Source organism: Pogoniulus pusillus, chromosome 18 (assembly GCF_015220805.1).
Source record: "Pogoniulus pusillus isolate bPogPus1 chromosome 18, bPogPus1.pri, whole genome shotgun sequence".
In the NCBI taxonomy this organism is placed as follows: domain Eukaryota; kingdom Metazoa; phylum Chordata; class Aves; order Piciformes; family Lybiidae; genus Pogoniulus; species Pogoniulus pusillus.
The window spans coordinates 9622926-9911283 of record NC_087281.1 but is presented as its reverse complement, the minus strand read 5'-3'; the positions used below and the strand labels follow the sequence as shown (position 1 = coordinate 9911283).

Below are 288358 nucleotides of genomic sequence, written 5' to 3'. Positions count from 1 at the left end.
ACCACAGTGGACACAATATTTATGATACACAGGTATGTAGGATGTTGAATGCCTTTCACTCTTTATTTCCTAACCCAGCCTTTTGACAGGCCATAGTTTGGGGTTTTACCATCTAAAATGTTGTTTTTCTCCTTGCAAACTCTGTTGTGGAGACACAGTTTTTTCCTCCTTGACTTTTTCTTTAAACTCTTTAATCCAATCTGATAAGGCTGATAACCTGCAAGCAGCGTGTGAGGAAAGTTTCCTGGCATGAGCCAGTGAATAGCTGAGATTATTATCATTCTGTACCATGGAAGCACCCTGTCTCATTTATTACACCATTCGTCTTCAGTTTCATTCTCTGCCAAGGGAAAAAAAAAAGCCAGACTTTTCCTTCAAGCAATCACTTGTATAACCATTCATACTATGAGCATGCAGATGCTTGATACTTAAGCCAAATGCTTTCCTGCCTGAGCAGGGTTCATAAGGCTGCTCTCCTTTCCTCCTCCCCAGTCTCCCACACATGTTGTGTTCTCTTGCCTGAAGGTCACTTTCACCCTTGTTCTTCTGACAGCCCAGTTGAGCTGGAGCTCTAACAAACTTTTTGAAACTAAAAACTTTGCTTTCTTGTCTTTATGGGGAATGGTTTTGCACAAAGGCTGTGGCTTTAAGCTGTTCCAGATGTGTCGGAGCCTCGGCTGGCCATCACATGAGTGCTGCCAGTGTTTATACTGTTAAGGAAAAAACTGGTGGTAACTTGTGAGCAGGGGTTTTAAGCCAAGGGTTTGCTTAGAACCATCAACAGCTTCAGCTGCTTTTTCTGGAAGATTTTAGCTTCATCTTAAGCCTCCAGAAAATGTGTGCTCCAAGAAAATGTACTTGTGAATAATCTCAGCACAAACTTCTGAAGAACCATTTCCATGACTGGTATTTCTACCACTTTAAGACCTCCTGAATTTCTCAGGTGTCTAGTATCTCTTACAGCAATGTAAGGCTGGCACTAGCTCCAGAGATACAGTTGCCTAGAAAAGTTGGGTAGTGCCCTGAAACACTACTTGGCTCTGACTCTTGGTAGATGCCTTGGAAGTCACTTTCTAGCAGGTCGTGACTTACTGCACTACATAATTCATAGGCGTTGGTGCCCTCCAGAGCTTGCCCTAGGTCCTGGGTTTATGGCAGTTTAGACATTTTATCAGAGGTCCTATTTCTAATCCTTGCATTCCTTTCAGGACCTATGCCATGTAGTAAAATGGCTGGAGATGGTCTGTGGCTCTGAATGTGACTCAATCTTCTTTTGTTCTTCAGAAAACTTAGTGTAAGTGGAAAGAGGGCCAGGCACATCTGACCACCTCCTCAGACCAGACAGAGAATGGATCTAGCAGCCAATTCAACTTTCCATTTCCTGTAGTTGCAGAGTTTTTAGTACCCTTCTGTAGCCAGGAGTCTCACGTTTACAGGAAGAAATCTAACTTGGCTGCTACCTGAGTGAGCCTGCAGACCCTCTGTCCTAACAGATCCAGTTCTGGCATCCTTGTTACATACCAAATAAGAAATTCTGCTGAGCTGGTTAAGGGTAACTGAACAGGGCTTGCCTCAGACTGCCTTTGTACAGAAACCGTGTCTCTGCACCCATAACACAAGAAATTTGCACTCTGAGCTGCAAGCTGGCTTCGGTTTTGCATAAGGAGCATTTCTTAGAATCATAAAATGGCCTGGGTTGGAAGTGACCTCCAAAGGTCAACCAGTCAAATCTCCTCTGCAGTAAGCAGGGGCACCCTCAACTAGATCAGGATGCCCAGAGCCCTGTCAACCCTCATTTTGAATATCTCCAGGGATGGGGCCTGAACCACCTTGCTGGGCAACCTGTTCCAGTGTTCCACTACTGTCATGGTAAAGAACTTGTTCCTAACATCCAATCTAAATCTACCCTTTTCCAGTTCGAAGCCATTGCTTCTCATCCTATCACTACAGGCTTTTGTAAACAGTCTCTTTCCATCTTTCTTGTAGGTCTCCTTCAGGTACAGAAAGTTCATTATTTGGTTTCCATGGAGCCTTCTCTTCTCCTGGATGAGTAACCCCAAAATTTCTGCAGGGTCGTTGTCCACTTCAGGTAATTTCAGAGGGCTCATTTTGGTTTTCTTCAGATCACGTTTAGCTTTCATCATGTCTGTTGTAACAGTAATAGCTTATAATTTCTTTGTTTTGCTACAGCAAGTCTTGTCAAAATAAGGTATTTAACTAATAAGTAGCACTGAAGGATCTGGGATTGATCAGTCTGGAGAAGAGAAGGCTGAGAATAGACATCATTGCTCTCTACAACTACCTGAAAGGACGTTGTAGTGAGATGGGTGTTCATCTGCCTAGTGTCAAGTAACAGAATGAGAGGCAATGGCCTCAAAGTGTGACAGGAGAGGTTTAGGTTGGATATTAGGAAACAAATGTTTGCTGCAAGATTGGAACAGACTGCCCAGAGAAGTCATGGAGTCACTATCCCTGGAGGTGTTCCAAAAATGTGTAACTGTGACCCTTCAGGGCATGGTTTAGTAATCATGGTAGTGTGTTGGGTTGATGACTGGACTTCATGATCTTAGAGGCCTTTTCCAATCACAAGGCTAATATGAGTCTGTGATCAAGAAGGCACTGACTGAAATGGTTCCAGACCTGCCTCTCCACTCAAAGCTCCATTCATTGCCTGCAATCTGTGAGTCATATGGGCTTGAGTGTTGTTATGGCTTTGCATTTCTGTTGGGAGATACCCTAATTAGCAGTAGGAATGAATGCTAAGCTTCTGTGCTAGAAGTTTAATCATCTCTTTTCCCTAGGGACATGTTCCTCCCTTTTTGCTCTGGCATGCTGCTTAATGTCTGAGCTTCTTAGTTAGAAGTTTGTCTAGAACCATCTTTGCTCCTCGGATCCTTTTTCTCCATTCTGTAGCAATTTGAAACCTTAAGGGTTTAGAAATGCTTCCTTTCATTCTTTTCACTTTCCTCTCCCTGTGTTACTTTAAATATCCCCTAAGGAAAGAGATTTTAAACTGGTTTAGGCATCTGTGAAGATCAGATCTTTCAGCCCATGGCAACCATTCTGATGTCTGTCAAATTGATGAGAAGGCTGAGCAATACATGCCCTCACAACTGTCCCCCTCCCCGTGCTGTCTCTGTCTTGACAGAACTGCCTTTCACATTTGCTTTACTCTCTTGTCTGAGTTGAGGTGAGTTTTGTTTGTGCTAATTTCTTTGTTCTTTCCAAAACTGCAGATGTTCATATCTGAATTGCTTCCTTTTCTATCTTGGATATCGAGGAATCTTTTGGGTTTCTATGTGAACATGAAACTGGTTTCAAGGACCTTCCACAACAGAAGTCCGACCCTCAGCTGTTTCATCTGGAAGTTGCTTGTTTAGAGCTGCTTGGGACACCACTTACAAGGAAAGCGAAGGGCTGGAAATGTTAAATGTGGTTAAAGCACCATCCACCAAAGCCTTTGGGCAACTCTGGACTGGATGAGAAATGCAGCTACCTGGAACTGTGATTGCATCCTAACTGAGGAGTGTGCTGGTGCAAGGGCTTCCAGGTATGGTGTAGTTTCAGCAAAAGGGTATCCTGCTCACCGCTTCTTCTGAGAACTGCAAAGTCCTTCACCACCTCATTTGCTCGAGTTTGAGGGCTAGCATGGTTGTCTACCAGGTAAAGAATTTGTGGAACTGGATGTTGCACCTGGAAAAATGACACTTTTGTGGCCTGTTCTGGAAATGCATTTAATCAGCCTGACTGTAATGAGAGAGGAACTATCCGTACTACCTGTGCTCCAGACGCAAGGTAAGCAAAGCACACGCTAGCGTGCGTGGTGGAAGTGAGTGCAGGAGTACACCAAGGCGTTTCAACTGGCAGGTAGGGAATGTGAGCCTTGACAGATTGAGACCTCTTTATGAATTGATTTTCTGGGAAAAAAAGCTTACTGAAATCTTACTTGAGAGGTTGATTTTTCTCTGCCAAACCAATCTTTTTGAGTAAGGGAAAGGCTTGGGAACTTCAGGCAGTTGTCTTGAGTTAAAGCTTTTTGAACTAATCAGTAAATGTGCAAAAGGAGTTTGAAACTGCCTGACAATGCTTTCATGTACAGAATAACTTGGCCAAGGTGCATCTTCATTCTGTCACTTACTCTAATGTACTTCTGCATGTGACTTGGTAGAGTTAGATAATGGTCAGTCTTGGTGACCTTAAAATATCTTTTCCAACTGAAATGATTCTATTATATATTGTAATGGTTTGAGGCTAATTAGAATATTTTAATGAGAGAAATTAGATGATTGGCTGTGAAAAGAAAATACAGTGATGTCTACATTACCTGTTTGTTCTGCTGGGACATATAAAAGCAAGGGCACAAACATAGATAAGATAGTCTCTGCCTGGCTTTTGCCCTATTAACTCTTCTGCCTGAACCTGCTCATTTTCCAACTAAACATTCTGCTTCTAACACCCCTTGCTGACCTTTCCAGCTCACCTTGCACATAAGAGAGATTCTGAGATAAGAGTGGGGGTGGAAAGAAAGTAGAGAATGGTTGGGAGTCCCTTCTGGGCATTGACTGCTGGGAGGGGTCTTGTATTTCTGTATTACTTTTAACTTGTATATAACTGTAATGTATTGTGTATATATATGCTTGTAAATTGTGCTGAGCTGTGAATATAAAGCTTCATTCTTTAACTTCCATCCAGCTGAGTTTAGTCTGGGTGAATCCTTGTGTGGGTGATGCCCAGAACCACCACATACACATGCACACACACATGTGTATCTATCTCTGGCATATTTCTTCCCAGAGGTTACTGTGTGGTTATTGTTGGTCAGCATACATCAGGTAAAAGTCAGATGATGTGCTTGGTCTTGCGCATATTGGGTCAACAGGTATTGGAACCTAGGGGAAAAATGGTGGGACTGTATGAGATTCTCAAGTGCCAACCAGACCTGGATTGGAATATTGCCAGCAATTTTTCTTAGGATAGCTTTTAGATATACAAATGCAGAGTTTGAAGCTGCAGGTTTTAGTTGCATGCATTGTCCTGATGTAATTGGTTCATTCTGTTGAATGCCGCTGTTTGTGATGAGAAATGAGTGTGAGTTTACAATGGAGACTTCAGGGAAAGCTTTGAGGTGGTGTTTTGTTGTGTTTGGGAAACTTCTGAACGTGGACTCAGAAGCAGTGGACTGTGTTACACAGCGTTGCCTATTCGTGTGTGGCTGTGAAGTGTTCATGGCTTACCTTCAGGGATGCATCCCAGGTCCTTTAGCTCCAGATTCAGCCAGCTTGTCAAATTATTGCAGCTTGTAATCTGTGCTTGCTTGTTGTTTGCATGGATGCCAAGATATGAAGAAGGTGGCCACAGATGATGCAGACTTGCCTCTTCCCTCAAAATGTCCCACAGCTTGGATTTGCTATCTGTGACCCTCTCTGTGAGGTCACAGTCCTTTAGGAACACTGCTAGGCTTTGTTCCCTGTTAGCATTAGGTCATTCATCCAAATAAGAGCTTTCTTGTTGTGCATTTGCAGAGGAAAGCTTGAGCCTCCATTATCCCTTACTTATTGGGGCCCAAGCCAGATGTGGTACTATTTGGTGGCCTGTGTATTCATCCTCTGTCATATTATCTCATTATGGGCTGACTCAGCTTGCTCTTTGTCCTCAGCAAATTGACTGGTATTGCATGCCTGTGTTCCCTGGTGCTTCCAGGTGTTCTGTAGATATTTATTTTTCAGATGACACAACATGGTCATCCTGGAGCAGGTTTGTCAAAAGCAGCCATATGTGGTCACAGCAAAGACCTCAGCTTCATCTGACACTGATACAATAGCTAGAGGTTCTCCAGCAAGAGAGATGTTGCAGGTAATTGTTCATCATATACATTTCCCCCTCAGGACATATCCCCAAAGAGTTTTGATTGTGATCCCAGCAATCACTCATGCAACAGAAGGGCTCTTTAGCCTCACAAAGGTGATTAAAATGGGTCATACAAACACAGAACATGGTCATCGACATGGCATCTCCTTTAGACTGATGGTTTAATTGAATCACTGGGGTAGTTACAGGGCAGCTTTCTTCTCCGGTGTCCTTGCTGGAAAGCCTCTGAGTGGTCATTCTGCCATGAAGTTTTCATGCTAGCCCCTTCCAAGGATTTCTTCAGATGCATGTCTGGAAACAAGCTGAGTATAAGACTATTTGCTTCACTTTGCTTGTCTTTACATCACTGGAGTCTGAAGACACAGTTGCTGCCAAAAGCATTCTCTGCTTCATCCGAGTTTGCTTCAACAGTTACTTTCTTACAATTCTTTGCTGCGCCCAACTTCTACAGATTTTGTTCTGTAGGAAGTTCTAATGGTGAGTTTTGTTGACTCTGTAAGTTAGAAAAGAGGGGGCAGATGATGCTAGAGTGTGCTAAACACTGCTTCATATGGCTACATCATCTGGTCCAAAGCCTGCCCTGACAGGGAGGGACTAAAAGTTGCATCTCTAATGGATATCTTTAATCGTTGATGGATCTTCTTGCACTGACCAGGCTTTTAATTCCAAAACTAAATTTATCAGAAAACATAATTTCCCTTTCAGTTGAGCATGTACAGCTGTTGCAAACACTGCTGTGTGCTGCTACCATGAACCACCACATTTTTCTTCTACAGTTTGAACGGGAAATAATTGTGGTTTTTCAGATCCCCCTTTGAAGCAGCAGTTGTTTATAGCTGGCTGGCTTTAATAACTGTAATTGTACGTGCAGTCCTGCTCCAGCTGTGCACTGGGCACCATGAGTCACTGTCCAAAAACATTCCTTAGGTTCAAACCTCTCTTAAAAGAGATGGTTCTGAAGTATTCCTGAATATCCTCTGCCCCATTATTGGGAAGTCCCCTTTTGGTCAGGCAGCTTTGTTGTGGCTGTTTCAGATGGTTCTCCTGGATTTGCACAGTCCCAAGCTGGAGCCAGAAACCGAGGAGCAAGCTTGTCTCTGGGGAGCCACAGCTCGGCCAGCAGTGAGCACATGCAGTGATCTCAGCTCCAGTAAACAAATGTGCATGCTGCACATGGGGCACTGGGTGAGTTGCCAGCATCACCCTGGAGCTTCTGAAGGCATGTGCAGGCCTGGGGAGCCTTCCCACCTCTGCTGATCTCCTGCTTTGTGCAGAGCTGAGCAGCTTTTGCCTCTCTGCTCTGCATCTTGCTGCTGTTGCGCCAGCATTATTCTGAGTTTGCTGATGGCACCAAAACAGGAGGCTTGGCTAATACAGCTGGAGGTTGTGTGGCCATCCAGCAAGACATGGACAGACTGGAAGGCTGGGCACAGAGGAACCAAATGAGGTCCAACAAGGACAAGTGCTGAGTCCTGCATCTGAGGAGCAGTACTAAACTGCACCAGTCCAGGCTGGGAGGTGATCTGCTGGAGAGCAGCCCTGGGGAGAGGAGCCCTGTGGAGAGGGACCTGGGAGTGCTGGTGGATAGCAAGTTAACTGTGGCACAGCAATGTGCCCTTGTGGCCAAGAGGACCACTGGAATCCTGGGGGCCATTAAGAAGAGTGTGTCCAGCAGATCAAGGGAGGTTCACCTCCCCCTCTACTCTGCCCTGGTAAGATCCCATCTTGAGTACTGTGTTCAGTTTTGGGGTCCCCAGTTTAAGCGGCACAGGGATCTGCTGGAGAGGGTCCAAGAGAGGGCTATGAGGATGATTAGGAGGCTGCAGGGCATGGCCGATGAGGAGAGGCTGAGGGACCTGGGGCTTTTTAGTCTGCAGAAGGGAAGACTGAGAGGGGATTTAATACATGTTTATAAATATCTGAGGGCTGGGGGTCAGGAGAGGGGGGGCAGGCTCTGCTCACTTGCTTCCTAGGACAGGACAGGACAGGGAGCAATGGGTGTAAGTTGCAGCACAAGAGGTTCCACCTCTTTACTGTAAGGGTCCCAGAGCACTGGCACAGGCTCCCCAGAGAGGTTGTGGAGTCTCCTTCTGTGGAGACTTGCAAGGCCTGTCTGGACCTGAGCTAGATTGTATCGTCCTGCTGTGGTGGAGGGGTTGGACCTGATAATCTCTTTGAGTCCCTTCCACCCCCTGACATCCTGTGATCCTTGTCAATGACTTTGCTAAGAAATCCAGGGATTTGTCCACTTTGTCAGAAGAAGCTGTAGTTTAAATATTCTTGTATTACATTGTTATAAATCATGCCAGGCTTTGTAAATCCCTTTCCATGACCACAACACAAAACAATTTATTGAACAGCTCATTACTGCCCAGTGTGGCTGTAAAAGTAAAGAAACTGAGGCAGAAAAGTGGAATTCACTTTGTGTTGCCAAGTGACCAGTAAGGAGGGTGGGGGGAAAAGGGATTTATCCACTTCCAGCTATGTTCCCAGCAGCTATTATTACACAGTAAACAAAGTTTAAATACTTAAATATTTTAAAAGTTTCTTTTAAATAATTATAATAAATGCCTTCTTATTTCATACATTTCCTGCCCACACAGCATATTTACATATTACATGTGGTTGGAAGGTATTATTAGAGATCTGTGTTCAGGCACCTGAGTCATAGCACCTTTTAATGTGCCACCATAAATAGGCACACTCGAGACTGCTTGTGACATGATGCCTCAGCCTGTACATCGAAGGCTTTCTCTCCTAATGATAGCTAGGGCAGATCTGAAAGTGAAACTTCTTTTTGACAACGAAATCTTCTTTGCCTGTCTCCTGGGAAGCTGAACTTGGTCCTCAGTCTGTTGCTGGCCTCATCAAATGGAATGAAGTCCACCTTCAAATGAAAACACCCACGAGACACAGTCTAAGTGAAATGTGGCAGGATGTAGATCTGTCACTATGGTGTCAATGTGGCTGTCCACCATGCCTGTCTGTCAGCAGTGCTGGATGGAGGCCAGCTGCTGGTGCTTTGGGAGATGCTCAGCTGTGAAGCAGTAGCTCTCTGCAAACCAGCTGGCCAAAGGTAGAAGTTGGGCACTTGCATCGGATTTTGTTATGTGCTGAGGCATAGAGAAGGAAGAGAAAGAGCTGTTTGAAGGTATCTCAGGCAGCTGGGTCTGAAAATGATCTCTGTAGTGCTACTCTTGTCTGTACTAATGTCTGTCTGAATTTGCAAGTGCAGGACTTCATCCAAGAAATGTCAAATCTCCCTTGCCTGAGCTGGGAATATGGCCCAGGTTCTATGTGGGTTGCCTGATGCTTTGGCAGATCTTTGACTGTAGGTGTGCATTGTGCCTACTCAGCATGACCCTGATCATGCAGGACCAGACTTGTGTGAATCCACCACCCCGCTCTGACGTAGTGTGTGGAGCTAGGCTTTCCAAAGCTGTTACAATATCCCCCGTGGAGGCAGGGTATGTGTGCTGTAGTGGATGTGTGTCTTGGATTTGCAGTTTTCTAGTAAGCCTGAATGGATTACTATGGACACATAAGTTGTGGGAAAACACAGACAATAGTTGTCCATCTGGACAGAAGCTCTGAGTGAAAAGGAGGGGTATTTTTTTCCTAGAGGTTACTGAGTATGTTCATTCCATAATTGCACCATGCATCTGCTCTGCTTAAGAAGTCATTCTGCAGCTCACTAGATTTGGTCTAGTTGTTGGGACTGAAAAGAGATGTTTCTCTGGGGACTATGGAGAGATCAGTAGCAGTCCTGGAAGGTAGTTGAATTTGGACTCTTGTCTTTTGACAAACATCTGATGCAAAGCAGGATGTGGTTTCTCAAGCAGAATAGCCACTCTTGTGGGAGGGAAGAGGGAATCTTAATTTTGGTTATTAAACATGGAATCACTCATCTGCTTATGCAGCTCTTAAAAGGCAAGGAGGGCATGGTCATTCTGTGCAGTCCTTTGTGGAATTATCGTAATAGCTCAAGTTGTCCTTCAAACAAGTGGCACAGCTTCTCTCCTGGAAGGATTAGGTACTGGAGAGACCTTAAATTGAGGGTAGCCTGAGCTCCTGCCACCATCTCCCAAACCATAGATGTCTGTAGTGTTAGTGTGGTCTTTGCAGGGTCCCAGATGGTGATGGAGTTTTGCAGCATCTTATATGATGAATGATATCATAAAATTCTGTCCAGCAAAAACTGCCAATATTTAAAAATACCTACCAAATCCATCTCCCATTTAAAGAGTCTTGTCAAAGTTGCCTACTCCAAACCAAAAAAGATCCTGCTGTTCCCTGTCATATGATTTTCCTCCTCAGACTTCTGTGAAAGCATGTGTTTCACAAGGCATATCAAAGTTGTCTCATGGTTGAAAACATACAAACAATGAGCATGTAATTTTCTTGAACCCCCCAGTGCTGGGTTGCTCAAAGGCCGTGTGAGAGACAGGAAAGACAGGAGCTTATACCAATATGATACACAGAAGGTCAATCTGTTTATTGAAGCTAAGCATGATACTTAGATAGTGGACTGGGTACATCTATATGTAATTGCGATAGGCTTTGCTGGCCACAACAATTTTGCTTGTTCCCAGGGCTGACCAGCCTGCCCCACTTCAAGCCCCCCTTGCACAGCTCAGCTACAAGATAACAGCTAAATTTTCTCAGCTTCTACCCAAGGCTGCTTCCCTGCAGCTGTGCCTCTTTTCAGAGTGATCCTGGTCTCACCCTGCCTGTTCTTCTCACTTCTCAGACTATTCGACTCCGCTCAGACCCTGGCACCCTTATAAATTGGCTAGCCATGTTACCTTAAATGTGGAGACAGTTTTCAGAGGTATAAAAAGAAAGAAGTGTTTTGCAGACACTCTAAGCCTGAGGCTAGCAGAGATCTGAACAGTGCCTCTGGCTCTTCAGTTGCTCATCAGGAAGTCACCCAGATGTGCTTTCTGTGCTGTGTAAAGGGTCTGGGCTCAGCTAATGAAAAATACAACGCAAGTTCTCTGTGTTGCTGAGTTCATGGGTCTGGCCATACCTACACAAACCCAATTTGTGCTCCTGGGAGGAGTTCACTGCAGCAGTTGGTGTGAAGTTATTCTCATGACCTGGCTCCACATTGAGCTCTTTCTCCTTAATGCAGCATGGAAGGAGAACTAGCTCTCTTCCTCCTCACCATAATTCACTGCCTGAGTGTTTAGGTGAATCATTAACCAGGCACTTGAAACTGGCAAAGCAAAAATGTTTATCAAGTGCATTTTGCAGACTACATGAAGCATTGGGCTTTTGCAGGAGGAATGGCTTCCCTCTCCCACAGGAATGAAAGTATGACTGAATCCCTCTGCTTGCCTCTGCTCTAACCAGATCTTGCACTCCTAGTACATTTATGTATTGCAGTATATACATTGCAGTTCTAGTGTTGCTCCTGTTTTGTGCACGAGGAAAAGGAGTGGTGGATATGTCCTGAGGAAAGGAGTTAAGAGTTATGCTAACCGTTCCTCTAATTCCCCCTTTGTAGCCACTCGAGTTCTTTGTAATGGTGCTCCTTTACCTAGCAGCAGTTAACAAACTGAAACCATGCTCTAGGGTGGTGCTGGCATGCCAGTTCTCTGTTTTGGAAAATGATTGCCGAGGTCCCACAGGAAGGGACTGCATAGTCTGCTGCAGATCACAGGGAAGATAGACTTCTGTGAAAGATGGAGTGGTTTTGTTTGATGACTGCTTCATATATTTCCTCCATAGCTCTTTCTGCTTGTCTTCAAACCATTGCCTTGCTGTGCTGGGCTGTAAATCCCTGGGGCTATGGTGAAGGAATCACATGGTCTGGATAAACTCTGCTTAATACACTTATTCAGATGGAGGTTGATTGGCTTTGTCCTTTCCCCATGAGCCAAGACAGAAGAATTACTGAAATGCTGCAACATTATCAAGTGGGTGAGTGCTTTCGTTGTAAATCCCTAAATCCTGTGAACCCCTCTTTGTAAGAGATGAATAGAAGCCCTGCAAGCCCACCTTCTCATGAACCATCAGTCCCATTCATGCCACAGATACAGTGCGAGCACTCATTTCTCCCTTTTAAATATAAGAGCATTTATTTCCCAGTCCTCAAACCAAACTGTTTTTCCATTATATAAAAGGAGCTGTCTGGATGATTAACAAAACATCAGTTTGTAGCTTGTCTGTGCTTTTAACATGAACAACAGCCTTGATTTTTACAGCAACATCAGCGAGACAGCACTCGAATGCAAGTGTTTGGGTGCATGAGTGAGACAGCACCCGAATGCAAGTGTTTGGGTGCATGAGTGAGACAGCACCCGAATGCAAGTGTTTGGGTGCATGAGTGTGACAGCACCCAAATGCAAGTGTTTGGGTGCATCAGTGAGACAGCACCCGAATGCAAGTGTTTGGGTGCATGAGTGTGACAGCACCCGAATGCAAGTGTTTGGGTGCATGAGTGAGACAGCACCCGAATGCAAGTGTTTGGGTGCATGAGTGAGACAGCACCCGAATGCAAGTGTTTGGGTGCATGAGTGTGACAGCACCCGAATGCAAGTGTTTGGGTGCATGAGTGAGACAGCACCCGAATGCAAATGTTTGGGTGCATCAGTGAGACAGCACCCGAATGCAAGTGTTTGGGTGCATGAATGAGACAGCACCCGAATGCAAGTGTTTGGGTGCATGAGTGTGACAGCACCCGAATGCAAGTGTTTGGGTGCATGAGTGTGACAGCACCCGAATGCAAGTGTTTGGGTGCATGAGTGAGACAGCACCCGAATGCAAGTGTTTGGGTGCATGAGTGAGACAGCACCCGAATGCAAGTGTTTGGGTGCATGAGTGAGACAGCACCCGAATGCAAGTGTTTGGGTGCATCAGTGAGACAGCACCCGAATGCAAGTGTTTGGGTGCATCAGTGAGACAGCACCCGAATGCAAGTGTTTGGGTGCATGAGTGAGACAGCACCCGAATGCAAGTGTTTGGGTGCATGAGTGAGACAGCACCCGAATGCAAGTGTTTGGGTGCATGAGTGAGACAGCACCCGAATGCAAGTGTTTGGGTGCATGAGTGTGACAGCACCCGAATGCAAGTGTTTGGGTGCATGAGTGAGACAGCACCCGAATGCAAGTGTTTGGGTGCATGAGTGAGACAGCACCCGAATGCAAGTGTTTGGGTGCATCAGTGAGACAGCACCCGAATGCAAGTGTTTGGGTGCATCAGTGAGACAGCACCCGAATGCAAGTGTTTGGGTGCATGAGTGTGACAGCACCCAAATGCAAGTGTTTGGGTGCATCAGTGTGACAGCACCCGAATGCAAGTGTTTGGGTGCATGAGTGAGACAGCACCCGAATGCAAGTGTTTGGGTGCATGAGTGAGACAGCACCCGAATGCAAGTGTTTGGGTGCATGAGTGAGACAGCACCCGAATGCAAGTGTTTGGGTGCATCAGTGAGACAGCACCCGAATGCAAGTGTTTGGGTGCATCAGTGTGACAGCACCCGAATGCAAGTGTTTGGGTGCATCAGTGAGACAGCACCCGAATGCAAGTGTTTGGGTGCATGAGTGAGACAGCACCCGAATGCAAGTGTTTGGGTGCATGAGTGAGACAGCACCCGAATGCAAGTGTTTGGGTGCATGAGTGAGACAGCACCCGAATGCAAGTGTTTGGGTGCATGAGTGTGACAGCACCCGAATGCAAGTGTTTGGGTGCATCAGTGAGACAGCACCCGAATGCAAGTGTTTGGGTTTGTGAAACTGCAGAATGAGTTCTGTGCTAGGTTGAAGCTAGCTAGAATGTTTTGGTGAGAAGAATTAGATTATAGGCTGTGAAAAGGAAACAGTGGTGGTGTCTACTTCACTCACAGGCTTGCTGAGATGTATAAGAACAAGAACACAAACACAGATAACAGAGTAGCTCTCTTTCTCTGGGCTTTGGGCTGCACTTCTCTCTCTAACCTAACCTGCCATCTGTGTGACTAATCCATCTGCTTCCTAACCCCCCTGGTCGACCCTCCAAACTACCTTGAGCATAATGCAGAGTTTTGGGTAAGGTAGAGAGGTGAGAGGAAGGTGGAAGGGTGGTTGAGAGCCCCTCCTGGGGACTCAGGTTTCTGGGAGTGCTGTTGTGTTTCTGTATTACTTTTTAACTTGTATATTTCTGTATATACTGTAAATATCTGCTTGTATCTTGTGCTAGCTGTAAATATAAGCTTCATTCAATTTCCAGAGCTGCTGAGTCTAGTCTGGGTGATTTTCCAAAGGGGGAGCAGGGCGGGGAACACCCAGACCATCACAAGTGCCTATATTTATATTTCTTCCAGAAATTCTCACCGTATTATTGCACACAAACCTCATTTAAAGAATTTTAGTGAGGCAATGCATTCAAGCCTTCATTGTTCGGAGATGTCAGCAAGGAGATTGTCTGACTGACGTGAATTCTTCCAGTTGTGCCCCTGTGTATCACAATTGCCTTGATTTATTTGGTCACAGTTCATTTTCTGCATCATCCCCACCCCCTTGCCTGCTCAGTGGTTACGGTGCTGAGGTTGAACCCAGACTGTTTAGCAGATGAGGCTGTGGTACATCAGACTTGTGCTTGGGTTGTCACAGGGACACAACCAGCCAAGGAGCACCAGTACCTGGCTGATGGGGCAGAGGCACTGGTTGTTCTCCAGCCACTGGTGGATCGTGCTGCCCTTGTTGGCCCTCTGAGTACGGGTAGTTGTCTCATAAGGAACAGGAGTCAGCATTTCCTCAACTCCTGCCAGCTAAAAAATTGTCACAAAAGTTTGGACTAGATTCACGTTGATTGGAAGGATATGGAGATGTTAAATACAAATGCTGGTCTCTCTAGGCCACCCTTGACTCTGTGTGGTCATCATCCAGCCATGGATGCCTTGCAGGCATAATCACATAAGGTAATGGATGAAAACAAGCTGACTCTGACTGGCAGGAAGCTTACCTCGAAGCTCCTCTTCCACCTCTGTAAGTCCAAGTCTTCGTCCCTAGCCAGTCCTATTCCCCATCCTTTCCCATTTCCCTCTCTTTTTTTTCTGTCCCTGCTATCTCCCAGAGGCAGGGCCTTTTTTGAAGCAAATCTCTGTGTCTTTTGTTCTCTTCTCTTTGGTTTCAATTTTTTGGCCAGGGCTCTAGACCGTATCTGTTCCTTACTCCCAAGCTTCTTGGTTTTCAGCTGTGTATCTTGCTGCTGTAGGTCTACATCCATTCTCCTTCAGAGCTCAAAGCAATCTATTCCTGGGGCTCTGAAGGAGATAAGGGACCTCCTGCCCACAGCAGAAATAACAGGCAACTACAATTCCCAAAAGCTTTTACTGAGCCCTTAGCTGTAGTTTTCCCTTATTCTGTAATCTGGCCAGATTTTAATAGGGATATCCACTTTACTACCACAAAGGCCACCTGTCTGAAAATTGCAAAATTCCCCTTCTGAAGCTAGAAATCCTCATCTAAAAAGGTCATCTGGATTTATTTGGCATATGCCAAGAAGTATATCTTTCCTTTAATAATATTCCTGGAAATGGCTGAACTATTTCAGCTGAACCAGGAGCCAAACTGTTTTGAGTCAAATTCTCAGTGCTAAAATTTGGCACATGAGTCACATGCCATTTTCTGTCATGGTGAGGCTGAGCAGCATGGCAGTAGGGAAGAGGAGTGACACTGCTGATTGGCAAGCCAAATTCAACCGACAAGTGTTGCTTTAACAAACTGTCAGCTTGAAGCCAGTGAGAAACATCCCTGTGGTTGTGGGCTCAATGTGCTGTGTGGTTTGTTTCTTCGTCTTAAATTGTGAAGATGGCAGCCCAGAAGCACCAGTGCTGCTCCCAGCTATCTTGAACTGCTTAAATCTGCCCTTCAAGCTGTCCTGGAGTCCTGTATACCCCTGAATTCCTCTCCCTCTGTGGTTTGAATGGGAGAGGGAAAGGCGTCAAAAGAGCTGTTTCCCGCCCCCCCCCCCCCCCGCCCTGCAGGCGTGAAGTGGGGAGAGCAAGGGGCCCCTCTGGCAGGAGGGGTGCCCGTGCAGTGCCTGCACTGGAATCAGGCTGGGACTGGCTGTGGTCTTCGCACCTAGGCAGTGGTAACTCTGCTCTTTGTCTAGGAAGGGTATAAATATTGGGGGACTTCCCACTTTTGGGGTTCCTGCCTTAGAGATCGTGCCTGCCTGAGCGTTCCTGCCTGCCTGAGACTTCTCTCCCCCCCTCACCTGGATATATTCTGCAGCAGGAGCCCCTGGCGCCCTGCTCTGGAGGACAGCTTCCCGCCATTAGCACCCTTTGTGCACGACGGCCTCAGAAGAGAGCAAGCACAGGCCGGGGGACCAAGTCAGCCTGACCGTGAGTTATTTTGGCTCAGCTTTATTATGAAGTGGGAAACGCTATTCATTAATAGCTGAAGCCTTTCCCAGCTTCTGAGTTCCAAAGTAGTCAGATTATCTATGACAGCTGTGTACATCTTCTCAGACGAGCTGAATCTGGTAACTAAAACTAAATTAATGTCTGTATCTAGTTTTGGGGGCAGGTTTTTGGGGAAATAAACCAAATCTATTTTTGTATAAAATTCCTGACTCGGCCACATTAATTCCCTGCCTCCACAACACAAGCCACCGGGCTCCCTCTTCCCTTTCTTTATCACTCCTGGGCTTAAAGGTGGGTCTGTATGTGGAGTTTATAGAATTGAAGTTTGGCCTAAGGTCGATTGTATTGCTACCTTGGTACTCCCTTCCCAGTTTGGAAGTCCCTCTGCAGAACCTCTCTGTGTCAAACAAAAGTGTTCATAGATGTTTCACCACTGTGTTATATCTTTTGGGTTGAGATCTTGCAGGGATGTGATGTAAATGAGGACAAGGCTTCTCCTCTTTTCTCTTCTGTGTCCCCTGGTTACTTCCTCTGTTTTTAGGTCCTGAGGCATAATGACTGTGATGATTTGGGTGTTCCCCACCCCCCCACACTTTAGAAGTTACCCAGACTAGACTCAGCCAGCTCTGGGAATATAAATGAAGCTATTTATTTACAGCTAGCACAATATACAAGCAGATATTTACAGTATATACAATCATATACAGAAATATACAATCGTATACAGAAGTATACAATCATATACAGAAATATACAAGGTAAAAGGTAATACAGAAACACAACTCCCCTCCCAGAAACCTGAGTCCCCAGGAGGGGCTCTCAACCACCCCTGCACCTTCTCCCTGCCCCTCTCAACCTTACCCCAGTCCCAAGGAAGAATAGAGGTTCAGCCAGGGGGTTAGGAAGCAAAGGTGGGTTAGTCCAAATGGAAGGTGAGGTTAGGGAGATGCAGTTCAGTCAGAAGCCCAAGGCAGAGAGTGAGAGAAAATGGTGAGAGTGTTATCTAATGTTTTTGTTTCTTCTTCAGCAAGACTCTGAGGAGAGTAGACATCACCCTTGTTTTCCTTTCACAGCCTGTAAGCTAGTTCCTCTCACCAAAACATTCTACCCTGCTTCAAACTAGCACAATGACATAAAGCTTCTGTTCTCCTTCCTGAGTGTATATAATGCTTAGGTACATAAATGGACTGTGAAATGCTCTGGCACTTACCAACTTTGCTTCGTCACACAACAAAACTGTTTTATTTTGGGAGTAGAGATGAATCTTCTGTCTCTAGAATTTCTTGGTAACTTAAAATTAAAATGAATAAGCAAATTACTGAACAAGAAAAAAACTATTATACTCTTTAAAAACAGTGTGCCTGCTTGGCCGTATGAGGAGTGACTAAGAGAGCTGGGGATGGTTAGTTTGAAAAAGAGGAGGCTGAGGGGAGACCTCATTGCCTTCTGCAGCTACCTGAAGGGAAGTTGTGGAGAGGCTGCTGCTGGTCTTTTCTCACAGGTAACTGGAGACACAACAGGGGGGAATGGCCTCAAGCTGAGACTGAGGAGGTTTAGATTGGACATTAGGATAAAGTTTTTCATGGAGAGAGTGGTCAGGCACTGGAATGAGCTGCCCGGAGAGGTGGTGGAGTCACCCACCCTGGATGTGTTTAAGGGTCATAGAGTCAGAGTCAAGCAGGTTGGAAGAGACCTCCAAGATCATCCAGTCCAACCTAGCACCCAGCCCTGTCCAATCAACTAGACCATGGCACGAAGTGCCTCATCCGGGCTTTATTTGAATACCTCCTCTTTTAACACAGAGGATATTTTGTCAGTCACTGCATTGCCCCCTTCAGCAGGTAAATTAAATGATGTGCTTTAGCCAGCATTATTTGTTCAAATGCACATCTTCATTGTGCTATTTGATCTGGGCATAATGTAATCACCTTTGATTACAGATATTGCTGTCATCTGTTATGCTCGTAATTAATTAATCACCATTTAATTCATTTCCTATTGTAACACATCAGGTGTGTTGCCACCAGGTGATGCCGTTTGCTATTAGCTGGCTATTGGAGTCTCCTCCCACCCCAGGTGTGGCCACTTTGCCCTCCCTGCCCACTCCCCTTTATATTCTGCCCCAGCAAAGCTAGAAGCTCCAAGTTAGGCCCATTGTGGGCTAAGGGATCCTCCACCTGGTGTCCCTGGTGAGTCTCTGTGGTGTGCACCGGGTGAATTGGTGGAGGTTTTCAAAGGCTGGGGGGCCTGGTGGCCCCCCGGCTCGCTAGGGTTAGGCTCAATAACCACTGCAACGTACATCATCCACAGGTGCTGGGTGTATGTCCTTGCTGGAGCTGATTTCTTTTGTAGGGTATTTTAGCTGTTTGAGGCTCTTGCCTTGGGCTCTGAGCTGACTGCAAAAACGGTGGTGGAGAAGAACTGCTCTTCTGGCAAAGTGAGAGGTAAGCAGGTAAGGGCACGGGGGAGCAGGAACTGCATTAGGGTGGTGAGATGTGGTGTAGAATCAGATTGTTAGGGACTGGAAGGGACCCTGAAAGATCGTTTAGTTAGGGTTAGCATCAATGTCCACTGCAATAGCATGCACGGGTGCTGGATGTGTGTCCTTGTTGGAGCTGAGCTTTTCTGTGTGGTATTTTAGCTGTTTGATGGTCTTGCCCCAGGCTCTGGGGCAGGGATGAAAATGGTGCTGGTAGAGCAGAGCTGTTTAGGCAGAGTGAAAGGGGAGAGCAGGGGCTGCTTAGGGGAGGTAAGGATTTGGGGAGGAGCAGGAGGTGCTATGGATAGGTGAAGAGTGGGGGAACAAGAGCAGGAACTGTTTTGGGCAGGTGAGGGGTGGTAGTAGAGGAGGAGCTGCTTGAGGAAAGTGAAGGCTGCAGATACTGTCTACCTAGACTTTCCAGAAGCCTTTAACACTGCTTTCCACAGGATTCTTGTGGACTAATGGGTCGTTTGGATGTGGTGCTGAGGGATGTGGTTTAAGGTGAATCTTGTAGAGTAGGGTTATAGGTTGGACTTGGTGAAACTTCTGAGGATCACCAACCTGGTTGTTTCTGTGATTTCTGTGACCTCAGCACCCCAAGATAGATTATTGTGCTCTTTCCAAGTTTGTGCTGTGCAAGTCCTTTCTATAGCTTCACTTGCTACTCAGCAGTTTTCTCTAATGATACTGGTACCAGAGCATGGGCCCAATACTTTTATGAGCTGTAGAGCTGCAAATATCTCTTTTTATGGATGCAGTGTTTGCATGCTGTGGCTTTGGGCACAGGATACATCAGTGTTAGTGTGAGGCTAATAATAGTCTCCAAAGACAAGTTCAGAAGTTACTTTTTCCCTAGGGAACAGGACATGTCTTTATTTCCTACCTTTAGATATGCAATTCTCTTGTGGGCTTGACTGCATAGCAAATACAGTCTAAGCGCCACCTTTCACAGGATTACAGGATATTAGGGGTTGGAAGGGACCCAAGGAGATCATTGAGTCCTACCCCCTCTGCCACAGCAGGACCACACAATCTAGCACAGATCACAGAAAAATGTATCCAGACAGGCCTTGCAAGTTTCCAGGGAAGGAGACTCCACAACCTCTCTGGGGAGCCTGTTCCATTGCTCTGGGACTCTTACAGTAAAGAAGTTCCCCCTTGTATTGAGATGAAACCTCTTGTGATGCTACTTACACCCATTGCTCCCTGTCCTATCATAGGGAGCAAGTGAGCAGAGCCTGTCCCCCCCTCTCCTGACCCCCAGCCCTCAGATATTTATAAACATGTATTAAATCCCCTCTCAGTCTTCTCTTCTCCAGACTAAAAGGCCCCAGGTCCCTCAGCCATGCCTTCCAGTCCCCTAATCATCCTCATAGCCCTCCCTTGGACCCTTTCCAGCAGATCCCTGTCCCTCTTAAACTGGGGAGCCCAAAACTGAATGCAGTACTCAAGATGAGGTCTTACCAGGGCAGAGTAGAGGGGGAGGTGAACCTCCCTTGATCTGCTGGACACACTCTTCTTAAATGCCCCCCAGGATTCCAGTGGTCCTCTTGGCCACAAGGGCACATTGCTGTGCCATGGATAACTTATCCACCAGCACTCCCAGGTCACTCTCCATATGGCTGCTCTCCAGCAGATCACCTCCCAGCCTGTACTGGTGCAGTTTATTACTGCTCTCCAGATGCAGGACTCTGCGCTTGTCCTTGTAGGACCTCATTTGCTTCCTTGCTAGTTTTTTTTCTTTTTCCTCCTTTCCCTTCTCAGATGTTTTCTGCCTGTTTTCTACAAGGTTTGTGATTTCATGGCATGTTATTTCCTATAGCTGAAGCAAGGTATTGGGCAAGAAGCAACTGCTCTGCTAGGTAGCCTAAGCTGACCCTGACACTGCTTTGGTGGGAGAAAGAAGCTGTTTCAGAAGAGCACAGCTGTCCCAAGTGTGCTTCTGGGCTTCATTTGCACAAGGACTGCTCAGAGGACCTCCTTGACCCTGTGCCATCTCTGTGACCTCTGCCACTCTGATTGATAACAGTGAGCACAGTTTGTGTTGGGGCTTTGTTCCCCACTCTATAGCGAGAAACAAACTGCAGAATGACTAAGTGCCTTTTCAAAGGCCATGTAATGAATCAGTGAATGAGCTATAACCCCCAGCAGCTCCAGGCCCTCTTCTCTCTGCAGAACAATGCCTCTTTCCTTGTATCAAGATGTGCACGTAGTGTATGCTGCATACATAATTATGAGTATTGGAATAAATTTGGATATTAATACTGTAGTGATACCACTATCCTCTAGGCTCTGTAAATAGCAGCACCATAATAATGTGAATTATTCCTTTCATGCAAGCCCCTGGCCAGTGAAATGGCTTGTCAAAGCAAAACAAAATTGCTTCATAAGAGTTTGACAGCTACATTCATTATATGTGTCAGTCAACGGATCCTGAAGGCTTTATTGTCACCGTTACAATAGCTGAACAATTGGATATGCTGCACAGTTATTTTCTGGCTGTCATGGAAGGTAGTTTTGGGAGAATTATGGGGAAAACACGCGAGGCTAACTTGTAAAGATCAAGTGTTTTGTTGCTCAGACATGGAGATCCCCCTCCAGAACTAAATTACCCACGTGGATTCTTTTGATCTGAGGTTGCAGAGTAACAGTTCAGTAAATGGTGACGAGGCTGGTGAGAGGCCTCAAGCACAGCCCTACGAGGAGAGGCTGAGGGAGCTGGGATTGGTTAGCCTGGAGAAGAGGAGGCTCAGGGGTGACCTTATTGCTGTCTACAACTACCTGAGGGGTGGTTGTGGCCAGGAGGAGGTTGCTCTCTTCTCTCAGGTGGCCAGCACCAGAACAAGAGGACACAGCCTCAAGCTACGCCAGGGGAAATTTAGGCTTGAAGTGAGGAGAAAGTTCTTCACTGAGAGAGTCATTGGACACTGGAATGGGCTGCCCGGGGAGGTGGTGGAGTCGCCGTCCCTGGAGCTGTTCAAGGCAGGATTGGACGTGGCCTAAATTTCCCCTGGCGCAGCCTGAGGCTGTGTCCTCTCGTTCTGGGGCTGGCCACCTGAGAGAAGAGAGCAACCTCCTCCTGGCCACAACCACAGGACACACAAACTTCATTCCTGCACAACCCCCGGAGCAGGCTGAGACTGTGAAGGTGGCACAGTGAGGTAAAGGGAAAAGTTAGACCAAAGAGAAGGGATTTTAACTGCTTGACCAGCTTTTGGTCTGCTTTTGCCAGATGCTGGATATTCGGGCACCTCTGCCCCAGGTCTCCACCAAGGTTGAGAGTGGTCCTTTAAATTGTCCCCGTTATTTTCTGAAAGCAGAGAACCGTAGACTGGTCCAGGCTGGAAGGGACCTCTAGAGGCCATCCAGGCCGGCCCCCTGCAGTCAGCAGGGACACCCCCACTGTAGTGCCCAGGCCTCCCAGGGCCCGGTCAAGCCTCGCCTTCAGTGTCTCCGGGGAACCTCCCTGCGCAACCTGTGCCAGTGCTCCACAGCCCTCACAGTGAAGAACTTGTTCCTAGCAAATGTGGGGTTTGATAAGATCACAGTATCATCAGGGTTGGAAGAGACCTCACAGATCATCAAGTCCAACCCTTTACCACAGAGCTCAAGGCTAGAGCTCAAGATCCTGCTGACTAGCTTGAGAACTGGGCAAGAGCTCTCCGTTTCATTTTCTCTCCCTGGCTTGCTCTCCGCGGTGAAGGTTTGAAAGCTCTCAGTGCTCAGTTATGGGCTGCTGGAGCTGGGGGCAGGGGAAGGGCGAGGGAGTCACTGTTTCCCCTGGAGGCAGGACCGGCCGCGAGTGCTCCCGCAGCGGCGATGCTGTTCCCGGGCTGCCCTGCGAGAGGGAAGCCCTAGGGCCGAGAATCTTGGCTGTGCCCAGGCGCAGCTCTGGGCGCCCCCTGCGCCTTGCCAGCAGAATGCCGAGCAGCCGCCAGAGGGAGCCGGCACCGCTCCGGCGGCGCCCCCGCGCTGCGCAGCTCGCCAGCGCTGCCGGCCCAGGGGCTTCCCTTGGCGCTGCTGTCGGAGTGGGAGTTCAGCTACCGATGTCCTCCCTGCAAACGAAACTCGGCGTCGTGCCCTTGTGCCGCGGCAGACCGTATAAAATCTAATTCGTGAGGGTGTTGTACTTGAACAGCTTTCCTTTGCTCTGGGCTGGAAACTGAGCTTCTCAATTCAGAACGTGGTGGAGGTTGGTTGATTGTTTCCGCTAAGCAGTCAGCTTGGTTCTTGGCGTGTGCTGCTGCTGCGTGGTGTTGCTTTCCGATCCTGCTCACGGGAACCACAGCAGCGGCAAAACCTCGGGATGGTGCTTTCTGTTAGGGACTAGGAGAGCCCTGCAGGGACCTTCACAGGCTGGATGGGTGGGCAGAGGCCAATGGGAGGAGATTGAACACGGCCAAGGGCAGGGTTCTGCACTTTGGCCACAACAACCCCAAGCAGCACTGCAGGCTGGGGACAGAGTGGCTGAGAGCAGCCAGGCAGAGAGGGACCTGGGGGTACTGGTAGGTTGCTGGCTCATGTTCAGCCTACTGTGTGCCCAGGTGGCCAGGAGAGCCAGTGGCATCTGGGCTTGTTTGCTCTAAGTGTGCTGCACTGAATCACTGATGCGTCTTTGAGACCATTACACTCTTCTGTAACTTAATCTGTGTTGCAGAAAGTCTTACAGGCTTTCACAAATTTACTTCTTTAAAAATACTGCTGTGTCCTGAATTATACAAGAACGATCCCACTCTCAAACTAATTAAATCTAAGCAAGCTTCTATTATATCAGAAGGTACTTAAAAATGCTCCATTGGTCTCCATCTAGAATATAGAATGTCAGCATACAGACCTCAGTAGTGTTCATTTTAACAGGTGTCTGAATGATGGTGACATCAATGGCCTGACCTGTTGGTCTTGCAGTGCTCAAACTGCTGCTTCTACCTTAGCAAATGCAGATTTAGAGTATTTCTGAGATGTTCTGGTACAGCAAGAAAAGGATTTTGGAGGTTCACAACTGGAGAGAGGGAAGTCCCAGAGGAGCTTCACCCTGAAGGGACAGTGGTCTGTGATCAGTTCCCTGCTGATCCATGTTCTGGGCAGGGCAATGCCTTGCTCTTCAAATGTAACGGAAGCTAGTTGCCAGGCAAGGTCATGAAGTGTTTTGTTCTCAACTGACCCAAGATGTATCAACTCCACACTAAGAGTGATAAAGTCAGAAGCTTCAAAGCAAAATACTTGTATGACACACAGCAAAAGTGGGGATTAAAATCGAGATTAACCTGCTGGATGTGTGCCTGCGGCTCTGAATCTCTTCCCAAGCTGGAAGCCATGTGGATGGGATGTTTTGTGAAATACCAAATCTCGCTGGATCTCTGCCACGTGGAATTGGTCCTGTTACAGGAACTGGGCATTTTTGAGTCTTAGTTCACTTTTAAAGCGAAGACTTTGAAAATGACCCTAATGGTTCATTTGAATGGGATCTTTGCTGCAGCTGGAAGAGGTGCTAGGTAATGACAGCTGCTAGTGCAGCTACAAATAAATAGCCCCGAGTATTATGTGCAAAAGCAATGTGTAATGCTAGTACTGAGACACAGCTTAGTGTCTCCTGGCTTACATCATGTCTAACGTGAAGCAAGTGCCTGTTACGCAGGCTTGAGCTGTGGTCAGCATGGGTTGTCCCAACGTAATTTAAAGATCATGAAGTGCTGAAGAACTAAGGGATACCAGAATGGATAGAATCAGATTAAATGGTGACCTCTGTAAATTCAGTCCCTTGCATTGTGCCTTACAACAAAGCCTACAGCTGTGCTGTGTACAGAGAAGAGCTGTACGAAGTACTGGTGCAGCAGGATGTTAGAAGATCACAGAATGTCAGGGGTTGGAAGGGACCCAAAGGGATCATTGAGTCCAGCCCCCCTGGCACAGCAGGACCATACAATTTAGCTCAGGTCACAGAGGAACACCTCCAGACAGGCCTTGAGAGTCTCCAGAGAAGGAGACTTCACAACCTCTTTGGGCAGCCTGTGCCAGTGCTCTGGGACCCTTACAGTAAAGAAGTTCCCCCTTATGTTGAGGTGGAACGTCCTCTGCTGCAGCTTCCATCCATTGCTCCTTGTCCTATCATAGGGAGCAAGTGAGCAGAGCCTGTCCCCCCATCTCCTGACCCCCAGCCCTCAGATATTTATAGACATTTGTTAAATTCCCTCTCAGTTTTCTGTTCTCCAGCCTAAAAAGCACCAGGCCTGCTCATCAGGCACTGCTCCATTCCCCTAATCATGCTTGTAGCCCTCTGCTGGACCTTCTCCAGCAGATCCACCTTGAAGCGAGAGCTTTTTGATCCTGTGTGAACTGTGAGTGGTCTTCACCGGTTTCATGGCCAGATTGCATTTGGGATACTGTTTGTGGGGGTGCCAAAAAGGACATTCCTCCCTGTGGTAATCTGTGCCAAATTCCAGTCTTAGGCTGTAATATGTTGGAAGCAGTAGGGCTTTTCAATAAAATGGGTGAAGTTGTGCTTCAAGCTATGCAGAACAGTGCACTTCAGAATCCTGTCTTGGTGATGACCGAGAGGTCTTTGTTGATTGCAAAGAAATACCTAACTGCATCAGATATGGTCTCAAAAACATGCCTATATCTTCTCAAAGGTATAAGCAGCTAAAAATAGGAGAATGGATGTGACATACCAGGCAATTTGTAATGACAGGTGTCCCTACCACTATCTGTGATATAATTTTGATGCAATCAACTGGTTGGGTGCTTAGCATGTGATTTCTCAAACAACTGAAGTGCTAACAGAGCTTGCTGTATTTAGGAGATCAGATTCAGTGGTTACAGCCTGCTCCCATTAATATTATAAGTTTTGCAGAGCTTCAGCTTTGCATGCCTTTGATTGAAATTGATTTGCTCCCTTCAAGAAGTCTCTTAAAGACAGGCTTAAATTTCCTGGATGTCTTTGGAACTTAGTTTATGCCTTTAAGACTTCTGTCTCTGTGTATTCTTCAATATATCTTAGCATGTACTTACTAACTGTTCACATGTTCTGGCATTAGAATGAAATTTGGAGTTTTGCTGAATGTAAACATGACTTTGGTTGTTTTCTTATTTTAGATATTACAGCTTGTTGGGGCATTTTGAAGTAGGTGTTCTACACAAAATTATGGTGTTCTGTGTGGTCTATTTCTGTAGAAAAAGGAACATGTTTTCTTACCTATTATGGAGTGCTCTGATGTAAAGGGCAGCTTATTTCTAGCTGCATCTTTTTCTAGCACTTTTTTTTAGTGTGAGCAGTCTTGTCCTGTGATGTTAGGACAGCAGTTTTCAACACCACCCACTCTTAATTGTAGAGCAATGAGATCATTCAGTTTTTCATTTTGCAGGAAGGTTTGCAGTAGACTTTTTTCCCTCAATATAGGATGGGAAAAAACCCAGAAAATACCACAAATCCTGCTAATAAAATAGTGGATTTTATTGTCTATGATAGAATTAAAAAAGAAAAATGGAAAATGGATCACTCCATTGAAGAAAGGTTGAAATCATGCATTTAAGTATCACTAAAGCTTTCTGTTATCAACTTGTAAATGGATTCTTTCCCCCCAAATTGCCACATTTTGTTTTCAGTTGTTCAGTGTTGTCCAGCAGTTTTGGTTGGGTGCCACGTAAAGTTTCTTTGCAAGTGAGCAAATCTGCAGGAGTTCACAAACAAGAAACTGCAACTATTCCATCTTCATCAGTCATTTTTGTCTCACTGTGAGTGTTTTAGCTGATCTCTCTGCCCCAAACATGCTTTCTCAACATGCCCCAGAGCAGGTCATCTCTTATAGAATCATAGAATCAGTCAGGGTCGGAAAGGACCACAAGGATCATCTAATTCCAACCCCCCAGCCATGGGTCCAGACACCTCATACTACATAAGGCTCTTCAGAGCCTCATCCAGCCTGGCTTTAAACACCTCCAAGGATGGGGCTTTCACCACCTCCCTGGGCAACCCATTCCGGGGTCTTGCCACTCTCATGGTGAAGAACTTCTTCCTAACATCCAGTCTGAATCTACCCATTTCTAGCTTTGTTCCACTCTCCTTAGTCCTATCACTGCCTGACATCCTAAAGAGTCCCTCTCCAGCTTTCTTGTAGGCCTCCTTAAGACACTGAAAGGCCACAGTAAGGTCACCTCAGAGCCTTCTCCTCTTCAGACTGAGCAGCTCCAACTCCCTCAGTCTCTCCTCATAGCAGAGCATCTCCATCCCTCTGATCATCCTGTCCTGGAGTCCTGTACCCCTAAATTCCTCTCCTGCCCGGACTTCGGGGGGAAAGGGGAAAAGCCGCCTGGTTTCCCTCCCCTCTCGCCTGCCCTGCAGCCGTGAAGGGGGGGAGGACTGCCCCGTGAGTTCCCGCGCCGGAGCCAGGCTGGCATTGGCCGTGCGCTTTCGCGCCTAAAGTGTGGTAACTCTGCCCTTTGTCTAGTGAAGGTTATAAATATTGGAGATCTTCCCGCCTTTGGGGTTCCCGCTTTGGCGTTTGCCTGTGCCTGGACGTATGTGTCTGTCTGAGCTCACACACTCCCCTCGGCTGGACTGCAGAGACCTTCAGGAATTCGCTTTCCTACTGACACCTTTGTGTGCCTAACGACCCTTAACGACCCTTAACGATTCACCTGCAGTTGCTGGAGGAGGAAGACAGACCGCACGAGCCAGCCTGAGTGAGTTATTTGGCTTAGCTTAATTTAGTAAGAAACTGCTATTAATTAATAGCCGATGCCTTTTCCAACTTCTGACTTCCAATATGGTCAGATTATTGATGGTATCCGTGTAGATTAATTCTCATGTAACTGAATCTGCTTATCAAACTAAATTAATCTTTGTATATATAGTTGTGGGGGCGGGTTTTTGAGAAAATAAAAAAAATCTATTTTTGATAAATTCCCCACTCGGCCACGTATTAATTCCTGCCCTCCGCAACACATCCTTGTGGCCCTTCTCTGGACACCTTCCAGCACATCCATATCCCTCTTGTAATAGTGGCTCCAGAACTGGATGCAGTACTCTAGGTATGGTCTCACCAGTGCAGAGTAGAGGGGGAGGATCACTTCCCTCGACCTTCTGGCAACATTTCTCTTGCTGCAGCCCAGGATCTGGTTGGTGTGATCTAATGCAGCAATTCCTAGATAAATTACTTTCTTCAATAGCCAGGGAAGTCAGTGGGCCCTTACCAGGTTGTTACTAGCCTGGTTTCCCAAGGAAACATAAGTTTGTCTGGTTATACTGTGTCAGTTTGTCTTTTGGCTGTTCCTAAGACAAAAGAAAAGTACTAATTGCTTTGTGTTCTCTGAAAACAGCTGACTGAGTTAAAGGGCTCTACTTTCTCCACCTGAGACAAGTGGAGACTTGTCCGTGCTTCTGGGCAGCAGAGGACTCTCCCAAGTAACAGGGCTCTGGGGAGCCCTAGGACATGCCAGGAAGCCCTCAATGACAAAGGCAGAGCTGCAGGACATACCGAGCCAGCAGGTCCCAGTGGCGCTGCTTTGTTTAATCCTAGCATTGCCATCCAAACACCTTTGGGAGCTGGGCCTCCCTCCTCCCATGCACAGAAGAGCAGATTCAGTACAGCATGCAGGCTGCCAAATCATTACAAAACCTGCCTGTCCCAGGACCTTTCTGACCTCTGCAGTTCCCTCCGTTCTTTTGCTGGAGCACTTTTGCACAGTGCTCACTTGGAGCAGGCTTCGTGGCTGTGCAGCTGTGCTCATACTGATCTTGGGAGCTCCTTTTTGCCATCCTGTAACCTGCAGAGCTTGCTTAGGCAGAGGAGGGATGTCAGAGAGTGTGCATCATAGCTGTATAAAGGTGCCCAGTTGCTCTGGTTTACAATAATGTCAATTTTTTCTACACAGTCTTTTACTCAGTGCCAGGAGATCAAGTCCAGAGTTGAAGATAAAGGCTTTAAGTTCTTCATGTTCCATCTTGGAGGGCATCAGGTCAAAAGCTCTGATGTTGCTCTGTGAAATGGTATGATAGATGATTAAATACCCTTTGATATATGATTTAAGATAGGAATAATATTTATTTTGGTGGTTGCAGGAAACTCAACTTCTTAATGGCCTGAAGATGCCTGAGTGCCTACTGTTCTCCAGGACTAGGCGATAGTGCTGATGAACACATTTGTGCTGATATAAACCCTGTGCCAAATTTGCATGCCAGCTGGATCAGCTACTCACTTGCTATTCTTTTTGCAACTGTATTTTTTATCATAAATATTTTCCATCCATACATCAGTAGCTCATAGTGCTTGGCTGGCAAGTCTAAGACAAGTCTGTTTTAGTAAGGCAGACTGTTGGTAGGAAACAAGCTGACTCTCTACCCCGGAAAGTGGTCATTTCCTGGCTCTTTTGAATCTCTGAGCCCTTTCTCAATACCTATGCTACATCTGCAGGCAGATCATGGCAAGAATGTTGTAACTCCACGGGCATTAATGGAGGAAATAGTATTTTGCTAGCTTTCGTTAGTGAAGTGCTACTTTTAATAACTGAGGGTTTGTTGGGTGTTGGAGGTTAGGACCCCAGTTCTTGGTCTTAAAACTGTAGTTTCCAGCAGCAGTGAAACATGTCACTGAAATGTAGGTGTCACTCCATGTGGTCCTTTTATACGGAGAGGGCCTGGCAGCAAAAGGGTAACTCCTGTCATTGCAGAACTGTGACCCATGTGGGCAAAGAGAGCAAAAAGCAAGCTAGGGTATGAGAAGGGAGATGAGGAAAGACAACTGCAAAGCAAGAAACATGCGATTGGGGGAATGGAGCTGATGTGCAGGAAGAAGGGAGGGAGCAGAGGAGTGGGAGAACATGAAACCAACAGAAATTGTGCAGCTGTGCTTTGCAGCCCTCCAAGAGGCCAGAGACAGGGCCCTGCTGAACAGACTTCAGGGACAGTCCAGGTCTGAAACTTGTGCCTCAGCAGGTGAAGCAAATGGATGGGAAGCAAATGGATGGAAAGGGGCAAAGCAGCTCCTCCACTTCAGGGAACATGCACAGGGGAAGGCAGGCAAAGTGTTTTGCTAGCCTGTTAGATTGTCGTGGTCCCACTGAGGCTGGTAATCAGTGATGTTGGATCAGGATGGGATTTCCTCCTCACCTCAGGGTGATGAGTGGATTATTTTTGTTGTTGTTCTCAGCACTCTGGAGCAAGACTAACTTCTGAGGCTCACCAAAGTATTTTCCCCTGAAATTTATGAGCTCTTGAAGGTTGTGTGGTGGCTTGTGGTGAGAGCCAGAGGCATAAGTTTTGCTGTCTTAGCTAGAGCTGGACAAACCGTAGTCACCTCTGCAGATGCTGCAGGCCCTTTAAGCTGCCAGCACTCACTAAGAAGTCTGTTTTCCCATCTGCTGCATTCATAATTCAATAGCTAAACAGAAGTTTGATTTTAAGCAAAGAACAGTTCCCATCCAGTTCTTCTCACCTTTATATTATGGTAAAGACAGCTAGCTTGGAGGCAAGCTCTTTCCAGAATCTTCTGCCTGTTTAGGTGCCCTAAGAGGGATCTATGTTCTTATGAACATGCTATCAGCCTGCTGCACTACTGCCTGCTGGTGTGGCTAGGAAGTGGTACCTTTAAAGAAGCTCCTCCTTTCTGGCTCATGTTCTGTTTCAGTGCAGCAGGAGCATTTTCCTCCTCTGTTTACTGTCAGTTACCCAGAAATCATCACTTACATCACTTTGACATACACTTTTTACTCTGGGTGGATAAGCAGTGATGAAATAACTTGCTTTATATTGGTGCCTTGACCTGAGTGATTCACTGAAATCTGACGGTGCCTAGAAGGCGTGACTATTTAGTCACACTCTGGTTTTATTAAACAGCACTGATGGCTCCATCCTTCCCTTGGCATGGCCATTTCCACTTGTTAAATCCTGACCCTGTGGATAGCTGCCATGTTATCTGCACCACTCCTCAGGGATTTGCCGAAGCGCACCAGAGTCCATCTGAGAAACGCTGTGCTTGGGTGATTTTTTTTTTTCAGATGAGGGGTGCAGTGAAGGAACAGCTTATCCAATTCTAAATATACTGTCCTTGACAGACATGAAAATAAGCACACTGATTAAAATAACTGCCTAGCTCCTGGTTCAAGATCTTACAGCATAACATCAGTGTTTGGCTGCCCTTCTGATAAACTTGGAGAAGGACCCATTTCCATTTTGCTCCTTTCAAAAGGAAGAGGTTGCAGGGTTGTCATGCAGCAGGAATGCACCAATTCTAAGAATTCCTAAATGAGATCTGTTGCTTTGAGAATGGCAGCAGAGGCTGGGATTTATGGGGAGATTACTTGGTTAAATGTAGCCTGAAGGAATGGAAAACGAGCAGCCCAAAAAAGAAGTTGTTTGAATAGCTTGGCAGCGAAACGGAGCAGCCAGATTTATGAGCAATACTGAGTTATCTTTCTGCAAACAGATCTCTGAGTGAGTTTCCTCCCCCTACCCCCAGCCCATCCCTCTTGGCAAAGCAGATCTTGGTAAGATGAACAGTTGCACGTATTGCTTGTGAAATGGGATGGGACAAGCTCTCTTTTTCTTTCTGTGGCTATCTGGAGTGCGTGGTGGACAGTCAGCCACCAGAACAGCCGTGCTGCTGCGTTCTTGCCTTTGGGTCCCACTCAGTTGGTAGCTGTATAGGATTGATAAAGGAAAACCAAGGAGTGCTGGTAAAGGGCCTTAGAGACCAGATGCACATTTTTGAGGATGTCTGTAGCAAGCCATAAAATACCAGACTTTACAGAAGTGTTTGTTTGTAGCAGTCAGTTGAACAGTTACAATATGCAAACCTAAACATCAGCCTCTGCAGAAGTGTTTGTAGCTACTAGTTGGAGATCTGTGATGTGTAATCTTGAAAAGGCCCAGGTCAGCATTCTTTTGACTAAGGAAAGCAGGAAGGAAATAAGGGGGAAGCAGAGATATCCTGACTTCAGACCAATAAAGCCATTAAGAGAGGCCTCCTGATCAAAGATGAAAAAACCCTGTGAGGAAGACTGCTGGCCTTCATCCCAGATGACCAACCAATAGCACTGAGGGGGCTGGAACCAGGGTGGAGAATGAGAAAAACTATATGTTAATGAACTTCAAGAAATAATAGTAATAACCCTATCTCTTATTGTGAGTATGTATGCTCTTGTAACATAAACAATGCCAATCACTCTCTCTGGCAACAACTTCCTCCTAACATCCAGCCTATACTTCCCCTGGTACCACTTGAGACTGTGTCCCCTTGATCTGTTGCTGGTTGCCTGGGAAAAGAGACCAACCCCCACCTGGCTACAACCTCCCTTCAGGTAGCTGTAGACAGCAATGAGGTCCCCCCTGAGCCTCCTTTTCTCCAGGCTCTGCACACCCCCAGCTCCCTCAGCCTCTCCTCATAGGGTTTGTGTTCCAGGCCCCTCACCAGCTTCGTTGCCTTTCTCTGGACACATTCCAGCACCTCAACATCTCTCTTGAATTGAGGGGCCCAGAACTGGACACAGCACTCAAGGTGTGGCCTGACCAGTGCTGAGTACAGGGGCAGAATAACCTCCCTCGTCCTACTGGCCACACTGTTCCTGATCCAGGCCAGGATGCCATTGGCTCTCTTGGCCACCTGGGCACACTGCTGCCTCATCTTCAGCTACTGTCTGCCAGCACCCCCAGGTCCCTTTCTTCCTGGCTGCTCTCAGTCACTCTGTCCCCAGCCTGTCGTGCCACTTGGGGTTGTTGTGGCCAAAGTGCAGAACCCTGCCCATGGCCTTGTTAAATCTCCTCCCATTGGCCTCTGCCCACCCATCCAGCCTGTCTATGTCCCTCTGCAGGGCTCTCCTACCCTCCAGCAGATCAACACCTGCTCCTAGCTTGGTGTCATCTGCAAACTTACTGATGCTGGACTCAATCCCCTCGTCCAGGTCATCAGTGAAGATGTTGAACAGGACTGGGCCCAGCACTGATCCCTGGGGCACACCACTAGTGACAGCTGCCAACTGGATGTGGCACCATTCCCCACCACTCTCTGGGCCCAGTGGAAGACAGTGAACCATGGCAGGATGGAGATGCTAGAGCTGTCTGCTGAGACTAAAAGGGTGTCTTGCAGGTTCAAGAGAAGCCCTGGGGATGGAAAGGGGTTTTGATCCCTTTGCTATGGCATGCACTTCCAGAGGAGGAACCAGCTGTGATCTGTGTTAGATAGTATTGTCCTGCTCTGGCAGAGGGGTTGGACTCGATCTCCTTGGATCCCTTCCAACCTCTAATATCCTGTGAACCCCACCGTGGCTGGAGAGGTTACTCCACTTCTGGGTGCCATCCTCAGTCACACACAGGTGGCTTTTAGAATCGTAGAATCAGTCAGGGACCACTAGGCTCACCTAGTTCCAACTCCCCTACCATGGGCAGGGACACCCTTTCCTGGCGTAGCCTGAGCCAAGTGACCAGGCATCTTGCAGAGGTTAGAGGTGACAAGTCCCAGCCAACGTGTGTAAAGGTTGTGGATGAAAACGTGGTTTTGTTGGAAGCTGAGACCTCTAGAAGTGCAATCTCTAATTTTCATGTGATGATACTTGCACCGAAATGCATGCATGTGTGAGTGCAAGAGGCACACAACTGTTTTCCCTTGGCAAAGCCTCCCGTAGGTGCCAGTGCCTCTGAAAGTTTCCATTCAGCTCTCTGCACAAATATAATACTGTGTATGCCTCCAGGAGTCTTGTTTTTGCCCGTGCCAAGCTGTCATAATGAAGTCATCAGTTATTTGACTAAAATAAGAGCTCAGACTTCGAAAATAGGAAACCCCAAACCAAACCCACAGCTTCTCTTTTTTTTTGTTTTCCCCTCTTTTTTTAAGTCCTAAAATAAAATTACCATCATTTCCTTTTCAAGTAAATCTCACCACTTAGTGTGAACTTGCAGTTCTGCAAGATGGGGAGAGAGTTGTTTTTTTTTCAGCAACTGCTCTACCTGAAGTCAGTGGAAGATCTAAGCAAGTGGTTAAAGGTGAGCCTGTGCTCAGACACTTACTGAACTGGGACAGAGCATTCAGTGTTTGTAGAGTCATAGCATCACAGAATGTCAGGGGCTGGAAGGGACCTCAAGAGCTCATCCAGTCCAACTCCCCTGCCAGAGCAGGATCGCATAGACCAGATCACACAGGAATGCGTCCAGGAGGGAATATCTCCAGAGAAGGAGACTTCACAACTCCCCTGGGCAGCCTGTTCCAGTGCTCTGTCACCCTCACAGGGAAAACATCCCTCCTCATGTTTAAATGAAACTTCCTATGCCTCAGCTTCCACCCATTGCTCCTTGTGCTGTCATCAGGCATCACTGAGCAGAGCCTGGCTCCATCCTCCTGGCACTCACCCTGCACATCTTTATGAACACTGATGAGGTCACCTCTCAGTCTGCTTCAAGCAGCACAGCCTCAGCTCCCTCAGCCTCTCCTCATAAGGAAGATGTTCAACTTCCTTAATTTTTGTGGCTCTGCACTGGACTGTCTCAAGCAATTCTATGTCCCTCTTGAACTGGGGGGCCCAGAACTGAACACAGTACTCCAAATGTGGCCTTACCAGGACAGAGTTGAGGGGCAAGAGAACCTCTGTCAACCTGTTAGCCTCACCCCTTCCAGTGCACCCCCAGAGTTCTCCTGTTCTCCTGAGTTGTAGCCTGTGTTTCAAAGGAAGGAGCTTTGTTTTGCTAAATGCTTAATTTCTGTTGCATTGTGCACTGAGAGCTCAGGATAGTCCCATTCGGAGAGAAGCAGAGAGGAGGGAAGGTTGCACTTGGGCAAAGCTATTTTCAGTATCTCTGTTTTCTCTAACCCCATTTTCCTACCTGGTTGATTCTATGATTCTATGATTCTATGATCAACTAATGGTGACAAACTGGTTCACAGAAATTAAACCCCATCATGTGGTACAAACGAATCAATGAAGCCTGAAGTCAGACCCTACTTTAGCATAGGTAAAACAAAGATTCCTTGGAGCTTTTAATTCCTTTTCGTTTAGTTCCTTGATTGAACCTGTACTGTTCTTGCTTTGTAATTGGTCACCACACAGAAAAGGTCATGCAACAGAAAACTTTGTTCTCTCTTTGGTGATTTTTGTGGTTATCATGGAAATGTTTATGCTGCTTTCTTTGGGGGACATAAAAATTCTTGATATAGGCAGAAGGAAATCTGTGTTAGTTAATTGGAGGCATTTATGTGACTGAAAGATTAAAAGTTGTGAGAGGTTTTGCTGGGGTTTTTTTGTGTGTGTGTGTGTTGTTCTTTTTTCCCCCCTTCCCCCTCCTGGGTTTTGTTTGGTTGGTTTTGAATTTTGGTTGGGTCATTTTTTTTTCTCCTAATTGGTGTTTTTTCTTTGTGGTGTTGGTGGTGTTGGGGTTTTGTTGGCTTGGGGATTTTCTTGGGTTTTTTTGGTGTTTTGCTTTTTGTTTTCTGGTAAATCAACTCAAGTTTTCCAGAATGAGAAATGATCTGACCTTGCTTCTTTCATTTTCAAAGCTGAGCCTATGAGTCTGAGGACCTGGTCCAAAACTCACTGAAGCCAAATGGGAATTGTTCTGTCTAATTCAATGTCTTTGGATCATGCTTTAGAAGCACATGTTCAAGACATACATAAACATGTACACAGGCAGAAGCCTGTCTGCCTCACACACTATTTGCCATAATTGCATTTAATCTCTCAGCAAGATCAGGATGGAGAAATGGTTTGGATTCTTTTCTTTCTGGATTAAAAAGAAAGCTAATATTGATTGGCCAGTTCTCGTATTTTCTTTCAATCTCATTTCTCTCTTTTGCTTCTCTCTATTTAATTTGTGAGGTTTAGTTTTTCTTTTGTGTACATAGAATGGTTTAGGTTGGAAGTGACCTCAAAGATCATCCAGTCCCAACCCCCTGCCATAGGCAGGGACACCTCCCACTAGAACAGGTCGCTCAAGGCCTCATCCAGCCTGGCCTTGAACACCACCAGGGAGGGAGCAGCCACAACCTCCCTGGGCAACCTGTGCCAGTGTCTCACCACCCTCACTGGAAAGAACTTCTTCCTAACATCTAGTTTAAATCTCCCCTCTGCCAGTTTAAACCCATTACTCCTCATTCTGTCAGTACAAGACCTTGTAATTAGTCCTCCTGTAGCCCCCCTTCAGATATTGGAAGGCTACTATAAGCTCCTCGAAGCTTTCTCTTCTCCAGGCTGCAGAGCCCCAACTCTCATAGCCTGTCCTCATAGCAGAGCTGCTGCAGCCCTCTGAGCATCTTTGTGGTCTCCTCTGGTCTCGCTCCAACAGTTCCATGTCCTTGTGCCGGGGGGTCCAGAACTGCACACAGGACTCCGGGTGGGGTCTCAGGAGAGCAGAGCCGAGGGGCAGAGTCCTCTCCCTTGCCCTGCTGGCCACACTGCTCTTGCTGTAGCCCAGCACACAGTTGCTGTCTGGGTTGCACTCACACTGCTGGCTCATGCTGAGCTTTTCACCAATCCAGACCCCAGGTCCTTTTCCTCAGGGCTGCTCTCAGCCATTCCCCACCCAGCCTGGATTTGTGCTTGGGATTGCACTGACCCAGGTGCAGGATCTTACACTTGGCCTTGTTGAATTTCATGAGGTTGGCCTGAGCTTACCTCTCCAGCCTGTCCAGGTCCCTCTGGATGGAGCCCTGCCCTCTAGCAAGTGAACTGTGCCACACAGCTTGGTGCCATCTGCAAACCTGCAGAGGCTGCACTCGATTGCTCTGTCCATGTCGCTGACAAAGATGTTAAACAGCCTGGTCCCAGCACTGACCCCTGAGGGACTCCACTTGTCCCTGGTCTCCAGGTGAACATTGTGCCCTTGATCACCACTCTCTGTGTGTGACCATCCAGCCAGTTCCTTATCCAGCAGTGCTCCACCCATCAAGTCTGTGTTTTTCCAGTGTGGTGACCAGGATGCCATGTGGGACAGAGTCAGATGCCTTCCTCAGGCCGAGCTAGATGTTGTCATGCGCTCTTCCCTTGTCTGCTGTTGCTGCAATTTCATCATAAAAAGCCACTAAATTTGTCAGACATGATCTGCCCTTGGTGAAGCCATTGCTGGTTACCACCAATCATTTCTGCTTTGTTTTCCACTTGCCTTAGCAGAGCCTTCAGGAGGATCTCTTCCAACCTGGTTGATTCTATGATCTGCTCCATGACCTTGCCAGGCACAGCTGGGGGCCTTTTACCATTGAGTCTTCCCCACTTTCACCTATACACAGTACACTTATTTTTCTTTTTTTTGTTGTTTCTTAGTGTGTGCTTCTTGTGCATTTCCACAGAGTTAACCAGAAGCTCAGGGCATCAGGCTCCATGGTGTTAAAGATGGTGGTTGCAACAGTGCTTATTCTGGAGTGCATGGAAGCATCCAACAATAAGAATCCAGATAGAGCAGAGAGGCAACACCCCACCCCCCCACCACTCCCTGCTCCACTTCTATTTCATGGTAGCTTTGTTTCCTGAGGGACAGAACTATTTCCAGCTGTGCTGAGTTCACCTAAAGTGCTCTTGCGGTGTCAGAGGTAATATTTTTAGTGGGCACAGTTGAGCCCAGTTGCACTGCAAATAGCAACTGCCTAAATAGGTGAACAAGAAGCTCAATATGAACCACTAGTGTGCTCTTGCAGCCCAGAAAGCCAACCAGATCCTGGGCTGCAGCAAGAGAAGTGTGGCCAGCAGGGTAAGGGAAGTGATCCTTCCCCTCTACTGGAGGACCCCAGCTGGAGTACCATGTCCAGTTCTCGAGTCCCTATTACAAGAGGGGTATGGATGTGTTGGAAGGTGTCCAGAGAAGGGTCATGAGGATGATCAGAGGGCTGGAGCTGCTCTCCTATGAGGAGAGACTGAGGGAGTTCAGTCTGGAGAGGAGAATGCTCTGAGATGACCTTATTGTGGCCTTTCAGTATCTTAAGGGGGCCTATAAGGCTGTCAGGTAGTGATAGGACTGGGGGGAATGGAACAAAGCTAGGAATGGGTAGATTCAGACTGGATGTTAGGAAGTTCTTCACCATGAGATTGATGAGGCTCTGAAACAGGTTACTCAGGGAGGTAGTGGAAGTCTCATACCTGGAGGTGCTTAATGCCAGGCTGGATGAGGCCCTGGACAGCCTGATGTAGTGTGAGGTGTCCTTGCCCATGGCAGGGGGATTGGAAATAGATGATCCTTGTGGTCCCTTCCAACTCTGACCGATTCTATTGCAGTTGGCTTTAGTTATACTCCATGTTAAGGGGAAAGAAGTGTAGCATGGCATCACTTGTTGTCCTCATCTTTAATTTTCCAGGCTGATAAACATGGCACACAACAATTAATATTAAGGTTTGTGGCTGAAGCAGCTTGGGTAGAGAATTTCCGTGCAACCAGAAAATCCCAAGGCAACCTCTTCATTTGTCTTTGAATCATCACTGGCCCACTGTAGGAGAACTTGCTCTCTGGCACTGCTATGTCCTGGGTCAATCCACCTCCAAACAGACATTTACTAGTGTGGATGTCAACTGCCAGGCCATCAGCCACACCAGTGAATCTTGCGAGGGGATGTTTTGGAGCACTCTTGTTGTATCCATCATCCTGTCCTGCTGTTTTCTTTTTTCTTTCCAAATCAGGGCATTTGTTTTGGTTTGTTTTTTCTTTCTCTTACTCTAACAGTTCTTGTTTCTCTCAAAGCTATCAAACAGAGGTATCTCACTTTGTCCTCTGTGCCCAAATCCTGCTTACACTTACTATGTTCCCACACAGAGAGAGGCAACACAGGATGAAGAGCCACAAAGTTGTAAGAAGCACTGTCAAAACTGTTATCCAGGCTGTGAACATCAAGTTTCAAAAGGTAAAGAAGCACTTTGAATTTGATGTTTGGATAGATGAAAGATGACTAGTTGCATAATGGAAGTCTTTGTATTTCAGGTAGTTTACTTAGCTCTCTCCAATCCCTAGCAACACATATCTCTGACTTCATTCTCAAATTTTCCTAGTTTGTCCCTGCTGTTTACTTGCTGAGTTGCTTTGCTGGGGAGAGGACCTGTTTATACTAACACATATTGGACAAGTTTGTTTTTTTTCCCAGAGACTTGCCAGCTGTGGCTAAAATCTCTCAAACCCTGAACAGAGAAAGATTTCAGCCACACACAATGGCCTTCTCCCACCTCCAGATCCTTCTGCATACATTGCACTTTGGTGAAACCATCCCTTGCCAGACCAGAAATCCATCCTGCCCTTGTTTCTGTTCTGAAAGTGCAACCTGTGGCATTCTTCTGTGTTCAAGCTCATAGCCCATGTGTACTCCAGAATCTCCCCAGCAGGACCCTCCTGTCCTGCTGAACCTGCTAGCGCCCATGGGGTGACAGCTGCTCAGAAATCCAGGTTTCCACTATAATGAGAATTTTGAGTCAATTTCTGGTGGGGAACAAAAGTTCACCAAAGCCATTCATTTTGGGCCACTGACTCTTTTTTTCCCCAAGTGCATTCTTGAACCTGAAGCATCTCTAGCATTTGGTGGAGTGCTAGAAGCAGCAAAAATATACAGTGTGTGCCCAGAAAGCAACAGAAGATTGGATCAGACTGTCCTTAATGTTAAAAAACTGACCAAAACATATCCTGATGAAGCATGAAGGCACTAATGAGTCACACCCCAGGATGGGCTAAACAGTAATAGAAAAACCTTCTTGTTTCATTTCCCTACTGGGGACAGAAAGTTGGTTCTTCACTATAGTCTGGTTTCTTGTCTCTCTTGGGTGAGTTACTAGCTGCAAGTTATGATGAAGTAAGTCCTTTGGGAAATTATTCCTGTTGGGAAAATAATTATGAAAAGGAAAAGAGATTCTCCTCCTCCCCATTCATCAAACCAATGAGAACAGCATTGAGAAAAAATTGGTGCCAAGGCAGGCTGTCCTTTGCTGCCAATTTTATTTGGCTGATTATTCAGAAAATGGATTAAGCAGCACCCTTGAAACTTTTCCCTCCTTTCCCACTGCACATTAGCAGAGAAGAAATTGTGAAAGAAACCAGCTTACATTTCACAGGTGACCTTTCCTCCTTGGCAAAACCAGGTTTTGCCACATCTGTTTGGGAAGGCAGCCTTGCATTATTTATGCTAAAGAGTTTACCAGGACAGCTTTAGTTTAAATCAAATTCTAGCAAAAAAGTCCAGCTTCTCTGAGTTGAATTCAGTGCTGTGATAGATGGGTATGCCTTAGCCAGAGCAAAGGGTCAGGATTTTGGAGCAAAATCTTGTCCAAAGCTGAGATCAGAACAGAGTTCTGGCATTGGGTTCTCCATTTCAAGAACTGCTAGGAGGAACTTGCTCTCGTTACTGGGTTTGTGGTGTTGTATGTATGTCGGAGGCAGAGTTAAAGCTGTTCAGATGAGCACTTTTGCCAAACTGTCATAGAACAATAGCATAGAGCAGCAGCCAAAAGCACAGAACAACAGCCTGAATTCCAGCAGGGTTCTTGGCAGGTACCAACACATCTGTGACTTTCATTAATATGTTCAGCAATGAGTTCAGTCTACCTGTAAGATAAATTGGGTATCTCCCATCATCACCCAGTGTTATAGGGAAGCTATTTTGCTGATATACCATGTGGAGAATGGAAGCTTAGCTAACAGAATCACAGAATATGTCTGGTTGGAAGAGACCTCAAAGATCTTCCAGTTCAACCTTCAACCCAGTACTGAAGGGTCAACACTAAATCATGTCCTTGAGCACCAGGTCCATGCACATTCCCAAGGTGACTGCACAGAATCACAGAACATTAGAGGTTGGAGGGGACTTTCAGAGATGATTGAGTCCAGCCTCCCCTGACAAGGCAGGATCACCTAGGGTAGTCCTGCACAGGAATGCATCCAGGCAGGTTTTGAAAGGCTAGAGAAGAAGACTGCACAACCCTTGCCCGGGACAGATCATCCCAATGTTTGATAACCCTTTCAGTGACGAAATATTTCCTAACGTTCAGCCTAAACCTCCCCTGGCACAGCTTGTAAACATTTCCTCTACTTCCACCCCTTGTCATCATGGAGAAGAGGCTGGACCCCTCCTCGCTCCAATCTTCCTTCAGGTAGTTGTGGAGAGCCATAGGGTCTCCACTCAGCCTATCTTCATGTCCAAGGGCCCAGACTAAAGAGTCTCATTAGCAGTTCTGTGTTGGGAATAGTAATATTAAATGTAGTGATTCTATAGAATTGTCTGAATATTGTACACTGGAACATCAGCCATGGACAGGCGAGAGTGCAGGAGCTCAGAAGTGCTGAGTTGAGGTAAAATAGAAGGTTGGAATGACCTTAGAGAATGGTGTAACAAATAGAAACAAATGTAAGCCTGGAGCCTGTGGTTTTCACCTATCTCTGCTGACTGAGATTGCTCAGACACAATGTAGGTGTTGCTGAGAGAATATGATGTATGTCTATGCTAACTAGTATGTAATTTCTGACACAAGTAGATGTAACCAATTGCAGTTTAATACAATGTGTAGCCTGCTGATGAAAGGCAGAGAAACACATGTTTGGAATGCAATAAATGGGTTGGATTGGCTTACATTAAGCATTGCCCAATCTCTTCTGATGCCCATGGCATTCAGCCAGTGGCTCCTTTCCAGCTCACCTTGCACGTAAGGGAGAATCTGATATAAGGGAGAGGGTGAAGAGGAGGTGGCGGGTGGTTGGCAGACCCTCCTGGGCACTCTGACTGCTAAGAAGGGTGTTGTGTCTCTGTATTACTTCTAAGTTGTATATTACTGTATATAGTTGTAAATACCTGCAATGTATTGTATATATATGCTTGTAAATTGTGCTAAGCTGTGAATAGATAAAGCTTCGTTCCTTAACTTCTAGCTGACTGAGTTTAGTCTAGGTGAATCCTTGGTGGGGGTGATGTCCAGAACCACTACAAAGTACAAACTAGCTACTACTTGAAAGGATGCATTTGAGCCCCCTGGTCAGGTCGTACTGAGGCTGAAAGGAGTAAGTAGAGTAGAACTTGCCCTGTCACTGTTTAAAAGGCGTTTTCTTTGTTGTTCCCTAAGTGAAAGAATTTCAGTGTTTTAAAAACAAACCTTTGCCTTTCCATTTTGACATGGCACAGAGATTTGTCTCATCTGTCCCCACTTAAACACACACACACACACACACGATTGTTGGGGATTTCTGAACAAAGGTTAAAGGCATTTGTAAATCTGACTTTTTCGTTTCAATTTGAGCTGCTTCAAGCTGAGCTGAACTGCTGTCTCGTTTTCCTTTTGATATTGTCTAGGAAAAGTACTTTTTGTGCAGCTCCTACTGCCTTTGGTTAGAAACTTAAAGCTAACAGCATTTGCCAGCTTTCAGTGAAAATTAGTAAGCATTCCTTAGTCACTGAGTGAGATTTTTAACTGACTTTGAGAATTATAATCCTACTGAAGTCAGAGGAATCAGACTGATCTGTTCCAGATGGTTGTCTGGACCTCCAAGGGGAATGAAATCATTACCATGGATTAAATTTACCATCAGTGCAAGGATTTGTTTGCATTAACAAGATTGTATCTGTGCTTCCTCGGAGACAAACTTTCTCCAAGTCTCCACTCCTAATGTTGTCATGTTCGTGCTGCAGGAGGTGGTTCAAACTAGCAATAGAAGCCCAGGAGGGTTTTGCTGGGTCAGTACTTCAGCTGCTGCCCAAGATTTGCACAGCGTCCATTGTGATCTTGGACTTTAAGTGGTTTGTTATCATCTGTTCACTTTGTGTGTTTATGCCAGGAATGTGTATGGAAACAAGAATGAGCAAAATTAATGTGAAGATAATTTTGGGGTTGATTTTTTTTTTTTTTTTAAGGATGGACACAGGATCACAGATCACAAGATCACAGGATGTCAGGGGTTGGAAAGGATCCAAAGAGATCATTGAGTCCAACCTCCCTGCCACAGCAGGACCATACAGTCTATCTCGGGTCACAGAGGAACACATCCAGACAGGCCTTGAAAGCCTTCAGAGAAGGAGACTCCACAGCCTCTCTGGGGAGCCTGTGCCAGTGCTCTGGGACCCTTACAGTAAAGAAGTTCCCCCTTGTGTTGAGGCAGAACCTCTTGTGCTGCAACTTACACCCATTGCTCCTTGACCTATCACAGGGAGCAGTGAGCAGAGCTTGTCCCCCCTTCTCCTGACCCCCAGCCCTCAGATATTTATAGATAGTTATTCAATCTCATCTCAGTCTTCTCTTCTCCACACTAAACAGCCCCAGGTCCCTCAGCCTCTCCGCATCAGGCAGTGCTCCAGTCCCCTCATCATCCTTGCAGCTCACCAGCAGATCCCTGTCCCTCTTAAACTAGGAAGCCCAAAACTGAATGCAGTACTCAAGATGGGGTCTCACCAGGGAACCAGGGTCACAGTAGTATAGAAAAACCTTGAGGGTTTTTTTTGTTTGCTTGCTTTGTTTTTTTTTTAGCAAAGGAATAGGAATACTTTGTATGGCCACCAGAATGACTACTGGTATGAACAAACTGATGGGCAAAGACCTCCTGAGGTATGGCATTCATATAAGCAAGGAAACTTGCAGCTTGGAAAAGAAAGGCTGCCAATTATGAACAAATGGACTGGTGGTTAATCTTTGGCTCTCCTTAGTTATTCAACAATGACTGGATTTGAGGTGATACAGGTTTTCAGGTTGGCAGGATGCAGTGCTGCAGCTGATTTCCAAAGTGGTCACTCATCTTTGATTTATATGATTTGTATTTTCCTTTTTGGACTGGTTAGTACCATCCAGCTCTTGCCTGCCTTGGCTCACTGTGCAGCACCCTGTCTCTAGGGTAATTCCAGGATCATTTGTCCTACATCATCTAGAAGAGGCCACAGTCCTGCTTCTGTCTTGCCCTGTTATGAATGAGTTTAAAAACTCATTCATAATTAGAGTTGTGCCTGAACCTTGTGTTTCTATGAGAAGTAACATGTTGAGCCTCATGTGCTCTTCCTAAACTTCTGTTGCATTTGCAGCAGGTGAGCCACTGCATTTTTGTCACTTTGAGGTGCTGGTACTGCTGAGGATGGTTCTTGCCTGAGCAACATGAGCCTTTCTTTCACTATATCATTCAGCCCTTTTCTGAACCTATTTCAATTATTTACATGCTTGAAATTACTTAAAGCAGCAAGCACACTAGAAACTGTCCAGAATATATGATTTGCTGCCAATTTGTGTCAAATTAGAGAGAAAAGTGAAGAATGTGGACTCTTGGTCTCCATGTGTCAGTGTGAATTTCATGGACAAATCCCTTCATAAAGACAAAGTCCTGTGCTGCACTGAGCATCCCTTATTGCTTCCCCTCAAAGGAGCACAGTAGAAGTCCTTTTAACAGGGCCATGCTGATGGTTTCAGGCATCCATGAAACAGAGATAATCACATTTGCTCATCTCCCAAAGAGATCATCATGTGAAAAGAACTAACTGTAGCACAGTTACAGCTGACACAGAAAAGTGAGGGAATACTTTAGGAGCAGATTTTATTTGAACATTTTGGAGCTGTGTTTGTTAAAGACAATGACAACTTCTTGAAGTGTGTAGCAGAAACAAGAAGGATTTGAGGTCTGATTGCTGCTGTTCCCAGAGTGCTGCTTCTTCCTTATTCCTAAGGAGTGACAAAGCCAGCTGGCATAACTACCCCTCTCATCTCAGTTTCTTTCTATTTTCCCCTCATTTCACCACTCCATCCTTCTACCCTGCACACTGAGTAACGAGAGTTTACCAAGGCAAACCAGAGAGTGAAAGGCAGCTCTACAGGCTGTGGGATTGTTTAGCATTAAGCTCTTATGAGGATATGTTTTTACTAAAGCAGTGTTTTCCTAACAGGTCTGGTACATAAAGAATTTCTGGCTGAATCTGTAAATTCCTGCAGGGAGATGTTGATTTTTTATCTAATGTTTATTTTATCTGCTTCCTACCAGAGCATACTGCTGGTATGTAAGTAGGTTGCTGTCATATGGCTCCAGACAGTTGCTTCAAGGAGGAGTTCTGCAGCAACTTGATAGGGAAATTGTATTTGTTTCTAATAACATCTCTACTCCTTGTAATTAGTTTGAGATAGATTGCTTCACCTGTAAATCCTCTTACATAGGTGGCTCTTTCACCTGCTAAATTCTTCAGCTATATCAACAGTATGAATTGTGCTGAATGTTCTCATATTTGCTTGCTTCACTTAGGTAAAGCACTTGCTGAGGTAAATACTGATGTGAACCTGGGTGTCTTGGTTCTAATTTAAATTCCCAGAGACTCAAATAAATTTGATAGAACCAAATAACAATTTCTAGAGTGCCCTTCCCTCTTCCTCTCTCTTTCCCAAAAGAAAGGAATTAGATATATAGAGAGGAAAAAGTAAGAACACCCAAATAAATGAATCTCACTCTGATTTGGAAGTTAAAAAAGAATTTTAACAATCAATTAAAAAGGTATCTGAGGTAGGGAAGTCACAAAGATATAGAGAAGGGAAAACAAATACAAGATGTGTAAATACTATCTGATTTTGATGGCAATGAGTTTGCCTCATGGGTGATGGCCACATGGTAAAACAAAGAGAAATCAGGCACAGGCTGGTGATGCTGGTAAGCAGGGAGGCAGGGAGCACAGAGAGAGAGAAAAGGAAATCCCCCCTGCTTTTATGGATCTTTAGACAGGAAGGGGGAGTGAGCTAACCATCACCTGGTGGCGCTCAGACCCACCCCTGGGGAGGGGTCAAGGCCACCTAGGGTCAGGTTCAAGGTCACTCCCCCTGGAGAGTTAGCTCTGTACACTGGAATAAATGGGGATATTTCTCATAGCAGCACACATTTTGGGAAATCAGTACTGCACACCTATCACAGGGGGTTCCTGAATGCCTAGACCTAGGGCTGATCCTGCTCTGTGGAAGGGCTTTGCAAGGTGTGTGCCCTCTGGGCTCAGTCTTACTGAGATCAGGAGAAGTGGCAAGAAGACTTGGATCTTAATGCATTTCAGGAGGGGTATCTTGTACAGCATTTCCTTATGGAAACTCTGGCCTTGTTCAGCCCTCCACTTGCCTATTAAACTGAGGCTGCTTTTGATGGAGCATACTTGCTTGCACCAGTCCCACTGCCTTTCTGCTCTAAATGGCTAATTTCACAATGGAGACCTTTTTAAGCATTGATAGCATTTTTAAGGAGGTTCTTGATAAAGAAAGAGGAGTCACTTAAATATGTGCTTTCCCAGCATTCTGCAGCAATGAGGATGCAACCTTGGGAGTTATTTAAAGGAGTACATTGTTGATTGCATCTTCTAGTTAAGGAAGGCACTGGGATCTGCAGTACACTTCCTTTCAAGGTGTGTACTGCAACCTTCCTTTGGTTGTCTGGGCAAGCCTTGGTGTCCCTGTAAATAAGGGCACTCACTGGAAAAATAGGCATTAGGTTTGCTGGCATTCTGCAAAACTGCAGTTGTTGGGAGGGTGGGTGTTAGTGTAGCTCAGCAATGAAATTCTGTTCTCATGGAACACACTGGTGAAGTGTCTACTGTGCTTAAATTGGCCAGAACTTTCTTGCTTAGTCTTTGGTTGAGAAGCATGAAATGGACAGCACAAGTTGGGGTAATAGTTTCTGCATCATGCAGTTTAAATACTGTGCCTGTTGCTGTCCTGTTGTCTGCAACCAGAAAACTACCTACAAAGTTCCTGGACATAAACCTCAAATGTTTGTTGCTCTAGGATCTATCACAGAGTCTTAAAGTCTGGTATGGAGGCAGAGCTGGTCTTCTCTCTTTAACTGATTTTACATACCAAAATTGCCTCACAGCTGTTGTGTACAGGTAGGGAGCCTGGTTTTCCTCATTTGATGGTTTTGGCTAACCATTTACCTCTAGTGGTTATGGAGAGGTTGCCAAGTCATAATAGTACCTTTCTATGCTTTGTACTCCCACTGACAGAAAAAAAAGTCAGTATCAGGAAAAGGTTTTGCCTCGCAGGCTCCTGGCTGCTCTCTAAAATGATTCCCAGCTGATGGCTGCTTCAGGAGCAAATGTGAAATAAATTGGTGATTATAGTTGGGTTCCTGTTGATGGGCACCCACCTCACAGCCTCCACAGCTGGCAGCATTGGTGGCAGGCATGCAGAGATGCCCAGGGCTGAAAGAGCAGGAAAAATAAACAGCGTTTTCGTAACAGGATGTGACTGCCCTTCTTCCATGATTCATACCCTGAGCAGCATCCCATGGACCAGTGAAGCCCAACAACCAGGTCCTTGGCCCACTAGTTTCCCTTTGAGATCCAGGAGGCTTTCTGATATTACTGCTATTTACAAGGGAACTGCTTTTAGCCTGTTTTTTCTTTCAGGAACTTCCACTCCTGGCTTTCCTGTGGGATGAAAAGTTCTGCCTCAGGAAGGGCTCTTAAAGGGTCTTTGTACTGCTGCCAGCATTACCTGGGGTTTTGATGTAAAGGTAATTTAAAGTTAGAGGCTGCCTCATCTTACAGCATTTCCTCTGGAGCTGGTCTGAGGATTGATCAAGGAGAAATGGTGGTCTTTGTCATGAGATGTTGTCCATCTGCATATGGTGCAAATGTCTCCCTCCCACTATGTTGCATCCTCTCACAGCTTTTCAGTTAACTGTAGCATTTTGTGATTGCCTAACAATTAGGGAGCTTTGCTGGGGTGCTTCTGGCGTGGTGCACCTCTGGGCACACCAGGCTTCTCTCAAGTCCACTGATGCCTCTTGATATCCAGCACCTGAGTGCCTTCTAGGTAGATCTTGGTCCCTTCCAAACAACTAGAAAATTCCAGCTGCTACTACACAAACTTGTCTTCCAGCTCCATGCCCTTCCTGAATATTTATCCTCACTATTTACAACCCAGGGAATGTGCTGAAAAAGAGGAAGGTGGAATCACAGAATCATAGAATCAATCAGGTTGGAAGAGACCTCCAAGATCAGCCAGCCCAACCTAGCACCCAGCCCTAGCCAATGACACCATGGCACCAAATGCCTCATCCAGGCTTTGCTTGAACGTCTCCAGGGACGGTGACTCCACCACCTCCCTGGGCAGCCCAATCCAATGCCAATCACTCTCTCTGCCAACAACTTCCTCCTAACATCCAGCCTAGACCTGCCCTGGCACAACTTGAGACTGTGTCCCCTTGTTCTGTTGCTGGTTGCCTGGGAGAAGAGACCAACCCTCACCTGGCTACAGCCTCCCTTCAGGTAGTTGTAGACAGCAATGAAGTTCCCCCTGAGCCTCCTCTTCTGCAGGCTGCACACCCCCAGCTCCCTCAGCCTCTCCTCATAGGGTTTGTGTTCCAGGCCCCTCACCAGCTTTGTTGCCTTTCTCTGGACACCTTCCAGCACCTCAACATCTCTCTTGAATTGAGGAGCCCAGAACTGGACACAGCACTCAAGATGTGGCCTGAGGTCTCCGCAAAATGACTCTGGTATACTAACAGCATCAGAAAAGAGCCTTTCTCTGGTCCAAACACAAGCTCTGAAAACATACAGCTGTCTCCTTCCCAGGCCTCTGCAGCATGGAAAACTGAGGATTCATCTATTTTCCTAAGCAGAATAATATATCTGGTTTTCTAATTGCTTGCATTTGTCCTTTTAGAAAGTTCAAAACCTTGCAACTCCCAAGAGGTTGCATGACAGCAGTTTTTATAGCCTGTTTTGTTTTCCATCGCTATGTTTGACTCTTGATTTTCCTTAGTCTCATCTCCCAGATGGATCTCACAAGTAGTTAAACTCTTTTTGTTTTCTTCCTGGTTTTAGATCAGATTGGTGGGGCAAAATATCAAAACATAAAAGAAGAGGGAAAACCAAAATTCTTTCTCAAAGCTGTCATGCCACTGAAACACTCCAGAAGGTGGTTTTGCTGAGGTTGTTTTTTTTTCACCACCACAGAAATCTGCATGAGAACTTGAATGTCCCACATATCTCATACAAGCTCCATTCCTGACCAGTCTCATGTCATTGCTTGTGCTGCTGACCAGTACTGATGTCATGGTAATGTCTCTGTGCACTGAAGATCTGCAAGAAGCCAAAAAGCAGACAGGCTTGCCTTCAAAGTTACTCAGTCCAAAATATATAGGATCATAGAATCAGTCAGGGTTGGATCATCTATTTCCAAACCCCTGCCATGGGCAGGGACACCTTACACTACATCAGGCTGTCTAGAGCCTCATCCAGTCTGGCCTTAAACACCTTCAGGGTTGGGGCTTCCACCACCAACCTGGGCAACCTGTTCCAGGGTCTCACCACCCTCATGGTGAAGAATTCCCTCTTAACATCCAGTCTGAATCTACCCATTCCTAGCTTTGTTCCATTCCCCCTAGTCCTCTCACAACCCATTCCTAAAAGGTCCCTCCCCAGCTTTCCGGTAGGCTCCCTGCAAGACGATGTGTATGACAATGTCAATCAGTCAATGAAGCTATCAGCCATAGAAAAGCTACACTGATGGTAATAGAGCAAGAGACTGGAGAAATTAGAGATGCTGACAGTCAGCCATGGGCTGACAGCCATTCCTTCCCCGTAGGCAATGTTGTGTAGGAGAACTAGCAGAGAAAACTTTGAAGAGAACTGCTTTGAAGACAGCAAGCTGGCAGCTGGGCACATTGGGAATCAACAGAGGTGCTGATGTGCAAGAGCAGGAGTTGACTGCTTCTAGAGCATTTGGCAGGGCACTAACCCAAACCAGTGAGGCTGCAAGGGTGAATTTCACAGTCTCTGTGGAGTTGTGGGTTCTGCCTAGACTCCTGGGGAAGGCTACAGCCCTTGTAAGGTGGTTGCATCTGCAAAGCCAAATAATGGGACAGAATATAGGGTCATGAACAGTTCAAGAACTCCTCAGTGTGATTGCACTGCGTGGGTTGGAAAAAAATAAAGCTGCCTGGAGCAGAGCAGGAGATAAAAAAAAAAACTGGAGATCTCCCAGCAATATCTTCTCTCAGATGATCTTTTTCTATGACATTCATTTCTTTGGGCAAAAGATTAAGCACTTTTAAATGAATTATAGTCACTTTAGTTTCTGCTGTCCTGGCATATTGCTGCAATTATCAGTGCAGTCTCTCTGTTGCCCTACTGCAATCACAGAGCCAAAGAGGTCAATAACAGGTCAACCAAAAATTGCTATAACTGTGTATATGTGTGATATGTCAGCATCCCATGAAACGAGTACCTCTGATACTTAGATGGAGTTAATGTCCTAACTCCACCCAAATAAGATCTGGATATCACTTATCAAGGACATTCCAAGGTGAATTTTAGATTGGACTTGTACTAGCTTTTTTTTCCTTTGGGTGAATTCCACTTCATTTGGATGGGTTCCTTTAGTGAGTCATCAAATGGACAAGAGAGTGTCTTAAAGGCTGCACTGAATTACTGATGGGAAAATTAACCTGATCAGGTACTTAGAAATTCAAGGCAGCATTCACACAAACTCCTTTACTGCCACCTGGGCTGAGTACATAAACCTAGGAAATGTAATCCATGAAACAGAGATTGGGCAAGGGAGGATTTTTTAGCAATCTTTGTGGTATTAGGGCCTACACCTTTTTTCAACTGTGTCCCTTGAAAGTAGCTGTACCACAGCCTGCACAAACGCTGCAGACAGAGCTAACAGCTATGTAACTGGAGGCTTTTCTTCAGGTCACTGCATTGTGCTGCATGGATCTTAACTCTGCCTGGCACCATCACATAAAGGGTGGTCATGTTGAGCTGTCTGAAGGACAGCAGTCACATGAGACACTTGCACACCTTCTCACCAAAAGTGTTGGTGTTTTAGTAACTGATTGTCCAAACTGATTGAATTTATTGAGAGTCTCTCCACTGACATCATGACTTTGATTTATACCTTTAAAACATAATGCACTCTTTCAAATGTGAGTCTTAACATCCTTATCCAGCCTGCAGCTCTTCCAAGTAGGAATATACAGGGAGAAGGAAAAAGCCCACACAGTCAAGAGATTTCTGGATGACTGTTGTAGGCAACTCTTGACTGATGCCAAGAAGCAGTGGGAAAGGGTGTATTTTGCCTAGGAATTCAGAGTCTGCAGGACTCTTTGCAGACAGAATGGAGCATTGCCAAGTTATTTTCTATCAGAAGAGGCAACCAAACCTTTCTTGCAAAAGGTACATCAGTAAGAAGTTTAATAGACTTAACCCCTTATATGTTTATGTTGGTGAATCCTGTCAGCCACTGCATTTTTACTCTATTTTTAGTCTTGTTTTCTAAGGAAATGAGGCTTATAGAGTCACAGTGGCTGTTTGTCCATAGGTGGGTTCCTTCCCCCCCTAACCCCACTCCTCCCCATAACTTTCAAATTGTCAGCAAATTTCAGCCAATCTGGAAAGAAAGGAGATCATCTAAAAGACAATACCAATTCAGTGAATTTCATGAAGGCTGGTGGAAATCTTCCCAAAGGCTTGGTTAATGTCTCCTGAAGGTAGAGCTTCCCTCAGCCGTTGCCCTGCTATATAAACCCCATTGAACCTATTGTCATGTGAATGGCTTTACACCAGCAGCAAACCAGGCTCTTTCTTGCTCACCCCAAAGCAGTGGGAAAGTAAAGGTTTTGTGTGAACCAGAGATGTCACTGCAACTTGCAAGAGACAGGTAGGGATGCCAGATGAGAAACAGAAATAAGTTCCCCCTCTACACCACTTTGGTGAAACCCCACCTGGAGTACTGCATCCAGTTCTGGAGCCCCCGTTACAAGAAGGAGCATGTCCAGAGAAGGGCCAAGAGGATGCTCAGAGGGCTGGAGCACCTCTCCTATGAGGACAGACTGAAAGAGGGGGGGAAAGCACAGGTGCACCACATGTGCATTTATAGACCTCATTTGGTGATGAGACTCATATATGCCACCTTCCTCCCCAGCCAGAGGACTCCATGCAGTTATATCCCTGTGACCAAACATTACATCAGCTCTCTATCTTTCCTGGGAAGGAATCTTGCTAGGGACCCGAAGGCCCTCTCATCTGCAGTGCATGCTTGGCATGGGTGGTACCCTAACCACACAGCGCTGCAAGCAGGCAGCTAGGCATGATAGAGGCTATTTCCATAGCTGTCTGTGCTTCCTTAGCCCATAGCCTCTCCTGTGCACATAGGCTCCTACTCTGTTCTTATTACCTGCATTTTTGCCCTCACACGCTGTGCAGGTAACAGCAGGCATCAGCTTGCTGCTAATTGCTTCCTTTAGACGTCTCCCAGCAACTCTGCATGGGCACCATCCACGTTGCAGCTTGCTTTAAGAGATGAAGAAAGCCTTAGCCTGAAAAGCCAAACACTTCACGTGGTGCTTTGATGTGAGGTTACCAGGGTGAATAGACTAGAGTTCCACTTCCAAAGAAATAGGTTAGAATTCTGGATTTGATCACAAAAGGAATTATGTTTAAACATCTTTTAATCCCTCGGGAAGCTTTCCAGTCTGCAGGGATATCACTGCTTAATCATACCCTCAGCTCAGTGCTGGATGATTCTCTCTCAAGACCAGGCTTGTTCAGGGACTTCTACAGATACTTGTTTGCCTGCTTGCTTGCTTTTTAAGAGGAAATATTTTCCAATTTAATTTTGGGTTGTTTGTGAAAGGTGTCTGCTTTCTGAAGGTAGCTGAGAGTTTTTTTGATGCAGAAAGAGTTGAACGTTTTTGCTCCTGCTAAAAGGTGCATGGCACCAGAAAAACATAACAGAGTGAAGGAATAAGGTGTGCCAAGGAGAATGAGGACCACGAGCAGCCTAAACCACTGTTGTCAGAAGAGACCCAGGTGAATTTCCAAATCAACAGGTTTTGGAGTTTGCTTTTCAAAGTATCACATTCTTCCTAGTGGAAAGAGGGAGGGAAGTATCTGGTGCTGTGGGCCAGAGCTGATGTGGCTATCCCTTTGCTTGCTTTTTCATATCTCCTATGCTCAGAGTTAGTTATGCCTTGAAAGAGATGTTCACCCAGAAATGTAAGCATTGACAAATATATTAGCCCCTGCCTGAACCTTTCCATGTCATAGAATCATAGAATCAACCAGGTTGGAAGAGACCTCCAAGATCATCCAGTCCAACCTAGCACCCAGCCCTAGCCAGTCAACTAGACCATGGCACTAAGTGCCTCATCCAGTCTTTTCTTGAACACCTCAAGGGATGGTGCCTCCACCACCTCCCTGGGCAGCCCACTCCAATGCCAATCACTCTCTCTGCCAACAACTTCCTCCTAACATCCAGCCTAGACTTCCCCTGGCACAACTTGAGACTGTGTCCCCTTGTTCTATTGCTGGTTTCAGTTCTGGACTCAGCAGCTCCCATTTATGATTCAAGGCAAGGGACACATTTTTTAAGCTAACATGGAGTGCTCAAGTGACACCAGTAGCAGCAATATGTGTATTGCAGACAAGGTATACTGAGCAAGCAGTGTGTTGTCTCTCTGAATGTTTGCATTTCTGCACGTTATGGCACCTCCTTTAAGGAAGGAAGGAGCTGGACTGTCAGCACTGAATTTAGTTTTGCAGCGCTATGGCTTTCTATTCATAATGGACCTGAAAGAGGTCCTGAAGGCAGCATTTCTTGTCAGTGGATTAAAAATTCCCTCACATCTGCAGTGTTTTCTTTAACTTAGGCATTTACTGTGTGTGGTGGAAGGCTTAGAAGCCTAAAACATGTCCTAGCTCGCCCCACCCCTCTGCTGATGGGGGAAGCAAGGGTGGGAGGAAAACAAAGGCTTGGGCCATTATGTCTCCTCCCAAAGTGCTGAACACCTACCCACAGGGGTTAAGTACTTGTTAGTGTCTCACCCAAATAAGGGTAAGCAAGCCCTGGTTTCACCTAACATGGTCAGTTTGGCAAATGCCATTCTGGTCAGTGAATCTCTGTGGCCAAAGGAGCCATTACAGTATCACAGTATCACCAAGGTTGCAAGAGACCTCATAGATCATCAAGTCCAACCCTTTACCACCCAGCTCAAGGCTAGACCATGGCACCAAGTGCCACGTCCAATCCTGCCTTGAACAGCCCCAGGGACGGCGACTCCACCACCTCCCCGGGCAGCCCATTCCAGTGTCCAATGACTCTCTCAGTGAAGAACTTTCTCCTCACCTCCAGCCTAAATCTCCCCTGGCACAGCCTGAGGCTGTGTCCTCTTGTTCTGGTGCTGGCCACCTGAGAGAAGAGAGCAACCTCCTCCTGGCTACAACCTCCCCTCAGGTAGTTGTAGACAGCAATAAGGTCTGCCCTTGGGCAAATAATATAAATGGAGCTAAGTTGCAAGCAGTGCTGTGGTCTCTGCCTTATTGTGTGATGCTTTGCTCTGTGTTCTGCTCAGACAACATGCTCTGCCTCACTGCTCTCAGCTTGGATGTGTTCTACTCTGCCTTGTGTTTCAGACCAGCTTAGCCCTGATGTTTTGGGCTTGAACTACTTAAGTGCCTCAAGTTTATGAGGAGAAGGCATTAAGTGCTTCACAACATGGTGAGAAATGCCACCGACATTGTGCTCTCTGCACATCTGCAAACCTCCAGGTCAAGAGGAACCAGGATCTGGTCAAAGATCATCTGCCTCTTTCCCAGCACCTGCTAGAGTGGGAAGATCTCGAAGCCTCTCAATGGCTATCAAGATTCTGAGCAGTTCCAGCACTGCTGCAGAGGAGCCAGGGATTACCTTGAGATTTCTATTCCTCCTCTGTGAGTAGAACACACTTTCCTTCGGGCTCCAGGCTGCCTACTTACAAGTGGGGCAAAGCCATTTTGTGGCTAAACCTTTCCAGTTTTCTGATTCTCCTAAATTGATTGCCCATAAGCATCCTTGTGAAGATTCTCCTGACCTTGTTAGGACCCAAATTTAACTAGGCTGCACACAGTTTGTGGGCAGGGCTTTTTGGAAATAAAATAACTACATATTTTATAGTCCCTGCCTCATTCATTGCCTTAAGTCACCATGGTTAATGAGAGATACCCCATGAAGGGAGGAGTAAAATGGATTTCCCAGGTCCCATTGATTTAGTAGTCTTTTTTTTTTCTATTTGTAGTGAAAAATACAGCCCTGTATGAATGGATTTCACTTTGTAGTGGTTTTGGAGTTCCCCCTCCCCCCACTAGATTAACCAGACTAACTCATATGTCTGGAAGTCAAAGAATGAAGCTTTGTATTTACAGCTTAGCACGATTCACAAGCATATATATAGACATATATATACAATACATTACAGATATTTACAACTATATACAGTAATACACAAGGTAAAAGTAACAGAGAAGCACAAGACCCCTCCCAGCAGTCAGAGTGTCCAGGAGAGGCTCCTAATCACCCTTCTATCTTCTTTCTACACACCCCCCTCTTATCTCAGAATCTCCCTAATGTGCAAGGTGATCTGGAAAAGTCAGCAAGAAGTGTTAGAAGCAGAATGATTAGTTGGGAATGTGCAGGTTTAGGCAGCAGAGTTAATCTGGTGACATCCAGGCAGAAGCTATCTTATCTTTGTGCACTTGTTTTTGTGTGTCCCAGCAGAATGAATGGGTAACATAGACATCGCCTAGTTTCTTCTCACAGCCAGTGATCTCATTTCTCACATTAAAATATTCCAATTAGCCTTAAGCCAGTGCACATTTCATGCTGCTATCAAGCAGCCTTGGATATTAATGTGGAGACTCTGCTAGCTTATTCATAGCAACTCATCAAATGTGATGCACCTACCTTGAAAGCTGTGAATCTGTGCGGAGACAGTTTCCTCGTGTCCTCCTTAAGTGGAGCAGAAGACATGCAGGCAGAGCTGCAGCCATGGAGCTCCAGCTGCCAAACTGCCCACTGCTTTCTGGTGCAGGAGTTGTGATTTTGCAAAGGAAAAACAGGCAAGCTCAAATCATATAGCAAGCCTTGTAGGCTTCTCTTACTTAGCTCACAACATATACCTCCAGGCAACATTCGGACTCTCCAGTGCCTGCTAATTAATTTGTTCTGTTATACTTTACTGAGATTTGGATTGACACCAAGGCCCAAAAGGGAAGAATCTAGCTGTCAAAAAGCAAATGTCTATAATGAGCATAAGATGTGGACCAAAACCCACAGCTGTCATGCAGCAGCTATGACATAAAAGATGTTATTGCTTCCATACTGTTTCCCATAAAGGAGAGTGATATTTTAGGAGGGCAGAAGGTGTGATTATGTGAGACAGCTACATGGAAGCTGTCACTGAATGCTCCATGCACTGCAATGGAGTATTGCACAGGAACAAGATTGCTAGAAATAATTAAGTTAATGGATGAATAACAAAAGTATGTAATCATCAATTAAACAGATACAGCTCTGTCTGTTTGAGGAGCACAGAATTCAGAGTGTGCAGTCCTGGTTTTCCTGCTGGACCTGAAACTTGTTTTCCCTAAAACCTTCAGCAAGATGAACTTGCACTGATTTTATATTCTTTGGAACAGAAATGTGTGCCTTAGTTTCCTCATCTCCAAAATGCTGTTGTTTGCCAACATAATCCCCAGACCATTGTCAGATATTGATTATTAATTTTATTAGGATCCTGGCATGAATCATCCTGGAAATCTGAGATAACAGCATTGTTTTCAGGCTTCTGGCTCTTTATGGCCTGATGGCAGACTTTGCAGCCCATTAAGAACCCTATATAGAGACCAGGCTTCCATTTCTGTGCCTGGGACTCCTTCCACCAGGTTAAGGCAGGCCCAGGTGCTCCAGGCTTGTCTGTCCACTGCAGTGCCACCCTGGCTATTACTCAACTGCTCCCAGTCAAGTGCTCCTGCCTTTGCACTCACACCCAGTGCCAGACTCCTGCAGGCAGTGTCAGCTGTTGAATCATAGAGTCATAGAATCCACCAGGTTGGAAGAGACCTCCAAGATCATCCAGTCCAACCTAGCACCCAGCCACTCATCTACACCATGGCACTAAATGCCTCATCCAGTCTTTTCTTAAACACCTGCAGGAACAGTGACTCCACCACCTCCCTGGGTAGCCCAATCCAATGCCAATCACTCTCTCTGGCAACAACTTCCTCCTAACATCCAGCCTATACTTTCCCTGGCACAACTTGAGACTGTGTCCCCTTGTTCTGTTGCTGATTGCCTGGGAAAAGAGACCAACCCTCACCTGGCTACAGCCTCCCTTCAGGTAGTTGTAGACAGCAATGAGGTCCACCCTGAGCCTCCTCTTCTGCAGGCTGCACACCCCCAGCTCCCTCAGCCTCTCCTCATAGGGTTTGTGTTCCAGGCCCCTCACCAGCTTTGTTGCCCTTCTCTGGACACCTTCCAGCACCTCAACATCTCTCTTGAATTGAGGGGCCCAGAACTGGACGTAACATTCAGAACTGAATGAACAAAACTGGACATAACATTCAGAACTGAATAAACAGTTCTAAGATCTCCAGAGAACACACAACACAGACATATGAGCACGGAGTCAGGAATCACTTTCATTAACCAAATAATTTTGTCACCAGACAGCCTAAAACTATTCAAAAGCACAATTCCTAGCCAAGACCAGCAGATCTGCAATCTTCTTTGAATCTCTAGGTAAATGAGCTTTCAGGATACGGCAAGCCAAAAAGCATTTAGGAAACTCTCCAGGCGGATGATCTCATTACTTTTAGCCTTCCCATCTCTTAAACACCTTGACCAGTTTCCTTCAACTCTCCCAAAAAAATACTTTCCAGCATAAGATTATGCCTGTGAAGTTGTAGGTGTATTGGGTTAATTTTGGCAAAGCAAGGAGTGGGAATAAAAGTAAGCTTATGATGGAAACTGAAGGACATCTGCAGTTTGCTGGATAGTGCTTGGTGTGACCTATGTAATGTGTGGCAGAAAAACATATCAAGTGCTTTTATTATGGTAAAGGGAAAAGAGCACTTCTGCTTTAGGGAGCCCTACCTAGGAGACTAAAAGACCTGGCAGGTTCTGCAAGTATTTTTGCTCCCTTCCACTAAAATATTTAGAGGACCCAGATGCATTTCCTAAGACCTGGCTGGAGGATTTGTGCGGAATATTACGCCCTGTTCACAAATGGGGATGGTTTCTGACTGCAGATGTGTCTCTACCACAGACCTTAGGAAAAATGTAGCATGGCTTTGGTATACCCAAGCAGCTTTAAATTAGCCACCTGAGGTACTGCTAACACCATGGAAATGCCCTTATGGAATATAGATGTGATGGTTTGGGTGTTCCCTGCCCCCCCCCCCCCCCCCACACACACACACTTTATAAATCACCCAGACTAGACTCAGCCAGCTCTGGAAATATGAATGAAGCTTATATTTACAGCTAGCACAATATACAAGCAGATAGTTACAGTATATACAGTTATAGACAGAAATAGACAAGGTAAAAGGGAATACAGAAACACAACAGCCCTCCCAGAAACCTGAGTGTCCAGGAGGGGCTCCCAACCACCCCTTCACCTTCCCCCTACCCCTCTCAACCTCACCCCAGTCCCAAGGAAGAATGGAGGTTCAGCCAGGGGGTTACGAAGCAAAGTGGATTAGAAAAGAAGCAGCAGAGAGAGGCTAAAGATGCAGCTCAGCCAGTTCCCCAGCAGAGGCAAGACTCCCTTATCTATGTTTTGCTTTTTGTTTTTATACATCTCAGCAAGCCTATGAGTGAAGCAGACATCAACCTTGTTTTCCTTTCACAGCCTGTAATCTAGTTCTTCTCACCAAGGCATTCTAGCCTGCTTCAAACTAGCACAATAGAACAACTACAAAATCCACTATAAAGCAGAATACAGTAAGCAGTCAGATATTTTTTGCAGGCCATCCTGAACACTGTCTTTCTGGCCTAATGGTACTAATTGGACTCAAGGTATCTAATTTAATGGGAATTCAAGTTGTAGATTATCTGAAGGTCCAGTAGTGTGGGTAGTTAAATGGAAGCATTCTGGGTGTCTATAAAATCTGCCTCTAGATAGTTTCTGATCAAGAGCTCCTACAATTCACATTGATGCCTCAGTTGGGAAAATAAAGCACACACTGAGTTTTTACTGAGATCTGGAAATTTTCTGGGCTGCACAACAGTTGGAAAAAAACTCCTCTAGGGACCTAGCACAAGCTGTCTCAAGAATCCTCTGGCATTCCTAGTCCTTCCTGGGGCCTTGTAAATCTCAGTCTAATAAAAGTACCCACAGAGAAAGGGTTAGAAAGACTGCAGATTAGAGAGCACATTTCCACGCAGTATGCAACTGAGTTGTCATCTGTGGATGCTACTCCCAGAAAAAGCATATCACACGATCACAGAATCACAGAAATATCCAGGTTGGAAAAGCCTCTCAGGATCACCAAGTCCAACCTATAACCCTACTCTGCAAGATTCACCTTAAACCATATCCCCAAGCACCAGATCCAAATGACCCTTAAACACATCCAGGGAGGGTGACTCCACCACCTCCCTGGGCAGCTCATTCCAGTGCCTGACCACTTTCTCCATGAAAAACTTTATCCTAATGTCCAATCTAAACCTCTCCAGTCTCAGCCTGAGGCCATTCCCCCTTGTTCTGTCTCCAACCACCTGTGAGAACAGCTCCAGCCTCTCCACAATGTCCCTTCAGGTAGTTGTAACTGTAGCATATCACCCTCAAGGTTACTTCAAGTCCACTAAACCCCATCCCATTCCCAACGCACATCCATGCTTCTTAACTCTGGTTACCAAATGGCCTCCCAGCACAACCACCTCACCTGGGTATAACACAGTTCCACCTGGAAAGCTCTTCCTTTTGACTCCTCCAGTATCATTTGGAAGCGAGGAGGAAAAAGAATTAGTTGGTGGACCAAATTAAAACTATTCTGAAAGCTGCCAAACTAAATTCATCTCCAGGAATGAGCAACTTCAGCCTGGTGCTTAGACCACCAAGGAGATCTGAAAAACTGGTCTTGATCTTATGTGCCAGAGAGTGCCAGTCAGAAATACAGTAATTGGATAGCAGTGGAGAAGATGAAGGTTGAGCAGAGGAGAGCTATAAGGCCATCATACATACCAAAACCTGAGCTGTGCTCAGACTTGAGTCATTAGATGCATTCCTCCTGAATTATGCTCCCTGCTAATGCAACCTCAGTCTGATGAAAACCACTTCTGTCAGCAACATGAGCTATGATATGGGACTAAGTATGTCAGTGGACCAAAGAACAGCCTTGAAAGACATTGATCATTTTGGACAAAGTTAAAACTGTCAAGAATGCCACACAGTATCACAGTATCACCAAGGTTGGAAGAGAACTCACAGATCATCAAGTCCAACCCTTTACCACAGAGCTCAAGGCTAGACCATGGCACCAAGTGCCACGTCCAATCCTGCCTTGAACAGCCCCAGGGACGGCGACTCCACCACCTCCCCGGGCAGCCCATTCCAGTGTCCAATGACTCTCTCAGTGAAGAACTTTCTCCTCACCTCCAGCCTAAATTTCCCCTGGCACAGCTTGAGGCTGTGTCCTCTTGTTCTGGTGCTGGCCACCTGAGAGAAGAGAGCAACCTCCTCCTGGCCACAACCTCCCTAATGACCCTAATGTCTACCAAGCTCAGAACCTTGGACATGGAACCTCTTGCACTTAGGCTCTTTAGCTACAACTCCCAACTTCAGCCTTGAGAACTGAACACCAGGGAGTATCTAACTTCAGATGTTTTCCCTGCTCCCTCATGAAAGGAGAAATGTACAATTCTCTGGAAATTTGTGTTCAAGTGATTTTCCACAGGGTGTGAACTTGGAAGTGCTGTGACTTCACCTGGGCCTTTCCACATGCAAACCTTCAGTTTCTGGTGACACACAGCATGGGAAATTCCAGCTCAAGCAGCCAAAGCCTGGCAACATTATAAACAAGAAGGAAGGTCTTTTAATAGACACTGTTAGGCAGCATTAGGTGTTGGGCCACTGTCATCTTCATAGCCAGAGAGTGCTATAACCTGCCAGTTATGCGAGCACTGGCAGTGATGAACAGGTCTTTGTATTCATTCACAGAAAGTACATATCCTGCATGACATACAGTGTGGTTTGTGGGGTTTTTGTCTGACAGTGCAGTGGATCTCTAAAGATCCATGAGCTTGCAGAGTAGAGCTATGCAAAGCAGAACCAGCCATGCTCAAAAAGAGTTGGCTGATTAGTGTCTTTCCTCCCCAACTTATCTCTTGATACATACACAACTTAAAAACTCCGTGCCAATGAAGTTGCCTGTTTTTAATCTCAGCTTTAGACGTCTCTGGTGGCCACACTTCTAATCAGTGCCACAAGGGCACCTTGTGCAACTTGTCACAGTATCACAGTATCATCAGGGTTGGAAGAGACCTCACAGATCATCAAGTCCAACCCTTTACCACAAAGCTCAAGGCTAGACCATGGCACCAAGTGCCACGTCCAATCCTGCCTTGAACAGCTCCAGGGACGGCGACTCCACCACCTCCCCAGGCAGCCCATTCCAGTGTCCAATGACTCTCTCAGTGAAGAACTTTCTCCTCACCTCAAGCCTAAATGGCCAGAACCCATATCTTGATTTTACCATGTATAACTGATAACAGACTACTGTCTATCATATGTTAAAGGAGGGGAAAAAAGCCTTTAAATAAAGCTCATTATAGCTCTGCCTAGCCAAGCTCTGGTGAGCATAGTGGTCTGCTGTCGTGCAAGAAGGATAGATGTAATCTCCCATGGAACAGACCTGCAGGAGAATGAGAATCATAGAATCATAGAATCAACCAGGCTGGAAGAGACCTCCAAGATCATCCAGTCCAACCTAGCACCCAGCCCTAGCCACTCAACTAGACCATGGCACTCAGTGCCTCATCCAGGCTTTTCTTGAACACCTCCAGGGACGGTGTCTCCACCACCTCCCTGGGCAGCCCATTCCAATGCCAATCACTCTCTCTGCCAACAACTTCCTCCTAACATCCAGCCTAGACTTCCCCTGGCACAACTTGAGACTTTGTCTCCTTATTCTGTTGCTGGCTGCCTGGGAGAAGAGACCAACCCCACCTGGATACAGCCTCCCTTCAGGTAGTTGTAGACAGCAAAGAGGTCCCCCCTGACCCTCCTCTTCTCCAGGCTGCACACCCCCAGCTCCCTCAGCCTCTCCTCATAGGGTTTGTGTTCCAGGCCCCTCACCAGCTTTGCCATCTGGTCAAGGTCATTTTTTAACTTGGCTTTTTTAATCCTTACAAAGCCAGTGGCAACTAAGCCAAACTCCTTCTTCATTGCCTTAGATAAAAGTTCTAATGAACATCAATTTGAGCAGAATGAGATGATTGTAAACCTTCCGAGGCCATGAGGGTGTAGATGAGAGCACAGAGTGCACTGTCAGCAAGTTTGCTGGTGACACGGAGCTGGGTGAGGTGGCTGACACAGCAGAGAGTTGTGCTGCCCTTCAGAGAGACTCAGGCAAAATGGAGAATGGGGCAGGGAGAAATGTAATGGAGTTCAACAGGGGCAAGTGTAGAGTTGTTTAGTGACCTGTTCTAGTGGGAGGTGTCTCTGCCTATGGTGGGGGGTTGGAGCTAGATGATCTTTGAGGTCCCTTCCAACCTAAAACATTCTATGGTTCTATGATTCTATAACCTACAGAGGCCACTTCCAGCCTGAATTATGCCCCGATTTTGTGTCAGATCCTACAGATGGCAGTGAAAGAACTTTGGCTATCATGCTTGAGGATGAGGCAGTGTGAGCCTCTGACTCATAATTAGGCAGGAGCAGGAGTTGCTGATGAATTCAGGGTGTTTCACAACCTTCTGTCGAAGTTTCTGGTAATAAATATTGATGTTTATCCTTTCCAGCATTAATGGCTGATCTCTTTGAACTTTTCTTGATGCTTTGGATCAGGGTAGCAGGTTAATTCCTTTGAAAATATGTTTTCCATGCATGGTCAGACCCAGACTTTCAAAGCCTCCAGTTCCCCAGCTGAAACTTAGTCTACAGGGAGAAAGCTTGAAGCAAATGGCAGCTGGATGGATTAAAGCAAATAACCAGAGCTGCACTGGGAACAAAGCTGTCTGTTGGTCCCTCATTGCAACAGCAATGCTGCAGGTTGCAGAAGGTGAGTTGATGGATTTCTGTTTACATCAGTATGCCCTGCAGGAAAACAAAGTTCAAGGAATAGCTCTAGTGATTTATGTACTTTGTGGGGAAAAATGGCCCCCAATGCAAATAATTCATACTATGGTATGACAGTGACACTGGAATGTGTCATAGCATTTCAGCATTGAGAGGAACAACTTCAAGTATCAAGCTTAGCTATGGATGTCTTTTGTTATCCGTATGATGTACGTGTAACAGCTTTTTGTAGCTGAAGAACCTGGTTCCTCTGTGCCCAGCTCTCAGTCTGCCCAAGTCTTGCTGGATGGCCGCACAGCCTGCAGCTGTCTCAGCCAAGCCTCTCAGCTTGGTGTCATCAGCAAACTTGCTGAGCAGACTCTGTCTGTCTGTTGGTCTGTATTTCCCCTGATCAGTGTCATTGATGGAGATGTTGAACAGCACCAGACAAGGCTTTGCAAAAAGTTAACTGAAATAAATGAATTCAAGCTATGTGACATCTGCAGCCACTACTTCATTCTCCCTTTAAGACTCCTAGAGCAAAGTTGATGCAGCTCAGGCAACTAGAAAACATCTCACTTGTTACTTTAAAAAGGTTTTGCATATTTTCTGATGAAATTTTGCCCCTTTTTCTTGGCAATAATTTCACTGTCTGCTTGCTCTTGACCTTTTTAGTAAAGACTGATGAAAAAAGGAGGGACAAATCCCCAGTGTTAAACTCCTCTGCTTCATTGATGTCTTCTGCTGCCAGCATCCACCACCTTGGTGCAGTGCTCCAGATTTCCCTTTCTCTTACTGCCTTAGCAGTAAAACTTTTCACTTTTGGCAAATTTTGCCAGTTGCACCTTGTACATTTTGTCTTTGCTAACTGTGTACATCCTCCAACCCCACCATGAATGGAACATTGTGCTGGATTCTCAACCAGCTGACCTAGTTTCTAGTTTACAGACATATCCTTCTCTTATACTTGTTCTCAGTTCAAAGGTTGTGAATTAATGGACTTCTGCTGAATTTCCTTACTCTCCTCCAAAATGGCATAGGTTGCACCCCATTTCTTATTGGTATTTCTTAAAGGAGCTGACAGCTCTCCATAATGTTTTTTTCCCTTAGATTTCACACAGAATCACAATATGTTAGGGCTGGAAGGGACCTGGAAAGATCATCTAGTCCAAGCCCCCTGCCAGAGCAGGATCAGCGTTTTTTTTTCCCCCAAAGTTCAGTTTTAGGGTTTTTTTAATCCCACTTCTCCCCCATCTTCCTCCTTTCCTCTCCATCTCCTCTTTCTCCTACCTTCCTCTTTTCATCTCCATCCTTTTCCTCTCCACCTCCCTTTTTTCAGCACCACTTCCCCTTTTCCTCTATATTTGCCCACACTGCATTTTCCCCTTTTCCCCCAAACCCAGAGCACCTGGGCTCTGCTAGTCTCCTCCCACCCCAGGTGTGTCCACTTTGCCCTGCCTGCCCACTGCCCTTTATAATCGGCCTCAGGAAAGGCAGAAGCCCTAAGCTTGCCCAACTGGGCAGAGGGATCCTCCTCCTGGCATCACCGGTGAGTGCCCCTGGTGTGCACTGGGTGAGTGGTGGAGGGGTTCAAAGGCTGGGGGGCCTGGTGGCCCCCCCCCGTTTGGCAGGCTAGAGACTCGACGGTCATTCTAACATCACCTATGGGTGCTGGCTGCGCCTACTTAGGCTGAGCTCCTCTATGTTTAGCTGCTTCTTCCTGCTTACTTATGATCACAGAATCACAGAACATAGAGGTTGGAAGGTTGGTCTGGTGAGGAGTGGCTGAGGGAACTGGGGTTGTTTAGTTCAGAGGAGGCTGAGAGGATACCTTATTGCCCCCTACAACTCCCTGAAAGGAGGCTGCAGGGAGGTGGGAGTTCATCTCTTCTGCCAAGTATCAAGTGATAGAACAAGAGGAAATGGTCTGAAATTGCCTCTTCCCTACCCATTCACTGAGTTTATTGACATCTGCCTTCTGGCAACTAGTGCTGTCAGTCACTCAGTTGGAGCAAGTGGCAGAAGTTGACAAGTATGTTGGCTGCAGTACTGATTTATTGTGAAATGTCACCTCTGGTAGTAGCCTTTGAGTAGTATGTTTCACTGCCCTCTACCTACATGTAAAACTGTTGCTCAGCTCAGGGAAGTAATGACAACTACAGTGTGTGTTAGCCCTTACCTTTTAGGCTGGTGTTTAGAACCTAACAGGCATGGGAAGAAAAACACAACTTCAGAGAAACCTGCTGTAAGGCATTAGTAACTGTCCTTACAATGGACCCTGGACAGCATGGACAAAGGACCTATGCTGATGACACATTTAGACACCAATTCCTTGTGATAATGAATAATGCAGGCTCAGGTATGCAATGGTCCTTGCCCTGATGTGTTTACTAAAAGCTTAGAAGGGCAGCAAAGCTGGTGAGGGGCCTGGAACACAAACCCTATGAGGAGAGGCTGAGGGAGCTGGGGGTGTGCAGCCTGGAGAAGAGGAGACTCAGGGCAGTCCTCATTGCTGTCTACAACTACCTGGAGGGAGGTTGTAGTCAGGTGGGGGTTGGTCTCTTCTGCCAGGCAACCAGCAACAGAACAAGGGGACACAGTCTCAAGTTGTGCTGGGGGAGGTCTAGGCTGGATGTTAGGAGGAAGTTGTTGGCAGAGAGAGTGATTGGCATTGGAATGGGCTGCCCAGGGAGGTGGTGGAGTCACCATCCCTGGAGGTGTTCAAGCAAAGCCTGGATGAGGCACTTAGTGCCTTGGTCTGGTTGAGTGGCTAGGACTGTGTGATAGGTTGGACTGGCTGATCTTGGAGGTCTCTTCCAACCTGCTTGATTCTATGATTACACAGCTGTTTCATGGTGTAGTGGGCAGGAAAAAAAAGCAGTAAGCTCCAAGCTCCACCTTTGGCAAAAAATGGCTGATCAGAGCACAAGGGACCCGTAGTACACACAAACAGATGCTCTGGGTTTGCATTACTGACATCTAATGCAAACCCAGTAAATATTCAGGTCCTATTAAAACCCTTTAATGCTCTTCAGTGTTGGTTGACACCACTATAGACACCTCATTGACTCTCTCTCATAGGTCGACTAGAGATGGTCAAGAAGTCAGGCCAAGCTTGGTGCTTATATTAGAAAGCCTTCCTATTATGTTTGGTTTTTTTTTCCCCTGGCAGTGTTACAAGTTTCTCCCATTTCAAGTGGATTTGGATTCCCTGAACAGTGAAAATTAATAACCATGAACCAGTGCCAGCTATGGTCAATTTGTAGGACAAGTGTAAGGTAATAAACGTGAGCATCATACTCACAGTGTGGTGTTGGGAGATAGAGGAGCAAGCCTTGCCTATAATCAGAGCAGTGTTGAGCATTTAGAGGAATCCATGGGTTTTGAATCACTCCGAGTGGCAGACTGCAGGGAATGAATGCACAGTGTCAATACGCTACCTAGTGGCTGTATCAATGATGGCATGACCCTGCATTGCTCTTCCACTCGTGAGTTCAGAACAAAAAATATTCCAGATGAAAATGGCATTTTTAAGACCATCCCTTAATGAGTCTACAATATTTTGAGGTTATAGATTATTAATTAAAAAAAAAAGGGGGGGGGAAAGAAGGTAGTAAAATTCTGTGTGACTTTGCAATCAAACTGTGTGCTGGGCTGCAGCAAAAGCAGCACGGGCAGCAGGGCAAGGGAGGGGATTCTGCCCCTTTACTCTGCTCTTATCAGACCCCACCTGGAGTCCTGTGTGCAGTTTTGGAGCCCCCAACACAAAAAGGACATGGAACTGTTGGAGCGAGTCCAGAGGAGACCACAAAGATGCTCAGAGGGCTGCAGCAGCTCTGCTATGAGGACAGGCTATGAGAGTTGGGGCTCTTCAGTCTGGAGAAGAGAAGGCTTCAAGGAGACCTTGTAGTAGCTTTCTAGTATCTGAAGGGGGCCTACAGGAAGGCTGGGGAGGGACTGTTGACAAGGTCTTGTACTGACAGGATGAGGAGTAATGGGTTTAAACTGGCAGAGGGGAGATTTAAAGCAGATGTTAGGAAGAAGTTCTTTCCAGTGAGAGTGGTGAGACACTGGCACAGGTTGCCCAGAGAGGTTGTGGCTGCTCCCTCGCTGGAGGTGTTCAAGGCCAGGTTGGATGAGGCCTTGAGCGACCTGTTCTAGTGGGAGGTGTCCCTGCCTATGGTGGGGGGTTGGAACTGGATGATCTTTGAGGTCCTTTCCAACCTAAACCATTCTATGATGCTATAAAAGTTCTAAGCAGCCGTTACTGTCATTAACATTCTGACAAGCACTGGACAAACTGTTAGGATTTGTCTCCCCCATATACAATATTCAAGATTGACTAATAAAAAACTTCTCAGTGCAGGAGTGCTTCAAGAATAACTTTAAGTGTGGTATGTTAGCTACATCACTGGATCAAGCCTTGTATGTCTTCAGTATAGAATCAGAGAATGTCAGGGACTGGAAGGAACTTTGAAAGCTCATCCAGTCCAACCCCCTGCCAGAGCAGGATCACCTACACCAGATCACACAGAAACACATTCAGGTGGCTTTTGAATACCTCCAGAGAGGAACACTCCACACCCCCCATGGGCAGCCTGTTCCAGTGCTCTGTCACTCACAGGGGAAAAAATTCCTCCTCATGTTTAAATGGAACTTCCTATGCCTCAGCTTCCACCCATTGCCCCTTGTCCTGTCTTTGGGTATCACTGAGCAGAGCCTGGCTCCAGCCTCCTGGCACTCACCCTGCACGTATTTATAAACACTGATGACATCACCTCTATACCCAGTGTATGAAAAGGTGAAGATCAAGCACAGTAGCATTCTCCTGGCTTTATTTCTGTCAGGGATGGTGCTGACCTTCAGTAAATCCTGCACCCTTCCTGCTACATTATTTATTTGTGAAATCAATACGATTATGTGAGCCAAAACAGATTTATAGCTGATGAGTCCTTCAGCTTTAAAGGCTGCATTTTCTACACCACCCAGGAAGGGAAAATACTCTGTGCATGAATGGCCTGTAGGAAGGTATTTAGGGTACCACAGGAACTACAACTAACAGACCAATTAGTTATATTTTTTAAAAACAAAGTCTGGTTTTCCACCACTCTCAGCAATTTTGTACTTTTCTACTTAACAGCTGAGGAAGTTCCCTAGACAGGTGCTAAGCTGTTAATCTTTAGGTGCACTTAAGTATGTGTCTTTGTTTCAGGAGGCTGAACAGAGATAGGATGATGCAGGTTTCAGCTTGTGCAGAATTTCTTTCTAGGAGAGCAGAGATTTTGGGTTGTTCTTTCTTCATGCATCGTGAAGTCAGGGGTGCCAATTTTGTACTCCTTTTTGGGTCAACAACTCTTTTATTTTTATATACTTCTGAACCCATTTAAAAATGGTAAACAATACTCATGTTACTTTAATTTATCATAATTATTTCTGACCTAAAGCTTCTCCAGTGCCTGTTTGTTGCTGCATAGCAGTTAAAAAGTACGAGTGTGTATATATATTTATACACAACATATGTACATGAATGTGCCCCATAGGCAGCTGGACTATGTTTAGAGATAGAACTTGTTAAGAAAACCACAATTTTTAAGAGCACTGCATAAAAGTCAATTCCTTGGCTTGCTTTTTCATCCCAAATAAATGCAAAACCCAGAGGCTTTTGTGACAGGCATGTAAGAGTTGGCAAGTCTACAGACAACGTGATTGAAGTGCTCAAAGCTGAGGAGCTTAACCTCTTCTTCCCTCCTACATGCAAGCATTGTCTACACTTTCTTCTGACTCAACATTCTCTCAAGGTTAGCTACCCTCAAAAGACAGCTCTGCAAAATGCTTTTAACTGAAATAAGAACTTTTTCCCAAGATGACTGCTAGTAACAGAGATGAGCTTAAAAAGCACATTAGAAAATCAGGTGTATCTATTCCCTAGACTTTGAGGCTTCTGTGTCTAGTTCAAGTGCACAAATCCCTGTTTATTTCTGTTGCTTGTATAATCAGCACAACCTTGGCCACGAAAATATATAACTATAAGAAAAAGTTCTGACACTCAGGAGTCATTGCACAAAAATTTAAACAGAGCAAATAATTTCTTTTACAAATGTGTTTCTCTTGTATAAGAATAGTTTTGTACAGAAAATAGATCTTCATACATTTTACAGAAATATGCTAACATTTAGATTCTTGATCAGTGGATAATGATTTAATGCATTTATGTTTCAGAGTCACCAAATATCAGTAACACAGCAAGACATCATCACTTCTCTACTATCTTTAAGCTGCTTAAGACACTAAAAACATTCCTAGAACCATGTTATTCTGCAAACACTCAAGTATCTTGAAGCTGTGAGTTCTGAAATACTATGTAATTTAAATGGCAAGGAATATGAACTTAAACATTAACAAGGCAGCAGCATTACTTGCTCACTTAGATTATCCTGATGGCTAACACTGTAAAAAGCAAATTGAACAGAAGCTTTCATATTAAAGTGTTTTACTGACCTTCAAAATGAGATAGCAGAAGCTACTCTAGTAAATGCAGCATTACTACAACATATAAAGGTAATAAAAATATTTGCATTTTCTGAAGAAAATACCACAGAAGGGACAAAAAAAAATCAGTATAGTAAGATATAAAATCTGTCAAGAAGGAGAAGAAATTGAAAAGCACACATATATATATTTGCATGTAAAAACTAAGGGTATGCTAGGAAGTACACATATCTTAAAAATACTCCATGTCTTCAAAGACCTGTTGAAGTCCATATGGACCTCAAACAAACCACAGCCCAAAGATTTTCCAGTACAATTGCTGTTTGTACTTATATGCAAATTTCCTTTGAAATTAGTGAGAAGGGAAGGGCATTTATCCTTGATATACAACTCTATGCAGTAATCTTCTCTTGCTTTCTAGGTATTTTTAAATAGAAGATGTAAGCAAATAGCAGATAACCCAATGACACACGCCCCCTGAAATTTAGGTTGTGTATAAACTACTGAAGTATTCATATACGGCTACTTAAAGAGTTTGCCAGCTGTACCCAATGTACTTCCATACTTCAAGAATCAAACATGTAGCTACATTAGTCAAACGTGGCACTTGCTCAAGGTTAGCCAGTCTCTTAACACAAACAACTTTCAAACAAATTCAAGTGGAACTGGTACACCTCTCCTTCCCACAGCACAGAAGTTGATGAGAGACAGTAATGAATCACATTATACTGGTTCACATTTCCATGTAGTTAGAAGGAGAAATAAGCCCCCTGCAAAACTTTATTCCAGTGATTTTGCAAATTCTGCATAGTCAATATATCCATCATTGTTCTTGTCATCATCTCTTAAGACATCATCTATCAGACTAATCAACTCTTCTTCCTTCATTGCCTGGGTGTGTTCACCACCTTCCTACAAAAACAAAACCACATCAAACTGTTTAGCAGTTTTCCACCTAGTGGCACATATGACAGATTACTGACAACTACGTTTTTGATAAGCTGTTCATGTTTGGTGCCTAACCTGGCAGTAAATTTTATGTAATCACACCAATGTAAGCAAATTTTACCAGGTGCAAGACATGAAGTCTAAGTTCTTTGGATTTCAAAACAGGCATGATGTATCCAGCTAATATTCTTAGTCAAAAGTTCAAATAGCTGAATAGTACAAGTGTACAAGGATGGATCTTGTAGTACAGACACTACAGTTTCTATACAATATAGAAATATCTTCCTCTGTGTCAGGACTTGCAAAATGCAGAGCTTGACAGTAATAGCAGTGAAAAAACACAGCAGTATTGCTTAAAGTCAGTAAAATTTTAGCAACACTCCTTACAAGCAAAGGGGAATACAAAGCAGTGCCTTTGCACAAGGAACAGTAGTCATTATCCTCTTCTTGGCTAGTTAGGCTAGTTATTTTTTGCCACGAGTGTGCACAGAATTTCTGCCACTTGGAATTGTAACTCCCGAAAGTCAGCACAAGATACAGTGTTAGTATTGTCTTCTTAATGATTCTGTCTTCTTACTCTGCCCTTAAACATCCCTAACTGTAAAGAGAACTAGTGTTCAGAAAAAGGCAGACCATGACTTGTAACTAATTTTGTGTGAAAGGTCTCTTAGAGTTTGTGTATCCACAGCAGTAATCTGCAGCTGAAAACAACAGCCTTAGAACATTGAACAGCATTGTATCACATTGCTATTTCTATAAACCCTCATGAGCATTACCCCATTTTAGATGATATCCCTTTCTCCCCATCCCTGCCTATCAAAGTATCCCCTCTGACAAATAATTTTCACTCCACAGTCCTTCTCATGATGAACTTTAAACTCAGTGGAGACTTCTTGAAAACTGTAGTGTGATATGAAAAGCTGTTGTGAAGCTAGCACATTCATAAGTCAAACCAAAACTGTAGTGTAGATCTGAAGTGCAAGTATGAAAAGCTGTTGTGAAGCTAGCACATTTGCAAGTCAAACCAAAACCGTAGTGTAGATCTGAAGTGCAAGTATGAAAAGCTGTTGTGAAGCTAGCACATTTGCAAGTCAAACCAAAACTAGTGTAGGTATGAAAAGCTGTTGTGAAGCTAGCACATTTGTAAGTCAAACCAAAACTGTAGTGTAGATCTGAAGTGCAGGTATGAAAAGCTGTTGTGAAGCTAGCACATTTGCAAGTCAAACCAAAACCGTAGTGTAGATCTGAAGTGCAAGTATGAAAAGCTGTTGTGAAGCTTGCACATTTGCAAGTCAAACCAAAACTGTAGTGTAGATCTGAAGTGCAAGTATGAAAAGCTGTTGTGAAGCTAGCACATTTGCAAGTCAAACCAAAACCGTAGTGTAGATCTGAAGTGCAAGTATGAAAAGCTGTTGTGAAGCTAGCACATTTGCAAGTCAAACCAAAACTAGTGTAGGTATGAAAAGCTGTTGTGAAGCTAGCACATTTGTAAGTCAAACCAAAACTGTAGTATAGATCTGAAGTGCAGGTATGAAAAGCTGTTGTGAAGCTAGCACATTTGCAAGTCAAACCAAAACTAGTGTAGGTATGAAAAGCTGTTGTGAAGCTAGCACATTTGTAAGTCAAACCAAAACTGTAGTGTAGATCTGAAGTGCAGGTATGAAAAGCTGTTGTGAAGCTAGCACATTTGCAAGTCAAACCAAAACTAGTGTAGGTATGAAAAGCTGTTGTGAAGCTAGCACATTTGTAAGTCAAACCAAAACTGTAGTGTAGATCTGAAGTGCAGGTATGAAAAGCTGTTGTGAAGCTAGCACATTTGCAAGTCAAACCAAAACTAGTGTAGGTATGAAAAGCTGTTGTGAAGCTAGCACATTTGTAAGTCAAACCAAAACTGTAGTGTAGATCTGAAGTGCAGGTATGAAAAGCTGTTGTGAAGCTAGCACATTTGCAAGTCAAACCAAAACTAGTGTAGGTATGAAAAGCTGTTGTGAAGCTAGCACATTTGTAAGTCAAACCAAAACTGTAGTGTAGATCTGAAGTGCAGGTATGAAAAGCTGTTGTGAAGCTAGCACATTTGCAAGTCAAACCAAAACTAGTGCAGGTATGAAAAGCTGTTGTGAAGCTAGCACATTTGCAAGTCAAACCAAAACTAGTGTAGGTATGAAAAGCTGTTGTGAAGCTAGCACATTTGCAAGTCAAACCAAAACTAGTGTAGGTATGAAAAGCTGTTGTGAAGCTGGCACATTCATAAGTCAAACCAAAACTGTCAGGGGGCAAAATAATGCAGTCTTCAGGCAACACAGTAACTGCGCTGAAGATGAGAAGTAATGTGCTAGTTTGAAGCAGGGTAGAATGTTTTGGTGAGAAGAATTAGCTTACAGGCTGTGAAAGGAAAACAATGGTGAGGTCTACTTCCCTCAGAGTCTTGCTGAACAAGAAATGAAAACATTAGATAACACTCTCACCATTTTCTCTCACTCTTGCTTGGGCTGCTGGCTGAGCAACATCTTACTCCCTAACCTCACCTTCATTTGGACTAACCCACCTTTGCTTGTTAAACTCTTGGCCAAACCTCTGTTCTTCTTTAGGACTGGGGTAAGGTTGAGAGGGGCAGGGGGAAGGTGAAGGGGTGGTTGAGAGCCCCTCCTGGGGACTCAGGTTTCAGGGAGGGGAGTTGTGTTTCTGTATTACCTTGCATATTTCTGTATATACTGTAAATATCTGCTTGTGCTAGCTGTAAATAAATAGCTTCATTCATATTTCCAGAGCTGGCTGAGTCTAGTCTGGGTGATTTCTAAAGTGTGGGGGGGCGGGGAACACCCAAACCATCACAAGTAACTGTTCTGTTCTATTGTAAGGTGCTTTTAGAGAGTCAGAACTGTTTCCAAACACAGTCACGAAAGTCCACCTACCTCTTTGTGGACATGTGATATAGCAGTAGCAAGCTCTAACCCATCTAACAAATTATTGCCGTCATAATCATGCATTTTGAAGTAATGAAGCTGCAACTCTTGTGGAGACATCTCAGATTCTGGTTTCTCAATAACACCTTCCAAATGTTCCATGATGTGGCTGAAAAAAAAAAAAACCAACACCACAAAACAACACAGAAAAAAAAACCCACAAACAACATCACTGTCTGATCAAAGACTAAGTTTGATGTAAACAGAGCATTAAATATTAACTGACAGATAAGAACACAGGAAATAGCTCCTTTAAAAGCACCCTGAACAACCAGGATAACCAAGATGAAGGTGACACAAAGGTCATTTGTTAGGGGTGCTGTAATGGCCTCTAACACCTTAGGTAGCTATTTCTATTTCTTCAGGTTTACTTATCAGGTTATCAAAACAACCTATGCAGTGCCCAAAATCTCTTTCTGGCTGTTTTCCAAAGCCCAGGAACTAGAGGAAGATCTCCCCCAGTTAAGAATTCTAAGTTCTATTTGCCATTATCACCATTTTGTCTGCATGAAGAACCAAAGGGGAAAAAAAAATATCAAGTCTCCCTGTTCAGAATATGATTTTGTCTAAAGTATGTCCATCTAGTTAAGCAAGATTCCTGTAAGAAACTATTTATAGTAGTGTAGGGCTAAAGGCTCCAGAGACACCTTTCTAGTTCTAGTACACCTGCAAACTTAAGTGCCTCGTATCTGACTCCAGCTAATGATACAACATCCCGAGAAAAGAGGGTGTCCCCAGGCTTAAGTCCAACTCACGTTAGAAGACTTAAGAGATAAGCAAATCATTAGGAAGTAAAGTTTACATTTTTAGAACATGGAACACATACTCTTTATCTTGTACCAAGTTCTTATCAAGGCGAATATTTGCATGTTGACTCTCTCCTACGTGTTCTTCAGTTAGGGCAGAGATGAAGAATGCAGCCAGAAAGCAAAACAGCAAATGTATTCTGAAAACCCTCTGAGCCATTATGATCTCCTACAAGAACGAAAACATTTCCCCCCCACCACAGGAAAAAAAAGTCAAAACAGATGAAAAACACAAACTACTTTCAGCAGATTTACAGAGTACTTAAAAATAACCCCGCTAAGTTGTATAACAGAAGAATTTGCTTCATTTCAAGGACTTAGCAAGCAGAAAACTAGGGAATTCCAGCTAAGAATTCCTGAGGGCTCCCGTTTCGTGGAAGTATGCAATAACTTCCAGAGAATAACTGCTTTTTCATGCAGCGCAGGTGCACTCTTTAACCACGCTTGGATTTTCATCTAGCTTCTCGGCAGCCAACCATGCCTGCTTCAGGCAGACCTGCCCCCACCACTATGACAGCAAAGGTCGCTTATAGTGGCAAAGGGGCTGCATCCGATTCACAGACCTATTCAGACTGCCCTTAATAGCATAAAGCTTTAAAAGCTCAGCGCTCAGTGCACAGAAAGAGAACAGCTGTATGCTTCAGCAGGATGAGCAAAGCGCCTGCTAGGTTCGCATTCTCCGTTTTGATCCCGGTTGGCTGCCAGGTCGGCACGGGGCGGTGCCGGAGTTCTTGACAACTAGCACTGCGTTGGCTGCCTGCTGCTCGCCGCCTGCCTCCCGCCTCCCACTCGCGGCTCCTCTGCAGGCAGGGTCCCCAAGGAAAGCCCCGTTCCAGCGAGGGAGAACTGGGCCCCGCCGCTCCCTCGCCCCAGACGGCAGCACAGCCCGCCCCGGCTGTCAGGGCGGAAAGGCTCCCACGGCCGCCGGGGTACGCACCCTCCAGTGGATCGCCGCCGTGCCCCCGGCAAAGTGCGGCTGTGTCGGCGCGGAGCTCGGAAGAGGCCCGTCACCATTCCCGGCGTCACCTCCGACCCGGCGCACGCTCCGCGCTCCGCACCGCCCCCTCCTCCCGCCATTGGCTGCGCCGCTCCGCGGGCTGCGTCACCGCGCCCGGAGCTACACGTGGAGCGCCCGCGGAGGGGCAGGTGCGGCGCTGCTTTGCCCGCTGCCGGTCACCTGCCGGTGCGGGCGTACTCGGCCCGCCTCGCCCCAGCCGCTGTCTGGCGGTAACCCCTCAGCAGCCTCCGGTAAGATGAGTTCCCTTTGCAGAGGCTGCACCGTGAGGATCCAAATAGCGATGCGCTGGGCGGAGGGCAAGTGCATCCAGTGGAGCTCAGCGGAAGGAGGACGGCAGGGCCAAGAGGGCGGGAAGAGGATCGGGCTGGCCCCAGCTACTTCTGGCCTGTGCATTTGCGGCGTGCATTCGCTAGAACCCCGTCCGCGAAGAACTAGCTGTGCTCTCCCTACCCTGCTGCTTGTTTGAAAACCACGGGGCTCTGTCGCGTCTGTAGTTCATTAACTATTTCCCTGTATTGCCAAATGTTGAGGGTCTTACTGTTTTTATACTTATGTTTAAATAGTAATTGCTTTTGTTATCTCAAATCTCACCTAGCACCCTTTCTGCCCATAACCAAAATAAAACATTAGACCCTGTGTGTTGATTTGTTCTTGCATGCTGGGTGAAGAAACCACACTCAAGGCAAGCTCCGACCTCGGAAAGCAGTGTGGCTTTTGGCTCACGATGCAGGTTGGTCATTGTATGCTGATGTCGCTACTAAAGCGTATGTGGGGGATATGGCACCTCATGCCGAGGGCAGCGGGGCGAGTGCTCTACACTTGGACGAAGAGCGGCCGGCCGTGACAGGGACACAACTTGTCACCCTGGCGTCAAGTGAGAAGCGGCAGCGACAAGATGCTCAGCCCGGCCGCAGGCCTCGGGCAAGCTGCCGCCCCGCCCGCGTACGCCCACCTAGCGCTGGGCGGGCCGAGCTCGCCCGCGTGGAAGCGCCGTTCCACACCCGCTCTGGGCACCTCGCGGGCGGGTGGGGCGGGCTCGGCGCGGCGCTAAGATGGCTGCCAAGGGCTTGCACTCGCACATGAAGCTGGAAGGAGAGATAGAGCGGTGCCGGGCGGAGGGGCACTGGGAGCAGCTCCAACACCTAGCGAAGCAGCTGCTGTTGCCAGCACGGCCCCGGCGCAAGGCGGCGGCGGGCGCGCAGGACACGGGTAAGTGGCAGCGGGGGGCGGGCAGGATGTGATAGAGCGGTGGGACAGCCTCCGTTAGCGGACCGCCCGGTCGGAGAGTAGCGGCAGCAGGGCCGGCTTGTTGCTCCGTGCTGCCTCCCGGGGCTTAACAGTCCCTGACCCTGTAGGCTGACGTGGGCAGCATCTAAGGCTGACCCATCTCCCAGGCTTGCAGAGAGGGCTGAGTAGCGCCAGGGTGCCGGTGGAGGAAGCGAGGTGTCTCCTGATGTCCCCCCCAGGCGCTCCTGACCCCGTGGCGTAAGGGAGGGACGCCTAGATGCGGCGGGAACCCAGGAAACGGCGTTCGGGGAGATAAATCTGCTTCCTCTTCATGAGCACGCTTCCGAGCTGAGGATTGCTTTGTTTAAAGGCTTGTGTATCCAAGTATCTTGTCATGTGTAAGACAAGTTTCATAAACGGCAAATGTATTTTTTTTTAGTTTATTATAATAAGCTGTGCTTCTTTTGAAACTAGATCACTTGCAATAAGTGAGGCAGCCTAACTTAGGAGTTCTGGGCTCCCCAGTGTAGGAGGGACACTGAGATGCTTGAGCGTGTCCAGAGAAGGGCGACGAGGCTGGGGAGAGGCCTTGAGCACAGCCCTATGAGGAGAGGCTGAGGGAGCTGGGATTGGTTAGCCTGGAGAAGAGGAGGCTCAGGGGAGACCTTATTGCTGTCTACAACTACCTGAGGGGAGGTTGTGGCCAGGAGGAGGTTGCTCTCTTCTCTCAGGTGGCCAGCACCAAAACGAGAGGACACAGTCTCAGGCTGCGCCAGGGGAAATTTAGGCTGGAGGTGAGGAGAAAGTTCTTCACTGAGAGAGGCATTGGACACTGGAATGGGCTGCCCGGGGAGGTGGTGGAGTTGCCGTCCCTGGGGCTGTTCAAGGCAGGATTGGACGTGGCACTTGGTGCCATGGTCTAGCCTTGAGCTCTGTGGTAAAGGGTTGGACTTGATGATCTATGAGGTCTCTTCCAACCTTGGTGATACTGTGATACATTTCTGTGTGTGGTGACCAGCAGTAAGCACAGTGCAGGAGGTTCTGCAGCTGGAAGTCAGGGGAGCTGTTTCTATGAAGAAGCCCACTTCTCTAGAGGAGTGTTTCCAGGATGCGGCCCTAGAGTTAGTTGAAGCTTGCTGAGGTGCAGTAAGCTTTGCAGTAGTAAACCAAGGTGAAGGGAGGTGTTCTAAGTGTTTGTATACAAGGCTTTCCAAGTGTGTGTATCATGCAGATTGAACCTTGTGCTGAGAACCACACAGCCAACCTTTGAACTTTAGTCAGGCTTCAGCAGTGCTTTCCACATGCAGAGATGATTACACAGAAATCATCATGCAGTTCCGGAGCATCCGTTGTTGAAGAGTTCATATTAGTTTGTTCCCTTGTAATTAAGAGGCATAACAACAGTGTAATTGCTGTAAAAACATTGTTTGCTAATTTGCTGTTATGTCATCATCACTTGCTAGTTGTGAAAGAGCAATGCTTTGTTATTGCCACGGAGCTTTTTCTCCACCAAGGAGCTAGCTGCAGGTTTGTGTTTCTAGAGCCATAGTGTGTCTGAAGGGGATATTTCTAATAGCAGTGTTTGCTTTGAGAGATTGTGCATCTTTCTTTTTAAAGTTGTGTGTATTTTTGTGAGATTCCTTCAGTTTGGTTAAGAGATTGACTACCTGAAAGCTCTTCAGTGTTGTGTAAAAATGGTTGTGTGCAAGGTTTGTTTTATATACCTTTTTTTTCCAGGCATGTTAGTTGTAAACTTGCAATTGTAGTTTGATATGCAGCTGACCAATTCAGCAACAAAAACAAACCAAAACCCCCAAATATCTCTCAAGTTGATTATTAATGCTGTGTAAGGTTGCATAGGTAGTAAGGAAAGGTTGTCCTGTGGAACTGAAAATGTAGGAAAGATACACTATTATGTTTCTTGCATTCTGGAGTTTCAGACTTTGGAATGTGGAGCATATATGTGCTCGGTGATGCCCACTGGCAGGACAAAGGGCAGTGGGTGGAAGTTGAGGCATAGGAGGTTCCATGTGAACCTGTGTGCTTAGTTTGAAGCTAGCTAGAATGCTTTGGTGAGAAGAAGTAGATTACAGGCTGTGAAAGGAAAACAAATGGTGATGTCTACTTCCCTCATAGGCTTGCTGAGATGTATAAAAACAAGAATCAAAACATAGATAAGGCACAACTATTCCTGCTGAGGAGCTCCAAGCTGCATCTCTCTCTCTAACCTCACCCTCCATTTCTCTGACTTTGCTTCTTAACCCCCTGGCTGAGCTTCCATTCTTCCTTGGGACTGGGGTAAGGTTGAGAGGGGTAGGGGAAGGTGAAGGGGTGGTTGAGAGCCCCTCCTGGGCACTCAGGTTTCTGGGAGGGCTGTTGTGTTTCTGTATTCCCTTCTACCTTGTCTATTTCTGTCTATAACTGTATCTACTGTAAATATCTGCTTGTATATTGTGCTAGCTGTAAATACAAGCTTCATTCAATTTCCAGAGCTGGCTGAGTCTCGTCTGAGTGATTTCCAAAGTGGGGGAGCAGCAGGAAACACCCAAACCATCACAACCTGAGGAAGAATTTTTTCACTGTGAGGGTGACAGCACTGGAACAGGCTGCTCAGGGAGGTTGTGGAGTCTCCCTCTTTGGAGATATTCAAGAACTGTCTGGATGTGTTCCTGTGTGATCTGCTCTAGGTGATCCTGCTCTGGCAGGGGGCTGGACCAGATGATCTTTGGAGGTCCCTTCAGCCCCTGACGTTCTGTGGTTCTATATATGAAGTGTAAAGTACAGCTATCTGATTTAGAAAGATTTTCTTACCCTGCTTGACCAAGTAGTCAGCTGAGTGAGGTACTACTACTTTTGTGGACCAATGAACAGCAGAAGTGGACCTGTCATGCAAGAACTCCAAGTCTGCTGACAGATGAAACTTTTTTCAGCTCAGGATTGTAAAAACACTTGATGCTTCATGCTGTATCCACTGCTGCTACCTAAGTTTGAATTCCTCCTCTGTGGCACTATGAACAGGGATGGATTTTGATGCAAAAAGAATTCAATGTGGTATGTTACTTACATCACTGGATCAAGGCTTTTATGTCTTCAGTGTAGAATCAGAGAATGTCAGGAGCTAGAAGGGAGCTTGAAAGCTCATCCAGTCCAACTGCCCTGCCAGAGCAGGATCACCTAGACCAGATCACACAGAAATCTATTCAGGTGGGTTTTGAATATCTCCAGAGGGGAAGACTCCACAACCCTCCCTGGGCAGCCTGTTCCAGTGCTCTGTCACCCTCACAGTGAAAAAAAATCCTCCTCATGTTTAAATGAAACTTCCTATGCTTCATCTTCTACCCATTGCCCCTTGTGCTGTCATCAGGCATCACTGAGCAGAGCCTGGCCCCATCCTCCTGGCACTCACCCTGCACATACTTATAAACACTGATGAGGTCACCTCTCTGCTGCTCCAAGCAGCACAGCCCCAGCTCTCTTAGTCTCTCCTTGTAAGAGAGATGTTCCATTCCCTTCATCATCTTTGTGGCTCTGCACTTGAGCTGGGGTGCCCAGAACCAGACACAATACTCCAGATGTGGCCTCACCAGGTCCGAGTAGAGGGACAGGAGAGCCTCTCTTGACCTACTAACCACAGCCCTTCTAATACACCCCAGAATGGCATTGGCCCTCCTGGCCTTGAGTGCATATTGCTGGATGATGGATGTATAGAATGTGTCTGAATTATTTGTGTGTTTTTTTCTTTTTATTTCTCTCAATCTCAGAAAAATCTTTAATATTGGTAACATAATTCTGCAGGTCTGCTAGCCTAACAGTTCTGCAGTGAAATTTATAGCTCGTCTGTAGCCTGAGGTGTGCACTTCATGCTTGTATATTTTAAATCTTAAATGTGCACTTGAATGCTTGCAAAGATTAGTTTTATACTTCTGTATGTGAGTTTTGTGGTGAAATTTCTAAGCTCTTAGATTAGGAGCAACAGAAGAGTGGACTGTCCTGTCAATTAAAGAATTCATTAGGGAAAATCTTCAAGGTAAAATGAAATGTTGCTTCATTTTTTTCATAGGAAATGTACTGCTTCCCATCACTAGACCTTAATGGAACAGTTTTCTGTCTGCTATTTCTTCCTTATTCTCTCATTTGAGTTACTGTGTGTGTCAGGGATGTGTTTTGTAATGCTATTGGTTAGTGGTGTGGCACTAAGCGATGCTTCTTGTTGGTTGGTATGTGCTTTCAGAGGACTACAGGAGTATGCTGCTTGCTGAGGCTCTGCTGGAAGAATGTTTGAAGGAAAACTTTGCCAAACTGAAGGACTCCATTCCACTGACAGAGAAGAATGAACCAAAACTGAGTGATGCCAAGCAGTATCTGACTAATATCTTAAGCAGAGGAGAGCTGCGAGTAAGTGAGCTGTGTCGTAATTCATGCTAACTGCCTGCTTCCTTCGTATGCTGATGAGTCTGATACAGGATACTGGGTTTGACTATTTACTTCCCTTATATGTTCAGTACTGTATTTTAGATACTCTTAATGGACTGGTCATTCAGTACCCCTTTGCAGTGTCTTCTGTTGGGAGACTTTTATATGCAGATGAATTATGGGCTTCGAGAATATATCCTGGTTTTGAGGTTGGTTGTTTCTTTTAATTCGAATGAAGGAGGGTAAATAGCCAGGAAGTCTCTGGTGTGATGAGGCATGGCAACACAGAGGTGCTGTTAGGCTAGCAGACCTGAGTGACTCACTGCAGCTGCTCATCTGAGGGGACTGATCTGTTAGAAGGCAGTGAAGGGGAAAAGGATTTGGGGGTCCTAGTTGATGGGAGGTTCACTGTGAGCCAGCAGTGTGCTTTTGTGGCCAGGAGGGCCAGTGGCATTCTGGGGTGTATTAGAAGGGCTGTGGTTAGTAGGTCGAGGGAGGTTCTCCTGCCCCTCTATTCTGCTCTGGTGAGGCCACTTCTGGAGTACAGTGTTCAATTCTGAGTGCCCCAGTTCAAGAGAGGCATAGAATTGCTTCGGAGAGTCCAGTGCAGAGCCACAAAGATGACTTAGAGAATGGAACGTCTGTCTTAGGAGGAGAGGCTGAGGGAGCTGGGGCTGTGCTGCTTGGAGGAGACTGAGAGGTGACTTCATCAGTGTTTATAAATATGTGCAGGGTGAGTGCCAGGAGGCTGGAGCCAGACTCTGCTCAGTGATGCCCCATGACAGGACAAGGGGCAATGGGTGGAAGCTGAGGCATAGGAAGTTTCATTTAAACATGAGGAGGGATTTTTTTTTCCCTGTGAGTGTGACAGGACACTGGAACAGGCTGCCCAGGGAGGTTGTGGAGTCTTCCTCTCTGGAGATATTCAGAACCCACCTGGATGCTTTCCTGTGTTATCTGGTCTGGGCAATCCTGCTCTGGCAGGGGAGTTGGACTGGATGAGCTTTCAAGGTCCCTTCCAGCCCCTGACGTTCTGTGATTCGATGAATTATGTTTACCTGGTCAGCTCCAAATCAGAGGTAAAACATGCTACAAGCTGCTTCCAGGCACTTAAGGCTGTGGTATGAGCCCAGGATTACCAGGACTTGCATTGCTTGCAGTCTCTGCCAGAGAAGTTACGCACCATTACAGTTTTGTGTTGGGCTCTGGTGCATGGTTGGTAGCTGCGTGTCGACTTGGCTGCAGAGCTTTAGGAGTGCTCTAAAGCTGCCTCGATGGTTGTGCTTTATTGGTGTCCTTAAGACATACAGTTGCATAACTGGCTTTGAAAAGGTCATGAATTGCAACTGTCTGTTCTCGGCCTGTATTGCTTTTGGGCTTGAAACATACAAGCTAGTTAGTTTCAAGGTGCATGTGATGCTTTTATCATGTTAATTTCCAGGGCGCTAGCCTGCTGCTGCTTTTCTGGAGCAGTTGTGTATTCTACTTGAAAGTGGGGGTAATTTAAGGAGGAGCAGAGAAGGGGTGTCCATCCAACCATCTGTGTTTTCTCTATTTTCGTGGTTTAGCTCCAGTAACAGCCTGAGCCACTGAATTCTTCCAAGTCTTAATGTTAACTTTGGCTTGCCATTAGTATTTCTTTTGTTGTTGTTGACTTGGCTACTGATGCAACATGGGCCCTGTGCTGAGTGTATGTATTAAAAAAATGAGTATGAAGGCTTAGGAAACTTTTCATGCTTTTCAAAGCATAAAAATGGTCTGAACAGATGTATTTTACTGAGGTGTTTTTTTTTGTATGTATAATATCAATCCTTAAGAAGCAAGCAAATCTTAGAAATAGCAGGTGTGCCTTCTGTTTTTTCTGCTGTTACCTGAAACTTCTTTGATAACTTCAGATCATTTGGAAGCTTTCCTGCTCTTTAACTAAATGTACAGGGGAGAGAGGTGCATTTGACTAAGTCATGCTTTCTGCCTAGTTAAAGAGCGATGGATTTTCTCAGTGTGTATGGAAGTAGTTCTGACAGTGGTAAGCTTTCATATGCTATCTGTGGCTGGTAAATCAATAGCTGGTCAGCAGAAACCAAAGAAGTGACTTGTAGGCTGTGTATTTCTAAACAGCTTGTGACAGTTTGAGTGTTACCCACCTCCCCCCCCACCCCTGCTGTTATGAAATCACCCAGGCTAGACTCAGCCGAGCTGGAAGTTGAAGAATGAAGTTTTATATTTACAGCTTAGCGCAATGTACAGGCAGATATTTACAATGTATACAGCTATATACAAGTTAAAAGTAATACAGAAACACAACAGCCCTCCCAGAAATCAGAGTCCCCAGGAGGGGCTCCCAACCACCCTTCCGCCTTCTTTCCACCCCTCTACCTTATCCCAGAGTTTGCCTTACCTGCAAGGTGAGTTTGGAGGATCAGCAAGGGGAGTTAGAAAGCAAAAGGATTAGTTACACAGAAAGCAGGCCAGGGAGAAAAGTTCAGGCAGCCAGAGACACACAGTGACTGTGTTATCTATGCTTATGTTCTTCTTTTTATACATCTCAGCAAGCCTGTGAGTGAAGTAGACATCACTACTATTTCCTTTTCACAGCCTATAATCTAATTTCTCTCACTAAAATATTCTAATTACCCTCAAACTACCCCACAGCTCCAGAGTGGTTGCCTGACCTTTGTTGCTTGCTGATCTCATGAGCATAACTCTGAGCTCTCTAGACACCTACTGTGACCTGTGGAGCTAGCAGTGTTGAGAGGAAAGCAAATGATTCTGCTTAATTTAGTTTGAAGCACCTCATCCCTGCTGCTGGGTGTTTTATCATACAAACATTATTTTCCTCTCCTCCTTTTCAGCCTAAGTATATGACAGAAGCTATGCTGATCCTAGGAAAGCTTCATTACGTGGAGGGATCATACAGAGATGCCATCAGCATGTATGCAAAAGCAGGAATCGATGACCTCTCAACAAAAGGTGAACCTCTGTATATGCTGCGTATGGTGGCTGAAGCCTTCGTTATCAAAGGTAAGGGACCATGGATGCACATTCAAAGTATGCTGTGTTTAGGCTGATGTCTCCAAGTGATTTGATTGCAGCAGAGTTAAGACAATGTTGTAAGCTTTCGAAAATCCCACTGGGTATGGTCAGTGTAGTTTGAACTTAAAGGCGTGAAGGAGTCTTAGTCCATGGTTTTTAAACTTGGCTGTCTTGTAAAGGAAAGCTTGAGTTGGAAATCTTGTGCAAACTGTTGGCTGCAAGTCAGCAGCACCCTTGAGACTTGTGTATCCATTTGGGGAAAACCTACATCAAGCACTCAGCTGAGTTTAGGGGTTATGCTTTCTCCTACATCTATTTGTACATTTTAATGATTTCTTTGAATTAAGAAAGGACATGTACAAGTTTTAGTCTCTGGTCTAACAAAATGTGTGCTTCCAAAGCAGGTACTATATTTTTGCAATACATGTCATGCAGTATCAGACCTTATGTATAAGCAGGAGTCTCTTCTTCCTTGTAGTTCTTTAGACTGAGAGATCCTAATTACAGGTGCCTCTCTGGGTAGTGTAATCACACTTCCTTTTTGAGTGGGGCAAAGAAAGACTCTAGTCAGTTTTTTGACTTGGGAAGGAAAAAAGATCAGTAATCTTTTCCTTCATTTGCTTTCAGTTCCTTTTATAAATGTTGCTCAAGTACTGCTACCTATCTACTGCTTTCTACTCTTTTCAGCATGTCCACCAGCTAATTAGGTGAATGAGAACTCTGATGATCAGATACCTTCAACTGGTATGTAAAAGAGTGAAACCAAATCAACTCAAAATACAGTTTGACCTGCTAGCATTACTGATTATAATTTGGTTGTTTCATGATCTCACACAGTCATTTAGCTTTTTTTGTTTTAAACCTATGTGTGCTGCTTTGCTTGCTTTGTTTTCTGTAGTGTTGTTTGAGTCTGCTTCATTAATGAGCTTTTGTGGAGCAGGACTAATTTGCTTGTAACTTGCACTAACACTTGCATGGCACAGGGGAGTGAGTAAACTACTAGTGCATTCACATGGCAGTGTATTTGTGGGCAACTGTTGGTGCACTCCAGAGTCCGAAGTAGCCCTTGGTGAGGTGTAATGATAAGGTATGCATGAATACTGACGGAATAACACTGTTGCTGTAAGGCTGCTTCTACTGTATTACCTGCCTCAGTTGTACATGAAGGTGTTGGGACCAAAGGTGTTTGCCTCAGAGGATCAGGCCACAATTTATATATATATATGTATATTATTTTTCCCCTCAAAGTGGTTTATCATGGAACACAAATATTTTGTTGCCTGTGCTTTCCTGTAACTGTTTCCTTGCCGTTCCAGAGCAACCTCTGTGCTATTCCTCTTTCACAGTTCCTATCCCCCATGATGATTTTTCAGCTTACCATGGGTATAGTTTCACATGCTACTCTGCTAAAGTACATCAGAGTTGATCTTGTCCAGCTGAGTTTGGAGAAGACACTCACTTCTAGGATCGCTGTTCCTCCTGTGCCATGTGTTTGTCCTCCTGATCTTAGGGAAATAAGCCCTTAAACTGTAGCCATTTGTACAGGTAACTATGGCAATAGGGGTGTGGGTTTAAATTTTCATTTGAAAAGGTGTTTATCCAGGCTGTCTCTGCAGGGCAGGTAGCAGCATGAAGATGAATTACTTAAAATTCATCTATACTTTATGCCAAAGATTTTTCTCCATCCTCCTTTGAGTTTGGTGTCTGCAGAAATTCTGTTGATCAATACCTTGTTACCATCCTGGATTGAATTTCTGGCTGATTCTAAAGAATGTTTCAGCTTGGATAGATGTTCTTGAAAATTGTTAGTGGTAAAGTTTTTGCAGGGGATCATACAGGCAGAAACACAGAAAAGCCACAGTCTTGTCTTTATTTCAGGGCAGAACTTGGGTTGCCTGCTGAATTTCTTACTCAGATTTTCAGTGATGGGAAAAAGCAGTTGGTTTAATTGAACATCTCTGTTCATCAAGCATTTAGTTAAACATCAGAACTTTGTGTCACTTAGTAAGAACCTGAAACCCCTTTGGCTGTGTATTGCTGGGTTGTGTGTATGTGCAGAATGGCAGGAGCCCTGGAAAAGGTCATGGAATAAAGAAAAGTCAAGTCAAACATACCAACACTTTACTGTAGGAAACAAAAATGGAGTGAGAAAGAGAAGGGACATACTGGAAAGAGTTGTGTAGTTGAAACCAGTGGTAGAAATGAAATGCAAACCAGCACCAATTTGCATTGTTTGGGGCACTTTTTGAGCTCTTGTGATGGTTTCCACACTTTGGAAATCACCCAGACTAGACTCAGACAGCTCTGGAAATTGAATGAAGCTTATATTTACATCTTAGCTCAATATACAAGCAGATATTTACAGTATATACAGTTATAGACAGAAATACAAGCTAAAAGGTAATACAGAAACAAAACAGCCCTCCCAGAAACCTGAGTCCCTAAGAGGGGCTCCCAGCTGCCTTTCCACCTTCTCCCATCCCTCTCTTTCTGTACCTTACCCCAGATGTTGCCTTGTGCCCAAGGAAGAATGGAGGGTCAGGCAGGGGGTTAGGAAGCAGGTGGGTTAATCAGGGTAGGTTATAGATAAAAATGCAGCCCACAGCCTGGACAGAGAGCGACTCCCTTCTATGTTTGGATTCTTGCTCTTATATCTCTCAGCAAGCCTGTGAGTGAAGTAGGCATCACCACTGTTTCCCTTTCACAGCCTGTAATCTAGTTCTTCTCACCAAAGCATTCTAGCCTGCTTCAAACTAGCACAGCTCTACAGTACTGAAGGTTTGACATCTCCGAGGCTTTCCTCTGAAGATCTGTAGCTTGTAGTAGGTTCACACTTTGGTAAGAAGCAATATGAATTTACACCTTTTTGATTGGACTGCAGGAGTTGAAAGGGGAAGTTTCTTGCTTGCCTAAGTAAGTTTCCACCCAAGTTAAGTATCAGGCAGTAAGGGTTGAAGTTTTATGATAGAACTGGAGCAGTTGACAGGTTACAAGAAAATTATCAGAAAGGACAAGACTTTTCTAGTTTCTCAGGTGATTGTTTCTGCTTGTTTGGGTTATAAATCCTCATGTTGTGTGGAGACAAGAAATTCTGTGGGCACTGTGAGTGAAGCTCTGACAAGTTTGATTTTTTGCTATGACTAATCTCAGCCTCTGTGGTTATGTAATAAGTGGTTGGTCTGTACTTGCCTCCTTTCTCCTCATCTTCTGTGAAGGTAATTTCTCCTTTAAAACCTTTGCTCAGTTCACAGTACTGCAGGTAAGCTCTGATGTGAGCAGTTCTGTCTGTTGCATAAAGCAGACTTGTGTAAGCAAACTTGGTTTCAGTTTGGTTTTATTTCACTTAGGGCAGGCTGTGTTGTTCATTTGAAACAAGCAGGCAATAAAGAGCTGAGAACATGTCTAACTTAAGAGCCCATTGGTTTCCCTTTGGCTGTGCTTGCTGTAGAAAATGTGCAGACATCTCTTGCTGGTAGTAACGTGGGTCACAACCTAATCCCTTCAAAATACAGCTTATAGCTCTAGCCAGAGCTTCAGCATACCTACATTCAGTTTGTAGAAAGGCTTCTGTGTTGTTGCAGTGTTGGTTGCAGAGCCATTTTTTTGCTGTGCTGTGTAGAGTATGCTGAGAGTTGTGTTACCTGAAGGAGGCTGTTGCCAGCTTGGCTGATGAAGGCTCAGGCAGAGCTGAGACGTTGTGTGGGTCCTGTCTTTGTAATGGCTTGAAATGGTCTTTGGCTTGCAGTCAGGATCTGTGGCATCAGAGCTGCTGAAAGGTGAATCAGGTCTATGTGGAGGAGCTCCTTGTGTCTACCACATCAACTGTCAGGCCAGACGCTGGATTTTTGCCACCTGAAGACAGGTAGTTACCTACATCTGTGCAGTGATGGCAAGGGTTTGCAAGTGGTATTTAGCTGGATTCTACTGAATTAAAGCTTTAACAGCCCCATTGCCTCTCTTTCCTTTTTTCCCCAGTCCATTCTACAGTAACTTTTGTTACTGGCCGGTTTCAGCTCTGGGTGAGTTTTGTTTGTGCAGCTCCTATCTGAGTTTGCAGTCAGAAGTTGGCTATTCTGATGCTGCCCCTTCAAAGGGCATCTGATGTGGATAAAGTGCATGTGTTTCTACAGCACAGCCTTCCCTTTGGTGACTGGGAGGAGGCTGTGGAGTTAACATGATTGCTTGTGCCTTAAGATAGGTGGGATAAATCCCTTGTAAACTTGTTTCTAGAAGTGGTTTTTTTGTTAGTTTATTTTTTTTAACTTCAGATAAGAGATCCGTTGTGTCAAAAGGCTGCAGGGTGAATTTGGCCTTTTTAGAACTGAAAAATCCATGTGGAGGAGAACAATGTGGTATTTGGTCTGTAAGTAGCCATGATCACAGTCTGCATTGTGTTCTAATGATCTGACCACAAGTCAGGTGATGGGGTCGGGGAGCAGTGTGTTCCCCTGGAAATTCATGAAGAATTAGTTCAGGACCTGCTGAGTCATCTGGACACCCACAAGTCCATGGGACCAGATGGGATCCATCCCAGGGTGCTGAGAGAGCTGGCAGCTGAGCTGGCCAAGCCACTCTCCATCATTTTCCAGCAGTCCTGGCTCACCAGTGAGGTCCCAGGAGACTGGAAAATGGCCAACGTGGTCCCCATCCACAAGAAGGGTCGGATGGAGGAACCTGGGAACTACAGACCCGTCAGCCTGACCTCAGTGCCAGGGAAACTGATGGAGCAGGTTCTCTTGGGGCCAATAACTGCGCACCTGAGGGATGGCAAAGAGCTCAGGTCCAGCCAGCATGGGTTTAGGAAGGGCAGATCCTGCCTTTCTAACCTGATCTCCTTCTATGATCAGGTGACCCGCTTGGTGGATGTGGGGAGGCCTGTGGATGTGCTCTATCTGGACTTCAGCAAGGCCTTTGACACTGTCCCCCACAGCAAACTGCTGGCTAAGCTGTCAGCCCGTGGCTTGGATGGTAACACTCTGTGCTGGGTTAGGAACTGGCTGGAGGGCCGGACCCAGAGAGTGGTGGTGAATGGTGCCACATCCAGCTGGCGGCCACTCACTGGTGGTGTCCCTCAGGGATCTGTGCTGGGCCCCATCCTCTTTAACATCTTCATAGATGATCTGGATGAGGGCATCGAATCAGTCATCAGCAAGTTTGCAGATGACACTAAGCTGGGGGCAGATGTGACTGAGTTGGAGGGCAGAAGGGCTCTGCAGCGGGACCTTGACCGCCTGCACAGATGGGCAGAGTCCAATGGGATGGGGTTCAATAGCTCCAAGTGCAGGGTGCTGCACTTTGGCCACAACAACCCCATGCAGAGATACAGGCTGGGGTCGGAGTGGCTGGAGAGCAGCCAAACAGAGAGGGATCTGGGGGTACTGATTGATACCCGCCTGAACATGAGCCAGCAGTGTGCCCAGGTGGCCAAGAGAGCCAGTGGCATCCTGGCCTGCATCAGGAATGGTGTGGTCAGCAGGAGCAAGGAGGTCATTCTGCCCCTGTACTCTGCACTGGTCAGACCACTCCTCGAGTACTGCGTTCAGTTCTGGGCCCCCCAGTTTAGGAAGGACACTGAGATGCTTGAGCGTGTCCAGAGAAGGGCGACGAGGCTGGGGAGAGGCCTTGAGCACAAGCCCTACGAGGAGAGGCTGAGGGAGCTGGGATTGTTTAGCCTGGAGAAGAGGAGGCTCAGGGGTGACCTTATTGCTGTCTACAACTACCTGAAGGGTGGTTGTGGCCAGGAGGAGGTTGCTCTCTTCTCTCAGGTGGCCAGCACCAGAACAAGAGGACACAGCCTCAGGCTGCGCCAGGGGAAATTTCGACTCGAGGTGAGGAGAAAGTTCTTCACTGAGAGAGTCATTGGGCACTGGAATGGGCTGCCTGGGGAGGTGGTGGAGTCGTCGTCCCTGGGGCAGTTCAAGGCAAGGTTGGATGTGGCACTTGGTGCCATGGTCTAACCTTGGGCACTGTGGTAAAGGGTTGGACTTGATGATCTGTGAGGTCTCTTCCAACCTTAGTGATACTGTGATACTGTGATACTGTGAAGTGTGTGTGCCTTACACCACAGGATCCTGGGCAGGCCAGACTCAGCAGCTCCAGGTTCTTTTGTGTCCGTTTCCCATGCTTGCCTCTCTGGTGGAGCAGGAAAACATGCCTAGGCATGTGCCTTAATACGCTATTTGCAAGCTCTCACTTCCCTATAGTACATGGTAACTTACATAGTTACATAAACTTTGGTACAGAACCATACATAACTACAGCAGGGTCTAATAGAGCAATATTGCTGAGTCCAATCAGGTTTTCGTTAGGTCTCCAAAGGCAGTCATCCTCTCTGGCTGTCCATCAGCACTGGGTCTCTGAAGGTATCTTTGTGTGTCCTCCCAGGACAAAGTTAAAGCTGATGTTCAAAGGTCTGTCATGAAGCCTAGCAGCAGCCAGCAGGTCTTGATGTGCTCAATAAAATGAACATCTGTGTTTTAAGGTTTCAGATTTATGCTGTGCAGTCAGATGTGCAATGTAATACAGAGCTTACAAATTATTGATAGGGGTAGGTGACTGAGGTTCCATCTCGGGAATGTTTGCTACCTTCTGGCTTCATAGCCACTCAGTCAAAAAGCTGACATAGTTTTAACTGTAACTACAAACACAACCAGATGGAGTTTTATAATATCAAAGTAACTGCAGCACTGTTAACATTGGCATATTGCATTTAGTGGGAGGGTTGAGAGTAGGGATCTTGAGTTCTGCTTTGATGCAGCTAATCAGCTTTGCACAATTACTTAAATTCTTATTCTTCATTCCCAGCTTATAGACAAAAAGGTCTTCTGAACATTTTGTTCAGGGTTACTAGATTTTTTTTTTTTGTGCCTCTCCACATTTGAGACTTTTATATGCAAATATCTCAAGGTTATAGAAGATACATATATATAGAAATATATATACAAGATACAATACAAGATATAATACACTAATCCCATATAATAGTAAGAAATATATGCAGCTTTCTTGAAAAACAAAACCTGTTCTCCTCCCCACCTTTCATGATTTGCAGTATGAATGAATGTGTTAAAAATCAAGGGCTTCTAGGCTATTCTCCTTTGTCTTCTGTTTTCAGTATGAAAATAAGTCCTGGTGAAAAATAATACCTTAATTGCTGTGGATGTGAGTATCAAGACCTATGATGGGAATTTTTTTAGCTGCTGTGAGTTGTAGCAGAAACAATGCATACTGCTGGGTCTTGCCTGTGTCAACCTAACCACAGCTGCCGCTTTGACTTAATGAAGTTCAGGCTATTTTGCTTTCCAGGACACTATACTGTAATAGTTTGATTGAGGGCTGTGTTTCTAAGTTCAAACCTTAGCTGAAGGGGCAGGCTGATTTTAATTCCATCTCTAAAATGATTTGGCTGTGCTCTTGAATTTCTTTGAGAAATGTTCAGTATTAGGCTGAACTTTGATTAGTTGATGTGTTATCTGTATTTGAACAGCTAGTCTTCAAAATACTCTCATTTCAATGCTAATTGAGTTTTCTAGAGCCATACTTCTGAGCTAGGCTGAAGGCCACATGCTAGAAATGAATTGCACCCTTTCCTTAGGGATGGCTACCCAGAATCACCTGGCATTTGCCATAGAGTGAGAAGACTCATACAACCCGTTCCCTTGCATCAATTACCATGCAGTGTATTCACACCCAGGTGACCTCAAGACAATGTATTTGCCTGCAGCTGGAGTGAAAGTGTTGTGTGCCCTTAGTGTAGGAGCACACTAGCTTCTGGCTGGGATGTGTGGCATAGGAGCTGTAACCTTGACCTGCAGACTGGGACTGATGCTGTGGGCCAGGCTGTAATTTCCACTCTAAGTGCTCTCTTGCTTCAAGTTGTTGCAGCTGTGTTCAACAGGAGTGTAGCACCAGGGCACAACACATAAGATAGGCTTCAAGCTCAGTGTGTTTTATCTGATTCCTTCTTTAGATTGCTTGCCAGGTATTTCTTTTCTAGGCTATGGGGTTATAGCAGCCTCAGGCTAACACAGTTGGCACAAGTAGTGTTCTGCTGCTGCTGCCCTGAATTGTTGCATCAGTGAACTCAAAACATTTTCCAGTTGTGTAAATTCATATGAGTGGATTGGTATGTACCTTGTACTCAAAAGGAGAAGTGCTGCTATTTTGTGAACTCTGAACTGGAGGCAAAAAATAAAGCTGCTTTAGACTTCTCTTTAGCAGTTGTGCAGTCTCCATCTATTTACTTAGGTTTTCAAGACTAGGCTGGAATACATCCTGAGCTGGCCCAGCTTTGAGCAGAAAGTTGGACCATGGACCTCCTTTGATCCCTTCCAACATGAATTTTCATCTCATTTATGTGGCTGAAAATCTGTACACATATGTTCTGGTAATAGCATCATAGCATCAGTCAGGGTTGGAAGGGACCACAAGGATCATCTAGTTACAAGAGGGATGTGGAGGTGATGGAGCAGGTCCAGAGGCGGGCAACAAAGGTAGTAAAGGGCCTGGATAATTAATCTTATGAGGAGTGACTTAGGGAGCTGGGGGTGGTTAGTGTGAAAAAGAGAGGCTGAGAGGAGACCTCATTGCTGGCTACAACTATCTGAAGGATCATTGTGGAGAGGCTGTAGCTGGTCTCACAGGCGATTGGAGACAGAACAAGGGGGAATGGCCTCAAGCTGAAACTTGGTAGCTTTAGATTGGACATTAGGGAAAAGGTTTTTGACGGAGAGAGTGGTCAGGCACTGGAATGAGCTGCCCAGGGAGGTGGTGGAGTCACCCACGCTGGATGTGTTTAAGGGTCATTTGGATGTGGTGCTTAGGGATGTGGCTTAAGGTGCATCTTGTAGAGCAGGGTTCTAAGTTGGACTTGGTAATCCCGAAGGTCTTTTCCAACCTGGATGTTCTGGATTCTGTTGAGGCTTTCTACTGTGACAACTGAACTGGTGTCTGCAAGAGCAGGGGACTTTTGCATTCTTTATTTGTCTGCCAGATTTGCAATCTGCTTGCCTTTTTTTTTTTTTCCCTATTGGATGTCTGTAGTAGGGGGAACTCGTCCTTTTAGGATTCTGAAGAAGATTTTATACTGCACTACCATATGTGCTGACTTGATGTTATTAGCAGAAAGAGCCGTGACTAATCCCAAACCATGTGCATCGCTTTTCCTTCTTGCCCTTTCCAAGTAGAAAAATGCATGCAGTGTAGCATAGTATATGTTTTAATGTGTTTTGCTCTGTACTTGGACAAGAAACCCTTCTGGAGATAGAATCATAGAATCAAGCAGGTTGGAAGAGACCTCCAAGATCACCCAGTCCAACCTAGCACCCAGCCCTAGACAGTCAACTAGACCATGGCACTAAGTGCCTCATCCAGGCTTTGCTTGAACACCTCCAGGGACGGTGACTCCACCACCTCCCTGGGCAGCCCATTCCAATGCCAATCACTCTCTCTGCCAACAACTTCCTCCTAACATCCAGTCTAGACTTCCACCGGCACAACTTGAGACTGTGTCCCCTCATTCTGTTGCTGGTTGCCTGGCAGAAGAGACCAACCCCCACCTGGCTACAACCTCCCTTCAGGTAGTTGTAGACAGCAATGAGGTCTGCCCTGAGCCTCCTCTTCTCCAGGCTGCACACCCCCAGTTCCCTCAGCCTCTCCTCATAGGGTTTGTGTTCCAGGCCCCTCACCAGCTTTGTTGCCCTTCTCTGTACACATTCCAGCACCTCAACATCTCTCTTGAATTGAGGGACCCAGAACTGGACACAGGACTCAAGGTGTGGCCTGACCAGTGTTGAGTAGAGGGGAAGAATAACCTCCCTCATCCTACTGGCCACACTGTTCCACTGGCTCTCTTGGCCACCTGGCTCCCCGTCTCTTTTTCTGACCACACGGATAGTCATGTTTGCTGTCAGTACTTGGTGATGCTGCAAGCTGCTTGCTTTCCTCCCCCACGGCAAAACTTAGTGATATCAGCTCCTGGAAATGGGCTGTAGCATGTATGTTAATGGCTTTTTATCAGCTTGTTCTCTGTGTGACATCTCCCACGATAGCCACCCCCTTACAGGCTGTACTAAGATGGTCTTTACAACCTGATAAAATATTACATGTCTATGAATGTCAATGGATTGAGCTGAAGTTCTGTCAGGGCCCTCAGCCCCACTTTGCACTTAAGGAGGTGGTGACTCTGAAATACTTCTTCAAATTTAAGTTAAGAGGAATTGCTAGAAATTCAGGGGACGATATAACTGAGGTAGTTCTGAGATTATTTTTACACTGATTGTTCTGTCTTCAGTGCTGGATGGTTTATTTTCCTGTGGGGAACTGACATCTTTTCCCTGTTCATTTCATAGCAATAGAGTTGGGAAGCTTTGAAAAACAGGGAAAAACTCATGATATAAAACCAGAGACTTCATAGGTGGACTTAAAGACAAATCCTGTTGTATGTTTGGGTGCTAAACAAGCTGTACGTCAGTAGAAAGGAGAGAACACAGAATAGAAGTTAGTTAAAAACAGCAAAATTATTGTCATCCTTGTCCCCCCCACACACTTCAGTTTGGATGAACTCCATTCTCCTCTGCTTGGGTTAGGGTTTTCAAAAGTTAAAGGTGCCACTGAGTTCCTCTGAAGTGTAGTCCTTGAGAAAAATGTGCCACGTGCTTTTGAGTTGGGAGGGAGCAGATGGACTGGGGAGAAAGTTCAGCTTCCAGCAGTGGGGCATATTCTCTTCTCTACCCACTGAAGTAACGCCTTGTGTCTGGCTCAAATGTAAGACATAGAATTATAGAATCAGCCAGGTTGGAAGAGACCTCCAAGATCATCCAGTCCAACCTAGCACCCAGCCCTAGCCACTCAACTAGACCATGAGAGAGGGAAACTCCTAGCAGAGTAACAAAGGGAACAAAACAGAAATGTTGAACTTGAAAAGTAAATAAAGCCAAGACTGCTATGAACCTTTGGTTGCACCAGCATGAGCCCTTGTATAGTGTTGTTCCTCATAAGGAAACCTGGTATCCCATTGGTGCTTGACAGCAGTTTGTTGCCAAACTCCTGAAATGAGCTGTACTGAGGTGCTGTGCCTCTCAGGGTTGTGAGGCCACAGGATAGTGTGGCTTCTGGTGTGCATGGTGGCTTCTTATGTGGAGTAGAATCCTTTGCCATATGCTGCAGCAGTCTGAATTGCTTCCTTGGAGAGGCTGTCCAAACAGCTGAGCTCGCTCTTCTTCTCTCACTTCTGTGAGTCTGTGTTAGGAAAACTAGGGTTTTGTATTAAATCTTACACATTTTCATTGGTTTGAGGGCATGTTGTTTTTTATAACGTTTACTGGGAAGCATGTGCTGAATTTACTACAACCTGTGCTGGTCATCAGTGCGGTTACGTTTGGTGTAGAGTTGTAAAGCAATGGCGTGTTGTGAGGATCCAGCGTGACAAAAGGTCTCTGCACCAGTCATAGTCAAACGAGTGTGTGACTGTATAGCCTCAGAACAAGAGCACACAGCCTCAAACTGTGCCAGGGCAGGTTGAGGCTGGATGTTAGGAGGAAGTTGTTGCCAGAGAGAGTGATTGGCATTGGAATGGGCTGCCCAGGGAGGTGGTGGAGGCACTGTCCCTGGGGGTGTTTATCAGGAGGCTGGATGAGGCACTGTCACGGAAGGGAGTTTGGGAGGTTGTGGGGAAATACGCGAAGGCTCACTTGTATAGTTCAAGTGGTTTATTGCTCAGACACGGAGATCCCCCTCCCGAACTCAATTCCCCACGTGAGTTCTTTTGATCTGAGGCTGCAGAATAACATTTCAGAAAGCAGCAAATAAAGGAGGGTCTGTGATTTCCTTAGAGTTCTTTTGAGTCTTTAAAGTCACTCAGTCTTTAGGTAGAAGAGTCTTTTCTTTGCTTTACTCACTGTTCCGCGGTTCACTTCAGCTAAGTTCGAGGTTTTGGGCGGTGTCCCTTTGTTTGTCGGGATCGAGCCTAGGCGGCTTCAGGCCTCTGCGGCCCCTTCGTCTGGCAGAGCCGGTCAGGAGTGAGAGGTCACCGGGGCAGGAGCGAGGCAGGCAGGCAGGCAGGCGAGCGGGCAGGTACACCAGTTTATAATGTTCAAAGAGGTGTAACCCACCAGTCCAGGCTATTGTACGTTATTCTTACAGATTGGCACAAAGTTATAACCAATCCATACAATTGGAGAACTTTTACCAAAACAATTTCTAAGGCCACCCCAAGCTCGGCCCACGCCAGGTGTGGAGCGGGCATGAGAACTGCCGTCCCCCCTAACCAAACCAGTGGCCATTGTCTACCTGTTATCTCGACTAGGGAGAGACTTTCTCATGGGACTGAAGGACTGTTTGGGTTTTGCGAGGCTCTTGGCATTAATGTGAGACACTATCACTTTCACAACAGGGAGGCCTGCTGAGGGCTTCTGCTACCCTCCATGACAGCATGTGCTGAATTTACTACAACCTGTGTTGGTCATCGGTGCGGTTACGTTTGGTGTAGAGTTGTAAAGCAATGGCGTGTTGTGAAGATCCAGCGTGACAAAAGGTCTCTGCAGCAGTCATAGTCAAATGAGTGTGTGACTGTATAGCCTCAGAACAAGAGCACACAGTCTCAAACTGTGCCAGGGCAGGTTGAGGCTGGATGTTAGGAAGAAGTTCTTGCCAGAGAGAGTGATTGGCATTGGAATGGGCTGCCCAGGGAGGTGGTGGAGTCACTGTCCCTGGGGGTGTTTAACAGGAGGCTGGATGAGGCACTTAGTGCCATGGTTTTGTTAATTAGAAGGGTTAGGTGATAGGTTGGACTCGATCCTGGAGGTCTTTTCCAACCTGGTTGTTTCTATGATTCTCTCTGATGGCTGTACAGAGATGAAGGATGCCATAGTGTGATGCCAGACAAGAATCTGTCGACAAAAGGTTGTCATGTAGGGACAGTAGCTGGGAGGCTTCGGTTAACATGCTTTGTTTGTAGCTGGGGATGGGTGATGACAGAAGAACAAAGCCCAGGTATTTCTTGTTTCTTTAGAAAAGAGAGTGGTCTTGTGGTTGAGTCTCTTGTGACTTGCCAAGAGTTTGCTATGTGTCCATGTGCAACTTGCATGTGCTCAGATTCTCCAAGTTTTCAGCTTCTGTTTTGGTATCATTTTCCAGCATTTCCCCCTGTCAAACCTGCTGCTCATTGAAAACTTCACTTGGAATAGTGGAAGCTTAGGAATAATCAAATCCAGTGCTAGGGTGTTTCTGAAACAGCACTTGTGTTGAGGCATGCAAAGTCTATGGCCATCTTTGGAAGCAGAGTTGTCTCTGTACACCCCCTACCAGAGGGGTCGTATGCCCTCTCTTCATAAAGTGTTTGAAAGGCACTGAAAAAGCATGAGGTGGCACTGTGTGTTACAGCAGCATGACAGAAATACTTTGCATGTCTAGGAACTACATTTTCCCAGGGGGAGGGCACCCGTGGATAGACTTTTCCTGTCAGCTGGGAAATGAAGGAGTAACACAGCTGTGCTGCTGTTGGTGGGCTTCAGTTACAGCAGATGTTGCCTTTTTGCAGGTCTGTCACTGGAACGCTCAACCAACTCGGTTGCATCACGTGCTCGGCTGTGTGAGAGGGAGGAGGAGGTCATGGCTTGCTTTGAAACAGCTTGTGTCATTACACAGGTGTACTTGCAGGAGCTTGAGAAGGTAAGACTGAGTTTGCTCAGGGTATCTCCTGGTGGCCTGGGTGGTATTTCCAGGGGTTTTGACAGCAAAAATGATGGGGGGAAATGTGAAGACATCATAGTATTATTCAGTGTATTGACTAATGACATGGATGAGAGCACACAGTGCACTGTCAGTAGGTTTGCTGATGACAGCCAGCTGGGTGGAGTGGCTGATGCACTGGAGAGTTGTGCTGCCATTCGGTGAGACTTAGGCTGGAGAGTTGGGCAGGGAGAAATGCAATGAAGTTCATCGGGGCAAGTGTAGAGCTGTGCACCTGGGAAAGAACAAATCCCATGGATCAGGATAGGTTGGGGATTGACCTGCTGGAGAGCAGTGAATGGAGAAAGACTTGAGGGTCCTGGTGGGTGGAAGGATGGCCATGATTCAGCAGTGTGCTCTTGTGGTCGGGAAAGTCAATGCCATTCTGGGGTGGATTAGAAGGGCTGTGGTTAGTAGGTCAAGGGAGGTTCTCCTGCCCGTCTACTCTGCCCTGGTGAGGCCACATCTGGAGTAATGTGTTCCATTCTGTGCCCCCCACTTCAAGAAGGACAGGGAGATGCTTGAGAGAGTCCAGCGCAGAGCCACAAAGATGATTAAGGAAGTTGAACATCTTCCTTGTGAGGAAAGCCTGAGGGAGGGGACTAAGGGCTGACCTCATTCATGTTTATGTAAGGGATGAGTGCCAGGAGGATGGAGCCAGGCTCTTCTGGGTAATGCCCAGTGACAGGACAAGGGGCAGTGGATGGAAGTTGAGGTATAGCAGGTTCCATGTGAACCTGAGGAAGAATTTTTTTCCCTGCAAGGATGACAGAGCACTGGAACAGGCTGCCCAGGGGGATTGTGGAGTCTTCCTCTCTGAAGATATTCAAGAACCATCTGGCTGTGCTCCTGTGTGATCTGCTGTAGGTGGTCTTGCCCTGGCAAGGGGCTGGACCAGATGATCTTTTGAGGTCCTTTCCAGCCCCTGACATTCTATGATTCTATAGACATAGAAGTATGAGAACAAGCAGTAAGGAGTGAGATATCTCAGTATAAACAGTTCCAAAATAGCAGCTTATATGCTTACTATCCGTTTCCTCAAAGAATGATGTCTGGAAACCAGTTTTACCCATGGTAAAGTACAGAATACTCTTGAGTTTAACTCTTACTGAAGAGGGACTACAAACTTTGCATAACAAGTGCCATCTTGAAGGAAATTCAAATCATTTTATGTATCTGCTGTGTAAGTGATACACAGTAGTGGATATCACAGAATGTGATCTGTGAAGATCCTTTCCAACCTCTAACACTCTGTGATTTGGTGATTGTCTGAAGTGTAAAATAAGCTCTTCCCTGAGCTGTAGTGTGTGCCACTGTTCTGCTGGGCTCGTGCTTAGTGGTCTCTGTAACTTTGGCTAGCTGAGTTTAGCAGAGCACACCATGTGCTTCCCTGCCTTTCCTTTGCCATGTGCTACACTTGACACCAGGAGCTGAGGTACTGGAATGTACCCAGAGAATGGTGACAAAGCTGGTGAGAGGCCTGGAGCACAGCCTTATGAGGAGAAGCTGAGGGAACTGGGGATGTGCAGCCTGGAGAAGAGGAGGCTCAGGGGGGACTTCATTGCTGTCTACAACTACCTGAAAGGAGGTTGTACTCAGGTGAGGGTTGGTCTCTTCTCCCAGGCAACAAGCAACAGAACAAGGGGACACAGTCTCAAGTTGTGCCAGGGGAGATATGTTTCACAATTCATATTGCATGCAGAATGTTACATGGAAGTCACTGTCTAGTTTATTTCCAAACTGACTTTGGAATGTTTTTTTAGTGAAGGAATGTTTTTGAGTACTCTGAGGAGGAATTTTGTTGGAAATCTCTGGTTCGTGAGGAACTGTTTAAACAGTTTGTAATCTCAGATGCTTCTTTTCTCCCTTCACAGACCTTAAACAACACACATTCAAGGAATATGAAGAGCAGCAATGCGACTTACTCCGAGTTTGAACTTTCCTACTTCCTGGAAGCAGCACTACAGAGCGCCTTTGTGACTCATCTAAAGAAGGGGTAGGTGGGTGGAAATATTAATAAAAATAGATGAAGTAGCATGTTTTGTCTCAAAACAGATGAAGACTTACTTCTGTGTGTTCTGTTGTGCCTCTGTTGTTGCTGGCTCACTGCAAGTCCCCTTTGTGTTGTTCCCTCCCTCCTGTTTGTATCTGTCTTTCTCTCTTAAGAGTCCTAAGCCTTGTTTTTCCAGATCTACAAATAGGGTGGAGTATGGAGCAATATTTCTGTCTTGAGTCAGCTCTGTTCCCTGCGGAGACAAGGAGAGTTTGACTGTAAAGAGGGAGTGGAATTTATGCTGCTGTTTGCTTTTAATGTGTTTAGTCACCGGGCCTAGTTTAAAGCTCAGTGAAGTCTTATGGGAATGTTTTTTTTCATTTATCTACTTGTTTGTTTGTTTAAGGTCTTAAATACCCTGATCAGCGCTCCAAACCTATGTGGTTTTACTATAGAGAGTGCATGTGGGAACAGTGCTACTCCAGGGTGTTTGCTATGCCTCTGAAATACAGCTCCCAGTGAACCTTGGGTGGGCCTGAGGATCTGGTATTGTGTAAGCCTACAGTGAATTTCCATCTGAGGAAAAAACCTTTTCAAGAGCAGTAAAAACAGGCATTGGCCTGGAACACAACCCCTATGAGGAGAGGCTGAGGGAGCTGAGGTTATTTAGCCTGGAGAAGAAGAGATTCAGGGGGGACCTCCTTGCTGTCTACAACTACCTGAAGGGATGCTGTAGCCAGGTAGGGGTTGGTCTCTTTTCCCAGGCAAGCCGCAACAGAACAAGGGAACACAGTCTTAAGTTGTGCCAGGAGAAGTCTAGGCTGGATGTTAGGAGGAAGTTGTTGTCAGAGAGAGAGATTGGCATTGGAATGGGCTGCCCAGGGAGGTGGTGGAGTCACTGTCCCTGGAGGTGTTCAAGAAAAGCCTGGATGAGGCATTAGTGCCAGGGTCTGGTTGACTGGCTAGGGCTGGGTGCTAGGTTGGACTGGATGATCTTGGAGGTCTCTTCCAGCCTGGCCGATTCTATGATTCCAGCCCTGTGAGCTGTCCCACCACGTCTCTATAATTGTCACCAGATAATAACCTCCTGGCCACACATGGGTTTCTAACTCCTGTTTATTCCCCATGCTGTGTGCATTGGTGTGTAAATGTTTCAGGGATGGAGTTGAGTACATAGTTTTCAGCCTTGAAAAGAGGAAGACCCTCTGGTTTTCTAAGATGCCGATACACTGCTCCTCAAGTGTCAGATTATTACACCCAGGGTTCTTGGTGGCAGGGCCAGCTGCATTCCTGTCCCCTGTTGTAGCTGGTTTAAAGCCTAGTCTTGGTATCACCTTGGCATTAGATGGCAGGTGTGTGGTTTTCCTAGGTGAGTTGGTGTTTGACCAGCTGTGGCACAGCGTGTGTTTTCCTAACGAAACACAAAAGCTCAGCTTTTGCCATCAAGAGCTCATTATCTGTGTAGTAAAATAAAACCTCATTTAGAACATATGGCTCTGTCCTCTGGGCACCTTTTGGATATCAGACTCACTTTAGGTTCATTTTATTCAGCAGTGTTTTAAATTCAGTCTTCATCACTTCAATATTTCCTCTGGGTTGTTTGAGTTATTACTGTGGGCCCTGCTTGCTCCCTTCTCATGTTATTTTAATGATAGCCTTAAAAAAACAAACAAACAACACAATTAAAACCAACCCGTGAAAAAAATAACCTAAAGGAGAATAATTTAGAATAAAAATACATGCACTTTGATTACCTGCTGGATTGCTGTAATAGTAGCAAAATGTTCACTGCAGCTGTCTCAGTGGTATGACTGGAAAGAGAACAGGGCCCCAGCCACTCCTCACCTCTTGCAGTGCAAGTGAGAAGCACCAGCCAGGGAAATGAAACATCTGATGGGGTGGAAATGGGACCGAAAGGACTCGGCAGCTTCTGTGTCCCCCCACCAAGTACTAATGTGTGGTTTCTGCCACCAGAGGGCATAAACAGCATTGGGATATATTAAGGAAAGAAGAGGGATGTGAGAAGAAGCTTTCCAGGATGCTTCATGTGTATAACAAATTTCTCCACTCAATACTGAACAGCTCAAAGAAATGGTTTTGTTTTCCTTACTGCTTCCAGTGCTTTCAGGCAGGAAATAAGCCTTGGATGATGAATGCTTAAACTGGCAGAAGGGTAGCTCCTCTGAGGTGGGATGTCCTTCCCCAGCAGCACATGCGTACAAAAGGGAAAATGAGTGCTTCATTCTTTTCTTGCCAGGTCAAAGAGTGGGAAGATATCAGTGGTGTTGTCATGCTTTTGTTCCTGCTGGCAGCAACAGCCATGTTCCTCTTGATGCCCTTTTCTCTTGCAAGTGTAGTGAAAAGAGGGCACCAGTACAACATAATGGTCCAGTCTCACTTTCAGATGTCAAGCTGCCAGCTGTAATGACCAGCAAGCCTTGCAGCTGTGTGCAAGTCCGAGATGCTTTTAAATAGGTGTTTAGTTAAAAACATTTTACTGCTGAAGACCTGTTTCTTGTTGGCCCTGCTGCATCCCAAGAAAGCATTCTTTTATTCTTCCAGTGAGCAATGTTGATACTGTGGGTGCAGAATATAGGCAGTCAGATGCTGTTGTACTGTAGGAGGCAGCCAGTTGCCTTTTGTGTTACTGCCTGCGCTGGGGTGGTCGGTGGTTGGTTGGTGGTGTGTGGGGTTTTTTATTTGGTTTTGGTTGGTTGTTGTTTTTTCTGCTGTGGATATATGAAGATTGGGCTCATTTCTGATCTGTCATTTTGGTGTGTTGAACAACTATTACTCTTTCATACTGTTGGGGGAGGGTTGGTCAAGATCTTAGTATTTTCTTAGGGCAAACCTTAATCCGAGTGAAGGAATGGTTATGTATGCTACTTTCTTAATGCAGAAAAAGGGAGGTTTACACAACTCTTTCTATTCCCTTCTCCTACCAGTTTCCTAGAGGTGCTCAGTTCCCTTTTGAAATATTTATAGACTTCTGTTGCATGGGAACTTTTACAGTAGAATCTAATGTACAAAGGTAGCTATGACAATTTCTGCCAGACTGCACATCTCTTCTTAGGAACCCTAGTGGCTTTCTTGTCATCTGTCTTCTCTTTGGTCCTTGCAATCTAGCACCTTGTCCAAAACACCAGGATGTAGCAGCTGTTAGTTTGGTAGCTGCCCTTCCTGCCTACTGGATAGATCTAGATAAACATGAAGCTTTTGCTTTGGTTTTGACTGGCCAGCATTAGGAAACTCTAATGTGCTTTGTTGTAATTACTTGTCTTCATTCTTAGGAATCTGGGGCTTGCTTCTTCAGGTTCATGAATGACCATTTAAGGAGAGAGTGTGAATGTTTAGAGATGGAAATACCTGAGAGGAGCTGGTGGAGGCAATGTTGTTGCACTTGTTTGTGTGCTTCAGGTACCACATTCCCTGGAGAGGTTGCTCTGCAGACTGCCATGTGCACATCTTGAGATAAATCTTTTCTATGTGTTAGCAGCTAACTAATTTAATGAGTGGGGATAAGAACATGGTCTTCTTGTGCCCATGTTTTTGGGGGACTGTTGTTGCAGGCAGTCTACTCTGGTTCATTATCAATATGTTTCTCAGTAGTTGGCATAGAAAACAGAGTACTTACTGTGGTCTCTCTTAAAATTGTGTGTAGTGTTAACCAATCAGTATGACATAAATGTGATATGGCTGCTTTGGTTCATGGGCTGGTAATTAGTTACCTTGTGTTATTAGCAGGTTACTTGAACAAACAAACAGCTCTTCATGTCAAGCTGGACTGGCTGGACTTAACGTGCTCTTTATCACAGTTTGTGCCTATGATTTTTCTGTGTACTCGTTATTACATTACCCATAACTGAATACTAAACCATATTTCATTGTGTTATTTTAAGCCTGGATGAGGCACTTAGTGCCATGGTCTAGTTAACTGGATAGAGCTGGGTGCTAGATTGGATTGGATGATCTTGGAGGTCTCTTCCAACCTGGTTGATTCTATGATTCTATATGAGACATTTACATTCTGTGACCTGATGGCTGTAAACTTAAGAGTGGCCAATATTCATGGTAAACATAATCACATTTTATTCCTTCTCCCTGCAGCAAGTAATAGGTTGTTTCGGGGTTTGGGGTGGGTTGTTGTTTTTTTTTTCTTCCAACATTTGCCATTGATTGTGGAGTGCAGGAAGCTTTGCAGTGCATGAAAGTGGGCACAAGCACAGCCTGGACTGCTTACCTTCAAAACTTTATCACTTGGACAGGTAATGTTCACAGGATGTCAGGGATTGGAAGAGACACAAACAGATTAAGTCCAACCCCTCTGCCAGAGCAGGGCCATACAGTCTAGCTCAGGTCACAGAGGAATGCATCCAGACAGACCTTGAAAGTCACCAGAGAATAAGACTCCACATCTTATGGTGTATGGCTGCTGGTCTTGTTTTGTTTTGGTTTTTACTGCAATACAGGTTTTATCTGTGCAGAAAATTCTCCTGGACTAAGCTAAACTGACAGTTAACGTTCCAGTGCATTGCATATCTAGCTGTCTTTATTTCAGTACAGCATTGTTCCTTTCCAAGTAGTTTGTGTTTCTTTGGGAAGTTTCCACCCTGCATTGAAAGTGAGCTGAACCATTTTGTAGTTAACCGTAGTGGTAGGGCCATGTCCTTAGCCTTGGAGACCTTATGGGCTGCAAATGTGTTAACTAGTACATCCAGTGTTTTAATCTTCTCTCTCCACATCTCATTTAGTGCTCAGACACACAATTAAGATACCATTTGGCAACTAGTCTACTTTAATTGCTCATGGTGTGTACGAAGTAATGTGAGCTTATTTGTTTTGTTGGTTTTTTTTTCCTCAGTCTCTCTTATTGCAGGTTAAGCTGTACTTACAGTTATTGCAACTTAGCTGCTTCCCAATAAACTGTTTAAACCACTGTAATTTCATCATGTGTCTGGGCCATCAGACACAAGCCATTTAAGCACCACCTAAAAGGAATCGTCATTTAATAGCATCACGTAAGCTCAATGTAATGCAAACAAGTGCAATCTGTGTGTACAGAGGAAATGGGGATGCTTTTAGGAAGAAGCATCTGCTTTATAAATATGAGCTAAGAAAGGCTTCCAAGTATTCCCTGTTTGTTAAATGTGAATCTCATCTTCTCCTCAGAAGCCATCTGGAGTAGGCATGATACAGTCACAGCCTTGCTCCGTGTCATTGTCCTATCTGTGCCTCGGAGTGACTTGTCTCTGTACTGCATGCTTGGTACTAGTGATTGTTTCATGGGTTCGTCTGAACGTGGGATTTGTTGTCAAGCTTTGGCACATTACAAAAATCTTTTGTCTTCAGTGTACAGGGTTTTGAGGGGGGGTGTTAGGATTTTTAATTTTTTGCTTTTATATTTTCTGCTTTCCCTATAGAAATATCGTGAAAGGAATGAGGAGTCTGCGAGAAATACTACGAACTGTGGAAACAAAAGCTACTCAGACCTTCAGAATGGTAAGGGAAATGGGAGATGGGAAGATGGGGAAGTCTGCTCTGCAGGAATTCTCTTTATTAGCCAGTGCAGTAGGATAAAAATGTATTTATCCTCACTTAACTGGTTGCTGCCTCACCTCCTGCTTGATTTTTTTTGGACGTGATGTATTAAGTGATGCACTTAATTAATAAACCCGCCTGCTTCAAAGCTCTAAGCCTCGGACCTGACCATGTGGGTTACTTCTGGGTTTGGGCATTTTAGAGCATTTTCTAGCTCTGGTAGAAGTACAGATATGTTTAGTTTGATAGTGCTCTCCTTGGGTGATAATGTCTTTTGTTCTTCCTTTTCATTGTGTGTGCATGCACTCCTTTTTGCGTTTGCCTGTAGAAGCATTCAGTTCTGGCTCTCACAACAAGCAGTGCTTCTTTAGACTCTCATTGTTCTTCTTGTAAAGCTCCCTTCAACACAGTACAGAGTGATTGTCATTCTTATTTTTAAATTCTCTTACATATATATGTGTGTGTGCATGTTGTGGTTTAGTTTTCTATGTTGGTGTTCTGCATCCTGTTAGGTGAAGTGTCTCTGGTAAAGAAAGCATGAAGCAAGTTATTTATGTGCCTTCTTTAGACTTTTAACTGCTTATTCCCTGTCTCTCCCCCTTAAGAGATCTTGTCCTGAAGTTAGTCAGGAGGTGACAAGGTCAGCAACATGCAAAATAGCAGTCTTGGAAACTTTGCAGCCTTAAAAGCATTGATGATTTGTGCTTGATTCAGCTTTATTTTGTGTAATTCCTGAGAATTTTGGCAAGGGAGGGAGGCATGGGCTTGTATAGGTTTGCATGGGTTTCAGAGATGCAGAATACCAGTGGATAGACCAACTGTCTATCTAGCTGGCACACAAAGGTAGAGCTAAAATGGAAGTCTGAGTAGAAAGATTATACTGGGTGCTTTTTTTGCATATCTATGTGTTTTGGAACTTCTGTTCCAGTGAATCTCTTTGTTGCTTTGGGGGTCACAGTACGTATCTAACTGAGAATACACATGCGTACAGAAGTTTGTGCAGGGAATTAGAGGAGGTGATGTAAACAATTGGCACACTCTCAACAGTTGCAACCTTTTCCAGATTGAGAACAGAGTTCAGGGGATTTTTGTTGCTTGCCTCTTGTAGCATTTTGCTGAAATGAGTCAACTCACCATCTGTTGTTCCTGTGCCGCTGCAGAACATGGCACTCAAATTCTCCTGTCTCTGCACTTGGGGAGAGCTCTCTAACACCCCTGCAACATTCGTCCCTAAGGGTAAATCTGAAGGTGTTCATCTCCTACTTGGGAATTCCACTTTACTGGAATTTTCATACTTATTTTTAAAGAGCGGTTAAAGAAGGCAAAGTAAGGAATGTGCTTAAATAAAGGAGCATTTAAAGCATAAAAGTGAAACACATGATGATTATTTTTTCCCCTTAATTTGTGAGATCACAGTGTTCTTCAAGGATAATGATGCTTTCTTTAGCCAAAGGCAGTAAAAACATAAATCAGAGTCTTGGCTTGTTCTGGTTTGTTTGCTCTTATTCAAAACAAGAGTGAAGTTAATTTACAGAGCTACTGTACTCTATGTTAAAATCAAAGACACTGAAAGTATTTGGTGCTTGCCTTTTGAAAGGCTTAGCAAAAATTATACTCCTACTTCTGCGTGAACCAGAAGAAGTCTTTCTGTTGCTGGCATATTATTTTTCCCTCACTTATTAGACTGTAGGAAAAAATATAGGAGAGTCCTCAGGGTAGGACTGACTAAATAATTGCATACTGAGATGACAAAATGATGCTGGCTAATGTTGTAGAGCCCTAAGCCATTTTACTCATACTTCCTTGCTATAAAAAGCATAGAAAATCCCAGCTAGAAGACTTTCTGTAACTTGTCAGTAGGCATGCTTATAAGGTCTTGGGGTTTCCAGAGAGTTGGCGTGTGACAATACTTCTCTGATGCACCAGCATACATTTAGATTGCTTTTGCTAGGTACACCTATGACATCTCCCTTTCTGGTGTTTAAGAAAGAGCACACACTGCTGTGGCTACATTTTAAGACTAATTCAGTGATTTAATTTTTGTGGTGAGGTGGATGGAGCTAAAGAATCTTGTATTCAAACAAGTTATTTTCCTGAATATGATAAGAAGAACTTTAAACTCAGTATGATTTATTTGGTGCTGTAGATGTCATATATTAAGTGAAATAATGCTTCAGTTTATCACAGAATGACAGAAACATGCAGGTTGGAAAAGCCCCTCAGGATTACCAAGTCTAATCTGTAACCCTACTCTGCAAGATTCACCTTAAACCATATCCCTAAGCACCACATCCAAACGACCTTAACACATCCAGGGTGGGTGACTCCACCACCTCCCTGGGCAGCTCATTCCAGTGTCTGACCACTCTCTCTGTCAAAATCTTTTCCCAATATCCAATCTAAACCTATCCAGTGTCAACTTGAGGCCATTCCCCTTCGTTCTGTCTCCAACTACCTGTGAGAAGAGACCAGCTGCAGCCTCTCCACAATGTCCCTTCAGGTAGCTGTAGACAGCAATGAGGTCTCCCCTCAGCCTTCTCTTTCTCAAACTAACCATCCCCAACTCCCTCAGTCACTCCTCATAAGATTTATTCTCCAGGCCCTTCCCCTGCTTCGTTGCCCTTCTCTGGACCTACTCCAGCATCTCCACATCTCTCTTGTATTGAACACAATACTTGAGTTGTGGCTTCATCAAAGATGAGTCCAAGGGGACAATCACCTCCCTACTCCTGCTGGACAGAGCATTTTTCATCCAAGCCAGGATGCCAATGGTCTTCTTGGCCACCTGGGCACACTGCTGGCTCATACCCAGCTCCTGTCTATTACAACCCCCAGATCCTTTTATCAATCATACCTATCCTGGTATTTACATTTTACAGTGGCCTTAGGATATAGCTTGATATGTAAATTGCATATAAAATACATATGCAGTAGTCAGAGAAGTTCCAGGATAATAATGGAAGCATTAGGACAGGAAGTTTGCCCTGTCCTCCTCTCTGTATAGATTATTCTTTATAGCTTAGAAGTTTGTGCTGCTTAGAATTCACAGAGGATACTGCCTGTTTTTCATGTCTGTGTCTGTTTGCATGTTCATCTATTTACAGTGCAAAAAAAAAGAGAGATCTGTTGGATGGGAGACAGTGACAAATGCCAAAGATAGTTTTGCAGAGTCAAGTTAACTTGCCTTGCTTTGGGTCCAGCCACTCAGTGGCCAAGAAAAGTCAGTGCAATGTCCAAATGTGAAGTTTCTGACTGTGTTCTCTCCTCCCTGCACTGTTGCAACAAAAAGAGAAAAGTAGAGTGATTGGCATTGGAATGGGCTGCCCAGGGATGTGATGGAGTCACCGTCCCTGGAGGTGCTCAAGAAAAGCCTGGATGAGGCACTTAGTGCCATGGTCTAGTTGAGTGGCTAGGGCTGGGTGCTAGGTTGGACTGGATGATCTTGGAGGTCTCTTCCAACCTGGTTGATTCTATGAGACTAAGCTACAAAAGGCTTTAGTAAGAGTAATATTAACATATAACGTGTTGATCTTTTAAACCTAATACAAAAGTTGCCTCTGGGCTGGCTTGCACACAAAAATCTGAGATGGAGGACAGTGGAGTACCATCATACTCAAAAGTAGTAATGTTTGTGAGATTGTCTCTGCAGTCCCCATGGCAAGCAGTTGTCTTCCTTCATTGAAGTGTTCTTTGCTGTTAGGCCTTTTTGATACTTCCTTTCCTACAGTTCTGCAGCAGGACCACGTAAATGCAGAAGGCTGGGGACATCTCAGAGGAGGGGAGACTGCCAGTGTAGGCTTTTTAGCAGCTGTTGTAGCTGCTCTAGCTTTCTGAAAAGTGGTACATATCCTTTTTGTGTTGGAGAAGGCTTCTCTGATACATCTTTTTTTGTACTGTTCACTAATCTAGACTGCAGCCAAACAACTAGCCCAAGTACTTCTCCATTCTCTCAGTGAAGACTGTTACTGGAGCCCTTTATCTGATCCACTTCCTGAGTTCATGAACAAGGAAGATCAGTCTTATGTTAGCAATCTTCTTTGTCGGAGGCCTGAGCTGTACACAGAAGAGAAGTAAGTGCTCTGTTTTTTAATTTCAGTTTATTGGCAAGAGGGAGGAGAGTGTCTGAATACTCCTTAGTACTGCTAATTATGTCACTGATTCATGTCATAGTGTTTTTTGGTGTTCTTAACTTCACATCAGAAAGCCTGATGGAAAAATGAAGCATTAAAGCCTGAATGGCCTTTATTTTTTCACAAAAGGAAAAACAAGTCCAACAGAATAGCTGTCTTCCTTATGAAATGGAAATGATCTATCTATGGTTCAGTATGGCTCCACTAGGATACATTGCAGAGCTTTTAATTGTGTGAACCTGCAAAAGAAGGTATTGCCTAGCAAATGAATTATGCAAGAGACGTTTCGTGTTACTGCTCCTCTTGTGAAATGAGAAAGAGGCTGATGGGATAACTCTTGACCTTCCTCAGAAAAATGTTCTCTCTTCCAGTGCATACTGCCCTCAAGACAACGTAGAAGAGTCTCTTCTTCTCCTCTTAATCAGTGAATCCATGGTAAGCCAAAAATGAGTTTCTAATACTAATAGTGCAAAGGAATATTTAGTGTTTCCATGTCGAGTCTTCTGGTGGTTTTATTTACAGAATCTTCTCTAGATAAACAGAAGCAAGGATTCAGCTGCTGAAGAGGAAATCCTGTTTATTTCTTTATTAGTGACACCATGTTAATTAGCTAGAACATCAGTGAAGGGTTTTGACAGTCATCAAGAAGGAAGTGATTGCATTCATCATAACTGCATGCAGGTTCTGACATCCAGATATGTTGTCAGGAGACAGAAATTGCTATTCCAAACATCTATGTGGATTTGTAGATCAAGAATGAGAGGAAGGGAGCCTTGCCTAAAGCTAGGAATCATGGTGGTGTTTGGTGTTTGCAGGTTTCTGCTTGCATTCCTTAGTCTGCAGAGTTAACGCTTTAGCTGGTTTAGTCCCAAGTGATCTTTAGCAGTATCTGATGCTGATGACACAGGGAATTCTGTCACATGCAGAGGCACAATGAACTACAGCAAAATTATGAGATTTCTTCTATTTATAACATCAGTTGCTTAAAAAAAAACCCAACCAACCAGAAAAAAAGCATTTAAGGTGAATGGAAAAATGTAGTTATATACACAACTGTATGGAAAACTGCATGGTAGTAGTTGATCATTTTCACTTTCTGAGAAGATCCAAACACAAAGAAAATTTGTAAGGTATGTTTTCTGAAAATGCATAAGGGAAGTTGCTTTGCCTTAAATGCTGTGTGGTTACTTTGTAGCTCAAAGTGAGATTCAAAAACCTTGGAGCCTCTTAGGAGCTTTTACCCAGTTTTTAAACACCTTGGAAGGAGATATTGTGGAAACTTAGTTTTGTTTTAGTTTATACTTCCTTCAGTTTTTGTATTTCTGGTTCTTCTGACAAAGGTCTTTCCTCCCTCCCTGCAAACATCTTCAGAATGTGGCAATTTCATATTGTTTGCTTTTAAAATCTGGGGGGGGAAACTAAGGAGACTGGGCCACCCCAAAATATTAAATTGGCTTAAAACCCACATACTTCTGAGCATTACTCTGGTTCATACTTTTCGGTGCTTTCTGGAAAAGCCTATGCAGAACATCTGCTTTGTGTTTTCAAGGACTTTTCTGCAGTTATAAGGTCTTGTAATTGAAGTGGAGACTCCAGGAGTGAGGGCTCGTAGAACACTAAGTGCACTTGTATTAAAATCAGAATAACTCATGTCAGTGTGGCTTATCAGGGCCAACCCAAGCAGGAGGAGGCAGCTAGCTCTTCTGGGACTGACCTTCAGTCAGAAAGGCCTTTCAGGACCTTGAACTCTAATCTTGTTCTGCTGAGGGGAATTAGTTATACCTGTTTTCATAGAATCAACCAGGTTAGAAGAGACCTCCAAGATCATCCAGTCCAACCTAGCACCCAGCCCAATCCATTCAACCAGACCATGGCACTGAGTGCCTCATCCAGGCTTTTCTTGAACACGTCCAGGGACAGTGACTCCACCACCTCCCCGGGCAGCCCATTCCAATGGGAAATCACTCTCTCTGTGAAGAACTTCCTCCTAACATCCAGCCTATACTTTCCAATAGTGTGTAAGGCAAACTGGTCCTGTAACTTAAATTATGGACGAAGCAGTGTGGAAATGCTGTTGATAGGAAATAGGCTGCTGTGCTGACCTCAAGGCTGAATAAGTAAATTTGTGTTTGCTTAAGTGCTGTCATCTATGTATAGAAACTTTATGGAAGTGGATGCAAGGCATTTTGATTTGCTTGCCAGGAGTTTGTTTTAATAAAGATGCAGGAGAACTGTGTAGAAATATAGCTGTGTATAGAAATATACTTAGAATCCACGGGAATAGGATTCCTAAGAGAAGGTGCAGAGTGAGCTCTCTGATTCTTACATGTGCATGCTACCCATAAATAATTTCCTGTAGTTGTATGGTATTAAGAAGGGGAAATTCTGTTTGATTTATGACACGAGATCTCTTTTCCATGATGGTTTGTAGGCTAGTGAATTTTCACAGGTGCAGGTTTGTTGTTTGCTTTATTTTTTTTTGTTTGGATTTTAAAAAGGCTTGCCAAAGCTTGTAGAAAACATGTGAACCTGAAGCAGATTCCTGCTTGAGGTCTAGTTGATGGGAGGTTGACCATGAGCCGGCAATGTGCTCTGGTGGCCAGGAGGGGCAATGGCATTCTGGGGTGTATTAGAAGGGCTGTGGTTAGTAGGTCAAGAGAGGTTCTCCTGCCCCTCTACTCTGCCCTGGTGAGGCCACATCTGGAGTATTGTGTCTGGTTCTGGGCACTCCAGGTCAAGAGGGACATAGAACTGCTTGAGAGTGTCCAGTGCAGAGCCACTGAGATGACTAAGAGAATGGAACGTCTGTCTTAGGAGGAGAGGCTGAGGGAGCTGGGGCTGTGCTGCTTGGAGGAGACTGAGGGGTGACTTCATCAGTGTTTATAAATACGTGCAGGGTGAGTGCCAGGAGGCTGGAGCCAGGCTCCACTCAGTGATGCCTGATAACAGGACAAGGGGCAATGGGTGGAAGCTGAGGCATAGGAAGTTTCACTTAAACATGAGGAGGAATTTTTTACCTGTGAGGGTGACAGAGCACTGGAACAAGGTGCCATGGGGGGGTTGTGGAGTCTCCCTCCCTGGGGATATTCAGAACCCACCTGGATGCTTTCCTGTGTGACCTGGTCTAGGTGACCCTGCTCTGGCAGGGTGGTTGAACTGGATGAGCTTTTGAGGTCTCTTCCAGCCCTGACATTGTGTGATTCTATGATTCTCCCTGATGATAGTGTTAACAACTGAATAAAACGTTTTTCTCCCTGGTGAGTGTTTCAGTGGCAATTGATAATGATATGTTTGTGTAGGCCTGTGAGCAGTATAGCTGGTGCTCTTGGATTTTGGCTGGATTCTGTGTTCTTTCTGTAGTCATAATTACGAACCCCTTTTAATGAAAGAGAAGTACACAATGAGGTTGGCTTCAGCTTCTCTGACACTTTGATTGCCCTGTCAGAGGAAAACTTGCCAGAAAAGTGGTATTTCTGTCTGATTTTTAAAGAGACAAAAGAGCAGCAGTGCCATGATATCTCTTTTGCAGTACTGTAAAGCTTAACAGCTGTTCTACATATCTGTTCTACTTTTGCCACTCCAAAGTGAGCTCGAGGGGGACAAAACTGGGGGAGGAAGAATGAAAGAATTAACATGTGGAGGGGACACAGAGTAAAGATGCACTGCAGAGTAGCATAAATCATCAGAGATTCTCAAAGTGAATATGCCATAAATGTAATGAAAAGGAGACATGGTAGCTGTTTCAAGAACTAATAGCTCTGCAACGCCTTTCCTCGCTCTGAGCCACCCACAGCAAAGCTGCAGGTCAGTGCTAGGTAGTTTGCTGCTGAAATTCACTCTGTTTTTCTGTTGGCTTGTCTTACTAAGTTGAAGCTAACATCTACTTCACTGGGATCTATGTGACTCCCTAGAAGATGCTATAGGGCTTACAAGAACTGTTCCTGTAAGGAGGAGGGGGAGGAAAGAAACCACCTTTAAGGTGTTGTGCGTCAGATTCTGCATTGTAGAAATGCTTCCCTGTTTCTTAGTGGTGCTGGGTTTTGGCTTATGATGCTGCTGCAGCTTTTCCTCTTATCCCTTTATTGGAAGGGAGCAATTTGCATGTTGTGATGAAATGAGAATATGTTTTGAAGGGGTAATTAAGAGTCCCTTCATTATTTCACTCACCCTGCCTTGAAGCCTAAGTGTGTAAAAGACTTCCAAATAACATGGTAGCCTCTTTCATACTTGGAAGATGCTTCTGTTTGGTATATTAACACAATGAAAGCTCAGGGACTGTTTCTTCCTGACACTCTCCTGAGTTGGCCTCCTGTAATCTCTCTGTCCTGTTGTAAATGTAAACCTATTTTCATCAGCTAAGGCATCTCTGTAAACAATGAAAAGCATCTCAGTTGTCATGTTTGGCAAGTGTTTCTCCTTCAACCCAGCTGTTATTTCGTTAGGGTGGTTGGCTCTAGAGTTCTCATGAAGGAATCTAGTGAAACTAATCAGTCAGCCTGAGGATTACTACAGTCAGGGCTTTTAAAGGGGGTTGTGGCCTCCTGGCTAAATTCTCCTTCTTTAGGCATAGCTTGAGTTATGACTTGGCTGGGCTGTGTTTATGAGAGGAGGAAAATGCTCGGTTTCTGACCAAGGAGCAGGCCAGCTGATGACAGCCTTTATGGAGCTTAGGCTGTGATACAATGATGTGCTCCTGTCACGTGTTGGAAAAAAATGATCTGGCCTGTTCTTAAATCAGTGATCCTCCTCCTTACTGTGTTTAACCCATTAAAACCAGTGTCCTCACATTTGTGGGGGCCACTGAGGGTATACTGTGATCTGTTGCAGTGGTGGTGTCTCCGCTTTGTGCTACCAGTGGCAGTGGTACTCACTCTGCCATCATGCTGCAGGGGAGGTTTGACAGGGCTAACCCTTAGATAGTTATGTTTATTTTAATAACCATTCTCAGAAGCATTCAGAGTTGACTCCACTGCCTCTTAATGTTAGCTGGAAGTTTCTCAGAGCCAGAAATGGAACACTTTCTATTACTATTTGTGTTTACTTTTGAGATAGAGCAGGAAAAAAAATGTTCTTTGTTTATATATACAAACCTTCCCTTCTTGAATCTAAAGCCCAACCTTGAGTCTGAAATCTCTTTATTCATCCCTGGCAATGCTGCTTCTTGCAACTGGAGATTCTGGCTCATTTGTGATAGGACAAGGAGCAGTGGATGTGAGCTGCAGCAAAGGAGGTTCCACCTCAACACAAGGGGGAACTTCTTTACTGTAAGGGTCCCAGAGCACTGGCACAGGCTCCCCAGAGAGGCTGTGGAGTCTCCTTCTCTGGAGACTTTCAAGGCCTGTCTGGATGTGTTCCTCTGTGATCTGTGTTAGATAGGATTGTCCTGCTGTGGCAGGGGGCTTGGACTTGATGATCTCTTTGGGTCCCTTACAACCCCTAACACCCTATGATACTGTTCCAGCGAATATACCAGTTAGCATGGCCTTTTTTCTTTATTTCTGCCTCTGTGTTCATTCATACTGAAAATGAATCTCCTTGTGTCCAAAACTAAGAACTCTTGATGCCTGTATAACAAAGCTAAAAATGTCATCCCCATCTTATCTGCAGTTTGGATAAAAAAGGTGGGTTGACTTTGGGAAGCTTGAGGATACAGAGCAGATAGTGAGGGTGGAAGACACAGGGGCTTGTCCTGCTCTTTTTACTGATGAGTGCAAAGTTATGCTTGTGAACATGCTTTTTAACAGAATAAAGTTAGACTCATGTATTTTTAAGCATAAGTGTAAATAAAACCTGTTAGCTGTATGGTTCTTAGCTTTATAAAATAAGAAGAGTGGCTTGGCAAAGGAGAAGGGTTGGGGTTGGTTGATTGGTTGTTTTCCTCGTGGGTTTTTTTGTTTGTTTTGTTCTGTAGGGTTTGTTTTGTGGTCATTAGGTTTTTGAGGGGTTTTGGGCTGGGTTTTTTTTTTATGTGTGTCTGTGTTTAATGACACTAAGCCCAGTGATGATACAACAGCTGGATAACCGTCATGATTTTTTTTTCTTGAGGGCTACTGAACTCTGACAGCTGAGAGACAACTGGGGGGACAGGATTACCTGCCCCATTGGTTCCTGCCAAATCGTGATGGTGCACTTAAAATAGCAAACACGAGCGTGTCTTGAACTGCTCTGCAAGGCAAATCTTTGTATTTGGGATCTGCAAAAGAGGCAGTGCAGGATGGTTTTTAGTGGGAAATCAGAGAATCAACCAGGTTGAAAGAGACCTCCAAGATCAGCCAGTCCAACCTAGCACTCAGCCCTGTCCAGTCATCTACACCATGGCACTAAGTGCCTCATCCAGGCTTTTCTTGAACACCTCCAGGGACGGTGACTCCACCACCTCCCTGGGCAGCCCATTCCAATGCCAATCACTCTCTCTGCCAACAACTTCCTCCTAACATCCAGCCTAGACTTCCCCCGGCACAACTTGAGACTGTGTCCCCTTGTTCTGTTGCTGGTTGCCTGGGAGAAGAGACCAACCCCCACCTGGATACAGCCTCCCTTCAGGGAGTTGTAGACAGCAATGAAGTGTCCCCCCTGAGCCTCTTCTTCTCCAGGCTGCACACCCCCAGTTCCCTCAGCCTCTCCTCATAGGGTTTGTGTTCCAGGCCCCTCACCAGCTTCGTTGCCCTTCTCTGGACATGTTCCAGCACCTCAACATCTCTCTTGAATTGAGGGGCCCAGAACTGGACACAGGACTCAAGGTGTGGCCTGACTAGTGCTGAGTACAGGGGAAGAATAACCTCCCTTGTCTTGCTGGCCACACTGTTCCTGATACAGGCCGGGATGCCATTGGCTCACCTGGCCACCTGGGCACACTGCTGCCTCATCTTCAGCCTGCTATCTACCAGCACCCCCAGATCCCTTTCTGCCTGGCTGCTCTCCGGCCACTCTGTCCCCAGCCTGTAGCACTGCTTGGGGTTGTTGTGGCCAAAGTGCAGAACTGTGCCCTTGGCCTTGTTAAATCTCATTCCTTTGGCCTCTGCCCACCCATGCAGCCTGTCTGGGTCCCTCTGCAGCTCTTTCCTTTGTTAAATGCTTCTTGAATGAATAGTTACAATGTCAGTTGCTGAAGGCAGGGTAGAGAACTTGTTTGTTCTGCTTTGCAGTGCAAGTCTTGTTTCAAATCTTGCAGAGGGGATGCAGATTTGGGGAAGATAAAGTCAAAAATCTGTGTTTATGAAAAGAAATGTGTAACTTTGTAACTCAAGACAGTATCCATAACCAAACTTCATTAATTTTTCCCTCTCATCCCTCTGTGTACAGAATCATAGAATGGGTTGGATTGCAAGGGACCTCAAAGATCATCTAGTTCCAGCCCCCTGCCATAGGCAGGGACACTTCCCTCTAGAACAGGTCACTAGTGTAGTGCTGGTGGACTGTATTCCTTGGGGGGACAAGTCTGTCTTGCTTTCGTTGATGTTTTCAGAAGTAGTTCTGCTACAGGATAAGATGTTAAAATATACCTGGTGAGATAAAAAATATGTCTGTAAGGTCATATTTGATAGCTGTTAATAATGAGCTGTTTTGCTGAAGCATCTGAATGGGACACCTATAACTTCTGATCTGTTGCTTACCAGGAATGGGACAGATGTCACACAGTTTATAAGGCAGTGGGCTTTCATTTGCTGTGCTCCTGGTCTGAAGTGGAGCAAGTTGTGATATGTCTGTAAAGAAGAGTTTTGAGAGTGGCGAGGCTATAGTATCTCCTTCCTGTCCCACTTGCTTCCCATTTTCACAGCAGACTTGCAGTCAACTCTGAATATTTCCTTTATGTGTAGGTGATGGGAACCTTCAAGAGCTGTGTAGAGATCATCAGTACAGGTGAAAAGCCTTTTCCATGTGAAAGGCTGTGAAGAATTCATTCCTTTTGTTGGCAGTACAGACAAAACAGCTAGAATGGAGATGAGGAGGACACAGGCTAAATATTGCATGATTTCAAAGGCTTGTGTGTTGTCAATTTTGCACACATAGCATTTGGTTTTCTTTCTTAATGCTAGTATTGAATTGCAGCAATTACATTATTACAGTACACTGTGTAAAACATGCTGATGTTCTGTATAGATGGGTTGCAGTGGATCTGGCAATTATGTCTATTATGAAAAGACACAAGTTGAACATTAGAATGCCCATGAATTAGGGGGCAGGCAGCAGGCACTCATTAAGGGTTTTAATTGCTTTATTTTTCTTCTTTGCAAAAAAACCCACATATCAAAGCAAGCAATTAAAGGAGACTTGATAGCTAATTGCTGTGAGAAGGGGCTGCTACATGGAATATGCTCTTTGTAATTCATAGGATTGCTTGATGTTTTATTAAGAAGCTCATCTTTATACTGATGTAAAATTAATTTTCTGCAACGTAACTGCATGTGTAAAGACTCTGGAGGTAATGGCTGTTTGGATTTGCTGTGGCTCTTCTCTTTTCTACATGTGATAAGCATCCCATACATCAGCTACAGTAATCGGGGTCATGATGTACAGAAAGTCCTCTGTGGATAGGTGGCTTATGTAGTTTGCAGGTAAGTGTATTATATATATGGATAGGAAGGCACAAGCTGTCTGTTACTCAGCTGGGTCATTAGTTAAATTGCACATCCCCAGAAAGGCAGTTCTCTTCCCCACTGTCAGAGCCAGCATGGGTCTGAAAGTCCCATGCTGTTATATTGTGTGCTAGTTTGGAGCTAGCTAGAATGTTTTGGTGAGAAGTAGATCATAGGCTGTGAAAGGAAAACAATGGTGATGTCTACTCCCCTCAGAGTCTTGCTGAAGAAGAAATGAAAACATTAGATAACACTCTCACCATTTTCACTCACTCTCACTTGGGCTGCTGACTGAGCTGCATCTCACTAACACACCCTCCATTTGGACTAACCCACCTTTGCTTCTTAAACTCTTGGCTGAACCTCTAATCTTCCTTGGGACTGGGGTAAGGTTGAGAGGGGTAAGGGGAAGGTGAAGGAGGGGTTGAGAGCCCCTTGGGGGACTCAGGTTTCTGGGAGGGCTGTTGTGTTTCTGTATTCCCTTTTACCTTGTCTATTTCTGTCTATAACTGTATGTACTGTAAATATCTGCTTGTATCTTGTGCTAGCTGTAAATACAAGCTTCATTTATATTCCCAGAGCTGACTGAGTCTAGTCTGGGTATTTCTAAAGTGTGGGGGGGTGGGGTACACCCAAACCATCACATATTGCTGTGATTTGGAGGTAGACCTAACAAACCCTGAACTCCAGATAATTCTGTGCCTGGTCAGGTGTAACACCTGAGTTGGGCTTCAATCACAGTGCCAGAGATGTCACAGTGACTGAGTGATGGTACCAGTCTGTGCTGGATGCGTGTGGCCTGCAGGTGGGCTGTGTCACTGGACTGCAGAAAGGGGAGGTCTGAAGGTGCTTGCTATGCTGTGTGCTGCTCAGTCTGAGCTGACTGCAGGATGTGTCTTATCTCTCCAAGTTAGATGGGTGTCATGTCTGAGCCACCTGCATGCACAGCTGATTGTCTCATGCATTCCAAAACAGCGCTAGTGGTGCGTCTGTGTGTTCCTGCATTGCCTAAAGAGTGCCTCAAATAAAGTGGCATTGCATATTTTTTGCTCTGTATTTTTTTTTTTGCACCGTTTCCTAATGGTGACACTCTTCTTAGCAGCATCAGTGACCTTCTCCATCCCACACAACAGCCTTGAACAGAGGTTCTCTTCTTTCAGTGATCTGACTCACTCTCTCTCTGCTGGTGTGCTGTGAGGCGTGTCTGTGTGACAATGGAAACAGCCTAGAGGGAAGAGCCATGCTGGGGGTGTCGCAAATGTATTTGTGGCTACATTGAATTGCTGCTTGTGGTGGAGGGTGAGGAAGTGATGCAACAGGACAATTTAGGAATGGCTGCTTATACACCATTTGGAGCTTAGTGATCTACAAATAACCCTTTTCTCTTTGTGTTCAAGTTAAAATTGGTGATCTAAAACAGCAGAAACAGATACTGAAAAAAATGTTGATGCAAATATCTTAGGATTTATGCATTGTAGAATGCAAAACTGAATACCACAGAATGCTAAGGGTTGGAAGGCACCTTTGGAGATTGTCTACTCCAACCCTCTCTGAGAGCAGGTCCACCTAGAGCAAATAGAGCAGATTGCACAGAATAGCATTCAGGTGGATTTTGAATGACTGCAGATGTGGAGACTCCACCACCTCCACAGGCAGCCTGTTCCAGTACTCTCAATGTAAAGAAGTTCTTCCTCATTGTGTACATTTCAGTAAGCACAATTCTCCAGTGTATGTTACATTGCAGTTACTCCACAGCTGTTGTCCACCTGTACTCACCAGCAACTCTCAGGATATCTCACTGCCAAACTGAAAGTTTACAAACACACACACACAAGAGGTAAAGAAAAAAAAAAAACCAAAACCCAAACCAGAAACAAACAAAACCCAAAACAACAAACCCAAAATCTGGCTAATGGTGATCTGAATCACAGCACCCTTTGTTCTGCAAGAGGCAGACAATAGAAACTTGCCACTTCCCCTAAATGATTTTCAAGAAACAGCCATTCTCAGTCCCCTCTCTGCCCTCTGGTAGGTGACACTGCAGCAGTAAGTGATACTTGGAGCCCTGGGACAATGGTTGTGTTACAGTCTTAGAAACACTCCATTTTATTGCTGCTCTTCAGTCCATTTGTTGTGAGATTTGCACTTTTTGGGTTTGGTTGGTTGTTTTTTTTTTTTTATCTCTCTGTCTATCTGTATCTCTGAGAATGTGAGAACTTCTTGAGTTTTTTTTAGCAACTGGAATTAGCAATGGGAAATATTTTCAGTGTTAAATTGTTGGGATAGAACTGACAGTTTGGTTTCTTTGTGGCAACTCTATGCAAGTATAGAGACAGATTGCAGACCTTCTATGGCTTTGAGATTTGAAAGCTTGAACAAAATAAGCAGGTTTATAGCCTCCTTGGAAAGAGTATTAGTCATACCAATGTTGTTTTTTAACTGCTGTCTGCTTAGGTAAAGTAGGATATGTTCAGCATGACTACAATTTTAGAATATTGCATCCTTGTAATATGTCTCATTCTTGCCTACTGCAGGATGTGGACATATTCTTCCCTCTAGCACCAGTATCTGTTAGCAGATGTTAATGGGAGCTGATTAATCTTCTATCTGCACTAATGCATCAACTTAAAAAACATAGCTTGGCACTAGAAGGATACCCAAAAAAAGATGTGACTAATGGTAGGCTGATGAGATTACAGAGAATGGGAGCACTGTCTCAGTAGCTATTTTCTACAAACAATCATCACATCAGTGTAATGGGTGCAGGAAAAGTTGTTCATGTTGTTGTGTATATATATATGTAGGACCTGGAGAGCAGCCAGGAAGAAAGGGACCTGGGGGTACTGGTAGATAGTAGGCTGAAGATGAGCCAGCAGTGTGCTCAGGTGGCCAAGAGAGCCAATGGCATCCTGGCCTGGATCAGGAGCAGTGTGGCCAGTAGGACAAGAGAGGTTATTCTTCCCCTGTACTCAGCACTGGTCAGGCCACACCTTGAGTGCTGTGTCCAGTTCTGGGCCTCTCAATTCAAGAAAGATGTTGAGGTGCTGGAACATGTCCAGAGAAGGGCGACAAAGGCCTGGAACGCAAACCCTATGAGGAGAGGCTGAGGGAGCTGGGGGTGTTTAGCCTGCAGAAGAGGAGGCTCAGGGAACACTTCATTGCTGTCTACAACTACCTGAAGGGAGGTTGTAGCCAGGTGGGGTTGGTCTCTTCTCCCAGGCGACCAGCAACAGAACAAGGGGACACAGTCTCAAGTTGTGCCAGGGGAGGTCTAGAATGGATGTTAGGGGGAAGTTGTTGGCAGAGAGAGTGATTGGCATTGGAATGAGCTGCCCAGGGAGGTGGTGGAGTCACCATCCCTGGAGGTGTTCAAGAAAAGCCTGGCTGAGGCACTTAGTGCCATGATCTAGTTGAGTGGCTAGGGCTGGGTGCTAGGTTGGACTAGATGATCTTGGAGGTCTCTTCCAACCTGGTTGATTGTGTAAACACTAGACAGAGTCTGACCTGTCAGTTTACCTTTAGCTGCAGTCACCACTTAGCTCTTGGTTGTGATTTGTGTTAGTTGTCAGTAATTGTGTTTGCTGTCTCAGCTGGAGGCCGTGATGAAGAGTGCTTGGAACTGGGGCATTACACAGATAATATTATGATGAAACAGCTGTGGCTTAATTATAATGAAATATGTGTGGGCTTTGAGGGCTGTATATTCTGGAAATTTTTGTCACAATTCCTATGTTTAACCTTTTTTTGGGGGGGAGAGGGGAAATCTTCCAGCAATTAGAAAGAAACAGATGTAAGGCTATAGTAGTAAGTACTATAAATGTCATAACCTTCCTGCCTCAGGGAAGGAATGTTTTGTTTGGCTTTGCCCCAGGTGAAACTGCTGGTAATCTTAATTCCTGATCTTTTAGATGTCTGGACTTGAATGTCAGATGTTGCACCCCTTTGAGCTGAGTAGCCCAGGGCGGTATACCTGTGCTATCACTCAGTGCTAGTGCTCAGTGGGATCCAGTACTGTTTTCCTCAGAGCTTAGGCAGTCTGGGTGAAACCCTCTGTGCTCAGGAATCAGAGGGACTTTTCTATTTACTCTGGTGTGATGGTTTGGGTGTTCCCCACCCCCCCACGCTTTGGAAATCACCCAGACTAGACTCAGCTGGCTCAGGAAATTGAATGAAGCTTATATTTACAGCTAGCACCATATACAAGCAGATATTTACAGTATGTACAATTATAGACAGAAATAGACAAGGTAAAAGGTAATACAGAAACACAACAGCCCTCCCAGAAACCTGAGTCCCCAGGAGGGGCTCCCAACCACCCCTTCACCTTCCCCCTACCTCTCTCAACCTTACCTCAGTCCCGAGGTTCGGCCAGGGGGTTAGGAAGCAAAATAAATTAGGAAGGAAAATTGGAGGGTGAGGTTAGAAAGATGCAATTCAGAGCTTGCCAACAGCAGAAGTGGTTATCTATGTTTTTATTTCTTGTTCTTATACCTCTCAGCAAGCCTACGAGTGAAGTAGACATCACCATTGTTTTCCTTTCACAGCCTGTAATCTAGTTCTTCTCACCCAAAACATTCTAGCTTGCTTCAAACTAGCACATCTGGGATTGAAATCCCTCTGTGTTGAGAAAACAGGCTGGATTCTTGAGGTAAATCTTAGTCTGTGGCATATGGTATTTTGGGACATCCTTGCAAACTGCTGGACTGCTTGTTTTCTTTCAAAAGTAAAGTCTGATTTTGATTTAAGCTGAACAATGCACTGATAAATAATGCAAAATAAGTTACTTGGTATTGTCTAACTCAGACCCCTAAAGATGATTGAGGGGCTGGAGCAGCTCTGCTATGAGGACAGGCTACAAGAGTTGGGACTTTTCAGCTTAGAGAAGAGAAAGCTTTGAGGAGACCTTGTAGCAGCCTTCCAGTATCTGAAGGGGGCCTACAGGAAGGCTGGGGAGGGACTATTTACAAGGTCTTGTAATGACTTGATGAGGAGTAGTGGATTTAAACTGGCAGAGGGGAGATATAAACTGGAGGTTAGGAAGAAGTTCTTTCCAGTGAGGGTGGTGAGACACTGGCACAGGTTGCCCAGGGAGGCTGTGGCTGCTTCCTCCCTGGAGGTGTTCAGGCCCAGGTTGGATGAGACCTTGAGTGACCTGTTCTAGTGAGAGGTGTCCCTGCCTATGGCAGAGGGTTGGAACTGGATGATCTTTGAGGTCCCTTCTGACCTAAACCATTGTATGAATAGCATGAAACTGATGGCAGCAAATCTGATTACTAAGGCAACTTGCTCTTAAAACAAAAGAAAATAGCAGAAAAGAAGAACAAACCCACGTGCTGTTAGAAAGAAACAGAGTGCTGAGCCAGAACATAAAGTATCAACCATGGAAGCAATCCTCACAGTTCTAGGATGTTGAAGTCATGAGTGACTGTTTTAAGGGTGGGCTTGGGATTTCTAAATGTTGGGGAAGTGGAATCTGTTTCCTAATTCTGTGAGAAAAGTTCAAATGAGATATTCCTAGCAGCTCCTCTGTGTGCTTACAGTTATCTTTTCAAATTTGTTTCATGTGGATGAAAAGTAGCTCTATGGAAACACACCTGCCTTATTTTTAGGGTGAGTTAAAATCACTCTGCTACATCTGATGAGTGGAAATTGTGTTCAGTTCTGGGCCCCCCAGTTTAGAAGGGACGTTGAGATGCTTGAGCGTGTCCAGACAAGGGCGACGAGGCTGGGGAGAGGCCTTGAGCACAGCCCTACGAGGAGAGGCTGAGGGAGCTGGGATTGGTTAGCCTGGAGAAGAGGAGGCTCAGGGGAGACCTTATTGCTGTCTACAACTACCTGAGGGGTGGTTGTGGCCAGGAGCAGGTTGCTCTCTTCTCTAAGGTGGCCAGCACCAGAACAAGAGGACACAGCCTCAGGCTACACCAGGGGAGATTTAGGCTTGAGGTGAGGAGAAAGTTCTTCACTGAGAGAGTCATTGGACACTGGAATGGGCTGCCGGGGAGGTGGTGGAGTCACCATCCCTGGAGCTGTTCAAGGCAGGATTGGACGTGGCACTTGGTGCCATGGTCTAGCCTTGAGCTCTGTGGTAAAGGGTTGATGATCTGTGAGGTCTCTTCCAACCCTGATGATACTGTGATACTGTGAAATTCCTACGGGGTGGAATCCGTTCTCTTGCTCTTTTGAGGTCTGATGCTTCATTTGTGTCTGTGCCCAGGCAAACCGGGATGCAGTAATCAGCCGAGCTCCGGACCAGCAGGATGATAGAGCTGTCAGCCTCCGGGATGCTTCTGCAGTCTACGACCTCCTGAGTATCACGCTGGGCAGAAGAGGGCAGTATGTTATGCTTTCTGAGGTACCTCCTCCCGACTTCTGCTGAAACTTCGACTTGAAACTTGCAAGCAAACCCCCTCCTCTTTGCAGTAATTTGTTGGGGAAGCTGAAAATGAAGCACGCTAGTAGGCAGTAGAGACAGCCACAGCTCTGTTGCAGCAGAGGCCAGAAGTGTACACCAGCTGTTTGAGACATGAATTTACATGTAGCTGCAACAAAGTGGCTGTCATTTGAAGTGATGGGACATGCTGGCAGGCCTAGTTAATTGAGAAAAGGAAAAAAATAACATTAACAGCCCCCCCCAAAAAAAATCACAGAGGGAACAGTGTCTGCTCAGCAAGTTTGCTGATGACACCAAGCTAGGAGGCTTGGCTGATACAGCTGAAGGCTGTGCAGCCATCCAGTGAGACTTGGACAGACTGAGAGCTGAGCACAGAGGAACCAAAGGAGGTTCAACAAGGACAAGTGCAGAGTCCTGCACAGAGTCCTGGGGAGGAATAATAAACTACACCAGTACAGGTTGGGAGGTGATCTGCTGGAGAGCAGCCCTGTGGAGAGGGACCTGCCTGGGAGTGCTGATGGATAACATCCATGGGACAGCAATGTGCCCTTGTGGCCAGGAAGTCAAATAAGAAGAGTGTGTCCAGCAGGTCAAGGGAGGTTCCCCTCCTCCTCTTCTACTCTGCTGTGGTGAGACCTCATCTTGAGTACTGTGTTCAGATTTGGGCTCCCCAGTTTAAGAGGGACAGGGATCTGCTGGAGAAGGTCTAGAGAAGGCTACAAGGATGATTAGGGGACAGGAGCACTGCCTGATGAGGAGAAGCTGCAGATTCTGGGGCTTCATAGTCTGGAGAAGACTGAGAGGGGATTTAATAAATGTCTATAAATATCTGAGGGCTGGGGGTCAGGAGGGAGGGGACAGGCTCTGCTCACTTGCTCCCTGTGATAGGACAAAGAGCAGTGGATGTAAGCTGCAACACAGGAGGTTCCATCTTAACACAGGAGGGAAATTCTTTACTGTAAGGGTCCCAGAGCACTGCCACAGGCTCCCCAGAGAGGTTGTGGAGTCTCCTTCTCTGGAGCCTTTCAAGGCCTGTCTGGATGTGTTCCTCTGTGACCCGAGCTAGATGATGATCGTGCTGTGGCAGGGAGATTGGACTCAATGATCTCTTTGGGTCTCTTATAACCCCTGACATCCTGCGATCACTTGGGAGTCTGGGCCACAACAGATTGTTTCCCCTGATTTGATTACTGAGCCAAGCAGCAGTCTTGATAAAAGATACTAAAAGAAAAACAAAGTTAAAAAAAAAAATGTATTCTATATATTTATCCCAGCATTTTTTTTCCTCAGTGCTTGGAGAGAGCCATGAAGTTTGCATTTGATGAGTTTCATCTTTGGTACCAGCTTGCACTGTCCATGGTGGCTTGTGGAAAGGTAAGGTTCAAACCAAACGACTGAGAAAGGACACTTTTCTCTCTGTTAGAGTGTATCTAGCTTACTTGTTTGAATATGCAGAGTTGTATTTTGTGGATGCAGGTTCCATCAGATAGCTGTGTGGAAGGACAGTGCTCTCCTTATAGATTCTGAACTCTGTGATAGAATCACAGAATCAGTCAGGGTTGGAAGGCACCACAAGGATCATCTTGTTCCAACCCCCCTGCCATGGGCAGGGACACCTCACACTAGATCAAGCTGTCAAGAGCCTCATCCAGCCTGGCCTTAAATGCCTCCAGGAATCGAGCTTCCACCACCTCCCATGGACATATCCCATCAGGTCCCATGGACCTGAACACTTGCAGGTTCTTCAGGTGGTCACAAACCTGATCTTCACACATGATGGGCAGTTCTTCCTTCAGTCCCTGTCATTATTTTCCATGACTCCAGGAGTGTGGCTGGAGGCCTTATCAATGAAGACTAAGGGGAAGAAGTCATTGAGAACCTCAGCCTTCTCCATATCACTTACAACCATTTCAGCCATTTCCTGTCTGAGGGGGCCCACACCTTCCCCAGTCTTTTTACCATTAATACACCTGTAGAAATTCCTGCTATTCCCTTTGGCTTCCCTGGCTAGATTAATTTCAAACTGGGTCTTGGCTTTCCTAACCAGATCTCTTGCTGCTCAGGCAACTTCCTTGTATACTCCCCATAGAGCTGTTCTTTCTTCCTCTCCTTGTAGAGTTTCTTCTTAAGTGATAGCATGTCTGGGAGCTTCTTGCTCATCCAGGCAGGCCTCCTAGCATTCTTTCCTGATTTTCTGTTTGTTGGTGTACGTTGATCCTGGACACAGAGGAGGTGATCCTTGAACAGTGACCAGCTGTCCTGGGCCCCTCTTCTCTGTAAGGCTTTTTCCCGTGATACCTTGGCTAGCAGATCCCTGAAGTGATCAAAGTCTGCATGCCTGAAGTCCAGGGTTGTAAGCTTAGAATGCCTCCTCTTGATTGCCATGAAGATCTTAAATTCTACTGCTTCATGGTCACTGCAGCCAAGGCTGTCCTTGAGCCTCACATTAGCCACCATTCTTTCCCTGTTGGTGAGAACAAGGTCCAGCATTGCACCTATGCTTGTTGGTTCCTCTGCCAACAGATCAAGGGAGGTTCTCCTCCCCCCTCTGCTCTGCCCTGGTGAGATCCCATCTTGAATACTGTGTTCAGTTTTGGGCTCCCCAGTTGAAGAGGGACAGGGATCTGCTGGAGAGGGTCCAGCAGAGGGCTATGAGGATGATTAGGGGACAGGAGGACGATTAGGGGACAGGAGGACATAGCTTATGAGGAGAGGCTGAGGGACCTGGGGCTGTTTAGTCTGGTGAAGAGAAGACTTGGAGGGGGATTTGATACATGTTTATAAATATCTGAAGGCTGCTCAGGAGAGGGGGTACAGGCTCTGCTCACTCCTCCCTGGGATAGGACAAGGAGCAATGGGTGTAAGTTGCAGCACAAGAGGTTCTGCCTCAACACAAGGGGGAACTTCTTTACTGTAAGGGTCCCAGAGCACTGGCACAGGCTGCCCAGGGAGGTCGTGGAGTCTCCTTCTCTGGAGCCTTTCAAGGCCTGTCTGGATGTGTTCCTGTGTGATCTGTGTTAGATAGGATTGTCCTGCTGTGGCAAGGGGCTTGGACTTGATCTCCTTTGGTCCCTTCCACCCCCTGACATCCTGTGATCCTGTGAACTCTGACCGTGTTCTGGGATTCCACACTTAAGTCAGCTATATCTGTTATAATCAAAAGGAGATGTCAGATTTTTTGATAGGTCATCAGGGAGCTGAAGGGAAGTGTTTAGTGAGAGTCTCACAGATTCCTATGAGTTCAAAATTACATTTAAAAATCCAATACACAATATAAAAATAACAGCTCAACTCAGTTACATTGGGAAATCTGAAGCTACTGTTGGAAGCCTTAAACAATGAGCTTGTTGCCATAGTGCTAATTGCTTGTGCTGGCCTCTGTCAGGTGGAGGAGTTTACAGGTCAGGTGCAGCTTCCCCTGGCATTCAGCTGGAGTTAGCACATTGCTGCCCTCTGTGCATTTGCAAATCCTCCAGATACCTGATCTCTTGATACTGAGTGCAACAATAACTAGATAGGTTATGATGGAAAGGAACAGTGTCATCTCATATACAAAAGTCTTGTCTGGAACCTACAGGTTGTGCAACCTACTTCTCAACAGCAAATGATGCTGATGCTCCAGTGACCTGCTGCAAAGCAAATCTAGTTTTTAACTGCTGATGAGAAAGTGAGCGTACCCAAAGAGTGACTGTGGTTCAGTCTTAGGTTAGTATGGGGTGGAGAGGAAATTCTTCTAACAAATTGTGTGAGAACTGTGTCCTTGTCCTTACATGTTTGCATGCCTCTTCACCTTCCCTACAAGATACTGAAGTTTTGATTTAATCTTGAGAGGAAAAAAAAGCCACACAAATAACTGTCCTATCTTTTCAGATTTTCAAGTCTGTCACATCTTTTTGCCTTTGCTTTTAAATATTTACAAAGTGAAATGGCTTAATCTTGCCTGTGGATGTAAAAGCTCTAAATGTTCTGAGCCTTTTATGGGGCAGAGGGAATTCCCTCAACCCAACAGTCCCATCTGTGTGATATTTCACTTCTAATCCCAAAGTATCCCCTGAGGATTCTTGTCATGTACTCTGCAATGCGTCATCTTGTTAGTGGAGGATGTGGCATACGTTGTAATGCTGCTTCACAACTTGACAGAGTTCATTTAAAAGAGCTCCAGTATGGCAGAAAGTGCTGATGAGAAAACAATGTGGCCTGTCTAGACTGCAGAATGCAAACTACACTTGAGCTTTTATAGGTAAAAGATCTGTTTTCATCTATCTTAGTCCCAGCCAATTCCTGATCTCATTCCTTGGTAATCAAATGTTACTTGTTCTGCCATACAGCAAAATGTGCTCATAAATCCTGAGTATGACAGGAACAGTCATACCAATGCTGGGAACTTTGGAGTGTCTCTCTCTTTTAGTTTGAAATATAATTATAAAAAAAGAAAGGTTATTTTCAGGATTGGCAAACTCTGACCTTCTTAGAAGTGTTGTAAAATTCTGTCTTGCCCTCTGTTCTTCACTGCATTTGACTGGTGTTATTTTTGCATATTCATCCTCAGGTTGAGTCAATCCAGTTAAATTGCTGTCTGCAACTACCTGAAGGGAGGTTGTAGCCAGGTGGGGGTTAGTCTCTTCTGCCAGGCAACCAGCAACAGAACAAGGGGACACAGTCTCAAGTTGTGCCAGGGGAAGTCTAGGCTGCGTGTTAGGAGGAAGTTGTTGGCAGAGAGAGTGATTGGCATTGGAATGGGCTGCCCAGGGAGGTGGTGGAGTCACTGTTCCTGGAGGAGTTCAAGCAAAGCCTGGATGAGGCACTTAGTGCCATGGTCTAGTTGAATGGCTAGAGCTGGGTGCTAGGTTGGAGTGGATGATCTTGGAGGTCTCTTCCAACCTGGTTGATTCTATGATTCTATGAAATTTCTAACTATTTTATTCCCTGATATTTGGCAAAATGTTGCCAAGTGATAACTGCATTTTTCACAAGTAACGAGTCTGCATGTTAGGTCTACTGCCTAGGCTTATTACTGTGGGTAGGCATTCTGAAAAGCATGTGTCTTCAGAAAAATAGGTATGGAACTTTAGTGAGATTTTACAGAGGAAGCAAGCAAGGCCTTAGGGCTTCATGAAACAGTGAAGGAAAAGGCTCAGAGAAGCGTAAGCTTCCTGCCTGTCTTCATTTAAGTGGTGGAAATTAATGGATGACTGCAATTTCACTTTCCTGTGCTTCTCTACTTGCATCATGAAAAAAGGTGGTGTGGTCTGGTTGATTTTTCACTTATTCTTGGAACTGCATGTATGCCAAGCTATAGAGTTTCTGAACAAAAAGAGCAGGTTTGATTGCAATTCTCCGTGACACTCAAATAGGCAGGTTTGGGTGAAATGCTGGGAAAGTGTAGACAATGGCCAAGGCATAGAGAGGGGTGTCCTGTCACCATGTGCAGTTCTGGATAGGTGTGGTGGTTTGGGTGTTCCCCACCCCCCCACACTTTGGAAATCACCCAGACTAGACTCAGCCTGCTCTGGAAATTGAATGAAGCTTATATTTACAGCTAGCACAATATACAAGCAGATAGTTGCAGTATATACAGTTATAGACAGAAATAGACAAGGTAAAAGGGAATACAGAAACACAACAGCCCTCCCAGAAACCTGAGTGCCCAGGAGGGGCCCCCAACTGCCCCTCCACGTTCTGCCACCCCTCTCTACCTTACCCCAGTCCCAAGGAAGAATGGAGGTTTGGTCAGGGGATTAGGAAGCAAAGTGGATTAATCAGAGAGACGGCAGAGAGGCTAGAGGGAGAAATGCAGCTCAGAGCTCCCAAGCAGAAGAAGCCACTCATTTATCTGTGTTTGGACTCTTGTTCTTATACCTCTCAGCAAGCCTATGAATGAAGTAGACATCACTCTTGTTTTCTCTTTCACAGCCTGTGATCTAATCCTTCTCACCAAAACATTCTAGCTAGCTTCAAACTAGCACAATATGCAAGGGAAGGGTTTTAATCAGCCTAATGCAGCACCCTTGTTCTTGTGGAATGTTCAGCCCTTCACAGCTGCTCTAAGTTGCTCATGCTGGTAATAACCTTTGCAATGTGGTACTACAACAGCCAGAGGCTGAGCGGACATAGCAGCTTCCTGGCTCTGCTGCCACGCATAGACAAGCTGGAGTCTGAGTGGCGAGTGGTGTGATAGCTGGGTGCCATCTGGCAGAGTCCTCAGGCAATGAGATGAGCTGCTGTCCTTCTGCCAGAGTAAAACGAGCACAGTGGATTGCATCTGCTCGTGTCAAGGTTTTGCAGAAGTAAAATGACCTGTATACAGCAGAATGGGGAAAGTAAGGACTGAACTCTTATTTACAGAGCAGAGATGGCTTGGTAGGCTTCACAGTAGTGCTGAGAGAGACAGCTGTTTGGGATGGACTTGTTGCCTACTGCTGCTTTTCAGCTGAACAGATTCCACTGGGAATTGTGGAGATTAGCAGCACACTGCACTCTCTGCAGGTTTGGGAGTTACCCTCCCCCCCCCCCGCCCAGGGTTAGGAATTCACCCAGACCAACTCAGCTGGCTGGAAGTTAAGGAGTGAAGCTTGGCACAATTTACAAGCATGTATATGTCACATATATATCCAACGTGTATAGATACAATATATACAGATATTTACAGCTATATACAATTTAAAAGTAATACAGAGATACAAAACCCCTTCTGAACAGTAGACTGCACAAGGAGGGCTCCTGACCAACCTCCCACCTTCTTTCCACCCCCTTCCTCATCTCAGAATCCTCCTTACATGCAGGGTGAGCTGGGAAAAGTTTGAGCTACACAGATCCAGGCAGAGGAGTTAATATGCAAGCAGGCAGCCACAGAGAGAGGCTCACTTATCTTTGTGTTCTTGTTTTTTATATCTCTAAACAAAACCAATCTGTAATGTAGACATCACTATTACTTTCTTTTCACAGCAAATGATCTAATTTCTCTCATTAGAATATTCAATTAGCCTCAAACCAGCACACACTCTGCAGACTTGGGTAGCTCTACCAGTGTTATCTGAGGTTAGATGATAGGCACAAAGGATTTGAAATCGGGTCCCTGTGCACCTGCAGGCATTGCCCTGGGCCAATTTGATCAGTTATGTAATTCTTTATTCAGTTTTCTGGCCCTTTCTGCACCTCAGCAGCTGTTACTGGAGATATATGGGAGTAGAGACTTGGAGTGTATTGTGGGATTGGGCACTAGCTGAAATCAACAGTACTGCAGAGACTTTTGTAGATCTACATCTTGTCTTTTTTGACCTGTGATACTGTTTAAGAGAAAGGTAAACCTATAAATATGTGACTTGAACAACATGAAGCAATACCGATGCCTCTTTTCTTACCTATCAACCCAAAAGACACGTTTTGTATTTAGAGGCAATGATGTACTGTTTTCCTAAGGGTGTTGAGGGAGGGACTCTTCAAAGATAGCTGTGAAATTACTCTGTGAATGCTGATTCTACTAAAAGTGCTGAATACCTGAACTGAGACATTCAACTCAGCGGTGTTAACACTCATCTTTCATAGAATCACAGAATCAAACAGGTAGGAAGAGACCTCCAAGATCACTCAGTCCAACCTATCAACCAGCCTTATCAAGTCAACTAGACCATGGCACTAAGTGCCTCATCCAGTCTTTGTTCCCTTGGGGTTGCTGTCTCCTGTGATAGACCTGAAGGACTGCCAACCCCAGGGAAAACCAGGCTGGGCTGTAAAGAGATTGCTGCTGACCCACCAGGAGGGCACTGCTGCCCCAGCCAGTGCACAAAGCCAGAATGGCTTTGCAGAGACTGCTGTGTCCCCATTTTGTGTTTCGCTTGCATGGGCACAGCAGGAGAAGCATGGGAAGAGCCAAGACTAACCCCTGCTGTTGGCACATTGCCACTCACTGGATGGTTATTATGATTCGTATATGCAGTGCACAAAAGCTTTTTCCTGCTTACATTTAATGTTTCTGCCCAATAACCCCCCCCACACACCCCAACACAACATAGTGAGTTAAAACCTTTAGAGTTTTTCTTGAGGGTGGAGATGGAGAGTGATACTGTCTCAGGCCATCTGAGGGAAGTCAGAAGCATCTGCTAGGAGAGAATAGTCTGCTCTTAACCATCACTCTGCATAATGACAGGATCGTATGACCCAAAGAGGTCACTGAGTCCAATGCCCTTGCCAGAGCAGGACCATCATCTAGCTCAGGTCACAGAGGAACACATCCAGATGGGCCTTGAAAATCTCCAGAGAAGGAGACTCCACAACCTCTCTGGGGAGCCTGTTCCAGTGCTCTGGGACCCTTACAGTAAAGAGGTTCCCCCTTGTGTTGAGGCGGAACTCATTTAGCGGACAAAGTGCAACAAAAAATGAGTAAAGAAAGGGGTCAGGAGTGGTTGAAGTGGCGGTGGGGAAGACCTTATGTGAGTCATAGAATGTCAAGGGCTGGAAGGGACCTCAGAAGATTGTCTGGTCCAGCCCCCCTGCCAGAGCAGGGTCACCTGTACCAGATCACACCGGAACGCATCCAGATGAGCCCCGTGGAGCTGTAAGCAGGTACCTAGAGGCAGTGGTTGTGCTCAGGAGGCCAGGTGCTGGAACTGATGTTGGTCTTTATGAATTTCGGGGTGCCTGGCATGCAGCTGTCCAGCTCCTCATCCAGTGTTGACAGAACACCACCAGGCTTTAGCATAGCAGTTCTTTGACTTCAGAAACTGCACCCTTACTGTTCCTCTGCAGCCCCTGCTAGCCCCCACTGAGGACACCATAGAGGCAGTTGCCATGTAGATAAGCTAAGCTGGCAGTAGGAGCATTTAAGATCCAGGCATGAGACCTTGCAAAACCAGGCAGGTAAAACCATTTGCAGCTATGCAAAATGCTCCTCACTGCTTTTTTCCCTTATATTTGTTCATCTTCAAGGCAAAGAGGAAGGAAAGAGTCATGCTTGTCTACCTGAATGGCTTTCTTACAACGTAATGCTTCAAGAAGCTGTGGTGTTACACAAAGGGCAATAAGCACATGCATCTTAGCATCTGTCATTCAGCTGTCTTTCTAAGGGAGTGGGCTCCACCTCTTCTCAGAGCCAATCCTGCATTGTCATTGTGCTCTCCTTGGCTGCTCAGCAGTTGGAGATACAGCAGCCCTGCTCAGGACTTGTGTTGGCAGCATTTTTAGGATTTTGAAACCAGCCTTACACAGACATGAACTCTGATTTTGGAGCCCTTTGCAAGTTGCTGATACATACTGGTCACTGCCAAATAATGACAAGCAAATGCCTGTGCTGCTCATATATCTGTGTTGCGCCCAAAGAAAGGAATACTTTCCCTTATTTAAGCAGTGCAGCAAAAGCAGATGTCTCTAACAGCTTCAAGGAGCTTCAAGCTTGACTCAGACAGGCCTGTACTGCCAACATGCAGCTTTCCAGAAGGTTAGAAGGAAAGTTATAAATATGTTTGATACATAATTTGCAGCAGGAGCAGACGGATTTTATGATTTAAGCTGTTCTTTCTGTTGGTTTCCTTGCAAAAGCTTAGGCTGATTGCTAGGCAACCAGCACAAAAAAAGAGTACATTTCCCTTTGTGTTGCGAGGCAGGAACCTTGGGAGCAGTAGAGGCCTGAGATGGCTCCTTAAATAGTCTTGCTGAGGAATGGAAGTTAAAATATTGAACACTCATTGGTTAAAGATGCTGTTACAAAGGTCAGCTGTCTAGGGAGTAGTCAATAGTTCAGTTTCCTTTGGTGCCAAGGAAAGATTAATAGGGAGTTTATCTGTGTGCTGTAGCTAGTACAAGGAAAGGAAATTTCCAGAGATGCCTGGCTGTTGAGCAGAATACCTAGGTGGGCTCTGTAGTTGCTTTTAAGCTCAATTCTCCTTTCTTGGCTAAGTGTGAAGTGGGGTGTTTGTCACATTAGCAGGAAAATTTTTATGCTTTTTGATCTTAGCATTTAAGAGGTACTTTAAAAAGCAAATATTTGAAGCTGCTTAATTCTAGTGCTCTTGCTTGCTAAACAATAAGGTAAAAGAAAAAGGGGAAAAGGGGGAGAATTGGTGCCTGTGGTAGAGAGATAAATGTTTTGGGGGAATAATGTCCATGCTGAGGGGTTCACAGAGGTCTAGAAACTCAGTGGAAAGTTTCTGCCAAACCAATTTCATGTCACCGTCTTTTGTTGATTCAGTTATTTATAGGTAGATGGCTGTGACTCCCAGGGTACAAAGAATACTCAAATTCTTGCATAATGATGAAAGATTTATCCCTGTTCCCCACAATCCCTTTGAAATAGTGCAGTCTTTAAAGTCAGACATGTTGATGCTAGAAATAAAGCAGTGCTAGTTGTGGAGTCACATCTCTGTACTAGACTGCGAGGTGCACTGAGAATGAGACCCTCTACCCAAACCACCACCTTGGGGGACGCTTTTTGTTCTGTCTGAAAAGGTATTACCAAAGCACCAAAAAAGCAAAAAGGTTTTTGCCACTTTTGCAAGAGAAGAGCAACTGTTTATGGTGTATCAAGTCTGCCTGGCATGATTTGCTATCTGGAAGTTCTTCCATTGACTTACGTTTGCAGCTTCTTTATCTTACAAATTTGGAAAGAATCTTTGATGTTCTTTTGTTGCTTTGGTACAGTGGGTGAGGAGAAGAGGGGAAAGAATGGAAATGATGTTGGAGTATGCTAGGAAGACCAGCTTTTGGACAGCATCTGTGCCTTTACTGTAATTGATGGCAAGATTTCTTCAGCCTGTTGGAAAAGTAAGGAAGATAATTAGCTCTTTGTTCTGTACTGCTCATGTGTAAGCATCTTTGAAGAGTATGCTTGCAGGCTTCATTATGTAATTAAGTGGGGAATGGGAGTTGTGTTTTGTATTTGGATAGAAATTTTTCCTTTCCTTACTCACCTTACAGGAGAGGTGCCCTCTCCATCCTTCTCCTTTCCCATGCCTTCCTTGAAATTTTTCACTGTGGATCCAGAAGTGTTCACCTCACCATACCGGTGGTACCTCTTTCAGAAGTCTGTATCAAAAGCAGCCATTTGTCAGCCTTGCTCACTGCTTCCCAGAAACTGCCTTTCCCAGCTTGCTTTTCATAAATTATTGGGGAACACATTTCTGATCTCTAAAAAAAAAAATATTCTTGAATTGTAAAATTGTTTCATTTGGAAAAGACTTCATCGAGTCAAACTTTCAGCCTAGGAGCATCATGGCCATTAAACCATGTCCTGAGGTGCCATGTCCATGCATTTCTTGAGCACTTTCAGGAATGCTGACTCACCATCCTGTCAAGGTAAAATTCTTTCAGTAAATAATTTTTTTTCCTAATATCCAACCTAAATCTTCCCTTGCCCAATTTCAGGTTATTTTCTCTCATTCTATTACCTGATACTGGAGAGGAACTGATGCCCACCTCACTACAACCTCCTTTCAGGTAGTTGTAGAGCAGTGAGGTTACCCCTCAGCCTCCTTTTTTCCAGCCTAAACAATCCCAGTTCCCTCAACACCTCCTTATAAGACTTGTTCTCTAGACCTTTCACAAGCTTTGCTGCTCTTCTCTGGACATGCTCCAGCAATTCAATGTCTTGTATGCATTTAATTAGGCGAGGAAGAAATTAATAGAGAAAAACTTCTTCCTATAGATAGTGGATTTAAATATGAAGCTGTGGTACCATACCATCTCCATTGCAAAAGCAACAAAGTAGTTATATGTGGAGGATGAAAGTACCCTACTCAGGTAATAGAAGTTTTAAGTCTCTTACAGAAAGGTGCCACAGTTTTAATTGATCTTTTTAAATGGCTGAACATTAAAGCATTATTCCCAGTCCATAACCTGATTCAAGCTTTGTGTGTTGTTATAACAAAAGGAAGATGTTTGTAAATCTCCTTAAACCTGAGGAGGATCCCAAGGCTTAGAACTGCCATAAACAAAGTGGAAACCCCCATGAGGTAGCTGATTGCAAGCTTGCCTTTTCTTTAAAACATGTCTGTGTGTATCTGGGGAGACTTAAAAGCCTCTTACCTAGAAAGAGGCCAGATGAGACTCGGATGCAAAATGTTTGGGAACTGTTTCCAGTGAAGTTGTTATAATACAGCAATTAGAAAGCTAAACAGAAGGAACTTAAACCCTGGCTTGAATTTTGATGTGGGCCCCCCCCAAGCTTAGAATTCTAAGTAGGAAGCATACACTTACTTGGAGTTCAACTTCTTTTCTTTTCAAAACATGCCTAACCAATAAATCTAATTATTATTGCCTTGCGGTGAATCTCACAAACAATAAGCTTGGCTGCCTGGTCCACCCACACTAAGTGAAAGAATAGGTACATTTTAATTATCACATTCTTTCAATGTTACACAAACACTGCTTCATATTAAATATTTTTACAAACCAAAGATAATCTATATTCAACTCTAAGTGGGTGAGACTTGTTCTCTGCCTATTCATATCTGTAACCGATACCATTAAAACACCTTAATATTGTATGCCATACCAGTCCCCCTGCGTTAGGTCACTGTGAGAGTGGGATATCCAGCATCAGTAAGTTTGCAGAGGAGACCAAGCTAGGAGCAGGTGTTGATCGGTTGGAAGGTAGGAGAGCCCTGCAGAGGGACCTGGACAGGCTGGATAGGTAGGCAGAGGCCAATGGGAGGAGATTTAACAAGGCCAAGTGCAGGGTTCTGCACTTTGGCCACAACAACCCCAAGCAGCACTGCAGGCTGGGGACTGAGTGGCTGGAAAGCAGCCAGGAGGAAAGGGCTCTGGGGGTACTGGTAGAGAGTAGGCTGAAGATGAGCCAGCAGTGTGCCCAGGTGGCCAAGAGAGCCAATGGCATCCTGGCCTGTATCAGGAGCAGTGTGGCCAGTAGGACAAGGGAGGTCATTCTTCCCCTGTACTCAGCACTGGTCAGGCCACACCTTGAGTGCTGTGTCCAGTTCTGGGCTGCTCAATTCAAGAGAGATGTTGAGGTGCTGGAACGTGTCCAGAGAAGGGCAACAAAGCTGGTGAGGGGCCTGGAACACAAAGCCCGTGAGGAGAGGCTGAGGGAACACTTCATTGCTGTCTACAACTGCCTGGAGGGAGGTTGTAGCCAGGTGGGGGGGTGGCCTCTTCTGCCAGGCAACCAGCAATAGAACAAGGAGACACAGTCTCAAGTTGTGCTGGGGGAAGTCTAGGCTGGATGTTAGGAGGAAGTTGTTGGCAGAGAGAGTGATTGGCACTGGAATGGGTTGCCGAGGGAGGTGGTGGAGTCACTGTCCCTGGAGCTGTTCAAGAAAAGCTTGGATGAGGCACTTAGTGCCATGGTCTAGTTGAGTGGCTAGGGCTGTGTGCTAGGTTGGAGTGGATGATCTTGGAGGTCTCTTCCAACCTGGTTGATTCTATGATTCTGTGTTTCTATATTCTTTCTTCTGTCATTCCTTGGCTAACATGTTCATTATATATATATAGTTTGTGGTGAAAAATTACACAGATCTCTTGAGTTTTAGTATGTAGCTGGGGAAGAAAGGCTTTGTGTCACCCTATTTATAAAACCACTTCTGCTCCATTGCACATCTTCTAATCTTTAAAGTGATATTGTTAATGTTGTAAAAGCAGTATGGAAACTATGGTTTTCACTCTCTCAAACCATGTTCAGAAGCTCCTAAGTGCATGTTCCACACCTGAAGTGTTTGGGTGTAGGCACAGGGTAGGACTTTGTGCTTTGCAGCATTTAGTAGTCACTGTTTTGCAGTTGCCTCCTGAACAGGCTCAGGACAAACGTGAGAAGTTCTCTGTGGTTTGTGACTATTGGAGGATGCAGGGCTGGCTTGTCCCAAGGACTGTCCTTACACAATAGACAGGCTGCAGATGGAGAGAGAGAGGAGGAACTGCTGAGTTGTATCACTTCTTCTCTGGCGTAGACTCTGGTAGGTCCTACAGTTCTGGCCAAAGTTGGGACAGGCCTTTCACTGCCCTGCTTGGTGCTAGTGCTAGCTCTGCTGCCCCATGGGGCAGCTGTCACCAGCTCCCAAGTGCCTCCTGCTTTCCCTTCAGTCACACTACTTATGGGGAGCTGAGAAACCACCCCTGGGTTCAGTTTGTGGACTGGACAGTGTACATTCTCTACCTATCTATCCTTTTCAGGTCACTTTTACATGGTGAAATGGCAGGAGTTGGGGGAGGTTCAGCTGCAGACACATTGCCCAGCAAAATGTGTCTTGTCCTAGTGTGCTCTTTGGATTTGTCTTGTCTGGAGACACCTATGGGAGGGCAGGAAGATGATGTGCTAGGCTAGGACCCTTATGGAGATATATTTGCATTTCCAACACATCCAGTAGTGCTGCTGGGCATACCAGCTTCCTGCAGGGCAGTTAACTTTCTGTGAGGAAGAGGAGTTAAATGCCATTAAAACCTGAGACACTGCTTGTTCTGAGCATACAGGTGTCAGGGAGGATCATTCTGAGGGCTGCTAGTCATCTGCTGGCAGCAGAGCACAGTGATGTGGCTCTTCCTGTACCTCAGAGCTGAATTACCCAAGGCTTTTTGTGAGAGGGGTGTGGTAACGGTGTAAGCTCTAGCACAAAGTTTTATTCCAGTCTTTGTACTGAGACAACCTTCCTTCTGGCTTTAGAAGTGATAAAAAGGAAATAGTTCCTTACTTTTTTGGATGATGTCTGTTCAGGTAGGTGGGAGCTGCCTGGAGAAGCACACTGTTGCTCTTCTTCAGGTCAGCTGTTCAAGCAGGAGGGTTTTCTCTCCATTGTTGCAGAGCTTGCAGCTTTGGTTACGAAACCAGTCTTTTCCCTGTCATGGGCAGTGCTGCTGTATATCTGGTTTTCCTTTTTCCATTGCTCCTTTCCAAGTAAATTCCTGTACAGGCTTTTGAGTATCCCAGCAAAATGTGGACCTTCAGTTCTGTGGAGAAGGGAGGCAGCAGGTGCAACTCACTTCTGTGTTGTGTGGAGCAGGGTAATTGCTGAAGACTACTGGAAGCCTGAAGCAGCAGTGCCAAGCTTTAAGGGACTGAAGCAGACACCAGACCCAGCCGCCAGTGCTGGTCAGAGCTCTGCTGGGAAGAGCCCCTGGAGGTCAGGGTCGGGAGGAGATGCCCAGGACTTTATAAGAATGACAGTTATTTTGACACTGCAAGCTTCTAGTGCTGCTCGCCTGTAGTACAGAGAGGCTGTGACTTCTGAGAGAGAACACCGGGTGAGAGAGGCTTATGTGTGTGTGTGTTAGGACTGTGTAGAAGAGTTTGGGTGGAGTGAGGTGTGTAAGGAGAAATTCTGAAAGAAGAAAACTCCCTCTTGAGCTCGAGAATGAGGGAATGTGGGTATCAGCGTTCAGTAGTGAGGAGGTTTATAAACAGAAAAACCCATGGTCCAGGTGGGGTGGGCTGTGAAACTGTGGCAGGGCACCTTCTGCCACCTTCTGTCACCTTCTCACTAGCATCTTGCGTCAAAGCTTTCACTTTAAACCTTCTGAAATGTGGCAGCAGTGAATATGTGCTGTAAAAAAGATGGTTGTAGAACATGCTGAATCCAAAGCACTGTGTAACTGTTAATAAACATCATTCATTATTGGTAACCTAGCAGCAGGTAGGCAGCAAGGAGAGCCACAAGGATGATGAAGGGAATGGAACATATCTCTTACAAGAAGAGGCTGAGGCAGATGGGGCTCTTTAGCTTTGAGAAGAGAAGACTGAGAGGTGACCTCATCAATGTTCATAAATATGTGCAGGGTGAGCACCAGGAGGTTGGAGCCAGGCTCTGCCTGGTGATGCCTGATGACAGGACAAGGGGCAATGGGTGGAAGCTGAGGCATAGGAAGTTTCATTTAAACATGAGGAGGAATTTTTAGCCTGTGAGGGTGACAGAGCACTGGAGCAGGCTGCCCAGGGGAGTTGTGGAGTCTTCCTCTCTGGATGCCCAGAGGCATTCCTGTGTGATCTGGTCTAGGTGATCCTGCTCTGGCAGGGACATTCAAGGTCCCTTCCAGCCCCTGACGTTCTATGATTCTAACATGCTACTCTCATCACCTGCCTAATAGTATGTTGCCCTACAATTACTTGTTCTAGCCTTTGGTGAGATCCCAAATGTATTCTGGCATGTTTTAGAACTAGAGAAGACACAAACAGATCCGCAGAGCAGATTACTTCAGCTGCACAGATCTCTGAGTTGGCTTAGAATGTTAACATACTGGAAGATAAGCTCTTTGTGATCTTCTCTGCCTTACTGGGAGGTGGTTGTGTGTGAGGGAAGCTGTAGCACAATTCCTGTGAACTGGGAGGGCCAAACTAAAATAACCAGTGTGTTAACAGCAGAAGAAAACTGTTTCTTGTGAAGTACATCTCCTGAGCTCTCCTTGGCACCTTTCCTCCGAGCCTGGGTGGAATGCGTGTCCATGTGCACACACATGTGTCTGCTGTGCCTGTGCGGGTGGCAATGAGGTTGCTAACTTGCTGCTGATGTCATTCTTTACTTTGTAGTGCTTTGTTGTGTGTTTCACTGAAATTAATACCTTGTTTGGACTCTGAAATAGCATTGTCTAATCAGCCTTTTTTTATGTCTTCCTCCTCCTCTCTCCCCTTCCTCCTCCTCCAGTCAGCATACGCTGTATCAGTGCTTAGAGAATGTGCTAAACTGAGACCTACAGATCCCACCGTTCCTCTGCTGGCTGCCAAAGTCTGCATTGGTTCCCTGCACTGGGTAAGTGAGCTGATGCAGTTCTTGTTATGTAACGGATCAGGTGCTGCAGTGACAGTGGCACAGTGTAGCTGCAGTGGGGAGAAAGGGAATCCCTGTTAAAAATTTATGTATGCATGCATGCCTTAAAAAATAATCTCAGCAATGAATTTTGCAGTGAGTCACCAACTTGCTGCACATTAGACAAAGGAGGAGGGGAGCAAAGCTGTAACAGCCATTCTGGAGACTTGCTTCTTCAACTGAGTATCGAGTTGAATTGGCCACACTTATATCCCCTGGAAGACAAAGGTTAATTGTAAGTGGATTGTTAGACAGTTCAGACCTACTGGACAGCTTGGTCCCTCATTCTTGAAGCTGCTATGTCAGTGTTTTGTGTTCTGGTTGCATTAATGTATGCCCCAGAAGCAGAGTGGGAGTGGAAGCCTTTGCCTGTGAAATTCTGATTATGCCAAGGATCAGAAGCATCTGTCAGTCTTTTGCTGCTTCGTTCAGTTAATTGAGTGGCAGCCTGCTGTTTTCACCTGTCCTCACCACGAGGTGTCCCTGCAGTCAGTGAAGGATTATAATTGCTAGTACAAGTAAAGCCAAGATGCAAGAAAGCATAAAAGAAAATGCTGGAAGAATCTGCCCAGATCTTGGTAAAATGTTGTAGAGGCTAGATTTGCTGTTACTGTGCCTCACTAGCAGTCCTCCTCCCCACCCCCACACCCCCATCCTCTGCATCTATCTGGAAGTTGATATTCAGCTAAAGTTAGTTGAGCTGAATGAGTTAACAGCACTATCAGCGAGGAAATCTGTTTCTGTGTGGTTTTGAATGAACTACACTGTTCAGCCTGTAATGGTTAAGCTTACATGTGACTCAGCAAAACCTGGGAAGTACCTTGTTCTAGGAAAAATCTTTTCTGCCTGAGAGCCTTGAGGGAATCCTGGCTGAACTACCCAACCCTCTCTTCTCTATATAGAGCAACTTAACTCTTTTATACCTTTAGCTCAGTACCTAAATGTTGAGGGCTGAAAAGTCATTTGGGGATAGAACATTCACAGTGAGTGTTAACTCTTTTTTAATGAAGCACATTTTTTCCTGATTCTTAGAGATCCTGGAAGAACAGGAAAGCTGGATGTTGCAGTTGTGTTGAACAGAATTATTAGTATCTCTGATGAAGGTTTCAAACCTTCATCACCTTGCAATTAATCTAAAACATTGGCAAGTATATTGTTAATTTTTACTCTGAAGCTAGAGGAGCTTCATGGGCTCAATTCTCTGCATTCGTTTGGATCCATGGAGAGGACTATATGACCCTGATAGCTTGCCCTGGCAATTCTACTATCTCAGTGATTGCCAACAGACAAAAACCCACACAAAAACCAACCAGACGAACCAACCTTAAAAACTCCCAAACACCACCAACAGAACAACCAAAAGCCAACCAGGAAAAAACAAACAAACCAAACCCCACAACTAGAAAAGTTGTGCTGAATGTGAGGAAAATCCTTCTCTGAGATCAGGCTAGTTTTTGCCTATGAGCCTGTATTTTAGTATGGGAGACAAACTTGCAATCTCCATATTGCACATAACTCTTTGATTCTTCAACCTTCCTGCTCTGTAAACATGAATTCAATCAAGGGAAGACATTGTAGCTGTGAAGCCAATGAAGTGAGACACTCTGTTGGACCTGATACTTACAAACAGGAAAGGGGGGCTGGGAATATGAAGTATGGGGGTAGCTTAGGTTGCACTATAAGGTGGTAAAGTTCAGGATCCTGAGAAGGCAACAAAGCAAAGAACAGAACAGTCCTTTCAGATGTGTTTTGACTGACTGACTACACTTAAACACAAATAAACTGCAGCCTTCTTGAAGTTACTCTTGATTCTTGCTAAATATGTAATCCCTGCCATGAGTAGCCTTTGAACGAAATGTGTCTTGGGTTACTCCATGCTAAAATCAAGCTCCCTTGGATGTTCTCATGCTTAACAGCAGCAATGAAGTTTTAACAGAGGTGTTCTACCAAACACTGAGTCATTGATGTATATTGAGGTAGAAGGACAACATTTCTGTACTGTGAGAAAATACAATGGCATAGAATCCCTTTGCTTTTATGTGCTACTGTGGTATGTCTGCATGACTAAATTTCAAACGATGCCATTAAAGTCTGCTGACTCTGATGGGTGAGAAGTTGAATGTGAAATTATGAACCCAAATTGAAGATACTGCTATGCCAGGAAGAAGGCAGATTCAAGATTTGTCTTTCTCATTTGTGCTTCTCCCTAAAATCTCTTTGGATCCACTAGCACAGATAGCGGATAAAAAAAAACTTCCTTACAGCGAGAAAAGATGATGAGACTGAAATTCAGTTCTAACTCTGTCCTCAGGCAATTGAGTATCTGTGTTTCTCATACATGGCAGAGCTGGTAAAGCAACAGTCTAGCCCTAAAAAAGATAGGAGAAAGGAAATATGAATTGGGTTTGATTATTGCAGAGTAAAAGGTTTCTTCCTCTGTGTACTGTGTTTTCACTGAATAGAATGCCATCAGACCATGGCTCAGAAATGGGGTGCAGTGTGAAATCCAAACACCATTTCACAAGAGGCTACTGCAGTTATCTAGACCACAACTTCTTGAATTAAAAACAAATAAAAAATATTCCTCTCCCCTATTCCTTTCACTCAGTGTCCTGTGCTCTACCCTGATACCAAACTTGATGATGCTATTGAAGAGGTTTAATTAAGGGGAGTCAGAGGGAAATCAGAGTGAGCATCTTTTAAAATAACTGAAGTTCCCTCATCTCACAGTCAAAAGGATGCTTCTGGTATTACTGGCAAACTCCTGTACCCTATAAAGACCTAGCTGCTTAGCAGAACTGTTTTTCTGAATGTCATCTTTACAGTAATTATTTGCAATTAAATTACATGGCAATCAAATCAGAATTGAATCATTTAAAATGAAAGTGAACGAGATTATCAATGTCACTATGAAGCAGGAAGGAGGATAGACATGGGATATGGGAGCAGTTTAATGGACAAATACTAACAGTTAAAAATCACAGAATGTCAGGGGCTGGAAGGGACCTTGAAAGCTCATCCAGTCCAACCCCCCTGCCAGAGCAGGATCACCTAGACCAGATCACACAGGAATGTGTCCAGGCAGGTTTGAATATCTCCAGAGAGGGAGACTCCAGAACTCCCTTGGGCAGCCTGTTCCAGTGCTCTGTCACCCTCACAGGGGAAAAAAAAATCTTACTCAAGTTTAAATGAAACTTCCTATGCCTCAGCTTCCATCCATTGCCCCTTGTCCTTCATCAGGCATCACCAAGGAGAGCCTGGCCCCATCCTCCTGGCACTCACCCTGCACATATTTATGAACATTGATGAGGTCACCTCTCAGTCTCCTCTTCTCCAAGCAGCACAGCCCCAGCTGCCTCAGCCTCTCCTTGTAAGAGAGATGTTCCATTCCCTTCATCATCTTTGTGGCTCTGTGCTGGACTCCCTCAAACAGTTCTATGTCCCTCTTGAACTGGGGTGCCCAGAACTAACCACAGTACTCCAGAAGTGGCCTCACTAGGGCAGAGTAGAGGGGGCAGGAGAACCTCTCTCAATGTACTAGCCACAGCCCTTCTAATACACCCCAGAATGGCATTGCCATTGTTTGAATGCATTATAGCACACGGTGGTGGAATGTAGTCCAGACTTTGAGACAGGAAGATATCGATGCTCATGGGACATCTCCACTTGTGATTGATTACTGTGCTATGTCACAGCTCTGCTTACTTATATGTCCTGTCACATAGGGCCCAAATGTTCCAGGAGGTGGGCAAAGTGTGCCCTTAATAGTGCAATGCCAAAGAAACACCACTGTTCTTGAATTAGAAAAGCAGCTGTCTTATACCTTTGACAGCCAACGACTATAGCAGCAGAGCTGCACACAGCAGCTGAACTCACCTTGTAGTGAAGTGCTTTCTTGTTTTACTCCTGTTAGGATTTTAAAAGGAAGTAAAACTTGCTAATGTTTAAACAAAAGCATTGCACAGCAAACCAGGATGCTCTTCTTTTGAAGGAAGAAACTTGTAAGAACTTTCAGTGTATTGCTAGGACAACATATGAGTAGTCAGTTGATTCAACATTTGTGGTTGCATGATTGAAGCATGTGCTCCAAGGTCTGCTAAGCCCAACTTCTGTGTCCTGCTTTACTGTGATTGAGTGACTGACTCTCAGCATCACTTCCAGGTAGGTTTAATAGGATGATCTTATTGAAACAAGTGTGGAGGAAATGCCAGTAAGTCTCAGCCTACGTCTTTTGCAGCTGGAAGAAGGAGAGTACTTTGCTAAAACCGTGATAGACATGGGTGAGGATGCTGGAGAGTCCCTAGCAAAGGGTTACCTGGCACTGGGCCTAACATACAGTCTTCAAGCTACTGATGGTGAGTTATCATGTTTGTCAAGCATGTTGTATGGAGAGTGTCTCTTTTAAGTCTTCAGTATAAGCAATGGAAATCTGCTAGAAACTCTGCTTTTAGTGCTGAATTTACATGAAAACCAATCAGATTGTAAGACAAATGGAGACTGTTCACTTGCCCAGAGAACTGTCTTCCCCAGTAATGAAAGTGAAGTTCTTAGATAAAGGGAAATATGCAAATCATTGCTTAGGAGGTGATATTTTGACTGTAGCCAACTGCTTGATGTGCTTTACTTGAGTATTTGTAATACATTTCTTTAGCTTATTTACACACCAAAAAAAAATCCAGCTTTCCATCAAATAAATGGAATATCATGGTTTTGTCACCCCCTTGTAAATCACATAAAGAAATACAATCCAAGAACTGGAGTCAGAAGTGCCTGTCTTCAGTTCCTGGCATGGTACCTATTCCTTGCAGAGATTCAGTCTCTCTGTGATGTTGTTTCTTTCTCTGCTTAGAAGTAAATAAGATAAAAATATATACTGCACTGGTAAGTGTGGATGTTGACTATATCTAGGCCACTAAAAGTAAGAAGTATTTTGTTTTAATGCTGCTTGCTTGGGTTTTTAATGACTGGTCAAATAGGTTCCTGTGGATTTGGTGCATAGTAGCCAGAAGGTCTTGAAGTCCCAGTGTTTAGGAGAGTTTGAACTCTGACCTTCATCAGGCTCACAGATGGGAATAGTCATTTCCCAGTTCCAACCTTTTCCAATATTGATGGAAGGTCTTCTAATCTATCTTCTTTGAAAGAAGTCTGTGCTAATGTGATTCCTAATCAATTTGGCAGTCCTGCCCCATGACTTTCCTTTGAGACAGGTCCTACAGAAACAAAGCAGCTTCTTCCAGCAAATGAGCCTGCAGCAAAGCTAAAATGGCTGTGTGGTATCATTGAAGCATTCTGAGCTTGTGAGTTATACCAGAATTTTGCCAGGCTTGTGTGTGAGGAAGTGACTTGTACACTTCAGTAGTGCAAGTCAGTGTATTTCTTTCAGCCAGCTCTGAGTCATCAGCTGTTCTGAGGATGGCTTTCCAACACAGAGGCTAACAGACACTGTCGCTCCCTTCAGTCCTCTATTTCATTGCCTTAAAATAGATCTACCTAGAGAGTTGATGTCAACAACCATGTGTCCTTCCTAGCCTTAGCTTTTCCTTTTCTACATGTCTGTGTGTCTAGAGGGCAGAGATGCCATCCAGAGGGACTTGGACAGGCTGGAGAGGTGGGCCCAGGCCAACCTCATGACATTCAACAAAGCCAAGTGTAAGGTCTTGCACCTGGATCGATGCAATCCCAAGCACATATCCAGGCTGGGTGGGGAATGGCTGAGAGCAGCCCTGAGGAAAAGGACCTGGGGGTCTGGATTGATGAAAAGCTCAACATGAGCCAGCAGTGTGCACACAGCTCAGACAGCAACTGTGTGCTGGGCTGCAGCAAGAGCAGTGTGGCCAGCAGGGCAAGGGAGGGGATTCTGCCCCTTTACTCCTGTCAGACCCCACCTGGAGTGCTGTGTGCAGTTCTGGAGCCCCCAACACAAAAAGAACATGGAACTGTTGGAGCAAGTCCAGAGGAGGCCACCAAGATGCTCAGAGGGCTGCAGCAGCTCTGCAATGAGGACAGGCTATGAGAGTTGGGGCTCTTCAGTCTGGAGAAGAGAAGGCTTTGAGGAGGCCTTGTAGCAGCCTTCCAGTATCTGAAGGGGCCCTACAGGAAGGCTGAGGAGGGACTATTTACAAGGTCTTGTAATGACAGGATGAGGACTAATGGGTTTAAACTGGCAGAGGGGAGATTTAAATTAGATGTTAGGGAGAAGTTCTTGGCAGTGAGGGTGGTGAGACACTGGCACAGGTTGCCCAGGGAGGCTGTAGATGCTTTCTTCCTAGAGGTGTGGCATCTCTCTATGATTTCTGTAACTTTCCCCTTGAGCTGACTTTCAGTGAGTCAGCATTTTCAATGGCTGCTAAGTGTTTCAGAGATCATGGAACCATAGAATCAACCAGGTTGGAAGAGACCTCCAAGATCATCCAGTCCAACCTAGCACCCAGCCCAGATCATTGCTAAAGATACTAAATGAGACTGTCTTGAAAACTGAGCTTATTGTGACTGACTAACTGCATTTGACTCTGTTCACCACCACACTTTTGACTGGCCATCCAGCCAGTTTTTTATGCAGGAAAGTATCTACCCATCCAAGCCATGACCTCTTAGCCTATCTCCATAGGAGAGATGTTCCATCCCTTTAAAAATTTTCATGGCCCTCCTCAGGATCTGCTCGAGTGGGTCCATGTCTGTTTGGTACTGGGGCCCCTAGAGCTGAACACAGTACTTCAAGCGGAGCCTCGTGAGAGCAGAGTGGAGGAGGAAAATTATCTCCCTTAACCTACTGGCCAATCTTTTTATGTATCCCTCCTTAAATCTCTTTTCATTGCCTATTTTTTAGAGTTTACCTCCATTAGCTGTAAAGTCTCTATTAACTTCCACATGGTTAACTTCTAGATCAGTCCTCGATATTGTCAAACACAAACTTCGTGCTTATCTAAGTCAGACACAAATCTAGAGGTGGACAATTAGATTTCCAACTTAGTTGTAGCTGAAGATGCAGCTCGTGTTGTGGGAGGTGGAACTCACATGCTGTTTCCCAGCACTGCAGAAGCAAAGCTGACTAACTGTATCACTTCATTTCCATAATGTATTTGGGGATCTTTCTGACTCAGGCTTAACAGCAGTGAAATGACTTATCAAGTGGAACCCAAAAGCTCTCCTAGCTTTTCCAACTGATGTTTATTTGAGGGAACAAATAATGCAATCTGTTTCCTCATTGGGAGGCATCTCTAGAACCACTTTGTAACTACCTTGAGTACTGTGTCCAGTTCTGGGCCCCTCAGTTCAAGAGAGATGTTGAGGTGCTGGAACATGTCCAGAGAAGGGCAACAAAGCTGGTGAGGGGCCTTTGAGGAGAGGCTGAGGGAGCTGGGGGTGTTCAGCCTGGAGAAGAGGAGGCTCAGGGGGGACCTCATTGCTGTCTACAACTACCTGAAGGGAGACTGTAGCCAGTTGGGGGTTGGCCTCTTCTGGCAGGCAACCAGCAACAGAACAAGGGGACACAGTCTCAAGTTCTGCCAGGGGAGGTCTAAGCTGGATGTTAGGAGGAAGTTGTTGGCAGAGAGAGTGATTGGCATTGGAATGGGCTGCCCAGGGAGGTGGTGGAGTCACCATCCCTGGAGGTGTTCAAGCAAAGCCTGGATGAGGCATGGTCTCATTGACTGGCTAGGGCTGGGTGCTAGGTTGGCCTGGATGATCTTGGAGGTCTCTTCCAACCTGGTTGATTCTATGATTCTGCTTTAGCAAAATAAGTAACTGTCAGAGCTTCCCTCCCTCGTGTGTTGCAGAATGCAAAGAAAATGATTATCTTAGATCTACCAGACTATGTCTTGTAGAAGAACACAGCTCTTTCTTCTTAACTCTTAGACTTTTTCTGCTTTTGTTGCTTACATAAATATTACTAACTTTTTCTTTTGGAGCTTAATTGATATATGAACACCTTCATTCAGGCTTGGGGAGTGTCAGCAGTAAGTTTGCAGATGGCAGCAAGTTAGGTGACAGTGTTGATTTGAATGAGGGTAGAGAGGCTCTTCAAAGGGACTTCTTGGAGCTAGACATTTCAACTGCTCTGCGTTTGACTTACCCTTCATCTATCCAAGGCAGAGAAATCTAATTCCTTGTGATTTTCTGTCATGACCTTTCAAGACAATGAATTTATCTGTTCTGTGCAAACATTAAAGCTTCTGTACTGCTTTCTTGTGGTTGAATCCTAGCCGAGTTTCTCAGCTGAACTGCAGAAGATCTCAGTTCTTTGCTGGAAGAGCAATTTGCATCCAGAACTGCCTGTATTTAAGTGCTGCTTTAACCCTATGCAGCACTGTCTTTAGGCAGCCTGCTTTCTTTCCTGGAAGAGGGAAAGGCTGTTGGTGTTGTATTCCTAGACTTGGGAAAAGCCTTTGGTACTGTTCCCCACAAGATTCTTGTAGACAAATTGGCTCCTGATGGCTTGGCTGAGCACACTGTCTCCTGGCTAAAGCAGTGGCTGGACAGGAGGGCCCAGAGAGTGATGCTCAGTGGAGTTAAATCCAGATGGCAGCCAGGCACTAGTGGTGTTCCTGAGGGATCTGTGTTGGGACCACTTCTTTTTACCATCGGTATTGATGACCTTGCTTGAGGCACAGAGAGTGTGAGCAGTAAGTTTGCAGATGGCACCAAGTTAGGTGGCAGTGTTGATTTGAATGAGGGCAGAGAGGCTCTTCAGAGGGACTTGGATAGGCTAAATCAATGGGCCAGCATTAATGGGATGAGTTTCAACAAGGCCAAATACCAGGTCCTGCACCTGGGTCACAACAACCCCAAGCAGTGCTGCAGGCTTGGGGCAGTGTGGCTGGAGAGCTGCCTGGCAGAAAGGGACCTGGGGGTTGTAATAGACAGGAGCTGAATGTGTGCCACCAATGTGCCCAGGTGGCCAAGAAGGCCAATGGCATCCTGGCTTGGATTAAAAATGCTCTGTCCAGCAGGAGTAGGGACGTGATTCTCCCTTGTACTTGGTTTTGATGTGGCCTCACCTTGAATATTGTGTTCAGTTTTGGGCACCACAATACAAGAGAGATGTGGAGGTGCTGGAGCAGGTCCAGAGGAGGGCAAAGGAGCTGGAGAAGGGCCTGGAGAGTAAATCTTCTAAGGAATGGCTGAAGGAGCTGAGGATGGTTAGTGTGAAAAAGAAGAGGCTGAGAGGAGACCTCATTGCTGTCTACAACTATTTGAAGGGATGTGGTGGAGAGGCTGGAACTGGTCTCTTCTCACAGGTAATTGGAGACAGAAGAAGGTGGAATGGCCTCCAGCTGAGACTGGGTAGGTTTATATTGGACATTAGGAAACAGTTTTCATGGAGAGAGTGGTCAGGCACTTGAATGAGCTGCCCAGGGAGGTGGTGGAGTCACCCACCCTGGCTGTGTTTAAGGGTCGTTTGGATGTGGTGCTTAGGGATATGGTTTAAGGTGAATCTTGTAGAGTAGGGCTATAGGTTGGACTTGGTGATCCTGAGAGGCTTTTCCAACCTGGCTGTTTCTGTGATTCTGTGAAATACATTTATAGATAGATGTGTGCTGATGGATTAATTACTCATCCCTACTTTGTGCTGTTGATCAGCAACTCTCAAATTAAAAATAGGCAGAACAAGAAGCAGCTGCTACACAAAATTGGAAAGCCAAGAAGCAGACAAGACAGTCAGTGTGCTTCTGAAATGATCACTAACTTTCAAGATAATTCAGGTATGAGAAAGACATGTTTCTATAAACCCTTCCTTCATTCACCTTTCACTTGGTGATCATGATACTTTACACTACTCCTGGCATAACAAGCATTGGCTCTTCTCCTGTTATGCCTTTGTCTAGGAATTAATTCATACATTGAGAAAAGGGCACAGTAGGCAAGATCCTTGAATCAAGCAGTTAGAGGCACCAAAGAGGACACCACATTAGTGGTGATACCACACCTGAAGTAACCTACAAGTCTGGTTTGGTCTTAATGGAGGTGTCAAGGGTTTTGTCATAGAGCTGTAAATTTGGCTTCTGCTGTTCCTTGTTCAACCTGTAAACACACTCCTGTGTGAGAATGGTGGAGACAATCTGTATGTGAGTCAGAATGAGCTGCTAGTTACTGCTTTTAGCATATGCTCCAACCTAGCAGAGGGCTTGTTATGCTCTTTGTATTTAGTTAGCATATGTCTCCTTCTCCCAGACCCCTTCAGTGGCATAGCTAATAAAAAATGCTTTGGCATTTCAGACAAGTGATTTGGAAAGGTCTGTAGTAAAAATGCAGTTTAAAATACTGGGTTTGTGCTGTTCTTCAAAATGTCATGATTTCCAGCCATAAATATATGCACCACTAGAACAAGGGGACACAGTCTTAAGTTGTACCAGGGGAGGCATAGGCTGGATGTTAGGAGGAAGTTGTTGCCAGAGAGAGTGCTTGGCACCTCCAGGGAGGTGTTCAAGAAAAGCCTGGATGAGGCACTTAGTGCCATGATCTAGTTGAGTGGCTAGGGCTGGGTGCTAGGTTGGACTGGATGATCTTGGAGGTCTCTTCCAACCTGGTTGATTCTATGATTTCCACAGGTTTTATGCCCAGGTGGAAATACTCTGTGCATGTGTAACTATTTATTCTGAGACACTGAATTAATAGAGTCATAGAATGGTCTGGGTTGGAAGGGACCTCCAAATATTATCTAGTCCAGTCTCCTCTGCAGTAAGCAGGGTCATCCTCAACTAGATCAGGTTTCCCAGAGCCATGTCTAGGTTCACCTTGAGTATCTCCAGGAATGGGGCCTCAACCACCTTGCTGGGCAACCTCTTCCAGTGTTCCATTGCCCTTATGGTAAAGAACTTGTTCATAGCATCCAATTTGAATATAGTCTTCTCTAGTTTGAAAACCATTGCCACTCATCCTATCGCTACAGGCCTTTGTAACCAGCCCCCTTCAGGTACTTGATGGTTGTTGCTAGGTTTCCCCAGATCTTTCTCTTCTCCATGCTGAACAAACCCAGCTCTCTCAGCCTGTCTTCATAAGAGAGGTGTTCCAACCCTCTGATCATTTTCATGGGCCTCCTCTGAACTTGCTCTGTTAGGTCCATGTCCTTCCTGTACTGTGGGCTGCAGGCCTGGACATAGTACTTCAGTTGAGGTCTCACCAGAGCAAAGTGGCATAATCCCCTCTCTGGCTCTGCTGGACATGCTTCTTTTGATGCAGCCCAGGATGCAATTGGCCTTCTGGGCTGCACGCAGACTGCCTGTTCATGTCCAATATCTCATCCATCAGCATCCCAAAGCTGTTTTCTTTACCTCATCCCCCAGCCTGTGTTGATAGTGAGGATAGTTACAGCCCAGGTGCAGAACTCTGCATTTGTTCTTGTTGAACCTCACAAGGTTCACCTGAGCCCCCAGCTTTTCCGGGTGCCTCTGGATGATATCCTATAGCATACTGACAGCATCGCTCAGCTTGGTGTCATCTGCAGATTTGCTGATGGTGCCCTTGATCCTGCTGTCCATATTACTGATGAAAATATTAATCAGCACAGGTCCCAGCACAGGCCCCTGAGGAACACCACTTGTCACTGCTCTCCATTTGGATTTCAAGCCATTGAGCACCACCCTCTGGATGTGACCATCCAGCCAGTTCCTTATCCACTAAACAGTCCACCCATCAAATTTTGCTTACAGTGAAAGGGCTTTTGTCTCCATGGTCTCCATCTTGTGGGCCATCCAAATGAGAGTCATGAAGAGAGGAGTGGCCAGTAAAAACTGGGGCAAAAGTCTTATTGAGAATCTCAGCCTTCTCTTCATCCATTGTTACTAGTTCACCATTGTTGCTCATTCAGCTCTTAAATTGTGTCTTGTTCTACAGCTACTCTGAAGGATGCTCAGGATGAATTGAACAAGAAGGCACTTCAGACTTTGGAAAGGTGAGTAGGAACCTTGGGGATACTTGCATTGTGTATATTTAATGCAATCAGTGTGATAGTTGATTTTGTCTTTCTCATAAGGGTGCCTTGCCTGAAAATTCAAAACCAGTTCAGTAGCTGTCAGCAATAGTCTGTCAAAACCATTCCTGCGAGGGCTAAATGCAGTCATTGTTTGTTTGAAGAGACAAGATTTGGACTACCTCTTCTGCCACTAAGTGGAAACAACTTTGTGCCAAGTTAGCAGCAGTGAAATCAGCAGTGAAATCTGCAGTGCTGGGAGATGCAGCTTCCTTGGGTGATGGCAACTGGCAAATGGGGCAAGATAGTTTTGTCTCCATTTCTGTGTGAAGCCAGCCTAAATGTTTATTTCCCTCGTGGTGGGAAAGTACCTTCACTAGCAGGGTGTAGGCTTCTATGGGATGACCTGGCCTCAATATGCTTACCAAGGAGGGGATGATTGCTGCCTTAAGGGGTGTTTATATGAGCTGTAGTGTGAAGACATGTCTGCAGAGCTAGTGCTACAAAGTGTTCATCACACACCTATTCTTCAACACTGTCTTTTGTGGGGGAGTCTGATCCAATGGCTCTGCCCTGAAATTAAACTCCTCTGCAACTGCTGTTAGCTCAAGTAAAACCACTTGGGTTAAAGTCTGGTGTTGTCAGTTCTGTCGTGGTAGTGAGGTGAGGTGTGAGCTTCCTGACCCTGTTACAACTAATTTACACAGCCCAAAATACACTAGGTGGTGTTTGAGCAGTTAATATTGTAAATGTGTGTGCCCACAGACATTTGAGGTCTGTGGACATACACATTTTTAATGTAATATTTCCACTGCTGCCCAATTTTAATGTAATTGCAGTGCTGCAGTGCTCTTGAACTGCACTGATTTCTATCCTTTCACCTTTTTCACTGGCAGTGGCTGGTTTTCATTGTATCTCAGTCCTATCTAGGAAGCAGGCAAGCTTCTAGCCAAACATCCTTTTATGATCAGGTTACCTGGCTGGTGAATGTGGGGCAGGCTGTGGATGGAGTCTACCTGGACTTCAGCAAAGCCTTTGGCACCATCTGCGCAACAAGCTCCTGACCAAGCTGGCAACTTGTGGCTTGGACAGATTCACTCTGTGCTGGGTCAAGAACTGGCTGGAGGGCCAGGCCCAGAGAGTGGTGGTGAATGGTGCCACATCCAGTTGGCAGCTGTCACTAATGGTGTGCCCCAGGGATCAGTGCCCAGGTTGGAAGAGATCTCCAAGATCATCCAGTCCAACCTAGCACCCAGCCTTATCCAGTCGACTAGACCATGGCACTAAATGTCTTATCCAGTCTTTTCTTGAACACCTCCAGGGATGGTGACTCCACCACCTCCCTGGGCAGCCCATTCCAATGCCAATCACTCTCTCTGGGAAGAACTTCCTCCTAACATCCAGCCTATACTTACCCTGGCACAACTTGAGACTATGTCCCCTTGTTCTGTTGTTGGTTGCCTGGCAGAAGAGACCAACCCCCACCTGGCTACAGTCTCCCTTCAGGTAGCTGTAGACAGCAATGAGGTCAAAGTTGTATAACATTGAATCATAGAATCACATTTTGACAGTTGTTTTGCTCATACTTGTTCCTGTGAGCCTGGCTTAGCCAGGCCAGCACTGATCTGCTTTTTGTCTAGTTTTGGTGCTTCTTTGTGGGACTAGTTTTCAGCAGGAAAGGACTGGGTTTTGTTCTGTGCTTGTGATTTACAGCGGAAGAGTTCTGCAAAGAGCAATCTAACAGTCTCTTTTTGTATTGTGTGATTACCCTTAAAGAGCACGTGACTTGGCCCCAGAAGATCACCAAATCATCCTCTACCTATCACTGCAGCTGGCTCTTGTCAGACAGGTATGTGCAAAGATTGTCAACCACTTAGTCATGAGAGGGTAGGAGAGTGACAGTCCAATTGGACAAGCCCCAAACCTGCTAAATGTGGTCCCATCCCTCCTACATTTTAATTGACAATAAGCAATCAGAATATTCATGTAATAAATATTTCTATCAATATTTTGTAATTAATGATTCTACAGCACACCTAATGACCCACTCTGGAGTGCACATTCAGCTCTAACCCTTGAGCAGTGCTATTCCCACTTGGATCAACTTTGTCTGTGTGGGGCAAGTGAGGTTTTTATGCCTGTTGCCTGGATGTAATGGTGTGGCAGGCTGCAGACTGCTCCAAAGACTCTTTTTACTGCCTGTTTCTGTATCACACCAAGCTGCACTCTCTCTGCACTGAGTATTGGTTTATTCCATACTTGGGCACGTTTGGCGTTAAGCTTTGATGGGTGTTGGAGCTCTGCAGTGAGTGGGATTAGCTGGCATATGAATGCTGCTGAAGGTGTTATCTCCTAAAAAATAAGATGATCTGAAAATACACTCTGCTGCTTTTCAGAAAAAAAAACAACAAACACATTTGGGCTGTGCTTTGTTTTTCTGTCCCTTCTGTTCAAAAGCCAATTTCTGTACTGGAAATGCCCCCATTTTCTAAAATGCTTCTCTAGCCAGATTTGAAATTTCACCATCACAGTTTCCTTCTTTGGCACACTTTCTGCTTGCTGCAGTTTGCTCTCCTTCCTCTACACCAGAGAGTCAAACAGTTGGATCCTCTTTCCTGACCTAAGCAGAGGAGCTGTGTGTTCATTAGGTTAAACTAATTGTTCCAAGAGAGCACTCTTGATAATGTCACTTTTGTAGCCCCTTCATAATGAGAGCAGTGTGTTGTGAGGAGGCCTGCAATAAGAAAGGATAATTAAAATGGCTTATTTAACTTTCTCATCTGCCTAGTGGCTGCTTTATGATGCAGTTTGCTCAGGGTCTTTTGTTGATAAAATACCTGCCCTTCTTTATCTCACAGCTTTTGCCTCCTGTCCAGTCTACTGCCTCTTCTGCTTTTTGCCATGAGTGAAATTACTGCATCTTTTCAGTTTCTATCCTTAAAAACAAGATCAAGATGATTACAATCATTGTTTTTTTATTGCTTTTACAGTTACTGGTCCACTGCATTTTAACTCATTACTCTTTCTCCAGTTGTAGCCTGTCTTTACAATGTGATTCCATATATCTCACTTCATCCTCTCCCTTCCCTCCTGTTCTTTCTGTTTTTTAGTCTCTTGTCTGTATGTTCGTGTCCTCTTTTGTCTACCTCACCTTTGCTTTTTCGTTCTCAATGTTCTACCAGTTGCCCCTGCTACCACAGACCTGTGATCTAATTGTGTTGTGTAGTGTCAGCCTGACCCTTGCTGTGCTGCTTCTGCTCTTCTCCATCTAGTGAGATATAAATCTTTAACACATGCTTGGAGAGAGGGGAGATACCTGAGACATCTTTATTTTTAGACTGCTGTAAAGCTTCCTACTCTCCTTTTGCCAGTTTACTTAATGATAAGCATTCAGTAATGCATTTTTAATCATTTAAAGTATCTAATATATTCTCTTTCTGATTAACTGAAAGATAAATGATACTTTTTTTTGACAGGTTGCATTAACTATTGAAGGTCACAGTTAGGGCTTTCATCAGGTGGTGTAACAGTACCAACAAGACACAGTAGATTATAATATAATACCTGAATGTTATTCTCAACAAATAGGCCTTTTTGTTTCCATAGTCAAGGTCAGTAAATGAGGTAATTTTAGCCAGCACCAAAAATCTAGGTATCAGCTTGCATAGGTACAAGAGCATTTATGTGGAACAAAGCAAGAAGCAGAGGACAGTAGAGTGCTTAGCAAACTTAGGAGACATCTTCCTTGAAAGACTCCTACGATATTCCCAGTGGCACTTGTCTCTGTCAGCACCGAGGAAAGAAAAGGGGAAATGGAATAGCATAAGCTTCCCTCTGGCACACAGTGAGGACATGACATGAAGTGGAATGGTTATGAAGGGGTTTTGCAGAGTTGGCAGTTGACAAACATCAGCAAACAAAATGAAAGATTATTATGATGATGATGTGTCTTGCACTTGTATTTGTATGTGTATATGTGGCTCTGTGTCTTATGGACTACCTGAGCTACTGGGAAGTGTCCAGGGACTCATGGAGGGCTTGGTCAGCCCCACAGAATTTTGGGGTGGGTTTTCCATCAAAATACCCCTTTCTGCAAGGAGGGTCTTAATCTGTTTTCCCCACAACACTGGAGTGGCAGGAAAGCAAACTCAGTATCTACTGTGGTGGTTATCTCCACCTGCAGTGCCTGGCTGGCAGCCAGCTGAGCCAGTCAACAAATGAGACTCATAACTCCCAGCTCCCAGCAGCTGCTTCTGCTGTTTCTGTGGTAACAGCAGTTGGATCAGCAAAACCAGGGTAGAGTGAACATTTCAAAGCTCACTGATTTTAATGCCTTGCCTTGTTTTTAGCAGGCCAGTTTCTATGGAAATGAGTCTATAGAGAATCAGCACTCTTGGTAATGTCAAGTGCCAGCTCCCTTCTCGTTTTGGATGATGGTGGTGGTTTTGACCTTGAATGCCATGTTCGCATCATTTTAATACCTGATTTGGTTTGACCTTTCTTTGCATGAAAATAGGAAGGGAAAGACAGCTAGGGGCCAGCAGCTGAGAATTACAGGTCTCACCAATTTCATCTGTGGGCTGCCAGCAGATAAGCAGCAAGAGCAAAAAAATTTCTCCTGCCTTCCAGAGTGTCTGGATGTAGAAAATCCTAAGGTAAACATCAGTTAAGGTACTGGGGAAATATTTCTGCTCTTGTACTCCACATTTTTTATTCTATTTGAAAGAAGGTAGCTGCCAACTTGTCTTTGCCTCCAAAGGGGCGTTCTGTTTTAGTAGATCTTGAGAGGTGCTGCTTTTAGCAGCTGCTGGATGTGACCAGCTACTGCCTCCTCTGCTGAGATGTCACATGCTGTTTTTCTGTCTAGATCCTGGCCTAAATTTTTCTGGTGATCACAACCAGGTTGTAGCAAGAATTAAATAATAACTCACAGATGTGTCCCTGCCTGCTTTCCTGAACTAGTGGCTAGCAGCATGTTTGTTTTCAGTGGAAGCTTTTGCCAATCATAAAAACTTCCTCCTTTCCATAATCCCTATGCTGTAGAAAGAGATGGAAAGGATAGTTTTAATTGTTAATTAACTATATGCTATTATAAGGCCTGAAAACTCCTCTTATGAGATCCTATTTCATTTGCCAGTGCATTCTACTGTTGCAAATTATTATTGACTCCTACTGTTTTCATTTTTATACCTACAGTTGTAACACCTTAGCGTTGCTTTTAAGGACACACATAGCATTGTTGAAATAAATCTTATTATATAAAAGGCAGTGTAAACCATTCATATTTCAGTATTACTTTGGTGGTGCTGCAAGATGCTATTTCTGCCTTACTGCAGTATCTTTGCTTTCTAATCAGTGTGATCTGAATATTACCTCTGTACCATTCAGAACACGTGTGCTATGTTTGTTAGCAGAAGGATGAATTAGAGAAGGGTAGCATCTTTGAGTTGCAGGCCCTACTCAGGCTTGCAGTCCAACTGAAGTAAGATTATATTAAAGAGCAGCACTTGTAGGGAATTTAAGCTGGTAGCCTGCCTTTGATACAGCCCTGAAGTTTCAGGGTGCCGTCTGGGCTGCCAGCTTCCATCTTTCTCATATTACATAGTTACTTAAATAAATAAACTGTGGCATCTATCAATAGAGGTCTGATCTCTGCTTGTCACATGAAATTTGTGTTGACTGCTGCCGTATATCTTGCTTTCACTGTTCTAGAAATTTAATTTGTACTTCATTGCATTTGGTCTGTTGCTGGTGGTTGTTTTGTACAATGTCCCCCATAAAGACCCAGTGTCTCTTCATATCATTATTGTGTTTTCTTATCTCTGTTTTGTCTACTCTTTTCTGATGAAGCAGCAGTGCTGTGTACTAATGATAATGTACAAAGGAATCTTCGTGGTCTCAAGTTGAACAATCAGCTGTCAGGAAGACTTGATTAATTCCAAACCAGCCATTGCCTGCAGTAGATGGTCCTAGAGGGAAGCACTGAAACAAGATGTGATCATTGCAAGCCCTGCGCCACAGTGGAACAGGGGAAACTTCTTCTAGGTTGTGTCTGTTTCAGCAGTATGTGAAGTGCCTGTTCAGCAGACAGAGGTCTGTAGGAGTGGCCACAACTGACTTTTGTGCTGCTTTATTTTGTGTGCATTGCAACAGCTTCAGAGAGCTTCTCTGATAGCTGGCCTCTGTTAGGGGGATGAATTTGCAGTTGTGTAATCATTGGGTATTTGCACATACAAAGCAGAGTCTAAGTGACTTAGTTTGCATGTTCATGTGCAAGTAAGGTCAGGTATCCTTACAATTTTGACATCCCTCAGTGTAGACAGTAAGTTTATCCTTTGTCTGATCTATATTAGCAAACAAGGATCATTTTCCCAAGTCCTTGGATGGAATCACGGACTAGTTGAATTTGGAAGGGACCTCTAGAGTTCAATCCCTGCTCAAAGTACAGTCAGCCAGAACAGGTTACTTAAATCCCCTCCAGTTGGTTGGTTTATGGATTTTCTTTTTCTTCTAATGAATTTATTTTTCCTCAAACTTGAAATGTCTTTGCTTCCTTGAGACAGAGGAATTAAGAAAAGAGATGTCTTTAGTCCTGAGAGCAGGAGGACTCTTGATAGCAGCTTTGTTTTAACAAGTCAAATTTATAAAGCTCTGGTACAGCTACATAAAGAACTTTGTAGATGGACAGGTCAAGGCCCACCTCAGTCTGGTGCCTGTTGTGTTGATTCCAAGTTGTCTTGTCACTGCCAGTGTTTTAACACTGTAAGAAAATGGGTCCTACTAAGCTGCTGGTAGGAGCACTGGTCATTTAAGCCAATGTGTTTAGCTTTGCAGGAGGCTGTAATAACATGTGTGGGTACAGCAGCTCCATTGACAAGAAGAAATTCTTTAAAGCTGAGTACTCAGTCATATATCCCAACCTGAATCGAAGCCAGGACATTCAGCAGTTTTGAAGCTGTAGGCCAGGTGCCAGTTTGGAGTTATGTCTGTGGAGTAGTTGCACTGATCTCCAGACTTACATAGGCTCAGCACTGGTTCGGCCACACCTTGAGTACTGTGTCCAGTTCTGGGCCACTCAGTTTAAAAGATGTTGAGATGCTTGACTGTGTCCAGAGAAGGGCAGCAAGGCTGGTGAGGGGGCTGGAACACAGCCCTGTGAGAAACAGCTGAGGGAGATGGAGTTGTTCAGCCTGGAGAAGAGGAGGCTCAGGGGAGACCTCATTGCTGTCTACAACTACTTGAAAGGAGGTTGTAGCCAGGCAGGGATTGGTCTTTTCTGCCAGGCACCCAGTGACAGAACAAGGAGACACAGTCTCAAACTGCACCAGGGGAGGTTTAGGCTGGGCATTAGGAAGAAATTCTTCACAGAAGGAGTGATTGGCATTGGAATGGACTGTCTGGGGAGGTGGTGGAGTCACTATCCCTGGAGGTGTTTAGGAGGAGGCTGAATGAGGCACTTAGTGCCATGGTTTAGTTAATTAGAAGGGTTAGGTGATAGGTTGGACTCAATGATCTTAGAGGTCTTTCCCAACCTGGTTAATTCTGTGGTTCTATGATTCTGAGTCACCAATAACAGAGTAGTTGAGAGTACTTTGTCTTGGATATGCACAGTAAGAGTGAATTGCCCCATGAACAGATGATGCACCATGCTTGCAGAAGTGTACCCAGCATCTAGATAATCAGCAAGCTCTGTTGTAAGTGCAGGCAGTGTAGTTGCTGCTTCTCTTATTGACGTGTGACCTGTTGTCCTGAGTGATCTGTGGAGGCAGTGGGAATTTGATGCTGGTGGTATGCCAAGGCAGAAGAATGTCTGCAGAGCTTTGCTGGTGGGAAGATCTTGTAGTGGGCAAGAAGGAACTAGGTTGTCAGTCCCTTAAAGGAAAGAGAGGAAGAACATATATGAGGAGAATAAATTTATACCTTTTTTTTTCTCCTCCCTACAGTTTTCCAGGGCCAAACACAGGTCTGGAATAATTTAAGTACTAATAAGTCTCCTGTTGAATAGATAGCCTAAAATAGGATATTGGATCACACAGAGCATATGATACACTTGCATTCATGATAGACTTTTCCTGCCAAGTGAGACTTGATTCTAATGACATGCTACTGCTGTGAGTGTCAGGACTAGCTGCTACATTGCTGCTTGCAGAGATATTCTTTATCTGACAGCATTCTGAATCTTGACTCTCTTATCCTGTGTTCTTGACTCTCTTATCCTGTGTTCTTGACTCTCTTATCCTGTGTTCATGACTCTCATATGCAGTGCTCAGTTTTGGGCTCCCCAGTTGAAGAGGGAGAGGGATCTGCTGGAAAGGGTCCAGCAGAGGGCTACAAGGATGGTTAGGGGCCAGGAGGGCATGGCTTATGGGGAGAGGCTGAGGGACCTGGGGCTTTTCAGTCTGGAGAAGAGAAGACTTAGAGGGGATTTGATAAATGTTTATAAGTATCTGAAAGCTGTCAGGAGCAGGGGGACAGGCTCTGCTCACTTGCTCCCTGTGATAAGTCAAGGAGCAATGGGTGTAAGTTGCAGCACAAGAGGTTCTGCCTCAACACAAGGGGGAACTTCTTTACTGTAAGGGTCACAGAGCACTGGCACAGGCTCCCCAGGGAGGTTGTGGAGTCTCCTTCTCTGGAGCCTTTCAAGGCCTGTCTGGATGTGTTCCTGTGTGATCTGTGTTAGATAGGATTGTCCTGCTGTGGCAGGGGGGTTGGACTGGATGATCTCTTTGGGTCCCTTCCAACCCCTAACATCCTGTGATCCTGTGATCCTTGAACATTCAAATAATTTTTAAGGTTTTGATCTGAGTCACAGGAGGCTTTGTACAGCCATCAAAGAAACAAAATGCAGTGGAGATGTGTAATACTCTTCCTCAGGTAGATCCAGCCACGCATCCTAGAAACTGGAGTTGAGAATTGGGCATCTGTAGTGGATCTGCTTACAGCACAGAAGTACCATGACAGAGTGAGAGGGGGTTGGTTGGATCAGGTCTGCTGCTGCTGTTTATGAACAGTGATTTAGTAATGCTGCAGACTTCTTTCCCTAGAATGTGTGGTTTTGATTTTATTTTCAAGCAGTGCAGTCTGTTAATTTTGGCAAACTGTCCAGGTAGTAGAAATCTTTCTCATAGGTGCCTAAGTTGAGTTTGTAATGATTGTATTTGTTCTTACCTTTGAGATATAGTATAGGGCTGAAGAAAGAATATATTCTCTTTTTCTTTCTACCCCATCACCCAGATTTCTGATGCTATAGAACATCTTCAAGAAGCACTGCAACTGTGCAAAGATGACATGAATTCACTTCACCTGCTGGCCCTCCTCTTCTCAGCTCAGAAGCACTATCAGCATGCACTGGAGGTTATCAACATGGCTGTTGTTGAATACCCAGAAAGCTTTAGGTAAGAGTTACTGTATGACGCAATCCATTGTCAGGAATGATCTGCTCATTAGCTCTGTTGTTGTCAGTTGTACACAAGGAACCTGTTTAATCAGATGTGCTACTTGTGTGTTGCTCTCATTTTGGACATACTGTGAAGCTAAAGTGTGTGAAGCTCAGGCTGTTCTTTTGATTTGTGGTCTCCATGGTCTTTTTTTTTCCCAAAACTAACCTTTGCCCTTCTTTGCTTTGCCAGCTGAGTATGGCGCTGATAGCGTTTCCTCCAGTGTACCTCCCTGTACTGTTTGTGTTTGTCACTTTACACGTGGAGAGATGAGTGTGAGAGACAACTATGATGGTATCTGTCAGCATCACAAATAATTTTGTATTTGGTAAATGATCTGGTTAAAGACAGACAAATTCTTTATCTATGGGTCATTCTTCTGATAGTCATACATGACACAATTTGCAGCAGTTGCACAGCTGGGGAAAAGGATCAGTAGAAATATGTAATAACATATATCTGGAAGGATGGTTTGGATGCTTAAGAACAGGTTTGAACTAGCAGACTTCTTGGAGCCAGACATTTCAACTGCTCTGCGTTTGACTTACCCTTCATCTATCCAAGGCAGAGAAATCTAATTCCTTGTGATTTTCTGTCATGACCTTTCAAGACAATGAATTTATCTGTTCTGTGCAAACATTAAAGCTTCTGTACTGCTTTCTTGTGGTTGAATCCTAGCCGAGTTTCTCAGCTGAACTGCAGAAGATCTCAGTTCTTTGCTGGAAGAGCAATTTGCATCCAGAACTGCCTGTATTTAAGTGCTGCTTTAACCCTATGCAGCACTGTCTTTAGGCAGCCTGCTTTCTTTCCTGGAAGAGGGAAAGGCTGTCGGTGTTGTATTCCTAGACTTGGAAAAAGCCTTTGGTACTGTTCCCCACCAGATTCTTGTAGACAAATTGGCTCCTGATGGCTTGGCTGAGCACACTGTCTTCTGGCTAAAGCAGTGGCTGGACAGGAGGGCCCAGAGAGTGGTGCTCAATGGAGTTAAATCCAGATGGCAGCCAGGCACTAGTGGTGTTCCTGAGGGATCTGTGTTGGGACCACTTCTTTTTACCATCGGTATTGATGACCTTGCTTGAGGCACAGAGAGTGTGAGCAGTAAGTTTGCAGATGGCACCAAGTTAGGTGGCAGTGTTGATTTGAATGAGGGTAGAGAGGCTCTTCAGAGGGACTTGGATAGGCTAGATCAATGGGCCAGCATTAATGGGATGAGTTTCAACAAGGCCAAATGCCAGGTCCTGCACCTGGGTCACAACAACCCCAAGCAATGCTACAGAAAATTAAAGTCAGAGCTATGTATGTATAACATAGAATTGTGTTCCTGAAAGCTGTGGCTGGTAATAGGAGCTGGAGATCTGGCAAGCTAGACAATAAACGCAGTGACCTCTACTCTATATGACTATTAGCTGGAGAAGTGGCAGGAGTGTTATAACTAGCACCTTAAATGAAGTTCATACCAGTAAGCAGTTGCACTGAAATTCATAGTGAAAAGACTCTGGAATGTTTTGGTTTTTTTCCCCACCTCCTGGACTCTGTCCACTTGCATGTAGCATCTGAGATGCCTTGAGATTATGCCCTAGTTTGTCGTGCATTTTCTCAGCGCCAAGTAAGTGACTTTCTGCTGCCAATAGAGTATGGAGCACAGTGGGGCTCTGAGCCCAGCTGAGAGTACTATGTGCCATTGTAGTCTTTGGCACCAACAGGAGAAATGGCCAGTGGGCATGGGAGCTGCAAGGAGCTGTGCTATGCAGTGAAAGAGAGATCTGTGCTTCTCACCCTGTGAGTTTCGGCAACCAGTCATTCTGTCTGATTCTTCAAAACTCAGGCATTTGTTTTGTTGAGGGAGGAGGAAAAAGTTCTTTCACTTGACTGAATAATTTCGAAGTCTGCAGTATAGCAAAGTAGTGATGACATGATTTACCATGAATCAAAGTGGAAGTTCTTGGAGTGTTGCAACAATGGCACTTGAGGGTAATGTGAGGCATCTGCCCACCCCCAGGTGTGTCTGCCAGTGGCCATGACCCCACCAGGAGGGGTAGTACTCCCTGCCAAATAAGGATGTAGAACCAATAGACGCCAGCTCCTAAATTGAACTCCCTGGGAGTGAGAAACAGCTGGTGCATATAAGGGAGCACCAGTTGCAAAGGGTATGTCTACCCTGCTGGGGCTTCTCCTTGCAGAGATGTATTTGGACCAGCTTCAACCTAGCTCCTTGGTCAGCTGCTGTCAGTCTCCATAGAGACATAGATCTGTGTGTAAGAACTCCCTAGCTGTTTGTGCTTGCATTATTGAGCCTCGTGGACCTCATGGGCTGCCTTGAATTGCACAGCAGCTCATCAGCTAGGAATTGACCAGCTTGAGTGTATCAGGCTGCAGCAACTGCCAAGCAAAGCAGGCAGAGCTTTGGTGATAGCTAGCACTAGGGATCAGACAGATTCTGAGATCAAAGGGGTCAGAGATTTTTCTGGCCTACACAAATGAAGCATGTGCTAATGCACAGAGCAGTCCCCAAGGCTTAGATATTCCATGTGCTGGGTTAAAGCTACCAGTAATGTGCACCTCAGAAGTGGCATGGGGCCAGTGTTCATTTGCTGTAGTTCATGCTGCTGCCAGCCAGCTATGCTGATCTCACCCCTGAGGGATTTTTAATCTACCTGGGATTGCTTTAGTCTGTGTTCTTCCTACACTTGCAGAAGGAATGGCTCCTGAGAGGGAGAGCACAGAGACTTTCACTGCCTCTAAGCTGCCACTGTAGTGCTGTTCTGTGGAAAGACTGTTTTCTGCAGAAAGATTTGTCCAGAGCTGTGTGCAGTACTCTTAGGAGTTTGTTATTTGGAGGGAGGTTTTCTTGCATCCAAAGTGCTTGTGTCAATTAATGCTTTTTCTTATACAGTTGCATAGGATACCTATACCAAATTATCTTCCCATCAAAAACATTCTTCTGAAACCAAACCTCGTGGTAGGTTTTTGTTTACCACTCTAATATTAAAGCAGATGGAAATGCTTGAAGTCTCTTTGTTGCCAGGGGTGTGAACTATTTCACATCTTAAGAGGCTGCATATTGTCAGTTTGGAAGTGCCAGATGAAAAATGTTTTATTTTTGAAGTCCACTTCAGAAAAAGAAAAAAAGATAACCCCCCCCACACACACATATGCACTCTTTGGAGCTTTCACACCAGATGATTTTCAGATATAACAGGGATTGAAACCTACTCTACCAGCAATTCTGGGACTGTGTTGCTTCTTACCCAGTGGTAATCGGTAACTGCCAACTGCGTCCCTGGCCACTTGCAGATGTTAAGAGTTTGCATAGCAGGGGTGTAATCCTGTGCAAAATATCTGTAGGGAAGATCCTGTGGAGTTCTGTAGGGATGTCCAAGTGTGTGTAATGTGCACTGAGGCTTTGCAGGGCAGGAAAGCGTGCACCTGAAAATTTGAGGCCTTTAGAGCTGTTTCTCTTCTCTCTCAACCACTGCAGACAGTGTGTGTTTCTTGCTTTGGGTAGTCGTACTTTTTACCCCATGTAAGACTGTGTGGTGGTTTGGGTGTTCCCCGCCCCCCCCCCCCCAGGCTTTGGAAATCACCCAGACTAGACTCAGCTGGCTCTGGAAATTGAACGAAGCTTATATTTACAGCTTAGCACAATATACAAGCAGATATTTACAGTATACACAGTTATAGACAGAAATAGACAAGGGAAAAGGTAATACAGAAACACAACAGCCCTCCCAGAAACCTGAGTCCCCAGGAGGGGCTCCCAACTGCCCTTCCACCTTCTTTCACCCCTCTACCTTACCCCAGATGTTGCCTTGTGCCTCAAGGAAGAATGGAGGGTTGGCCAGGGGGGTTAGGAAGCAAGTGGATTAATCAGAGAGATGGAGGGTGAGGCTAGAGAGAAAAATGCAGCTCAAAGCCCAGGCAGTGCTTGAACGCTGAATGTCTTATCTATGTTCATACACCTCTCAGCAAGCCTCTGAGTGAAGTAGACATCACCATTATTTGCCTTTCACAGCCTGTGATCTAATCCTTCTTACCAAAACATTCTAGCTAGCTTCAAACTAGCACAAGGGGTGTAATCCTGTGCAAAATATCTGTAGGGAAAATCCTGTAGGGGTATCCAAGTGTGTGTAATGTGCACTGGGGTTTTGCAGGGCAGGAAAGTGTGCATCTGAAAACCTAAGGCCTTTGGTGCTGTTTCTTTTCTCTCTGAACCACTCCAGACAGTGTGTGCTTCTTACTTTTGGTGGTCATATTTTTTACCCCATGTAAGTCTGCTTCGAGCAAAGCCCCATTAACATCTCTTACTATGGTTTTGAATTGTTTTTTAAAGGATTGACCAGTATATGTCAAAAAGAAGATAGCGAAGCAAGCTTGACTTAAGATTCCTCATTATCTCTGGTACTAACATCAGAAAGCACACAGAGAATTCTTGTGCTGGTTTGAAGCTAATTGGAATATTTTAATTAGATAAATTAGGTTATTGGCTATGAAAAGAAAACAATAATGATGTCTATTTCACTCATAGGTTTTCCTTAGATATATAAAAGCAAGGACACAAACAGAGATAAGACTAATTGGATTTTTTTAATGAGAAATTGGATTATTGGGTGTGAAAAGAAAATACAGTGATGCCTATATTACCCATTCATTCTGCTGGGACATATAAAAGCAAGGACACAAGCAGAGAGAAGACAGTCTCTGCCTGACTTTTGCTGTATTAACTCTCCTGCCTGAACCTGTACATTTCCAACTAATCATTCTGCTTCTAACACCCCTTGCTGGTCTTTCCAGCTCACCTTGCATGTAGGAGAGATTCTGAGATAAGGGAGGGGGTGGAAAGAAGGCAGAAGTGTGATTGGGAGCTCTTCCTGGGCAGTCTGGCTGCTGGGAGAGGTCTTGTATTTCATATTACTTGTAACTTACATATTACTGTATGTAGTTGTAAATATCTGTAATATATTGTGTATAGATATGCTTGTACATTGTGCTAAGCTGTAAATATATAAAGCTTCATTCCTTAACTTCCAGCCAGCTGAGTTCAGTCTGGGTGAATCCTTGGCAAGGAGGTAACACCCAGAACCACTACAATTCTAGTACACATTTTTTATGTTGTAGAGGTCGTGCTTGCCCTAATAAAATAAACTTCTTCAGATACCTTACCAGCTCAGAACATACCTAACTCTTGCAATATGTTTGTGGGGTATGTTTTTGTTTGTTTTTTTTTTCCCCCACAAGATGTGCATCAGACTTTACTTGTTTCTTTGCCTGGGTCTCTTACAGTCTTCTGATGCAAAAACTATGTTTTAGGTATGATAATATCCACTTACTAATCTCATCTAATTGGCTTCTAACGGTGTCTGTGCTAGTTTGAAGCTAGCTAGGATTTTTTGGTGAGAAGAATTAGATTACAGGCTGTGGAAGGAAAACAGTGGTGATGTCTACTTCCCTCATAGGCTTGCTGAGATGTATAGGAACAAGAAATAAAAACATAGATAACCACTCTCACTTGGGCTGCTGGCTGAGCTGCATCTTACTCTCTAACCTCACCCTCCACTTTTTTTTCTTTGGCTAATCCACTTTGCTTCCTAATCCCCTGGCCAAACCTCCATTCTTCCTTGGGACTGGGCTAAGGTTGAGAGGGGTGGGAGAAGGTGGAAGGGTGGTTGGGAGCCCTTCCTGGGGACTCAGGTTTCTGGGAGGGCTGTTGTGTTTCTCTATTCCCTTTTACCTTGTCTATTTCTGTCTATAATTGTATATACTGTAAATATCTGCTTGTATATTGTGCTAGCTGTAAATATAAGCTTCATTCATAGTTCCAGAGCTGGCTGAGTGTAGTCTGGGTGATTTCCAAAGTGGGGGGGGGGGCAGGGAACACTCAAACCATCAGTGTCCTGTTTTACAAGGTACAGGGAAATGCACCCAGGATCTGTGAATTCTGGATGTAAGCAATATCATAGCAGAACAGTAATTTGGTTTGGCTTTAATTTAACAGAGTACAAGGAGCAGCACAACACAAAGTTTCAGTGCTGCAAAAGCAAGAAGCCGCACTCACAAATTATGTATTGCAGCAGGTACTCATTATTTGCCTACATACACTAGGCCATTTGTCTGGGTTTACTTACAAGATGTGGCAGAGAGAGAAATCATGGTTTTAGTTGTCACTGCAAGCAATGTTATTAGAAGGAAGAACCAATGAAGCAATTCTGTCTCCAAACAGCACCTTAAGGAAATCATGTTTCTTAGGGCAGATTTGCTCTCCAGCACTTATGAGACTGTAATAGGATGTAAGAATGGTTGCAAATAATGGCACAGCTAAAAAAAGAAAAATAATGTTCCTGTATCATTAGGGACAAAGCCGTGTACAAGTTTGCACAAGTGAATTAATAAATCCTAAATGCTTCCTCTGATGTGTGAACTCTGAAATTAACACCGCTGATTTCTGCACACTAAGAATAGTACAGGGTGTCAGCACCATTTGAGGAAGGGAAAAGATACAGTTCCAGCCCTCCATAGCATTCAGGTTGCTTAAAGCTGAAGTTATGTAACATAAATGGCCACAGCTGCCATTTCAGAAGTTAACTAAGCAGCCCAGCATTGGGAGTGTAGTAGAAAAATCCCTAGGTGTTGGCCTGGCCCCAACCTGAGCTGTGATCACTGCAGACCAATGTACAAAGTGTTTTCTGACCTTGGCGCTTGCAAGTGTTTGTTGTTGCTTGTGAGCAGGTTCTGTTTGGGCTGTTGGCCTAGTAAGAAAAAGCTTAGTGCCTGGATTTCAAGCTCAAGAGCAAGAAAGCCACACTGTGTTAACCTACCCAAGTAGGGGAAAAAGTGCAGCTGGGAATTATGCAGATGGGCTGAACTGGACTGGCGCAGGGTGCTGGAGTGTAAGCAGCAGATGACTACCTTAAAAAGTGAGGTCGTGTCATCATCCTGTTTTCATTGGCCATCTCCTAAGCCACTTTTCCAAGATTATGCATAATAGCAGTTTGCCTGGCTGAAAATATCCCCCAGGAGAGCAAGAAGAAACTGCTGTGAATCCAGAATACATTAAAGGCCAAGGAAGAGAGGATTGTTTTTTTTCCTTACTGATGTTAAACTTTATCAAACTAAAAAAGTAACACAAGGTAGAACTGCAGCACTGCAGGACATGTGGACTGCTTTCACCTGATAGTCTTCTACTTGGCCCCAAGCATTTTTTTTTGCCTCTGCAAATGTTACTAAACTTGATTGCCAGTTTCTCTGGTGCATGACAGCCACCGCTAACAACATAATCGTCTGGGGAGGAAGTCACTGCTTATGTTGCTTAGTGCGTAGTCCATCTAAATTCCTTGGTGGTTTTAGTGCACATCATGGACAATGCTTGTTGTTTTCTACACTTAAATAGTGTCATTAAACTCTTGCACAAGAGTATGCCCTGACCAGCATGAAAGCATTCTGAGTTTAGGCTTGGAATAGAACTTGCAAGTGAGACTGAGCACAGAGCTGGTACTTGATGTAGTTTAAGGCTGCAGTTGTGTTGAGGTTTTATATAACAAATACTTCATGCCTTAGTCAGGGCCACTTGTAGTGAGAGTAGCTATAGTAACAAAACAAAGTTTCTAGCTAGGGAAGGAACATTACCAGTGAGCAAGGCATCAGTTTCTGATCCAGTACCTCTAATATGCTTATTTGTCAGTTTTGTTTACAGTGCTGTTTTAATACCTACTACTGAATTTTCAGAGGTTTGTAGAAATCTTCATTTTTTGCCTTCAGTGAGGTTTTGTGTTTGTTGTTTGGGTTTTTTGGGTAGGTTTTTTTTTTCTAAAACCTGTGAAGGGTTGCTCTTTTTTGCCTTCAGATGGAAATGTTCTAATTCTATTTCTGCTTTTTTAGCTTGTTTTCCTAAAGATATGGAGATTTTGCAGTTGGGTTTTTTTTTAATCCCTTGAGCACTTTGAAAATATTGGCTGGTTTAAAACAAATTTTGACAGTCCATTAGGCATCTCAGACATAATTGAGTTTCTGCAAGTTTCCTGAAAGCAGCTGAGTCAAAGCCAAAGGGGGCAGGCAGAGCTGAGCCATAGTGTGCCAGGGTTGGCAGCCACCAGTGGGACACTGAGCACATATGTGGCAGGTATGAGACATGGGGACATGGCAGCAGTGCTGCCATGATAGTAGTGGCTCTGTGAGAAGGACTGGCAGGAGGAAACAGACTGCAATGTGGGACAAGGGCAGAGGATGCAGATCTGTAGGAAACTGCATACTGCCTGGAAAGGGACAGTTTGTGGCATTTAAGCAAGGATTATATAAAAGCATGCTCTTTCCTCTGTGTCTTGTATGCTCATTTGCATGTGTAACAGGTGATTACAGAACGAGTAAGGAAGGTAATGAGGGATGCTGGCAGAGGGGAGATTTAACCTAGATGTTAGGAAGAAGTTCTTTACTGTGAGGGTGGTGAGACACTGCCACATGTTGCCCAGGAAGGCAACCTCCCTGGAGGTATTCAAGACCAGGTTGGATGAGGCCTTGAGCAACCTGTTCTAGTGGGGGGTGTTCCTGCCTATGATGGGAGTTTGGAACTGGATGATCTTTGAGGTCCCTTCCAACCTAAACCATTCTGTGATTCTATGGTAATTAGCACAGGTGAACCAAAACTACCCATGCTGGAGGTGCAGTGAAAGGCTGCACAGCCTGCAGGAATCAGCTTCCCTTGGAAGCCAGGGAATTCCATCTCTTAGGATTTTCACAGAAATCCTGAAGTGACAGCCTGGTTAAATAACAGCCAAAAGAATTATCATTCCATTTATAAACAGCTCTTGTAAAATTTCAGTGCAGAGCTTATCTGTTGCCAAACCAATCTTTTATGTGAAGCAGGAAGATATTTTTGAAGGAGGCATGGCATTTGCTGAAGCAAGCTGGGAGCACACTACTGGCCCTAAAGCTATGATTGCATTTGGACAGCCTGTGATTGACTTTTCCTTTATCCTGGCCTCATCAACTAAGAAAAAACATTAGTTTTTAAAGAGATAGAATCATGGAATATGAGGGGCTGGAAGAGACCTCAAAAGATCATCTGATCCAGCCCCCCTGCTAGAGTAGGATCACCTAGAGTAGATCACACTGAAACACATCCAGACAGTTCATAGAATCATAGATCTCTGATCTCTTTTCTGTTGTCTGTAAATAATTTGTTCAGTAACTTTCTGGGTGGGACACATCTTAGGCTTCCAATAAAACTAAATGCAGATCCTCCCATTCTGTATGTTTCCTCTTTCAAGCCTCAGCTTCTTGCTCCAATTAATTCTTTAGTCATTTGGTGGCAGAAAATTTAGAACAGCACACAAGGAAATGGAGGTGTGGAAAAAAGAAGGGGAAACAAAGTGAGATAAAGCCAAAATCTGCTCTTTGGACTTGAGGGAAGATGGAAAATCCATCTGAAGCTTTTATGTAGTTTTATGGGGCTGTTCTGCAAATCAGAAGATCTGGTTGTTCACCCTTTCTGCTTTGTACAATGCTGTTTGTCCACCAGCAGACAGGAAGCAAAACAATGTTCCTTTGCAAGAGTATGTTTCCTAGATTTCAGGCCCAGATTCCTTGCAATGGTGCTCCAAACTATTTGGCAGCCCTCTGGTGCATCGAACATGTTGTAATCACTTTATGCAGCAGTGAAACGCAGCTGTGCTTGGGGAAGAGTAGAACAGCTGTTTAGCAGGAAATAACAACAGTGTGTATTGGATTAGGTTTAAAAGTTAGAAAGAATAATTTGCCAGTTGAAGTTGGCAAGACCAGAGCTAGACTTTTACAATCTGGGCTGTATTAGAAGGGGTGTTGTCATTACAGGACCTTGCAAATCGTCCCTCTCCAGCCTTCCTGTAGGCCCCCTTTAGATACTGGGAGACTACTACAAGGTCTCCTCGAAGCCTTCTCTTCTCCAGGCTGAAGAGCCCCAACTCTCATAGTCTGTCCTCATAGCAGAGCTGCTCCAGCCCTCTGAGCATCTTCATGCTCCTCTTCTCCATCTTCTCTGGACTCACTCCCATAGTTCCATGTCCTTCTTGTGTTGGAGGCTCCAGAACTGCACACAGTCACTGTACACTGGTCACATAGATATGTCCTGAGGCACAATCCAGAGGAGAGGAGAGGAGAGGAGAGGGAGGAGGAGAACCAGTGTCTTGGTTGCATTTTCTCAGTTACACAGGCAGTCTCACACAGCTTAGGCAGAGAAGGCTAGTATAACTGAACAGAACCTCTCCTATCTGCTGCTGCAGATCCTGCCCACAGAGAAGCACAGTATCTTTAGTCAGGATGGAGTGATTCACAGCAGTATGGAGCTGTGCTGAGCCATGCCAGGCTGGTTTAACAAGAGGGGGCACACAGCTTACACAGAGAGGTGAAACATTTCAATGGTTTAATCTATTTCCCAGGATAGCCTTTGCAGTGTTAACTCCTGCAGAACTGTATCAGAAAGGAAACCAAGCAGGTGATACCTTCTGCAATTTGAGTAGTGTCTAGATGATAGCTTCTATGAACTTGGGAATTTTATAGCTGGGGTTGTGATGCAATGGCTTTGCAAAAAGGATGTTTTTGTACTTCAGTTGTCCATCAGTTGTAATCCTCAGTATAAATACCAGAATTTGTGTCCATTGGAAACAGGAAACTGCTCAGAAGAGATGGCAGTCTGTAATATGTGGATCTGCAGGGTTTACTGAAACAGATGTCACTAGGTTTGAGTGAATCAAGCACGTTATTATTTACAGTTTTCAGCAGAGAAGTGCAACAGCTTGGGTAGCTGGAATCACACTAAGAATCCTGCTTGGAAACTGGCTGAATGGCAGCTATTACCTGAAAAATAACTTTATACCTGCAGAGACCTGACAGGTAGAACTGTGATCTTGGCATAGAGTGGGAAGAGAAGAGAGTTGGGGAAAATGTAGTGGAAAGGCCTCTATCTGTAGCAAATCTCTCCAATGTAGCTACTTTAGCATCTTGTTATAAATAAGAAACAAAGTGGAAGAAATATACTGGGGGCGGGGGGAGGAATCAGTCATGCCATAAGCAATCACAAATCCGATGCATTAAGATGCATGTCAGCTTCCATCAGAGCTAATATTTCTCCAAATTAGTTCATTCTCTGCCTCATTCATGCTAAAAGTGGACTGCAGCTCAAATGTCTGTGCTTCTTCTAACTTCTCTAGTGCCTCAAGGAATACGATGCCAAAGTTTATTGACTGCTGTCCTAAACACTATGTGCAGGACCTGACCTCAAGGACATAGTTTGCAGTACTATTTACTCAGCATGTTGGATTTTGTGTTGCTGTTTCTGTGGGAGTAATTCATGCAGGTTTTCCTTGAACACTGGATTGCAAACACTGTAATTGTCCTGAGTAAGGATATTGTTGTGCTGTCCTGGCATTGCATAAGTGAAATATTTGCATGTGCTTCCTGGTAGAGGCACGTGGAACAGGGGTCAGCTGTGCCATCTCTTTAGGTCAGCCACCAACTCTTCCTTTTCTACAAGCTCATTTTCCTGGGCAGTCACACATAGCAGCTCATGGCTGAATCAAACTCACAGGTTATGTGAGGAAAAACATCAATTCACTGCTTTGAGGGACTACCTCACTTAGTCAGCATCTCCCCCGCACCCTCCCTACTTTTTTTTTCTCCAAAGACCCTGTTATATGGTAGATGGACTTGATCCATTCACATGCTCTTGCACTTCCTTTGCAGTTCTAATTTTAGTGTAATTTAGGCCTGTGACTTGACACCTGCAAAGTGCTCTCATCAGTATTCAGGTGGTACATGTATATGTTGAGGCTTTCATAGCTGCTCTCTCAGTTTCTCTTCTTGGAATCATCTTGTGCTGAATTCAGCCTTAGGAACAGGGTAATTATTTGAAAATGGATTAGAGCTCTGAATCTTTTCCAGTAAGGCTGAAGGAAGCTATTACTTCATCTTATATTAAATGGTACCTTGAAAACCTTCTGGATTTCCAATTAATTAAATCAGATCTGTTCAAGAACAAAGAACACTGTTTTTACCTGTAGTTTTGATAGTTTTTAAGCCATTCTGTTTATGATAGAATTTAGTTTATTTAGTTAAGGAAAATAAACATGTCAGATCATCCATGGATGCATCTTACTGTTGGGAATCTACTTCAAAATGTCAAATTTCAGGTGCATGCTCTGTATTTTAACCATGCTTCCTCTGGATGTCATGCCCTGAGGGAATTAATTATGGTAGGATATATCACATACATAATGACAGGCTCTGCTAAGCCTTCCAGAGGCAAAACTACAAATCAGGTCAGCAGAGCCTGAGCACTTTCAGTTCCTGCCTTGGACTAAGTTCTGTGCAGTGCCTTTGGATAGCAGTTCAGCAAAGTACTCCAGGAAAGGTGTGAACATGATAATGCAAATACAGTGCCTTGGGTGTAGTGGGAATGGAGAGGGACACTCTACTTCTGTTTGGGATACACTGGTTTAGAAAATACAGGAACTAGGAAATAAATTCTCTGCTCTGAATTACATCTGACTTGCACAATTTTCCCTTTAAGAGGGGAAGTAGACACATATGTCAATGCAAAGTGATTTTCATGCCTAATGGTGAAGCACAGGATAGTTGTAATATTCCAGTGCTTCGGGTTGACATCTATTCCTCTGCTGTAGACTTACTTCAAGGAGAAAGTGGTAGGTGCTGCTAACTTACCAGGAGGCAGATTATAAATACACATTTTACCTGAGTGTGCACTGATCTCTTTGCAGTGAGCTCTTGTGCTGGTTTGAGACTAATTGGGATTTTTAAGTGAAGAATTAGATTATTGGGTGTGAAAAGAAAATACAGTGATGCCTATATTACCCATTCATGCTGCTGGGACATGTAAAAGCAAGGACACAAACAGAGAGAAGACAGTCTCTGCATGGCTTTTGCTACATTAACTCTTCTGCCTGAATCTGCACATCTTCCAACTAATCATTCTGCTTCTGACACCCCTTGCTGATCTTTCCAGCTCACCTTGCATGTAGGGTAGATTCTGAGATAGGGGAAGGGGTGGAAAGAAGGTGGAAGGGTGGGTGGGAGCCCTTTCTGGGCAGTCTGGCTGCTGGGAGGGGTCTTGTATTTCTGTATTACTTTTAAATTGTATATTACTGTATATAGTTGTAAATATTTGTGATATATTGTGTATATATATGCTTATAAATTGTGCTAAGCTATGAATATAAAGCTTTGTTCTTTAACTTCCAGCCAGCTGAGTTTAGTCTGGGTGAATCCTTGCAGGGGGTAAGGGGGACAGGTAACTCCCAAAACCACTACAGCTACAGGATACGTGAAAAAAAAGGACTTCATTGTGTTCTGTCAGCAGGAGTGTGTGTGAGGAGAGGTTGTAACCAGGAGGAGGTTGCTCTCTTCTCTCAGGTGGCCAGCACCAGAACAAGAGGACACAGCCTCAAGCTGTGCCAGGGGAAATTTAGGCTTGAGGTGAGGAGAAAGTTCTTCACTGAGAGAGTCATTGGACACTGGAATGGGCTGCCCGGGGAGGTGGTGGAGTCGCCGTCCCTGGAGCTGTTCAAGGCAGGATTGGACGTGGCACTTGGTGCCATGGTCTAGCCTTGAGCTCTGTGGTAAAGGGTTGGACTTGATGATCTATGAGGTCTCTTCTAATCTTGATGATACTGTGAGGGAGCTCAGTCCAGTCTCTTTTCTGTCCTCCCCGTTGGTTGAGATGTAGATGCAGAGTTTGACGTCGGGCACTTTGCAGCTGTGCTGCCGGGCTGCTGCACCAAGCTACTATGCAGCCACACACAAACCTGCAGACTCGCAAGAGCCAGACATTTCCACATGGGGCTTCTCTGCACAGAGAAGGGGACAGAGAAAGCTTTTCCTTGTGAACAGCTGAGGTTGCTGCTTGTCATCACTTCTATTCATCTCTCTCTTTTTTTTTTCCCCGTTTGCAGGATCCTCATGGAAGAACTAACTGGGGGGTTTTTGGTGTTCATGGGTTTTTTGTTTGGAGTTGGTTGGTTGGGGTTTTTTGTCAGTCACTGTCTTTCAAGCAGCTATTTATTTTTTTTTCCTATATTAAAAAAAAAAAAGAAAGTTGCAGGCTGGAATTCTGCAAATGAATGGGTTACTTATGGGGATAAAGTAGGAAGTCAGCTGATATGGACTGACCAAACTGCACTGACCCTGCACTTTGTTTTTTATGTTTATCTGATGCATGCTCATTTTTAGGAGAGAACCTACTAACTTGAAAATTCAGTGACAGATCCCTAGCTAGTTAAAAGGACAAGAATCCTTTCATTTCACATGGACAGAACTGATTCTCTTCAGCTGTCTAACCCTGAATGTTTTGTGCCACGGGCTGAACGCCATAGGCATCAGAAGAATCATCATAGAATCAACCAGGTTGGAAGAGACCTCCAAGATCATCCAGTGCAACCTATCCCCCAGCTCTAGCCACTCAACCAGACCATGGCACTAAGTGTCTCATCCAGGCTTTTCCTGAACACCTCCAGGGACGGCGACTCCACCACCTCCCTGGGCAGCCCTTTCCAATGCCAATCACTCTCTCTGCCAACAACTTCCTCTTAACATCCAGCCTAGACTTCCCCCAGCACAACTTGAGACTGTGTCCCCTTGTTCCGTTGCTGGTTGCCTGGCAAAAGAGACTAACCCCCACCTGGCTACAATGTCCCTTCAGGTAGTTGTAGACAGCAATGAGGTCAGCCCTGAGCCTCCTCTTCTGCAGGCTGCACACCCCCAGCTCCCTCAGCCTCTCCTCATAGGGTTTGTGTCCAGTCAGGGTAAGGCATGAATAAGACTATTTTTGGGCCTATGAATAGCCCTCCACAACATGCACTCTGGCCTGTCCATGGCATATGTTCCAGTGTACCATAATCAGACAATTCTATAGATTCACTGCATTTAATATTTCTATTCGAAACAGTTTTGTTCCTTTTACCTGTTCCGTTGCAGCTATTAACTCTAAATTTTGGAACAAAGCTCCACTGTGGTGCCAAAAATATGTAAAGGTCAGTGCTGGACTGCTTCTCAAAAAAACACAAACAAATGAAACAAAAAAGAAACAAACAGAAAAACCCAGCAACAAAAACACCAAACCAAGACTCAGTCCAAAAGCCTTGCATTAGTTGGTGGGCGAAGAACACGAAATAAAGCCAAACCCACTAATCTTGTCACTTGCACTGTACTGTATAGATGAGATCTGGCTTTTTAATAGTCAAGCCTGGTTTATTTCATCCAGTATCTGCAGTTTTATACTGAGGTGCATTTTCAGGCTGTTATTGAGAGAAGGCCAAATGCTGCTATTTTGGAATGTTTAAAATGCAATGACTATGCATGTTTTCCCAAAGGATTGTCTTCAATCACACATGCAGTGCATGGGATCTATAATACTGTGTCATCTTCACTCAGCACATCTGGAAGGTCTGTCATGCTGGATTGTGATATGCTGCAGAAAATAACTTAGTAATTTGATTTTAGGCTCAATCTGCCATGAGTTCTCTTTTTGGTTTTGTTTTTCTTAACCATGCATATATTTCTCACCTTTCTCTTTTAGGTTTTTAGGTTTTGTTGGTAGTTCTAATTGAAATCTTTTGGATATTTCTGGTTGAGAGACAGATGATTTTTGTTTGTTACTCAGGAGCAGTGACTCAGCTTATTTGTACAGTGGAAGGTTTGCTTGCTGGAGTCATATATGCAACAGCAAAGTTACAAATTCCAGCAAGGCTAACAAATGAAGCTGCACATTTAAAATACAGCCTGCAAGATCCTGAACTGTATTAGTGTTCAGCTGAACTGGGCACAGCTCTCTGCTAGGAAAACTTTCTGCTGAAGTAATAGCCAACAATGCAAGCTGTGGCAGTGGGTTCCCTAAGTAGGCTGCATCCTTGAGTTGATGAGAAGTCTTTAGGAAGAGAATAGGAAGGAAATTTTATATTTAATTATATTTTTGCCAAGAAAACAGAATATTTAGGTTAAACTTAAATGCTTATGCCTTAACTTGGAGAAAAGTGTCTTTATGCTGGAGAAGCTGGATTTAATAAAAAGATGTGGTGGGTTGGACTGTGCTTCTGGTATATATTCAAAATCACAGTCACCCCTTTCAATATGACAGGAATCATATGGAGCTGCTCACTGTTGTATCCTGAGTTTGGTTTTTGTATCAGGCTGAGAAGAGCTATTACAATATTAGTTCAGCTGACTGGTCTGAGTTCTGTGGGGAACCCTTACTGTGTGGGAGGGATGCAGCATAATAAAAAGTGCTGCTGTTGGCAGAGTCAGTCTGCGTGGTCTCAAACCTGATAGGGATTAAGGGCTGCAAATCCTCACCCTGCAATTAGCATTTTATGGGATGAAAATAAACTATGGAATAGCTTTATATAGAAATACAGTGTATCTCCAAAAGCACTGTCTGTGGTGAAAAAGCAACCCACCACTACCATGAATGTAATTTTGTCCATCTGGTTGTTCTTAGTCAGTCTGCTTTGTCAAACCAAATGGTGAGCACAGTTTTTTTTATGTTAACCTAAATCATGCCACTTGAAGGACTGAGTGAAATTGCAGTAGTGCAGTCTTCAGCACATCTGTCTGTTGAATTACAGACTTGAGTCTGTAAGCTCATTGCTTGCTCTGTGTGATAGGTCATGCTCCTGTGTCTTCCTGCTGCTGTTACTGTTCAGCTGGTGCTAACACAGACGGCAATTACATCATGGCTTTGCTTTGCCGACTTAGACAGATTTGATTCCTGCTGGTAGCAAAATATCCATTTCTTTCTCTAGGATTCTCTTTGCTGAATCCAGCAGTTTTCCATCTACTTAACACAACACAGGTTTGTTGGCTTGTTGTTTTTTTTTCCTGAAATCAAGGACCTTCTTTCTGTCTTCACTTCTGTCACCTTTTAAGCATGCCTTTCTTCATCTGTTTTCAGGCTGGGATAGAAACCTGCTCTTCCATATCTTACTGAACAAGCTCATCTTATAAAAAGCACTGACTGAACTGTATTAAGTGTCTGGTGGGTTGTTTTAGCCAGAATGTATCTTGAAATACACCCACATGTACCCCAGAACCAATATCCTGTAGTGAAATTCAGTGTAGTGGTGTTTGGGAGATTGATTCCTGTCTCTCTGCCAACAACTTCCTCCTAACATCCAGCCTAGACCTCCCCCAGCACAACTTGAGACTGTGTCCCCTTGTTCTACTGCTGGTTGCCTGGGAGAAGAGACCAACCCCCACCTGGCTACAGCCTCCCTTCACTTAAGTGTAGACAGCAATGAGGTCACCCCTGAGCCTCCTCTTCTCCAGGCTCTGCACAACCCCAGCTCCCTCAGCCTCTCCTCATAGGGTTTGTGTTCCAGGCCTTGCACCAGCTTTGTTGCCCTTCTCTGGACACCTTCCAGCACTTCAGAAGGAAGTTATGTACAAAAAGGTGATTTAAATACTCTGCATAGCAAACCCAGAAACTTTCCCAGATTTTGCTGTAAAAACTATTTTTGTCTTTATTTGGATGAGATATGGACTGAAATATTTATGATTTGTGGTGGCATAGAATCATTTTGTTACCAGTTCCTCGTCAGAGCAAGAGGAATTCCTCTCAGGTGTATCACCCAAGGGAACCTACAATTTGTTTGATTCCTATACACTTAACAAAAAGCAAAATATCACAAGTCTATGGCTGAAAATGAATGATCTAATTAAAAGGAAGAGAGGCTGTAATTCTGATTGCCCTTTTTTGTGCCTTCTTTTCTTGGGTATGACTATCTGTGTCTTGATTCTGAAGGAATCATAGAATGGTTTAGGTTGGAAAGGACCTCAAAGATCAGCTAGTTCCAACCCCCCGCCATAGGCAGGGGCACCTCCCACTGGAACAGGTTGCTCAAGGCCTCAAGGAAGGTGAAGACCAGGATGACATTTAGTGCTTCCCCCTCCCTGCAGCAAATCAGGGTTCTTTTTCTTTCAGTAGACTATTAGTTACTTGCTATTTTTCCTTCAAGGGACAACCTGCCCAAGTTTAGCAGATAAGAGGGGTTTATTACAAGACCTCCTTCCACTGTAAGTGACATCTTCTGGGCAAGTTGTGTTTATGTTAACTCCTGTTTACCCTCTTTATCACAAGTGAATCTGACGGACTTGAATGCTGAAATAAGTGCATAAGGTTGCTGGTCTGGCTGCAGACATGCTTGTCCTGGGAAGCAATATCTGAGTCCACGCAGGTGCCCTTCACCTGACTGACAGAAGACCTTTCCACCATCAGGCACAGACTGCAGCAGGAGGCATCCCCCAGAGCTTCAGTCACACCCGTGGGCAGTCCTGGGTTTTTTTGCCGTGCAGTCTCTGGCAGTTTGGGCTACAATTTTAACTTTTGTGATCACATGTCCCTCTGTTTCCCTCCTACTCTGTGAGCAGGAGTCTTGTATCATAAGGCTAAGCCTAGCAAATTGCCTTCATCATGTAACTCTACCTCTCTACAAGCTGTTCTCACCCCGTGTGCTGTTGTAGTCAACAGTTTATGGAGCAGCATTAGCTGGATAGCTGTTGTCATCCAAGACTGGGGCTCTGAGCAAGGCATTCCTCTACAGGAGATGTCAGCTCTGAGCCTGGTAGTTTTCCTGGGAAGATGAAGTCGACAGTTCTTTGGATGTGCTACCAGGCTTCTTTTTATTTTTTGTTCATGCTGAGGGATAATGGGTAGGGAGCTGCAAAAAAAAACCAAACACACACACACACACACACAAAACCACCGACAAAACCCAACAAAAAACCAAGCAAACTGTGTCTGTAAAAGTATATGATCACTTTATTTTTGTAGTGAAAGTGCTAAATAACATGGCACCACATGAAGTTATAAAAGGAGGTTGCAGTCAGCATTGCTGGCATTAATTTAACTAGAGAATGTGCCCTTAAATGTCAGGAGACTGGAGGAAGCACTGAGTTATTTGAGAAGACAGCAACTTTGATGTGGATTTTATCAACAAAAATGCAAAGGCAGCTTTCCAATTTTGCCAGCTTTTTTTTTTTTCCTTATTGAAAACAGGACTAAGGCTTTAGCAGGTGTTTTATGAAGGTTACTGAAACCACAGAAAGTACACATTAGCTAATTGGCTTTTGTAGGTGACTCATCATTGAAGCTAAACTCAGCAACTGATAAACTGAGCAGCTAATTTGCTGTGAAGATACTGCAGCTCCGGATGCACTGTCCTCTCATACTGGCAGATAAAACAAGATCAGACAATCTGTGTTATAAAAAGAGCATGGGTTACAATTATATTTCTGCTGTATTGAACTGTAGGAGTGGCTGTTCTTGATCAAACTAAGGGCTTGTCTGGGCTTCAGCAGAGCATCTGGTGAATGCACAGGGAAAAGCATGCAGAAAAATGGCAGTAGGGGTGGTCCTACCCCTCATATGTCATCCCTGTTTTTGTTCAGAAGCTTTTGGAGCCAGAGGTTGCATTAGGTTGTGTTTAGTGCCCCTGCTGGGCCTGTCATCCATGAATTTATCTAATCTCTTTTTTAACCTATTTATGTGCATGCTCCAGAACGTCCTGCAGCAATGAATTTTGCACTTTACAAACAGAAAACCCACTTCATTAGCTCATTTAAAATTCACTGCTCGATTGCTTTAATGGATATTCCTTACCTCTCATTGAAGCAACAAGGCTACTTTGATTTCCTGATCTTCTTCATACTATTCATTGTATAAATCTGCCATCTCTTCTTTCAGGTTCTTTTCCAGGCTAGGAAGTCTGTTGACTATCTCCATATATCAAAAGCATTCCAAAACTTTGATCATTCTTCTTGTCTCCTCTATCCTCTTTCCAGCCCTGCTTGATCAGTTTATATCCTGAATCCACCTCTATCCTCCTTTTGCATCAGATACCTTAAAGGGAAATAAAGTAATTCAAGAGTTCAGTGATGAAGGTGTTGAGGGTTTGAATCCATGCTTCCCAGTTTGTCAGAGAGCATCTTTCATCCATCCACCCATCCAGGTCGTGGCATTCCCCAGTTTTTCATTTGAGCTGGTGTGGAATATTTATCTAGGCTTCAGAGAGGTAGGAGGGTGAGCTGGTCTCTGCTGTCCAGTGGCAGCTGCATGCTGCTCCAACACCCCATCAGTCAGTCACTGCATAAAGTGCATTTGCTGTCCTCAGTGCTCTGACAAGGATTCTGGTTTCTCTCTCCAGGCAAACGTCTGTAAACACACACAAACAAACAGGCATATGCATCCTGTCACCTAATGGAAGAAAGTACAGATACTACTTCCAGAAGTTCAGTATCTGCATGTGAATGTACACAGTTTTCTCTGTGAATTGGGGCATATTGCTGCTGCTTTGAGTGTTTTGGTTTGTGTTTAAAGTAAAAAATAACCAGTGTCTGTAGGCAGGCAAATCTATAGGTAAGAAATGAAATAATCTGGGAAATAAAGACCCCAATCTGGTAAAGCTGAAAGACATGTAGATCTTTGAATGACTGCTGACAAACTGAAAAGCTAGAGGAGTTGGAAGCTATCAGTAAATGGCAAAACATGTAGATAAATGCCTGCATAGTACTTATTATTTCTACTTCAGTTGCTCAGCCTCAAACTGTTTCTTATAGTACTATCAATTCTAGAGAGGTGTTGAGGTGCTGGAAGGTGTCCAGAGAAGGGTGATGAAGCTGGTGAGGGGCCTGGAACACAGATCCTCTGAGGAGAGTCTGAGGGAGCTGGGGGTGTGCAGCCTGCAGAAGAGGAGGCTTGGGGGGACCTCATTGCTGTCTTCAACTACATGAAGGGAGGCTGTAGCCAGATGGGGTTGGTCTCTTCTCCCAGACAACCAGCAACAGAACAAGGGGACACAGTCTCAAGTTGTGCTGGGGGAAGTCTAGGCTGGATGTTAGGAGGAAGTTCTTCACAGAGAGAGTGATTGGCATTGGAATGGGCTGCCCAGGGAGGTGGTGGAGGCACCGTCCCTGGAGGTGTTCAGGAAAAGCCTGGATGAGGCACTTAGTGCCATGGTCTAGTTGAGTGGCTAGGGCTGGGTGCTAGGTTGGACTGGATGATCTTGGAGCTCCCTTCCATCCTGGCTGATTCTATGGTTCTATATAGAGAAATGGCTACATAATACTTATTATTTCTACTTCAGTTGCTCAGCCTCGAACTGAGCGGAATCTGTTACTGTTTGTTATAGTACTGTCATTTTCTATTGCTTGTCAGATGATAGTGCACAGCAACCCCATTTCAGTGTTATATAAATGTCTAATTAAAGGCCTAAATTTGATACTAAAAATCCGTTTTAAAGGCACTTTTAGAAGTCCAAATAATTAACTGATTGATAAATCTTTACATAGTTCTGCAGTGTTCAATAGCTTATTACTATACATAGCAACTTACATCTTCTTCCAGAGATATGCTCATAAGCATTTGTATCATAACATATAGAATCATAGAATGGTTTAGGTTGGAAGGGACCTCAAAGATCATCTACTTCCAACCCCCCACCATGGGCAGGGACACCTCCCACTAGAACAGGTCACTCAGGGCCTCATCCAGCCTGGCCTTGAATCCCTCCAGGGAGGGAGCATCCACAGCCTTCCTGGGCAACCTGTGCCAGTGTCTCACCACCCTCACTGGAAAGAACTTCTTCCTATCATCTAGGTTAAATCTTCCCTCTTTCAGCACACATGAAACCTTCTGACAGTAAGTACCTACCATTACACCTCAGTAATTTGATTGTCAATGACAGGAAAGAGCTCTTTTCCTCATGGGTAATATTAAAGAACTTAAAGGCTGAGCGTTTAGCCATGTAGGATTAGAATACTCTCAAGAGGGGTAGATAGGTGTGTTTGAATAGGTCTTGAGACACATTATCAGCAAAATCAGTCTTTATGTAAAGGCAATTGTTGAATGCCTCCTGAGATCAACCAAAGTAGCTTGCTTGCTGAAAATTTTCATAGGCATTTCAGTCCCTACTATTTTTTGTCAATGTGTGGCATGTCACAGTGATGTCATTTACGCTTCTGAAATTGTGATTCTTGGGAAACCTAATTTTGAATTTTCAGAACTTCGTATCTCAGCAAAGTCAGAGTGATATTACTGTGAGAGATACATTAACATATATATCTCTCAGAGTAATATCTGGGTTGCTCAAAATCAGAGTCTGAAATTCACCAGTTAATTTTCATCTTGTCTTCGGAGTTCCTTCTTTGACCATATCCTGGTCAAAGCATCATTTGTTAGATTCTCCCCCTTTACTCTGCTCTCATTAGACCCCATCTGGAGTCCTGTGTGCAGTTCTGGAGCCCCCAACACAAGAAGGACATGGAACTGTTTGTGCCAGTCCAGAAGAGGCCGTGAAGATGCTCAGAGGGCTGCAGCAGCTCTGCTATGAGGACAGGCTACAATAGTTGGGGCTCTTCAGCCTGGAGAAGAGAAGGCTTTGAGGAGACCTTGTAGTAGCCTTCCAGTATCTGAAGGGGCCTACAAGAGAGCTGGGGAAGGACTACTGACAAGGTCTTGTAATGACAAGATGAGGAGTAATGGGTTTAAACTGGCAGAGGAAGAAGTTCTTGACAGTGAGGGTGGTGAGACACTGGCACAGGTTGCCCAGAGAGGTTATGGCTGCTGCCTCCCTGCAGATATTCAAGGCCAGGTTGGATGAGGCCTTGAGCAACCTGTTCTAGTGAGAGGTGTCCCTGCCTATGGTGGAGGTTTGGTACTGGATGATCGTCGAGGTCCTCTACAACCTAAACCATTCTATGATTCTATATGTGCCAGTAACCTGATTACATTAGGGAATTAAAAGCCTTTGCATACCATGCATACAAATGATAAAAGAATACCACTCCTGAGAGGGAGATTAGTCTGATGCCAAGAGTAAGCACTGGTAATTTTCCATTGTTGTGGAAAGTGTACGCATTACCAGGGTGATTTGTGAAGTGTTTTACTCTCTCTTCCTATGTTTATGCGGTAGCAATTTATATGTTTGCTTTGCCCTGAATCTGTTTTCATTTTCAGAGGCTAACAGAATTATCAACGACTGTATTGATAATCTTGGGTCTATTTTTATATACTGAATCTCTTTAAGAGTCTGCTCTGCTTAAGCATCATATAAAAGTACAGTAAAATTATATTAAGAAAATAGAATAAGAAAATGTAATGAGTTATGCACAGAGGCTAATGTGACATGATGCTTGTTAGATTTATTCCCAGCAGGACTGCTGTCTCAGTAATAAAATGATAAGCTTGAGAAAAGTCATAGTACCTTGATGGTTCCCCTATATTTTTGTTTATTTGGCTCTTATAAAAGCCAGTAGAAGCTGAAAACCACAAACTGCATATTACACATACAGCCTAATTTCCTGATGGTATTTGCACTTTTTACTTATCACTTCTAATTGCTTGTTTACTGCTGTTGTCAGTATGGTTTGGTTTCCCTTTGCTACATACAATCTTCCCATTTCCTTTTTGCTCTGATTAATTATGTTATTTTGATGTAACACCGTAGTAGTTCGAGGGATCCCAGGTGCCCCTTAAACAAAACCATAGGGACAGAGGCCCATATCAGGGGGATCATAGAATCATAGAATCACCCAGGCTGGAAGAGACCTCCAAGATCATCCACTCCAACCTAGCACCCAGCCCTAGCCATTCAACTAGACGATGACACTGAGTGCCTCATCCAGGCTTTTCTTGAACACCTCAAGGGACAGTGACTCCACCACCTCCCTGGGCAGCCCATTCCAATGTCAATCACTCTCTCTGTGGAGAGCTTCCTCCTAACATCCAGCCTAGACCTCCCCTGGCACAACTAGACACTGTGTCCCCTTGTTCTGTTGCTGGTTGCCTGGCAAAAGAGACCAACCCCCACCTGGCTACAATGTCCTTTCAGGTGGTTGTAGACAGCAATGAGGTCCCCCCTGAGCCTCCTCTTCTCCAGGCTGCACACCCCCAGCTCCCTCAGCCTCTCCTCATAGGGTTTGTGTTCCAGGCCCTTCACCAGCTTTCTTGCCCTTCTCTGGGCACCTTCCAGCACCTCAACATCTCTCTTGAATTGAGGGGCCCAGAACTGGACACAGTACATTTTGCATTTAAAGAGCAAGAACTAGAAACAGAACTGTAGTAAGTGTCTAGCTGGTGCTGAACTGGAATAACCACATTGTCCAGCTCCTACTTGATAGTGTTTCTGTATATGGATGTTAAGGATTGCTTGACCTCTTAACTACATTGTTGTTCAGCAGCTTCACATTCATGAAGCCATTTTAATGCCCTTGCACTTCAGGGTATAACCTCCCATTTTTCTAGTATGGTACCTATTCTTTGATCCTAAGTGGTTGATTCTATATTCTGTTGTGTTAAAACAAGCTTTATTCTTATGAGTCACATTAACTAAGGAATACAGAGCTGCATGTATCGCTGACCAGTTTTCATTACTAACCTCTTATTTGAATTTGATCTTGGGTTTTTTTTAAGTGTATCCACTGTTGAATTTCTTGTACCATTAAAACATTTGGATCAGACCTTGTATCTAGCCAGATATAACTTCCTCAATGTCCTCTATGACACTCAAAAAGGGCATGCACTTTCAGTTGGAGGATCAGCATCTCTAAGAGAAGGGGATGTTTTCATTAGTATTCCTTTTGCTCAGGTCAGTAACATGAAAATTAAAGGTGAGCATATGTGATGGTTTGGGTGTTCCCTGCCCTCTCACACTTTATAAATCACCCAGACTAGACTCAGCTGGCTCTGGAAATTGAATGAAGCTTATATTTACAGCTAGCACAATATACAAGCAGATATTTACAGTATATACAGTTATAGACAGAAATAGACAAGGTAAAAGGGAATACAGAAACACAACAGCCCTCCCAGAAACCTGAGTCCCCAGGAAGGGTTCTCAACTGCCCCTTCACCTTCCCCCTACCCTTCTCAACCTTACCCCAATCCCAAGGAAGATTGGAGGTTTGGCCAGGGGGGTAGGAAGCAAAATGGATTAGGAAAGGAACAGAGGGTGCAGTTAGGAAAGGGATGGAGCTCGGAGCTCTTCAGCAGCAGAAGTGCCGAGTGAGTTATCTATGTTTTGCTTTTTGTTCTTACACGTGTCAGCAAGCCTATGAGGGAAGTAGACATCATTGTTTTCCTTTCACAGCCTGTAATCTAGTTCTTCTCACCAAAACATTCTAGCCAGCTTCAAACTAGCACAGCATAGAGCAGAGATATAAAATAGTAAAAGACTAAGACAAATTCCCTCAGAAATTCAGTTGAATGCTTTACCTGTGCGGTCAAACTGTATCAGTGGCCATGAGCAGGCTTCCCAATGAAAGCTGATACAGTTGGGTTACATTTTGGTGACTTTTTCCTTCCCAGAAAACCCCTTAATGACCCATGTCATTTTAAGGCATTACTGTTCAATATCTTTATTGATGATCTGGACGAGGGCATTGAGTCCAGCATCAGTAAGTTTGCAGATGACACCAAGCTAGGAGCAGGTGTTGATCTGTTGGAAGGTAGGAGAGCCCTGCAGAGGGACCTGGACAGGCTGGATGGGTGGGCAGAGGCCAATGAGATGAGATTTAACAAGGCCAAGTGCAGGGTTCTGCACTTTGGCCACAATAACCCCAAGCAGCGCTATAGGCTGGGGACTGAGTGGCTGGAGAGCAGCCAGGAGGAAAGGGACCTGGGGGTACTGATAGATAGTAAGCTGAAGATGAGCCAGCAGTGTGCCCAGGTGGCCAAGAGAGCCAATGGCATCCTGGCCTGCATCAGGAACAGTGTGGCCAGCAGGACAAGGGAGGTTATTCTTCCCCTGTACTCAGCACTGGTCAGGCCACACCTTGAGTGCTGTGTCCAGTTCTGGGCCCCTCAATTCAAGAAAGATGTTGAGGTACTGGAACATGTCCAGAGAAGGGCAACGAAGCTGGTGAGGGGCCTGGAACACAAATCCTATGAGGAGAGGTTGAGAGAACTGGGCCTGTTTAGCCTGGAGAAGAGGAGGCTCAGGGGTGATCTTATTACTGTCTACAACTACCTGAAGGGACATTGTAGCCAGGTGGGGGTTGGCCTCTTCTCCCAGGTAACCAGCAATAGAACAAGGGGACACAGTCTCAAGTTGTGCCAGGGTAGGTATAGGCTGGATGTTAGGAAGAAGTTTTTCACAGAGAGAGTGATTTCCCATTGGAATGGGCTGCCCAGGGAGGTGGTGGAGGCACCGTCCCTGGGGGTCTTCAAGAAAAGACTGGATGAGGCACTCAGTGCCATGGTCTAGTTGACTGGCTAGGGCTGGGTGATGGGTTGGACTGGATGATCTTTGAGGTCTCTTCCAACCTGGTTGATTCTATGATTCTATGATTCTACTGTGATATGCACTACAGTGGCTTGGCTGCAGATGTCTAATTGCAAGTGCACGATCCCTCATTCCACTGCCAACTCTTCTCTGGCATCATCTGTGCAATTGCTATTGTCTTTTACTGGAGTCATTCAGATTCCCCAGGAGCCTGCAAGTCACATTCATAAACCTGATATTGTCAATGCTTGATGTTGTATGAATAGATATGCATATGTGTGCATCAGTAGTGAACCACACAACCATACTAAACCAGTTCCAAAAGTGTAGATCTCGGACTTTATGAAAACGTTGAAACAGAAGTAAATTTGCATTAGTAAATAAGGAATAAATTTGATTGTCTTGGCAACTGAAAAAAAAAAAAGGCATGTTGTGAAGGGTGGTGCTAAAGGCAAGCTAGCAGTGAGTGGTAAATTGTGTCTTCTAACCTCTGCTTGACCTAATTTTGCTGAATTCCATTTGTCTGTGCAAGTATGTATTCTCCAGGTATAAGAATAGTAGCAACAGTTGTGCTACCTACAAGACTGTACAAGGGCTATCAGCTGTCTTGCCTAGGGGCATGAGATAATCACCAGCTGGGGTTGAGAAAAAGTGTTTCCTTCCTGTGAGGCATTACATAAGTGTCTGTGTGTATTAAGTGTGATGAGGTTTTGTCTGAAATTTATTACATAAACCAGTGCTATAAGGAGATGCCAGACTAAGAAAATAGTCTGGCATATGTACGATGGTAGATCCTTTTTATTCTGTTTTTAATGCTATTGTCATGGTCCGAAGTAAAAGGAGATTCACCCTGCACCTTGTTAGCTTTGCAAAGCATTACTTTTAACACTGTCCTGCCAGCTTTATGATGCAAATTTGACTGCTGCTGAGGAATGCTGTAAATCCTCTCATCTCCTTGTGGGGAGAATCAGAGTTGAGCCAAATGAAATGTGTTGTGCTACGGTGTTTTCCTTTTATTGCTGCAGAAAGCAAGTAAAAGTTCTGGCTGCCAGGGTCTCATTGGGCTGATACTGATTCTCCGCATTTATGAGTTGCTAATAAAGTGAAAGTTGTTATTTTTCATCTTACAGCTTACTCTTCACCAAAGTAAAACTGGAATGGATACATAAAGGACCTGAAGAGGCCTTGGTGACATGCAGACATATGCTGCAGATGTGGCAGATGGTGTATAATGTTTTACAGCACAGGTAGGCTTCCTCTGCTTTCTAATAAGTTCAGATTTCATGATGGTCATGCAGTTTTCTTCATTAGTTTTCCAGATACATAAGCTGTTTTGCTAAAAGGGTAATAAACAGTACTGTTTAAGAAGAAGAAGCATAAGAAATATTTCTAACTGTGATTAGAAATAAGTATTTTAATAGCCATTATTAAAAACAAACAAAAAACCCACAAGAAACTAATTTCAAGATATTGGAACTGAAGAAACAGTTTGAACCAAGAGTTAATCATCTGAATATCTAAGCATCTATGTTCATGTTCAGATGTCTAGAATCAAGGGTAAATTATTTTTCTCCCCAGTACTAAGCTTCTATCAGCTGCTGTTCACAGTCTGCTGTAGTTGGCACTGCCCAGGAATGTGTGAGGGTGACACAGTCCTGAACTGAGTAAGCTGAAGAAAGGCACATAGCCAAGATTCTATCATAAGCCATGGTTACATGCCAGTTGCATAGCTTGGTGCTAACTGGGCAAGGGAAGGAGTGAAGCGTGTAGCTTCTTTCTCCATTCCATTATCCTAGCAAATCTGCATTTAAACAGGTAAACGGATAGATTCCCTGTTTGTTTCTTCCCTGTCACTTGCTTCCCCTCTGGAAGGTAGAGTTTTAGAAAGTGTGAAGTTACCAGTTTGTGTTTTCTTCCTTTCCACTCCCTTTGGATGTTGTTCTAGTAATTTTATCAGCATACAACTGTCATGGGAACGTTATCCCAAGGTCACACTTACCTCTCACCTGTAATGTCCATAAATGTTGTTTCTGATGGGAAGGACAGCATGCTTGGTGTCAACAGTCATGACAGCAGGCTGATGAAGCTTGCATGGTTCCTCAGTTTCTGTATGCATTTTCATAAGCTTTATAAACACCAGAAGTATATGTACAGAGTGATGCATGTCTATATACAAGTCGTCCTTGAGGGATTATTAGCAATGAGCTAATGAGCAGTAGACCAAACACAAAAATCAAGATGTTTACATAGCAGCAGAGAAATAGTCTCTAATGGGCTCAAATAATTGATTTCCTTAGGCCTTAGTTGTTTTCAGCTAAGGATTCAGTCATGTACCTCTGATATGAATAATCTTTATGTTCATAAGTAGTTCTCATGAAGCCCAATCTATGCTAACTGAACAGCTGTGGCTACAATTTGGTCCTGCAAGGAGAGGCTGCAAGCCTGAGACTAAAGTACACTGGAAAACAGATAAATCAATAGTTCAGCCATTTGGATTGTATTTGGATGCCAAGCTGTGCTTTAGCTGTTATTCTTTAAAGTCCAAGATGGGATAGCTTGAGAGGCTTTTGATAAGCTTTAACAGTAGAAGCCTAAACAAAACACATTGCTTTCCTTTTAGGAGCTGTAATGTGTATTTCACTGCTATTCCCAGTGGGACTTTCTGGCTTTCTCAAAAAATAAGTCATAAAACATTTTCTATTGCCAAGTACTACTTGAAAGGTAACAAGATTGGGCTTGCAGTTTCAGACTGGATTCAGTAAGCCAGGAAGTCCCTTGTATTAAGCAGATTGCAGCAGTATCAGCTAACAAATATGTAAAATATTCCAAGTTGGGCTTGCAAAGGAACTTAGGGGAATTCTTATCAGTGAGACTTGGACGCAGATACTTTTTGGGACCTGTTAGAAAAGAGAAGCCTGTATTTACATAATGCTGAGAGCTGTTACACCCAGTATTCTTTACTAGCTCAAACAGCAGCTAAGCACCTACACAGTAAAATTGCATTTTAGTTGCATTTGATTGCATTTGTCTGACTTGAGTTTCCCAGCTTTGCAGTTTCTCTGTTAGACTAGAGTTTCTCTGTTTCTCTGTTAGACTGAGGAGTCTTTTGTGACCCAGTATTTCATATGCCATGCTCAAAGTTCTCTCTTGTTTTTGCTTTTAGAAACTACTGCCTTTGCAGTTTTTCACAATCAGGTGTTTCCTTCAACAATTTCTTTCATCATTTAACCACTGTCACAACTACCTTTTAACAGCACGGGCAGTGGAGTTGCAGTGTGTCCCACTGTCAGCTGTATGTTGAAGGAAAATAATCTGGCTACTGCCTCTTCTGTGGCACATGGAAAAGCTTTTTTGCCCTAAGGCCTTGTACTGTGGCTTTGAAGGAGCAGTTAATTTTCAGCCCTTCTCCAGGATATTTAATAAAGCCATTGGGAGTGGCTGTTTTGCACCATGCACAGTCCACATGCTTTTCAGGCTGGGATTTCACTCTCATCCCTGTTCAAAGACCTTGCTGTTGACATTTTGGTAACTGAAGCCACCTCATTAAGCCTCCTCTGAAAGCTACTCTGCTCTGGTCTGTTTCCACTGTGACTATACCGATCTCCTCACCCATTCTTTGCATGGCAGTGTAGTGTACAAGCCATGAGCCTGAACGTGGCTGCTGCACCAAAGCAGTGCTCACCTCATGGGAATGATACTTTAAAGTGCAGCTGCCATGTTCCTGCATAGGCAATTCACCCATAAAGACAGAAACACACAATTCCACTAGCAGCCCCCAGCCAGGACACTTGAGTTAATCCTGGCTAGGCCAAGCTGAGGCACAGGAAAGAGAATGTAATTTTACCTTGTGTCTGTCACCACATTATAGTCTCAAATGAAGCATCAGTCTGGAAACCAGTATGGAAGACAGGCAGGCCCAGTCAAGGCTAGATGGAGATTTCTACAGTCAAAACGTCCAAGAATTCAGGGTCTCTTAATAAAACCAGTAATGTTTGATCTCAAAGATCAAATAAAAGGTTACTCAGCTATTGTAAATATAGTTATCACTAAAATGAGCAACAGTAAGTGGCTTTCAGTCATATATTGTTAGCTGAGAAAGACAAAATCTTTGGTATTGGTTTCTTCAGTAACAGAATAGTAATGTTTGAAACCAGGCAGCAATCTAAGCTAACTCGTCTACTAGATTAATGTCAATTCAAGGGAATCCTGTGCAATCCCTACCAAATGGCTGACCAAACTGGAAGATGAGACATCCGCAGTGATCATGACTCTGTGACAGTTTGTTTCCTGGGAGGAATATTGTCCAAGGGCTGAGCTGCAGGCTTGGAAGTGTGCCAGAAAAAGTAGCCAGGGCAGTCACTTTTTCTTTTGATGTTTTGTCCCTTAATGGATGATGAGAGAAGATATCATCACCATCTGATCTTGGGGAGATGGCAGTCTATGTGGTGACAGGAAGGCTCAGGAGTTCTATGTTAAGTGATTTTTTTTCATTAGGCACATGAAGAGCTCTCCTGTGAGGACAGACATGTAGTAGAAGAGCAGAAGAGATTGTCCTCCTTTCATAAAGTGGTGCTATGTGGTAGCTTTTATCTTCTTCTGTTTGAACAGAAGAGGGGTGGAAGAAGAGAAAACGATCCCCTCAAAATGAAGAAATTATCACCTGGGTGGAAGATGGTAACTGATTTGTTTCAGACGAATCATCACAGCAGACCTGTGAACAAATCCTTCTGCAAGGGACACAGTTCTTCCAGCGTATGTGGCTGCTGGTTGGCCTTCTCTGGTCTGGCTTCTAGCTGCCAACATGTCCCTTGTCCAGGGATTTGCAAAGACTCCCAACAACCAAATAAACATGTCCTGGAGCCCTTGCTGGGCATTATGTCTCTGAGCTTCCTGTCTGTTAGCAGGGTGCAATGTTACAACACGTTCAAGAAGCTGATTGCATGCAACTGGAAAGCACAAGTTTTCAGTTCCAGCGGCAGCTAGATAAGACTTTTGCCTACTTTGAGGGGAACGCTGTCTATTAGCAGGGTGTGATGTTACAACACACTCAAGAAGCTGATTGCATGCTTGAGTTTTCAGTTCCCGTGGCAGTTAGATGAGACTTTTGCCTGCTTTGAGGGGAACATCATCTCTCTGCTGAGAAGTGGACAAATAACACAGTTTTATTTCTTTACAGTGGCTCTGAGAAAGGAAGTAGTGTGACTGAAACACCAGTGATCAAAAAGCATAATGGACTGCATCTTATGCTCCCGGATGCTCATGATACTGAATGCGGTGAGGAAATGAGATTTGTGCTTTCCCATCCTAAAAGCCTGCTTTTCCAAGAGAGAAATGTTTGATTTTCGTGAGTGAGCATGGTGGGCAGCACATCTGTGCCTGGGTGCATTACTGGGCAGGTGCTCAGGAGGTTCAGCCATCTCTGCTATAGAAGATTTCACTGGTTTGTCTGTACCTTGGCTTCTCCATGCATAAAGCAATGAGACAACTTCCTGCTTTCTTTTTCAGAGCTCTCCAAGGCAAGTGTGAAAGGTATTAGGTAGGAGTTCACTATACTTCTATAAGAGCTGTGTCATTCAGTGCTCCTTTTTAACTCTTGGTCCATTCCCTCCATAGTTCCATCATTTTCACGTGGCCTAATCAAGACAGCGTTTGTCGCTTTAGAAAGCTGAGTGAAAGTCTCAGTTCCTTTGTATATAAAACTTGTGATGCTTTAATATGTGGGAAGTACATGTTCACAGTAACAGATAGAGCAGGTGTGAGTAACAGTGACATCAAAGCTAATCTTGGTGGGAAGGGGAAGGGACTTTGAGAGAATGTTTCTGACTTGTGGTTTTAGCGCAAGTCTCGTGATATCTGCTGCTTCCTTTAAAACCCTCACTGAAAATCAGGTGTTATGTGAAAAACTTGCCTTTTAACTTTGAGGCTTGCATCAGGAACAGTGTGGCCAGTAGGACAAGGGAGGTTATTCTGCCCCTGGACTCAGCACTGGTCAGGCCACACCTTGAGTGCTGTGTCCAGTTCTGGGCCCCTCAGTTCAAGAGAGATGTTGAGGTGCTGGAAGGTGTCCAGAGAAGAGCAACGAAGCTGGTGAGGGGCCTGGAATACAAACCCTATGAGGAGAGGCTGGGGGAGCTGGGGGTGTGCAGCCTGCAGACGAGGAGGCTTGGGGGGACCTCATTGCTGTCTACAGCTACTTGAAGGGAGGTTGTAGCCAGGTGGGGGGTGGCCTCTTCTCTCAGGCAAGCAGCAAGAGAACAAGGGGACACAGTCTCAAGTTGTGCCAGGGGGAAGTCTAGGCTGGATGTTAAGAGGAAGTTGTTGGCAGAGAGAGTGATTGGCATTGGAATGGGCTGCCCAGGGAGGTGGTGGAGTCACCGTCCCTGGAGATGTTCAAGCAAAGCCTGGATGAGGCACTTAGTGCCATGGTCTAGTTGAGTGGCTAGGGCTGGGTGCTAGGTTGGCCTGGCTGATCTTGGAGGTCTCTTCCAACCTGGTTGATTCTATGATTCTATGAAAGTTAAAGAACTTGCCTTTTAACTTTCTACTCTTGTGGACATGTAAGAAACACTTTCAAAGAAACCAAACCCCAGATTCAGAAGCTGGACAAGAAGAAAAGAAAAATGCAATTTTAAAAAACCTTATATTTAAGCCTCATGCTTTGGAGCCAGAGAATTAGGATTTGTCTGAGTCTTAATCTTGAGCACATAGAATTAGTAAGACTAAAGTCATATGTTAAGCATATATGGCTGAGATGGAGAAATGCTTATGTGCTAAGTCCATGACATGTAGTAAATTATGTATTTGACCCCCACTGACAGGACAAAGGGCAGTGAGTGGAAGCTGCAGCATAGAAGGTTTCATTTGAATATGAGGACAATTTTTTTCCCTGTGAAGGTGACAGACACTGGAACAGGCTGCCCTGGGGGGTTGTGGAGTCTCCCTCTCTGGAGATGCTCAAAACTCACCTGGATAAATTCCTGTGTGATCTGGTCTAGGTGATCCTGCTCTGGCAGGGGGGCTGGACTGGATGAGCTTTTGAGGTCCCTTCCAGCCCCTGACATTCTCTGATTCTGTGATCTTTACTCACCAATGGTTGAAAGGCATTGCAAGGTTAGGTCTTGAGCATACCAACATTCAAACATCAAAGCATTGTTCGGAATGTATGCTCCTTTGTTTGTAGCATTAAACCCTTAGGCTTGGACATTCTGTGAACACATTCATGGATTTTTAAATCTGTTTATTCAACTTCCCTTTTATTAGGTGTCTCAGTTCTAGTGTAAATTTCTCAGAGACTCAAATATAGCTGACAGAACTGTGCTAGTTTGAAGCTAGCTGGAATGTTTTGGTGAGAAGGATTAAATCACAGGCTGTGAAAGAGAAACAGGGTGATGTCTACTTCACTCATAGGCTTGCTGAGATGTATAAGAACAAGAATCCAAAGATAGATAAGGCACTTCTGCTGAAGAGCTCGGAAATGCATTTTTTTCTCTTTAGCCTCTCTGCCATCTCTCTGATTAATCCACTTTGCTTCCTAACCCCCTGGCCAAACCTCCATTCTTCCTAGGGACTGGGGTAAGGTTGAGAGGGGTGGGAGAAGGTGGAAGGGCAGTTGGGAGCCCCTCCTGGGGGATCAGGTTTCTGGGAGGGCTGTTGTGTTTCTGTATTCCCTTTTCCCTTGTCTATTTCTGTCTATAACTGTATCTACTGTAAATATCTGCTTGTATATTGTGCTAGCTGTAAATATAAGCTTCATTCAATTTCCAGAGCCAGCTGAGTCTAGTCTGGGTGATTTCCAAAGTCTGGGGGGAAGGCAGGTAGCACCCAAACCATCACACAGAACCAATACAATTATAGGATGCCATCCCCTCTCCCCCCTTTCTGGAAGAAAGGAATTAGATGAGAGAGAAAAAGGTAAACCACACCCAAATGGTCTTACTTTGATTTGGAAGTGAAAAAAAACCAAAACAAAACACTTTAAATAGAAGGAATGTAAGGTAGGGGAGTTGCAAAGAGGTATAGGGAAGGGAAAACAACAACCAGGATACAACATATATATATGGGTGGAGCACTGCTGGATAAGGAACTGGCTGGATGGTCACACAACCAGATTGATGGTAATGGATGGAGGTAGATTGTTTCAGGATTTTGTCCACCACGTGGAAGGATGACCATGTGGTAAGACAGAATCAGCTGCAACAAGGTGGTGGCAACAGGCAGGCAGGTGAGAGAGAGAGAAAGAGGAAGATCCTCTTTTTTGTAGGGGGATAGACAATGGGAGTGGGCTAAACACTACACCTGGAGTAAGGTTCAGACCCATCCCTGGGAAAGAATCAGGAGGACCTGGGGGCAAGTTCAAGACCACTCCCCCAGGAGGGTTAACCCTTTACATTAGGCTTTGCTGAGTCTCTGTATTTTGCATAGGTCCTTTTTCTCATTATTGATAGGGCACGTGTATAATCTATGGCTTAATTAAAGAGAACAGGCCAAAGTCAGCACAGATGGCTGAAGGGGATGTACTAAATGGATATGTGCTGTTTGGCATATTAAAAACTATCTGGAAAAGGCAGTAGGTATTTCATGAAAGTATCCTAATGATACAAAATCATTTTGGATAGTCATCACTTGAAGATGATTGTGAGGATTTGTGAGATACATCCTATCATCTTTGATGCTGGGCTGTAACATAGACTTTCTGTTTCAGTGAATATATGAAAATACTTTGGAAAACACTGCTGTCAGAATCCATCAGCACTAGGCATTACTAGGAAAACAGTGTAAACCCTCAAACATTATTTGCCATAGTAATCTTGTTATCCATCCAATTCCCATCATGCTACACAATATGGTTTCTATTTAGTGCCCCTCTCAAAAAGCACCCAGGTTGGATACCTGTTCCAGCCTGCTCTTAGCCAAGTTCTAGCAGCCAGCATGCAGTAGAGCAGCTGCAGTTCAGCAGAAAGTGCTCTATGCAGAAAGAGCAAATGAATGTAAAGTACACACTTTAAACCAGCTTTCCATACGTGTAAAATGAATTGCACTGAACACAGTCCAGTTCCAGCCTCAGTGTATATTCCTCCTCTACTTTGAAAATCTAGGTTTCCATGCTAACACAGTTGCACCCACAGCAGACACTAAGGATAGGGGCTCCTACTGAAATTACACCATCCTCCTAAGCCCAGGATTGGCACTGGCTGGTTTCAGCAAGCATCTGTGGCTTGCTGCTCTGCAAGCTGTAGGTGCTGCCACTCTCCATCTGCAGAATGCAAGCAGCTGCGTCTCTAGTCCCAGCTGACAGCCTTTTTGAACACGGTAGGAGGTGAGATTGGAGAGGAAAGGTCTAATGCCTCTCGCCCTTGTACCTTCCCAGTGCTGTGGCTGTGACTGGCTGTTTTGAAGGAGGAAGGATGCTGGTTTTGCATCATTCTGGAGCAGTCTCTGGTTTCCATTGTGAAGTCCCTCGGGAGTGTGCAGCAGTATTGCTGTAATGCACAGGAGCTCTGTGAACTCGGAGCTCATCACTGAAGGGGGGTGGTGCTTACAGTGGTCAGGTTTGACACTGGCCTCTCCCTTAGTTAGACCACAGTGGGATTATTTGCTGTGCCAGAATTTTAGATTTGCTGCCAGGAAGATTGATTCCTTTATTTTCTTAATCTTCTCACTGAAGCAATGTTCCTAACTAAACTCACTGATACTAGTCAGCTGCCTTGCTGATATAGTCTTATCTTATAATGCTCTTGTCTGTAGTGATTTAGGCTAGGGAATACTGTATTTCTTATAAGCCTAGTGAATCTACTGAGGTACATTTCTGTTTTGCTGGCAGATTATTCATAGATGCAAAATACTGAAGTTGGTCCTTCTTGGTCTTATAACAACCCTAGAATGGCACTTAAAAATACTTAGGTATGTATTGTATGGCTTATATGCAGAGTTCATCACACCAAAAGAAAACATTGTTATTTTCATGATTTCTTTCCAAAGTGTGTGGAGGGGTTTATTGTAAATGGTAAAGTTTATATCCAGTCTGCACTATAATAACAAATTCATACAATATCTTCTTATGCCAACATTTGCAAGTATTTTGAGGCATGCCATTAACGTTCTGTGAGACAGGGTTTGTATTTGGTTTTGTTTTTTTAGCATACATGTAGGTAGGAAGAGATACTTTATTATGAGACATTCAGAAACTTTCTTTTAAATATTGCTTGTCTTTCTTGCTCCTCCCACCTCCCTGAAGTCAGAGAGATGCTACTGTGGTACATGCCTTCCTCCTGCCTTGGGAGACAGTGTGTGTTAGAGGTGTGCTCCTTTCTGGATTCAGTAGCCCTCAGCCCACCCCAGGGTCACTGCGTTTGCTTGTCTGAGGTTCAGAGCTGTTGCTGAGTCCCTTTCAGTCTCTGATGGTTTGGGTGTTCCCTGCTCCCCCACACTTTAGAAATCACCCAGACTAGACTCAGCTGGCTCTGGACATATGAATGAAGCTTATATTTACAGCTAGCACAATATACAAGCAGATATTTACAGTATATACAGTTATAGACAGGAATAGACAAGGTAAAAGGGAATACAGAAACACAACAGCCCTCCCAGAAACCTGAGTCCCCAGGAGGGGCTCTCTACCACCCCTTCACCTTCCCCCTACCCCTCTCAATCTTACCCCAGTCCCAAGGAAGAGTGGAGGTTCAGCCAGGGGGATTAGGAAGCAAAGTGGATTAGAAAAGAAACAGAGGATGAGGTTTCAAGAGAGAGATATAGCTCCAAGCTCGCCAGCAATAGAAGTGAGAGATGTTGTCTATGCTTTGATTTTTGTTTTTATACATTCCAGCAAGCCTATGAGTGAAGTAGACATCACCCTTGTTTTCCTTTCACAGCCTGTAATCTAGTTCTTCTCACCAAAACATTTTAGCTAGCCTTAAACTAGCACAGCCTTGAAGGACCAGGCCAGCAAAGACCTCTTAGAGAGTCTTGTAGGGGTGTTCCTGTGAGTAGTCCAGCAGAAGTAGGTAAGAGCAGCAGTAACAAACGTGCAGGTATGGGCTAGAATGGAGTAAGCCTCTTCATCAGATGCATGTGTGTCCAGAAGAAAGTGTATCTGTAGCTGAGGCCAGGCAGGGATGGTAAGAAATTGAATGGTCTCTGCCTACTGTGGTTTGCTTTCTTGGGAACGCTGAAATGGAGAAGAAAATAAACATCAGAAGGACTGGAATGCCAAAGACTGTTAAATGCAGAGTCTCCACTGTAACTTGAGTTCACATTTTACGACTGTGCAGGTTGAAGCCCACAGCACTGGGCAAGATCAGTCTCAAATCACAGACTTTTCTCTCTTGGCAATTGCCCAGCTAATGAAAAGAAGAGGAGTAGCAGCTAGTTCATGCTCCTTCAGGTGCAACTAGTTCATAGCGATATTGCTATGAAGCCTGTTTTGAGGAAAGATGCTTTAGTAGATCCTGAGTGGCAGTTCTGTCTCCCAGCAGTGCGTGGATCTCTCCAGAATGCACAAAGGTGCCTTAGTGATCTGGCTTTTTGTTATGAAGTCACAGCAACAGCAGACAAGGGAAGGGCAACTGACATCATCTGCCTGGACCTGAGTTAGACATCTGACTCTGTCCCACATGGCATCCTGGTCACCACACTGGAAAAACACAGACTTGATGGGTGGAGCACTGCTGGATAAGGAACTGGCTGGATGGTCACACACAGAGAGTGGTGATCAAGGGCACAATGTTCACCTGGAGACCAGTGCCAAGTGGCATCCCTCAGGGGTCAGTGCTGGGACCAGGCTGTTTAACATCTTTGTCAGCGACATGGACAGAGCAATCGAGTGCAGCCTCTGCAGGTTTGCAGATGGCACCAAGCTGTATGGCACAGTTCACTTGCTAGAGGGCAGGGCTCCATCCAGAGGGACCTGGACAGGCTGGAGGGGTGAACCCAGGCCAACCTCATGAAATTCAACAAGGCCAAGTGTAAGGTCCTGCACCTGGGTCAGTGCATTCCCAAGCACAAATCCAGGCTGGGTGGGGAATGGCTGAGAGCAGCCCTGAGGAAAAGGACCTGGGGGTCTGGATTGATGAAAGCTCAACATGAGCCAGCAGTGTGTGCACACAGCCCAGACAGCAACTGTGTGCTGGGCTGCAGCAAGAGCAGTGTGGCCAGCAGGGCAAGGGAGGGGATTTTCCTCCTTTGCTGTCATCAGACCCCATCTGGAGTACTGTGTGCAGTTCTGGAGCTCCCAGCACAAGAAGGACATGGAACTGTTGGAGCAAGTCCAGAGGAGGCCATGAAGATGCTCAGAGGGCTGGAGCAGCTCTGCTACATGGACAGGCTACAACAGTTGGGGCTCTTAAGCCTGTAGAAGAGAAGGCTTCAAGGAGACCTTATAGTGGCCTTTCAGTATCTGAAGGGGACCTACAGGAAGGCTGGGGACTATTTACAAGGTCTTGTAATGACAGGATGAGGAGTAATTGGTTTAAACTGGCAGAGGAGAGATTCAAACTAGATGTTAGGAAAGGGTTCTTTCCAGGGAGGGTGGTGAGACACTGGCACAGGTTGCCCAGGGAGGTTGTCGCTGCTTCCTCCCTGGAGGTGTTCAAGCCCAGGCTGGGTGAGGCCTTGAGCAACCTGTTCTAGTGGGAGGTGTCCCTGCCTATGGCAGGGAGTTGGAACTGGATGATCTTTGAGGTCTCTTCCAGCCTAAACCATTCTATGATTCTATGACTGACTTGCAAGGAGAAGAGGATTGCCCTGAGCTCTCTGAGGATGTGAATAGAACACCAACCCATCTGCCCATCTAGGGCAATCAGACCAGCATTACATGTGGGTGCTTGCAAGAAACAACAGCTCCAGAAAGCCTCTCTGAAAGAGGGTGGTCTTGGCCAAGGAATGTAATACCAAAGGTGGCTTTCAAAGCACACATGATCAGGAGTCCTAATATAAGAATCTGGTTGGGCTGACTGCAACGTACCCAAAGCCCATGTAATATTTCCCACCTTTGCCAGACAGGAGTTCTGTATTAACTTCAGGTTTACTAGCTGCCCGTGGGGCCATTCTCTTGTTGCTTCTGCACTGCAAAGAAGCTGTGTTTTGGATGGCTGAGGGTGAATGCTAGTTGTTATGCCTGTGTTAAACAACCTTTGTCAGACTTGAATTTGGCTTTGGTGAAAACCTTGGATGGAGGTAGGGATGAGAGGAGAGGAGCGTGAGTGGGCAGGGCAGGGGGAGGAATCCCATACAGTGAAAGAGGCTGAAGATGGATCTGTTCAGCTGTTAAATAGAATAAATTCTCCATGGAAAGCAGGATGGCTCTTACCGTGCCATTAGAGCTGTAATTGCTGCATTAGTGCACTGTCACCTCCTGGAACGTTATCTCAGGAATGTCTTTGAGAATATGTAGGACTTTAAGGAATGCATCTAGGAAGAGCACATTTGCATTTTCCAGGGGAGCCGTGGGAGGCACCCGTGCTGCAGGGCTGTTTTGAAGTTCTCCTGCTTAAAATGAATGACATTAGTTAGAGGTGAGATAATGTGGCAGATATTTCCCACAACAGTTTTAGCCTTTGGGTACACTCACAGCCTCTCCCTAGCCAAGCTGCCCCGCAGGGCAGGCAGCACTGCCTTGGGTTAGGTAAAAGCTGTGAGCCATATCCTGTCCCATGCTGCATAAGTGTCTTGGCAAAAGACTGCAGGGTGGAAATAGGTTTTCTCTCAACCTGGCAGAAGGATAGGTCCCAGCTCAGCATTCAGAGGAGCACCAGTCAGGGCACCATGTAGTTCTGCCTGCTGGTTCCCTGGCCCCATGGGAGTGATGGTTTGGTCTTGAGCAGAAGTGGCTTGGCAACCCTTTCTTCAGCACACAACAGCTGGAAAAAGCAGTACCTTCTCGGACTGACCACTTAATGTGTGTATCCTGTGACAGGTTTTTTTCCCTTCAGCCCCTTCCCTTGCCAAGAGCCATCCCAATTCCCCTGAGCACCTCTTCCTAGACTTACCACAGCCACCCTGAGGAAGCAGCAAAGAGAAAGTGACATTTTAACTCCAAAACCTTGTGGTCTACAAGGTCAGCCTGTAAGGGTCAATTGAAGAATAATGCTAACCAGTGCAAGAGCTTCACAGTATCACAGTATCACCAAGGTTGGAAGAGATCTCATAGATTGTCAAGTCCAACCCTTCACCACAGAGCTCAAGGCTAGAGCATGGCACCAAGTGCCACGTCCAATCCTGCCTTGAACAGCTCCAGGGATGGCGACTCCACCAGTCACAGTGGCTCTCCAGAGAAAGCTTATCAACCTTAAAGTCACATTAAACCTATATATATTATAGTATTTCTTTCCCAAAGCTTTAAGAAGCCAGCTCTGAAATCTCATTTTGTAGCTTCTTATTTTGTTACCATCCTCTTGGTACCTCTCTGGGAGGTCAGCTCACCTGTATAATCCTGCTTGCTGGATCTCTGCCCATGCATTCATCCTGGGAGTTACATTTGATGTGATGTTTTGTCTCAGAGATGTGGGCACCAAGGGCTTTATTCCTATCTAAATGTTGCAGCACATACTAAAGGTAAATTTAGTCAAAGCACCTGCCTCTCTGCCCTCCAATGAAAAAGCACTGATGGCACTTGAAAGGTGTGTGCTGTGTGAAGAGTGCCAAGCTACTCTGTAATGCTGTAGTAAGATTTCACATTAGTGGGCCATATTTTATGACTGTGTGGTGGCAGTGTGCTTATAAAACAGTTTACTAATACATATTCATGGTAATACTTATTAGTATAATCCTTCTGGAGGCACTGCTGAGACAGAAGAATAACAAAGAGATGATTGGGTATAATCAACACAGATTCACCAAGGGCAAATTGTTCTTGACAAACCTGGTGAAGCCTATGAAAAGAGATGAGGGGCAAGCAGCTGACATCATCAACCCAGACCTAAGCAAAGCCTTTTACCCTTCCCCACATGACATCCTGGTCTTCAAACTGGTAAAATATGGGGTTGATGGAAGGAGAACTCAATGAATAAAGAACTGGCTTGACAGCTGCATCCACAGAGTGGCTGTCAATGCTTCCCTGTCCAAGTGGAGGCCAGTGACAAGTGGAGTCCCTCAAGGATCAGTACTGGGACCAGTCTTGTTTAACATCTTCATCGGTAACAGGGACAGTGGCATTGAGTGTACCCTCAACAACTTCACTTCCAACACCAAGCTGTATGGTGCAGCTGACATGCTGAAGGGAAGGGATCCATCCAGAGGGACCTTGACAGGTTGGAGAGGGTCCAAGCCAACCTCATGAGATTCAACAAGACCAAGTGCAGGGTCCTGCATCTGGGTTGGGACTATCCCAGGCACTGATATTGGCTGGGCAGTGACTGGCTTGACAGCCCCGGAGGAGAGGGCTTGGGGGTGCTAGTGGACAAGAATCTCAATATGAGCCACCAGTGTGCACTTGCAGCCCAGAGAGCCAGCTGTATCCTGGGCTGCATCAAGAGAAGTGTGGCCAGCAGGTCAAGGAAGGTGATTCTCCTCCTCTGGTGAGACCCCATCTGGATTACTGCATCCAATTCTGGAGCCCCTGTTACAAGAAAGTTATGGACATGCTGGAATGTGTCCAGAGAGGAGCCATGAGGATTATTAGAAGACTGGAATTCCTCTTCTATGGAGACAAACTAAGAGAGTTGGGGCTCTGAGGAGACCTTATTGTGGCCTTCCAGTATCTGAAGGGGGCCTAAAGGAAAGCTGGGGAGGGACTTTTTAGGATGTTGGGCAGTGACAGGACTGGGGGGAATGGAGCAAAACTAGAACGGGGATTGGATTGGATGTTAGGAAGAAGTTCTTCACCATGAGGGTGGGTGGTGAGACACTGGAATAGGTGCCCAGGATGTTGGTGGAAGCCCCATCCCTGGAGGTCTTTTAAGGCCAGGCTGGATGAGGCTCTGAGCAACCTGATCTAGTGTGAGGTGTCCCTGCCCATGGCAGGGGGGTTGGAAGTAGATGATCTTTGAGGTCCCTCCCAACCCTGACAATTGTGCGATTCTGTGAAATATTTGATGGTAGTGTTCTGCTTTTCAGTGAGCAAAATACAGTTACTTCCTTGGTGAACACTAAGCAGACCTTTATAAAATTACTGTCTGTCTCTTAATTCACTTGTTTGAGCTGCAGGTAATTTAATGGTGTAACCTAACCTTTTGTAAAGCATGGTTCTCTAGTTTTTCATGCCAGAATTCTGTGGAGTTCTTAATGCATAAATCTGATTCAGTGAGCAGAGCCCCACACCTGCTGCCTTAATGAGTCAAAGTAATACCCCAAAGAAGTTGAAAATGCATTATTATTCTCATTTGTTTGGACCACAGGTTCACAGCGAGCCTCCTCCCTTGCTGCATCAAGAATGGAACAGGCCATGTCAGAAATAACTATGCAGAGCAGTGCAATAAAGCAGGGACCACAGCAGCTGTGGACAGTTCTTCAACAAATTTGGCTGCAAGCTGGTAAGTCCTGAACGATCTCCACATTTTTTCCTCCAGCAGTGGGTACAATTACATAAGTATTAACAGGATATTTGAAATCAGCAGTTGCAGATCACCAGGGGAAATTTAGGCTTGAGGTGAGGAGAAAGTTCTTCACTGAGAGAGTCATTGGACACTGGAATGGGCTGCCCGGGGAGGTGGTGGAGTCGCTGTCCCTGGGGCTGTTCAAGGCAGGATTGGACGTGGCACTTGGTGCCATGGTCTAGCCTTGAGCTCTGTGGTAAAGGGTTGGACTTGATGATCTATGAGATCTCTTCCAACCTTGGTGATGCTGTGATACTGTGATACCTTATTCCAGCAGAAAATCTGCCTATCCCAAAGAGATTTTGAAATACCACTTACTTGATTCAGTAGAACAGAACAAAAGATACTGGGATGCTATGATTTTTTCCAACCTAACTCTGTTTTTTCATAGCACACAGAATATTTTAGTCATCACTAAAGTATGTTTCTAAAAGAAAAGAGTAGGTAGTTGATACAGACAATTAATTCTCCTTTTCCTATGTGCTTCCCTGTGGTAAGACTGGACAAACCATGTATTAAATGTTACTCAGAGTGTGAACTTTCCAGTCTTTGCTGAGTTTTAGGTGAAAATTGTTCAAAAGATCAAATACCCCACTCATTTTATCCTTGACTGTTTTAATCTCCCAAGGATTTGTAGGTTTCATGTCAGTTCGAGACACTCATGCAGGGATGCTACAGCAGAGCACATGAAGGGAAAAGAGAACAGTGAGAGGGAACTCTGTCTGGAAGAAATCTCCTAAATCTCTAGCCGGTTTAATGTAGGACACTCGGTGAGGATCAGAGTTGCCCAGCACATTCTGTCATTGTCATTCAAATAAGGAGGAACAAGGAAGGTGTGGGGGCACTACTGAATGAGGAGGCAGCCTTGATAATTGAGGATGCAGAGAAGGTAGAGTTGCTGAATGCCTTCTTTGCTTCAGTCTTTACACCTAAGGCTGAGCTCTCCTATGTACTTCAGACCCTGGATGAAGGAGAGGAAGCCTGGAGGAGGGAATATCCCCCACTGGTCACTGCAGACTGGGTTAGGGATCAGTTATACAAATTAAACATTAACAAGTCTATGGGTCCTGATGAGATGCACCCAAGGGTGCTGAGAGAACTGGCTGATGTTATCTCTCTACCACTCTCCATCATCTTTGCCAAATCATGGCTGACAGGAGAGGTGCCTGAGGACTGGGGGAGAGCCAATGACACTCCAGTCTTCAAAAAAGGCACGAGAGAGGTTCCAGGAAACTATGGACCAGGCAGCCTCACCTCCATCCCTGGAAAAATGATGGAGCAGCTCCTGCTGGAGGGCATCTCAAGGAAGAGAAGAAGGTTATCAGTAGTAGTCAGCATGGATTTACTAAGGGGAAGTCATGTTTAACTAACCTGATAGCATTCTATGATGCCATAACTGAATGGGTAGAGTCAGGGAAACCAGTGGATGTAGTCTACCTTGAGCTTAGCAAGGCCTTTGACACCATCTCCCATGACATTTTAGTGAGCAAGCTGAGGAAGTGTGGGATGGAAGAGCAGGCAGTGAGGTGGGTTAGGAACTGGTTGCAAGATAGAGTTCAGAGGGTGGTGATCAATGGTGCCAGGTCCAGCTGGAGAGCTGTGACTAGTGGTGTCCCCCCAGGATCAGTGCTGGGGCCAGTCCTGTTCAACATCAATGACATTGGTGAGGGCACAGACAGACAGAGTCTGCCTAGCAAGTTTGCTGATGACACCAAGCTGGGAGGCTTGGCTGATACAGCCAAAAACTGTGTGGCCATCCAGAGAGACCTGGGCAGACTGAGAGCTGGGCACAGAGGAACCAGATGAAGTTCAACAAGGGCAAGTGCAGAGTCCTGTATCTGGGGAGGAATAACAAACTCCACCAGTCGAGGCTGGGAGGTGATCTGCTGGAGAGCAGCCCTGCGGAGAGGGACCTGGGGGTGCTGGTGGCTAACAAGTTACCCATGGCACAGCAATGTGCCCTTGTGGCCAAGAAGGCCAATGGGATCCTGGGGTGTATTAGGAGGAGTGTGTCCAGCAGATCAAGGGAGGTTCTCCTCCCCCTCTACTCCACCCTGGTGAGACCTCATCTTGAATACTGTGTTCAGTTTTGGGCTCCCCAGTTGAAGAGGGACAGGGATCTGCTGGAGAGGGTCCAGCGGAGGGCTACTGGGATGGTTAGGGGACAGGAGGACACTGCCTGATGAGGAGAGGCTGAGGGACCTGGGGCTGTTTAGTCTGGAGAAGACTTGGAGGGGATTTGATAAATGTCTATAAGTATCTGAAGGCTGCCAGGAGAGGGGGGACAGGCTCTGCTCACTGCTCCCTGGGATAGGACAAGGAGCAATGGGTATAAGTTGCAGTACAAGAGGTTCTCCCTCAACACAAGGGTCAGCTTCTTTACTGTAAGGGTCACAGAGCACTGGCACAGGCTCCCTAGGGATGTCGTGGAGTCTCCTTCTCTGGAGCCTTTCAAGGCCTGTCTGGATGTGTTCCTGTGTGATCTGTGTTAGATAGGATTGTCCTGCTGTGGCAGGGGTGTTGGACTGGATGATCTCTTTGAGTCTCTTCCAACCCCTGATATCCTATGATCCTATGATCCCAGGAGCAATAGAGTTCTGACCCTGCCGTTTTGCTTTTAAGATACTCAGCTTTTCTTCCACAACAGGATCCAGAGTTGTGCACCTGAAATTATATTTGAGTGCTGTGACTGCTTCTTAGATGCCTCTGCTAACATTAGCAATTTTTAAAAGTATTTAAAAAGCAGAGTCCATTGGAACCTTGCTGCTAATTTGCTATTCCACATGCAGGAGAGCCTTGCACATTCTCATTTAGCTGATCTGTACCATTGGCAATTGTCACATAAAATCTGGCAGCCTCACCCTACTTCTCACACAGATTTTTATAGCAGTTTTTGTGGGCCATTTCCTAACAATGGGAAGTGTGAAATATGTGACATCCTTCGTGTTACAGTTTGACAGCTAAAGAACAAAAGGAACCTCACTCAATGCGTCATTCCTTAAGTTAATTGCGTGTCCTCTTAATGACTTGTGCATGTGTAAATTTCGATGGTGTGTGGTTGGCTTCAAAATCATTAGCAGTGTTCTGCTTTATTCAGTTTAGGCTCCTGATTTAAGGCAGGTGGGGCAGCAAAAAAAATGGAGTTTGATGAGAAGTCAGGTGTCTGCTGTCCTCATCCTGCAGATAGCTCTAGGCAGTTTACATTGCTGCTGCTGTGTGGAAAGATAAAAGTAATAAAGGCTTAGTGCTTGCTGTGACCTAGCTGTGAATTGCTGTTATTACTTTTCAGTGTAAATTGTGTCTTTCTCAAAGGTGTTAATTAATTCTTTTAGATAGAGTTTATTTTTGCAACTTTTCTGTCTTGCTCAATTATGTTTTAGAGCTATCAGGGTTTTGTTTTTTTTTCTTAAATCTTTGCTTTGTTTCATGCTAACTTTTAACTGGGTTTGAATCAGGATTGATATTCTGAAAATCTGTACTGCAACTGCTGTGTAATTTCGTTACTGAAGTCAGTTATTGTTACGGATGCAGCTTAATGAGCTCTTGGTGAGGTACTGCTCATCCTCTTCTCACACTAATGTGGATGTGCCTGTATTCTGGTATCCTGAGGGATAAAGGAGAGATGTAGGTATTTTGGGTAGTCTTTACTCTCTGAAGAGAAGGGCACAGCACCTGAATAATTAGAGGACTTCTTGGAAGTGAATCACATCTTACACTGTCCTTAGTGAGTGCAGTAGTCCAAAATGGTGTCACTGACCCTCTGTACTTTCCCATCTAGAAGGAGGGGAAAGGAGGAACTGCTATAGTCATAATAAGTTAGTAACTTTCAAACCAGATATGAAATGAACAGCCAATTAAACAGAACTGCATGGTTAGGAGCGGTTGGGGTAATCACATGCTTTTGTGTTACAGTTCACCCCTGTGCTGGTTTGAGGCTAATTGGAATATTTTAATGAGAGCAATTAGATCATTGGTTACAAAAAGAAAATCATGATGAAGTCTGTGTCATTCATTGCTTTGCTGAAAGGCATAAAAAGACAAAATCTAAACAATTTGTCCCACTTTGTTCTGGGACACTGCTTCTCTTCACTTCTCCTTCGATCCACTCTAATCTCTTCCACTCACCTTGGCTAACACGTAAGCTTTGCTGGTTGTTTTGGTTTCTGTCTGGGGAGGAAGAGAGAAAAAGAGAGGCTTTGATTGCTTTCTTGGCAATTTCTTTGTCCAGGAGGGGATTTGGATTTCCATATTATTTCTAATTTGTATATGATAGTAAATACTTGTGTATATATATAAATATTGTATATATGCTTGGAAATTTTGCCTTGCCGTAAATATAACTTTATCTTACTTCCAAGCTCTCTGAGCTCATCTGGTAAATTTCAATAATGTGAGGACAGAAGTTCCTAACCCACCCCAATCCCACAGTTAAGAGCCGTGGAAAGCAACAGGCAAGTAACATATCAGTTCTGATGCCTGGTCCAGTGCCTTCATATTCATGACAGAGTTGCATCAATATGCTGTAGATTTCTAACAGGCTTGTCCTTTTTCAGGCAGTGAGTCATCTTGTGGCCCCAGGCAAGCTGCCTAACTCTTTCATACCTCAGTGTCCTATCTCTAAAGGGAAAAAATGTTAATCTGCCTTTGGGAAATGACTCATGTATTGTTTTTGTTGTCCTTAACCCTTTAACCTTTCTTTGTGTGAATCATAAATCTTTAGATAAAATGATTACAATTTCCTAACCTCATACTACTGTAAGTTTTTATAACAAAGCATCCATCCTTTTCAAACACCGAGAGGATGCAGCCTGCTCTGTCTCTGTGTGTGGCTATGAACACCAGGCTGTTGCTGTGGCTGGGCTCTGTTAGTGTCTGTATCCCAAGGCATGAAAATGAATGGTACCAATTTGATTTGGTCAGAGCTTTCTGAACTTAGGTTAGAAAGGGGTATACAAAATCAGCTATCCCATAGCTATGTGAGGCTGTTCTTGCAGCCCTCCAGCAGCCAGGCCAGGCTACAAAGCCAACATACACTTGCAAAAGGTATGGGTGGTAACTATCAAATGGTGTTTAGGGGAATCCTTACTGTATCGTCCTCTACCTGCAGCTGCAGTAGGAGCTCCTCTCTTGTGAAGAAGCATCCTCAGTCCCTTGGAGCTGCTGGAGAGCCCTTGTTATGCTCCAAATGGATCTCAATTAGCACCTTTAATATCGGCTGAAGGCAAGGCTGTCAACCTTGTGCAAGTAGTTAATCTCTTTAGTGCTGTGATAAAGGTATTTACTGTGCACATAAGAAGAAGTCCTAGACTTAGTGGGTTTAATTGTAACTTTTCTGGGTTTATGACCAACACAACTGAACAGGGAAGATAATAAGGGAGGAGTTCTGGAAGTGCAGCTGCTAAATCCAATTGTTCTGCACTGTAACGAATGCTGCACCTTGACTTTTGCTGCAACAATGCTTAATAAACTTTGACAAGCTAATTTGTTAAAACTTTAAGCAACCAAATAGCTACTTGAGGAGCCTGTGGTCTGTGGAAAAGGTCCTCTTCTTTGCTTTCACACAACAAAATAGGACTGTGAATTCTCACTGTTAATCTTAAGTCCAGCCATCTCTTTTAGGGTCTGCTGGAGTACAGTCAGGGAATATAGCAGATTTCCTCAGTGGGCTTCCATATCTTCCTGTTTTCCCTACAGGTAGTTACAGTTACCTTTGGAAGAGTAGGAGTTCTGCTGTTCCCAAAGCCTAGAGAGGTTGTCCACTCCCTACAGTGGGCATGCTTAGAACGCTAATGAGCATGCTTTGTTTTGAAGTGTTCTACAGCAAAGACTCTTAGCACAGCTTGTCTGGTCCCTTTTAACAGTAGCACCTTAGTCCCCTTGAATCTAATGGCTTCTTAAAAGGAGAAAGTCATTTCACTAGACTTCAACATTAATTAGTCTAAAGCTTGTTCTTGGCCTCAGTTCTGAGAAACTGCTTGTTTCAGGCAGTACTCAGGAAGGATGCTGCAGGGTACGTGCTCCAGAAGAAGGTGGCTCACATGCTCATTTCTCCCTGTTCTGCTTTTCATGAATGAGAGCTTGATTTCAGCTTTGAGAGAAGAGACTCGGTGGCACTTACAGTGCTTGTTAACTCCTTCCACCTCTTGTTGCAGGAAGAGCTGAAAGAGGAATTGTGGAGATCAGTGGTTGTAATGCTTCATGTGTTACCATGTCTAACTTAGTAACTATTTCTGCCCCTCAATTCATTTCAAAAATCATTCCAGTGCTCCTCAGTTTTGTTTAGAAAATACAACTGTGCTGTTTGTATGTAAGGAAAATGCACTCAGAATGGTTCAATTTTATTACTAAAGTTTACCTTCATTTGACTTTTTATAGGCTCACTTTTGACACAGAGCTAAGTCTGTCAGCAGTGGAAAGAAATAGTTTGATAGTTTTAAGCTCTTTTAAGCTCTTTTAATCTGAAGTAGGTGTGATTATATTTCCAGGCAGTAATAACCATATGCTTTATTTATCCCCAGGGCATTTTAGAATGCTGCAAGCCAGTTTTAATAAGGGTTCTAATATCCCAGCTCCTGATGCTATATTATTTTAAGCTTTACTTTTAACTACAATGTCCACTTTGTTTGTCTTTACTAGTACTTTATATCTGACAATTTAGCTTCTTGACTAACCCAGTACTTTACCAAATATGGCCACTCACAGCAGAGTAGGTCTGGTAATTTGATCTAGGATTGGCTAAATGCCTGCTAAGCAGCCTGTGAACCTCACCAGGTAGATCTAAGGCTAATTCAAAGGAGCATTTAAAGAAAAATTACCAGAGTAACTATTCCCTGTAGTCACAGAAGGGCTGGAGTGGACTATCTGCTGTCTCTCTTCACCATGCTGAAGTTCAGCCTAGGATAAACTATTGTCATGAACGTGCCACAAACAAGAAATGCACAGAGAGCCAGCCCAGCAGAGCACAGTGAGCTAATGGAAAAACATCTGCTCCCTCCAGTTCTGTACGGCAGGAACCCTTTTTTTTATCCCGTCACAAAATACTCGGGATTTATTTATTTTATTCTGTATGGGCCAAATCCTGGGGGAAAAAAAAAAGAGCTCTGTTACAGGAAATGGGCTTTGTTCCACGAGAATGTGCTGCTGCAGCCCGGGGGCTGGGATCTCCAAGCCCAGCTAGCCCAGAGCCGCACCGCAAGCAGCGCGGCAGGAGCCGGAGCGCCCCCAGGCACCTCCGCTGCCCCTCGGCTGGCCCAGCGCAGCTTCTGTTCGCCCAGCTTGCATGCGGGTGTTTCAGTGCTCTTCCTTCCCTGGAGCCTTTGGTGATCCTGAGCCCCGTCAGGTTGTTAGCTCTGATATTAAAGGTGTTGATCAGGTTTGGGGCAGAGCTTTACTGGCATTGCTAGAAAGCTGGGATCCGATGCTGTCCCATGATATGGCAGTAGCTGCTGAAGTTGTTGGCAGAGAACCCCATGTCACATAGAGGAACCACCTATCTTCTGGTGTTTCAAGTAATGTTTTGACTGTGCTATTTAGTATATAATTAGTTTAGGAGGGACATCAAGATGCTCAAGTGTGTCCAGAGAAGGGTGACAAGGCTGGTGAGAGACCTCCAGCACAAGCCCTACGAGGAGAGGCTGAGGGAGCTGGGATTGGTTAGCCTGGAGAAGAGGAGGCTCAGGGGTGACCTTATTGCTGTCTACAACTACCTGAGGGGTGGTTGTGGCCAGGGGGAGGTTGCTTTCTTCTCTCAGGTGGCCAGCACCAGAACGAGAGGACACAGCCTCAGGCTGCGCCAGGGGAAATTTAGGCTGGAGGTGAGGAGAAAGTTCTTCCCTGAGAGAGTCATTGGACACTGGAATGGGCTGCCCGGGGAGGTGGTGGAGTTGCCGTCCCTGGAGCTGTTCAAGGCAGGATTGGACGTGGCACTTGGTGCCATGGTCTAGCCTTGAGCTCTGTGGTAAAGGGTTGGACTTGATGATCTGTGAGGTCTCTTCCAACCCTGATGATACTGTGATACTGTGATGTAGCTTGTGGTAGTTCTGTGTCACTCCGAGCAACTTTCACTCTTAACACTGCATTTGTAAATACAGAAATCTAGTGACCATTTCCCCCCCTGTGAGACCCAAAACTTGGCAATTTAAAAGGCAGGGCCCCGAACTGCAGTTTATTACCAGTTATATGATGCAAAGCCAGCAGGATTGGAGGGTGTAAATCTACTGCCTCATTTGAAAGAGCAAGTGACTGAGCTTAGGTGGGCAGGAACATGTGGCAGGTTTTGGTCTTGATTTCTGTGTCAGAGGTTTGCATCAAATGAAATTATTGCAGTCAAGATACAGCTTGAGGCATCTTTCATCTAATCTGCCCATGAATTGGTAAGCTACTGCATGGCAGGGTGGTGTCATAACATGGAACAGTGACTAAACATCACCTGCCAGAAAGGAAAGGCAGTGAGGGAACCATTTATCAGAGTCAGTTCTGTTGCTGAAGCCCAAGCTGTCTCAGAGGGAGGGGGCTGCTGGCTATGGGCTGCTTTGGCAGCAAGCATTAATAGCTTGCGAAGGCAGATGATGTGGAACAGATATCATCTCCCTACACATTCTCACAAGTGCTTTCACCTTCTTAAACTGTGAGAGGGCAATGCCCCACTGTACCATCCTGCTGGGCATCTGGCTGCATTGCACTGGCCCATTTTCTTTGCAGTACCTTTTCTGGGCTGGACAAGAGCAGGTAAGTGCTTTAGCCCAAGTAGGCACACACAATCAAGCGATATGGAGCAGTTTACTTGTGGGAATTAGGTGCTCCATCTTGGATAAAAGCAAACAAGACTTGAAAGGAATGAATTCTCAGCTTTTGGGTTGTTCAGACTGTAGAAGTACATTTCAAATCTGCTTGATTTTTTTTGTTTTGCTAGAATTACAGCTGCTGCTGCTTTTGTGGTGACAAGCACAATCACTCCTGACACTGCACAATCACTCCTGACACTGCACAATCACTCCTGACACTGCTTTGAAACACTCAGGAAACAGGAAGTAGAATCAGTGTTCAAGGTGATGGCAAGCAGCTCTGTTCCTCAGACTAGCACTGTGATGCAGACATGACAAGATTACGCTGTTGTTATGTCTCTGAACTCCCTAACAGACCTCTGTCAAACTATTTATCTTGGGAACAAAAAAAAGGAGCCTGGCTGTAGGAGACCTGGCTTTGGCAGTGTTCTGGGAAGTGCTCTTGGTGTGTGCATTCGTTACTGCTCTGAAGAGTGAGTAGATAATATGCTTCTGGCAGTTCTCACTTGATTAAGGATCTTCACTGGAAATTATCTTAAATGCTCGCAGAAACAGCTGGAAGAACTAGGAGCTTGTACTGGGAGCTAATGATAATTTGACTTGAGATGTATGCTGCTCTTAAGGACTGGACCCAACATAAAGACCCTAACCTAGTATGAGTGGATGTCTAGTTGCAAGTCAAGATGAAGGATGCCATAGCCATGAGAGGAGACTGCAGTTGTTTGGAAGAGCAGCAGAGTAAACTGGATAGTACTGCAAGAATGCATAGAAAGGAAGTGTAAAATGAATATAAGAAAGAAATTAATGATGCTAGGCTGAACCTTGGAGTCTGCTCTGCTTGATAGTTGCTCATGGTCTCAGTGGGTGTAGGCTCAGGATTCAGATAGTGAATGAAAGGACACTCCTGCACAATTCATCCTATCTTTGCATACAGTGCATTGACTCAGCCCATAAGTATAGGTAAAAATGTGGAAATACTTCCAAATTGCTCCAAAAAGGTCGATAGGGGAAGTGATACATCCAGGATGATCATCTCTCTTAGCTCAGTAGCATTTAGGGAGCATCTGGTGGTACTTAGTTTAAAACAGAATGTAATTTGTTTAAGTTCTTACGAAGATGGTGTTAAATGAAAGAGAGCAAGGAAGCTTGCAAACCTTGGGGCTTCAAAGTTGTGAAGAATGTCAGTACCAGGAATGATGTAGTCCATCAGTTGGAGGCCCAGAAATGGTTTCCCTGAAGTGTTGAACCTTTCACACAATAAAAACTAAAGATCTTCTGTATCTATGTCAGCCTGAGGAATGGAACTGGGTGCCATGACCCTAAAACAGAACTTCCTCACAAAGGCTGCCAATTTGATTAGCATGATTAGGTGATAGGAGGAGATATGCTGAATAACCCAGTGGACAGGAAGCTGCTAACCCAGGTAAAGCAAGCTGCAGGTGTTGTAGCACTCTGAGTACTATTGAGGGGGAATCATTATTACCATGACAAATCCATTAATTCATTTTTTGGGTTTGATTTCTGCCTCTAGTTACGTTTTTATTCAGTGTTACATAAGCATATCTTGTTAACCTGTAAATAAAATGAGTATGTAATAGAAATGAGTTTACAGAAAACATTTTAATGCAGTCCTAAATGATTTTCCTTAATGTCTATTTTTAGCTGGGTGGATGCACTCCTTTTGTAACCCAAAGGCACCTCTCATTCTTTGTTATGCAAATTAAGCTTCCCACACTATTAAATCCTTTTTTATTGACTATCAAGCTCGCATAGAAACGGACTGAACTTTAATATGCCACATTACCATACAATAAAATACAATTTGTAGATCTTATTTAGGTTCTGTGTTGCAGCACTTCCTCTAAACATTTCTTATTTCAGAAGATTTACAGCCACTACTGAAAGACTTAAGTGCTCTCCATTTTGTATGCACTGAAACACCAACTGTGCATGATTTCACATCTAAACCCCCTTGCTCCCAGTTCTTTTCTGAAATGAAACAACCCACATTATATTGTAGTTGCTAATAGAGCTTTTAATATGGAAGTATCCAGAACTTTTGCTGACTTCAGATAGGGCCAGGATTTCACTCCTTCTTGTGTGCCATTAAATTTGTGCTAGCTTTGCAAATGAAGTGTTTATTGTCAAGCTTGGAAGCATCACTTTGTACATCTCTATCCTTATTATTGCCACATCCACAGCATCAGCTGCTATCATAGAATCAGCCAGGTTGGAAGAGACCTCCAAGATCATCCAGTCCAACCTAGCACCCAGCCCTAGCCAGTCTACTAGACCATGGCACCAAGTGCCTCATCCAGGCTTTTCTTGAATACTTTCAGGAACAGTGACTCCACCACCTCCCTGGGCAGCCCATTCCAATGCCAATCACTCTCTCTGGCAACAACTTCCTCCTAACATCCAGCCTAGACTTCCCCCTGCACAACTTGAGACTGTGTCCCCTTGTTCTGTTGCTGGTTGTCTGGCAGAAGAGACCAACCCCATCTGGCTACAACCTCCCTTCAGGTAGCTGTAGACAGCAATGAGGTCCCCCCTGAGCCTCCTCTTCTGCAGGCTAAACACCCCCAGCTCCCTCAGCCTCTCCTCATAGGGTTTGTGTTCCAGGCCCCTCACCAGCTTCGTTGCCCTTCTCTGGATATGTTCCAGCACCTCAACATCTCTCTTGAATTGAGCAGCCCAGAACTGGACACAGCACTCAAGGTGTGGCCTGACCAGTGCTGAGTACAGGGGCAGAATAACCTCCCTTGTCCTACTGGCCACACTGTTCCTGATCCAGGCCAGGATGCCATTGGCTCTCTTGGCCACCTGGGCACACTGCTGGCTCATCTTCAGCCTACTCTCTACCAGTACCCCCAGGTCCCTTTCTTCCTGGCTGCTCTCCAGCCACTCTGTCCCCAGCCTGCAGTGCTGCTTGGAGTTGTTGTGGCCAAAGTGTATAACCCTGCACTTGGCTTTGTTAAATCTCATCCCCTTGACCTCTGCCCACCCATCCAGCCTGTCCAGGTCCCTCTGCAGGGCTCTCCTACCTTCCAACAGATCAACACCTGCTCCTAGCTTGGCATCATCTGCAAACTTACTGATGCTGGACTCAATCCTCTGGTCCAGCTCATCAATAAAGATGTTGAACAGGACTGGGCCCAGCACTGATCCTTGGGGCACCCCACTGGTGTCTGTCAAAGGCCCCACAGATCAATGTGATCAAGGCGATGCCACATGGGCTCCACATGATTCAATGTGAATTATGCCAGAGATCATTTTGGCTCTCAATACATCCCTCGGGGCATAAGGCACACACCTACACATTAGCAGTCTCTTCCAAGCCCTCGGTTTTGTTTTTCTGTACAGTATATATGTGCATATGTGTATATATGTTTTTCTGTACAGTATATATGAGGAAGTAAATGTGCAAATACACAATATAAATAGGTGTCTGATAAAAGCCTTTTGATTTTAATAATCTCTAAAAAGTTAAGAGACAGCTATCTCATAAACTAGACAAGCACAGAGAAGCACTTTTAATCATCTTAAAATGTCAAAGGACTCTTCTGAATAAGTTGTCTAATGTCCAGTGCTGTCAGATGTATCCTGTTACTTTGACATGTTTAAAATTCTCAGTAGACAGTGATTCTGTTCTTTTTTTCCCTAGATTATTTGGAAATACATGATGGCTCAAAGTGGCTACCAGCCCTGCTTCCTCAGGGCTCGGTTCAGCACTGGAGAAATCCTTAAAGCCACCCTCTGTCAGAACAACACCTAAAGGTGTCTGTAAACATCTGTATAGAGCCCTTAGCATTGAAAAAAAGATCCATTCAGTGAATCCACTTGTGATAGTAATCACTAACCATAGTAGTAAGGAGTGTGTGGGATCATCACCTCAAGTTTTAATATGCTTAAGAAAGATGTTATGTAATTAATGTGAAGAAAGGTCTCTGACTTACTTTAATGATAGGGTGATTTTTGGCTTCTGTTTTTGTTTTGTTTTTCAGCTGAGCTCTTCATGGAACAGCAGCATCTCAAAGAAGCAGGCTTTTGTATCCAGGAGGCAGCTAGTCTTTTCCCCACATCTCATGCTGTACTGTACATGCGTGGGAGGCTCTCAGAGCTGAAAGGCAATTTGGAGGAGGCTAGGCAATTGTATGATGAAGCACTCACAGTGAATCCAGCTGGAGTGGAAATTATGCACAGCCTGGTGAGTTTGCAGGGTCTCAGCTCCATTTAAGTCTTTATGTTCCTGATTAACTGTAATAAGAGGGGGGAGGGCTCGTGCTTGCTCTGGGTGCCTTTGTCTTCCTAATCCTGAGAGCAAGTGAGTGTTCCAAGAATAAATTTGGTAGCTTAAGCCTCTATTTTAAGACTGGGTTGAATGTTTTTAACTGATTAGGACTTGTGTCAAGACTAAAGAATGTAATTGACAAAGGCCAGTAGTTTTGAATGTCTGCTTTGTCTTTTCTGCTTTTCCTCCTAACCGTTGTGCATTTTAAATAGGCATTACACTGGCGGTTGGCAGAGCCAAACTAAATAACTATGGAATACAGATATGTCATGGGTTTGGAAACTTTGAGCTAGAGTCTTGTGTCTACTCAAATCAAGGTGTACTGTGAGCTTGCGATCAAATGAATTTGGTATTGTCCTAAGCTGTGGTTGGGCTCCAGCCTTGAATGGGGACAGTGACTCTGCATTTGTGGTTTGTTTTTCTTAGTAACACTCCTATCCAGCAAGTATTTTTCTTGTTGCACCATCCCTGAAACAAACTTATTTACAGACACAGGGCTTAAAGAATAATAATAGTAATACAGCAAGCTTTGTGGAGAGCCAAAGCCCACATCTCTTATGTACCAGTGCATAAAGGGTGGTTACCAGGACAAAGGATAATAGGTGCAAGTTACTCCTGGAGATTCTGATTGGAATCCATAAGAAAGATTTTCACCATGAGTCCAGTTAGACAATGGAAAAATCTCCCAGTGGAAGTAATGGATTCCCCTGTACTGGACAGGTTTAAGACTTGGCTTGACTGGGTGCAGATCTCATTTCAATTACACTGTCACCTAGAAAGGTTGGGTTGTTGGAGTCCCTCCCAACCTGGTGTTCTGTGATTCTGTGAAATTAGAATAGTTAATCAACAAGGTGTCCTGTTAACCGTAGCCCTTACTAGATCTCTCTAGGATTTTAGAAGTCTTTCTTGACTAATGTAGTTTTTACAGGATTCTATATCCTCATAACTGCATTGTGTCTTTGCCAACAGATTTGTGATTCCTAGCATAGATTTGGACCTGATAAGGTTTGCAGGCAGCTCTAAAACTGAAGGTGTGGTATCAGTGCACAAGAGGACAAACATAAAGTGAAGTTACAGTAGAGAGAACCTACAGGCAAGGGATGAGATACTCGGTAAATAATAACTGTTCAGTGCAAACCCAGCAAATGAATAGCTGGTACATGTGTCAAAGGAAGGTTACAAAACTGCTATGTTACATCTCAGATTTATATCGAGCAATGATATTAGTTGCTGTGATTCAACCTTTACAAAATCAGTCAGTAAATACCTGGCAAGAGGGAATGACATTCTTTGCTCACTTAGTCATTGATATTAGAGCCTGCATCGAGTTAGATGCCAAGATGATGCTAATAGCTTTCCCTTTTCTCTTATGTTATGGACAGAACCACACACTTTGTCTTTCCATTGCAGTTGCTTGAAACTATGTTAATTTGGATAAAAATTTCTGCACATCTGAGATGCACATCTCTTCTGGCCCAGCTTACTTTGGAAAGTGCCACCCAACATGGCTTCACTATTTCTGAAAATAAGGCTAAAGAGGAGACCTTAAATGTTTCTGTGACATCTTCATTACTATCCTTTAGTATCTTCAGGTTTCATTTGGAGAGGATACAGCCTCAGGCTGCGCCAGGGGAAATTTAGGCTGGAGGTGAGGAGAAAGTTCTTCACTGAGAGAGTCATTGGACACTGGAATGGGCTGCCCGGGGAGGTGGTGGAGTCACCGTCCCTGGAGCTGTTCAAGGCAGGATTGGACGTGGCACTTGGTGCCATGGTCTAGCCTTGAGCTCTGTGGTAAAGGGTTGGACTTGATGATCTATGAGGTCTCTTCCAACCTTGATGATACTGTGATACTGTGTGATACTGTGAATGGGTCATCTTTGCTATGTATTAATGTGCTTCTAACCATACTTGAGAGAATCTTTCCTGAGTTATCCAAGTTTTAAAGCAAAACTTTAAAAACATTCCAAACATTTGGCCTTTCAAAAAGCCCTTTTTTACACTGGCTTAGCAAATATGTATTTCTGAAACCTCTAAGGAGTCTGTGAATGCTCATTCCTTTCAACCCCAGTGAAGTCCATCATCTCTAAGTCAAGGGATGTAAGTAAAGTTTAGGAGAGGTGAAAAAGAGTGAGATGGGGAACTTGGGAGCAGAGACTCAGAAGAGGAAAGATAAACTCAGTAACAAAATGAGATAAGGTTAGATAGAAAATAAGGTAAGATAAATAACGTTGGATAAGACTGGATAGATAAGAACAATGAGACTGGATTAAATAACCAGGCTGAGACACATGGGTTGGACATGTTGGAAAGGATGAATTAAAGGGCTTAGTCTGACAAGAAAGAAAAAGGAACATGATCCTGTACTCTATAGCCTTCAGTCTCCTTGTAACAGTACATTTTCCCATCATGGCATCAGCAAATATTTAGTGAAAATCACTTGCTTAAGCATGTGCCTCATCTCCTTTAGCTTGGCCATGGTGTCAGCCTGTCAAGATGCCATCTGGAGGGACCTTAAAATGCTGGAGAGAGCCCAAGCCAACCTCGTGAGGTTCAACCCAAGTGCAGGGTCCTGCATCCATACTGGGACAATCCCAAGCATCGATATAGGCTGGGCAGTGACTGGCTTGGGAGCAGCCCTGAGGAGAGGGACTTGGTGGTGCTGGTGGACAAGAAGCTCAACGTCAGCCACCAGTGTGCACTTGCAACCTAGAAAGCCAACTGTATACTGGGCTACATCAAGAGAAGTGTGACCACCAGGTTGAGAGAAGTGATTCTCCCCCTCTACTCTGCACTGGTGAGATCTCACCTGGAGTACTACATCCAGTTCTGGAGCCTCTGTTACAAGAAAGATATGGACATGCTGGAACATGTCCAGAGAGGAGCCATGAGGATGATCAGAGGGCTGGAGCTCCTGTCCTATGGAGACAGACAGAAAGAGCTGGGGCTGTTCAGTCTGGAGAAGGCTCTGAGGAGACCTTAATGTGGCCTTCCAGTATCTAAAGGGGGCCTACAAGAAAGCTGATGAGGGAGTTTTTTAGGATGTCAGATAGTGATAGGACTAGGGGGAATGGAGCAAAACTAGAAGTGGGTAGACTCAGATTGTATGTTTGGAAGGAGTTCTTCACCATGAGGGTAGTGAGACTCTGGAACGGGTTGCCCAGGGAGCCAGTGGAAGCCCCATCCCTGGAGGTCTTTCAAGGCCAGGATGGATGGAGCTCTGAGCAACCTGATCTGGTGTGAGACGTCCCTGACTGTGGCAGAGGAGTTGGAACTAGGTGATCCTTGGTGTCCCTTCCAGCCCTGACAATTCTATGACTCTCTAAGTTTACACCTGTGAGGTACCAAAAGGTCTGGTTTAGCTCAGCTGATATGAATCCTGGCAGTAGTTGCAGGATGCCTCATAACGTCATTCCTTTGTATACACTTCCAAAAGCTAGGAAATGACACATAACAAGTTAGAAGCATCTGATGAGTGCTATAGAAAAAGCCTGTAAAATTATTAATTTCAATCATTTTGCTTTCAGAGCAGAGATGGAATAATGTGCAGTAAACAAGACTTTTAGGGCTAGGCATCCAATAAAAGGAGCAAAAATAAAATACTGAATAGCTGCTACCTAAGTGATTCTGTCCTGTGTACTGAGTGACACAGTGTCCCCATGGAAAGCTTACCATTGGGTTTATGCAGTTGAGGATAAAATGTAATGAGTGGTAAATTCTCCTCCAGGCCATCATAAGAAGACTGAAAGCCTTTCTGAGATGTATATATTAGCCAAGTACTAGCTGTAATGTTATTGAAAACACAAATTCTTGAGTACAGTATGTTCAGTCCCCTACCAAAGGGAAATCTATGTCTTAGCTTATGCAACAGGCCAAACTAGATTATCAGCTACTTCCAAGTGGCTTCTAACTCACATACACTAGCAGCTGAAATTGAATTCACACATTTTGTTTCAGTGCTGATTACCCCAGACTTGGAGTAAATAATCTTCCCACTGTGGTAATGCCATTGTGATTACGTAGTAAATTTAGGGAAAGAAGATCTGATTATGAGAATTACTGTTTGACTTAGTGCAATTGCCATCCAACAGACCTAGTCCACTTGATGAGAAGACTGCTGTAGACAGTCACAATTCTCCCTAGTCCACTTGAAGAGAAGACTCTGCTGTAGACAGTCACAGTTCTCCCTAGTCCACTTGAAGAGAAGACTCTGCTGTAGACAGTCAATTCTCCCTAGTCCACTTGAAGAGAAGACTCTGCTGTAGGCAGTCACAATTCTTCCTAGTCCACTTTAAGAGAAGACTCTGCTGTAGGCAGTCACAATTCTTCCTAGTCCACTTTAAGAGAAGACTCTGCTGTAGGCAGTCACAATTCTTCCTAGTCCACTTGAAGAGAAGACTCTGCTGTAGACAGTCAATTCTCCCTAGTCCTCTTTAAGAGAAGACTCTGCTGTAGACAGTCACAATTCTCCCTAGTCCACTTGAAGAGAAAACTCTGTTGTAGACAGTCACAATTCTCCCTGGTGTATCAGCATCAATTAGCAAAGTAGTCTTGTCCCTTCCCCTGGGCTCTCTGAACTGGGTTGTCAAAGCTATAATTGGAAAATCCCAACCTGAAGAGCATTGCTAGCTTTAAGTGAAGGGCACACATCTAGCAATGAATGAGTCCACTGGGTGTCAATAAGTTCACTTTTACACAGGGTCAGGTCACCACCCTAAGAAGCAGAAGCTCTTTCCCTGTGTAGCTGAAATGGGTCGTGTTGTACTGTGACCGCAGAGTGTCCACAGTAGCTGTCAGATCAGTGTGCTTTGGGTATAAAGCGCATTGCTGCATCGAAGAGCGGCACTGCAGTGCTCAGCACATCTGATCAGGTGGGTAACACACTCTGCTTCACTTCAAGAGCTGTGAGCACCTGCTTAGGGAACCACAGGCATGTTGAAAATACCACATGGTTGTGTTGTTTCTTGCTAGCACTTGGTGTTTCTAAGTGATGCTGCAGGATTCTTAGGCCTGTATTAAGAATTACCAGTGGCCTTTACAAAGTAAATATTACTGGCTAATACCTGACCTAAGGAAGCACATTTGTTGAGGAGTTCTGTTTTCATTCTAAAAAACCCACATTAAATCAAGTTTTGGGGTTCTGGGGAGCATCTGCATGTACCAAAATACTCTGGTGAAGTGTAGGGCTACTAGTTTGGTTGGCCTGGATCAGGAACAGTGTGGCCAGTAGGATAAGGGAGGTTATTCTGCCCCTGTACTCAGCACTGGTCAGGCCACACCTTGAGTCCTGTGTCCAGTTGTGGACTCCTCGATTCAAGAGAGATGTTGAGGTGCTGGAATGTGTCCACAAAAGGGCAACAAAGCTGGTGAGGGGCCTGGAACACAAACCCTATGAGGAGAGGCTGAGGGAGCTGGGGGTGTATAGCCTGGAGAAGAGGAGGCTCAGGGGACACTTCATTGCTGTCTACAACTACCTGAAGGGAGGCTGTAGCCAGGTGGGGTTGGTCTCTTCTCCCAGGCAACCAGCAACAGGACACAGTCTCAAGTTGTGCCGGGGGAACTCTAGGCTGGATGTTAGGAGGAAGTTGTTGGCAGAGAGAGTGATTGGCATTGGAATGGGCTGCCCAGGGAGGTGGTGGAGTCACCATCACTGGAGGTGTTCAAGCAAAGCCTGGATGAGGCACTTAGTGCCATGGTCTAGTTGAGTGGCTAGGGCTGGGTGATAGGTTGGACTGGCTGATCTTGGAGGTCTCTTCCAACCTGCTTGATTCTATGATTCTATGAACAACTATTTGCTGTCAGCAGTAATCAGCTTGGCTTATCTCTTAGAAACCATACATACTGTAAGACCACAGCTCTCCAGGAAATGCAGCTTGCTACTTTTTTCCCCCTTTCTCCTTGTTTTGTCTCAGACTTTTCTGTCTTCCCTGTCTCTATTGGAACAGCCCTCTTCTTCTTTCCTTCCACATACTCATTCTGGGGCCAGCTTGCAAAGATCACAGAGCACTTCTCTAATTTCAGGGGTACTAATGGAGCTTCTGTTGAGGAGGTATCTTCACTGGTCCAGAAACTAAAGCCCATATCCCCATCTTACACTCTGACTAGTCACTCTCACTGTATGCTGATCTCTGACAGAATGATTCCAAACCAAGTAACTACAGCTTAGTTCTTCCAGAGTGTACCAACTTGGTTGTATAACATCACTGATATGCACAGGTTTGGGATGGTGGTAATAAAACTGACATGTGCCAAACCAAGTCAGAAAATATAACATAAGCTAGGGCAGCTGACATCTCCTTGTAAAGTGATACAGAAACCCACCTACCCCTTTGTTACTAGAGGAAGATATTTAAATCTGCTGATTCCCAGCCATGGGGCACTCAGTACTATTCTCCCTTTTGATTCAGAGGAGAGAATCAATGTGAGCATGTTAGACTTGAGTCCTAAAGATCTATACGAAATACTGCAAGATAAACTAAAAACACATGGAGATATCCAGAAGACTGCTGCCCAGCATGCACCTCACATAGCACTTAGTTGAGCTAGAGCAGTTTCCAACAAGTTTTAGTTCAGAAGTTCTTTTTTCAGAGGAGAACCCTGTATTTTAAAGGGAAGTTAATGGACACCCTCATTCCTGTCAGTGGGCCAGATTCGATGAAAACAACAAAGAAATGCCATCAAAAGGAAGAAGAAAAAGAATTGACTTGGCTCACACTTGTTTCTTATTGATTGCAGTGGAAGATTGTAATGATTCCTTACTTCTCTTGAAGGCTAAAGCAAGGTTGATAATGTTGTTATCAGAATGCCATGTAGCTGTCTGCACTGCCTGTCCCTCTGGTTGATACAAACCAAAGTGAAATACAGACTGGATTTTGTCTGGTGAGCTTCTGTGAAGATTAACATGGAGCACAACCTTCATCATGGATTTCTGTCTTCTGTTGTGACCACATAAATAGGTGTAAAACATAATCTAGAGAAAATGTATTTAATTTGTTAGAATCATAGAATGCTTGGAAAGAATCTTTAACAGTCCAACCCCAGCACAGTGAGCAGAGACTACATTAGGTTGCACAAAGCCCTCTCCAACCTGATATTGAATGTTTCCAGGGATGAGGCTTCTCCTACCTCTCTGGGAAACCTGTTCCAGTGTTTCACCACCCTCACTGTAAAAAAAATGGTTCCTTGTACCTAGTTTAGATCTACCTTCTTTATCCATGGCACAGCAATGTGCCCTTGTGGCCAAGAAAGCCAATGGGATCCTGGGGTATATTAAGAAGAGTGTGTCCAGCAGATCAACGGAGGTCCTCCTTCCCCTCTACTCTGCCCTGGTGTGACCTCATCTTGAGTACTGCATTCAGTTTTGGGCTCCCCAGTTGAAGAGGGACAGGGATCTGCTGGAGAAGGTCCAGCAGAGTGTTGCAGAAACCTGTTTAGCTTGCTGCAGGAAACGTGGTCAAGGCCCCACAGATCAGTGTGATCAAAGGCAATGCCACATGGACTCCAGACAATTCAATGTGAATTATGCCAGAGACCTTTATTGATCATTTCAGCTCTCAATATATCCCTCAGGACACAAAGCACACGCCTACACATGAGCATAATTAGTCAAGGACAACCCACTCCATCTGCATAAACCATGCCTTGTTATCTCATTAACGAGGTGTCTGTTATCTATCCCTTCTGAGATAAGGTAGCCAGCAGCTGGTGGGAACCAAGGTCAGCATCCACCTGTTACTATACTTCTTCACTTTGCATTCCCACAGCAGAGGGCTACAAGGATGATTAGGGGACTGGAGCACTGCCTGATGAGGAGAAGCTGAGGGACCTGGGGCTTTTAGTCTGGAGAAGAGAAGACTGAGAGGGGATTTAATAAATGTTTATAAATATCTGAGGGCTGGGGCTCAGGAGGGAGGGGACAGGCTCTGCTCACTTGTTCCTTGTGATAGGACAAGGAGCAATGGATGTAAACTGCAGCACAGGAGATTCCAGCTCAACACAAGGGGGACAGAATGAGAGGACAGTCTCAAGTTGTGCCAGGGGAGGTATAGGCTGGATATTAGGAGGAAGTTCTTCACAAAGGGAGTGATTTGCCACTGGAATGGGCTGCCCAGGGAGGTGGTGGAGGCACCGTCCCTGGAGATGTTCAAGAAAAGACTGGATGAGGCATTTAGTGCCATGGTCTAGTTGATTGGATAGGGCTGGCTGATAGATTGGACTGGCTGATCTTGGAGGTCTCTTCCAACCTGGTTGATTCTATGATTCTATGATGATTTTTTCTTTAGGTAAATACTAACCTTAACATTGTCACAACCATACTAGGTCAGACCAGAGATTCTACTAGGCCTTCTCTCCAACAGAGAAACATAAGAAAAGGAAAGGATGAAAGCAGGACAAGCACATATGGTACTTCTAAGGTTATGACTTCTCTCAGGGGTATCCTGAAGTAGATGTAGATTAGTAATTCACAGCAGGTTTCTCCTTCATCAGCTTTCCATGAGCTTGTTTGCTTTCAGCATTCACAGTACCCTTCGTCAAGGAGATGCATAGGTCTGTTTTCTGCTGTACAAAGAAGTGCCAAATTTTGTGTGTTCTGGATGCAGCTATTCCTAGCCAGACTGATGTATCTTATTCTTTTGAAAGACATAATGCACAAATGATTCTTACTCATCCTCCCTCCCATTGCTGACTTCATAGATAGCTATCACTGTCTCAGTCCCATTGCTTTCATTATTGCTGTTGCCTCTCTTTGACCTTCCTACAGGGCTAGACCAAATAATGCACTCACAAAAAATTAACTTAGCTTCAAAGGCAGTGTTGTGGACTCAGTGGTAAACAAAACCTTTACTGTCCTGTAGCCTGCTGCTCATATAATATGATACCTGTGTAGATTTTCGTATAATGTTTTGTTTCAGATGTTTTGTATTAACCTGTTCTCATTATCACAGCCCTGTTTGCATCTCCTCAGACCTGTAGGGGCTCCGTTTCTTCTCCGAATGGTCAGAGTCTGTAATGGATGCATGTTGATTTACTGCAGCCAGTTTTGGGCTCCGCAGTTTAAGAGGGTCAGGGATCTGCTGGAGAAGGTCCAGTGGAGGGCTGCAAGGATGATGAGGGGACTGGAGCACTGCCTGATGAGGAGAGGCTGAGGGACCTGGGGCTTTTTAGTCTGGAGAAGAGAAGACTGAGAGGGGATTGAATAAATGTTTATAAATACTTGAGGGTTGGGGGTCAGGAGGGAGGGACAGACTCTGCTCACTTGCTCCCTGGGATAGGACAGGGAGCAACAGATGTAGGCGGCAGCACAGAAGGTTCCAGCTCAACACCAGGGGGAACTTCTTTGCTATATGCGTCCTGAAGCACTGGCACAGGCTCCCCAGAGAGGTTGTGGAGTCTCCTTCTCTGGAGACTTTCAAGACCTGTCCGGATGCATTCCCCTGTGAGCTGAGCTAGATTGTATGGCCCTGCTGTGGCAGGGGGGATTGGACTCGATGATCTCTTTGAGTCCCTTCCAACTCCTGACATCCTGTGATTGTGTGAACAGCAGTGAGCAGTGTGGTGGTGTGGTCTTAGGTCCTTGCAGAGACATCAGTGACCTAGACTGAATACAAAGCAGCCAGCAAGCATGCACTCCTAATCTTTGATATATGTTCTTCATTCTGCTTCTTTTTAGCTGGTGGAACACAAATGTCAGTACATTGCTTTTGATTAGCTTAGGACATTTTAAAACTATATGATGCTTTGTTTAAATCTTCTGCTCTTAATTGTTCAGATGGATGCAAGGGGCTGAATTGAAAGAAAAAGCCTTTACAAAGAAGAGTCTTGGACTCTTTCTTTTGACCTTCATTGTGTACTTAGGATGCAATTTCATGTTCATTTCAGCGGAAGAGTCAACCTGTTATCTTGAGACTCACATTTGGTGGCATCAGGATAATTTGAAGACTGCAGTTTGCACTGATTAGAACATGAAAATGAATTATTTCTGTTCATTTGTTTCATTTTACCTCACAGTATGGTGCTTGCATCCTTGTTTTCAAAGACATCCATTCACTTAATAAAATCACGGCTTGATTGCTTAATAGTTTCAAGGATGACATGCATTACTGCCTTGGGGATTTGTTTTGTGCTGCCATGAAGTAATCACATAAATCATGGGGCAGATTCTCAACATGGGTAAATTATCATAGCTCCATCATGTCTTGCAAGGTAGCTAGGATCCTAATTAAAAGCATTTTTACCGTGAAAGCTGGATGTTGTCTGTGCTTAAGTGTGAGAACAAACGAGCGTAGTTTTCACTCTAATAGAGTTCTTTATCATCCAAGGAGTTTCCTTATGGCTGTAGTTTGTCAAATTTGTTTGCTGCTTTGTGGCTAAGTTTTCTCTATTTGTGTTTCTATTTATTTTTGCATTCGTGTACAGAGAATTGAACATCTCAATTAAAATGCATCTCCCTGTAGTTAGCCCAACTGTGCATTTGTCCTGAGTGTAATTAGGTGGATAATTATATCTGGAGCACAATGAGCAAACTGTTTTAATGTGTTTGGGAGAGATTTCTTGCTAGCTGCATTTGATGCTCCTCTGCTTTGGCAAAGGTGATAAGCAGAGTTAAGGACTGAGCAGTTTTGATTAAGTGGACAGTTGGAGTGTTTTTGTGATCCTGAAAATATTTTTCATTGTCACAGGAGCTGCTTAAATACTTAGAGGGAGTCTTTGAGAAATTACTGTCAGAAGAACTTGAATTTCAGTAGATGATGACAGCAAAATTGCTTTCTAATTTTACCTAAGAACAACTGAAGCTTTCCTAGTTAACACTTTATTTTTTCTTAAACACACACATACAGTGAAATCATTAAATGCTTTTAATATATCAGCTGTATTTAGTGTTTATTATCCAGAATTCCTGTATGTAAAACCTTCTTCAGGAGAGGGTTGCTGTAAGGTATTGACTTATTTATTGCCTGTGGTTTTTAATTACATTATGCCTGTGTGAGGCTAGGTCAGAGTGGCTTCTGAGTCCTGTTGCAGTAGAATGCATAGAAATAGGAAAATAAAGCCCAACATCCTAAGGGATTTAAGGTGCTGTGCATGCTGTGTCCTTCAAAGCTGAGAAGCTATGAGCCGTATTACCAGGACTGCTTTCTGGGGAGTGCTGGCAGAGCTGATCTCCTGGCACTGAGCGCCCAAAGCAAATGCATGAGCCTGAGCAAGCTCCTCGTTTCTCCTCCCAGACTGAGCACCATTCCATGGCATGAAGCAAAACTCCTACGGCCAGGGCTTTGCTTCTGTTGTGCAACAGGGTGGGTCCTTCCTCTTCCAGGGAGCAAAGAGCTGCGGCTCAGTCATTTTCCATTGAAGGCAATTCACTGAAGCGGGCTGGAGAGGAGGTGGAGCCTGAGCTCTCGCAGTCCCAGGCACGACCAACTCTGCTGCACTTTCAGCTGTGTTTATGTGTCACGCTTTACTCTAAACCTTTGTGAAACAAGGATGAAGCTGCTAATCTACTTCATCTGGGGTTTGTGGAGCTTAATTAAATCTGTGCATACTTTCAGATGACAGCGCTCTGTGGGCACAAAATCTTATTTATTCTAATTATATGTCTTGATTCCTATGGTGCTTTATTCATTTGGGCTTTTGGACCACAAATTATTTTGGGCACAGTGCTGCAACTGTTCAGCACAGATGATGTTGCTTTACAGCTCTGAGTACCCTGATGTCCCTAAATGTAAGTAGTGATGAAAACATTATTGCGTTGGGAGTGGGATTTAAGAGGCAGCTCTGCAAACTGTTTGTTCCTCTCAAAAGGATTTGTTTTCATTCGAGGAGTCTGCTTTGCCTACGTGTTGAGCCTTGCTCTCCATTGTATTGATAAATTGTTAGAGTGGTGCTGTGGAGGACAGAGTAAAAGAGAAGCAAACAGGAATCTGATGACTTTGTAGTACAGCCCCCTCTTCCTGGGAATAAGACATGGCAGTGCCTCCAAAAGGCTAGCTTTTTGCAGGGGAGAAGGGAGGGTGCTGCCTTTCTCTGACAGGCAAGATATCTTTCTCCTCTGCAAATTCAGTGCCAGCAGAACACCTTTGTACCAGCAGAGTTTCCCCTGGTGAGAAGGGGGTTGGATTTTTGAGGGAGATGACAGACCTAAAGGTAGAAAAAAGTCAGTCATTACAAGCCTTTCCGAAAATGGAGCCACCTCAAACAAAATGCCTCCTTTTTTTTCCTTAAGTAAGTGGTAGTGACAGTCACCAAGAGATTCTAGTAACCCAAAGGAAGACCAGTGACGTTTTCTGTGATGCAGCTTGGAGAGCTGCAGACTCTGGGACTCTCTTAGGTCTACCTAATATGGTGTGTACAAGGGTGGAAGAGTGAATTTGCTAAGCCTTCGTCTTCAGGAGGATATTTTTTGACTACTGAAGTAGTGCAAAGCATTGAAACCGTGTAGCCCACTCCGTAAGTTTTTGCTCAATGTGGGAAAATCCCTTTCTGCTTTTCACCAGTTTTCTCACTTCTTTTTTTCAGTCTTCCCTGCTCAATACACTGCACTTCTCCACTACGTTTGCAGAACAGGCAAATGGTGATACATAGGTGCATAAGAGAGAAGGGGAGGGAAAAGCATTGGAAAGGAAGTAGAAGAGACAGCAAAAAGCATAGATTCCTGTTTACTTTAAAATACTTATGTAGTTAATGGAGAGTTAAAATCACTTCCATTACTCATTCAGCAGATTTGTTGCTTCCTTTCTGTCCCTCCTTGTAGCCTTGTTGATCACTGCAGAACATACAGCCAGCCTTAATTTGCCCCAGAAGGCTCTTTCAGTGCTATTTACTTGCTAATTTATCCAAGAAAAGTAAAATGCACTATAAGAATTTGAAAGTAAAGTTAGGCCAGAAGCTTATTCCAGTAAGGTTGAAGGACTGCCTGAAAACAACAGAACAATTAGGGATCAGGAAACTGGGAGGAACTTCTCTGCCTTTTGGAAAATTCGACTCCTGAGGCAGGAACTTAATACAAATCCTGTTTGTGACATCTAAACTACTGCAGGTTTTGCATTCTTGTGGCTCCTTTCTTCTTGTCCTTCTTCATGCTTCTATAGAATCACAGAATCACAGGATTAACCAGGCTGGAAATGACCTCTAGGATCATCGAGTCCAGTTCATCACCTAACCCTTCTAATTAATTGAACTATGGCACTAAGTGCCTCATCCAGCTGTACTCAAGAGAGCAGCATTGAAGTTCATTTAAGAATAAGCAGCATTGTGGCAGCTCTGCTCTACTGATGATACAATGGAGTCAGGTTTAACAGCATAGCTCCTTATTGAATGAATCCACCCTGTAGGAAGCAGCATGACCTTCCTCAGTGTGCACAGGACAGAACCAAAACCATCCATGTTAATCTCTTGAGAAGAAAAATGTGAGACTGATGGAACAGTTGGGTGAGTCTAATGAGAATCAGATGGCAAGAATGTTAATTCAGAAAGAGAAGGTGCTAACACAGCAGTTCCCATGTATCACCAAACTCCTTGTATTCTTCTTAGATACATATCCACAACAGTTAATTTAATGGATTTGCATCTCTCCTATATGACTCCTGGGCAGAAAACTAGAGAAGTTTCAAGCTAATCACCTTTCAGTGGGGAGATTTATGACCAGTGTAGATTGCTTTCCTCCATCAGGAAGAGCTTAGAGTGGAGACAGTCGTTGGGCACAGCATACCAACTGGGAACTGCTTAATCAGAAACAGGCTTGAGCTTCTCTGTCCTGCAGTTCCTCTCTGGAGCCATGAAGTTCACTGGCATTGTCGAATTTAGTGTTTGCATAAATAAGTTCTCATTACTAGTATTTCTGGAAGCTGGGTGGGCAGTAATTTTTCTGCTGTGGTTTATTTTAATGGCCATCAGCTTTGTAAGAAGTAAACAAAACCAGGAACAGTGTGGCCAGCAGGACAAGGGAGGTTGTTCTTCCTCTGTACTCAGCACTGGTCAGGCCACACCTTGAGTCCTGTGTCCAGTTCTGAGCCCCTCAATTCAAGAGAGATGTTGAGGTGCTGCAATGTGTCCAGAGAAGGGCAGCAAGGCTGGTGAGGGGCCTGGAACACAAACCCTGTGAGGAGAGGCTGAGGGAGCTGGGGGTGTGCAGCCTGGAGAAGAGGAGGCTCAGGGGGGACCTCATTGCTGTCTACAACTACCTGAAGGGAGGCTGTAGCCAGGTGGGGTTGGTTTCTTCTGCCAGGCAACCAGCAACAGAACAAGGGGACACAGTCTCAAGTTGTGCAGGGAGAAGTCTAGGCTGGCTGTTAGGAGGAAGTTGTTGGCAGAGAGAGTGATTGGCATTGGAATGGGCTGCCCAGGGAGGTGGTGGAGTCACCATCCCTGGAGGTGTTCAAGCAAAGCCTGGATGAGGCACTTAGTGCCATGGTCTAGCTATCTGGCTAGGGCTGGGTGCTAGGTTGGACTGGATGATCTTGGAGGTCTCTTCCAACCTGGTTAATTCTGTGATTCTAGATGTCAGTTTTTAGCTTAGGTAAATAAATTGGTACAGAGCACTCTTTCTTAGGCTTCTGCTCTGCATTGCCTTGTGGAAGAGCCTGCTTCTGTTCTTTCCCTGGCAGTAGAGGGAGATTGTGCAGTTCAAGTGGGTGCCTGCATCTGCAGATCGCATACCTCTTTAAATTAGTCACATGAAGCAATTTAATCTCTCCAAATGCATGGTGTAAGGCAGGAAATGAGATGAAATTACATTTACTTGTTCCAGAGAAATTACTGCATTGATGTTTTCGTATTTAGCCCAGGTCCCTCATTGCTTCTATTCACCTGTTCAGCTTTCTTTTTAATACAAAGAGAAGGCTCATAAGAACATCAGTTTTACAGCTGCACAACTTACCACCCTGTATCTGCTTTCTGAGACTGTCACCAGCACAAGAGACTCCAAGTAAAAGTCAAATGAAATAAAAATGGCAACATCTCAGTAGTGCCAAGCTGCACAGTGGAGATTGTTTGTGCTTTTGTTTGCCAGCACTGACTAAATAAAGAGTGTAAATGCTGTAGCAGATCTCCCCACATAGGATTGCAGGTGTGATATGAGCAAACACGTAGCAAGTCAATAATAGATGCCAGTGTGGGAGAGACATCACTGCCCACTGCTTCTCTTACATCCTAAGAGCAAAGCAATGAAAGAAGAGAGAGATCTCTGGAACTCTGTGTGTGGCTTGCTGCTTTATTTGGGAATACTGATCTTTTAGAGTTCATTACACTTATACAGTGTGAGCTTTGCTTTGGTTCCTCCAAAAGCCAAATTGTGGTTGATGTGACTGTGGAGAGCCTTCCTTTGTGAGCCTTAGTAAGTTTTACAGCAAACCAGGCAAGATCAATGTAAATTCTGAATTGAGTGGGGAACAGGCCTTCAGGTCAGCTAATTTTGAATGTCAACATGCTTGGTACAAGGCTAATTGAGATACACAAACTGCCTTGTGCCTTTTTAATTGCATTTAGACAAGATGTACAGCATTTGAGTCACCTTGGCAGTGTTCCAGCTGATGAAATTAGTGATGATACCTGACACCGTTGTTGATATATTAAGTACAACTAATGTCTTAGCACACATAGAATCATAGAATCAACCAGGTTGGAAGAGACCTCCAAGATCATCCAGTCCAACCTAGCACTCAGCCCTAGCCACTCAACTAGACCATGGCACTAAGTGCCTCATCCAGGCTTTGCTTGAACACCTCCAGGGAAGGTGCCTCCACCACCTCCCTGGGCAGCCCATTCCAATGCCAATCACTCTCTCTGCCAACAACTTCCTCCTAACATCCAGCCTAGACTTCCCCCTGCACAACTTGAGACTGTGTCCCCTTGTTCTGCTGCTGGTTGCCTGGGAGAAGAGACCAACCCCCAGCTGGCTACAACCTCCCTTCAGGTAGTTGTAGACAGCAGTGAGGTCCCCCCTGAGCCTTCTCTTCTCCAGGCTGCACACCCCCAGCTCCCTCAGCCTCTCCTCATAGGGTTTGTGTTGCAGGCCCCTCACCAGCTTTGTTGCCCTTCTCTGGACACCTTCCAGCACCTCAACATCTCTCTTGAATTGAGGAGTCCAGAACTGGACACAGTACTCAAGGTGTGGCCTGACCAGTGCTGAGTACAGGGGCAGAATAACCTCCCTTGTCCTGCTGGCCACACTGTTCCTGATCCAGGCCAGGATGCCATTGGCTCTCTTGGCCACCTGGGCACACTGCAGGCCCATGTTGAGCCTACTATCCACCAGTACCCCCAGGTCCCTTTCTTCCTGGCTGCTCTCCAGCCACTCTGTCCCCAGCCTGTAGCGCTGCTTCCAACCTGGTTGATTCTGTGATTCTATGATAGCCTCTAAGTGCTAGTTAAGCTGTACTCTAAAAAACCACAAAATGCAGATGATGTTGAAAATCCTCAACTAACCTCACCCCATTAAAGCTACTGAAATCTTGCCAACGTGTCCCCACTGGAGCTGTAACCGAGGATTTAAGAGGTCCGTCGTTGTTTAAAATGGTCTCCAGACTGCCTGAAACTAGAGGCCCAGGATCTCTGCAGAGCCATTGGGCATTGTTTTTGTTTGTTTTCATCTGTGCACGGATTTCTTTGAAAATGCCCAGCAGAGCAGTAAGAAGGGATTGGTTTTAATCTTCAGAGATGATAGCGTACTGTTATGCATCAAGGACCCTGGAAAACAAGGCATCAGATAAACGGTACCAGGAGAGTTTCTTTGTGGTTGTTGTTGTTGTTGTCTATAGGCTTTTCCAGAAATAAAAGATGTTCTGCACAGAGCTTGCTGTTGGTGAGGCATGCATAGGTTTGGCTTGTCATCCCAGAAGCATTAGCACCACCATATTCAGACAATTTGTATGTGTGTGTGTGTGAATATGCATCTGGATCCTACCAGTGCTCAGCAGCTGGAGGGAGTACAGTCATTATCACTACAAGGACAGCTGGGACCTGGTTTTGAGCCAAGACCTCACTTAAAACAGTGATATTTCAGTGATGCAGAGTAGATTCTACATCCCCTTGTCTAGGAGAGAGTAGATGGAGTTGGAGTTTTATGGCCTGCTGCTGCCTGAGTTTCAAAGTAGTCTATGCATTTTTTGTGCTGTGCTGGACAGCACAGTGGACAAAAGTGCTTTGTGCCATCTAGGTTTCAGATCTCATTGTTAACAACTATTTATGCAGGTGCAAATGTATGGTTCCTCTTGTTTGAGATCTCTTCAGCAGTACCTTCCCTGCCTGAATGAACAAGGTTATGAAGCAAGGTAATTATAAATCTCATTGGCTGCCTTGCATTCAGGGGTGTGTTCCCCCCAGGCACTGCTGTGAAGAGTGTTACCCAGGAGACTGTCCTGTACAATCTGAGACAGAATTATTCTGACCCAGTAAGCTTGTTGGAGGGGAGAACGTTTGGGATGCTGACCTGCTGCCATGGCACAGGGAGTGCATTTTTCTTGTTTTGCAGCAGGGCAATACCACAGCATAAGGCAAATACATTTAAGCACTCTTCTGAAGCGTAACTTACATCTCACTGGCAAATGGTGGCTCTCAAAAAATGCAGAGAGGAAGCCTAGGACAGCAGCCACAAAGCAGACACCCTGCTGACTGTCCATGCAATTGCTGTAGCTTTCTCTGAAGGTTTGGATGTCTTATACTTTTCCAGGCATAAACATAAATACCTCAGACAAAATAATACAGTATGAATTAAAGTCTTTCTTAAAGTGTTCAGGTCAGGCTGTGCTGGTAAGTCTGATGGTTTGGGTGTTCCCTGCCCCCCCACACTTTAGAAAATCACCCAGACCAGACTCAGCTGGCTCTGGAAATTGAATGAAGCTTATATTTACAGCTGGCACAATATACAAGCAGATATTTACAGTAGATACAGTTATAGACAGAAATAGACAAGGGAAAAGGGAATACAGAAACACAACAGCCCTCCCAGAAACCTGAGTCCCCAGGAGGGGCTCCCAAGCACCCCTTCACCTTCCCCCTACCCCTCTCAACCTTACCCCAGTCCCGAGGAAGAGTGGAGGTTTGGCCAGGGGGTTAGGAAGCAAAGTGGATTAGAAAAGAAAATGGAGGGTGAGGTTAGAGAGAGAGATGCAGCTCAGAGCTCGCCAGCAGCAGAAGTGAGAGACTCCCTTATCTGTGTTTTTATTTCTTGTTCCTATACATCTCCACAAGCCTATGAGTGAAGTAGACATCACTCTTGTTTTTTTTTTCACAGCCTGTAATCTAGTCCTTCTCACCAAAACATTCCAGCTAGCTTCAAACTAGCACAGTAGGACAGGCTAAAAATGTGCCAGCTGCCTGTTCTGCCTTGCACTGCTACCCATGGCACACTTCATCATCCCTTTCCTGCTGATGTGGTCGTAGTCAGGATCTGTATGGGTGCTTTCCTTGGTCCTGAGGGGTTTGTTACTGGCATCAATTACGATGCCCTACAGTTGGGAAACTGCACAAAGCCTTGTCCCAGCTCTCACCAAAAAACCCCACTGTAGAATCTGAACAGCCTTACGCTGTGGGGTGGAGAGGCAGGGAGAAGAGTGAAGAAGGCACTTTGTAGAACAGCAGCAGCAAAACAGGGCTGTTGCCATCCATTCTCTCAGTTACTGTCAGCGCACAAAAGGAGTACAGTGCTGCGTGGTAGCCTAGGCAGTTGCATCCTCTTTGTGCTCAAGTAGGAGAGGGAGAGGAGGTACAGAGCTGTCTCTCCCAGCAGGTGTGCAAACCAATTGAGTTTTACTAGAAACATCCTGCTGAAAATGTAAATGTTTTACAAGTACATCATACCATGGCTGCTGCCAGAGCCTGTGTTTTGTTGAGGCTTTAACACAACAGCTGAAGATGCCCCTCTCTCTTGGCTTGGTGTCTCCAGTGCTCCCCAGACCCATGAGCCTCATCACATTGGTACACAGTGAGTATTTTCCATGTTGCTGCCTCCTTGGACATCTCAGAGATGCAGGCTGATTCATTCAACAAACCCCATGCACATTCCTCCTAGCACAAAGGCAGGCCAAACATCAAAGTGAAAGGGCTTTGCTAGACTCCAGGAATAGATGCAGTGCTGGGGATTGTACTACTCTGTAAATGTCCTTTTCACTCCCTATGAATTAAAAAGACTTCACAATATTTGTGAATCAGTGATTTAAACTTTTGTGCTTAGGTCTGTGGGCAGCACTATGTATCTTACATGCATACTTGTATGTGATTTCGGGAGTTACTCAGTTTATTATATTTAGGCAGTTGAGTTTTTTCATTGGGAGACTGATTTTACTCTCATCCCTGATGATCCAATATTTTTCCCTCTGGCTGCTCTCAAAAAATAGGTTTTCTGTCCTCTAAACACAGTTTCCATCACTAGACTGCTAGCAGACCACGTCACCAGCAAAAGAACTGCTCTGCAGTGCAGATAGCTCTGGTGCCATTTAAACAAGAGATAATCTGTCAAAGTTTTCAATCAATTCAAACCTAGTTCAGGTCATTAGAAGTCATCTCCTTTACCTGCTCTATCTGAAAAGCTTGCAAATATCTTTTTCCATGCTCTTAAATTAAAAGATGGGCTGATGAGCCCATGCCTGCAAGAGGCAACATCTATCTACAACTACCTGACGGGACAGTGTGGAGAGGCTGCTGCTGGTCTCTTCTCACAGGTAGTTGGAGACAGAACAAAGGGGAATGGCCTGGATTGGACGTTAGGAAGAGGTTTTTCACAGAGAGAGAGATCAGGCACTGGAATGAGTCACCCACCCTGAATGTGTTTAAGGGTCACATCCAGTGCGTTTGGGTATGGTGCTTAGGGATATGGTTTAAGGTGAGTCTTGTAGAGTAGGCTTATAGGTTGGACTTGGTGATCCTGAGGCTCTTTTCCAGCCTGGATGTTTCTGTGTTTCTGTGAGGTATGGAGGTGCTTTAGGAAGTCATGTGTATCGTTTCTATAGATGGCAGGAGGTCTAGAGTCAGTGCTATTACAAACAGAGAATTAGCTCTTCCTCCCTGCACATGGTCTTAGGCAGTGCTGCACTGCTTTAACGTTGTTCACAGCTCACACTGAGCCGTGGACGTGCCAAAGTGACAGTTCCTGCGGTGCTTCTGTAGGAACAAAAACTTCCTTGGATGGCAGAGCACAACTACATAGTTCTGTGGCTGCAGCAATTCTATACAAATCCCTTCTGGTTTTATTTAAGTGAGAATATCAGCACCTTTTCTCAGGATACAGTGCTTCTTAAACTAGAATGCAAACATTAGAGTATAAAGGAAAGCACCTGAATTGCACACCAACGAAACTAATTATTGACTGCTGTACTTCTACTCATTTTTTTTTAATTTCAAATGTCCATCTGGATAAATTTAATTGTTGAAATTTAAACATTTAGTAAAAGTACAGCAGTCAGTAAGTCCTGGTGGATGGAAGGATGGCTATGAGCCAGCAGTGGCCAGGAAGGCTAATGCCATTCTGGGGTGTATTAGAAGGGCTGTGGTTAGTAGGTCAATGGGGGTTCTCCTTCCCCTCTACTCAGCCCTGGTGAGGCCTCATTTGGAGTATTGTGTCCAGTTCTGGGCCCCCCAGTTCAAGAAAGACAAGGAGCTACTTGGGAGAGTCCAGCACAGAGCCACAAAGATGATTAAGGAAGCTGAACATCTTCCTTATGAGGAGAGACTGAGGGAGCTGAGGCTCTACTGCTTGGAGAGGAGGAGACTAAGGGGTGGCTTGATTAATGTGTACAAATATGTAAGGAGTGAGTGCCAGGAGGCTGGAGCCAGGCTCTGCTGGGTGATGCCCAGTGACAGGACTAAGGGGCAGTGGAAGTTGAGGCATAGCAGGTTCCATGTGAACCTGAGGAAGATTTTTTTCCCTGCAAGTGTGACAGAGCACTGGGACAGGCTGCCCAGGGGGGTTGTGGAGTCTCCCTCTCTGGAGATATTCAAAACCCACCTGGGTGTGTTCCTGTGTGATCTGCTGTAGGTGATCCTGCTCTGGCAGGGGGCTGGACCAGATGATCTTTAGAAATCCCTTCCAGCCCCTGCCATTCTATAATTCTATGATCTATAAATGCACATCATATCACTTTGGAGTCTTAAACAGTTACAGACGTGCAGCTAGATCCAGACAAAATATGCTTGGTGCTTGGATGAGTAAGTTTTTTTCAGGCTTGACTTCCGAAAAGATGACTGCTGTGGAAGTGTCTGGTATGGTTATTACATGACAATTAGCAGTTGTTGCTCTGCTGACAGGTGTCCACATAAAAAGTACTGATGTCTCTTGTTTGCAATTTTAGAGATACCATAATCAAGTAGATTAGCCCATCTCCAAGAGATGCTGTCCTTTGCACTAAAAGCACAGCCCTCTTGCCTAGGTTCATGCTGGGGAGAGACAGACTGTGAAATGTTACAGTAAATAGTTGATGTGGAGATTTAAGTTCTTTCTCCCTGTACATAATCAAAAATTACACTGTATCTGTGGGTGGAACTCTTATGCAGGATAGAAGAGCGAGCTGTATTGCAGCATTTTGCTCAGTAATGAACTGTTTCAGCAGTGAAGTGACATGAAGTGTGCACGTGTCACAGGGTGGCATCGCTCCTCCGGGACTGCTGAAGAAGCAAGAGAAGGGAAGTGCAGGATTTGTAAAGAAAGGGAGAACAACTTCACATGAACACAGTCACAGATTCTCTTACTGTACAACTATGGCACAAACTGTGAATCATAGAATCAACCAGGATGGAAGGGAGCTCCAAGCTCATCCAGTCCAACCTAGCACCCAGCCCTAGACAATCAACCAGACCATGGCACTAAGTGCCTCATCCAGGCTTTTCCTGAACACCTCCAGGGATGGCAACTCCACCACCTCCCTGGGCAGCCCATTCCAATGCCAATCACTCTCTCTGCCAACAACTTCCTCCTAACATCCAGCCTATAGCTCCCCTGGCACAACTTGAGACTGTATCCCCTTGTTCTGTTGTTGGTTGCCTGGCAGAAGAGACCAACCCCACCTGGCTACGACCTCCCTTCGGGTAGTTGTAGACAGCAACAGAGTCACCCCTGAGCCTCTTCTTCCCCAGGATAAACACTCTTAGCTCCTTCAGCTGTCTCAAAGCTTCTTAAAATGTGACAGACAAAATAATAGTCTTTGAGTAGTTCAGGGGGAAATAGATGTTTTACAGTAGCACTGGGAAGAGCGCAGTGCAAACTGTGAGCTAAATGAATATCTCTGCCAGTAATCCAGATGCCTGTCCTCTGGCATTTCTCTTCCACAACCCACTGGAGTTAAAAGGAGTCCTTACATGAGGGTCGTTGCCTGAGGTGGGATTGCACAATGATGTACTGTGCCTGACAGTGTGATTTTGAAACGTTTGCTAACAGGCAAAGGTCTTTGGGAGCAGACATAAGATTGGCAGGTGGGATTTAATAGCAGAGATTTTGTGCAGCTGCCAAAAAATCACAACCCAGATGCTGGAGCTGAACACATGTTGCCTGATAGGGATGATGTTCTGGGGAAGAGAGGAAGCCAGCAAGTGTCTGACAGAAGAATTCCATTTCAAGTCCAGCATTGCCTAACCTCATCCTTCACCTGGGGTTGGGCAAGTCACAGCAGTGTCTGTGCAGCAGTAACTGGCTGGTCATGGACACATACTCTAATTTTTCAGTATGCTGCACCCAGAAAGTACCTCACCAAGTCAGACTCCACTTTGCCTCTCCAAAATCATACTTAATTCCTCTAACAACTGCTTTTTCTTCTCTCTCTTTCTTCTCTGCATGAGCTGTCTTTTCTGACCTCCCTATTGCCCTCACCCATGCATTCTGCAAGGTAGATTTTTATTGCTGCTCCTCAGAGACCATGTTCTTCCCAAGACATTGATCTTCTGTCTTTTTTGCTCCATCCCTGCCCTGTTGGAGGTCCCTTCCCTCTGAAGTGCACCAACAGTGAGAGAGCAAGCCTGCACGTATTGAAACAAAGGAAAGCACAGAGCAGCAGCCCACTTGTCTTTTACCCTTCCAGAACCACTCTGAGAAACAGATAACTAGGACTAGTACTGTATCCAGGCACTAGAGGTGTCCTCAGACTGTCTGCTGGCTAGCATGCTCCCACACTCTAATATGAAAGATCTGGGCAAAGGCAGCAGCCTGCAAACCAGGCCAAGCACTTCACCCTTTCTGCCCAAAGGAGGAGTTTCCTAAAAATACATGTCCTGACATACCACTGAGCCACATGGTGCAGTGAGTGCAAGCCTATTTTCAGCCTGCTCTGCAGGGTGACATAGCTGGTTACACCTCCTCCCCAAAATGGCATGTCAGCAGCACAGCACTTGCTGGTGGACCATCAACACAGCCTCCTGTGAGACGGTGTTCTCCAGTGGAATTCCCTGTCGAGTGATCGCACACTCATCGTGCCTAAGGCTGTGGCTGTAGGAAGCATCCCCCAGACAGCTGAGTGTAATCAGGACAGCTGCTTTCTGCCCATTGATACAGCAATGGGTACTCTGCAAGTCTCAGATGGGTGGATTATGAGCTGGGGAGCAGAGAGCAATCGAGACTAATTCTATTGTGACCCTAAGAGAAGCACTCTCAATGGATTTTGTGCCTGTCTTGTACATACCTTTTGTAACTCCACCAAGCAGGGCAATGGTAAAGCAGTGTTTGGCTTTTGGAGATGACTGGTAGCCTCCTTCCAAATCGTGGCTGGTTAACAGAGTCTGGTTTTCCAACTCTGAGGCTTATTGCAGAATCCCAGGAATGTTCCTGTGCTTCAGATATCCCAAAATAACTGCTCTAAGCTCTCCTTGGGGAAAAGCAATCCTTAGAGCAGCCTCAACTCAAATTTTTGTGTTGAAGCAACTGAGCTTGAGGGAGATAACTTGTCTGCCTCTAGTCACTGGCTCCCACAGGAGAAAAGAGCATTTTGGATGCTCATATTAATAAGTTTGTGTGTCAGCTCACTGACTGTCCAAGGAATTGCAAATACTTTGTTCTCCTAATTTCTGTCTGCTGCAGATACCCCCACACCCCCACTGCCATCTTCCTTGCAAATCCACTAGGTAGTTGGCAGCTTCAGTAGCCCAGACATAGGAGGTCTGCAGGTTTGTTTCCCACTCTTCCTCTGCAGTTGCCAGCCTTCCTTCCTGCATCCTGTGATGGAGAGGAGATGGAGGAGCCGTCACAAATGTGGTGATAAGTGATTCTGTGACAGTGAAGCCATCACTTAGATGCTTTGAGTGGCCATTTCCTCTCCTGGGGGAACGGTGCATTTCCCTCACCACCCAGTGACCCGACCTGCTGGGGTGTTTGAGGTCGCTGGAAGGAGCAAATCTGATCCACTGTGCAGCAGAGAGATTTCAGTCCATTAGCAGGAGGGCTGGTGCTCTGCTTCTCAGAGGTGGATTATCCCAGTTTCCAGGGAATCTGCAGCTCCTGTTTATCTGTGCCAAGCACTTGCATTCTCCTGTTGTGGTAAGTTATTCTCCATGTCCCTGAGATACTCATTACCACATTATTCAGGCTCTGTTTATGTAACTTTAGAAACCAAAATAAATTCTTGGAAGACAAAACTTCCCAGCTCTTCTCCCATTCCTTCTCTAAAGCATGTGTACTGCCTTACAAGAGGAGATCCCGGTACATTTTCCACACAAATCAAGCATCTAGAGTGGTTCACAGGATCACAGGATGTCAAAGGTTGGAAGGGACCCAAAGAGGTCATCGAGTCCAACCCCCCCTTCCAGAGCAGGACCATACAATCTAGCTCACATTGTAGCTGGTTCAGTCATCTCTGGAGAATAAAACTTGGTGTAAAAAAACTGGGAATATGTTTGTAGGTACAGGGAGGTGTGACAGAGACCTACAGAGTTATGAGTGCCACAGAGACAGTGACTTGGGCTGCTGACTATCTCTTCAAGTCCAAGACCAAGGCAACATCACAACTACCTAATGGAAGCCAGATACAGATTCAAGATGCCTCTGCCTCACTGTTTAGATGTGAGGCAGTCTTGGTCTGTAAACTAGGTCACAGTCTCCAGGTAATAAGAACTGCCATGGCTAACATGGCCATGAACTGTCCTATGTCCAAGCAGGTTGTACCCTTATAGAGATAAGATATAGATAGTGTAGAATGGATGTGCTGAGATGTACTCAACTGTGTGAGGAGCACAGCCCTGTGAGGAGAGGCTGAAGGAGCTGGGGGTGTGCAGCCTGGAGAGGAGGAGGCTCAGGGCAGACCTCATTGCTGTCTGCAGCTCCCTGCAGGGAGGCTGTAGCCAGGTGGGGTTGGGCTCTGCTCCCAGAACAAGGGGACACAGTCTCAAGTTGTGCCAGGGGAGGTCTAGGCTGGATGTTAGGAGGAAGTTGTTGGCAGAGAGAGTGATTGGCATTGGAATGGATTGCCCAGGGAGGTGGTGGAGTCACCACCCCTGGGGGTGTTTAAAAAGAGGCTGATTGAGGCACTTGGTGCCATGGCTTTGTTAATTAGAAGATCTAGGTGATGGGTTGGACTGGATGATCTTGGACTTGGCTGATCCTGGTGGTCCTTTCCAACCAGAGGAACTCATAGTGATTAGATGTGCTGAGGGATTTGGCTTAGTCAAGGACTTGTCAGTGTGAAACTAATGATTGGACTCCATGATCTTGCAGGTCTTTCCCAATCTGATGAACTCTGTGATTCTTGCATCCAGGCCCAGAGACATTGTTCTTGGCCTGATCTCTTTCTGCAGCATCCACTGAGCTCCAGCCTGATCTTCCAGACAATTACTAGCTTCAGTTGTGGTTTTCCATCCACAGGCCTCAAGATACCACTGCAGCTCTACTAACCAGCATTCTCCTTATTCTGCACTTTGAGATCAAAGTAAAGCCCAGAAATTGTAGGAGTCAAATTGGTCTACAGCTGAACTCATAAATGGCATTTCAGAATATGCTCACAGAACAGTCAGAAGGGAGGAGGAGTGGAATGACTCTCCTCTCTATATCTGTTGCAGTTTTAAGACAAGTGTCTTAATTGTAAATAAGATTTTCAAGAGAATTCAAAAGGGAGCTGAACAGAACCTAAGAGATAAATTTATCCCATTTCATGGGGCTGTTATTTTTCTATATAGTTGGGAATTCAGAGTGTTCTCTCTCTCACTTGCCAGCTTTTCCCACTGTTTCTATCCGTCTGGCCTTGCCTGCTTTGTGCCAATCATTTGTTTGGGCTATTGGTTGTTGCAGACTGTGCTGCTGGTTATGATTGCTTGCCTCAGGAGCCATGGTCAAAGGCCTGCAGACCAGTATGATCGAGGCCTTGCCACGCAGGGCTCCAGACAATTCAATGTGAATGATGCCAGAGACATTTATTGAACTTACAGCCTGAATATATATACCCTCAGCCAGTAGAGCACACACCTACACATGAGCATAATTAGTCAAAGACAACCCACTCCATCTGCATAAACCACCCCTTGTTATCTCATTAACGAGGTGTCTGTTATCTATCCCTTCTGAGATAAGGTAGCCAGCAGCTGGTGGGAACCAAGGTCAGCATCCACCTGTTGTTATTCTTCTTCACTCCATTCTCACATCCTTCACTTTGCATTCCCACAATTGGTAGGACTGGGAGCGGGGGAAGAGATAACATTGTCTTAGCTGGTGTAAGGGTATGGGTGGGGATATTGTCTTTGCTGGTGTAAGGGTATGGGTGGGGATATTGTCTTTGCTGGTGTAAGGGTATGGGTGGGGATATTGTCTTTGCTGGTGTAAGGGTATGGGTGAGGATATTGTCTTTGCTGGTGTAAGGGTATGGGTGGGGATATTGTCTTTGCTGGTGTAAGGGTATGGGTGGGGATATTGTCTTTGCTGGTGTAAGGGTATGGGTGGGGATATTGTCTTAGCTGGTGTAAGGGTATGGGTGGGGATATTGTCTTAGCTGGTGTAAGGGTATGGGTGGGGATATTGTCTTAGCTGGTGTAAGGGTATGGGTGGGGATATTGTCTTAGCTGGTGTAAGGGTATGGGTGGGGATATTGTCTTAGCTGGTGTAAGGGTATGGGTGGGGATATTGTCTTTGCTGGTGTAAGGGTATGGGTGGGGATATTGTCTTTGCTGGTGTAAGGGTATGGGTGAGGATATTGTCTTACCTGGTGTAAGGGTATGGGTGGGGATATTGTCTTTGCTGGTGTAAGGGTATGGGTGGGGATATTGTCTTTGCTGGTGTAAGGGTATGGGTGGGGATATTGTCTTAGCTGGTGTAAGGGTATGGGTGGGGATATTGTCTTTGCTGGTGTAAGGGTATGGGTGGGGATATTGTCTTTGCTGGTGTAAGGGTATGGGTGGGGATATTGTCTTTGCTGGTGTAAGGGTATGGGTGGGGATATTGTCTTTACTGGTGTAACGGTATGGGTGGGATCTATCCCCAAATTATTATCATGTATCAATTTTGATGTTTAGCACTCTCACCACAGACCATAATTTTTAATAATAATAGGTTCTTTGCATGGTCATGGAAAGTATTACACAGAGGGAAATAAAATAAATAACTAGCAACAATATGACAAACATTAACTGCTTAGGAAAGAGACTCTTGAGGCCAATATGCCACTTGCCCTTGAGAAAGACCCAAGAGGCTCCTTTCTGATGAGGCAGAAGACACAACAGAATTTAGTTATAGAGAGGCTTATGCATGTTTACTCCAAAAAAACTGATCTCTGGATTCCTGGGGCTAACTGTGGTTTCCAGTCAGTACCCAAACAGTTGAAGGGAGTTCTGTTGGTGTCTTCATAGCCATTGAGAGGCTTCTAAATCTTCCCAGGCTTTAACGGGGTGCTGGGAAAGAGGCAGAGGATCTCTGACCTGATCCTCTTGTCATGGAGGTTTGCAGAGGTGCAGGCAGCATCTCCTGCAGGTGTGCAGAGAGCACAATGTCAGTGGCATTTCTCACCATGTCGTGAGGTATTTAATGCCTTCTCCTAGTAAACTTGAGACACTTAAGTTTCCAGGTAGTTCAAGCCCAAAACACCAGGGCTATGCTGGTCTGAGGCACAAGGCAGAGCAGAACACAATGAGGCAGAGCAGAACACAATGAGACAGAGCAGAACACGTTGTCCAAGCAGAGCAGTGAGGCAGGGCAGAGCACTGCTTGCAGCTTAGCTCGGTTGATATTATTTGCCCAAGTGTAATGGTTCCTTTGTCCACAGAGATTCACCAATTGGAATAGCATTTGCCAGACTGACCATAATAGGTGAAACCAGGGCTTGCTTGCCCTTATTTGGGCAAGACACTGACAGGTGCATGAACACCTGTGGGTACCTCTTTAGCACTTTGGGAGGGGACATAATGGCCCAAGCCTTTGTTTTCCTCCTGTGCTTGCATCCCACATCAGCAGAAGGGTGGGGCAAGCCAGGACATGTTTTAGGCCTATCATCCTTCCAGTACAGCTGGTGACAGCCCCGGGGTTTTGTCCAGTGGCATTAGGTGGGCTTTTGTCTAGTGTTGTGTGTGTGTATATATATATATATATATTTATGTTTATTAGCCTACTTTTAGTGAATGGTAATTTCATTTTACTTCCAAATTCTTAGTAGTGTGGTAATATAGCTTTGGAGGGCAAATCCTAAATTCTAAGTGATATAAACCCATCGCAGTATTTCAACCTTCAAATGCTGTTTTTCACAGCCAAGGAAACCAGTTATAGATAGTTTAAATTCTGTGCTATTTAGGCTGCTTGTTATCACACTGAAGACAGACGAAGTGACAGAGCAACGCAGTGTATAAAGTAGTGTGCAGTGCAGTAACAGAGTATGTTGCCTCCTTGTACATAAGGCACAGCTGCATGAACAGGGGAGTGAGAGCTGGTAAGACTTCCAGTTTTCAGCAACCTGTCCCAATACACTGAGCTGGCCTCAGTCAGAATAAGGAAGCAGAAGTCCTTTCTTGCCAAACAAATGGGAAACATAAAAGCATCACATCTCTCCAGTGTCACTGGGGCTTCCACTTACACTAATGTTACGTGCAGCGTTGATCAGAAGTGTTTCATTATTTATCTTCTCAATGAGTTTCTTCATTCTCTTTTGAGCAGATAAGAGAAAATCCTCACTGTAATTCAGTGAAATCTCTTTTTGCGTGGAGATTCATGATTTATGAGAGATTTGAGCAGATAAGAGACAGTAAGGAAACATGCTCCTTATGGGACCAGAGGCACTGGAGCAGAAGCCAGAGGCATCGGCTGGACCACAGCAGCGCATTCCTGTCCAGCTGGCTCTGCGTTTCCCAGAAGCTCAGCTAGCTTAGCACTCGGCTGCCATATTGCACTCTGGAGGCTCCGGCTGTAGCTGTGCAGAGGATGTCATTAATAACAGGCTCTCCCAGAGGCTGACAGGAGTGGAAAACTAAGCAAATTAAGATTTTTCAAATAGCTGAGCTCTCCTTTCAGAAGACATCTGCTGTAACCTACATTGGCATGCTGTGTGCGTCTGTCAGCCTTCCCTTTGCCGTGCCGCACCCTTCCTCAGAGACTTGCTAAATGTGGCGCTTGCTCTGGCAGTTAGTTCTCTGAGACTGAGGTTCCTAGAGACCCTTGGCAGAGGTGAGTGGAGGAGAACCTGTACACGACTCAGGCTAGATTGTGCGGAGAGCGGAGGAAAACGCGCATGGGAAACAGGCACATCAGCCCCTCCTTTGTTGTGAAGCGGTGCATTAAAAATCAGGGGAGGATCCAGCACTGGCACTGAAGGAAACCTAAGCAGACAAAAATGCCCTGTTCATCAGGGCACTCTCGTTAATTGGGTGTCCGAGTCTGGAGCCTAGACATTTCCCGAGCTCTTAGCATCAGTATATTGCTATGTGCAGCAGAACACAGGCACCTGCTTGCTGTCAAAAGAGACAGGAAAGTGTTTTCCCCTCTGGGGCTGATGGAAGTGCTTAACTGCTGCCCTAAATCCCTTAAAATATGTGCTAGAACTCAGCATGCACCCCATGGGCACAAGAGAAGCCCAAACCCTCCTCAGCCTGAGAACACTTAGACCCAGGACTTCTGCCTTTCAACGCTTGTCCCTTGCCCCTGGCCCTACTCTTTGAATGGTTCCTGGGTAGTGGGAAATTATCCAATGCAAAATGCATTATCCAATGCAAAATGCATTAGCAGCCAGTGAAGCACAGAAACCACTTTCTAGTGAAGTGCTTTAACCAGCAGGTTACCTGCCACTTTCCAACATCCTGCATGTATGTTGCATGCCTTTTCTCTCGTTGCTGATGCTGATCAGCCTCGATTCTGCACATATTTCAAGACTTGGATATATCTAGGGTGAATCTCACTAATTTCAACAAGGCTATCTGCCAGGGAAGCAGGTAGAGTGCATAACAAAATTGGGATCTTAAATTATAGATTATGTATCCTAAGTGACTATTGATTATTTTCACAGATGAGCTTGAGTCCTAGTTGAGGCAATCCACTGCAACATTCCTATGACAACTGGTAAGGTCAGGACTAGGAGAAATCTCGCCTTCCCTAGGAGAAGAGAGTGCAAAACAAATACTACATTTAGTGAGCCTCAAATGTGTGGTTGAGGCATCCTGTTAGGTTTTCTTGCTTGCTTCTTCTTCTCTATGTAGGTCTCAGCAAAGGAAGAACTGTCTAGAGAATATTCAGGGTGCAGCAAACAGTTCTGCTTTGAGTGAAGCTTAAGTGACAACAATCCAACAAGGCAGAAAAACTCTTCATTCTCCCTAGGCTTGTATGAGTCTCTCTATGAAGAGATCAGAGTCTCCTGGTTTGAAATGCTGCCTTAGGGTTTACTTTTTAAGTCAATAAATGTTTTATCGCATACAAGCTTCAAACAGTGCAGGCATCCCTGGTAACATTTGATGAACTCAAATAGAGACAGCAAGCCTGGGCAGAGGGCAGTGTGCAGCATGGCCCAGTGCTTCCCTTCTGCAATGGGAGTGGGGATGTTTCTCTCCTTTGGTCTTCACCACTTTTGATCTTTTCCTTGGTTTACTTTATCTTCCCTCCCTGCCAAAGCTTCATCGGTATGATTGGTAGAGCATATCCATGTGGCCAGGTCTGTGGTGGGCTTAAGCCATCTCTGTCTTCACACTCAGGTAGTCTGCTTCTCCTGATACCTCCTTGCAGTCTGGTTTCTTTTCTTACCTCACATTCGTTTTTAGCACATAAAAATGCTGCAGTGAAGGTTAGGCAGCAGTCATCTGCCAGGCTGCCTTTGGTGCCTGCAATACCAGAGCTGAAATCTCCAGGTTGAGCACACTAAGTTGAAACCCACAGGTAGTGCATAAGTGCTACAAATTATGGTGCAAATTCTTTTTTTTTTGCTTTTTTTCCAGCCACCTTCCAGTTCCACTCCCTCGAGTGCTGTTCTTTGGTTTTCCTTTCCACAGGCTGCATTTTGCAGTGGCCCTTCCTGCCTTCACTCTCCTCCTCTCCTCTGCTTTATCAAATGCAGCATTTCAGTGTGGCTAACTGACAAGGAATGCAGCAGCTTCAGCTGATGGGGAGGCGGGGAGGAAGAGAAGGAAAAGCTGCTCTGACAAAAGAGGCAGCAGAAACACTGAAAGACGAGCTGTCCTCCAGAACTGGATCCCAGCCAACCATGTAGGGCAGAAAATACAGATACAGCCTCTAATTGAGTCTGTTTGGTGAGCTAACCTTGACTGCTCCATGTATTCCTACAAACGATGTCTTTTCAGAGACCAGAGCTCATAGGTATAGCTCTTGTTCACCCTAACCTGGGCTGAATCAGCTACCCCACCCACTGCCAGCCGCTCTGTGGCTAAGTGATAGCACAACAAAAACTCACTTCACTGCTCACTGCTTAAAAAAAAAGATCCCATCTCCTCAGAAATTCAAAGGTCAGGAATGCAGGGGGACAGAATCAGAGCAATTGGCTAGTTAACATGCCTGCCTTTCTTCTAGGAGGCTTAGAATTTCCAGGGTTAATCTTTGACATTTTCCAGAATAACTCTGATATTTCGTGGTGTGTGCAGCAGATTTTGCTTGCAGCTTATTCTCACTGCTAAATAATTGCAGAAGTGCCTGTTGCCCTGTAGCAGTGCAGATTTTTCTGTTATGTGAGACTTATCACCAAGTGCCAAATGCATCTTGAAAGGCTTTTCTTAGAGTTATGCTGAGTAAGCACACTTTTGAACAAGCACTTTCCTGCAGTGTGCCCTGGACTTGCCACTGCTGATTGCCCTCCTCGTAACCACTACTGACATGTCCACATTACAGACTGGAGTAGGCAGTACACCTTGAGTCCTGTGTCCAGTTCTGGGCCCCTCAATTCAAGAGAGATGTTGAGGTGCTGGAAGGTGTCCAGAGAAGGGCAACAAAGCTGGTGAGGGGCCTGGAACACAAACCCTATGAGGAGAGGCTGAGGGAGCTGGGGGTGTGCAGCCTGCAGAAGAGGAGGCTCAGGGGGGACCTCATTGCTGTCTACAACTACCTGAAGAGAGGTTGTAGCCAGCTGGGGGGTGGCCTCTTCTCCCAGACAACCAGCAACAGAACAAGGGGACACAGTCTCAAGTTGTGCCGGGGGAGATCTAGGCTGGATGTTAGGAGGAAGTTGTTGTCAGAGAGAGTGATTGGCATTGGAATGGGCTGCCCAGGGAGATAGTGTAGTCACCATCCCCGGGGGTGTTCAAGAAAAGCCTGGCTGAGGCACTTAGTGCCATGATCTAGTTGACTGGCTAGGGCTGAGTGCTAGGTTGGACTGGATGATCTTGGAGGTCTCTTCCAGCCTGGTTGATTCTATGATTCTATGATCCAGCAATGAAATAAAAGTTTTATTCAGGACAAAAGAAAGAGTGATCAAATCTGTGCTGCCTTAGTGGAAGGAAATGAGGATGCCAAGAGTCAGAATAACTGCCTGTGGGTCATCAGGTGTTTAAAACTAAACATTTGCAAAGGAAAATTTGACTTTCATTAGTAAAAATAAACTCCAGGTTGTATTTGAGGCTTTGTAGTCTTCCATAATGTATTTTCTGTACTATTGTCTGGGAGTTTTATGAGGTAATTTTAAGCTAATAATACTCTGAGGGAATAAAGGCGTAGATCAGACACTTCATGACCTTCTGAAATGGGACTTCAGGTAGGGCTTGTGCTCACTTTGTTAGTGGAAATTGAAAACAAGTCACTTTTTTTGCTCATCTCACTTAAATTGAAATGTACCTGTTCTGGTCTAAACCAAAAATAGCCTCACTCAGGTATTAATTACTAGGTATCAGATCACTGAAAGCAAGGAAGCCTAAACCAGTGTTACCATAGAAGTAGCTTTTGTTTTGTATGTGGAGAAGGTCAAAAATACCTTTTAAAAAGGTTCCCATATGCACTCCTTGTTCCCTGAAATCAAGGACAATAAATCCAAGAGGCCAGCTGCTAGAGCCCTTAAGCAGCAAACCAGTCTGGCTACGTCCCCTCTGCCTTCATGTGACAGCTTTGCTCTGCCACACTCCTTCACTGCAAATGAGTTTCATTCTGTGCTTTCAGCACTGTCTTTTTACATTCTGGCTTGAAAGCACAACCTTCACTGCTCTGCCTCTGTTTACATGATCTGAAATGTCTTCAGACCTAAAGAAAAAAATTAAATGAATCTGCACAAGTTCCCCCCAGACCTTGCTGAGTGAATGAGTTTTGATTCAAGCAAATCTGCAAGAACTGCTGTTGAATTCCACAGACATCTTTGAGTTGGTAAAGAGAGAAAAGAGGGAAGGAAGAGCCAAAGCTCCATGCAGCATTGTTCAGTCTTCGTGCTCTGATGACCCTCTCCGTTGCCTGACCCTGAGACAGGAGGGTGATAGAGGAAACCACAGCTCCAGAGCAGGTTTGCACCACCTGTGATGATATGTGAATGGTAGTGGAAAATACCAAATTCAGGTGTAAATAGGAGTCTCATCTGAGTCAGAACTCAGCTGTGTTGGGGGAAAAAAAGAAGTTTATTTCTTATTTTGAAGACATTTTTCTTCCTTTCATGCCAGCAAACCTAAAACCCCAGAAACTGGATGTTCTCACTGTACAGCTGTATTAGCACAAGCGCCTGGTGCAAGCCCTTGCGATGTGCTGCCCACAGCAGCTCTAAAGCAAAATGATTCTCACACACCTTGTGGGTCGGTTTTGCATGTGTTACTATTTATGATATGTTTCAGTTTAAAAAAGAAGCCTGTCCCCGTTGCTCCATGGGGCCTGACTCGGTACCAGCAGCACTGACAAAGACGTTACTTAGAGGTACTCACCATCTTTGGGAGGAAAATAACCAGGTAGAAACCACAAGTGCCAGAGCTAGCCAGGAGGTGGCAGAGGAGTGAGGCCACCCTGTACACTGGTTTCTGCCTCAGCTTGACAAAAACACAAATGCAAGCCAAGGAAAGGCAACAAAACCCAGCCCCACTCTCCATCTTCTAGAAGAAGAAGATGAAAACCCTGAATCACATTCCTGCTTGTATTTATACTAATTGCTCATCTTCCTGGGCTCTGACTTTATGAAATTATGCATGCACACCAAGCAGATGAGTTTCCATAGAAACTCAGGAACTGCACTTTCATTAGGAAAACCTTTAACAAACCCCAATCTTCCAGATACAAATGCAAATTGCCTGTCAGTGGGTGGCTTTCTGAATTTAGAGATCATTTTTTTTCTTCTGCACTGTAGGCAGATTCCAGCTGGACCTCCATAGCGACAACATGCAGGCATTGTTTATAGCGAGCCAGACTCCATGGGGAAATAAGAAATTCAGGAGCAAGGAGAAGCTCTCAAGTGCAAATACCTCAGGGAAACAAAAAGCTGGAGTGCTCGGTGCTGTGTCTTTGTGAAGCTTAGGGATTGCGCAGCCTCCAGCTCTCAGCAAATGCTTGTCGTTTGCAAGGATCGGCTTGGGGAGGGGGTGAGAGAGGAAACCTAAAGCAAGAAGCTCTCCTGCACACGGAATTCATGATGTTCAACCCGCCCTTTAAACGTCCAGCAGCGTATTTCTGCCGGTTCAGTTAAGCCTCACTGGAAAGCCTGGCACCGCCTGGCACAGCTCACTGGGCAGAAGAGTAGGTCTCTGCACTGGGGGTTGAGAAGGTTGACAGGGCTCTGGGTTGCAGAGTTGATTGGCCACATTCTGACCTCCACTTGGGCTGAGTCCTGAAGCCTCACAACATTTGCCCACACCACATAGATATCCCAGTGTGTAGGAAGAAGGGGACGGGGAAGCAGGAATCATAGAATCATAGAATCAAGCAAGTTGGAAGAGACCTCCAAGATCATCCAGTCCAACCTAGCACCCAGCCCTGTCCAGTCCTGGGAATGGCCACAGACCCAAGCAGTCTTTGTCGCTAACAGTCATTTATGTAAGCAAGGAAGAGGCAGAAATCTTTACCTCCTTTAGCAAAACTTTTGTCCTGTGCTCCTCCCCAAAATCATGTAACAGTCTTTCACTCATGCAGTGTACTGCACTGTCAACAGGAGGCTTCGCCCTGGATTTGGGGAGCCCAGGATCACCCCCAGAAAGGGTTCACAGGTGTCTTTTCAGCTGAAATGGCATGCTTGAAAGTACTGAATACCAATGAGCAAATGTTCATTTGTGCTGTGCTTACTGCTGGACATCAGCTTCAGCATCTCCCACAGCTGAACACTGTACTTGGAGTTTGTGTACAGCCTCCTCCCACTGCTGCAAAACAGCTGCAAGGGACCTCAAGCACAGGCAAAATGAATGCAATGGCTCCACAGTGGGGAGTCATAGGGGATGAAGTCATGCCAGCCTCTGGTCCTTGATCAGCAAGGGTGCTGGGGCAGAAAAAGGAGCTGGGCTGCACAAGCAATTTACAGTGAGGTGGATTTCACTGCAGCATTGCTGAGAGGCATGAGATATCAGCCAAGTTGGGAGTTCCCCTCCTGGATGGAGAGGTATGTCAGGCAGCAGCCGCACAGGCTCATTGGCCCTTGTGCCTCCAGGGCCAGCAGCCCCCCAGGAATTTCAAGAGGCTTGTTCCTGCTTAGGCTCAGAGTGAGGACAGCAGTGGGTCACCAGAGAGCACAATCAGCTCTGCTCAGTCAGCTTAACTGGAGGAGTTTTGAGGAAGAGTGGTTTTGTGGTTGAACTGAGACAGGTCCCATCTTGAATCTGCAGCAGATTGACTGTGGCCACACTACTTGCCCTTTCTATGCCTCATTATCCCTGTCAAGTGAGTGACTCAAATTATAATTGCACAAATTCCTTCCAGTCTGTTATTGCATGCCTGTGGTTGTCTCCAGGCAGCTACCTCTAGAGGAACTAGCAGCCTCTCCCATCAGAGTACCTCTGTGTCACCTGTTCCTGCTCACAAGAGGCTGGTAAGATTAGTCCCTGTTGCCTGTCTTTTTCCAATGGAGAGACAAACCAGAAGAATAAACATCCCTACTGCATCTCTGAATGACCAGATACAGAATCACAGAGTCATAGAATCAGTCAGGGTTGGAAGGGACCACAAGAATCATCTTGTTCCGACCCCTCTGCTGTGGTCGGAACCTCACACTAGATCAGGCTGTCTGGAGCCTCATCCAGCCTGGCCTTAAACACCTCCAGGGATGGGGCTTCCACTACCTGCCTGGGCAACCTGTTAACCTGTTCCAGGGTCTCACCACCCTCATGGTGAAGAACTTCTTCCTAACATCCAGTCTGAATCTACCCATTTCTAGCTTTGTTCCATTCCCCTCAGTCCTATCATTACCTGACAGCCTAAAAAGTCCCTCTCCGGCTTTCTTGTAGGCTCCCACAAGAAATACCAAGGTGTAAGAAAGAGGCAGTGAAACCTTTTGCAGTCCCCTCAATACTTGATTAAATGAGTGTTTCTTAATTCTTCTTTCAAGCAAAGTGATGTGTTGCCATGGGTATTAGTGCTGTCACTGGCTCTGGGCTCTTAGACATCATGATGTTCCTTGTGTTTGATGGCACTTTTGGAAAAAGCAAACAAAACAAGACAAAGGTAAAATCTTCACTGCTTCCAAAAGCATCACCAGCAGAATTTTACTTGGATGTGAGTTGTGAGAGATTCCAGTTTCTTATGTCTTTCCCTAACAACTAAAGGCAATGACACACATGAAAGATTAACCTTTTTCTTGATGTGCATGCATCCACATACTGCTTAGTTCCAGATAAAGCATTTCATTATGCAGTATTTGTGTGGGTGAATGCAGGCAGAGGCCATGCAGGGCTAGGCAGGCATCCTGAAGTGCTGGCAGCTTCATCCACACCCGGATGAAACTGATGGGAAGTTCATCCTGGTGCGTGCAGCTTTAGGAGGAAGCAGAAAAATGCCACTGATATCTTGTGTCCTGCAAAGCCCATCTGACAATGTAGGCTCAGCATGTTTGACTGAGGTGTAATTAAAAGGGAGCCTGGCTCATTAGGTGCTTTGTGGGTTCAGGCACATCCATGCAAGCCCTATAGGAAAACACATTCTTCCTACCACTTTTTTCATCTTCCTGTTCCTTCCAGATGGTTACACCCACTTGTGTCTTTTCTTACCCTAAGGACAGCTTTTTAAACAAGGTTTCTCCATCTTCTCCTCCCCCACACTGCTTTGGGATCTACATTGGAGTGCAGGAGGACAGAGGCCCCCAAGATGTTACATACAGCATGTTCCTAGAGGTGTAGAAGCAGGGACCATGTCACTCTAGCCCCATTTGTTGAGAAGAAAGATCTTTCTCTATGATTTGGCTACAGGAACTGAGAGACTTGACTTCAGCCTATTGCAGATGTGCAAGATGTGCTAATTTGGTTACTGGGTGTCATTAAAACTGTGTGCATTTTCCTGGGGATTAGAGGCCAGTATAACTTACTCAAGGAGAGAGAGATGCTTACATGCTCTCCCAGTAATGTGTAGCAGGATCACTCCCTGCTTTGAAATATGTTTTCATGATTGTTCCTTTAAATTACACAGGACAGCCAAAAAAACTCCAGAGCTTAAGAGCTGATTGCTTCTCTTCTCCATAAACAGGTAGAGATCCCTACCCTTTGCTAGAGGTGTTTGGGAGGCATGTAGATGTGGTGATTGGTGACAGGATGGAGTGCTGGACATGGCTGTGTTAGGTTTACATTAGACTTGATGATCTTAAACACCTTTTCCAGCCTAAATGATTCTATGATTCTGCCATTCCTGAACTTGCACGTCTGCCTAGCTTGCTTGGGAGCTCAGGGCACTCCATTTCTTCCTCAGTTTTATGCCATTGTTAACTACTTGTCACTTGTTTATTGACAGGGCCTGGTGCTGAACAGACTTGGACGGAGGGACCTGGCCCAGAAAGTCCTCAGAGATGCCATCCAGATCCAGACCACCAGTCACAAGGCCTGGAACAGCCTTGGAGAGGTCTTGCAAGCTCAGGGGAAAAACGAAGCAGCCATTGAATGCTTCCTCACTGCTCTGGACCTTGAATCCAGCAGTCCTGTCATCCCGTTCACTGTCATACCTAGGGAGCTCTGAAGCTTTGCTCTGCAGCTAAACACCTTCATTCTATGGACAGACACCAAAACCAGACAAATAAACAAAGAAAAAGCCCAATAGAAAAGTGCCATTGTAGCCTGAAAGGGGACAAAACGATCCCAGGCTGGGGCTCAAGTCTATGTGCTTAGCTGAGACAAGCCTAACTAACTGTAGGAGCGTTTGCAGCAGGCAGCAACAGAGAATGCCTTTTTCTTCCACAGGTGCCTGGCTAGCCTCCTGTTCTAGTCAATAGGAAGGCCTGTTTCAAAGTGGTCTTTCAAAGTGGCTGTAGAAAGATCACGCTAGAGCACAGCTGATCAAAGCACTTGCACATTCCAGTGTTTCATTAAGGAGACAAACCTCAAGCTGTAAATTAAAGCTCAGATCTACTCTAAACAGAGGCAAATGCACCATCTAACTTGACCAAGTTTTACATGAGCATGAGGCTGCCTCCACCCAGATCTGACAGGATAGGAGTGACACTTAAACCATACAGGCATGCAGCAGATTTATAAAGTTATTTCAGCTAGTTGGATAATCCTTTCTTCCTGCCCTGCTTTTATACCCTTGCTTATTATATTTAGTCTGGCACTCGCCTGGACCAATTTCATTGCTTCATTTTTTCACTTGTAAAGCTGCTGTTGCAGTGTGATTCACAAGAGCAGACAGACCCAAGACCAAATTGATTCACACTTGGATTAGTATTAAAAACACAGATGCATCTCCAAGCAGCAACAGAACAAGGGGACACAGTCTCAAGTTGTGCAGGGGGAAGTCTAGGCTGGATGTTAGGAGGAAGTTGTTGGCAGAGAGAGTGATTGGCATTGGAATGGGCTGCCCAGGGAGGTGGTGGAGTCACTGCCCCTGGTGGTGTGCAAGAAAAGCCTGGATGAGGCACTTAGTGCCATGGTCTAGTTGTGTGGCTAGAGCTGGGTGTCAGGTTGGATCTTGGAGGTCTATTCCAACCTGGTTGATTCTATGATTCTATGATTCTGTGATATGTTTATTGAAAGGCCTTACATGAAGTAGCTCATTATAAACACTGAGCTTCATGCTTGTCAATCAGCTGTTTCATCACTGCTCCTGAGGAGTATGGTGGTCACCAGTATGTAATGGCTGAACTCTGTGCTTTACTGCATGACCGTTCCCAACACAAAACTTCTTCATAGCCTTCTTCTCGTTAGCTAAAAGGCAGTTGCAGTCTTTTAAGGGCAGGTGTGCTGAAGGCAGTGCGTGTATGTATGAATTACTTCTTTCTTGAAGCCAAAGCTTTGTGCTGTCTGTAGAAGTTCCTCGTTAGAGGCACTAAGTTGAGCAGGATCGTTTTGCACATACCGTATCAGATGAAAGGGTGGAGAGCTCCTAATCCATGCAGCCTCCCCATGACCGGTGTGTCTGGGGCAGGGGAACACAGCTGGCAAACCCCCTGCTAAGCTGCTCCTTAGCTGTTCTTGACATCGTGGGGCCTCGGCAGTAAGGCAGAGCTGTAGCTTGCTGTCACACAAGAGCTGGCCCCATCCAAACCAGTCCCAAGATGAAGATGATGCAGAAATGAGCTGTGGGTGCTTTTCTGCACAAAAGGCTGGGGCTCTGTGCCCATTTCTGTCCAAAGAAGATTTGTGACTGTTTCATAAGTAGGTTTCCACTCAAACACACTTTGTACTATAATTCTGCCCGGGATTGTGATCTGCAACTGGTTCATGCCTGAAGTAATAATATCCTCAGGCAACTAATGACTAGGGGCGTTTTCTTAAAGAGCCTGAAGGTAGCAGATTTCAGGTCAGCATTGTTTACAATGATTTGGACATCTGCAGGCTAATAGAGAGATGAGGCTCCAGACCACACTGTTGCAGAGCTCCTGCCCCCATCCTCCCCTGAGGCACCTCTGCTGAGGGAAATGCACTGCCTTCAGGTTCTACTCAGCACTTCCAGACCAATAGTTCTGTTTTCTCCCTTTAAATCATAGTGGTGCAGTAGCCCAGCTTAATCATCTCTTCACCAAGGGATCTGGAGTGAAAGGAGCCCAGCCATGAAAGGTGCTCAGCCTCTGAGGTCTCTGGCCTCCCAGGGCCACAGCAGTCACCAAACTGGGCTTTTTAGGCCAGAAGCAGGTTTCCAAGGAGACATTGTTACCCGGACACATTTCTCCTTTGCAATAGCAGCAGCAGCAGAGGAAGAAGTAGGTGTTAAAGTACCAGAATTAAATTAGTTTCATGAAGACAAAAAGACACAGCAGAGACTCATTTTGCTGTGAAGGATGCTATGAAGTCAGCTTGCTCTGCACTGCAGGTGGGAAAGGCAAGGGGGAAGAGATGTTGTTGACACAATATGTAAATTGTTACCCAGGTGTTTTAAATCCAATTCCACAGTCAGATAAAATCTGACAATAGACTTAAGTAGAAATATATAGATGTATATTATAGTCCAATATTTATTCTGCTCCACAATTCCCAGGGTGGGAAAGAGCCTTCTGTTTAAGACACAAAGAAGAGTCAGCATGGCCCAGCATCACCACTTTCTTGTGCAACATTTATCTGTTAAGTGCTGCCATAGCAACTTCTGTGTACCAGACAGCTATTTGAGTACAAGCTATGCAACCACCTCTGCCACTGAGGAACTGCAGCAAGAAGTCTGTAACGTAGCTGGTCTGTGACCTGGCAGGAGGTTGCCCGTTTCCCAGCAGCAGCTGAAAAGCAAACACACAGAGACCCATTTACTTCTGCTTGCATAGCTTGTAAGCAGCTACCAGCCCATCACATTTGTTACTGCCAGATGAAGCTTATCTTGGTCATAATCAGACTTCTCACAGCAATCATCATCCTAGGAGAGGTGCAAACACGTGGGAGTACTTTGAGTACATCAGCCAGTCAAATGTTGTCAGGGTGGTCCTGTATTTGTCATGTGTGTTACTGACATTGGAATTGCAGTCCTAAGAGCCTCTGCTCTCAGTGTGGCAAGAAAGACATACATGAGCAAATGTCATCAGCATCAACAGGAGTTGTGCAGGTAAGGTACCTTCTACCAGCACAGCACACCATTGCCCTGCCACCAGTTGCAAAGTACTTTTGCATGCATGCTGAACTCAATCCACATGCTTCCCTAAGGATAAGAAACACTGCTGGCAGGAGGGGTGGTATATTGACCTGAAATGCTCTGTACAGTGCAGGAAGGTGTGGGGTTGTTGCAGACTTGCAAGCACTTTGGGGGTAGATCCTCTTAGCTACATTTGGTAATGCATGCTCACCAAAACGGAGGCCTTCCCATGCTCACACTCTACCTCTCTTCTTCAGCATGGATTTTGCTTCTACTTCCAGGTACAGAAAAACAAAGGCAACTGCTTCAGACAAACCTGTGTGTCATAGTGTTTGTTTAGATAGCAACACTGATAAGTCTAAGAGACCTAACTTCCTGAGCTCAGTATTCTTTGTATAGCAGGGAGCCTGGCATGTTTAATGCTTGGGATTTGAGACTAAGAACATAAGATTTACATCTCCTCTCTCATATAACTTTTACAGATGGTCATAAGTTATAAAAGTTTGGGGAATAAGTGGAATATTAATTCTCTTGAATTTTAGCATTGACTTGAATCCAACAGAGTGTTCTCATTACTTTAGAAAGAGGAAGAGAGAAAAGGTATCATTGCCCAGAGGATCCAGGCATACACCTGCTTCCTCTTGTTCCACTACAAGGTTGTTTTCCTTCATGTTGGCAGGATGCATACAAAATGAAAATCATTAGCTCTCATTTTTCTGTTGTGCAGTACAGGAGTAATATTTGCTGGTGCCTTTGACCAACCAGAAGCTTTGTATATTGCAACAAAAATAGAGGGAGAAGCCCAGCAGGCCAGGGAACAACTCCCCTGCCTGCCTTACCCTGTGTAAACTGTCATTAGCTCTGCTGGAGCTGCTGGTAGTTAGGAGCATTTCCTCCAGCTAAGGATCTGCCCACTGGGGTACTGGTTCTGTACAGGGAGTACAACAGAGCTGCCATGTTCCTGTGCTGCTCAAGTACCCCGGTTCGTTTCTATTGGTAACAGTTCATGCTACTGATGATCACAATGCTTCAGAAGTGCTAATTATCTTTTCTTGGTAATGACTAATAAATCCAACTGGAGAACAGTCCTGGAGGGTGTTTATTTTAAAACCCACTGGCTGAGTACCAAAGTAGGCACAGCACTGACTGCTGCAGTTTGGATTACAGTTATTGTATCCCAAAAAATGGTCGGTTTTGGGATTCTTGGTGAAGAGAGTGTTTGGCTGGTTTGTGCTTTGCTTTAATGACAGCAGAGCAGGAAACAATCCTTTTTAGTGAAAAGATATCACAGCCATGATGTTTTTCCAGCCAAACCAGCAGAGATTTGGTAGCTGCAGTTTGGCCTAGGAGTGGAAGGCTTCCCAGAAGAGCCGTGCTGCAGCAATAATAATTGTATTCCAGGCATATTTGATGATTGTGCAACACACATGTGTAACTCAAACCATCTCTCCCTCCTCCTTTGGCTAAGGAGAGCTGCTCCATGCCCAAAGACAGCTGCAGTTCCCATCTGAGTGCCCAGCAGCACTGCCCTGGTGCCTGCTCTCACCTGCAATGTCTTAACCCTTAACCCTCAGGCTGCTCTCTTATCCTGGCTCTAGGTGATGGTCTCCCTACTGTAAGGTTGTTTTTCAGAGCTGTGGGGTACCAGAGCTTGGTCAGATGATGAGTTATTTTCTTAGAAATGATAAACTGAAACCTACCTCAGTTCACTTATGTTGGCAGGAGGGAAAGTAACCACTGACCCAGAAGCTGCTGAGATGATTCCTCGGACTTTGCCTTTAATGTACTGGCTCACACCTTCAGCTCCAGCAAACCAAGGCATGTTCCCACATAGCTGGATGCTAAAAGATCCAGCTCATTTCCCCACAGAAAGGCATTCCAGTTCATACCTAAAGGTCACTGATAGAGATGTGACACTGCACTGTTGCAGAGCAGCCCTTGGTGATAGAGACAAGAACCTCCCTGAGCCAGTGCACACAGGTCCTTGGCTTCCACATGTACAAGTGTTTCCTACCCACTGTTTGACTGCTGTTAGTCAACAGTTGTTGGAATTGGGGTTCCATGTAACAACTTCTTGATCATTGGGTTCCATGTAACAACTTCTTGGTCATTGTAAGATGTTTTCACAAGATGAATAAAATTGCCCCTATGGAAAATGAAAAGTGCTCTTCATGTTTCCTTGCCAATTTCAGATCTTTTGATGTATTCATGCCACAGATACTTTGAGCATTATGAAAGGACGGTTTGTTGTATTAACTGGAGCCTAGAGTGCCTTGCAAGTTACCAGTTGCAAAGGGTATTTAGGTCTACACCCTGTAGTTCATGGGAAAAAGGAGAGTGAGCATGCTAGCAGCGTGTTTTCAGGGAGGAACAGAGCCAGGAAAAAGGAGTAATGTAGCTTCAGATGTTTGGGTTTGTGGAGATTTAAGCAAGCATCTTGCTTTTCTTGTGCTTCTTCCAATAAAAATAAACAAAGGTAGTGTGAGAAACATTAACATTGAGGTAATATGGAGATACTATGCTGTCAGGTTTAGGCCCCCTTATTTTGGCCACAATGCCATCAATCACCTTTTTGCTACAAAACAGTTATTCCTGTGGTTATTTGCAAATAAAATGTCTCCATTCAAAAGCTTCCAGAGCATTCCTCACATTTACACATTAATCTTTTGGCAAGTTTCAAGAACTCCTGCTTAAAAAGCTGGATCCTTAGTTTCATATTCAAATGAGATTAAGGACAGGGTTTTTGGAGAGCATTTCTTCATAACTGGCTTGCTGAGTTGGCCTCTCTTCTAGGCTGCATGGGAGAGGGAGAGACACCAGGCTGACACCAGTGTGATGCATAATGGTCAATCTGTTTATTGAAGCTAAGCCTCATACCTATATGGTGGAGTTGGGTAGAGGGGCCTGTACTTTGGATAGGCTTACAAAGCAGAGATGGGCTGTCCACATGCACAGAGGCAGACCTGACCAACTACCCCCCTTAACCCCCCTTTGCAACAACTTAGCCCTAACATTGCTCGTTCCCAGGGCTGATCAGCCTGGCTTCTTGCACAGCTCAGAACTCCCTCAGCTTCTCTGCCAGCCTCCCAAGGCCACTTTTCTGCAGCTGTGCCTCCTTTTCAGAATGACCTAGGTATGTTCAGTTACTCTGCCTGTTCTTTTCACTTCAGTTCTGCTCCAACCCCAACATCGGCTGCTTTGGTTTATGACTGTGTTCAGTATCACACAATTAAGTCCTTCAGCTGTTAGTACAAAGTCTTAAAAACTGGGAATGACAGTGAACAAAATACCAGCTCTGACTTTTTCTCCCTCTTGCTCATGATACAAACAGGAAGCAAAACAGTGCTGTGGGGTTTCTGTAGGGGACAGAGGGAGGGAGAAGGCTGCCATGGCCCCTCCGAAGAGAAGCCCAACTGGAGGCATACAAGTGAATCCCAACATTGTTCAGCCCCTCTGAGGGAGACTACTCAGCTTTGCTTCCACCCTAAGGCTGGTACATTGTGTGTTATCCTCTCTGCACCACATAGAGGTGCAAGTTTCATATACCCTGTCTGTTGAAATGGGAAGAAAGTAACATTTTTACCCTTCATTTTTGCTGAGAGGAGCTCCAGATGGTTTGAGTACTCCTCACCTTTCATTCAGAATCTCTTCTTCCCTTGCAGAGGGAATTATTTCAGTAATAATTTTGATTTGATGCTCTTAAAATAATTTAATGTATGTTATATATTTTTTTTTAAAAATATAACTCATTCCTACCTGTGCTTCTGTCTTTCTGCTGCAGAATGGGTAAACCCAACTCAGAGATATAGAGATAGATAGATAGATAGATAGATAGATAGATAGATAGATAGATAGATAGATAGAGAATCATAGAATCAACCAGGTTGGGAGAGACCTCCAAGATCATCCAGTCCAACCTAGCACCCAGCCCTAGCCACTCAACTAGACCATGGCACCGAGTGCCTCATCCAGGCTTTGCTTGAAGACCTCCAGGGACGGTGACTCCACCACCTCCCTGGGCAGCCCATTCCAATGCCAATCACTCTCTCTGCCAACAACTTCCTCCTAACATCCAGCCTAGACTTTCCCCTGCACAACTTGAGACTGTGTCCCCTTGTTCTGTTGCTGGTTGCCTGGGAGAAGAGACCAACCCCCACCTGGCTATAGCCTCCCTTCAGGTAGTTGTAGACAGCAATGAGGTCACCCCTGAGCCTCCTCCAGGCTGCACACCCCCAGCTCCCTCAGCCTCTCCTCATAGGGTTTGTGTTCCAGGCCCCTCACCAGCTTTGTTGCCCTTCTCTGGACATGTTCCAGCACCTCAACATCTCTCTTGAATTGAGGGGCCCAGAACTGGACACAGACAGATATATAGATATAGATACAGTTTATTCCTGCCCCATGTTAAGCCCAGCTATGTAGCAGTCCTATAAAAAGCAAGCGAAGGGAAGCATTGCTGCTGCCTGGATACTCACTTCCAGAACAGTTTCTAACTGTGAGGGTTTTGTGGCATCACCAAAGCAGTAGCACTGACTTAGTCTATGTTTAACCACCACATCCCTCCAGAATGTCACATCCCAGTCAGATGTGCCTGAAGTAGTCTTTGGAAGAAAGGAAAAAACCTACATATAACCTACTGGTCTTTAAAGACTGGTGTTAGAGAAAACAAACCTACTTACTCTGTTGCCATTAGCAGTCTCTATGGCATTAACTGAGCTGTGGCTATCAAGGCAGTTTCCCCCGATACAGTGTCTCCAAAACAAAGAGCAGTGTCACAGCCAGAAACATTCCTGCAGATCCACCAACTGAAGAACAAGATCCAACGTTTTTCTTCCTGAGTGCTCCAAGTTAAGCAAGTGTTGAATTATGAAGGGAAAAAAACCTGACAGGTTATTCCCCTGAATGTGCAGAGCTTCTGTTTTCAGATCTGATCTAATACAGAACTGATGCAGCTGCTGTGGTCATCTGGCTGATGAAGAAAAGTAGGTAGGCAGAACATGTGAGTTTTGCCCAGCAAACCTGGCAAGCATTGTAGCATATCCTATGAAGAAGGGCAATGAAAACTAAAACAGGAGACCTTTTCCTTGCTGAAAAGCTTTCACAGAGGTAAAGCCCAATTTCACAGGGTTTTCTGGCAGAAACATGCAAATAACCCAGTTTGTGTGGGTACGAGAGTAAAGCAGCCCCTCACCAGGCTCTCTCAACATAATTCTTCTGCTGCCTTCCACCACAGCCAGAGATACATCAACCACTCACTCCAATCTTCACAAAGGGCAAGAGGGAGGACCCAGGTAACTATAAACAGATCAGCCTCATCTCCATCCCCAGAAAGGTAATGAAGAAACTTATCCTTGGTGCTGTCCTTAGGCATATCAAGGACAGTGGAGTCATTAGATGCTGCCTACATGGTTTCACCAAGGGGAAGTCATGTTTGACCAACCTGATAGCCTGTTATGAGGACATAACCAGGTGGATGGGTGATGGTAGAGCAGTGGATGTGGTTTCTCTTGATTTCAGTAAAGCATTTGACACTGTCTCACACAGCATCCTTCTGGCTAAACTGAGACAGTGTGGTCTGGATGACCAGGTAGTGAGGTGGATTGGGAACTGGTTGAAGGAAAGAAAGCAGAAAGTTGTGGTCAATGGGATGAAGTCCAGTTGGAGGCCTGTAACCAGTGGGGTCCCACAAGGGTCAGTACTGGAATCAGTTCTGTTCAATATATTCATCAAAGACCTGGATGAGGGCACAGAGTGCACTGTCAGCAAGTGCTGATGACACCAAGCTGGGTGGAGTGGCTGCCACACCAGAAGGCTGTGCTGCCACTCAGTGAGACTTGGACAGACTGGAGGGGTGGGCAGGGACAGACTGAATGAAATTCAACAAGGGCAAGGGTAGAGTCTTGCGCCTGGGCAAGAACAACCCCAGGGATCAGTATAGGTTGGGGACTGTCCTGCTGGAAGGCAGTGAAGGAGGAAAAGATCTGGGTGTCCTGGCTGATGGGAGCTTGACCCTCAGTTCCCTCAGCCTAACCCTATTCTGTGATTCTGTGGTACCAATCCAGGCTGAGAGCACAGAGCCCAGACCCTTCTACATCACGCTCAGTGCAGAAGCCAAAGGTGTGTCCAGCTCTCGTTGCCTCTCAGAGGAGAGCATAACCTTCCAAGCAGAAGCTTGATTGCATTCTGTATGACAAGACACACATCTACTTTGTAATGCAGCTGCTTACAATCGGATAATTAGGCACAGGAATGGGGATGTTTGTAACTCAATCAGCAGTGAGTCACTTTGTTGTCCTGGGAGAGAAGCGGACACAGGCAGGGCAAGTTTGCAGCCTCCGGCGCTGTTTCAGAAGGATGGGAGTTCAGGGATACAACGATTTTGTGGTCAGTGGAGGTTAGAGGTGATTCTGTGCTCAGTGTCCGGCAGAGACAATTAGCAAATGAAGTGCTGCTCTCGGCAGAGGCTTTGCAGCCTTGGAGTCTCTTCTTCTAGGCTGACAACAAACAGAAATTTGAGCTGGGTATCTCGGGTTTCCAAAACAGGAAGCTGCTAAATCCAGCCAGCAAGCAATTCATTTCCCAGTTACAGTGATGCTGCTCTTACATCTCCTTGGAGAACACCGACGTGTTTTCCAAAGGTTAGCAAGGGAAGCACTTCACCCTCATTTTTTCACTGGATGGAAAAGGCAGAGCTGCCCAGACCTGACTCGGGGTGTGTGTGTGTGTGTGTGTGTGTGTATTCCAAGCAGAAATGGTTAAATTATTGTGACTCAGGTTTTGCTCCTTTCTGCAGCCTGCCTCCCACCTCTGACTACCATGCCCTAGCCACAGCATGGCACAGTCCTCATTCAATGCCTCCCTCTGCCTCCTCTCTGCCCTCCCTCTTCTTTTTCCCCAGGTCTTTTCTGTGGAGGGGGAGCTAAGAGAAGTTCCCACTCAGCTGTTTTATTAGTGCAGGATATATTGCCTTCTGCAAATCAGCAAAGTAGCCCACATTAGGTGTGTTGGTGCAACTACAAGGTACAAAAAGGTACAAGTACCTCTGTACAATTGGACCAGTTGTGGCCTTGGAGTGCTGCTGTGTCAAGGGGATGACTTATCACAACCAAAGCTTTTATTTACTAATGTCTTCTGCCTTCCCATTGTTGGCTCTCGGGTACTTGCAAAGTGCTTTTCTGTTCAGACAGCTAACCATGAAGTAACAAGCTGTAAAAAATAAGCTTGTTTCAAGCTACATTCCAAGGAAAACTTTAGAAGTTTTCAACTAAATGAAGAGCTCAAAAAAACCTTTCCAAATAAGCAAAATACTGTTCTGAGTCAAGAAGCACCTTCAGTGACTCAGGTTTCTATGACCAGAAGTTTTGAGGGAATTGCCAGAAGGGACAGCATTTCGAAACAAAAATCCAAGGCATTTAATCCCCAAACAATCTACACAGAACATCTACATTTTCCTTTTTGTCTCCAAGCCAAGAACTGTCCACCAAAGTTATGTCAAGTCTATATGTAGCTCCAGTTTTCTGGAACTTTGATTTTCAGCAAAAAACACACTTGGAAGAGCTTTGAAGTGTTTTCCAGTGCCAGTTTTTGTTCACCTATGTGGCTAAGCTGGAGTTGCTGGTGTGAGAGCTTTCTCAGATGCTTCTGCACATTACCAAACATTACAGCCACAGTTCCAGCAGGCACAAGTTGTTTCCTGGAGATAGTACAAGAAGGACATGGAACTGTTGGAGCCAGTCCAGAGGAGGCCACGAAGATGCTCAGAGAGCTGCAGCAGCTCTGCTATGAGGACAGGCTGAGTTGGGGCTCTTCAGCCTGGAGAAGAGAAAGCTTTGAAGAGATCTTGTAGTATCCTTCCAGTATCTGAAGGGGCCCTACAGGAAGGCTGAGGAGGAACTATTTACAAGGTCTTGTAATGACAGGTTGAGGAGTAATGGGTTTAAACTGGCAGAGGGGAGATTTAAACGATGTTAGGAAGAAGTTCTTTACAATGAGGGTGGTGAAACACTGGCACAGGTTGCCCAGAGAGGCTGTGGCTGCTCCCTTCCTGGAGGTGTTCAGGGCCAGGTTGGATGAGGCTTTGAGCAACCTGTTCTAGTGGGAGGTGTCCCTGCCTATGGGAGTGAGTTGGAACTGGTCTTTGAGGTCCCTTCCAACCTAAACCATTCTATGATTCTGTGGTTTCATAGAATCACAGAATGGTTTCACCACCCTCATTGTAAGGAACTTCTTCCTAACATCTAGTTTGAATCTCCCCTCTGCCAGTTTAAACCCATTACTCCTCATCCTGTCATTACAAGATCTTGCAAATAGTCCCTCCCCAGCACTCCTGTAGACACCAACATACACTGCCCTGCACACACATACGCACACAAGGCAGGATTGTCCCCTCTGAAACAATTACACATCAGTCCCAAGTACTTACAGAAATCCCACTCACATACAGATTTGCAGTTCAGGTGATGGTGATTAAAGTCTGTGCCTGAGTTCTTAAATAATTTTGGGTCCTGCTGCCAAAACAGGTGCCCTTTTACATATACCAAAGCATTAAGCCTGGTCGCTGCAGCACCTACTAGCAGCTCCCACTTGTGCTACAGCAGTGGTTGAGCTGACTCCAAGCTGGGCTGAGTACCTTACACAAACCATAGCCAGAGCTTCACATGGGCATTTCTGCATACACTGCTTCCAAATCACTGCTCTCTTGGTCACTGCCCACTGCTGAATGGCAGCCTGCTAAAGGGCTTTTCAACTTCTAATTTCCAGGAACTTTCAATCTATAGCTGTGAGATCTACTTACACAAATTTCTGACCTTTCCAAAACAGGACATGTTCCCCTGAACAGTTCTACATGGCCTGTAGAAGTTGCCCATAGACACTCCCAGGAGCTGTAGCTCACAGCCTGGAGACTGGGGACTTCAAAGTTTTCTCCAAGATTCTATTAGAACTTCTTAATTAAAAGACCTCTTTGGGGACCTGAATTGAATTGGAAACCATGGTGATTACTTAGGTCAATAATGCAGAGTTGATTGCTTCTGGGAGAGTGAAAGATGAGAATGTGTGCATGTTGAAGAGCTTTAAGGAAAAAAAAATCAGTGCCCAAGCCAAACCTCTGTGAAAGCAAGAAGAAATTGATGGTTTGCAGGAGAGCTTCGTATGGGGCTCACCATTCACTGCTGAATCGAGACTAACAAACAGCTGTCTTACAACACTGAACAATGCCTTCAACTCTTTTCTGGCTGAACATTTGATCAATGGATTTGAGATTCAGTTCACTTTCCCAAATCTGTGTATGCACATTTTCACTCATAGAATCACAGAATATACCTGCTTGGAAGAGATCTCCAAGATCATCCAGTCCAAGCTTCAACCAGGCACTGAAGGGGCAACACTAAACCATGTTCCTAAGCACTGGGTCCACACACTGCTTGGACATGCCCAGCGACAGTGACTCCACCACTGCCCTGAGCAGAACATTCCAATGTTTAAGAACCCTTTTGGTGAAGAAGTATTTCAAGTATCCAGCCTAAACCTCTCCTAGCACAACTTGGTACCATTTCCTCTAGTCCTGCCACTTGTCATCAAAGAGAAAAGGCTGGCCCCCTCCTTGCTCCAACTTCAGGTAGTTGTAGAGAGCAATAACATCTGCCTTCAGCCTTCTCTTCTCCAGGCTAAACAAACCCAGAGCCTCTCTCAGAGCCTTGTCATAGATTGTGTGCTCCAGGCCCCGCAAGAGCCTCATTGCCCTTCTCTGAATACCTCAGTGTCCTTCTAGTGAGGGGCCCAGAACTGAACACAGTACTCAAGGTGTGGATTCAACAGTGCTGAGCACAGGGGGATGATCATCTTGTTCCTGTTGGCCATCATGTTTCTAATATAGGCCAGGATGCAATTGGCTTTCTTGGCCACCTGAGCACACTGATGACTCATATTCAGTTGACCTCCAGGTCCCTCTCCAAGTTGCAGTTTTCCAACCACACATCAAATCTGTAGCTTACCATGGGGCCATTGTGGCCCAGGTGCAGGACCTGGCACTTGACCGTGTTGAACTTCATACAATTAGCCTTGGCCCATCAGTCTAAGCTGTCCAGACCCCGCTGTCATAGTTATCATGTTGATAACTGTACCAGGGAAACCAAAAGCTGTGCTTCCACATATAAAGAGGTGCTCAGTATCCAAGAAACATTTTTGTTCAAGAGCTGAATTCCACTGTTACACTTAGCAAATATTTTTGATCAGATAGTGCTGATAAGATATACAAAGTTATGGTTGAGTTTCAATTTAGAAACCCTTGTACTCTAGCTCCAGGGCAGCACAGGCAGTTTCAAAATCAGAGCTGGTTTGGTTTCATGGGAATGGTTCTAAAAATTCATGATTTCTTCTTACAGAAAAGGATCACATCTGCTTTAGCATCATCTCCTTTTCCCTTTCCTTTCACAGGAGAAAGATCAAAATAGTTACAAGGTATATTCCTGTAAGTCTCCACCAGAAATAAGTTACCTTGCCTCACTTGCCTTTGCAACTTCCAGTGCTTGAATCAGGCACTTTTGCAGACTAGAGATTTCAGTCATTCAGCCCAGGGGTGAGACATTTTGCATTGCTCCTGAGAAATCTTACAACCCAGATACACAGGGTTAACCTCTTATAACCTCTAGCAATAAATAAGTCTGCTCACATAACTCATCAAAGTCTGTTGATCTGTAACCTATCTGAATTAGCAGTTTCTTACAAGCTGCTTGCTTTTTAAGTTGTAAGTGAAATTCAGAGGCTGCAGGAATTCAGATCTTCCTCTCACCATTCACTCACCCTGCCCCATCCCAGATCATCTACTTAATTCATAGGTATTGTCAACAACATCCTCCATGCACATCCCTCCTCCCCTTGCTGGCAAACACTCCATACTGAGTTCACAATGTGGGAATGACAAAGCAGTAGGTGATGCTGATGTGCAGAAGCAGCAGCAAGCGGATGATTTTTTTCCCCTTCTTACTCTGTATTTAAGACTCAGATATGCTGCCAGTTAGAGCATGCTCATACTCAGGATGACATCACTGCCCACCCCACCTCCCTGAAGCAAGCTTTTTCAGACAGGGCCAGGGCTTCAGACCCATAAGACAACTGGGATTTAGTCAGGTTGATATTGCTTGGTTGGAGTTTTGGCCAGGTTAGTATTGCCTGTCTATTAATTTCAGAGCAACCTGGCTTGTATGACAGTTTTAATTACTCCAAGGAGTTTTTAGCAGAAGCTTTCCCCCCAGGGCCAAAGTTTTATTCTGTGTCACTACATGTCAGAGGAAGCAAATAACCTCTGCTCTCTGACTTAGTCTGCAGGGTTGCAAGTATAGCTATCTAAGATATAAGCATAGTGTAGCACACATTCAGTGAAGAGCATTTTTCCAGCAAAGACAGAAGCAACTCTGCTGCAAAAGCAGTATCAAACCTCACAACCCCCAAATACAATGCATTTAAGGAATGTCCATCTGCTCCAATATGCAGTAGAGTCACTGCCAGATTTAACTTCTGTTAGTGTGTCCCTGAAATAAGGCTGCAGGTTTAAAACCTACTGAACCAATTTTTTCCCATTGCCTTCATTGCACAGTACCACATGTCCATGCAGCCAGCAGTGTGATGGTAAGTGAGTCACCCTTGATGTGCACCTGCGACAGCTTCTCCTCAGTTACCCAGGCCACAATAAACAGGATAGGTCACAGCCTTGCCACAGAATGAGTCAGAAGTTAGGTTACCAAGGTCACTCCAAATTTTCAGTGACTAATCACAAGCTTCTGTTATCACAAAACTACTATATAAAGCTTCAATGATGCCACTGAGAGCATCTGCTGGTGCAGGTCTCCACACAGGCAGAGCTTCCTGCACCAGCGCATTTCTGTGTGCGCTGCTCTGTGCTATTCCTGCTGCATCCTGTTTGTACTACTTCCAAAGTTACTCCAGTTACTGTATGCCTGCTAGCAGTCTTCCTGACAGAAACATGTGTGTGCTGAGCATTGTTTTTCTAACTGCAGTAGACCTTTTCCCAAGCAGTCTGCTGTTTTCCCTCATCTCTATTTGCTGCTGGGAGAAATATTTTCCACAGCCACTGAACCCTGCAGAGAAATCCTGATAAAGGTTATTCAGTGAAGCTTTCTGCCTGTAATCAGCATGGAAACATGGAAACCAAAGCCCTTTCTTCCTTTGTTTTTATTTTTTTGTTCTTTTCCTGTTCCAAAGGAGTGTAGCCCTGTATTGTTTGGTTCTAGTTACAAAAGTCTGTGCACAGAGGGACACATCTGTATAGAATCATAGAATCAAACAGGTTGGGAGAGACCTCCAAGATCACCCACTCCAACCTATCCCTCAGCCCTATCCAGTCAACTAGACCATGGCACTAAGTGCCTCAGCCAGGCTTTGCTTGACCACCACCAGGGACAGTGACTCCACCACCTCCCTGGGCAGCCCATTCCAATGCCAATCACTGTCTCTGCCAACAACTTCCTCCTAACATCCAGCCTAGACCTCCCCTGGCATAACTTGAGACTGTGTCCTCTTGTTCTACTGCTGGTTGCCTGGGAGAAGAGACCAACCCCACCTGACTACAACCTCCCTTCACTTAATTGTAGACAGCAATGAGGTACCCCTGAGCCTCCTCTTCTGCAGGCTGCACACCCCCAGCTCCCTCAGCCTCTCCTCATAGGGTTTGTGTTCCAGGCCCCTCACCAGCTTCATCACCCTTCTCTGGACACGTTCCAGCACCTCAACATTTCTCTTGAATACACAAGATGCAGGAGAACAGAACAAGACCTCACCTTTTGCTTTCTGTATAATCAAACAAGACCTCACCTTTTGCTTTCTGTATAATCAAACAAGACCTCACCTTTTGCTTTCTGTATAATTAGTTCCTTTTTTTTCCCAGAGGAAATCTTAATGCTGCACACTCATTTTCAGATCTGGAGCACACTTTCAGATGACACAGAGATACTGCTTCACAACAAAGCAAGTTCATTAATAAACACAGAGATGCTGCTTCACGACAAAGCAAGATCATTAATAAACACAGTACCAGGAAACCCACAAAGGTTAAGTGATTTTCTGCAGAGTAATTCATTCTCCTAATGAGTTTGCTGCACACAATGCTCTCTGCAAGCAGTTGTTGCAGGCGTACCTTTAATTTGTGTTTATGCAATTCACGGTAGTACGAAATCATTTTCTATGTAGTGTCCTCACAGATGAAGTGAGGCTATAATATTCTTCCAGAGCTTGTTCATTACAATACCACTGACAAGGAGTCCAGAGGGAGAGGAAGCCATTAAACATTAAGCAAAACAATTGCTGTCATCCTCCAGAGGGACCAGCTTTATAAATGCGTCTGTTAACATTGCACAAGAGTTGAGGGTTCAGGTAAAATTAGAATGATGAAGGGAGGCAAGCACCTCGGCCTCGATTTCATGACATTTGGTTGGATAACTAATGATATTTGGATCTTTGTCCTAGAATAAGAGACCTCATCCTCTCCCAGCTGCAGGCTGGGCACCCCTGAGAGCTAATTGTGGCAAGTGGAAAAGACAAAAAAAAAAAAAGTTTCCAGTGTTTTCTATCCTCAAAGCAGAAATACTCTCCTGTGTGTGTTTTCAATTTAACTAAAATAGATCAGTGTGTGTAAACAGCCACTCTATCTGCATCATTCATATTTGATGGACTAGTCAGTACAACAGATACTTTTATCCATCTCGTAAGTGATGAGAAACTAGACACTTCAGTGTCTTGTGCTCCTCTCAGTTAACATGAGTGGCAGCAGATGTTATTCTAGGCTCCTTAACATCTAATGTCTGATGTAAAGACAGGAGGACTGGATATATATATATATATATATATATATATATATGAATTTAGTATAACAAAAGTAGCTTCCGTGGTCAAGCCCTCCCAGAAGAATAAGCAGGAAAACGCTTGGCGTGTTTGCTAGCAGCCCAGGCATTTGTGTTCCTGGCTTAGGGGCTGCATGATCATAGACTCACAGAATCATAGAACATTAGGGGCTGGAAGGGACCTCGAAAGATCATCTGGTTCAGCCCCCCCTGCCAGAGCAGGATCACCTACAGCAGATCACACTGGAATGCAGCCAGATGGTTCTTGAATATCTCCAGAGAGGGAGACTCCACAACCTCCCTGGGCAGCCTGTTCCAGTGCTCTGTCACACTTGCAGGGAAAAAAAATCCTCCTCAGGTTCACATAGAACCTTCTATGCCTCAACTTCCACTCACTGCCCCTTAGTCCTGTCACTGGGCATCACCCAGCAGAGCCTGGCTCCAGCCTCCTGGCACTCACCCCTTACATATTTGTACACATTAACCAAGTTACCCCTTAGTCTCCTCCTCTCCAAGCAGTAGAGCCTCAGCTCCCTCAATCTCTCCTCATAAGGAAAACGTTCAACTTCCTTAATCATCTTTGTGGCTCTGTGCTGGACTCTCTCAAGCAGCTCCCTGTCCTTCTTGAACTGGGGGGCCCAGAACTGGACACAGTACTCCAGATGGGACCTCACCAGGGCTGAGTAGAGGAGAAGAAGAACCTCCTTCAACCTACTCAGCACAGCCCTTCTACTACACCTCAGACTGGCATTGGCCTTTCTGGCTGCAAGAGCACACTGCTGGCTCATGGCCATCCTTTCATCCACCAGGACTCCCAAGTCCTTCTCCCCTTCCCTGCTCTCTAGCAGGTCAGTCCCCAACCTATACTGATACATGGGATTGTTCTTTCCCAGGTGCACAACTCTACACTGGCCCCTGTTGAACCTCATTCCATTTCTCCCTGCCCAACTCTCCAGCCTCTCCAAGTCTCTCCGAATGGCAGCACAACTCTCTGGTGTGGCAGACACTCCACCCAGCTCAGTGTCGCCAGCAAACTTGCTGACAGAGCAGTCTGTGCCCTCATCCAGGTCATTAATGAATACATTGAGCAGGCCTCCAGCTAGACGCTGTCCTATTGACCACAACTCTCTGACTTCTTTCCTTAAAGTTCCCAGTCCCACTTCACTACTCCATCACCCAGACCACACCTCCTTAGATATGAGGATGCTGTGATAACACTATTCTTATCAGGTTAGAAAGTAACTTGCAGCAAAGGTAGGGCATGAGCTCAAGATACCTTCATTCACATGGACAGCAAAGTGGAAATGTAGTCCAGAACACTGTCAACAGAGAGCATGAGGCACATACTAACTAGATGAGCTTCTGCTTCAACTTAGATTTTGCACATAGAATTTCACATGTCTATAAGAAACATGTTAGTAGACTTTTACATCTATCAGAAACCAAGAAGACACACTGCAACTTCCTTCTGCTTGGAAGAGCTGAGAGTAGCTAGTTGACGTGGCATCAGATGCAGTAGACTTGCTGTGGCCCTGGGCAGCCTGATGTAGTTCAAGATATCTTTGCTGACTGCAGGAGGGTTGGGCTAGGTGATCTTTGAGGGTCGCTTCCAACCTGATGCAATCTGTGATCTGTGACTGGCAGGAACAGCGCAGGAGGGAAAGCAGTCCTTCCTCCTCTGAGCAGATACCTGAAGGCAGGGACTTCTGGCCCAGCTCAGGTGGTGGTGGTAGTGAAATATCAGAAGTTCCATTTAGATAGGAAACCAAACTTCCTTTAATGAGGGTGGCTGAACAGGAGCATGTTCCCTGGAGAGACTGTGGGGCATACTCCCTTTGAAACAGACAACAGCCCACCAGATCAGCAACCTGCTCTGTTTGACCCTGGTGGGAGAATGGGGTTGGACTGGCTGGTTTCCAGAGATGCCTTCAGTCCTCACAGTGTGATTCTATGAAAGGGAAGTTTGCAAACCAAGGCCACAGGCAGAAAATTATATTGCTGGCGTTTGGGGGGCAGACATTGGAGGAACCATGCAGCTAAAGCAAAAGAAAAGCATCTTCCTTCTTTCCAGTCTCTCCCAACCCAAGACACACCTTCTATGTCAGCATGCCGAGAAAGAGGAGAGGAGAAGTCAATCATAGAATCATAGAATCATAGAATCAACCAGGTTGGAAGAGACCTCCAAGATCATCCAGTCCAACCTAGCACCCAGCCCTATCCACTCAACTAGACCATGGCACTAAGTGCCTCATCCAGGCTTTTCTTGAAGACCCCCAGGGACAGTGCCTCCACCACCTCCCTGGGCAGCTCATTCCAATGGGAAATCACTCTCTCTGTGAAGAACTTCTTCCTAACATCCAGCCTATACCTACCCTGGCACAACTTGAGACTCTGTCCCCTTGTTCTATTGCTGGTTACCTGGGAGAAGAGGCTACCCCCCACCTGGCTACAATGCCCCTTCTTGGACCTGGGAAGAGCAGGTGAGAAAGAAGAGCAGAGAAGCCCTCTAGATCTCTTGCCAGTTGACATTTTAGTGACCTACCCTTGCAGACTAAGGGGTTAACATCTCCTGACCTAAAATGCATGCATCTGTGGCCTCAGTAGGGCTGCAGCTTAGCTTTCAAGCCTCTGCTCTGAAGCAAGAGCTGATGGAAAGAGTACTGTAACTTCTGTCCTCCCCTCTGGGGAGAAGCTGGAGAAGGTTTGTGTGAAGGTCATTTTAATGTTAAGCCGAAGGTCCAAGAAGCACTAGACAAACAGTTCTGCTCTTCCAAATAAAGAATTAGTGACTGCACAGATAGAAAACTTTCTCCTCTCCTTTTAGGCAGGCCCGCCCTCCCTTCTCCCTGAGGGAACACAGTCATTCCTTGGGCATGTTTCCACACGTGTCCCCGAGGGCTGGGGACAGGAGGCAGCGTGTGCTCACTCAGGGGGTCCTATCGTGGGGCCGCCACTCGAGGCAGCGCCTCGGAGCGCCTGCAGGCTGGCCGTGCAGGGCAGGGATGATGCCCTTGCAAACCCAGGCTCCGAGGTCTTCTGGAGCTAGCAGCACCACCAGCTTCTAGCAGCCGCTTCAGTGGGTGTTTTTACACGTCTGCAGCTAAGGTGGGAAGATCACTTCTCTCTGTTACTAAGAATATAGGCAGGGAAACATTACCCTGCGAATCACTTTAATATGCATCATGCTGCCACATATACTTTATGACTCTATTTGCACCCCATGTGTCAGCTCAGCTCAAGCCCACTGCTGCTGCCAAGCTCCTGCAGTATTGGCTTTTCCCTCACATGCACCGAGGAAACAGAGCAGAATACAAGATGGTTTTTCACGAGGCCTCTGCTAAGGTCCAGGGATGGGGCTCACCTCCTGCCCCCAAAGCACTTCTTGAACCCAGCCAAGGTAGGCTGTAAAGCCTAGAAAACTGCTCAGGGAGCCGAAGTGGAAACTGGGTGACTTAAAGCTGCAGGGCATAAGGAGAATGCAGAGTAGTTCTGGGCTAGATGAAATCAGTCCAAGTCTGTGACGCAGTCCCTGAGATGTGAGTAGCAGAAAACCAACATCAGAGGGTTCCCCTTTGCTTGTGAAGTGACTCACTGCCTGATGGGCACAAGGCTATGTAGGTGACAGACATTCTGCTGAGCTGACCTTTAGCTACAAGGGCCACATGGATGGCATATGCAGAAGCAGAAAGAGACATAAAAAATGAAAGGCTCTGGCTCCCTCCTCGTCACCTGCCTGTGCAAAAGTCTGCCATAAATAAAGGCATGGTTATCCTTTCTCTGTGCCTTGTCGCTTCAGACCTGGAGTGCAAATGGCTGCTCCTCTGACCTGCTTGCTCTGCTGTGTACTGCAGCTGGCTGCAGAATGGGTAACATACTGCAGGTCCTTATAATTTAATGATATTCCCAGTCTACAAAGAATAACATTTCCCTGGGGTGCTCTGGACAAAAGCAGGATGTTGCTATACCTCTCTCCTGTCAGTGCCTAAAGTACTGAAAGCTGAGCATTTGGGGGTTTGTATATATCCCTTATCTTAAACTATTGCTTAGCAACAGACTTTAACCAAGGACATGTTTGTGAAACTGCCAGGCATATCCCTATCTGCTGAGTGCAAAGCAATAAACACACCTATCCAAATTATCTCTGCCAAGATCACATATGTAGCAGAGGATCAAACCGAGCAGAGGGTTATCAGCTATATAGGCTCTCCACACTTTTGCAATGCTAATAAAGCGATCTCGACACGGGCGAATCAAAGCCATCTGACTGCACAAAAGGTACCTTTGCATACCAAGTAGGCTGCAAAGGGAGAAGCACCCGAGAGGACTCGGTGCGATGCGGTTCTGTGGCTGCTGCTCCCACGTGGAGAGAGGTGATGTGCATGTTTATCTGGCAAGCGTTAGGTGCTCCCCTGACACACTGCCATGCGAGTGCGTGCTAATGAAGAGCTCTGTTTCGGAAAAAAAACAGCACACTGTCTCAAACATGGCTTCAGATACCATCCTGGCGTCTGCCAGCCCAGCTATTTTATCAAGCAGTTAAAAGGGCAAAGCTTAACACCAGTACTGTACCTTGAACTGGATTGCAGCTGACAGTCCAAGGCTATACTCAGTTACATTACAGGTGAACTTTTTCTCTTCCAGCCACCTGGCTGGACTTTACCACCATGAACCACAATGTAAATGCACCATGCATCCCTGGAAAGACAGGTGAGTGCACACACCCTTCTCACCTCCCTGTGTGCTTGGGCTACCTCATCTGCTGGCTGTGCCTTGCCAGCAGAGCCCCGTGGAGAGCTTACTGTGGCTTTCTGAAGCTTTCCTTTGCAGAGTTTCTTTTACCGTGCAGGGAAAGAATCTTCACTTCATCTCAGGGCTCAGGACAGAAGAACCACTCCTCTGCCCTCACAAGGCTGAGGTGGATCAAATAAAGTTTTGGTGTGCAGGGCTGCAGGTAAGGAGGCTGCAGACCCTCCTCTCACATACTCTAAGAAGACATGGGTGCACACATGGTATTTGACAACATACCAATGTGCTCATTGCTCTGCTTGTCTTCGCATATGCTGACCCCCATGCACCACAGCAGTGTGTGCACCTTGCAGAAGGGTAGAGTTTGAGAAGCAGAGAGGTGGATTGTTCAGGGTAGGGTTCTCCCCTCGAACTACATTTTACGTTGTTATAAGAGCTTACACTGTCACTTGGAGGACCTGGGAAGGCAGCTGCAACCCTACACAGTCCTTATCTTCGTTAGCACATAGCCTGTGACACGGTCATTAATGCAAAGGACAGGCACACTGATGCTGGGCACTTCCAAAGACACAACAGAACTCTTAATGCCCCTTCAGAGCTGCACCAAAGGGTAGCCCTTCAGTCTGAAGGAAGTACGAAGCACTGGACAGCAATGAGCACACAGCATGTTATGCCAGTGCTTGTGGACAGCTGAAATGACATCATCTCACCACTAACAAAACTGAGCGGTATACCAGACTTGCAGCAGCTTTTAAGGTTTTAATCGAGGTTTAAAACAATTAATTTGAGGGCTTTAAGAAGCCATAAGCACTTCAAACAGAAGCTGCAATCAGGTCTGTGTCAACTTGTGGCTCGTTCACATTAATGGCTGTGTTGGTAAGAATTAAATGGGTGCTCAGTTCGGGGATGTGGTCTTGTAATGACAGGATAAGGGATAATGGGTTTAAACTGCAGAGAGGAGATTTAAACTGGATATTAGGAAGAAGTTCTTTACCGTGAGGGTGATGAAACACTGACAGAGGTTGCTCAGGAAGGTTGTGGATGTTGCCTCCCTGGAGGTGTTCAAGGCTAGGTTGGATGAGGCCCTAAGCAACCTGTTCTAGTGGGAGGTGTCACTGCCTATGGCGAGAGGTTGGAACTGGATGATTTTTGAGGTCACTTCCAACCTGCATTCCTGAGTCAGCATTTTATACATCCTCCAGCTTTACTCACCATTTAAAAGGGGGAATAGAGCAATCAAGAAAACAAAAAGAGAGGAAAGAACAGGAGCTGCTGCTAGTTCTCACAGACTGCATCCTAATGCCCACAACAGATTCAACTGAGCTTTCAAAAGAGGTTTTCTTATTATGCTGTCATACTGGGAAGGCTGAGCCCATGCCTACTGGGGGCAGAGGGGAATAAGGAGGACAGCTGGTTCTGAGCCAGCAGGATCAAGACATTTTTGTCAGGGCTTCATGAGCAGAAGGGGCACAGGGAATTAAAGTCCTTTCTGCAATTTTGATGAGGAGAGGAAACACAGATCTCCCATTACCCTCCTGCAGATAAATATTTGAAAGCAACTATAAAGGAAACTCAGCCATGCGTCCCCTGCTACCTACCAGCAGCCACGCCAGGACAATGGGAGCCACCTTCAGACAAACAGCAGCACAAAGAGGCTGAAAGGACCAAGTTCACAGGTGCTGATCTCTGCAAATTTCCTCCAGAGCTGCTATTTTGTACAGACCCCCAATTATTGGAGACCTGTCAGAGGGCGAGTTTTCACTGTGTGGTGGCAATACCGGTGTCACAGCCGAGGAGGTTTGCCTTCAAAATGTGAGAAATATATAGAATCATATGTTTGATCCGATCAACTCGTGGCAAGAGGTCACAGACAAGGAGGAAGGGGGGGTTTGAATGAAACTGCATTCCTGCTTGCACCACCATCGCAATAAGCTTAAGATAAGAGTAATTAGATTGGCGAAGGAGGGAGGCATGTGGAAGAGAGAGTCTTTTGCATATTTAAATGGAAATGCATTCCTCCTGGGGCCACCTTTCCTGTATGAGCAAACAGAAGGACCAGGACTTTGAAGTTCATGAGGAAAACACTTAAGCAAGCCCCCTTACTTCATCAAAGATTACCAGAGGGACCACCGGATAAAAGGAGACCTGTGTGGAAGAGACATCTCACATTCCTAAGAACTGATAAAGAAAACCCAACCTGTTCTTAGAACTTAGTAACTATGTAATAGAATAGGGTATGAAAAGAGAAAGCTGAAGACAAAGGGGGTGCGTTGGGGTAGATCAGAGTCTCCCCTCGCACCCAGGCCTGATTGCTTGATTCCTGCAACTCTACTAAAGCCTTAACTTGCATGAACGCCAGTTAATGCCTGTTATTTATGACCAAAAGGAGAAAAGGGCACAGCAGAACCACCAGTCTACTCCAAGGGGAACCCCAGGGTTACGCAGGCAGAAACAGTTGAGTTATTCATCAGTCGTTTCCTTCCACTCAGGGAAAGAAAGGACAGTCTAACTGCTTCTCACAGGGACTCATTAAACCCGGCACCACGGATCCCTTCACGCCAAAAGTAACCTGAGAGCAAAGGGCAGTGCTTAACCCAGCACAAGTGGAGAGCTGCCACTGGTGGACGATAGCTAGTGTCGGTGGTGAGCAAGTGGGGCAGCAGGAGGGCTTCAGAAGTGGGATCTTAGAAAGTGTTCTAGAAAACTAAGTCAAGCCCAAGGACTAAGTCAAACCCTATGAGGAGAGGCTGAGGGAGCTGGGGGTGTTTATCCTAGAGAAGAGGAGGCTCAGGGCAGACCTCATTGCTGTCTACAACTACCTGAAGGGAGGTTGTAGCCAGGTGGGGTTGGTCTCTTCTGCCAGGCAACCACCAATAGAACAAGGGGACACAGTCTCAAGTTGTGCCGGTGGAAGTCTAGGCTGGATGTTAGGAGGAAGTTGTTGGCAGAGAGAGTGATTGGCATTGGAATGGGCTGCCCAGGGAGGTGGTGGAGTCACTGTCCCTGGAGGTGTTCAAGCAAAGCCTGGATGAGGCACTTAGTGCCATGGTCTAGCTGATTGGATAGGGCTGGGTGCTAGGTTGGACTGGATGATCTTGGAGGTCTCTTCCAACCTGGTTGATTCTATGATTCTATGATTCTATGATTCCAAGACCATGTGCAATACAGGATTTCCAATATTTTGTAAACTGGAGTTTCAAGTTAAATAGCAACATCTTTGCTCAGGCTTGTTTTAAAAATTCGAGTAACTAGGTTGGTTTTCTTGATTTTAAGGTCTGAGGTTTTTGACAGACTAAGGCACTGGTGGAGAAAGTCATCCCTCCTAGCATCAATGAAAGACTGGGGCCCAAATGCACTTATTAAATGCAATTAAGAGCACCTCAGGCACTGACAAAGGTACAGCTCAGTTCGCTTCAGTTAACATGTCTTGCTTTTACTCACTTGGCTTTATCATTCAGAGCATCTGGCCTAGTACAGGGATGAAATCCCTCCCCCAGCCCCTCTTCTGCTTCCAGCCTTTGCTCCTGGCTAGGTCTGATGGACAGCTGCAGGAATTTCTTAAGGAGAACTCTATCTGACTCTGCAGTACTCAGGAACCTAAGTCTGACAATTAACTTCTTTCTTTCTCTTCACACCTGCTTAGGTAGTAGCTTTGCTCGGGCTGAAAAGCATCATGCAAAAGTGTCACTGAGAATCTGGGGGTTGTAACTGGACAATATCCTTGGGTCCCTTTCAACCCTTGACATCCTGTGATCCTGTGATATATTTCCTTCACCAAGAAAAAAAAAACAACCCCAAAAGTATAGTGATGATTCATGTCTCTGGAGAAACAGTGTGGGTTCCTAAACATCATTCTTTAAATGGGTTACTCAGAGTACAGGAAGTGTTAATTGGCCCCAGGTCTATCTTGAATATCCAGACACCTGTGGGAATTCAAATCACAGCTGGTAAGTCTTCAGGATGCTTATACTTGGGTAAAGTGAAAACAGTCTCAACCTCCTTCGTGTTTCCTTCTCACAACTGGCTAAGTAGACCTAAACGCATTGTCACCAAGGTTTATCACTTCTGGATGTATACCCCTGTGGTCATCACATTAATGTTGGTGTTTGCTGTTCAAGTCACAGCTGATTGAGTCTTCAGGATGCTTATACTTGGGTAAACTGAAAACAGTCTCAACCTCCTTCATGTTTCCTTCTCACAGCTGGCTAAGTAGACCTAAACGCATTGTCACCAAGGTTTATCACCTCTGGCTGTATACCCCTGTGGTCATGACATTAATGTTGGTGTTTGCTGTCCAGATAGTTTATGTAGAAGTTACATAAGACAAGTGATGATGAGTAGAAAGTAGAGGAAATAAATAGAGGTCTTTTTTATCCAAATCCAGGCAGATGGGAGCCACAGATTACAGGACTCACAAATGCCAACTGGGTCACGTACTGCAGTGTAACTGAAATTTCACCATGCTAGTGGAGGATTCTTCACCCACTAAATGCTTTCCTGGCAGATGGAAATTTTAAGGTACTATTCCAAAGTGTTGTGGTATTTATAAGCCTAAGCCAGTGAGGATCTGCCCACGAGGAACAAAGGTCCTTGCCCTCTTGGCCTTTGCAGCTTGTCATAGGTACCATTTGCCATTTTGTCTCTCATAACAGCATGCCATATGTTTGAATTTTATCACTTCTCCAACACTCCCATGTGTCTTTCCTAATTTAGTGCTAGACCTCGTAGAGGAGTGATTGTTCCTCCCAAATAATACAGTGTCAGGATAAAAACAAATCAGATGATGCCTTCAAAGTGTTCCGGATCCATTTTAGGCAGCTGTGATTGCCATTTTTAGGAGGCAACAAAAGTGAGGCACACAGATTTTAAGCAATGTGCTCACCTTTATGCAGTTTGCCAAGAGGAAGAACACAGCCCATTACTCAAACTGATGAGCCTCTTTCCTGCCCTCTCTATTTTGATATCAAATGACCTCCACAATCTGGGACAGCATTTTCTCAGGCATGATTTTGTTCTTTACTTTTTGGTTGGGGTTTTTGTTGTTGTTGTTGTTTGTTTTCTGGGGTTTTATGAGGGTTGGTTGATTTTTTGTTGTTTTGGCTGGTGTTGGGTGGAGGTTTTTTGCTTTGTTTTGGTGTGTGTTTTGTTTTCTTTTCTTTTGTTATTATTATTACTACTGTTACCATTTACTTGAAGTGTTTGCTCTTGATGACAGTAAATACATATTTTTTTTCCCATTTCTGTACAGATGGGAAATGCACTGGAATAGAACTGGGTGGTTTAACTTCATCATCTGTTCATCTCTTGATAGAGATCAATATAGATTAGAGCTAAATCTGCTTATCCATATTCATTTTCAAAACCCAAAATTATATGCAACAGATTTATAATTAAGCAGAAGTGATGATGGTTTTGTACAGCTTAGTTAAATGGATTTGCCACCATGAATTAGAGTAGAAGCTAGAAAAAAACAGACCAGATGTTACATCCCCTCCCATTCTGTGCTGTGTTTGCATAAGGGTCTTGCATCTGTAATAGAACTTGAGATCAAAGTTTTTTTTGACCTGAGGACTCCTAAAACCATAGTGGCTGCCCAAAGATGACCTCCTTTACAGAAAGGATGAAGAGCTTCAGCCAGGAGTTATGTTTACTCAGGTACTTAAGCTTGGGTTTCCTAAGCCTGCTGAACTCAAAGCTTCTTGTGTGGCTCCTACTTGTAGCCCAGACATGTACATTTCTCCACGAATGAAACCAGCTGAGTCACAACACTGTGAGGCTTATCTTAGGAATGAGATGTGGCAGGAGTCCTGCAGTGGGTGCTGCTCTGCCAAATTCACGTAAGGCCCCCACCAAGAGCCCTTAGCATACATAGCCTCACTCACAGTGCAGGGGGAAAGCCAGGTAGGCAAAGCCTGGCAATTTTTCTTCACATCTTAGCACAGTGGCTGCAAGATTTACTTTCATAACCACATCTTGATGGATTTGAAGTAGAGATTGGATCTCCCACTGACTTTGTGGAAATACTTGGTTGAAAGCAGGATTTAGCCTGAGGTATATAAAGGACAGGTTGTGTAAGCCGGCACAGAGCACCTGAGACTCAAAGACATAAAGAACTCTGTGTTGAAGAGCAGTATCTGCTTGGATGCTAAGCATTTCACCCTCAGCATATTCACTTAGTGAGGACAGAAGAGGACACTGGCCCTATCATTCTCATCTCTCAGATGTCAAAGGCTGGGCAGAGCAAGAGCTTGCAGGTGAGATCTTGTCCTCACCACACACAATGCCTGTTTTACCACTGTCTTTGGTGGAGTCAGGCTTTCACAATATTCAATCTTCCATTCACAATGAAGTCACCAGGGTTATTCACGAGGCAGAGATACTATCAGGTAATCCTCACTCACATCAAGCAAAAGGGTAGGCTTGGGCAAGAAACCATTAATCATAGAATCACAGAATGTCAGGGGCTGGAAGGGACCTTGAAAGCTCATCCAGTCCAACCACTTTGCCAGAGCAGGATCACCTAGACCAGATCACACAGGAATGCCTCAAAATGTTGGTTTTGAATACCTCCAGAGAGGGAGACTCCACAGCTCCCCTGGGCAGCCTGTTCCAGTGCTCTGTCATCCTCACAAGGAAAAAATTCCTCCTCATGTTTAAATTATACTTCCTATGCCTCAGCCTCTACCCATTGCCCCTTGTCCTGGCTCCATCCTCCTGGCACTCACCCTGCACATATTGATAACCATTGATGAGGTCACCTCTCAGTTTCCTCTTCTCCAAGCAGCACAGCCCCAGCTCCCTCAGTCTCTTCTCACATCATCCTCGTGTCTCTGCACTGGGCACTCTCAAGCAGTTCGATGTCCCTCTTGAACTGGGAGGCCCAGAACTGGACAGAGTATTCCAGATGTAGCCTCATCAGGGCAGAGTAGAGGAGTGGAAGAACTTCGCTCAACCTACTAACCATAGCCCTTCTAATATGCCCCAGAATGGCATTGGCCTTCCTGGCCACGAGAGCACATTGCTGCTGGCTCATGGTCAAGCTCCCATCAGCCAGGACACCCAGATCTTTTCCTCCTTCACTGTCTTCCAGCAGGTCAGTCCCCAACCTATACTGATCCCTGGGGTTGTTCTTGCCCAGGTGCAAGACTCTACCCTTGCCCTTGTTGAATTTCATTCAGTTTCTCCCTGCTCACCCCTCCACCCCTCCAGCTTGTCCAAGTCTTGCTGAATGGCAGCACAGCCTTCTGGTGTGGCAGCCACTCCACCCAGTTTGGTGTCATCAGCACTTGCTGACAGTGCACTCTGTGCCCTCATCCAGGTCTTTGATGAACATATTGAACAGAACTGGTCCCAGTACTGGCCCTTGAGAGACCCCACTAGTCACAGGCCTCCAACTAGACTCCATCCCATTGACCACAACTCTCTGGCTTCTTCAACCAGTTCCCAATCCACCTGACAACCTGATCATCCAGACCACACTGCCACAGGTTAACCAGAAGTATTAACATCAACATCAACATTACACAACCACTTGCATGGGGAGCTCCTTCTCTCCAGTTATCAGCTACAGTGATTAAGTGTATGGGTGACTCATAGACCTTATGTTGCCTATCAACAGCAAAAGCTCTCTGACCATCTCTAATTTCAAGCCAGCTCTTTAAAAGCACATCTTAAATTTTGAGCCTTCCACACTCCTTACAGTACTTCTGTCAATTCAGGCACTTCTAAAGAAACCAATGCACAAGGAAAAAAGCCTTCTTATGAATACTAGAATCATAGAATCAACCAGGTTGGAAGAGACCTCCAAGATCATCCAGTCTAACCTATCACCCAGCCCTAACCAATCAACTAGACCATGGCACTAAGTGCCTCATCCAGGCTTTGCTTCAACACCTCCAGGGACGGTGACTCCACCACCTCCCTGGGCAGCCCATTCCAATGCCAATCACTCTCTCTGGCAACAACTTCCTCCTAACATCCAGCCTATACCTACCCTGGCACAACTTGAGACTGTGTCCCCTTGTTCTATTGCTGGTTACCTGGGAGAAGAGGCCACCCCCCACCTGGCTACAATGCCCTCTCAGGTAGGTGTAGACAGTAATAAGATCACCCCTGAGCCTCCTCTTCTCCAGGCTAAACAGGCCCAGCTCCCTCAACCTCTCCTCATAGGATTTGTGCTCCAGGCCCCTCACCAGCTTCATTGCCCTTCTCTGGACATGTTCCAGCACCTCAACATCCTTCTTGAATTGAGGGGCCCAGCACTGGACACTAGTTTCAGAATGAAGCATTTTGGAGAACCAGAGTTGCTTACTGTGTGCCAAGTTTTAAACGATGCCTGTGAGCATCATCAGCATCTCTAGGAGGCTAGACTTTTCTTTCTTCCTCTCTAAAACCAAACCAAACCCCAACAACAAAACAACAACCCCGTCCTCTAGTGTCTTGGATTGATCAATGGAACATTTCTTGTGAATAATTCGATGCTGTGGAATGGTGTTCCAGTCACAGCTGATTAGAAATTAACACTCCCTTTAACTGGTGCAGACAATCATGCCAATGTCACAGCAAATATGTTATCGAGCATTACATATGGATACTGCAATGTAAACCAGAAGCTGGGAACTCCACTATCTGCCAGTGCCTCACCACCAAGTCATTTCTAAGTATTCCTTCGTGGTTTAGACTGCATTCAGATTGTACAAAGTGACTTGCTCCTTAAAATCAGTACACACAACTGTTTTCTCAGGTGGCCAGCACCAGAACAAGAGGACACAGCCTCAGGCTGCACTAGGGGAAATTTAGGCTGGAGGTGAGGAGAAAGTTCTTCACTGAGAGAGTCATTGGACACTGGAATGGGCTGCCCGGGGAGGTGGTGGAGTCGCCGTCCCTGGGGCTGTTCAAGGCAAGATTGGATGTGGTACTTGGTGCCATGGTCTGGCCTTGAGCTCTGTGGTAAAGGGTTGGACTTGATGATCTGTGAGGTCTCTTCCAACCCTGATAGTACTGTGTGATACTGTGATAATTAGCAACAAAAAAAAGGAAGATGATGGAAGAAGATTTCCTTTGTTACCAGTTGAAACACTTGCTCTGGATATTGGAAAAGAAAATACCCTTCCTGGACTCCCATGATAGGTCATACTTCCTTCTTAACTAGTAAAAATTGACTGAGGGGAAAGGTCTGACAAAATAAGGTCTTGGGTTTATATAGAATGAAAAGAAAACATGGTTACTCACAGCGCTGTGGACAACGACCCTTTGCTTCAGTTTCTCAGTTTCTCCATGTTGTGGAGGCAGGGAATTGATGTGGCTGAGTCAGGAATATATAGAAAAATAGAGTTATTTTATTTTCCCAAAAAACCGCCCCCGAAACTATGCACAGAAATGAATTTAGTTCTAATTAACAGGTTCAGGTTGATGGAGAAGATCTACAAGGATACCACAGGCATATCTGACTGTTTCAGAAGTCAGGAGTTGGAGAGGCTAAGCTACTAAACATAGCATCCCCACTATTAACCAGGCTGAGCCAAAAGCTCACTCACAGGAGAGCCAGGCTGGCTGAGAGAAAGGCGCTCCAGGTGCTTGTCGCTTGCTCTCTTCCAAAGGCCTCCGAGGCTCGTTCAGGCCTATCAGGCTGCATAAAGAGGGTGCTGGTGGCGGGAAAGCAGGGAGGGTCCTGTCCCTCAGGAGCTTGTCCTTCGGAGCGCCAGGGGGCTCTTTCTGCAGGAACTATCCAGGCAGGGGAGAACTCTAAGGTGAGCACCCCAAGGTGGGAAGCACCCCAATATTTATACCCTTCCTAGACAGAGTTACCACTGCCCAGGCGCAAAGACCACAGCCAATGCCCAGTCCGATCCCAGCGCAGGCATCTGCACGGGCACCCCTCGTGCTGGAGGGGCCCTTTGCTGCCCCCTTCACGCCTGCAGGGCGACGGGCAGCAGGGGGAACTTGTGCCTTTTCCTCTGCCATTCAAACCACAGAGGGAGAGGGATTTTGAGGTATAGCAGACTCCAGGCCGCTCCAGTATTGTGAATGGCCGGTAGGAATAGAGACACTTTTAACTATTACTTCCTTGCTTTTCCCTCTCCAGGGAGCCATACTCACATTTTGTGACTTAAGGCAGTCCCAGAGTAAGGAAACACATGCTGGCACATTGACATTGTTTTCCAGTCCTCGCAGCAAGATGCAGCCTGTCCTCTTTTTTTTTTATCCTAGGCCTCCTGCCTTTGTTCATTGAAAAGTTAGAGTTGCTGCAGGACTCAGCAAGGCTCTTCAGATTGCTTCTTTAGAGCTCTCTTACTGTTGGGCTTTTGATGCCCAAATGACATCTATACTTTTTTCCAGAACAGAGCTACAAACAGATTATTTAGTTCTTGAAATACTCTGAGCGATGCTGTTCGTTCATGGATAGGTATAAAATAACTCATCCTGTTGAGCTGAAGTACTTTTGGACATATGGCAGATTGTGGCCTCACATTGTTGCAGAAAGCTGTTTAGCTTGCTGCAGGAAACGTGGTCAAGGCCCCACAGATCAGTGTGATCAA

General features: G+C 45.2%; 2 protein-coding genes and 1 long non-coding RNA gene across 6 annotated transcripts; 2 read left to right on the top strand and 1 right to left on the bottom strand.

Annotated features, from left to right (window-relative positions):
* Window positions 1-68659: 68659 nt before the first annotated feature.
* On the bottom strand, window positions 68660-74835 carry MCFD2 (multiple coagulation factor deficiency 2, ER cargo receptor complex subunit). Its single transcript, XM_064158361.1, has 4 exons — window positions 74751-74835; window positions 73834-73982; window positions 72957-73116; window positions 68660-70008 (listed from the first exon to the last, which is right to left on the bottom strand). The coding sequence occupies exons 2-4, from the start codon at window positions 73971-73973 to the stop codon at window positions 69877-69879; spliced, it is 432 nt and encodes a 143-aa protein (XP_064014431.1). The 5' UTR covers window positions 73974-73982; window positions 74751-74835; the 3' UTR covers window positions 68660-69876.
* A 1010-nt stretch (window positions 74836-75845) lies between these two features.
* TTC7A (tetratricopeptide repeat domain 7A) lies at window positions 75846-256276 on the top strand. Of its 4 annotated transcripts, XM_064158360.1 has the most exons (20): window positions 75846-76040; window positions 80290-80453; window positions 83324-83492; window positions 97042-97172; window positions 99107-99228; window positions 104646-104724; window positions 108673-108833; window positions 109265-109328; window positions 123684-123821; window positions 125151-125234; window positions 140435-140539; window positions 144834-144951; window positions 152429-152486; window positions 154281-154353; window positions 161739-161899; window positions 189321-189437; window positions 193367-193464; window positions 204519-204653; window positions 217504-217706; window positions 255970-256276. In XM_064158360.1, exons 1-20 carry the CDS (start codon window positions 75884-75886, stop codon window positions 256189-256191), a joined length of 2559 nt encoding a protein of 852 aa, XP_064014430.1. In that variant the 5' UTR covers window positions 75846-75883; the 3' UTR covers window positions 256192-256276. The 4 variants fall into 4 exon arrangements, with proteins under 4 accessions (XP_064014430.1, XP_064014428.1, XP_064014429.1 ...); XM_064158358.1 differs by lacking the exons at window positions 75846-76040; window positions 80290-80453; window positions 83324-83492; window positions 97042-97172; window positions 99107-99228 and adding an exon at window positions 104185-104243; XM_064158359.1 differs by lacking the exons at window positions 75846-76040; window positions 80290-80453; window positions 83324-83492; window positions 97042-97172; window positions 99107-99228 and adding an exon at window positions 104345-104406.
* Window positions 256277-257162: 886 nt separating this feature from the next.
* LOC135183403 (uncharacterized) lies at window positions 257163-261386 on the top strand. Its single transcript, XR_010305548.1, has 2 exons — window positions 257163-259505; window positions 260947-261386. It is a non-coding gene; the product is annotated as an uncharacterized LOC135183403 (long non-coding RNA).
* Window positions 261387-288358: the final 26972 nt, after the last annotated feature.

Excerpts from the sequence above, each read along its gene's own strand:
- MCFD2 (XM_064158361.1), bottom strand. The coding sequence starts at position 73,973 with ATGGCTCAGAGGGTTTTCAGAATACATTTGCTGTTTTGCTTTCTGGCT. Across the intron at positions 73,117-73,833 it reads AACTTGGTACAAGATAAAGA|CCACATCATGGAACATTTGG; the intron begins GTATGTGTTCCA and ends TTTTTTTTTCAG. Across the intron at positions 70,009-72,956 it reads TATCACATGTCCACAAAGAG|GAAGGTGGTGAACACACCCA; the intron begins GTAGGTGGACTT and ends TTGTTTTTGTAG.
- TTC7A (XM_064158360.1), top strand. The coding sequence starts at position 75,884 with ATGGCTGCCAAGGGCTTGCACTCGCACATGAAGCTGGAAGGAGAGATA. Across the intron at positions 80,454-83,323 it reads TAAGCAGAGGAGAGCTGCGA|CCTAAGTATATGACAGAAGC; the intron begins GTAAGTGAGCTG and ends CCTCCTTTTCAG. Across the intron at positions 99,229-104,645 it reads GTGACTCATCTAAAGAAGGG|AAATATCGTGAAAGGAATGA; the intron begins GTAGGTGGGTGG and ends CTTTCCCTATAG.